A 288,358-nucleotide genomic window follows, 5' to 3' on the forward strand; every position below is an offset into this window, starting at 1 on the left:
ATTAAGACATCTATGCATTGGGTTCTATACATGAGAATATCCTCATTCATGTCCTCATACATGTCCTAACTCCCACTGCAGCAAGTGGAAATCTAACAGCTGATGGACTCCAGAAAGCAACTGAACTCAGAAGTCTATGTCTGAACTTTACAGCTCATAAAGACTAGCCTTGTTAACAACTTGGTTTCTGTGGCCAAATTTAAACAAATGTATGATGTGTCTTTCAGCCCACTTTACTACTTCTGACTCCTGAATCTGAATGAGCAAATGATCACATTTGGGGGAATCAATCATGCAGTTTTATCACAAGACTGAAATTCACATCTCTACATACCGTAGGGGCCACTGTACTTCCAGTGTCATCACTGTCTGTATCTGCACTGCATCTCAGGATCTTTACATCACAGCTCCAATTAGAAGCAAACAAAGCAAAAGCATAACAACTCAGATTTGCTTTACTACCACAGCTCAAATGGCAACATTTCCTATCACCACTAAGCCCCCTTGGAGAAATAAACAATAGCACAATTTACTCAAAGCACCTAAAATTACCTAAATGCCTGAGGTACTGAGCTGCCTGTTGAGACATATACTTATCCTATGCATCCTCTAGGCAGCCTTTGCTCACTGACACCTAAGAAATCTGGTATGGAATCTAAATCTCCTCCCCTGTGCAGACTTCTCAAGTTCTCCATCCAATAATTAAACCTCACTACTACAGCAGGGTTCAAGCATCCTCTCCCGCATGACGTTTAGCCGAAAATGGTTCATTCCTCAGGGAAAGTTTGGATGAAGATGCTAAAGATATCCCCTGCAGATCAGCTTAAAGGCTTTTTAGCTTGGTTAATAGATGAGAGTCTGATTGTATTTGTATAGGCTAATTGATTTGGGGAACAAAAACTTATAGATTTCTCAGCCTGTCTTACAATTGCACTACAGTTTGCTGGTAAACCTGAATAGTCAGGGACAAAGTCTTAACAGATGCAGCAGAGACTGGGAATTGGATATTTTCCAGCTCAGCAATTGGTAGAGACGCTATCTGGATTATGCAGTCCCTTATTAAGAAGTGTCAAGGATTAGCGAGAACTAAAAACACTTGTGGGATTAGGGATTTATTTATATGAGGACAATCACAAAGTGAATTAACTAAAAATGTTACTTTAAAGAGAAGCTGTAAAACTGCATTAAACCCTAATGTGCATGTTCTCCTTTAGAATTACATTTGAATGATCTAACTTCAGTGTGGAAGTAAATTAAATTAAATTAGGACCACTTGAATTCTGGATAAGAAGGTCCTTGGGGGTTTTAATGATGTTTAACTGATCTATTTCTAAGGCACATCTTTCACTGACTCACATTAATTTTCATGAATCGAACTGTGTAGATAAATCCTAAGTTCAGAAATCAGGAAATCCCACAAAAAGAAAAGGAATTGCTAAATTAATGGCAGCAAAACATTTCTAAAAACAGCTTCAAAACAGCTTGTTCATCTGCAAAGGCAAGAGCAAGTAATCACACTAACTCTGGATCTGCATACTGAAATCCAAGATTTAGGAACAGGTTCTCTTAAATAAGTCTTCTTGTGACAATGCCCAAGCGAACATCCTTCTGCATTTATCATATTGAAAACTGCTTGCTTTGTAATTGTTGTTTGGCTAGTCTTACACCACAGATTTTAAAAATCTCGGACCATTTTGGAAGGCATTTAGGCCAAGGTTGAGATTTATAATTGAGGACTTGTATAAAGTTAAGTTTTATAATTGAGAACTATGACATGTCAAGAAAGAAGTTTTCTCATTTTTTCATTCTAAATTCAACTGTTGGAGGCAAAAAGAACAAAACAAAACTCAAAACTCTCTCTCTTTCTTTTTTTTTTTTTCCCTCCAGTTCTGTAATCTATGTTATCCATGGTTGAAAACTTCAACCCAAACTATTTCTTGTATGCTACCAGAAACCCAACTGACAAACAGCATTACTGACCTTTCTGCTCTATGAATGGTCAATATCCTTTGTCCGTAGAGGAAAGCCTACATGGCTCTGTAAAATTATTCGTATTCGAGTCAAATTATGCACCAGTTGGTTTGTTGTAAACTTAGCTAATTTACCACTGTTCACCTCATATTTTGTGTTAAGAGCTCTCTCTGTGCTTTTAACTTCTACAGAACAAATGCTGCTACAGATACTCAGATCTGGGGTGTGCATAAGACTTCATTCCCTCATTTAAGTTTTCTTCTTTTTCCTTAAGAGGTTTAATATAAGAATATGTACTTAATAACAGGCATTTTAAATAGATTTTCCTTATGAAAAGCTAGTTCCTCCAGTCCCTCTCAAAACATGTGCAGAAAGGAACACCATATCACTGCAGATGAGTTGTAGTTACTGTCATCCAGAGGGTACCTCTATACTTAGAGGTGAAGAAAAGCCTGGAAACAGACTAAAAGATGATGAATCATTGGTTCAAATCCTTTTGTCTTCACCTCTGGTGCTAACTAAGGGTAAAGATATCCACATTATGCCTCAAAGAAGCAAACTCAAAGATCTTCCTTGTGCACAGAATAATCTGTGAAGGCTTGATCTCTGCTGCTAATAGCGAACACATTTTATAGATTAAAATGTAGGTCTTAAAATATCCTACTCTGGAACAGGTGCACCTACAAGGATGTTATATCTAGTAAAGCCTTCAAGGTGACTTGCTATTTTCAGATCGTATTTTACTGATTTCTCAGTACAGTTGCAGAAATAAAGTACAACATGTTAATTCAGCAACAATCATGTTTCAAAAATTCCAGATTGATAGAGTGATTTCTTCTTACCCGAAAGAATAAAAGGAAAAGATATTTGGTACCAAGAAACAACAATGCCTTTTCATTAGTGTCATTAAGTATGGTCTGAAACAACATTCATGCTACCAGAGCTGCTAAAGGAACAGCAAAACTAACAAGTCCTGGCGGAGTTGCAGCAAACCTTAGCTTACTACCTTTATCGTTTTCCATTACGGAATTAAAATGTCAGCGTTCTGATTAATAATTCCTGATGTTTTACCCATTACATTATCATTTTTCAACTGAAAGGAAGCATAACTCACTTATTTAATAGCACAGAAAAAAAATATGAAAGAAGAAAAACAGAGAAAGGGGGAGAGATTGCATTTATGAGCGGGGCAGAGCAAGCAGTCTGTCTGAATGTTCTGGAAAACACAAAGGGCTAAAAGCAGTGAGGTTAAGGAGGGGAAAGTGTGCCAGTTTTAAAACTGAAGAGGAAGCCAATTTAACCTTGACATCCCCGGTGTTTGCAAAAACATAATTTCCAAGCAGGGCTTTGGATGAAAAAAACCTGCTTCTCAATTATTCTGGGGTGACAGGGACCTGAGAACTTCAGAAGGCATGGTTCTGAGACTCTGGGATGTTGTTGCCCATCAGAATATCCTGATTTTATTTTCTACTGGAAAAGATAATCTGATTTTATTTTTATTTTTTTGAGCCCTGAACTAGGAATGGCTTAAGTGCATATCTAAATTCTACTGATTTCTAAAGTACCGTATGTTTTTCGAGACAGTGATTGTCTTTCCGTTATGTGTTTGTACAGACTCTTCCCCGACAAATACAATACAAATAAAATTGCAAAAACCCTGCCTGGTTCAGCCAAATTAAAATAAAAACAAACAAGACACACAGACGCGCACACAACCCTGCTTTCTGCTGACTTAACACGCTGAATCAGCTCGTGAGTGCTCGAACAAGTACCAGTGCCTATAAAAAAACAGGTTGGACCATGGGGGCAGAACCAAGGGAGGGCAGAAGAGGAAGTGGGGGAGAGCAGAAGCTGAAATACTCCTTTCAGCAGCAGCAAACCGTTAAACAGGCTCAGAGATCTCATCTCGGCAGGTTTACAGACCCAAGTATGAAGTCTGAAAATAGGCAAGCCTCTCTGCCTTTTCTCTTCCCTCGCTTCCCAGGGGCACCGTTCTGCTAAATGTGTAAAAAGAGCTGTTAAGTCTTGCAAGATTTAGCAAAAACTTTGTTTTAACTGCTGTTCAAGTATTTGTAGTAGCTCCAGTGCATTGAACACTGTCTTATAGGAAAAAATCTACTTACTTAGTAATAACCCTGATACTCTCTCATGCTAGTCAAGAGTATGAAGTCTTCAGAGAAGACATTTTTATGTCTTTTCAGAAAGTAAGGTCTTTTGCTGTAAAAATGAAACTTTCAGTTTTCATCCTCTTAAAAAAACAGCCTGTGCAGTTAGACTTAAGTCCTTCCCAAGTGGCTTTCTTTTGACTCCACATCACACTTCAAAATTTAAAAGAGAAAGGAGTTTTCCTCTGTGAAAATCAACATTAAAAGCTTTTAATACAAAAATAGTGTTACGACTCAAAGCATGAAACTGCCATTGGAAGATTAGGACGTTTTAAGATGCACTGTAAAATATTTGGGTTGGGGGAGTACAGACATTTGTCAAGATTTTTCTGTAAATAATCATCAACATGCACTGTCAGATTTTGCCTGAATAAACTAAAACTCAGTAAAGAAAAAATGTTGACCTTTTCTATCTGTATTTCAATTAGGCCTTTATTCAAAAACCTGTCTCAGATCAGATTTTTATTTTTTTTGCCTAAATCAACATGGGAAGAGATCAACTATTTAAAACAAAAATCCCCACAAAACAAAGAAGAGGTTTATACAATTTTATTGTCTAACCAGTTCTAATTAAAACTCAGTCACAACAAAAAATTAAAATAGAAAACCACCTTCATGCTGTCCTATGTAATAAATTTATATGTAAGCAGCATCTGCAGAAATACTAAAAATATAAGTATCTCTTAATGTGTATTAAATATCACACACGAAATCAGTCTTCCAGGGTGAAATAATGCATGTACCACAAGGTCCAACATGACAGCCTTTCATGCTGTCTTCTGCTCTTTTCCTGCACTAGAAATACTCTCATGACAGGCTCTTGTAAAAAAAAAAAAAAAATATCATAAATAGATAAAATTGATGGTATTTTCATTCGGAGTGTTATATCTACACACCCACAGACCCACCAGGAGGATTTGTGCTGTGTTTTTATTTAAGCAGTAATGTATACCCATATGCTAAATCTTGCCATTGATTGGAGAAGGGAAAACAGATGTGTGTGTGGAGGAAATGTAAGTGTGGGAGGGAAGGAAAGCAGAACTGAATGTGAACTCCTGCACGCAAAGAGCTGGTGGTAGCAAGCAGGGGGTGTAGCATCTGATGGCGCATTAGCACTCTTTGTGACTGGTGAATTCATTGCACTTACACCAGTAAGATTATTCAGTCGTTTGCAAGCAGGGACAGGAATGTAATCACAGAAAAATGGCAGGAAGGGACCAGAATCAGAGAGAACGCATAGACAGATCAGAAGATAACAGGGAGGAGCACAGAGATGATGGTGGACAAGTGAGGAGGAAGGGAAAGCAGAGCAGCTGGAGGCAGTGGGGTTGGCTCGCTGAGCTCAGCAGCAGTGGGGCTGTGGCTGTAGATGGACGGAGCATATGGTGGGTACGGTGTGAAACAGCTGGAGGCTGAAGGACAGGGCACTCAGATGAGGAAATGCCATCTCACTCAAATGCTGACACCCTGTCAATTACCCTTCTCCCTTCCTGCTTTCAGAGTAGTAAGTGATTCCCCCACTGAAGGTAACAAAGGAGGAAGATGTGCCAAGAACTTTTGGAAACTGGAGCTGGACAACAGAGAATTCAGAGACCAACAGTGATGGCTGCTTTCCAAAGGGTGGCTGTTAAAGATTTTCTGTCTCAGCTTACCTCTAAAATGGAGATTCAGTAGCTAGCTAGCCTACAGAAGATAGTGAGCTGTTAGCAACAAAGCTCTTTTCAATACACGGGGTACTATAAAAGTGTTAACTATTATTATTTTTACTACTACTAAGAAAAAACAATCAAATACAGTCTTGAACAAAGGGCAGCACACTAAAATATCATTATATCCTGCTTGAAAAAATCATCTTTTTCTGTCAAAGGCAATACAAATTCACTATAAAAACGGAAACTTGTAAAAATGAATCTCAGATAAGTAATCTAAAGAGGGTGTGAGTGATATAAGAAATTGACATTGGTTTGCTTGATTGCTTTTATGCTAAATGACTTGAGGATTGGGCTGAATACTCTGGGCTGCATAAAATTCTCTGTTAAGGTTGATTTGTCCAAACCAATTGCTGTGACAGATCTTGGTCATTTATGCATCTCTTGTGAAGAGAAATCAGATATAAACTCTCAAGACAGTGATGCAACTCCTGTATTGTCATTTTTATTTTTCAGTGGGAAGCCACCTCAGACTACTGACGTGTTGGGATTCTCCCAACCCCAGGGGTCTGGACACGTTCATCATTCTTTATACTTCGAGTGGTATAAGGAATATGCAGGTTTCCTACCCAGAATGGGTCTCTGTAAAGACTGCTAAAGCCTAAATATGTCAAAAAGCCTAAATGGAGGTCCAGGCCTTTCTCCGTTTGGCTGCACTATGCTTGATACCCAAACTAGCTGCTTTAAAGCCAGCTCAGATGTCTCACGAGGAGCTATAGCTGCATTGCTAGATTGCAGTGTAGATGTATGATATGAGAGATGACCATAGATATTCATCAGCTTTAAAAATTTAAAAATGCTCAAGATGAGAGCAGGAAAGAGACAAAGACTAATTTTTAAAGGAAATAAGATTTTACTTTCTGGAAATTGCCATTTGGACAGAAAGCCTGATTAATGACAACTTAGTAATGTTTTTTAGCATCTAATCACAGTTGCTCATGGCGGTTTTGGCTCCTGCCTGTTCTGGTTATACAGTAAATTCCTAACTAGGGAAATAGATGACACCTCCTCAGTCTTTTGAAGCTTTGGTGCAAAGGTTTCTCATAAGAAACTGATCCCAGTCCAAGAATTTCTCAGGAATGCACGCAAATTTTTAAGATTTCTATGTTTAGCACCCTGGGCAACAAGCTTATTCATTTGCTTATTTTGTGTATATTTTATAACTTCAACAAGCTAGAGTAGTAAAAGTTCCCTCAGATCAGAGCACTACTTTCCTGTGGATTCATTTTTACCTTACCTTGCATTTTCACTTTCATTAAGCAAAAAATCTCCACGGGGATCTTACACAGAAAACTAACGTCCTTACTAGAAGAGAATGTAGATAAATGTCCAATCCGACTTATTTTAAAAGTCATTAAGTACTTACTGACATTTTAGGATGGGCAAAAGTCCCATCAATACTTTTGGGAAGGCAGGAGAGCAAGTCTATTCCTGTTTCTTAAGGCCTTTAACATTATAGGGGGAAAATACCAAGAACATGCCGTGTGGAATTAAGCGATGAAGGCCATAGGAGTTTCAAATCCCTTTGTTAGGTCAAGAACTGATCTACAGCTATGTAGACAATCGTGTTACTTCATTAAAATACAATTTATTAAGGAACTTCAGCATACCGAATTGTAACCATGAATGAAACCACTACTAAGAGCCAAAATACTGAAAGTCTCTTATTAATTGGGATTCTAACTAGTCAGAAAACGAATAAAAGTTTTATTTAACCACTTTAAATATTATATATATATATTATTTTTTAAATTAGAGAAAATACTGTCTTTAGTTTGATACAAACTGGTTTTTCAAGCTGTTCTGGGCTTATTTATTTAAACTGACCTGTGTTCATTGCTGAGATTTCTATTAATCATCCTCTCGCTGTGCACACAGCAAGTCATTATTATCACCTAAGTTGTCCCAAAGAGATGGTGAATCATTATATTTATGGACAAATAGATGTGCTACGATGTATTTTAGAACACAGGAAATGATTTCTGTTGCATCTTCCACAGGCACAGTAACAGCTTCATTAAAGGGTGAAACAAAATGAAAGTGAATGTTAGGTTTTCGTGTTTATATAACATTCTTCTTTACTTGATCTTTAATCTTTTAGTGAGATTAAAAGAACAAGACCTGTGCAATTTGTTGCTACAATAACATCGTTAGCTCAGAAGGAATGGCTATAAAGATCTGCAGTGTCTGGCAGCAAGAATTATTAAGGACAGTAGCACAGAGGTGTAGAAATGAATTTAAAATAAAGGGATATAATTTACAAATCTCATTTTGTTTACTCTTTTGTTTATCTATCACTGCAGTTAGCAGTACATGAAATACCCGTGATGAGAGATCATGGTAAGAGGGGAAGCCTTTTTTTTTAATCAGGGTATATTCAAAATAATTTGTTCAATAGTACATCCTCTCTCACTCATTAGGAGGACGCCTTACTGTGACAAAACATACATGAAAATGTAATTGCAAACCTTCAACAGTTGCTAGGGCACTTGGGTACATATAACACTGGAATGGAAAACACGTCTAAATTTTTCAATCCACCTACCGCGGAAAAGATCAGTTCACAAAATTTTGTTCTTTCAAATATATCTACATTCCTCCATCTGTCTATCTACACATGAGAAATATGAACTAAAATATCCCATCTTAGTTTTGAATAAACCCTTCAATAGCTTCCCCAGGGAAGTGGTCAAAATCCTGTTATTTGCAGAGATATTTAATACTAAATTGCATAAAGTAATGGAAAAAACATGGTAGAGAGCCATTTTGCAGTGGCAAGATGATGGACTATGTAACCCAATAGGTCTTTCCTACCTCTAAATTCTATGATTCATACACTATATGAAGATGACCGCTGACTTTTTTGTTGCAACAAAACAAATATTTCTTGACAACCACAGCATCTTATGAAAGTTCTCTCATTCACTTTCTGGGAGATGTCAAGGTTGAGAAATCTGACAGGTCCTCTAATGGTTCCAAAACTGCAACAAAACAAAATCGATGGCTTAGATTTAAGTACCATTTCACAACTACCATATCATACCTGCACTTCTAAATATTACACTTGCTGACATGTTTACATTTGATTGTGGTCCAACACAACTTACTCTATGCCCAGAGCAAAGTGAAAGAACAAAGTCATACATGTAAACAAAGGGTACACGATAGATATTTAAGCCCAATTTGAATTGTGAATCTACTGGTCAAGTTAGAGCAATAAATGATCCATCACATTAGTAAGAACTCCTGAAGCAAGACACAGTGGCCTGGATTCTTCCCAGCCTAACTTGGGATATTTACTAACGGGGCAACCTGGTCTAGTGGGAGGTGTCCCTGCCCCTGGCAGAGGGATTGGAATGAGGAGACCTTTAAGGTCCCTTCCAACCCAAACCATCCTGTGATTCTATGGCAGTGGAACCACGCAGAGATTCCTGTAGGACAGAAAGAGCAGTAACTGGGCTGTGCACTGGCTATGCCTATTACCTACCCTTTATTACAGCTGGGTAGGTCTTGAGGAACTTTGGGTTTCTTGCACTCTCACCTACCTCAGGATGCACCCCTCTCACCAAAAATAAAAACCCGAGATCCACTTCTGTGGGCTGCTTCTTCCAAAGCAAACTATGAATAACTCTCACTGACAACAGCAGCTTAATCCTATTTGCAGAGTGATAATAGAGTTTCTTGAGCACAATGACTGGTATTGTGTTGGGTTGGAGTAGGAAGGCAGGTGATGTCTTGCACTGTCTCTGTACTTATATAACAGCATGGAACAGAGCACAAATCCAGCCCTGAGGCTGTTGAAAAGAAAGTTATCTTATTATTGTTCGGTATTTTATAGATTCTTAATAAAATAGTAACATCAATATATAGCAATGATACACTCATCAAATGCAACGTGGGGGAAGGGAGCGAGAGAGGGAAGGATATTTATGGCACAATTCCTGTATCTGGGTTGCTGAACAGCAGAATTATATTAAAACTGCATTCAAGGGAAATATATACTAAGATATACATATAGAAAACAAAAATATTTTCATCAAACCTGGGAACAACGCTCATATTTAGACTTACATTTTATTTGTGCACATTGAATTCTCTAGGGACTCAATCCAGCAAAACACTTCAGCATAAGGTTGTCTCTATGCACTTTGATGGACACTGTTCATGTGCTGACAGTGAAATACTAGCTTAAGTGCTCACATTAAGCCCTATATATTTCAGCAATTTTAAAATGACAATTTTTAAAGGAAAACATGCCAAAATAGATCTTATGAAAATGGATGTTATAAAAATACTCCCAACCTGCAAGCAACCTTCCCCTCATCACCCTGAATCAGCAGGGACATCCTCACCTTGACCATTGCTCGAGAAAATCCTCAAATCTGTCTCTTTTGGTATATCCAGACCTATAACCAAACTGCAAATGACCAAGACAATCTGATCTCCAGAGGGAGCACAGCTTTTTTTTTATTATTTATTTTTAAATCACAGCTCTTCTGTCAATTTTCCTAGAAAAAATAAGATTTGAAACAATATACCTGGAAGACTGTCTATAGAGGGAGATGCTTTCTTGAGCCAATACCTAAAGCAAAGTGCTTCTGCAAAAAGTTATCATTCTGATGCTGATTAGTAGTCAGCTGCACCATCATCTTCTGTCTTCTAGGGAGAACACGACATAAAAGACACAAGTCTAACACGTATGTTACTATAGGTGTGCTATGGCAGCACTTCACTTCACCTCACCTAGATGGAAGCCTTAACAGGGAAATCTAGAGATTTTCTCCTCTCATGGCTCCCATTATTCTGTCATGGGTTCAGCCTAGTCAGAATCCAAGCAACTCCATCTACAAAAGAATTTGAGAACTCACAGCAAGAAATACTTAACTCTGTTACTGCAGGCAAGTTGCCTAGATTAACCAGGTAGCTAAGCATCAAGAATGCTCCTGCTGATTTGGATTTCCTGTGTGCTGCTTGAGGCACAAGCATTTTTCTTTTCTCTCCACCGCAGTCACAGGCTAAGAGTTAAGGACTTACAGTACTTCCTACGTTTCTCTGTAACTGAAGTAAAATCTTCCACAACTATCTTTTCCAACCTTAATGATTCTGTGATCGTCATTGTTTTCTTCCCTTCTGCTTCAGTTATCATAGTTGGTACCCTTGCAACACAGCTGAAGTGTAGGAAATTTAGGACTAATGGTCTATTAACGGTGTAAGGACAGAAGTTCATCTCCCATCAAACCAAGATGTCTGTCTGCCTGCAGTACTGTTATTCAGAAACCTAAGAAGTCTAGATTTTATTAGCTTTAGGGGCAGATATTCAAAACAGACAATGTCTAAAAGGTAAAACTCTTATAGCTCTTTTAGTCTATGTGTAAAGTCTATCTGCCAGCAGACAAGACTGGGGTAGGTAGCTTCGTGCTCACAGTAAGCGATCCAGCAGTACAGCAGCAGTGTAAACATGCAACAAAATAGTTTACCATCCTTTTAAAATTGTAAACCCCAAAGAGTTTTCCAGTGAAGAGGCATTTCCATAGTCAGTCTAAGGTCATTGGTATTAGGCTTCCTTTTGCACACTCCTTAGAGGAACGTATGATGGAGATCCACAGACCACACTCTGAAATCTGCAAACAACCTTGTTACCAGGAACTGGCCCCTTGCAGCTGGAAAAAGCTCTGCCACATGTATGTTAAGCCTAAGAAAAAGTAACTTTCCACGCATTCAGAGTTGGCCAGACACAGGGGTAGAAATACCCAGTGTTTATTTGCTCATGATGTATATATGCTGATGAGCTTGTTTGGAACACTTGACATCTCAACTCTGCTCCCGGTGTATTATTTATAACTCCAGAGCATTTCTCACACTGTGGAGATGCCTGAAAATAAGGACTACATAAGCACAGGAAAGGAGGCAGTGCCTCTAACTATGTGCTAAGAGGCCCAGAAGAGCCATAATACCGTTCTGGCCAATTTAAATATTCATTTTTTCCTTGTTAACATAAAGCCTCTCCACGTTCAGTTTCTCAATTAAACAAGAGGTGAAGTGGTTTACATAGCAGTGCTTTAGTGAGATGGAATCTAATTACAGTTAATCTCCCAATATACAAAAAGGGTGGTTTCCCAACAGTTAATAAAAAGCGATGGTTAGGAATGATGAGAGCACCGCTTCCAGAATGAACTTAAGATAAAGCACAGGAATGTCTAATTACCACATTAAAAACCTGCATTGAGAGGTATTCATTTCTCAGGCAAGGATGGATAAAACGAGTTAAGGTTATAATACATCTCTCATTCTGGAGGAAAGGAAAGCTTACTGCACACGTTTCTTACAGAACTACTTTGCATTGGTGCTTAGGAAGCTGAACAGGGCTGTTTCCTTATCGAGAAATTAGATGCCATGATGTTGGCTTGTATGAACGAAAGGATAATAGCACATGGAGACAGAGGAACTAAAATATTGATATTTCATTTTTTAATCCTGCTGGGGATCTGTGGTTCTTCAGATTTTTCTAGTGTGTGACAGATACAGAGACAACTCCTCGCTATCATAAATGAATACGATTCAGGACTGCATACCTAAAAGCACTCAGAATCTGACCTTGTGTTTCTGAATTTTAGGAGTCTCAACAGGACTCCAAAACATAATTGTATTATGCTGACAGGCAGTACTTTTAATACTCCAGAGGATCTGGCTGAGCTTCAGAAGTGTAGCTTTATCCCAACTAAACAGAGAATTAAGTAAAAGATGGTCTTTGTACTTAATATCCACAACTTTCCTGGTTTCTGCCAGTGAGATACAATTTTGACCATATTAATAACAATTTTCTCCCATCACATGAGAAGAAGCGACATAAAACTTTTACCTGGAAGTTTAAGGTAGGACAGTGCACACTAAGCTACAGGGCACAGTACGGCAGAGGGGACTACGATGAAATGGCACTGCATTTTCCCAAGCCTGACAAAATGGCTCTACTGCTGTTGAAAGAGCATTCGAACTGTGTCCTCCTTGTTGTCTAACACAATTTGGGTTAAAGAAAAAAACAAGAAAGTCACAGACTAATGCAAGTCACTTTTCTCTCCAGCAGAAGAGTAATTGTTGCAGAAATAAGAAAAGATTATCATGCCTAATAATGCAAATGCCAGTAATTAACAGACCAATAAAAATTGCCTATGATTTCCACACAAATCTTACCATCTGCTTGCAATAAAAACCATGGAGTGTATCTCTGCTTCAGGTGGAAGTCACATGAAGGAGATGTAAGCAGCAAATTAAAAGAACCTTGTATGTCAAGATAATGGAGTATTTTCTCTTTAAAAAAAAAAAAAAAAAAAAAAGAGGTTCATTAACTTAGAAATTCCTGAATTCATTTCTTGATATTAATAAATGAGAACCTTTGCAAAGTTGTGTGACTCCATAAATACGTGCAGCCTCTGAACGTACTGAATGTGTGATGCTCTTTAAACAAGAACAGTACACATTGAAAAGATCCTTGAGTAAAGTAGAAAATTCCTGGTAACCAGCAAAAAGATATCACGATGTGGATAGGCTGGTCACATTCCCTATCCATCTTGCCTGTGTGGACCTGGAAACCTGCACAGGGTGTACGCAGCCAGATTTGGGTAGCGGGCACTGCAGGGGCAGCCTCCGGGGAAAGAGGTCAGGGGCTGCCCCATGCTGGATGGTTCCAGCCAGCTCCGCAATGAGATGTAAGGATATAGCCAGATTTTTATATCAGAAAACATTCTGATGAGACAACATTAACCCCCACGACAATTTTATTCATCCAGAACTCTCATCATCTTTTGATGAGCTACTGAGCGTAGTTCTCACCACAGTTTGAGAGCCCGTCAAGGACAGGCAGCTTCTCTGCAGTTTAAATCCTCTTCTGACGCAGAGAGTACAAATGTTCTAGTAAAAAAGCGCTTCCACTCCTAGGGCTGAATCTTGAAGAACTTTATATTTTATATAATAGGGGCATTAGGTAGTAATGTAGCTCCCAAATTTCACCTCCTTTCAATGACGACTGTCTGGGGAAGATCCTGGGACATTTATAGCTTTGTTTTTCACATCGACTCCAATTTGTTTCTTTAAATCATAATAATGACAACAATGAAAACATCTGAACCATCCTCTCTGCTGCCACAGCAACAACTCCTAACAGCCATCCTTAGAGCTCCATTGTTACAAGCAGTGCAGGCCAGGTTCAAACCAGGCAGGGGATGAGACACTAACAAAATACACTTGTGTACTGGGTTTGGCTGGGATAGAGTTATTTTTCTTTGTAGAGGCTGGCACAGTGCTATATTTTGGATTTGTGACGAAAAACAGTGTTGATAGGACACCCATTTTTTAGTTACTCCTGCACAGTGCTCAAACAGCATCAAGGTCTTTTCGGTTTGTCACGCTGCCCTGCTCGTGCACGGGCTGGAGGTGCACGAAGCACTGGGAAGGGATGCAGCCAGGAGAGCTGACCCCAAGTGACCGAAGGGACATTTCATGCCACATGGCATCATGCTCAGCAATATCAGCTGGATGACAGGAGGAGGGAGCTGGGAGGGGGATGTTTGGAGTTATGGCATTTGTCTTCCAAGTAACCGCTCTGCTTGGTGAAGCCTGCTTTCCTGGAAACAGCTAAACATCTGCCTGCCGATGGGGAGTAGGGAATGAATTCTTTATTTCGCTTTGCTTGCACATGCAGCTTTTCCCTTAGCCATGAAACTGCCTTGATCTCAATCTACACATTTTTGCTTGCTCACCCTTCTAATTCTCTCCCTCACCCCCACTGGAAGGAGCGAGCAAGTGGCTGTGTGGGGCTTAGCTGCCTACCAGGGTTAAACCATAACAGCCCTTTGCTGGCACCTAACGTGGGGCTCCAGGGGTTCAAGACAGCAACAGACTCCATTGGAGCGTGCCAGGTTGAACTTATTGCTGTTCAGCTCCTAATTGGCAGGCTCCTGTGCCTGCCATGGGGCTTGCTTGTCTTACTGTACATTACTACCTAGTGCTTGTTAGCAGCTGCCTTTTGCTTTCGCTGTGCTTCTTACCTGATTCTTCTGTGCCTGGGAACACTGTTAACATTTACAGCCACACACCTGGGCTGGTGATGGCCAGGGCGTTGCTGCTGGTCCACTGCTGCTGGACTGGACACACTGGAACTCCGTGGTGAGCTTGAGTCAAAGAGACAGCAAGCTGGGGATCAGTCCATGAGGGAGCGGGTACGCCTCGAAGCATCTGTGGCTATGGGGAAGTCCACACCAGAGCAGGTACATCTCAGAGCATCTGTGGCCATGGGTATGTCCATGTTCATTGCAACGTTAAAGGTGGAGATTGCAATGTATCCACCTCTAAACAACCATAATCCACGACTGGAGTTGCATGTTATATAAACACACATAGCAGGAATCCTCTGAACGGACTGTGCTGTCCTTAACTTGTTGTCCTTAACAATGACTCAGGTGCTTTGGCAGAAGAATTTATCCTCTCGTTCTGTTTTTTTTGCAGCATCGCTTCTTATACGGTCAAAACAGAAAACATCTTTGGTTTTGCCTCACATTTATGCAGCTGCTTTCCTTTAAAAATTACATTCCTAAAAGATAATTTCTAATCTGACACACTAACTGGGTTTTTGGTCTGGAAGCAACTGGTATAAACTATCAACTAGGATTTCAGTATCCAAAGATGCAGAAAAGTGGAACAAACAGACAAAATGAGGAATGCAAAGGAGAGTTTAGCTGTACAGATTAACTACTATGGGATCCGTTTCCTCGGGATAGGATTTTAAACATTAAGATGCATTACAGATCTATAGTTTAAAAAATAAATAAACATGCCATAAAGTCCACTGGACAACAATAAATCCAGGATGCAAGTGCTACAGTCTTTAGATGTCACAGAACGCAGTCTCTCAGTCCACGTGTGTACAGAAATCCTCTTAGTAACTTTCCTTCAGTACTGCAGTTTTTGCACATCTGAAGCAGTGAAATATTTTGATGCCATTGCAGCAGCCAAAAAATTCAAGTCCTATAGAGTCATGAAGTAGTCATTGCTGAATTTTCTTCTTGACAATGATGGAGTCCTTCGGATCTGTGTGTGAGGCTGGGCTGAAATTACACTGTCCCAAAGCACCCATAAGCTCCTCTTTTGTATTGCATTGCGAATCTTGGCAGAGTTCATTCCACAACAAAATCATTTAAATTCTTTTGCAATTCTGATGCAGTTATTAATGCAGCAGTTGACTAGAAGAATATCTACGAGCGATGTAGAAAATAGCAAGGAAGACAATGATTAGTCTGAATTGCTAACAACAGAAAGGCACTAGAAACAATCCTTGGCAAAATAACTTCTTTCCTCAAGGCTAGGCACATTTAGACTACAAACCCAATTACAGAAAAATACTGCACAATAGTTACAGAGAAATTTTTCAGGCATGGGGAATTCTTTGCTGATATTACACTACATGATCTTCAATATTTTTTTTTCCTCCTGAGTTAGCTAGTGCACTGAAAACGGTCTCTTTAACACCGCTGAACTTTCCAACTTACAAAACCTCCTCAGATTTATTGGCCAAAGGAAAATCAGAAGAGTTAAACTTTGATGAAAGAGTAATAGTTTGCAGACAATGTGCAAATAATACCCTCTTCCCCTGCATTCAATTCCAATCAGCAATTGTGTGCAGTGTTCTGGTGAGGGAGGCAAAGAAGAAAAATGTGGCTAAAGGGTGATCAAAATCCTAGCAGCAAAAAACTCCCACCAATTTCAACGGGCTTTGAACAACAACATAAAAATAATCTTCTTTCTTCTCTCTCCCTCTGTTCTTTGCTAAGTTTCCACACATCTTTCTTATTCTGATGCTGCAACATGCGGCTGGTGTTACAGCTAAAAGCAGAATGCCTCTTTCCTCTATTCTGCCCTCCCCCCTCACTTCAGCACAGTGACAAAACTCACTTTAATTACAACTAAGCAGTGCCAGATCCCCTACATTTCGCATGGATCTCTCTCACTCCGTTCCCCAAAGGCTAGCTTTACTCTCCAGCTGTGTCCTTTAGCAGCTCTGCTGTTCCAACATGATATATTAATAAGATCCAGTATCTACAACTACTGGGGATTTTAACATTCACATGCTAAGCATCACTATCAGCTGTTTGACATGGCCATGTAGGATGCCCCTGAAGAAAATTGTGGGTTTTGTTTTTGTTGTTGTTGTTGTTTTCTGTTTGTTTGTTTTGTTTTGTTTTGCTGATCACCTCACAGCAGCACATTCCTTCTTACCAGAAGGAAGAAAACAAACATTTTGCAAAAACACTTGGCTGCAGCCTTTGCCAAGCACAACCAAGTTCTGATTAAGGTGCTTGCAAACACTAGAGACGACAAAATAACTCTTCGAGAATGGTGTTTCAGAGGTCCACAGGTTTTAAATGCTTCCCAGCCCTTGTGTGTAGCTAAGAATGTACACATAAATAATGTTGAGTATGGTACTTGGGATTTATTGAAAGAGAGGGCCAGCACACACCTCGGTTGTTCTAACGAGGGATGGGGATTTTGCGGAGGTAGTGCCAGGCTGCCAGAAGGAAAAGCCCTGGTTCTCCCCAAGAGGTGAAGACAAGGTTGATACGAAAGGTGCTGGTAGCAGAAGGATATGCCAGGGGCTGAATAAGGAAAGAAAAAAGGTGTTGAGTCCTGCCTTTTCCTTTGTAGTTATTGGAAGGTCTGCATGCACAAAATTCAGCAACCTTCATCATGGTGCAGGTCACAGGAAAGGGAAAATAAGCAGGAAAATTAAGATAGGAGAAGGAGTGAAGGAACAGTAGCGTGTTTAAATTCTTGGAAAGGAAGGAAATCACAGTAGAACACTATCAGAAATAAGTCAAGTTTCTCCTGTTATTTTTGAAATCGCTGCTAGATTAAGGCCTTGCCTAAACACAACAGTTGCACCAGTTTAATTCAAATCAATTAAAAAACTCATTAAAGTTACACAGGTGCAGAGCCCTTTGCAGACAATCTTGCATCGGTTTACAACTGACATAAGTGATTTGAATGTATCCACCGAAAGGTTGCACCTGCTTAATTAAACCGAGTTTAAAATTATTTTAAGTTCATGCCATTTTATCTCATACGGAGACTAATATATAGCTATTTTTAAATGCGTTAATGTTCAGATTCTCAAGGATAATTATGTGCAATAGCATTGTGTTTTCTTTCAATTAAACCCTGCCATACATTTTTAAACAATGAGCATCCAGGGATTTAACTGAGCACATCACTGAAATCGAGCGTCCTCTAGCACATTGAGTTATGCTCAATTGTACTATGTACACTGTAACATCCTTCACTTCAGGGAGTGCTGTTCCGTTACCTTACAAAGCCATCTTCAGAAACCTTAACACCAAACTTACTGATCTGCAGGACCGAGGAGTTGGAAGGACTGTTTAAGTGACTTGCTTATTCACCTTAAACTTGAGCTGACAACCGTGGCTTTCCACACCAACTCCTGTGAATAAACACCGCCAAATTGTGGCTGATCATTTTGTGAGAAGCATGAGACATCTCCCCTAACCATGAGTTTGTACTTCTGGTTAATAATTTATTACGTGGATGCATCTAGATTCTTCTGCATGAATTCTGTTTGACATTACTTCAACAGCAGGCTGGATGTCAGCAATACATGGTAGCTGTGTTGAGGAAGGAGGAGCTCTCATCTGACTTTTTCCTGTACACAGACCTACAACTTTCAAGATGCTTCACTTTGTAAACCCATTATATGACCCCTGCATTTGGCATTATCCCCATAACAATTCCATTATTAAGGAAGATGGAAGATTAACTAAGATTTTTTTTCCCCTTTGAGGCATTTGGATATCATTTTACATGCTCAGAATAGGAAACTCTTTTTCTGCATGCAAAATGGTTCATAATTGTTATACAAAGTCAACTCCTCAATCACTAATGTGGACACTTTTGAAGTTACTTTGTCTTGAAATGAAACGCCACCAAACACAGTGAAACAAGTCAAACCAAATTACCTTAAAGCAAAAGAAAGAACACAAGAGGATAAGGAGGAAGAAAATAAGAGATGAAAACCCTCTTTCCCCACCAAGCTGTACTAAGTATGGGCTGAATGCTGCTGCTCAGCAGACATGCTTTGCATCTCCTCAGCGGAAACGTACTTTGCATTTATGACATGGCAAAATACCATCAAAATCACTGAATCCTTCCATCCAACTACACGACTCTGTGAATTTTTACCTGTGTGCATCTGTTTAATCAATTTTATTTTAAGACTACTAAATCTTATTTTATATAAAAGTTCAAAGAGCATATTTACAGAAAAAAAATATCATAAGAGTTTTTACCAGAGCGGTGCTTTTATAACCACTAGATTTTGTTACCCCAGCTCTCACGTATTCAACAGTGCAGACTTTGAACAGTTTGAAAATGAATAGGCAACAATATTGTTTGTTACCAAGGACAAAGCAGCACTTTGCCATTAGTCAGCATTGAAATAAATCAAGCTCTGTCTGGGCTTGTCTACGCTCAAAAAATTGTCAGTATAGTCGGAATGATATAACATCCCTGTTGCAAGTAAAAGTTATGGCCCTGAAATTTAAAGCACACGCCATGCAACTTGGTCCATGCCATGATCGGCAACAATTTTTAAATAAAACACATTCCTAATTAAGGAATGATAATGCTGATGATAAATTTTACATAAAACGAAGATTTATATCATTTTTTTCAGTGCATCATCAGTCCACTTTGGCTCCTGAGTATCTAAAGAGATGGTCTTGGGTGTGGGGGAAGAGAAAATGAATGTATTGTATGTACACCGCAGGTTAAAGCAGCTCCTCTCCTGCCGGATTTAAGCGTGAATTGCCATCACCACAAGGCAGGACCCAACTGCGCCAATGGAAACACTGCAGAGGCCAGCGCCGAGCCTGTCGTTAAATCGTTTTAGCAAACACCTGAGAGTTCCCCATTTCTAGACACTTTCGCTCTTTGTTCGTGAGCCAATTAAAAAAAAAATGAAATCCTTCAGGTGAAACGCCAATTGGGCAGCTCATTAGAAGCCCTCAGAGGTGACATGGGAGAAGGGGCAGGTGCCTGACTGAATTTCTCTTGGACGTGTTATTGATGTGTTAAACAAGAATGAGTAAGAATAGTGTATTAAACACATAATGCTAATAAAGAAAACTTACACATATGTCACATATGTTTTTAAGAGCCAGATATGGCAAATTGCACTTTATAACCGTGTGGCACTTTGCCTGAGCCGTGCTCGGGCTGAGCGCCAAAAATGGCGCGGGGCACCCGAGGCGCCTCAGGGCTCCCCCCGCCGGCGGGGCTGTTGGGGCCGTTGGGGCCACGCCCCCGCCCCGCGGACTACCACTCCCGGCAGCCACCGCGGCGCCCGCACGGGCGGCCGCTAGGGGGGGGTGCAGCTCCTGAGCGGCGCCGCGTGACCCTCCCGCCTCCCTCGCTCCTATTGGACCGAAGAGCCGTCAGTCACCCCCGACCCCTTTCCCCGCCGATTGGCCGCCCGGCCTCGCCCCGCCCCTTTTAAATACCTGTCGCTCTGCCACAGGCCGTCACGCCGCCAGGCCGGCGGCGGCGATTGGCCCGCGGTAGCCCCGCCCCTTACGCGTAGCCCCGCCCCCTCTCATCACCCCGCCCCGCGCGGAGGGCGGCAATGTCAAACTGCGGCGGGCGGCGGGCGGGGGCGGAGCGGGGCCGGGGGGGCTCCGCCTTTCCCCCGCTCTCTCCCCGCCTCCCTTGCCCGGGGGCTGCGAGCGCCCCTCCCTCCCTCCCTCCCTCCCTCCCTCCCTCCGCCCGCCCCTTCCCTTCCCTTCCCCTCCGCCTCCTCCTTTCCCCTCCTTTCTCCTCCTCCTCCCCCCCGCACACGCGCCGGGCGGGGAGGCTGCGAGGGAGCGGCGGGCGCAACATGGCGGAGCACTCGGCCGCCGACAGCGGCAGGCACAAGCCCGCCGCCAACTCCCTGCCGCCGCCGCAGCTCCACGGCCGGGCGCCCGGCGGCTCCCCGCCCCCCGCGGCGGCCGGAGGAGGAGGAGGTGGAGGAGGAGGAGGAGGAGGGGGGGGGCTGTCGGGGGGCCTGTCGCAGCCGGCGGGCTGGCAGTCGCTGCTCTCCTTCACCGTCCTCTTCCTGGCCTGGCTGGCCGGCTTCAGCTCCCGGCTCTTCGCCGTCATCCGCTTCGAGAGCATCATCCACGAGTTCGACCCCTGGTGAGCCGCGGGCGGGACGGGGCGGGCGCCCCCTGCCCCCCTCTGTGCCCCCTTTACCCCCTTTATCCCCCCCCCGGGGATGGGGCCGTGAGGGACCCGCCGCGGCCCGGGGGCGCCTCAGGGGCCGGGGCCGCGAGGGGCGGCTCTGAGGGAGTGTGTGGGGGGGGGGGGGGGGGGCGCCCGCTGCCTTCCCCGCTCGTTTTTCTGACCCAATTTCTGGGTTTTTACCCCCAAAGTTGGCCCCCGGCGTGAAGCTGCGGAGGGTTTCGGGAGCACCCCTGTGCCGCGTGAGCCCGCTCGCAGAGCCGGGGGGTGGCGAACAAGGCAGCGCTTTGTTTTTGAAGCGTCGCACTCGGCGGTGCCGAGGGAGAAATCACACGGCGGAATCGGCGTCTTTGGCGTGGTTTTTATGCGAATGTGAAGGGAAGGAAGGCGAACTCCTGTTACCGAAGTTACCAACGGGGAGCGCGGCTGAAAGCATCCGCAGCCAGGATGCGACCCCAGCCTCGCAGCCCCTGGAGCAGTTCTTAAGTTCTCCAGATGCAAATTGAAGCAAAAAAACCCTTTCCCTTTCCATGGAAGAAACTTCTTTCTTATAGATTACAGCTTCGTACAACTTCACCCAACTCTTATACTCACGGCTCGTTTCCAGATGAATGGAGCTCGTGCAGCGTTCGGTAGCTTTCGCTATTAGAGCGCTGAAGGACGCAGAAAGCACGCAGCGAGGGTTAAGTTCAGAGTCCTGCTCGCGGCTGTAAAGATAGCCCTCCCGGTTTTAATAACGTGTAAGTCGATGCAGAGTCATCTTCCTCAGCGCGCACGCAGAAGGCGTCGCTGCCGGTGCTGCTGCTGCTGCTGCATGGAGCTCTGCTAAGGAGAGGATAGATGGAAGTTGACAAAAGTCCTTGTTTTTAATGCAGGTCTGGGGGAAGCCGTTGAAATGTCAAGAACCATGCCAGTGTCATGTTGCTGCATGCCAGAAATGGTGGAGGCGAATGCACTTAAGTTAATTAGTAGGAAAGAGAACCTAAAATGGTAGAAACTAAGGCAAAAAAAAAAAAAAAGTGTTCTCTATTGCAGCAGCAGTATTGGTGGAAAGAAGGAAAAAACAGTGATGTGCCTAAATACCGCTGAGTGGCTAGAAATGAGCGTTTTTTCACAGTTATAAGGGTCTTGCAAATCTGAATCTGATGTGGGAAAGGAGCTTACGGAAAGAGATTAGAAGCAGTGCCCTATTTTATTTTTTTTAACTACTTCTTTAGCAGCTCGTGCAGGTAAACTGCTTTCTCTTTTCTTTAGGACAGCAGCCACAGGCTTTGCTGGTGAAACAATTCCACGTTTTTCTCTGTTACTTTAGCTTTTTCTGTGAAGCTTGTATAGGGCATAGGCCATCTATTATCTAGTATTTGTTTTGTGATGAGAGAAAGCTGAGGTATATTTGATAAAATGAGGAGTGTTAAGCAAAACTGTTAATCTTTTGAATGGAAAAATACTGTGGCCTCTAAGGCGTTGAATGTTTTATCATTTACTGAGGAATTCAGTTTTCTGATGTGGGCATAAGAAACGTAGGACGTGGGGTGGAAAGAGAGGGAGATCTGCTTTGGGCTATCAGCAGGTTAATTAAATCAATTGCTCTGTTTTTTCTAGCATCCCTTTGGAATTGCATTTCTGACGGTAGGGTAAGTTTTTTATTGGAGAGGAATGGGGGATTTTGTTTGGTAAAATTAGTTACTGAGAATTTCTCCTGTCGGGATTTCTTCCAGAAATGACCTAAATGTAGTCCAAACAGTCCAGTGCAGTAGAGAGAGGGCAGCTTTTGCTTTTGATCTCCATTACAATACAGTGCCTGTGCGAGGAAAAAACAAGCTGGTATTTTGTTGTCACCAGGCTGCCTTATAAACTTGTCAGCATACTGCCTTATAAACTTGCGACCTGTTTGTCATTGCTAGGATTGCTGCTTTCTTTCACGCTGAATACCTGTTTCATATAGTACGGCCGCTTTATTTCCCACGTTTTGTTTACTTCCCACGGTTGAGGTGGTCCAGAGACTGTGAATGACGTGCATGAGTTTTGGCAGCTCCTAGGTCAGGGGGCTGATGCATGGAGGCAGGCAGCACTGACTTTTTAAGCTGCGCTTGGCCATTGACAAAGCATTCAGAATTGAACTTCGGGGTTTCGTTATCAGGCCAAGAACCTGAAAATTGGCAAGTTGTTCCGTGGTATATCGGGATGGACAGGGTTCATCCCTGAAGTTTGGGGCAAGAGCTGGATTTCTGTGCTACATGCCTGCAAGTGCAGAGTGAAAGTTGTTCTAGTGGAAGTACAGCGGCGTGCTGATCTCAGCTGTCCCACTGCGCCTGTCCTTCTTTCGGATGCTCCTGAAGTGGCAGCACGGCTGCCCAGCCAACGCACCCAAAATTACAGAATAGCTGAGCAGGGACTGCTGCGCTTCTGACGTGCTGGTTTGTGTCTAAAGCACAGCTCCAGCGTGCTGCTATGCTGTCTCATGTGGCCGCTTGTATCATACCTGCACATAACAGCCTGTGCAGTGTGTGTCGGTGTACAGGTGAGGTGGGCGAATCCGCCAAGGCACTCACCTGTCACAGGCTGGCATCGCCGCTAACTAAAGCGGCTCCGACCTTTGGCGCAGTCTGCAGTGAGCGCTATCAAAATAGCGGCACTCATTCTCTTGGCGTGCGCAGTGCTTACCGTTGTCACGTGTAAGAAGTGCATCTGAATCATTTATCATATCCCATGACATCAAGTCCAACTTCTGTCTTTCCCAGAGAATTTGAGCAGCTTACTAAACAGCACATCTCAAAAACCGTGCTTACCTTAGGAGCGAAAGAGCTGGCTTCTGCTGGAGTGCAGAAACTCTTGTGGCTGTGCGTGAGGCCCCATCCATACCCATTTCCACATGCGGTACGCAGCCACAGCCTGGTGGTGGCAGCTCAGTTTGCCTGCCTGCTGCTAGCAGGAGAGTCATGGCCCATGGTCCTGCCAGTTCTGGTGCCAGACAGCATCACAGCGATGTCGTGCGCGTCTTTGCCTCGTCCAGCCTGGCACCATCGATCCGTTCGGACTGCCTGCTTCTTAGCTGTCATCAGGATGGCCGTTGTTTGTCGTACCTCATGAGGTAACGTTGTTGTGCTAGTGGAAAGTGTGGTGTGGAGATAAGATAGCAATCTTTCTTGTCACTGATACCGTCATCTGCCGTTAGTGGACTCTGGGGGCTGGCCATGAACTGGCGAACTTAAAGCTAAGGCCGGCGTGATCACTCACGTTTCAGGGGAGGGCAGGGTGAGGGAGATGAGGATTTTACCTTGAGCGCAGCCAAAAAGGTTTTGCTTGGCTCGAGTCCTGTTTGCTAGATGGATTCTTGGGCTGTTAGGAACTTTTTTTTTTTTTCATTAATGGCAACTTAAATTAACGCCTTTAAAGAAGATATGAAAGCTTCATTAAAATCCAGAGTGTGACTCAAGCGAACGTGAGGAGTGTTTGGAATTGATCGAACACTGGAGGTTGTGCAAATGTATTGATTTCATTGGGAGAGAGTAAGGCTGTAGGTTTGTGTTGTAGTTAGAGGATCTGATGGTTGTCTCTTGGAGTAGGAGTTCTCCTGTCACCCACTGTGCAGTCCTGCTTTTTCCTTTGTGCTTGCTCTCAAGCACTCGGTGAGTTGATTCAATGAGGTACATTGTCAAAATACTGTAACGTTGCAGCTCTCTGAACCTGCCCACGATCAATTTTTATGTTGCACTTGAGTTTATTTCTGAAGAAGAATGTGAATGTTAGGAGAGAAAGTAAACAGCAGCTGGTTTTATAGGATGAAATCAGATTGAGTGATAGGCTAGAGATGTGCATACATGTAAAAACAGCACGTTAAGAGCGTGGAGCAACTGGAGTGATGAAGGGTAAGTAGCAGCAAGTGAGTGTACCTTAAGCTGATGTGTTCATAAGGGGACAGAAATCAAGGCAGGAGGATGATACGGTGCTTGTAAATGGTTGATCTGAATTAACAGCGCTCAATCTGCAGGCTATAGGTGGATGTGGCCCACCCAGATAGTTCATCTGGCCACTGCTTACCTGCTAGTCATTCTTCTTGCTGAGCAAACAGCAGGTTGCACAGTAACTGTGTTGCTCCTTGGTGGTGGCAGGCACTGCCACCTCCAATTCCTGTCTTCCTGGAGGCTCTCAGCCCCTTGCAAAAGGTGAAGGTGAGCATGTGAACGTCGATCTGTTTAGGAAACATTTCCCACCCACTTTAACATTCTCTTTCCAACCACCTCCTTTTGTTGATGATCTTAGACAACTCCCAGACCTTGGGAAAACATTTGTTTCCAATCTGGTTTGAATGTAATCACTTTGGATTGATTTTGAGATGTTGGCAAATATCAGGAGATTTGCGTTGAAAACATACTAGAGCTTCTTGTTCAGAAGCTTTTTGATTCTGTGAAATGAGAAATATTCTATTTATTTCCACTTTATAGGAATATATTTGAAAATTCTCTCGGCACAGGCACGTCTTTTGACTTGTGGTGCTTCCTAGATTGTAAGCTTGGAAGCCCTGTGTGTCCAGGGATGTGAGCATCCTTCCCGTGCTTAGGTACTTGGAGAGTGTGGTTTTGAAGCTGAGTGAGCTTTTCTGGCAAGTTGATATGGTGTGAAGTCAAGAAGAAGGAAAATTGATTGCACCAGACTTTTTTGCTGCTTAGGAAATTGCAGAAAGTGGTAAATATTAGAAATTTCATGGAAGGGAGGGCAGCCTGGCAAAAGAACATAGGGCAAAGTTGCAGGTGTAGCAGAGACGTTGTGAGAGGGGAGACCTCGAATTTGATCAGGGTAAGACCAGTGCAGCCAAAAAGCAGTTCCCCTTTGTAGCCTCAGCAAGTTGCTATCAATCATGTGAGAATCAAAACAGTTCCACCACTACGGTTGTTTTCTACCCCCTTTACTGTTAATTGGTGTTGTTTCTTTCCCCGCTAGTCCAACCTTCAATTAGGGTGCAAACCTCACGTGGTTGCAGTGATGGGGAAGAGGGTAGGAAGGGCAGTGGTCATAAAACCTGTGTGGGATGTGGTTGTGCACGGGGACTGTCCTGACAGCCACCTCCTGGAAAACACAGGAGGGGAAACAGTGCTTGCAAAATGCTGACCCATTTATTGATTTGTGGAGAGAGGAACAAAACCTGAAAAGGAAAATACATCGGAATGGTTTCTGTAGGCTGGGGTGAACTGAACTGACAAGTTTAGCTTTTAATGCCGTGATTTTTTATTTTTTAAAAAAAAAAAACAGTCTTCAAGGAATGCTGTAGCTAGTCAGGTGTTACTGAGGGAATGCTACGATGAAAATCCTTGAATGGGCTTTTCTTGGCAGATACCCCATTTTGCGAGCAGCTTAATGTGTGCTGTTTTTTAAACAGAAATGGGATGCCATTACATAGGGTCAGGGTGGTTTATAAAGGTTACCTTTTGTTTCCTATCACAATTCTTCCTAATAGGCTCTGATTATGGCAACCTGTAATCCCAATTCTCATGTTTTAAATCTCTCTGGTGTTGGATTTGGGGTGGGAACGAGGGGAGTTTTAGGCAGTAAAGCTTGTAAGCAAATTGAAAATCCGATAGGTACTGATAGCTTAAAAATGGGCTGGGGGGAGTCTGGATTTAGGGGGTGTTTGTGCTATTCCATAGGGCTCTCTCCTGATTAAGTCTGATTCTTTCCCATTTACTGTCTGCCTGTGCCTGTGCTGCAGAAAGTTTCCTCCTTAATTTTTGAAAATTCTGTTCATGCAAGCCCTGTGAGGTACATTTGTAGTGACATTTGGAGCCAGTCCCGAGGGCTCCTTTCTACTTAGCGGAGTTGATAAAGCTGCTGCTGCTTGTGGAGCCCGCGGAGCGCTCTGGAGCAGGGCATGTGCAGATTTTTTTTATTACTGTAAACTCCTTTAGCAAAACTTGTTCTAGCCGTTGGACTTATCGCTTGCTCGGGGAGCAAAGTGAACTTAGGACAAGGAAGCAGCAGGACTGTTGCTGTGGTCTTCCTGTGCTTTCCAACTGCAGTAAGTTTTGTGGTATGTCCAGCAGATTGGCTTTGGTTCTGGCCCTGTAGCTGAGCTTCTGATCTTCACCTGAGCTGTTGGTGGCAATCCAGCTGGGGTATTCTTCATCTCAGCAGCTGGTTGGTCTGAGCTTGAGAGGTACAATGAAATGGGCCCTGGTGTTACACCACACCTTACAGAAGCTGAAGCAGCCCAAGGAATGAGTTTAAGGTCACGGACACAGAAGCTGATCTATTTTGTTTGGATGTCTTGACTTGCTGCTGCTTTCCCCGGGTGAAAGCTCCTTTGGCATATGGAGAATTAAAGTCTTCCTACACTTCCAAGTTCTTGCTATTAAGTGAGGCAATATCGCCGTGCTTTAGAAAGAGAAATGGGCTATTTTAAACAAGGAATAAACTGGGTGCTTGTGCATGAGAGCTGTGAAGAACGGGAAATGGCATTTAAAATATCTGTACGCTGTGGGGGACTCATGTCCAGTGTCATGTGTTAAAGAGCCCATCTGACAAAAATTACTGCGATATGTGGACTGTAATGAGAATTATTTCTGGGTGTTACAACACTCATCGTGCTGCTTTCTACAGCAGTTTATTTGCACAGCTTAAATTACTTTGTTAGTTAAAGGGCATGTCAGAGTTGTGTTGAGCTGATAATCCATGGAGATAGAATTGCAATACACCTTTGCAAAAGTTTCCTCATGTAAAACAAACAAAAACCTTGGGAAACAACACTGCAGTTGAGCATGTGAGTTTGTTTGTAGATTTTTGGTGGTGCTCTTAATGGAAGTGTGATTTTATATAGTAGTATTTACACTTATTTAGAAAGGATGGCTCATTTTTTTTGCCTCTCTTATTCGTGGGCATTGCCTATCCTGTTTGAGTGGGAAATGGATTTTGAGGGGAGGAAAAGCAGCGTGTCCTTATGTCATTTATAACTGTTGTAACACATCTGGGCAGCCTACATTTTTGCGAGTTCTTTGCTTTCTTTTTTTCCTTTCTGCTTATTTCTGTTTTTCTGTACATTGTAGCCTACTTCTTGTTTAGCTTTGAAGAGCGTGTTGGGTTTTTTGTTTTGGTTGGTTGCTTTTTAGTCCTGTCTTCCCCGTAGAGAGGGTGTTTGAAGGAAATCTAGGGTGTGCAAAGCACCTGTTTGATGCAGGTGATTAGGAGGACCACATTTTTAGCAAGAATACTTGCCTGCGAAAAGCAGAATGCATTTTCTTGACGCAGAACAAAACAAGCCTACTTGTCCTAAATACCTTTCTTTATGTCTTCTGCTCCAGCTCTTATTTTAGTCTGTATCTTGAACGTGCTTCCTTCCTATTCTAAATTTATCCCAAGCAGCATTAGGAAGTTCAGATGAATAACTTAGAATTTGTAAATATTGTTTCAGACGTTATCTTGGAAAAGACAGTTTCATCTTCAGGGCTGAAACACTTAAAGTTTATCATTCGGCTATTAAAGGCCTTTAAAATGCCTGTAATTCTTTCTTTGGCACTAGATAAAATGCCTTAAAGTTGCAATTTAGAAGGTCAGCAAAACCAAATTGGAGCTTTGGCATTATATTGATGTTAACAGTGGAAGCAAATGGGCATCTCCTTGGCTTGCTTTACGGAAGAACAAGAATCATTAAAGCCAATGCAGCGTTCGAGTTTCCCAAAAAGTTGTGCAATGCTGCTGTGCTGTGGCTGGTTTATCTGATCCTGGTGACTACGATGATTTCTCCGACGTCAGACGTCTGAAGTAATATTTGAAAAGCTGTTTTATATCTCTCACAATTTGTTTTACTCTGTAACAATGTTAATATTTCATTTGCCATTTAGAAAATGGATTTTGACACTGAAGAGACTAAATTAAGACTGTTGCAAATATTTAATTTGTGATATCTCAGGTCAGTGTCATTTTACTGCTGGTAATGACAAATGTAAATTTTTTTTTTTCTGCTGTGTTCAGGAGCCACGGAACTGGCATTGCTTTAATTTTGTAATGCCCTGCTTCTTTACCAACGCTCTCCCATCCTCCCAAAGTAAAGCCTGATTTTTGCTTGGAAAAGCTTTGGTGATGTGTTTTGTTTCAAGTTACCTCATGCTTGTAACTCTTGCATCGCTGAATTGTGTTTTCTAGCTTTTGCCTTTTGCTGTAGTAAGTCAATTTCAGGGTTCATTTTCTTTATGTTCCTGTCATGCTGTAGTAACTTCAGCACAGTCTCACCTATGCGCATCCCATCTTTACACTGTGGTAGTGTGCTCCTTACAGTGCTCTCTGCTGTCTTCTTCCAGGGTTATCTGCAGGAACAGAAAGCCACAGAACAGCCTTAAATGTTAGTCGAGTGGTGCTTTTACCCAGGGTGTTAAGCAGTGTTGTCCTCTATCTCGGTATCTGTGCTGGAGTACCTGTGGATACCGTTTGTGTCCTGGGGAGCCTGTGCATGGTGATTCCAAAGATTCCTTTAAGAACTTCCAGGGAGCTAATTCCACTGATGGGAAGGCAGCACAGCATCTTCTGGGCTGACTCTGGATCCCTACAGTATGGCAAGGTGCTGTCAGGCGTGTCTTTACTGGAACAAATTGGCCCTATTTGCATCTAATCAAGTCAGGCTCCCAATGTTCCCATCATCTGTTGGACATCTCCTGTAAAAGTTTTCTAATGTGTTATTAAATTGCAGCACTCCCAAATGTCTAATAAGTGCAGGTGTCAGGCTTTGTGGCTGGATGCAAAAAAGGGGAGCTCCCCTTTTCCAGTGGCAGTGGGCTGCTCCATCGGCTTATTTTGTACCTTGATTTGGTCTCAAGTATCCATGAGTATCCACCAACGAGCTGTTTTAATTATTCAGGGGGTGAACACTTCAATAGTTCCTGCTGAAGTTCTTCGACTGTGCTGGAACTGTTCAAATGTTCTTTCAGAAATAAGATTATCGTTACTTAAATGGTTATATGGCACGTTGGACATCGGGGTCTAAATCCCTCTTCTGAATCAGCAAGGCTAACTCTAGCCTTCTAATTTGAAGGCGCGTTTGTGGGGAGAGTTGAGAGGGCATCCTGCCTGGTGGGGACTGAAGCGTGGAAGGTCCTGAACAAGCCAGTTTAATTCATCCCTGGAGAACGAAGAGAGAAGATTTAGGATTATGTGACCTCAGAACTATCCCTTGAGAGCTTCTGCTAGGTCCTTTCCAACAACTCTCACATATCCCCTGCCATATACCTCTTTTCTTCCCTGCCTGAACTGCGACTGATCCCCTTGCTTTAATATCCCCCTTACTCTGTTCCTGTTGTGCAGCCAGGTGTTTGTTTTACCTTACCCCATTTTATGTGGCCCTGGGGGAGAAGGGAGAAGCATCGCATCTGAAGTTGGGACTTGTCATTTAATAAAATTGCATTTGAAATTAAACTCATCCTTTTTACTGTTCATTAATGCAAGACGGAAGGGATCTAACTACCAAATAGCACACCGATGTAGCCAGCTGGTCAAGGGGGTGATGTGTTTTGGAAAGGATGTGCTCATGGACACAGAAGGGTGGGTGTCGTCTGGGACTATTTCTGTAACAGCACTTGTGACAGAGAGGCATCACAGCTTCAAAGAATATCTGTGTAAGAGTGAGCTTATCTCATTTAAAACTATTGCTCCACCTCCGTTTTTTGTTTTAAAAAGCAGCATTTGGGTTACTTTTAAATACAAATTGGATTTTACTAGATATCTAAAATGACAGAGGAGCACGGTGAAATAAGTTGATAGCTATAATATAGTAAGACCGAGCAATACTAGAAATCCATCATGTAATGAGAAAGCAAACATGTAACTTTAATTTCACGTTGTACGTGGCAGGAATGTAATATTACTTATAAATACTCCTAACTGCTGAGCGCTGTAGTCACTGCAGTGCTCTTATCTGTAGTGTTTCTGTGAGGATACCTAATAAAAAGCAAATCACGTTTTGTTATTATACTTTCGTGATTCTCGTGCATAGTTTTAGAGAAACAGTGGTAACCATTAGGTGCAGCTCTTAACACGTTGAATTAAATTCAGTGAAACCTTGTGTTTTTCCTTTGATGTAGACTTGTATGAAAGATAGAAAGTAAACGTAAGGAAGAACAGCTTTAACTTCTGCTTGCCATACTTATTTCTGACAATAAATCAGACACTGAAAGTGGACCAAGAATGCAAAGTACAGTTTGAAAGGTAAATTCCTGTCTGTGTATTGCAGGGAAGGATGAAGATCGCATTCCATTGTTTTCCTGGCCTTTGCTTATCACATTGGTGACCTCCTGTTCCCACACTGATTTCCTTCAGTGTGAGGATTTGTAGTCAGTCACTGCACAAACAGCTGGAACTGCCTCTGCCCTCAGCTAGAGGCTGCTGTCCCTTCTGCTGGCCTGCGTTAATAGACTGAGTGCTCCTAAGCTGCTTCAGAGAAAAATCAGGTGAAAATTTAAATAATCTTTAGAGTGGTATGATTTTCAGCGGTGATTCAAGCTAGTTACCTGATTTAGGCACTAAAGCAGATTAGGAGCACTTTTGCACTCCTTTTAACTAGCAAAGCTGAGGTGAAGGATAACTGCCACAGTTAACGTGTGTGTGTGTGTGTAATCCAGTACAAGGCATCCCAGAATTGTCTCATTTATTTTTCCTTCCTTGCTCATTTGCAGTTTGGGTTATTCGTGCCTTTTTCTTTTCATCTTTGTTCAGTTAGGGCACAATTAAACTTATTTCTAGCTTTCTCCAAATCCTGGGTTTGTCCTGCAGACAGCTCTATCTATGATACAGAGAATGCAATATTTATGTCTGCTAGCATCAGGTCACTGAAGTGTTAAGCAGCATTTGAGCAGACATGCATAGAGCTAAACAAAATCAGGTCTCTTACCCTGACCTCAGTCACTGGACAGAAATTGAGCAAGTCATGTGGACCGTCTGGTTCTGCTCTGATGACGTTTTGTATTATCCACTCTGAAACATTAATTTTTATTATTGCAGCATCATTGTAGTAAAGAGTGAGTCGGTATCGCACCAGATGGAGCCGAGCAGGTGCACTCTGAAAGGTCCAGCTTCTTGAACTAAGCAGAATCTACAACCAGAAAAGACACCGAAAGAAGCAAAGTCAGGGAGCTCAGATAACTGAGAGCTGCAGAAGGAAGAATAGTGAGTGTATTAGAGATGTACTAAAGAGCAAATATTGAAGGAATAGAGTACTGGATGAAACACTACCTTATGTTAACTTGCAAACTGAGCTAAGCTGCTGACATGCAATCACAACACTTGAGATTATTTCGTTTTGTGAGCTGACAAAAAAAAAAGTGTACTGCCATAAGCTGTACCAAGTGATTTGATATCTAAAGCCTGACTCCGGCTGGACCTGCTCTTTGTACTGCTACAAGGCAGTCCAAGTAACCTTGGAGGCACAGCCTTTCTAAGAGCCCCATTTCCTTTTTGTATTTTGCAGCCTAGAAAGGGTCTGCCAGGTCACCTTGGGTCCAGACTGGCCGTCGCTACCTTTCACTTTCTATTTTCACTAACTTCACTTAATGGGAAGCGATTTTGAAATCGGTCCCACCGCAGTTCGGTGCAGCTAGTGCCTCCGTAGTTGCTGCCGTATTGTTGTGTCTAGGTGACTTTATTACATCTTTAATAAGGATGAGGATTGTAATGGATACTTCAAAACTGTTAAAAGGTACTTAAAGTACCCACAGTGAATAAGACATGTCCTTTATTTTACCCTACATTTCAAACTCTGACAAATTAGTATTCTTTTCTGAGTAGCTATTAGATCTCACTACAGGATAGCAGTTTTAGTTCAGATCAAAGAGAGTCCGCTATCACTGTTAGGTGTGAAAGTACCTGTTCGTTCTGGAGTTGAAAACCATGAAGCCTGCTCTGGTAGCCATCCTCTGTTCCCAGTTGCTTCCTTGGAAGCACTCCTGCTCAGCCCAGTGATTTCTAGTGTCACATTCCTCAAGGAAAAAATTCTTTACTTCTCAAAATGTTATGATTCAGTTAATTCTGTTTTGAATTCCTTTCTGCCACCCAGCTCCTCGTGTACCAGCCTTTAATATGGAAGCTCCTGAAGTTGAGCAGCCTTCATCACATTAACAGCAAGTACAGCATGAGTCTGCTTCATCTGGAAGAAACATGTTCTTGAATTTGACGCACAGCCTTCAAAGTTGCTTGATGCAAGGCTAATGAAACACAGAGCAGCCTGACACCACTCAGAAAAAAATCAGACATAGCACCAGTGCCTTTCCAGTTTGTGGTAACTAGTATTGTACCGGGCAGAGAAGTGATGCCTCTGAAGAAGCTGATGCTATCAGAAGATACAGAACCAGCATCGCCATCAGTATTGATGCCAGACACAGTGTAGTATCTGCAGTGAAGTCCAGTAGTTTCTTCTCTACTTGTTCAGTAGAGAAGAAAATGAGCATTCAAATTTGCCCTGCAATAATGCTGAATGATTCTGCTTAAATCATCATTGCAACCTTTTGGGAATTTTGACTGTTGAAATAAAAATGGAATCATCACTTTCTTGTTCAGTCTAAAATGTTATGAAAGGCAGACTTCACTAGCAAAGTATGACTTTTAGTATTGATAAAACTAACTCTCTGCTTCATAACCTGCCTTGAGACATGGAATAGTTCAAAAACAAGACAGAAAAAAGGTCAGGAAAAAGCTTTTTAGGCATCAGAGGAAGTGTCTGAAACCGTAGGCAGATATACGCCTACTACAGCGATGATGGAAGCATACTGTGGCTTCAGATGTACGAGATTGTGTGAAAAGTATAAGGAGTGGTCATGGAATGCTTTAGAAAGCTTGCAGCTATTTAGCAAAAATATTGAAGATGCCCTGGGCTCTCTAAAGAAGTTAAGAGTGTATGCTCGCTGTAGCATTTCATATCATTAAGCTACTGGCAGCATGCAATTCCTGATGTTAGCGTCCGCTAAGCGTGACATGTTATTGCAGGCGGTCAAAATACCATGCCAAGAAGTGGCAGCAGGAATGCTGTAATCTTTCTTAAACGCATTAGGGATGTTCTGATATTGCGAATGGCTATTTTTAATGGTTATTCTGTACAAATTCTGGTATTTTTCAGGGTTTATGTTGAGCGTGGTTGAATGTTGCACCTGAAAAATATCAGCTACCCTTTTGGTTGTGCCATCCAGCTTTGTTTCTGCCTAGCTGTTTGCTATTCTTCCCCATCAGAGATTATTCTACTGGTGTTACAAACAGGGAGAGTTCAGTTGCTCAGCGCAATTCCAGGAAGAGGAAAAGAAAAAATACATCTTCCTCCAACTCCGAATGTCCATCTTTTCTGAAGTTAGGTGGTCATACCACTGCGGAACTTGTCTTCATCTTGCCATTTTATTACATCAGTAGATCAAATGTGAGACTTGTGGGAGACAGTTTGCAGGACGTGTATTTCTCTTTTCAGATGGCCCTGCTTGCAACAAAAGCTATAAAGATCAGTTGGGTCTCTAAATGTAGGACACTCTTGAGAGCTTTCACCAAATACTTGATATTAGTTGGGGCTTATCTCAGAATACAAGGAGAAATTACATATCCCTATCTTTAGAGATAAAACGACTAAAAAATCCCAAAAAGTCCATATTTCCCGTATTTAACCCCCCCCTAACACGGCTAGAATTAGGACAATTTTAAACTCTACTTCAGTCAAAGCTGTTATTTTTACTTTCTGGCAGGCTTGACTTAATAATTAGCATTTTCAATCAACTTCAGTAAGAGCTGTGTGAGCATGTACCGTGTCTCCAGTGACAGACTGGCTAGAGTTAATGTGTTCATGACTTCTGGGTGTTTGTTTTCCAGCGAGGTGCAGAAACTCCAGCTGAGCGTGCAAAGTGATAACAAAACTCTGGTAGGAGTGCAAAAAAAGAAATACTAGAAGAAAAGATTTGTAATCACATAAATACTTGATTATATATAAATGTTCTAACTGGGGGCAATTCATGTAGTGTATCTTATGTTTGTATTAGATTTAAGACCTAATAAAACCATTCAGCTGACATCAGCTCTGAGTTGCAAAGAAAGGAACATGAGTTGCCTCTGAAATAAAGCTGCCTTGGTTGCTCTTCCATTTTGCAGAATTTTGTCAGCCTCGGCACAGGTGAACTGAAGGCCAGCCACCATCTCACTGATGCTTGCATGTGTACATCTCAGTTCCTTCATGCTCAATGTGATGTCTGTGACACCTTGGTTTTGGCAGTAGGCAAGGCTCCTCACCTATCATAAGAGTGTTGGTTGGCCTATAGGTATTGCTGGTGCAAACTTCTGACCTTGAAACTGGCCTAAAAGGACATATATGCTCTTCTAGGATTATAAACTGAACACAAATAAGTATTTTTGAGATGAGAAATAACACTGCTATAGGGAATTGAATTTATTATGTGATTCGTATGACACTGCACTTCCATTTTTTAAAAAATATGCAAAACTTGTGATAATTTCCAATTTGTAGCTAAAGACTTCACGATAAGATTTCCATCATGATGTGCTCCTAGTATAATATGGAGGCAAGCAGGTGTTTTAAAACTTGATATGGAACACTGTGTGTGTGTTTCTTCATTTCAGTGGAAGTTACTGAACTTTCTCATTAGATTTTCCTTAAAAATATTGCACTGAATAAATTCTTCCTTCGGATGCAAAGAATATGTCAGATTTGGAGTCAATCTGCGACAATCTTTTCCAAGAATCTAGACTTGCCGTCTCTAATTAGATGCTGTATTGCAGAATTGATTCTACATTTGCATTAAAATCTGACTCCTAGGATTGTTCAGATAGCTTGTAACGTTCACAGTTGGTTTCTATCATGTCATCTTTCTCAATTTGCAGATGTGAAAATTTTGTGCATCTGCAGATGAGGACTTCAGTGCACAGAAGCCTTTATAAACGCAGGCTTAGAAAATATTCAACAAATTCTGCTGGTAAGGAGATTTGATATTCTCAGATGGCTGTAAATGCCAGATAAAAAGTTTAGATGATGGGGCAGTAGTAGCATGAAACCGGCAGTATTTAGGTAGTCAGCAGCAATCCCACAAGAAGCAACTCTGGTCTCGGCCTCTGGTGTAATGGAAGGGTCAACTTCATTTCACCGCCATCGGTGTAATTTGCCTTAAATGTTGCTAAGCTCTGGATGAAGTGACTGCATTGCTGCACTACATGTGCTCGCTTCCTACGTGTTCGTACTTTCTGAATAAGCTGAACTTGATTTGAATATTCACCTTAAATAGTACTTTTGTCAAGGAAGCACTAAACTTAGGAATGTCAAAGCCCGAGATTTCTCCTTACAAATATAGCAGTAATTGTTGCTGCGAAGTGCTGCAGAGTTCCATAGCTCCTGGATATAGCAAGTAATGGCTGTGAATAGCACTAACTAATCATCTTCCAGCATTACTTTGTATCATCAAAAAAGCAGTTCACAGGGTGGAATAAAAATTAAACCCGAGCATGAACAGATAGTTAGGATTTGGTATTAGCAGTACATAACATAACCGAAAACCCCAGAGGCTTTATTTTGCAAGTTGCCTAGTTAAGTTTCCAAATTAATGTTGCCACTAAAAGAGAAACTGCCTTTGCTCAGTTATTTTGCTGTTGCTGCTTGTGCTCTGTTGTAAGCTGAAACTAAAATATGCTTTGAAAATGAGAACTGTATCTTTATTGACTCATCTTCAGTCGTCTACTGAACCCGCTGTAATATAGATATCTCCGGTAGTGCTGCAAAATTAATAGTAGCATGCATAGAGCATCTTTGTGATCACTTCTTTGTGATTCTTCGCATCCCCCAAAAGGTTCAAACTAGAATACCAGGCTAATTTGGTGATTGGGACTCCCAGTTCTGAAACGTACAAAGAGGATTGCTTGATGATTCCTTCAAAATTGAGCTTGGAGGAGGAGGAGGAGGCAATTCAAACTCCAGACCTGACAGAAAGAGGCAAGCAGAACAGCAGAGCATCGTTTTCCTCCTGGAATGTCAGCTAAAAGAAGGAAAGTCAGCACATGCTGGTGTTCAGCCAGTCAGGTCCACAAGAGCTCTTCTTCGCTGACTGTTAGCGAGCATGCATCTTTTTCACGCCGTGGGCTGAGAATGTGAATATTCATCTCAGGCTCTGGATGAGAAGCTAAGTTCTTAATTAGGCACACACTTCACGTAATTTCGTTTTTCCATCCTTCTCAGGTCTGGCTCACATTGACTTGGCTTAAAGGGAGGAGGGAGAGCCTTGGGAGATGGGTGAACAGTTCCCATGCCTCGAGATCAGATGGCTGAGGGAGGGAGGACAGGAATCCTCCTTTCCTTCAGCCCGGTCCTGTCTCACAGTACCACATCCTGTTCAGTCACCATAACCAGCAGCCTCCTTCAGTTCTGGTGTCTCCTTGGCTATTTTTTAGCCAGCCAGGGAGCAGGTTGGATGAAAGCCCTCAGTGTCTCTATCCCCATTTCTTGTACCAAGACAGTGAGAGTGTTGTATGATGACTGTTTGCAGTGTGTGCTGCTGTTGTCTCTCTTCTCCTAGCCATCAGGGAAAGGGTTTTACAGGGTTCAGACTTGTCCCTGTGGAGTAGCCTGCTTGGAAGTGGGTAAGTACTAAGGAGCATAGCACTGGCATCACGTGCAGTTGTCTGTACGCTGCCTATTGCTGCTGCTTTGTCAGTGCCTGAAGCTGGCTCTCGTGCAGCGTTACTCAGCGGGTTTCTCCTTACCTATGCTTGTGTTTGCATGCATATTTATTTCTTTTTGGTAGCAGTTACCTGCTGGGAGGGGAAGTGAACACTTTTTCTCTGAAGTCAAAGTGAGGTGCTGTAGTTAAGCTTCCAAATACTTTTTTTATTTAGGTTTCTGTGGCCGGAAGGGCATTTCTTGGTCTACCTAGAGGTCTTCCCACAGCGAAAAATTAACCAACCCATATAATTTCTAATCATTTCTGCTATAAAGACAGTCCCAGCTGTCTCTGTATGCTTTAAATTCATGGCAAAAGAATCAATCACTTTTCTAAAGGAGGGGTTTAATAGATTCTTTTCTGACCAAAAAAAAAAAGGATTTGGAGGGAAGATTAAATTCTTCCATTTTAAGTGATAAAGGTAGAAATGCTGTTATGTTGCGTTTCAATTTTGAGCAGTAATTCATTCTTATTAAAGACTTAATGGGATGCTGCCAAAGCACAAGACAGTTGTTCGCATCCCTCTGAAGTCAGTTACAAAGCTGTACTAGTTTGAAACATGAGGAGAATGTCAATATTACTCTTGCCTATTTCATTTAACTGATCTTTCAATGTTATAAAAGTAAACGTTTAGCCTGTGTGAGTTTGAGTCATGACTTAAAAAATTGACGGTAATCCATGTTAGTAAACGTTACCTTTCTTGCTCCCTTTTTAGTGTCCTAGGATAGCAGAGGTGGCTGCGTTTTAGGTCAGGTCCATCACTGGAGTGCGTGCATCTTGCGGTCTGTACAGCTTCTGCTTGGTCTCGCACGGTGCTGCAGGCACTTGGCACTAAACAAATTAACAACAAACCTTGCTACACTAAGATAAGGGCTAATTTTACAGGTACAGCATTTCATAAATCATATTGCACTTGACAGTTCAGAACTGAAGAATTAATTAATATTTAGAAATCCAGTCAAATGGGAATAGTTGCAGGCTTAGAAGAAGCAAATGTCACATTGCTGTTTGATAAACAGATTTCTAGGTCAAAATGACTGTTGTTTATGTGAATATTCTTACACAGCTAATTACTGCTGAAGGTCCACAGTTTTATCGGTTAATATATCCTGTATAACTGCGTATTTGCCATGCAGGAGAGTTTTCCTGAAAATACTGCACTTTTTTTATGTCATTTGACTGACGCCGTGACAGTTCAATGAGTGAAACACTCAGGTTCACCAACAGCTGGACTTGAATTTCAATTCTTTTTGTTCTTTTACTGTGTAGACAAAGTCTGCTCATAACCTGCTTGTGGCTGTAGTTCCGATATAAGGCTTGTTCTGCTGATTAAACAAGTAGGAGCTTGATGGGACTTGATGCCTTGAGTGACATCAGCTTTATTCTGGTGAAATGAATTAATTTAAAGTAAACCGGTGATATTTTGGGGAGCCTAGTTATACAAAAGAGCTGAATGTATATTTTAATTTGGTGTTAAGGTGATGCGTGTTACTGGAATAAATTGATACTTTAGACAAAAGGACAAATACATGTAAGCTTCTCTAACCTTGAATGCTGACTGTAATTAGAAGTCTTGCCTGGTGGCTTGCCCATCTATCCTGTTGCCTGTTACAGTATTCCATCTTGTCACCTGACTTGCACTTAACAAAAGAAAAAATCTGTAATGCTTCTTTACCTAACAAATCATGTATTTTTAGCTTGAATACCCATAGGAATATCTATTAGGATGGTTGGGTTGATGGAAGTTGCTTGCTTTAGAAGTGGCATTTACCCAGGCTTTTTGAAGCCTAATGTTGGCTTGATGGTTGGGCTTGGTTTGTTTGTTTATGTTGGTTTTGTTTGTTTTCCTCAAAAATGTACAGCATTACTGTCAATAAACTTGTTGGTTTGGCTTTTAAATGCTCACATGCAGGTTGCAGTTCTGGATAACACCCACTCACAGCAGTCTTGATTTCATTTGCAGACTGAATGTATTTCGTAATAGTTGCAAAGTTCTGCTATCTGAAGTTTGAGAAACTTGGAAGAATTAATTATTTGCCAGAAAATCGGACGTTTATTGCATTGATAGCAATCTGTGTATGCTTTTTAATGTTTTATGGGTGGTGTGAAGGTACACGTGGAAAGGCTTTCATTACGCAAGGAACTTCCTGCAGCAGAGAACGTGTATCAACTGGAGGTGAAACATCATCTACTGAGATTCTGTGTTATATAGATCCTTCTTGATTGAAAGAAGGGATTGTACAGGGGCCATTAGATTCATAATTGTTTAAACAAATAGGTTGCCTCCATTCCATATTATTATATTACTCCGGCTTTCAACATTACATGAAACAGAGCAGCAGCAGATATACTGGGTAGCTAACCTGTCTCAGAAGTCTTGCCTTATTTCTTCCATGGTCTTAATTCTGCTTAAGTGGTATTATGGATGTGGTCAACCATTGATTAACACAATACCACTTTTAGAAGAGAATGCAGAAAATGGCAGAGGTGTCTCTCAGAGTCCTAGAAAACTTCTTAATGTTTACCAAAACAAAGGCTGTGGCATTTCACCTGTGTACATGCACTGGCTGTGGAAATGAAGAAAATATGGTGGTTAATAACTGAGAGAGCTTGGTAATTTGTTTCAAAACTCTATAGATTTAGAGGAATGTTGTACTTGTACAGTAAGTGAGATGTTAAAGTTTAATTACTTTCTAGATCTTAGAAGAAAGAGGACTTCAGGTTCTTGATTTTTATTCCCTCCCCCAATTTTCTTCTCTTTCTTTCTAGGTTTAACTATAGATCAACACATCATCTTGCATCCCATGGGTTTTATGAATTTTTAAATTGGTTTGATGAAAGAGCATGGTACCCACTGGGAAGAATAGTAGGTGGAACTGTAAGTATTGTCATAACTTAAAGATGACTTTGTAATAATTTTGTTGAACTTTAAGTACAATTTTGACATCAATAAAAGGAGGATCATAATGGAATATACTTTTAATTGTCAACTTGCTGCCAAGGGAATAACTATGTTTTTAATTTTTAGCTGTAATAACTGAGACAGTAAGTCAACATGCATTAGTTCTATCCAACAACATACTGTGAACAAGAAACTGGGTTTTACCTTCTTACACCTGAATTTCTGATAATAATAAATAGGGATTTTATGACTCCTGTAATTCTGATTTTCATGTTGGGGGAAAACATTGCACAGCGGTACTTAAAAAAGAAAATTTAAATTGAAAAACAGTTCTCTATCTCTCTTAAGACACAAACTCTAAGCCAGTGGTACGTGGTAAGTGCTAGACGTCTGATTATTGAAAATGTTAGGATTTCACTGAAAAAAAGACCTTTTGAAACTAAACAGGAGTCACGTATGAAGCATCAGGAGTGTCTAAGATTGGTGTCAATGCAAGTTATAAAACAGGAAAGGTATAAGAAAAAATACCAAATCACAATACAAAGAGTTCAGTAGTAGAGTGGCTTTAGTAACACAGCCACATCTAATTTTGACAGTCCATTAAAACTTTTTAATTATAGGACATACCATTTAAATTCATTTACAGAGCTTTTTGTAACAATTAGATCACCATTCGTTTTAGTATTTTTGAGATGCTTATGGCACACTTCTGGTTTTTTTACGTCTTATATAACGTAAAAAGCCTTAGAAATTTAAATTAAAATTTTGATTGTATGCTTTATTTTGTAAGTCACATGGTATATTATGTTTTAATAGTTTGTCTTGAAAACCAGGTCTCCAGGATATATGCAGAAGAACATCTTATCATCTGTTAATTTAATTTAGCACAAAGCTCTTCTTAGCTTTCAAAAGAAACTAAGGCAGTTGAAGTCCATATTAAGTTTCCTACTAGGTATTGATTTTTCTAATGTTGATAAATGTGGAAGGGTACAATTCCTATTAAGAATATTTCAATGGTCTCCAATATTCTATGATAGGCTCAATAGATTTGTATCTATACGACTCTTTCCTGGAGGACATCTTAACTCAGTATTGTAGGGCTTTATTTTAATCCTCCAAGGTGTCTACGGATAGCTTGCAAATATATAATGCTCACCTGTCAGTCAGTCAGCTTTTCTACTTAAAAAACTCAATGTGTATTTTCTTTCTCCATGCGTAACAAGAAATAAATGAACAGCATGGTATATTAAGGTGAAAATTGAATGTGGCTAGGGAATGTTGTATGGTTTCTTGTTGTTTGGGTTCTTTCTTTTTTTTTCCTTAAAGCTGTTAGCTGGCTTGAAATTCTCTTGCAAACTTCAGCTTCTGATTCCATACCTTAACTACAAATTCTCATTATGTGATAAATGTCAGGCAAGATAGGATATTATCTATGTGCTGCTTATTCATTTAGAAAATGGATTATATGTAATTGTTAGCGTTTGGGTAAAATTTAAAGGACCTCTGGTATTCAGCAGTGTTGTCAAAATACAATTAAAGTAACGTTAAAATAATTCCATTAGCTTTACCTACTCATTGCTTGTATCAGCTTAAGAAATGATCGTATTTCGTTGCAAATCATATGCAAGTAAACTTACCATGATCATTTTCTGCAGTAATATAGTATGTTTTTTCCCCCCCTCTAGGTATACCCAGGACTGATGGTGACAGCAGGCCTTATACATTGGATTTTAAATATGCTTAATGTGACAGTCCATATAAGAGACGTATGTGTGTTCCTAGCACCAGTTTTTAGCGGCCTTACAGCTATTTCTACTTTCCTGCTCACCAGAGAACTGTGGAACCAGGGAGCAGGGCTTTTAGCTGCCTGTTTTATTGCCATAGTTCCAGGTTACATATCTCGATCGGTAGCAGGATCGTTTGACAATGAAGGCATAGCTATTTTTGCACTGCAGTTCACATACTATTTATGGGTAAGTAATTGATGAGTCTTTTGCTTTGGAAAGGTTTTTGGTTCCTCCTCCAACCAAATGACTGATTTTTCTTAGCATCCATTGAATTCTCATTTTGTTCCCTCTCATCTCTCTTCCCCTTGGCCGTGGATCAGGCGAGTACTGAGAAGTCACGTGGCCTGAACCACTCCATAATAACACTCTTCAGTTTATTTATTATGTAAAAGTGCCGTTCAACTGAAGTATGTGTGTCCTGTAGTAACGCTAATAGCAATGAATCTATACGTTTAAAGCAAACAGTAGGGCTGCTTTCGTTTCTCAGTTTTGTCGTATTGGTATTATGTGGGCATGAACCTTCAGCATCCATATTTAGCTGGTAAAAAGCAGTAGACTCTCAATATAAAGTCCTTCAAGTTGTCATCTGGAGAAGCTGTTGACTATATGTCTGGACTTCGACTTAGGCATCCAACGTACATGCCTAAAGCTGTCCACAGAGCGAGATATTCATACTGCTTGCATGCTTAAAAATGTGTAATAGTCTGATGTTTTTTAATTAGCCTACTTGCTCGTGCAGGTTGTCTGTCATTCCTTAACCTGAATGTAGAACTACATCTGTAATGCAGTGCTGTATGAAGGAAGGGGTTTAGACAAAACGGAGTATTTCTGGACTGCTGTATCTATTTTGGAAATAGCACAGAGCAGCTATATGGTTAATTCGGCATGGACACTGTTCCTTGTGCCTTCCTTTAGCATATGTACTTTCCATACTGAGTGTCTCCGTGGGTAGTATGTACGCAGTCATTACAGCTTTTCCCATGGTTTGTCAAAAGTTCGAGTTTTCAGAAGTAAATACATGCTTGCAAGTCTTTTTAGCTTTGGAGTATTTCAGAGTTGGGGTATTGTTAGAAGGAATGCAATAGAAAAAAAATTAAATTTTTCATTATTTAGCTACAGGTGATAATTAAGTGCAGGTTCTGAAGAAAGGTCCTCTAATGATTTTTGTTTGATTTTTTTTTTTTTAATTTGGGCTTAAACTGCATCTGTAAAGGTATACTGTTACTGATAACAGTAGCATCAACTTACTTTTTTACCATGTTACTTTTTAATAGCTAAGACATAATAGCAGTTGCTGTTCTTATGGAACTGGTATTTAACTAGACTGCATGTGGCAATAATGTTTACATAAACTCTTGTAGAATTGTGTGAATCAGATATGTTTTATAGTTAACTTTTTAGCATTTTTCATTCCTCTTTTCCCTCACCACAGTCACCATTATCAGTTTTGGACAAAAGCATACTCCTGGTCCAGTTCATGGATCTCTCTAGACCTTTAGTAACATCTGGATGTTTTGACTAACCTTAAGTGAGTTTTTCAGAATTACAGAATGGCTCTTTATAATTGCAGAGTTGGGTCTAATGCCAGACAAAGGAAGCCATGGATGCTCTACACTCACAATTATAATGTAGTCTGATGTCTCAGAGAAAGTAGCACAGAAGTGTTGCAGCTACCCTTCAGTTTTGGGTCACAAAGTAGACAGTGGCATTGCATCCTGGCTGCATTATCTAGAGATAGAGGTGTAAGCTGTCTTGTCTTGTCAATGAATTGCGCTTGTGGCTTGGTTTTACGGACAGCAGTTTGGAAGGATACAAATATAATCTGTTATGTACTATAGAAGTCCTCGTGACAGCTGTTTTGGAATGAAATTTTGTAATAGTATCTAGTATTTGTCTATTATTCATAAATATTTGGTTATTTTTAAAGGTGAAGTCGGTGAAAACTGGTTCGGTCTTTTGGACAATCTGCTGCTGTCTATCTTACTTTTACATGGTAAGCTTTTGACATATATATATAATAGCTAAACTCTTTTAGTGGGGCTTATTTAATTTGTGTGTTGATGAAGGACAGAAGAAGGAGATTTTAGTCTTTGCTGGGGCCATAATGTAAAATTGTTCTTTCATTTTATTATGAAGACCTTAATATATGAGCAAGAAGACATAATAAATAATTTGAAATTTAAAGTTTTTCAATACAATGAAAGCAATTTTTGAAAAATACTAAATGCAGTAACTTTACTTATAAAGTCATCCTATGCCATGAATAGATACTCTGATTCAGTGGTATTTCTGTTTTGGTCTAGATAATTTAAGGTGGAGTTTTAATATTCATGTATCTGTGTGTCATTATTGCTAAAGCACAATAATATTATAAATTTATGGACAAAGTTATATTTATATAAATTTGAAAGCTATTTCCCTGGGTATAATTAAGCTGTAAAGTAAAGATTATCACCAAAATACTGAATTAATTCAGTGTCAAATTGAATGATCATAAAGTCTCTTTTTCATTCTCGATCTATGAAAATAGAGATTATTGTAGAGATGTTCCTAAGGGCTAACAAAGGGGAAAAAAAACAGTAGTAAAACTGGGGAGATAAAGCAAAATTTTTTTTTTCTCTCCTTATCTTCTGAAATGTTAGACTCAAAGAATTTTTTTGTACAAATAAGTCAAAGGTCACTTCTCCTCTAACTGATATTTTGTGTATGTGTGTGGCTATATGATAAATTACCTTCAAAGTATTACATCAAAATTAAAATAAATCAGCTTCCAATGGTGAGACAGTCAGGATAGTTGTATGGTGTTGTTAAGATGGAGGTCTCAAATGCTGCTTTTCCACAGCCAGGTAACCAGACTTGCATGACAGAGGAACTTGCAAATTATTTTGCATGCCTTAATTTAAAATACAGGACTAATTCAGAGTTTGTCTGGATGCTGCCTAAATTTCCTTTAGCTTTAACATTCATTGGGTTTCCTGAGAAATTTTGGCTGTTAAAACGGCAAGAAATAGCCCTACATGTGTCACCAAAGAGCATAGCTATCTCCTGTTAAGAGTACATTTATTTCCTCCCCTGTTTCTTTCCTCCCTCTCCTTCTTTCTGCTGAGTCAGTAAATAAGCAGCCACTTCTTCATACATAACATAGGTGTTTATGTTGCATTACAGCGAAGAGATCCTGTAGGTTTGGTACAGAACTGTGTAATACAAGGTCAGGCAAATAAGGTTTTGAATTGTTACGTTGACAGACCACAGGCTTTTATATCACGCCTATTGGCAAGATCCTCTAAAAATGTTGTTCAGAAATATGCAGATAATATGCACTTATTTGTTCTTACAATTTTACTGCTAAAAAAATCACAGAATAGCAGGCTCTCCTCATCTTAGTCTGGTCTCAGTCTATCTCAATAATTAGAGAATAGGTGTTAATTAGAGATGCAAGTTTCTAGTCTATACAAACTGTCTGCTACCTGCAGCATTTCGAACCTTTACCTAAACATGACAACATCCTAATTACACATTTGTTCTCATTCTGTTGTCTTGCCTGTCTTTGTATAATGTTTTCTCTCGGTAAATTAAATTGCCTATGTAGCCCATGCTAGTTCATGCCACTAATTTGGGAAAAGAATAATGATAGTCTGAAATGACTTTCTAGAAAATTAACAAGTTTTGGACTTGCTTCCAATTATTTTAATATATGAATCAGTTGCCCCCAGTTTTGAAATGCTGGGTTTTGTGCTATTAGCATCAGAAAACAGTGTCTCTGCCATGGCCTTATTTTAGATTTTGTTCTGTAGAACATAGTCATTTGGGTTTCTTTCTGGATTCTAGGGCCTTAAAAATATCTATGTGAATCTAAGCCTTAAAGTACAATTAAAGTAGAAACCACATTAGCTGTTGCATTCTAAAAATGAAGATCTAGGATAGGCGTGGTACGGATGGGAGAAGTCTAGACTGAATTTTGACAAGAGAACATGTGTTAAAACGTAGACTTCCTAGTCAACATTAGCCCTTCTAAATGTATTAGAAATGTGGTAACACATGGTAATGGTAGCTCATTAAATCTTTATCTAAACCAACAGTGAAGGACATAATGATAACACTGTAGTGTTTAAGTTGTAAATACCTCTTAGCAGCACTTCTCAAGTAATGCTGTTAGTACAGGCTCACAGCCTCCAGGATGATGTTGTGCATCATGCCACGGTGCTCGGCACTGTTCCCTGTGTATCTCCCTCCTTCCTTTTGTTTCTTTCCTCACTCTGCAACCTCCATTTGCTGCTCTGCTCCAGGAATTCTGCCATCAACAGTGTATACCTTGCTCCCTTTCTTCTCTCTGGCTGGAGATGCTCTGCCTGTCCCTGCCAAAAAGCACAATGCATCATGCTAAAGCTGTATGTCAAAGGAAAACTTTGAATCCTAGATGGGAGTCCTACTGTTTGTTGCCTTTTGCAGCGTCCTTCACCACAGGGAAAAGCCCCCATCATCACATTCTTGTCTGCCAGCCTGACTAGATTTGCTTGGGAGGAAGAGTGGAGCTGTAAGAAAGCCTTGAAAATCCACCAGTTCATTTCATAAGTCTTTGCTACTTTAACTTTACCACTTTTGAGGATTTTTTCTTTTTGGATAGTAACTGTTGAGAAAAATCCTGCTGGTATTACTTTTACTGGGGTTTGTGTTTTCTTGTCAGACCCTTGTAAATATCCAGCACTGGCTATCTGAAGAACTTGCAGATATTTTTAGATCTGATTTCCTATTCCATTTCTCGCAGGTCTCTGCATGGGGTGGCTATGTTTTCATCATCAACCTTATTCCACTGCATGTGTTTGTCCTCTTGCTGATGCAGAGATACAGCAGGAGGGTCTACATTGGTAAGTTGTGTTCTTTGAACAATCATTGTCAAATGCTGAATCATGAAATATGAAATTATAATGATGTCTTCTGTATTTGGTGGGAATGAGGCAATTGCATATCAGATTGCATTTTATTAATTGGATTACTGATTGTAGTCAGTCACTGTCTACACCAGTGGGAATAGGAAGTTAAAACATATCATTCACATTTCCAAAATTTTAGATATGTTGCTGGTAATTCATTTTCTGCTTCGTAGTGCACTAAAAAAAGGAAATAATTGGATGGTTAGGTATTTATAGAATCCTTTTAGTATGTTTAATGTATATATATTGTGTGTGTCTGTTATAAAGAATAATGTTTCATCTTTGTCTTTTCCTAGTGCATTAAACAATTAGTTCTTAAAAGTTTTGTAGCAGTCATTACGTGAATGTTACAGTGTGTTGTGACATATATAGGAAAAGACATGGGGAATTTTAAGCAGCCATGTATGTTTTACATAACTTGGACTAAAAAGCAGCCTAAAAGTCTGTCTACTCCACGTGAGACCTTAAGATTTTATTGGGTTAATGGGTCAACCTTGCTTCCAATTTCAGGAATGTTTGGATAGTGATCTCGGGAGAATAAATTTTAATTGATTTACCTGATATTTAAATACCCTGTCAACAGTTTACAGAGACTACTGGTTAGATCAGTTGGTGTCATAGTGTGGGTGTGTGAATTAAATAATTAATAATCAATTCATGTATTCTTAGATTTATTTATAAGTTAGATAGAACACTTTTGACTCCCTGATGTGAAACATTTACAAAAGATCGTTTGAGAACATCTCAAACATTGAAACGTTTGAGAATATATAAATTGAAGTGTAATATCAAAAGATATTTCATATTTAAATATATTTTTGTTAACCCATTTTAATACTATTTTTATATTTATTTTCATGCCTTTTTTTTAGAGCCTGCTAGGGAAATTACTGTATTTACATTATGTATTTTAACCAATATACTCCATAATATTTACTGAAGTTCAGTTTTAGGTGTTTTTTTTTTTTCAAACCACAATATAAGTATTTGTTTCTTGCTTCTTAGTTATTTATTTATATAATTCAGAATCTGAAATTATTTTTTACAAGGAAAAAAAAAAAAACGTTTACCCACCTTTAATTTTTAATGTTACTGTTAGTTAACTTCATTAACTCCTTCTTCATAACTTCAGGGAAGAGTAATTTATCTTGTTTTGCTTTTAAAATTATTTTATTGAATATGTTCATTTTCCAATTTCTGTGAGTTAGGCAAGAGAAAATGAAATCTAGTAATTACAAAATCCAGAAATGATGCGGTAATCAGAAACAATAAAGCATAAGTGTTCTCGCTTTTCCAGCTTTCAGTCTTTGATCTCATTGGGGGGAGGGAGAAATAGTACTGCCAGTTCATATGAACTAAAGATTTTGTCACATATTTGTTTTGCAAATAACTACAGTGTTTTGAGGTGTTACTGTCCTTCAGCTGAGGGAGATGCATTTAGGAGAGTAGTTGGAATGAAAATGTGATTGCTGCTTTGCTGTTTCATTGCAATTCCTGGCTTATTCTAAACTTCCCTGGGAAGCCTTACACACAGATGTCTGTAGAAGTTGCATCGGTGTGTGTGTTCTAGGTTTGTTTACCAGGATGTTTTTATAAACCAGGTAGGAATGTGCAAGCACTTCTGGGAAGAAATGGAAATGTGCTTCACTCCCAAACTATTCAGATAGTTTCAGATTCAGATGGATTTACAAAAGCTCACTGCAGTAGGGAAATCAAAGATATTTCGCAAAGACAATGCGGAATTGCTGGTGTGCGTGCAAAAAATTACTAATGTGCAGCTAATAGGTTACTTCTGGCAACCTATTGACAGCTGACAGTAGCTACTAAAATCTACATCCATTTTAGGAAAATAACCTCTTTATTCGGATGCAGGGTTCGTTGATACTATCTTCCATTATTGTATGTATAGTCTTGTTTGCGTGCTTTAGACTTGGCAATTTTCACTTCAATCTGAATGTATTGTTTTCCTGTACAATTCTTAAGTTCTGTATACTTTTTAAAATGTAATAAAATAAAAAAAAATCTTCCAGAATTTAAAACTTAATTAATTCCTTCATTAATTCTTTGTCCTATGTGTTGTATTTTACCATTTAAATAGTGAGCAGGCATATATTTTTTATCAACTGCTTACGTGTTCTAAAATTTTAGATGATTAGTATTTATTTCTGGTGGTTATAATCCATTAATTGAAAACGTGTGATCAAATCCTTGATCATACTCGGGAGAAGTTTTCAGTAGGTTTTTCTCGTGTTTGTGCAGTATGCAGGAACTAAAATTGTGAAATGAGTTTATCCACAGAAGGTCAGATTTTTTTTTAGTTCTCGATCTCATCAAAGTTATGATCATGAGTGGATTGCAGGACTGAGAATAAAGTTTTGGTTTTTACGTTCTGCTGTTTGCATAGTCTTTGCAAAGGAACATGGAAAGATTGTGATGATGTATCTATCACCTTCGTGTACCAACTTCCTTGAAAAATTGTATCAGACTACCTGTTCATTTGATGCCAGGCAAGCGTATGTGATAGCTGCTTGAAAGAAGTGGGAAGAAAGAGATTTAAAAAAAACCTGGGCATATGAAGTATGCCAGTTGTAGGACTGGGTTTAAAAATGATTCTTTACAATGGTCTAACAAATGTGAAGCCTGGTGATTTATGCCAATCATTAGAATTCCACAGGATGGCAGTGTTGCAACAGTTTTATGATACAATAAATGATTTATGTTGAAGTGAATTCTTCAAAAATTGAGTTTCCTGCAGCAAAAATGTGTTTCAGTGACATAAAGAGGGAATAGATGAGTAGGTAGGCCAGGCAGCAAAATACAGACGCTTGAAAGCACACACCAGAAAAGATGGCTGGAAGTGGTTGGAAGCATCGCAACAGGGATTTTTTTGTGATTTTTGCAAAGCATATGGTACGCTGGGAGCATAATACACAGGTGCAACAGAAACAGTACCATGGGTATATGATCTGATTCCCAAATCTGTTCTCGTGGAGCTTAGTAAAGGATTGTATGGGTTCAAGGATCTCCTCAAAGGACTGAGGCCATAGCAAAGCCTGTGGTTTATGAATTGAAGGAGTTTAAAAAAAAAAAAAAAATCTGGGAGGTTCATTGTTTGTGATTGTTACTGAGGGAAGAAAGCCTCATTTGGTTTATAAGTTGGCTGGTTGCTTCAAAATGCAAGCAGATTTGTGGCTGTTCACAGTTGGTGTTTCTTCTATTCCTATCTCTCTCTCCCTGGAATATTTAGGACCAAAATTCTGTCAGGAGAAAGTACATGAATATCACTTCATACATAATAATGATTCACATTATTAATACAGTTGTGTTCTTGGCCTCCACTTTCTGGGGGGTTATGAGTCCCTATGGTTCATACACATCTATTAATACAGATGCTCAGTATTCATTTTTAATTGTGTTGCTTTCCAATTTCTTGCCATGCCTCTGTTCTTGCATTTAAAAAAGAACAAACATACATTTTGCTTTTTTTTAAGTAAGTGCGTTTTTAAATGTTTTACCTCTTTGAGGTCTGGTCCCTTTAATTTCTCCTCATACAGAATCTGCTCTTTTTACTTATCTGGGATCTCTTCTGCCACCCATATTCTGCAACAACAAGAGAAACAAATGAGAAGAGAGAACTATTTCTAAGCTAGAGTGTCTTAGGTAGATGGTTCATTTTCCTACGAGGAAAAAAAAAGTATAATTAGGAACAACAGTACTTTGCTACTTCCTTTAAAATTGAATGCAATTTTATTTTAACGTTATTCTAATCACAGAAGGTGAAACAAGTTATTAGGATGGGCAAAATATTTTAAACAATACAGTTTTGTTCCATTGTCATTGATGACTGAAGGTGGGGAATGGACTCTGCTATGGAATCTGTGTTTGAAATGCTATGGAATCTGGTTTTGAAATGTGCGTACTCATTTGTTTTACTTCTCACCTTTCTCTTTTGCCCTCTCCCCCCCTCTTTTTTTCTAGCATATAGCACTTTCTACATTGTGGGGTTAATATTATCGATGCAGATACCTTTTGTGGGGTTTCAGCCCATTAGAACAAGTGAACACATGGCAGCTGCAGGTAAGAAAACTCAGTGTCTGCTTCCAAACAGCATGTTCAACACAAGAAAACCTCAAACCCTTGCAGATCTCGTTCCTTGTGTTAGAAAGAACCTTGTACTAACAAAACAAATTGTTAAAGAAAAAGTACTGTTCAGTATTTGTAGGGAAGTTTTCTTTCCAATCAACACATTATCCTTCTATGCATGAGCTAATGGAGGTAAAATGCCTCCATAACCATGGATCACTTACACATTCTGACAAGCAGTTACTTTACACATTGATAATCTCTACTGTTTTGCAATACAATGTTGCCTTTGAGCATTGTAAAATTGAAACATGGTTATTGGTAAACACGGTTTTTATTGAGCAATTTGTTTTTAGAGTTGATAATTTTGTCAAAGTGGGTTAGATACAAATGACATGCTATATATAGGAGGCTGATTTTAAATAACTGATTTTATTCTTTTTGATTCTTTTTAAAGTAAGCTTATTCTCAGTAGCTGTTAAACATTCAGACATCTTGATTTCTTTACAACAGCAGTCTTTGCTAAGGCTGCTACGCCTATGTTTATTTGGAGCATACACTGTTTTTTGTGATGTAACTTAACTTGTTAGACTCCTCTTTTTTAATTACGTATTGTCACTTAAGAAAATGGATTTGGGACAGCAATTTTAATATAACTAAAGTTCACCAGAAAAAAAAAAATACTTCAAAAATATTTTTAATACGTTTGAGAGATTCTTTTATCATTCTGATTATAAGGGATGGTATAAAGGTTATCAAGCCATAGTTTGCATCCTAAGAATTTTACAGTTATTTAGTGGACAGTTTGTGCTGTTCTCTAGAACTTTGAAACTAGTGAATTTCAACATCATGCATCACGATTTTATTTGCAAATTGAAGAAATACAATACACTTGAGTTCTTGAGGGTTTTTTTCTTTCTGCCAGCTACCAGTGATTTTTCAGTTTAGAGTGGATGGATCATTGGATTGATCTGATTATACACATTGAAATGAATAACAACAGAAAATGGTATTTAAGTTCTAGTTTAATATTAAACTTGGAAATGCCTTTTTGAGCGTATGGAATACTTAGTGAATTCTGGTGTTTTTATATAGCTTTGTATAATTCCGTTGTCTGTATTCACTTAGATGTTTGGTTTATTTTTTTATCTTTATTAAATCCCACTGTTTAGTTCAGCAGCTTAATACATACATGTATTTCTATATTAGTCTTGACTTTGTGTTGTCTGGGCTCTTTCCTTGCAACTCATTACTTAAGCTAGCCAAGAGCCGTATCTTATTTTTTCAAGATGTCTACGTACGTTAAACTGTGCTTTTGAGAAAATAAATGCAATCTAGTTTTCAGGTGATTCTCTCCCTTAACACAGTTTATTTGGGAGCAAAGAGACAGTTGATGTTGGAGTTCTTGATATATAATAAGCAAAGAATGTTTTGGAGAGTAGTTACTTTCTTGCAGTGACTCAGACTATCATCCCTATGAAGTATTAAAGTCTATTTGTCAGAAAGTGATTTCATACTGGCTTTCAGATGTAAGGTTATGTATTAAATGTATTTTTTTTTTTTTGTAATTCAAACATAGCTGAAGTATGCCAGTTGCTTTAATGATTGTTGCTTCTTTTGAGGATTTAAACAAAAACTTTTGTCTGTCTTCAGGTGTTTTTGCATTGCTGCAGGCCTATGCGTTTCTGCAGTATTTGAGAGACAGATTAACAAAGCAAGAATTTCAGACATTGTTCTTCTTGGGTGTCTCCCTGGCCGCTGGTATTGTATTCCTGAGCGTCATCTACTTGACATACACAGGTAAATAAACATGAAAACAGTTTCTCTTAGGAGCAGGTAACTCAGGTGACCAGTTTGGTTTAGTCTAAGTAGATGTTGGCAACCCCACAGCAAACCAATGACCATGTTGCTTTGTTTCTGTTTTTCTTTTCACACAAAAAGTCAGATTGGTATGAGGAACATAACAATAGCAAAAGCATATTATGAAGATAAGCGCAGCTAATCTATTCTAAATAGCATTGATAGGTAAAGATGAGATAGGTTCAAGTATTTCAGAAAGTAACCACATTTCTGTATGACTGCAATTAATGTATGTCTGTGAGTTCTCCTTCTGTGGTTCAGTTTCTGGTCTTCAAGGTAGTTCTACCCAACCTCACAAAAACAAGTTTGCTTTTGCTTGGTTGCAGCCCTCAGATGCCTAACGGCCATATTCTGATTCTATGACATACATCCTTGGTCATCCAGCACTATACTTCCTTCCTGATCTATTTTCATAGATAAATATGTCAGCCATGCCAAAATTGAATTCTGATGGGTATAAATTGTGTGATCGTAACATTACACCTCATTTACTATTCTGTCAGAATATTATTTAAATTATAAAAAAAAAAACTTTTCTGAGATTTAACTTGTTTTTATTTTAACTGAATTATTTCTTGTAATTCATTTTAGAAGTGGATGTATAGATTCAGTGTAGATTTTTCTGGTATCAGTCGTTTAACATTTTGGACTATTTAATTGGAGTTTTATTTTTGTTATTTATGGTACCATTATTCCAAAAGAATATTTAACATCTATATTTGGCTGAAAGTCTTCCAAAACTTGATGGTTTGAAATTTGCTTTTCAGTATGTATGAGCAGGTCCTACTAATATTTTGTGAAATTTTTCAGACTGGCATATTAAGACAAAATTTGGCTCCTAATTTCGATACATAGAAAAATACGTCTTCTGTTGCATTTCTTAGGAAGTGTTAATATCGATTTTTGAAATTCACTGATAGTATCACTGCTTCACCAGACAGAACAAATCTGGTTCCCTCAGCTTTTCCTGGTGCACTGTGTGATCTAGACCCCTGGCCATCTCACAGCACTCAGCTCCGTCTCTTATTTTCTTAATAATCCTCCAGCAGCAGGGTACAGCACCTGGAAGAAGGAGGTTAACGTTCTGGATGGAAGTTCTGTCTGCCATAAGGCTTGTCAGTTATTCTCAATTTAGCACAGTTCACTGTTTTGGCCTCTGCAATATTTTTATGTTTTACTAGCCAGCCACCAATGGGACACCAAGCTGCCCAGTGCTATTTTGAGCTTGTCAGTACCGTCAATTTTCAACACATTGAATTGCTGTTTGCCCAGCCCATTCTTCTTCAGCTTACAGATGAGAAATTAGGAAAATGTCTTAAAAGCATTTAATGATGTAATTCAGGATGCTGTGCTTCACAGACTTTCTAGGGACTCAGGTTACTGGCCTGGAGTTCCCCGGATACTCCTTACCTTTCCTAGAGGTGTAGCATTAGGCACTTCCAGGCAACAAGGGCCTTAGCACCCTGATCAAGGTCATGGGTAGTTACCACATCAGCCAATTCTTTCAGCACTCTCAAGAGAATCCCATCTGGTCTTGTGTTTTGGATACATCCAGAGATGACCATAACCAGCTAGTTCACATCTGCTAGCATAGCCTCCTTACTTGTGCATGCAACTGGTTGGGAGTAAGCTTTGCGTCTGAAGCCTGAAAGGAAAAATACATCATAGAGCATTAAACACAACATTTAAATGTCTAAACTAGGTATTAAAAAAAAGTCAAATGATACCATTTGTAAATATCAAAGTGAAGACTTACTGCATCATGCACAAAGGCTTAGATAGTAAGTACAAGGATTCAACTTTTTCTTGTTTAAGCTTGTCTATATCTGTATGTAGAGAGAGCTGAAACAGTTGCAAGGCAAGTAGAAATTAAAGAAGAATCTTATGGATAACTTCAGGTTTTATCTGTCGTCTTATCGTGATGATATTTATATATTTCTTTCATCTTGTGATATTAAAATATCTTACAGCTTTGTTTTGTTTTTGTGTTTGTTTGTGTTTTTTTTTAAAGTAAAGCTTATCAGCTTGTCAAGTAGTATTCCACGCCACCTGTAGATGTATCAGAAGAAAAACAATATGAAACAAGCATTTAGTTGTGTATTAGTGTTTTGGCCATAGGTCATTCCCAGTTCTCTGCTTAGTAATTTGAGAAGAAGTAAATACTTTCTTATCAGTTGTTTCCTTCTTATAGTTCTTTTAGAGTATAAGTTGCTATCTGTCATTCTCTGAGAAATATTTTAATTATTTTGCATCACTTTGATTCCTGGAGGTGTGTATGTCTGATAATGAACTAGTACAGTACAAAACTAAGTTCATGGTTAGTAGACTTCATCAGCTACCTGATGCAGTAGGTCTCATATACTACAAACTTAATGAAATTTCTTGTGGTATTTAGTTTTGTGCTATAATTTAAAGGTGTAATATATATATATTGCATTTAAATATCTAAGCAGCAAAATTTTTCCCCTCCTCTTTTTCAGGTTATATTGCTCCTTGGAGTGGCAGATTTTATTCTTTGTGGGACACCGGGTAAGTAGGGATAAAGGATATAAGCATGAGCTATCAATAGAATTCTACTGAAAACTAATGGTTTTTTTTTTGCTCTCCTCATTCTCAAATCGATTTAGTATTTAAGTCAAGGAGAATATGTGGGATTTTGATCAGTTACCTAAAGAGAGCATGTGTAGTAACTGTTCCGTGATCTTTGCAACCATTTTACCTTCATCACTAATTTGTTTGCTAAATTTCTTGCTTCTTTGGAAGTCTTTGAGTATCTTAATCATATGTTTGTCTATACAAAACAGCAGTGCTTTTCAGCATAGAATAACCAAAAGTTGTATCAACACTTGAGGACACGTTTAAAAATTACTAAGAGCCTTAAACTTCTGCTTTTTTCATTGCACAACATTGCACAAAGTCACGAAGATGTTACACATGATCTTGCATGTTGCCTGTTTATTATTTTCATAAATCTGTTTTGTGTATACAGATGTCTACTCTGAACAATTTTGGTTTATTCGTGTATGGTTTTGTGAATAACTCTTCTGCTTTAGTTAACATTTAAAAATCCAGCATTCAGTTCGTTAGCCAGACACTTAATGTAGAATATTTATCTGCAAAATACTTTGTTTTATTCAAGTGTTTAAGATGAATTTTAATTGGTAGATTTTTAAAAACAGGGATAGGAGAACTTCAGACTTTTCTAGTTCTTTTTTTCCCTCAGGCTCCTTAGCCCAGCTCATACAGGATTCTTTACCAACCCTGTAATAAATGTAGTAGAATAGGTGTCAGTAAGGAAGCCTCAAATTTATTTGAAAACCACATAGATGTTCCCTGCCTATAGATGAAATGGCCTGCACTTACATATGGTGTGTATGTGTGTGTATGTGTATATAAATACATATATGTATACACACACAAAGATTAAACTTTTGAGGGCTTGTCTACATTAGAAAGTCAATATTGTGTTTAAAACACATCAGTGCAGTTCTGAATGAGGCCTAGGTCTCAGTGAAGAAGGACATTTGTTTGATACCTCACTGTTTGGCCATACAACTCCCCAGATGAGGCCTGTGTGCATAGCTGTCTTTTAATATAGTTTTGTCCTTGTCCTCACTCAGTGTCCAGCATGCTGTTTAGTTGACCTGTAATTCCAAGTGTAGACAAGGCCTGACTGACAGTATCTGAGAGAACGTGGGGGCGTCACTAACTGGCCTGGGATTTAATCCTTCAACTTGACATACTAGGCAAATGAAGGTGTTTTGTGCAGAGGAGAGTATTTGAAATACAATATTGAAATCCTAGGAAATTTTCTGGTGTGGATAACTGGCCCTACAAAATATAATGATGGTTTCCATAGCTGTATGTTTTCATTCTGGTGAATAAGACATGGGAACGTTTTTTGATATAAAAGTTTCATCAGGTTTCTGCTAAATAGAGCATTTAACCTTTTACATTGAAATGCTTCCTTTGAAATGAATTTCAGAACTCCTAATGTTTACAGGTGTTAATAACTTTCTCTCTTCAAAATAATTTGAACTGAATTTTTTTTAAAAAAGGTATGCGAAAATTCACATCCCGATCATTGCCTCTGTGTCTGAGCATCAGCCTACAACATGGGTTTCCTTCTTTTTTGATCTGCATATTCTCGTGTGTACTTTCCCAGCAGGGCTGTGGTTCTGTATCAAAAACATCAATGATGAAAGAGTCTTTGGTAAGAGCAAATATTTAAAAATCGTTTTGAAAACTCTTGTCTTCGACTTGATTCTATTTTGTTTGTTTGCTCCAAGCTGGTGTATGACATGTTCTAGAAAAGGTTTAAACATGATGTGTTTAAAGGTGAATGTTACAAGTTGCCTGCACCTAGCAGGATTTAAAACCATCCATAAAAAATGCAGTTCATACAGAGATGGGTGGATCGGTGATGGAGCCTTATCAAGAGAGGTGGGATTTGTCACTGTGGCTCTTGGAGGTGCATGTTCTTCCACACGCTGATCTCACAAGCCATGAGTGGAGGTACAGTTTCACAGCACAGCCAGGTGAACAGCTCGGTGCAGCAGCAAAGGGGAGATCCTTCCCCACGCAGGCTGCAAGGCACCCGATTTGTCCCTAGGTATTCTTCTGGCTCTCATCCCACCACAGATGATGATTCAAAATGAATTTTCTTTCCAGATTTTCAGCTAGTTTAGTGAGCTGGACCATTTGGTGTGGAGCAAGTGCTAGATAAGGTGCAAGCCTAAGCACAGGAACGGGGTCTCCCTGTGTCAGTGACAACAAATTTATTTGTATGAAGCTTTCCTTTGACGGCAGACTTCTAAGACTATGAGTGAGGCTTCTAAGGATGTGACTTGGAGTTGTAGCCCAAAAGGAGTGAAGATCACACGGTCTTGCACTTCTGTGGCAATAGGAGGCTCTAGTCATATACAGCTGCCTCTTTAGATTACCCCATTGGCAATGGGAACATCGGTGTTAAATCCCATGATTTTAGAGTATTTTATGCTCTTTTGCTTGCAGTAAAGACCAGTGCTGGGGAACCCCTTTCAGCCTCCTACTGCTGCACCATATATTTAAGTCAGCTTAAAGAGACCTATAAGTGAGAACGGAGAGCCGTACTACTTCGCCACAAAGTGCAAAATATTTATGCAATGTAATCTGATAAACCAATCCCCTTTGATTTCCATGGCAAATCTTTCACAGAAGCTAGTTTGCAAACTAGCAATAACCACTATTTCTTGAACAATAGATATTCCTAATGAATGCATGCAGGTTGTTGTTTGTTTTTTCCTCCTATGAAAAGTGTTGTGAATAATCCTGCTATCCTGAAAATCTTGGGTTTTGTGGTGGTATTTTTTTTAATACTATCCAGGATAACTCGCTTCAGAATAGGCTTCACAGTATCACCTTATGTCTGTATGTTGTTATAATGTAGACAAGCCCCCAATTTGTTCAGATATCTCTAATTTAAATTAAAATTTGGTACTTATATGAGATTCTAACACTAACTCTTTGGTTTTACAGATTTAATAACTTGTTGGGCCTAGGGCTATTTGGTCTTTCTAACCAAATGAAACTACCTATTATTCCCATACTGTTTTTGGCGTGATATTAAATTTCACTAATAATGTATCTTCTGATGCATTATTAATGAATATGAAAGTGTGGTTGTGTTATGGTTAATAGTTGTCAAGATGAATTTCAGAAAGGGTTTGAGGCTCAAAAGGCGTAAGCATTAATTGAACTGTTATCTCCATAAATGAAAAAGCAATGCAATGCAAGATGCATGTTCAAGTCGTTATAGACGCAGATGCTCAGCCCACTTCTAAAAACAGTTGTATGGTGAGCAGCCTGTATGTGTGCAGTCACAGTGATTGTTACTTTCTAAATGTCATCAGTAGGTGTTTCTTTTCCCCTCTGCAGTTGCTCTGTATGCAATCAGTGCCGTTTACTTTGCCGGCGTGATGGTTCGTCTGATGCTCACTTTGACTCCAGTGGTCTGTATGCTGTCTGCAATTGCCTTCTCTAATGTCTTTGAGCGTTATTTGGGTGATGATATGAAGAGGGAAAATCCACCAATAGAGGACAGCAGCGATGAGGATGACAAAAGGAACCCTGGCAACCTGTATGATAAGGTGAGGGGATATTTAAAATTCCGCTAAAGGTCTGAATTACTAGCACTGAAATACAGAATAAGTGTTGAGGTTCTCCAGTAAGCTCTAAGTGATGTCCTGAAAGAAAATCAGTGTCAGCATAGAAGTGGTTGCTTGTAGCTTATCAGTGATGAGCCTTTAACAAAAAGGAAGTCTGTAGTGCTGACCCAGCTTGCCAGAGTGATGGCAGACAGCTGATTGCTCTCTTTAACTAGTTTTAGCAGTTCTGCATCACTGAATGTTTGTTTCCTTCTTGTATTTCCTCTAAGGTGAGGTGAAATTAAAGAATAATATATTTTATGGAAAGGTATTTCTGTACCTAAACTTGTGTACTCTCCTGTTCCTGAAGAAAATGGTGTTAGCGATTCTTGTTTTTATTTTAGGCTTTGTTACATGAACTCTGACAATGCACGAGCCCTGGGTTTCCCCCTTTTCCTCACTACAAACATCTGTGTCCTGCTGTCTTCCACTCTGCCTTATAAACGGGCATCATCAGACTAAGCCAAATTAAATCATGCAGTAGCCCTCATGTAATAGATTTTTTTTCTCCTAAATGGATTATTGGGGAATAATCCATTTGTACAACTTGCTGGATTGTCAGAATATTCTTGTGCATACGTAGTTAATTTACTTTACAACTCGGTCTATTTTTATAGTATTCCATAGCAGTTATGAAGTGCATGTTGTGAAGAAAAAGGTATTTCAGTTCCGTTGCCACGGATGATTAAAGTTGCCCTAACAGCTATGTTTGTGTTTGTTTAGGCAGGCAAAGTGAGAAAACACGTATCTGAACAGGAAAAAACAGAAGAAGGACTGGGTCCTAATATCAAAAACATTGTTACTATGCTGATGCTGATGTTGTTGATGATGTTTGCGGTGCACTGTACCTGGGTAACAAGCAATGCGTACTCCAGCCCTAGCGTTGTTCTCGCTTCCTATAACCATGATGGGTGAGTAAGGTCACAGGTTTGAAAAATAATTTAAGGGCAAAAGTATTTCTAGTTCCTTTGCATTTGTAATCTGCTTTGCTGCTTTCTAATTATTATTAAGGCAGAATTGTCACCTGAATAAAAACTCTTAATAGTCCACTTCTCAAAAATATATCCAATTTAAGAAAATATTTAATGTGAATACATAAAAGTAATCCTATCCAAACCCAATGAACATGATAATTAAAGAAAGAAAAAAAGTATTTCAGTCATAAAACCTGTTTATGGATATATGTTCAACTGGAAATGCATTTAGTCACATCTTTAAAAGCAGTTTCAGCTTCGGGCCATTCAGCTGTCAAACTTCTGAGTGCAAACTGGTGACAGAACCCCTCAAAGGAAGTTGAGCACATAAGAAGATCTTAATTTGTGAGCCAAGATTTATCATGTTGCAGTCAATCTGTTGCCAGCATTTATATCGATGTGAATAAAATGAACTCTGTTTTCCAGCACTCGGAATATCCTGGATGACTTCAGGGAAGCCTACTACTGGCTGAGACAAAACACAGATGAGCACGCCAGGGTAATGTCGTGGTGGGACTATGGTTATCAGATAGCAGGGATGGCCAACCGCACAACGCTGGTTGATAACAACACCTGGAACAACAGCCACATTGCTCTGGTAAGGATGGCAGCTTTCTGCGGAAGCACAGAAACATTTACATTTCAGTCAAGCATGAAATTGTAAATGTCAGTTGATAGATAGTATGGTATTAAAAAAAAATCCCATGGAGAGGGAAACAGGTGGAAGGAACAGGGCTGTTTTGGCATCTCCTAGAACTCTGTTATAAAGATTGGTTTGGGGGTGGAGGGGATTGATTCTCCTTTTGGGTTCTCCATTTTGTTTTCTGGGAGTTTCCAGAACTTCACTTCTGTTTCTCTTCTTTTCTTTGTGGGAGGATAGATAGCACCAAATCATGTAACCAGTCCCCCCATGCTTAGTACTAGACCAGCACGATCCAAATATAGATCATTTCAGTTCAGCAGTGCCTTTGCTGACTGGATTTTGAATGGCACTATGAAAAGTGACCAGATTAAATGCATTTTTAGGTGTCTTGAGAATTTGAGAAAGTTTGAGTAGCAGTGCAAGTGTTGTAGACTGGATGTGATTGTCCCCTCAAATATGCAGGTAGATAAAACATCCAACTTTTAATTTCTTTCATTCAACTCACATAGCTCTGTGTTGTTGTCTACTCTATAGATAGCTCTGTTTTGCTGTTGTCAGTGTCTGTAGTGCAGATGTTAGGTATAAATCCCTAAGATGTTAGGTATAAATCCCTAATTTCCCCCAGGGCTCGGTCCTGGGGCCGGTCCTCTTTAATATCTTCATTGATGATCTGGACGAGGGCATCGAGTGCACCCTCAGTAAGTTCGCAGATGACACCAAGTTAGGTGCGTGTGTCGATCTGCTTGAGGGTAGGAAAGCTCTGCAGGAGGATCTGGATAGGCTGCACGGATGGGCTGAGGTCAACTGCATGAAGTTCAACAAGGCCAAGTGCCGGGTCCTGCACCTGGGGCGCAATAACCCCAAGCAGAGCTACAGACTGGGAGAGGAATGGTTGGAGAGCTGCCAGGCAGAGAAGGACCTGGGAGTGATGGTGGATAGTCGGCTGAATATGAGCCAGCAGTGTGCTCAGGTGGCCAAGAAGGCCAACGGCATCCTGGCTTGTATCAGGAACAGCGTGACCAGCAGGGCTAGGGAGGTGATCGTCCCCCTGTACTCGGCTCTGGTGATCCCTCACCTCGAGTACTGTGTTCAGTTTTGGGCCCCTCGCTACAAGAAGGACATCGAGGTGCTTGAGCGGGTGCAGAGAAGGGCGACGAAGCTGGTGAGGGGCCTGGAGAACAAGTCCTACGAGGAGTGGCTGAGGGAGCTGGGCTTGTTCAGCCTGGAGAAGAGGAGGCTCAGGGGTGACCTTATCGCTCTCTATGGGTACCTCAAGGGAGGCTGTAGCGAGGTGGGGGTTGGCCTGTTCTCCCACGTGCCTGGTGACAGGACGAGGGGGAATGGGCTTAAGTTGAGCCAGGGGAGTTTTAGGTTAGATGTTAGGAAGAACTTCTTTACTGAAAGGCTTGTGAGGCATTGGAACAGGCTGCCCAGGGAAGTGGTGGAGTCACCATCCCTGGAAGTCTTCAAAAGACGTTTAGATGTAGAGCTTAGGGATATGGTTTAGTGGGGACTGCTAGCGTTAGGTCAGAGGTTGGACTCGATGATCTTGAGGTCTCTTCCAACCTAGAAATTCTGTGATTCTGTGAAATCAGGCAGTCCCAGTAGGGCAAGGCCTATCAGGTGAATAGAGTGACCGTATTCAGGTGAATAGAGACACCTGCATTTCGTAAGCACAGTAACCATGCAGGCTACAGCAGCTAGTAATAATGGTTTTTAATAAAGAATTCTCTCCAGCACGGCTGCTGCCACTGTTAGCTTCCATTTCTGAAGAATGGGAAACAAGCAGTGAGTGTGTTTTGTGGCAAATATCTGAACTTTTGTTCTGAATGAGGCAGTGCCCTGAAATATTTGCCAGCTGACTTCGTCCTGCACAAGAATAGAAATCTGACGAATAACTTCACATCGATTAGGCCAATGGCCAAGAAATTGAGGTTCTCTATCTTTTTGACAGATTGCAGCATAAGCTTAGTATTTTCTAATTAAGTTCGTGAGTTAACTGAATGTTACCAGTTTGGATGCAAAATTATTTATGTTGTAGTTACGGCCTCCTACTGCAGTGAGACATTATTATACTTTAAGAAATTCAATGGCAAACAGAACTACGAAACTGATGCCAGTTCCTGACCTAAGTGAATTCTTAGTGTGGAAAATGACCGTTTTGGAAGAGGTTTTAGATGCAGCTTTAAAAAGATTTTCAAGGCCAAAACATTGGTTTGCCAATGTATGCTTTTAACTCAAGCATAGCTCTATTCAGATGTTTTCTCTGTATAAACTTTCCCTAAATTCAACACCGCTGAGTACAATGCAGCGTGGCTGCATTACTGAAGGAGAAATCAACAAAAGGGAAAAGAAAAAGGGGGGTGAAGGGGAGGAATAAATCAGTAATATTTCAAATAATTTATTCATTTTAGACTGTGTCTAAAGCTTTGAAAATAATTTGTAATTAAGTGTTTTCTGCCATACTGACTTTTTGGCAATACAGCTGTGACTTGAAAAATTTGTAGCTGCCACAAAAGAAAAATGATCGTTGTTAGGTTTTACACAGCTCATTTCAACAGGCAGCACTTCTTATGGAGGAGAAAATATTTCTATTTAGGTTGGGCTTTGGGGTTTCCAAATCAAAGCAATGGGTTTTCTTTACCTAGAATGAAAATTTAGGGTCTGCTCGGTAAATATGTATTCTTGGACTTTGATTTTGCAGGCTGTTGATCTGAGAATCTGTGCAATGGGCTCCTATGCAGATACTTAAGCTCTTTTTGCTATGATACAGGTGGGGAAGGCGATGTCCTCAAATGAATCGGCAGCATACGAGATCATGAGAAGCCTGGATGTGGATTACGTTTTGATTATTTTTGGTGGTGTGATTGGCTACTCTGGTGATGATATTAATAAGTTCTTGTGGATGGTGAGAATAGCAGAGGGGGAGCATCCCAAAGATATTCGAGTAAGTGGAAAACTTCGCAGGAACACTGAAGTGTTCCTGGCTACATGTTATTTCTGTGTTTCCATCTCTAGTTTGTTTTTTTTAACCTTTATGTACATTGTTGCCTTTCTGGTAGTACTCATAACAGTGGAAGGAAATCTCCATTTGTCACAATTTCATTTGAAAAACATGCTGGAGGTTGTTTTTCTAGAAGAATAACACTGCAGAGGCCTGTAACCCAGTTTTTATGGCTTTGAAAGACCAATAACCTCAAAAGTCTTTCACCTTTTTGCATGACACTAAAAGTACAGGATATCTTTTGTAAGTCCTCTGTGTGTCTCACTAGGCACTGTCGTATTATTAAAAAAAAAAAGTAGGATCATTCAGAACATTTAAACAGCTGGTATTACAGATTTCTTTAGCTTCTTTCCTACTATTACAGAGTTTGAACTGATAATATTTACTTACACAGAGTTTAAGTAAGTTATTAGAATATCTCAGAGATATGCAAAGCCTAACAAAAACTCCTAGATAATTAGTGCTGGCTTAAGGGAGTCGCCTGCATGAATAGTTTCATCTTGTACTAGATACAAGAACAGCAGAAAATTTTTGTTTTGACACTGCATGTACAAAGTATCCAGTGACAGTGTGTACTTACAATGCAGGGCTTTTCACATTTCTGAAAAAGAAGTTCGGTAGATGTCTAACTTTCACATTTTCAGATTAGTTTTCCAGTAACTGCTTACTGTGAAGTGACAAAATTTGTAGCAAGACTGTAAAGGGGATTTAGGAAAGTTGTTCCATGCAGTTTGGGGTTACAATCAGGTAGTTTGAAACTAGTCTTACCTTTAATGAGCACCATAGCTTTCTGTTTTAAGACTGGCTTGAATCAGCTTTTAAATTGTAGATGTCAATTTAGATTTTTTTAATAAAAATATTTTGTTGTTGTGTTTTCTTTTTCTTTTGTGAGAAGGGAATGAGAAATGACCTTAAATATGGGTTTAGTTTCTCTCAACTCTTTTTATCTTCTTTTATTTTTATAGGAAAGTGATTACTTCACTCCTCAGGGAGAATTCCGGGTAGACAAGGCAGGTTCCCCAACTTTACTGAACTGCCTCATGTATAAAATGTCCTATTACAGATTTGGAGAGATGCAGGTTAGTGCAAAATCTTCAACTGAATCGTAATTAAAATGTCAAAAAACAAATGCTATTTTGATGCATTTTCCATCTTTTAGATTGAGCATTGCTTGTAGTAGCAGAATCAGAGGTAAGAGTCTGCTTTACCAGTTACAACTTCTGCACGTGTTCCACTGCATACAGCCTCTAGCCAAAAGCACTCGTGCTGCTAACCAAGCCTTGTACTTAGCTTTTTGCTGTCCTTTACCTTGCTTCCGATGGGTGTCTTAACTCCATTATGCAGTGCACTCGCTAAAGCTTTAACTCTTCTGCTTTGTTGTTATGAAAGCCAAATGTAAAACTCCCTACAACATAAGTGAAACAGTTAATTGTCAGAAACCACCTGATTTAGTATCTGTCAGAAACTACCTGATTCCTGTCCAAGTCACATCAGTGTATTAAGCAACACGACACTGTATAATAAGGGCAGGGTATAATTCTCTGAGAGAGTTGTCAGTCCCCTTTGGGATCATCAAACACATACATCGCTAAATCTGCCTCGTTTGCATATTTTTTTCTTTTCCCATTCTTCCCTCCACCACCACCCTTTGCCCCAAGGGCTCATCATTTTGATATGTTAGCCAAAGAATCCTTTATTCAGCTAAAACTTTGAGCTTAATTGATCTTATTCTTAACACAGGGATCAAATTTAACTGATAAGCCTGATATGAAACTATTTTAGATTGTACAGAAAATGTGAAATTGCAAACTGTGGTGGTGTAAAAGATCAGCAAGTACATGAGCAGCTGTGCTAAAAAGCTACCATAGGCTGTTGTACCTTGGGTTTTTGCTTGAATAGTTTTATCTCTGAATGTAGAAGTGGTATTTCTGTTCAGACACTAAGTGCTCTCTTCTGCATCGTCTGTAGGAATGAGACTTTTTTATCTTTCTCAATTGTAAAAAAAAAAAATAACTATGAGAGTTTTCTGTGTAGTAATAACCAGTGTAAGGGAAGTGTCATCCTTTGACTAGCCCAGAGGAAATTGTTGCCATGTGGTATGAAGTACAATAGTTTGCAGTGATGCATGTTTTGGGTTATGTCTTCAACTAATATGCAGTCTTTAATCTTTACAGCTGGACTTTCGGACACCTCCAGGATTTGATCGTACACGAAATGCTGAGATTGGAAACAAGGACATTAAATTTAAACATCTGGAGGAAGCCTTTACCTCAGAGCACTGGCTTGTTAGAATATACAAGGTGAAACAACTAGACAACAGGGAGACATTGGATCATAAACTTAGAGTAACCAACATTGTACCGAAACAGAAGTATTTGTCAAAGAAGGTGGGTTCCCAGTGAAGTATTTCAAAGGGGTCAGGAAATGGCAGTTTATTTTTAACAGTGCATCACATAGCTGGTGAATTATGTATTTCCACTAGCCAGAATGTTACGGATACTGTTCATGTTAGTGTCCAATATCAGACCTGCCTGCTGGTAATAATTGTTAATTTACTGTCTGCTTAACTTACGAGCATGTAAAGACACAAGGCTAGATATTTTTTTAGGCAGAATGCTAACTGGAAATAGAGTGTGTCACTGGCTGTTACAACTCCTAAGTCTTCATGTAACTGGAAGTATAATCTCTAAAGTACATCCATTCATGTTTCAGTAACTATGGCTCACTAAGTAAAAAATGTGGAAGTTGCTTTCTGACTTTGTTTGAAAGTAGTGATGCCTAGAAGTTTAAAAATGGTACTTTTGTATGAAATAAATTAAATATGATTTTTTTGTTGATGGAATTTAGTGTCTGGCTGCTTCCTGTTTGAAGTCATCTTAATGTTTTTAACAGTGTTAGTTGTGGTGTGGTTTTTCAGCCTAGTAAGAAAGATTTGTTATCAGGGATGTTTGGGAGAATCTTAGCAGCCCTGTCCTTCACAAAACCTGATTTCTATCTATACTAACATATGTCGCAAAGGGAATTCCAGAATCCTGTCAGAAACAAACATGTAACAAACTAATTTAGTACAGCCAGTAATCTTACGCTGCGTGTCACAGAACTACAAATAGGGAATGTTAGAGGGGACTCCTAATGGTAAAAGTTGTTTGCTTGTTGCAAGCTCATAAAATTTAAGGTATTTGGGAGTTGCCAACAGAGCTAGACTTGCCTTAAAGAGAAATCAGAAGTTTTACTACGCCTATCATACATATACAGTATAACTTCTGATCTGAAATACAGCCTTGCTTTATCTCTTACCAAGGATAGATGCACTGACCACAGTTAAGCTGTGAATGTTTCAGTTCTGTCTAAAGACAGGATAAACACTGACGCTAATTCTGATCCATAGCCAACTCTCGCAGTACCAACCAGCTCTGCTTCCCATTAAGAAATCAGAGGACCAGCAAAGAGCGTGGGGCTAATGGCTAAACTCAGATTTCTTAAGTATGTGCTGAGGGCTCCGTAGTAGCCACAGGTTTTCAACAGTTGCTTCCTTACTGGAAATCCAGTCCATCACTCTTCCCTGTGAAGGGTGACATTGCTCAAACTCAGAGAAGTAACACTGTCTGAGTATTGTGTATTAGTTTGTGTCACACTTTAAAATATTATATTATTATTTTTTAGTAAAAAGGGGGAAAAAAAGTCATATTTAATTGACATATCAGAGCCTGCTGGTAGACACAGCAAATTGCAGCAGGTGTGGGAGTTGCCTACTTTCTGACATGTGGCAGACACTACCATTCAGCCTGTCAGGAGCTAAAACTGTATTTATGCAACTTTGAATTTAATATTAGTGAAGACTAACATTAACATTTTCCCCCATTAACACCTTAAAAAAATAAAAAAAAAGAGGAATCTAAAATCCACTGATAACAACACAAGCGCAGAAAGAGCTAACTAACCTACAGCCAGCAGAGGACTAACGACTAAAATGTGACTGTTCAATTTCTCTTACATCTTGAAAAATCTGTTTCAAGCAAATATTACTGTCTAGCTCGCTAACTTCTAAAGAGAATCAAATAGTGCAAAAAGATATAAGAAGGGATTTCCAAACAAAACTAATGCTATCACTTCTGCTCTTTGGCCTACTTGAGCTTTATCTTGTTGGTTAATTATTAATTCTGCCTCAGCACAAGCTTTGAAAATAAATCTACATATCTGGTATATGGGGCTTGCAAAAGTACAGCCTGTATGAAAGCAAATGTTGGGCATGAATTAACAATCCCAACTTTAAAAATAATAAGTGGATAATACCTAGTTGAGGATTTACCCGTTAAGCTCTTTAAAAATAAATCTAAAGAAAGATCAGGCGTTGCAATGCACAGTAGTAAAAACGCGGTCAAGACTAAATCATTAACTAATACATTGTATTCTGTTTTTCTTTTTAGACCTCCAAAAGGAAGCGTGGCTACATTAAGAATAAACTAATTTTAAAGAAAGGCAAGAGACCCAACAGGAAGACAGTTTAAATACACTGTTCTGATCGCTAATACGAAGCAGTTGTCCTTGAGATAACCAGTCTTTGCCTTTAGCTCGAGTCATGTTTCACAGCAACATGAGGGTACAGAACCATCATTGGTCCAGATTATTGTACAAAATTTTTCAGGCAATGTCTGATTAAAAATATTGGCTTATTGAGAACAGCTGTTTTAGATTTGTAATGTGAAGCAAGACAGAGCTGCTATACAAGTCTAGCAGCATTTTTTTTATTGGTACATATTATCCTTCAAATCTGTTGAGAATTTGGACTGACTGCACCAAAGAACCCTGTAATTTGGTCCTTGGCACATGCATACTTGTCAATCTTTTTTGGAAAACACTGTTCAGCTGAATAGCAGCAGTATGTTAACTGGAATGGTCAAATCTAAAATGACTTGTTTTCAGCAATTAAGAGGAAATAGAGCTGTCTTTGGAATTAAACGTTCAGAATAAGTTACTCCCGCTATTACTTTGCTATGGTTTCTTTAAATGTCCTTTTACTCTTGCTGCAGGCTGGTTTTGATCTGGAGTGTAAGAAGCAAAGCTGCAGTTTCCACAGGAGCTGACAGGACATATCAATTGGGTGACAGCTCAGATGGGACAAGCTGCTTTTGTTTCATACGTGATTGCAGTATTGCTGCCTTACACTATCACTTCATAAGGTAGACAAGGCTAATCTTGCACATTGTAGATACAAGGGCTAAATTTGTATCCTGAAAGATCCGAAATGACAGTAATGAATGCTATAGTAATGTATAACTGAGCACCATACAGTGGCTGGTGCTTCAGAACAGAAATTAAACTATTTTAGGTAAATGTTTACATTGATAAAACAAGTATAGCCTATTTAAGGAAAAAAAAAAAAAAAAGGTTGACAGGTATACAAAACCCCTTTTCTGTGGCTATCCGTAGTAGAGGGTTTGCAAACCTCTTCCCCCTCTCACTGCCTTCTCTTGTGAGGGTAAAAAAAGTTTTTTTCTGGAAATCTATTTCTCTGCATTTTTATTTAGAGTGCTTAAATCAATTGAAGAAATTCCTGCTATAGCGCTATTTGCTTTGTCTGTCTTTTATACTGTTTTTTTTTTTTTTTTTTTTTTTTTTAAGGAAAAAAGTGGTGAAAACTGTCAGATTAAATGCACTAAGATAATATAAATGGAGACTGAACATGTTCACTTTCCAGCTATAGGAAAACTTTATACAGACTTGAAATTTTTCTTTTAATAAAATGAAAGAAAGGGTTTTGCAGTTTGTTTTCCTGCCACAGGTTGTAACTTTTTATAGAAACAAAACTTACATCAATAATTTGATGTAAAATGCAGAATAGTATGTACCTTTCATGAAGAAAATGTAAATTTACAGTGTTCTTATGAGAATGTTACTGCTGACTTCTTTCCCAAGGTGTAGAATATTTTTTTTGATTTATGAACTCATTTTTGACTTCAGTGGTTTATACAGACCAATACTACAGCTGCAACATTTTCACAAAGGTAATTAAATCTGGATTTCTGGCCCCTTGTCATTTGGAGATTTCATTTTATTTTGTTGCTTTAAAGCTCAATGCAGACCAGTTGTTGACTGTAGGGGAAAATAAAGTTAATTCAAGTTTTGTGTTAAGGGTGTCGTGTCAGTTTTGTTGTGATTCACTCAGTAACATGGTACTTACAGTCCTAGCAATGAATTAAGGCATTCAAGCTCTATCGTATAAAGTTGCTGACCTCATGAAATTGCTGCAATGAAGCCACAGCAGCTACTTAATAAATCTAAGCTGGAAGGATATAAGACCCCTGCTGTGATGAAATCCAAGGTGGCTGTACATAGTTTCAGGGAACACAAGCTTCAGCAAATGCTGCTAGCATCTAAGGAAGTAGAAGCTGTTGTGGTTTTTTGCTTCTTCCAAGGAAATGTACATCCTGTCTCCTCAACAGCAGCAGAAATAAGCGAACACTTGAAAGAACATCCTAAAGTCAGCTGAATAGATGCTGCTGTTCAGTCTCATTTGGCAATAAAATAAAAGTACCAGTACCTTTCCCTCCTTAAAGGTTTTTACAGTTCTGTCAAAATACATTTCCTATTTTAGCTGCCGGTATTTTCTTTAATAGAGCAGAAATAATACTTATTTTATAGCATTGTTTTAAAGCAATAAGAAGGTAACTACAGGAGTCCTAGCCAGCCTGGGCCCAAATCTGACTGTTACTTACCTGAATGGTCTGAAATCTAATTTGATTTCAAGTTTTTTTGCTACTGGTCTGCATTTAAATGAAAAGTTGCTTTGGCATCATTAATGCAGCCACTTAAAAATAAATGACAAAAAAAAAAAAAAAAAAAAGAAAAAAACAGCAGGCATGGTATGACCTTCCTTGGTGCCTCACCTGCACGCAGCATCAGTGCCTGCTTCGCCACTTGCATCCTAGAAGTACTCAGCTGCAGTAACCTGTAGCTCATCACGCTACAAGAGCTGAACCATCCTTGTACCAGCAAAGGAAAATTCACAAGCATCTGGCATCATTGCCCAACCTACCTTCCATTCTTGGCTGTTTCCTTAGTTATAGGCCATCCTTCTGGTGTTCTACTGAGTCAAAGGTTGCAGATTTTGGAGCATAATTGCGAGCATAATAGTAAAACGCTGAAGAAAAAAAAAAATTTAAGCCAGGCTCAGACCTTCAGTTGTTAAAAAACTAAGCCTGCAGTCGCTAATAGCAAGTACTGCTGAAGTTCTGTAGCTCTTAGTCATTACTCCTGAAAGCAACAAGGGCACCAGTACTAGTGGCTAGTCCAGAAGAAATTATTTTGACTTGCGGAAGTAATTCCAAAACGGGGAGCCAGCAGTTGTATGTCAACACACTCGAAAAAATATTTCACTGCTTTGACACAACCCTCTGTACGTATCCCACTGTGAGTAAAATCATCCCACCATGAGTAAAATCCTATTTGGTTGTGATTAAAACTTAAACCAAAATGTACTTAAACCAAATGTGTACACTGCTCCGAGCCGCGGCCCCGCAGCAATGCCGTGAGAGGCAAGGAACGCAGCTTTTCTTGTTTCACTGACAGCCAATGTTTGCTGTTTTGCGTTAAAGCAAAGCGTTCTGGCGTGATACTTTCCAACGATGTGGGTGAATGTTTAAAATAAACCAGACCTGTGTTACCCAACGCTTGAAAAATGCAGACCAGGAAGAGTGAAGCATGTTTTTCCCCATGCAAGTGTCCAATAAGGCAGTCATTTAGACTTGTATTTTAAAAGGTACCTAATTGAGAATTAGTTTAAATGAAGTTATTTTCAGAATCGAGGGAACATCCTACCCTGTTTCCTTCATATGACAAAGTAAGGAACATCTTCCCCAGGCTTTCCAAAAGCCACCCAGCCCTGTTATCCCGCCACCGTGCTGTCCAACTTAAAGCCTCTAAGGTGTCTGACAGTATTAACAGGGAGCTAAAAATAAAAACAACAACAATAAATAAATAAAACATGCCCTGAGCATTGTACTATGCTCCCAGACCTGAGCATACATGATAGCAGTTAACTTCTTTTTCAATGGAAAGAGCAAGGGCATCCCACTATTAAATGAACCAAATATTTTATTCATGAGCATTGTAATCTTAAATTCACAAATTATGAAAGGAAGGCAAATCAGAAGAGACTGCCAGAGCATCTTTTAAATGATAAAAGGTATAAATTTTCTGTCTGAACATTTCTAATTTAAGAAGAAAAAAAAAAAAAGATTGCATAGGCTTTCTACAGGTGTGCACAAAAAAAAAATGTAGTACATGTAAGGTCTTACATTACAATTCCAAGTGTATACATTGGCTACTTGAAAAGGAAAATAATCACTTGCAAGTCTAAGACAGCTATCGGAACAACCTATAGAATAAGTCTTAGGAATATTTACTTTTCAGACTTGTAAAATATACGGAACACGTAACTATCAGAAAAATAAAGCGACACTTCTTCTGGATCTCGTTCTGGAATCTCTTGCTGATAGGATCTTTAACGAAAGGACTGTTTTTATGCTCACCTCTCCCAAGTTACTTGGGAAAAGCAACAGTGGTAATGGCATCAGAGGATTCTTCACACCATCAAAACGAGACATTTATCAGAGCACAAGTGGAATGTTCTCGGCATGCAGAAACAACCAACCATGCAGCCAGGAAAAATCGTCAATAAATTACAAACATAAAATTATTCAAAATTTGTCTTAAAAGAACGCTACAACATCTCTGTAGCTTGGACAGTCACACCGCCAAGGCTGAAAGAGGTCTACTCTTTCAGGAGCGCAGTCCTGCATGCCTCGCAAGAGGTTTTCAATGGCTGTTGTTAGTGAGTGTGTGGCTTGTTCTTTGGTGTATGAAGTCAGAGATCTGGCAGGAGGTGTTGCATGTGTTTCATTCTGCACTTAGAGTGTTCTTGGAGATGACATTACAAAGTCTATCGGTACTTCTAGTTACTTATCAGACTAACCTCTAAACCAGTGGATCCATTGTAAAGTGATTCTTGCAGGTGACAAGGTACGCCTTTTCCTGATGGTACTTGGTAGTAGTTCATGATAACTACAACGGCATCGTTTTGGTGTTGTTACAGAAAAACATCAACTATACCTAAAAATAAGATTTTTCCATTTTAAAAAAAGTGTCAGGTACAAAACCAAGCTCATACAATCCGCATTTTTTTAAAAAATAGGATTTAAATAATTTAGAACATGAATCTTTCTAATGTGCAAAAAAAAAAAGTATATACAAGCAGACAAAATAGCATTTAGGAGGAAAGGGGGGCACAGACCTCGTTAAAAAGGGATCTGAAGTTCTAAATGCAAAGATCTGTTAAATATGTCCAAATGAACAACTAATGCCATGTAGCCTTGTGTACACACCTCTGTTTAGCCTTTTGGGTTGCTTAAGAGATTTTAATATCTAGCAAAAAAAATAAAGCATTATAAAATGCAAGACACAAGAACAGATAAAAGCAGTACTTTGACCTAAATATATTAGTGTAGTATCTATAAAGCAACAGCTCTTGTATTAAGAAAGCAGACAAAAGGCACAAAATTAATCAGTACTACCGAAAAGTAAGCATCCATGCTACTGTATGTTAGAAATATAGTGGTTTCTTTACAGGGAGCTGTAAAAGAAGCACTGAGCAGAAGTCAGCACATTTTACACTTGCCTTTTGCTGTCACTTCTCTCAAAAACATCTTCACTTGTAACAAATACAAACTAAAAAGCAGCGAAGCTTTAGCACGTTTCTAGAATCCACCTTCTTAGTGTCACAGTGGTTATCTGACAAAGCAAGATCAAGCTACAGGATTGTTTACTCCTTTATTTTATGAAACAAGTTACATCCCATTTCATTTGTTTCATTAATAAAGTTCTTATTTCAGTAGTGATTTACTAAATCGTTACTTCAACATCAGAAAATCATTTCTCTGAAAAAGCTACTTGTCTTCTACTCATGAGGAACCATCCAAAAGCGATCACCTGGGCCAAAAGCAAAAGAAATGAAAACACGGGTCTGCTCGAAGCCTGAACGAGGAGGAATTAAGGGCTCTCTCATTTCACAGCAGCAATGCTGGGGGAGGTGCAGACCCACCAAAGCAGCACATCAGAGCAGGACTCCTACCCCGCCTCACCTGCCTCAACTCACAGCCTGGCACGTGAGGAAAAATGCATCAGCAGTGGTTTAATTTGAAAGGCAAGGCTGCGAACTGGGGTGCCTCAGACCCAGACAATGTCAGGGTGGAAAGCTAGAGGCAAAAACGCGTAACCCAAAAGCACTGGCATGGCAACAGCCAAAGAACATCGCACGGCAAGACCAAAAGCAGCTGGCTCACAAGTGACCGGAGACCGATTAAACGTGTGGCAGTAGGAACAAACAAAAAAGTGAGGACACAGCGGGTTAGTGTGACCAACAGAAGTTCTTGAGAAGGTATTGCTACTTGGCGGCAGAAAATTCATACTCGTAAGTGACAGGAAACATGCTCCTAAACCAGCACCCCCCAGAGTGCGCTGCCAATGTGTCATTCGCGTGTCGAGGTGAGTTATTCAATGCCTGTTTAGACCGAAGGACTGCCATTAAGTGACGTCACGTTTTAAGTGCAAAACTTTTTTGGCAAAAGTGAAAAATAGAAAACCTTAACCGGTACTAATAAAAAAGTGTGTGTTTTTTTTTAAATTCTAGCGTAGGGCCTGATCCTGCAAGCACACAACTCGGGGAACCCTCGCTGATTCCAGCTCGAGTCCTATGCCCGAACACGTAGAGGATAAGGTCTTTAAATCACTGTTAGTGTTTCTACTTTGTTGACGTGTAGTGTAAGTAATACACACACAAACACACATGCATACTGTGTGTGTATATGTGTATAGATGTACATGCGCACAGCTGTTTGTGTATCCATACACGCAAAATGGCTCCTGAATAAACTTGAGCTTGTGGTTTTTCTGAGATGCACTGTTCACAGTATATAGCTTCTCATTTGTGTCTTCTGAGAACAGAACCTTTTGAATGACATCTGACAAGTTATATACTGTTTCCTTTTAATGCCTCTAAGGTAAAGTTATAAGACATCTCCTGTATCTTGTCAAAGGGTCTTCCAGAGAGGATTCAAGTATAGCCAACCATCGCCCTGTAAGAAAATTAGGGAGAGTTTACAAACAAGATTTATACATACTGAACCTGCACATCTCCACACAAAAGCTAAAATACCACCAATCAACACACAAAAAGCTCCATCCCTGTCACCTGAAAATTCTGCGTTTAATGAATTTACAGGTAATTTAGGCAGAAGGGAAAAAAGTTCCAAAGGGGAACAGAAGCAATGGGAAGATGCAACAGATTAACTCCGGGTTTACACAGATGCACATGCTGGCTGACTTAACAAGTCATGTAATAATTCTCTCAAAGTCTAACTTGCTTCTCCTTTCCTCTAAGAAAGAACAAAGATGAACTTAGTAAAATCTATCTCATTTCAAGCAGATAAAACCCAAGACTGTTTAGACTGTCCATGCTTGCTTACATTGGACAATTATCCTTAGATCACATTCACCTAAATACGCTAAGAACAAGATTAGTAGGAGACGTGACTACAGAGCAAAGCAACGCGTGGGTTTCAAGGTAAAAAGCACAGCTTTAGGTGCCTAACATTAGGTCTCCAAAATTCATTGCTAAATTAAATCTAACTCGAAGGACTGAAGGAAGGTGAACGAGTCTATAAAACAAGCATGGAATAATCCACTGCTCTTCTCTAAAAGCCATACTCTACTAAAAATTAAAAATAAAAAATAAAATAAAAAATCAGGGATATATAACAACATTAGCCCATGGTAAGAAAAACATAAACATGTTCATTTGTACTAGCACCCCACCACATGCACAAAGATGCTGTTGGGCCCTTAAGGAAAAGCTGATACAAGTACCTCTTTGGCAAAATATTTTGGTTTCCAGGGCATTGTAAGAGCCATACGTTGCCTCTCCTCTGCTCGCTGCCTCTCTTCAAGGTGGTGCTTGTGTTCTGTTGCTGCATCAATATTACCTTCTTTCAGAGAATTGGTGACATATTGCCAAAGGTGCCTGTGTGAGTGGGAAGGAGCAAAAGCAACAGAGTAAGAACACTTTTGCCATAGTCTGGTGCCAGGAGCAAAGCAAGGGTCAGACTGATGGCACGTTCTCCAAGCTATTTCTGCAAGTTGTGTAGCTTGTGAACCACCACTTTCAGGAGAATATTCATTTGTGGGCCAGATCTTCAGACACGCTCAGTTCCCAGGAACCTACCATGCAAGTCAACTTTCTCCACAGCTTTTGTTCATGTTCTTGACTCTTTATGACCTGACTGTTTTTCTCAAAGCTGATGGATTTTCTTTTTCATTTCCTGTTCACATTATTTACTGATGACCTACCCCAAATGACAAACATCTATTCTGCATTTACTTTTCAATTTTAAGGGAACATTAGACAAAGGCTAAGAGCACATTACACTGGGACACTCACTGACTGTTCCCACCAGGTTATTAACAGAAGACTTGATGTACATGACTCAGCATGCACAAGGTCTACACTGTATTTCCAGTTGAGGATAATTATCAGTACATAACCCAATTTGTTTTTCACCTGACTGACAGTATTCAGATGCAATGCCTCCTCACACTATATGAGCTTAGCAACAACTTTGCCCAGAAAAATAGTAAGAAAATGACTGCAACTTTCACATATTTCCAGGGGTATTTAGATGAGTTTGTTTACAATCTGATGAGCTGCATATCCTGCAGAAACACTGGGTCATTATAATTTGCTATCTAGTGTCAGAAACACAACAAATATATTGCAGACTTGCTGGTTTCCTGATTTACTCCAACTCTGTTATTAACCTACACTGAGAAATGAGTTTGTGATAAACAAGCGTGTCCAGAAAGTAGAAAATAACATCTGACCCTGCACAAAGGCTCAAGATGCACCTTTGTACAATAAAAATATATTTACAGATTATAAAGTTAAATTTTACTCATGTTTTTTAAATCCTCCAATAAAACGTTCCTAAATTCAATAAAAATATTGATTCTTCTGAAGATAAATGTAAACGGTTATTGACGGCGAATAAAGGTTTTTTCTAAGGTACCTAGTCAGAATTAGGCACATGACAAGTTCTCACAGCCTAAAAACACGTATGGATGTGTATTCATGTGTCACATCACACTTTACATTTATATACATATATATTGTGTGCTTATATATTACGTATATACATGAAATCCATAAAATCTGAAGTTCCAGCATGAACTATAAGATGCAAAATTATCTGTAACAAATTGACTAATTTGACTACCATTTACAATCAAAGAAGAATGTAGAAGACCACATCACCCAGTTCCCAAATACTCATTAAAATGCATACAAGCATTTTTTTTTCCTCTAGAAAATTTATGTATACATCACGGCAATGTAATTTATAAACCAAAGAACCAACACGCAGCTGCAGCTCTTTCTGCCTAGATTAACATGCTGTATGAAAGCAGGTTTTTTTTGAACCACACCATTTATAACTGCAGTTTGTTTCACCATTGTTTTCATCCGAGGTTAAGCAGCACAATAGTGTAATGCCTCTGCCTTTACCTTGATTCCAGTGGGCCTTGTTTTGCTATTGGCCTTATCTTTTTCCTGATAACGGGTAATTTGTTGGTGTCAATCACTTTGGTTTCTCCGTTGCTGTACGTAAATTCCAGCGTACCATTCCATTCTCCCTGTGCCTTGCACACAATGGTATTAGTGGGATTATGTTTCACTTCAGCTGTAACCCTAATACAAGGAAAAGAATAAGGCCACAAAAGATATAACTGGCACCATTTATTATCAGCATTTGAAAGCTCTAGCACTGCAGGCTACATGCATTTTTTTATACCTACAATATAGTTTTTCAAACATAAAGACACTGTCCCCCAAAAGATTCAACCTACAAAAGCTCTGCTAACACAGCACTAACTTTGGGACCACATTCTCCCAAAGCACAGCAGTACCCCGGCTTAAAATCCAGACCTACTTATCTCATCAGCCTGAAAAACAACCAAAACCAACTGGCCTTCATGTGAAATTATCAGTACAAGATGTTGAAGTTCATTTTTCACACCTGAACCTAATGTTGTCAGATACCTCTAAAAGACTTCAAGTATCTTTATTTTCTTTAGATCTGCACAGTCTCACAGCTGCTGTGAGGCAGTATTAAAGTCACCTCAGCGACTCAGGAACTCGTTTAAGAGTGACCAAAATAGACAGGTAGGACTAGAAAACCAAAACAGAGGGAGGAGTTTCTTGTGTGTGTGTCTGTATGAAAATGCACACATGCTTTTAGTAATCCATATCAAGTAAACTCAGTTAAGTTTTTAAATGATTAAACTAATACAGCAAAACCTTCCCCAAATTTCACTTATTTCAATGGGCACCAATTATTACTCTGCACCTTTCAGAAAAATTCCCATCAAAACAACCCATCAGCTCTTCTAACACCACTTGCACAAAAGCAGCAGCTGGTGTAGCACAAACATTACTTTTTTTTTTTAATGTATATTTTTGCTGCTCCTGCACTGTGCATAGGTATTTAGGTTATAACAGAGGGCAAACCATTTAAATACCTGACAGCAATTTTTACAGGTGGAAAAGCCTGGAAGAACGCATTGACTTTAGTTCAACAAGAGACATTTATCTAATTTGGTTAAATGACATGAAATGTGTAACTACAATAAACTGCATTCTAAAGCTGTAAGCCTCCTCAGGCATTAACAGGAAAAGAAATAGATATCTTTCTACAAAGCAGTCCAGAAGAGGAACCAAATAGATGTCAAAGTAAGTTTTTCCTTTGAAATCCAGTATCAGGTCAACAGGAACAAGAGTAATTCCCTTACCTGTGGACTTTCCCCCCATAGAAGGGTTTGGTGTGGAACGTGACCGTAGCGGAATAGCCTGTCCTGGCACAGTTGATGTTGACTTTCCCTCCAAGCTCCACCCATGGGATGGTGAGTATCGAGCGAGCGTAGGCACTGGGGAGTGTGAAAACATACTCTTCTTCGTGCTCCAGCAAGTGAAGGACACCTAGGCAAGGAGGAGGTTGAAAGTGAAATGATTAAAGCTCGTTGATAAGGCCTGACAGTCGCTGATCAAATACTGCCATCACAACATACTTCCACACTGTGCAACTTGCCTGGAAGGAGGGTACTGTTTGCTAAGAAAAACCTGCTCTCTGAAAGAAGTTTCTTCAAACGAGCATTTTCAAATCACCTAACACTAACGTGTGCCTCTGGTTCTTCCTGGTGCCAAATGGCCTATCAGAAAATCTGGCTGGATTACTTATTCGGTCTCAGTGCCAAGCAATAAACTGCTGAACCTGAAAACAAATCACGTTCTCTTGAAGGAAGCAAAACGAAAAGGCCCCCCCACCAACCAAAGGAGCTCTGGGTGCTCATTTAGGCATGGCCAAAGGGCCCTTTGGCTCCCCATTCAGTCAGATACCACCAGCTGCTCTCTGCTAGCTGCTGGCCCACTGTTTGCTGGTAGGAACAAAAAGAGGTCAGGCTGGGTGCGACTGGGAGCTGGGCTTAAGGAAGCCACCTGGAAATTTCCTATAAGCTTGCTCCTTTTCCCCAAAATGCCTGGTTTCCCATGTAGCCTTTGCTAAAGTCTTGCATTATCAATGAGGGGCCACTTCTCTGCTGCCACTGAGACCAAACTCTCTGCGATGCACAGAAAATTGCTGGCAGCAGAAAATTCCCATATTATTTGGACCTACAAAGAAAGTTCCAAGTCTGATCAGAAGATCTTAGCTTCCCCTAAGGTTCTTGACACAGCTCTATCCCCACCATAGCTGTAGTTTGGTTTTTAGGATGGCAAAGAAGGGGATATAAGACATAAGATCAGGTAAACAGCAACAAAAACCCTGCATGCAGAATTGGCCAATGCCAGCTGTGTGTATTATATTTTTATTAGAGTTTTATACTCCTTTATACCCCATTTAATAACTGTCTAAAGGCAAAGATTATACTTTGAAAACTTTTTTTTCGCAACAGGGATTGAAAATAACCCATCCCGGGAAGTACTCAGACCCCAGAAACATTCACAAAATCAGGAAAATCGTCTTGACACACACACAGTAACAGCATCTGTTTAGCAACGAGATGAGCTTAAGCCAATTTACCCTCACCCTGGGGCAGAGAGGGGAGAACGGCAACACGTTACCAGCTGTATTTATGAGCCTGTCTGTGCGTTGAAGGCAGTAACAACACATCTTGCAAATTGATCTGGAACGTAATGATGAAAAAGCACCGAATAGGAGCAAGCTACTAGTAATGTCAACATAAAAATATGCCCTTCACGCTGTACGGCACCACGAGTCTAAATAACACTCAGAATTTAGCAGCGCGGCACTCAAGAGAGTCATCATTTTAAATACTGGCTCCGACTGCTAGAACAAAATCCAGCTCTGCTGGATTTTTTTCTCTAGAACAGAGATCCACGTGTTTCGCCTGAAGTTCCTTCAGTTCCACACCTGCAGGTAAACCAAGCTCATGGCAGGAAGGTTGAGCTACAAAATTCATCCAGGACACTCACCAGGAAGAACTTTTACTCAAAAAGAAGGCTGTGCTCATTGCAGAGCTCACTAAATGGCTGCTACAACGACATTAAATTAATAGAGAACAATAAAGAAGCTTCTCACCAAGATGATGATATTAAAAAATGGCAAGCTAGTGGCTGCCAACATGCAGAAAGGAAACCTGACAGTCTGCAGCTGACCAGTTTCTACCCAGAGAATTGTAACAGGAGCAGGGGACAGCAGCGAGGTGCTGGGACACCAAGGGCATGCCCAGGAGTTGAGAGGCTAGGAGCCAGGTTCTGTAGAAATCGAGTTTGCAGATGCCCTTTTTATTTTTTTTTTTCCCTTTCTCCTCCGTTTATTCTCTGCCTTCTTCATTACAGCCACAGGCAGCAGCCGTAGCAGGAACCAGCTGTGGGAAATGGCACGGCCTGTGGTGCTGCCATCAGGTCGCATCACATCAAAGCAGCCTTAATGGTCTAAGCACAGACACAACCCTCACACAGTCCAAAAAAAAAACCACCTGAAAGCACTGGCTTCCAGCGTGAAGGTCTAATACCAGTACCACGGTCAAGCAGGGTGTTCCTCACTGGGTTTTAGGAGCCACAACTTCACGTGAGCTTCTGCAGAGCCTCCTGCTTCTCAGGGCCCAGCCACCCTCCTCTGATGTGAGGGAGCTGCCATGGTTTGAGCTGGTTTTTGTCTCTCTGATGGGATCGATAGCTTTATTTCTGCATACAGGAGTGGGAGGGACGTGGAGCTCTAATGAAAAGTGAACAGCAAATAGCAGCGGTGACCTTCACTGTAAATATTTGACAACCACAACAGGTTAGGTATTAAAAACTGAGCCAGCTCTCTTAGCAGTATTTTTGTTGAGCACTTGGTAGTGCGCTTTTTGAATTCCTGAAACACCTGAATAAACACATCTTTAACGAAGCGCTGCCTCACTCCAAATACGACTCCAGCTCAATAATTGCGATCTAAAAAAGAATAAAGGAAAGATTTAAGATACCCACAGCTTGACAGCCCTTTCAGCACTACCAGGTGACCCCAAGTCCACTCCACTGTTTGCAGAGTCCACGTGCAAAACCTCCTGTACCTGAAAAGCACCACGAAGACTGGAGCTGCACCACCAGGTCTGAACCAAGCCCTGTGCTCTCCTTCCGAAGAGGAAGCCAAAATGACACAGGGACATCTATACCACAATTGGATTTCACGCTTTAACCCACCAAATTTAGATCTTGAGACATGAAAAAGCATGGAAATGAAAACCTAACAGTTAGTTTTAAAAGTGGGGTGTGCTCCTAGCATCCACTTTTAAGTATAATTTCATTGTGACTGACAGATGTGACTGTAGGGGATTGTTCATTTCATGTTTAAAAAAATCACTCTAAGTAAATAGATATGAAAAGTTGCAGAAGATTCTCCCATTTTCACTACCATTTCCTCTTCATTAGCTCTTTTGGAAACCACAGATTCCTTCAAACAAACTTAAGCATTTCTGGGCAGCTATGACACAAGGAGGATGCACCAGGTAAGTACTCTGGGAAGAAAAGTGGATTTAGCAATCTAGCCTATTAGTAGAAAGAATCCTGTAGAGATGGGCGAATATTTGGTAAACAAGTGCTGAAATTTGAAATGCCCCCTCGAAATGTCCTCACCACCATTTCCTCCTGCTTTTAGGACAATGTATTCGTGGCCATGCTCCTTTCCACGCCTCCCCAGCCTCCACGAAGGGAAGCGCTGTTCGCAGCATCTAATTTTGCCCCTTTGACAACTGCATGTCCCTCACTGCTGCTGGAGCTTTGTGAATTGATTTTCCAGTACCGCACATTGATGGAATACCCAGAGGAGGCTCTGGATCGATAACTGCAGAAGAGGCATGTGAAATTTAATGCTTCCCATTGATTGTTTGGAGATCAATCTGAACAACAAATGGTATGTGGGTCATAAATGGCCCGGGGCAGTTTCCTGATTTAACAGGCTCTTCATGCTGCATTATTCATAACAGAGCAGAACAAGGCTAAGTTACGCAGGGGGATGAAGCACACACAGATGCAGCTCATCACCAGCCACACCAGTTCACAGAGAAACACGAGACACCAGTACCAGGCCCTCATCATCTCATAAACGTTGTAGCCAGCTGCTCTGCACTGCTCAGTTTCCAAAAACTGCAGACATTTGCTAAATTAAGTAATGAGTACCATGTCATACAAAAATATTCTGAAACCACTGAGCTCAAAAAAATAAAGAAATTAGTACTAGGGCAATATTTTGGTAGTTCTAGTTGCATGGAGCAGTCGATCTTCAGGGCTGGTAAATTAAAAAGTCACTTAAGCCTCAGGAACAGAAATTATAGACCTGTACATGTATAAATACGTACATATGCATGCATATACTTGAAGAGAAAAAAAAAGTAAGAAAAAAACACTTGTTGATTTCATTTAGATTTACCCTGGAAAGAGCACTGAACCTTTTCCCTACCTATCAAACCTTTTCAAGGTTGATTTCAGTTTTTAAAATAAATTTTGAGGTGTTTCTGAGTTTTTAAAGCATTTAAAATAGCAGGAGTAAAATTACAAGCCACAACTAGCCACTTGATGGTACAGAGCAAACCACTTAAAACTATTTTATGTTCTCTGTAAAATTAACCAGTGAATCAAATTTTGGAACAAAAACCATCAGCAGAACAGGAGCCCACGCTGAGGTGTGCTCAGCACATCCTCTTCTGCTAGAAAACCCTTATCTTACAATCAGTATGTGTTTAAAGATCCTTTGGACCATGTAAAACACATTAAATATTTACTTTGACTCTTCCATCTCTTGCTAATTTAAATCCTAATACAATTCTATTCATTACACCCTCTTCCCCTCCCTCGCTCTCTCATTAGTACGTAATTAACATTAACCAGAATTAGGGACTGTGCATGCAACGTGAATTCTTATATGCAAAACACTCTCTCTCCTACCCTGCTTTCTCCTGAGGAAACTCAGCTCTGGCTGCTCTGAAGAACGTTTTTTGTCATAGAGCGAAGGAAAAGTTGAGACATTTCTCTAACAAAACAGATGCAGAGCTCTGGGAAGCGAAGATGAAGGGCTACCAGAGAAGGCTGCTTCTCACACGGATTTCCAGCAGTGCCTGCCTACGCGCTCTGCATCTCTGCAGCTGATATTTACTTTGAATTAACAAATAAAAAATCATAGGGAAAAAAAATCTTAGCCACTTCGAGAGGCAGCACACACGAAGTATCGTGCAATTAGGATCCTGAGCTGCACCATTTGTATGACGGATCCATGCTGCCCTCAGATCTACCTGTTATTTAAATCCTTACAGAAGCCTTGGCAATTCCATGACGTCCTGTTTTGGCGTACCCACTGCTGCTTCTCACACCGAGGGATAAAAAGCAACACGCTCTACACATCTAAGGACATTAAGACTAGTTAAAAGAATACTTTCAAAAAGCATCACAGAAATGTTAACATACTCCTTACACAATATAGGTCCCCAAATTCAGTACTACCCTATTTGTGTAAATAGCCCAAATTAATAGGAAAAGCTTCGTTCAATTGTTTGCAGGCCACACGAAAAAAATCAGGAGGGAGTAAAGTTTCAAAACAGAGCACGGCTGTTTGCATTCATGCTAAGGTCACAACAAAGGTAGAGGTCACACAAAATCCTTCTGTTAAATATCTGAACTAGAACAAGGTGGTTGCTCCTAGCACTAAATTACCTGATACATGAATACAGCGTAAGTTTGTCTCTCTACTGCTCTGTTGTGAAGGATTTTTTTCCACATATATCAAAGAGTACTGAAGGAATACACAGGGTAATGAAACTACCGTGTCAACACCAGCGTGATTTAAATGCAGCCTCAGGAAGGTCATAGGCATACTAGAGATATCAGGGAAACTGCCTTTGCAGAATCTAAAACCCTTACTGACCGAGCAAATAGTCAGAGGCATCCACGCGTACAGGAACAAACTCTACAGGTTATTTTAGACACTTGCCAGTGTCACTGAACATGTCCTGCAAGAGCCAGGAAAAGAAGCTGAATGCTCATAATGAAAAAGAGGAAAACAGAAAAAAATATCAACAACAGAACATGGTTAATTAGGTCATCCAGTACACAGTGGCAAAACCAGAAATGCACAAACAAAAGCCAGGATTTCCATGATTCACGAGATGTCAGTTTGTCTGCTATCAAAACCAGGATCAGTCATACTTCAATCATTCCTGAGAAACTTGCTTAGCCTGGTTTTAACAGCTTGTACCAGTAAGGTTATACAACCTTCCCCGCCAACCTCACTGTGAGAAAGCTTCTGGTAGCTAACTCTATCTTAACTACCTCTTAACTACCTCTTTCTGTACCTTCTGACTGATCACGTGCCTCCAACTACTCTTCGCTAGACGAACTCCATTTGAGATGCTGCTACGTGTAAATCGTCCTTAAATAACAAGAAAATCCTCCAAATCATGTTTCACGTCAACAAATTACCAGGCTCTGCATTACCAGAGACACAAAATGACATAGTTTTTCCACGCTGTGAGCCCAGCTGCTACTTTTTATTGGTTCTGCAATGTATTCCCCAGCACTCACGCTAAGCTCAGCCTAATGCAGACTTTATACTTATGTAAGACGTGATAAAAAATGGCTGTAGCAGCTTCTCATTTTCGCACAGCTTGACAAATCTACACACCAGCTTTGTTAGGAAGACTTCCCTTCAACTAAAAGAAAAGAAAAAAAATATACATTTGAACAAAGTACAGTCTCGAGTGAAGAAACCACACCGAGAAGCAAGCCTTTTCAACCAAGGCTGTCAGGTTTAGGCTGCTTTCAGATTGTAGAAAAGATTCAGTGGTACAACTTTCTCCCTCTTGCTACCAGTCTTCAGCACGCAACAGAAATACTCGGGCTGTTCTAGAGTTTCTCCATCACTTCGCAGAAATGCTGTCACAGTGAATCTGCACACTTCTGGATTGCTTACATGGACCAAAAAAAAAAAAAGATGAGTGACAGCTATAAACTGGTAACACCAAACTTCCTCCCCGAGTGCCAACCATAAAGACAGCAGGAAACCTTACAATGAAAGGTTCCCCATTACAGATGCTCCCCAAAGCCAGCCTCTGCTGCTGGGATCTCTGCAGGGTTATGGAAAAAAAAAGAAAGGGGGGAGGTGGGTAAGGGAGGGTAGGAAGGGAATTTGTTCTCACAAACACAAATTAAACAATCCCTGGAGTAGGGAAGCAGTTAATTCCTAGACCCTTCTCTCTCAAAACTGGGACACATCAGGACTTTGAAGTCTTAAATAATCCCCACAGTAGACATCCCCCATGCCAGGGAACTGAGTGTGCTAGCAGCAACAAGAAGAATTTCCCAGCTCCTACATAATCATAAGTGGTTTTCTGTTTGATTTTGATTCCACTAAACAGCTCCCTTCACTGAGAAAACCAGTATCAGAAATAGTTATGTACTGGGGAAATGTGGCAAGTGAGACCAGTGACTCAGGCTGGAAGCAGCACAATAAGGAGAGGGACAGAAGGACCCATCTCCCTTCTCACACTCCCTTCCCATCTCCCTTAACCCTGTCTAAAAAGCAGAAAAGCTCAATCACAGAAAGAAGGAAGCAGCAGCACTGTTACACAGCCTTCAACTATAACAACATCAGGTCCAGCAGTGAAGAAGTTTCAAGGCTCTTCCACTTGTGGGTGCGAAGAAGGGAACCCACTGACATGAGGAACGAAGCTTCTGTAGCCATTTCTACTGCTTGAATTTGTTCTTTACTTCCAGCAGAAACAGCAAAGCATAGCTGTGTGTTTTCAGAGATCAGGTGGGTTTTTTTAGTCACCATAATTGTTTTGTTCCCGCTCTACTTCTCTACTGTCTTCAACGTTGATTGTATTTAACATAACAATGGCGAAAAGAAGTAATTGCTCTAAGTTGTTCTGCTGCTTCTCTGATTGCTTATTAACAGCACAGTCTAAAAACTAGTTAAGACAAAATACAAAAGCCACACACAGGAAATTATCTTCAAACAGCAAAAGGGACTAAGTCATTTGAAACATTAAATCAATAGATTAGCAGGCAGTAACAACACCGATCCAGGTGGGTTTATCAGTTCAGACCATCCAGTAATTAAATTGTTACATTTCCTTGTTTTTCTGAATTCTTGCTGAGCATTGAATTATCACAAAGCAGACCGTGCATGTATGATACAGTAAGTAATGACTTATACCTCACCGATATGACCTGCTGTAAAGCTTGAGACACCACGCCAACTTAGCAAGCACTACTGAAACCATGATTCTTTAGAGAAACTATGAAAAAAAAAATGCTAGGCTTAAGTACAAACGTATTTTTTCCTCTTTCTTTGCTCCAGTTGTGCAACTCTCCACTACCAAATTAGATATTACTTTAAGAGTGAACAAGACGATAAAACATGTTTTTACAGAGCACAGCGTCAGCAGATATTTGCTAGTGCAGTTTAACATATGACCGTGCTTCGGGTATAATTCACAGCCCCATCCAAATAAGCTTGTTGTTTGGAGACCCACGACATTAGCTAAAGAAAATAAAAGCACATTTCTTACCTTCACCTACCATAGAAACACCTATCGACATGCCCATAAACTTGCTTTTGGTCCATACGTGAGCGTTCACACACATTTTCTTCTCCTTGCACTCACAGTAAAAGCAAGATACCGGCGGATGATGGGACACTTGTTCAGCCACAAACCTCAGCTTGTAGCACGTGGACTGCTCCTGGCCAAACTCCTTGGCTGGGTCCTTAGAAAGCGCAGAGGCACCGTTAGTTCTGACTGGTTTCACTTTATCTTTAGGCACATCCCACGAGCAATGAAACGTTTCACCAATTATAGGGTTATAGGGCTTCTTGGCAACCGCTCCCTTTCGGCCTTCGTGAAAAGCTGTGAGATAATACTCCACAAAGCAGATAATTCTTTCCTCGGGAGTGGCTCCAGCTGCAATTGACAAAAACAGGTCTGGATGGGCCATGAAATTTGCATACATCTCCAGCAGGGATCTTTTCTCCAAAATAAATGTTGGAAGCACTACCTGTATGCAAAGCAGACAAAGGCAGATATGATTTCCCCGTGATCACACTACAGCGAGGCGTAGGGGAGAGAACAGTTAAGACAGCTGCAATTCTGGCCTAGCCACGTTTCAGGATAGCATGTTTTCCTCCCCTCTGCCACAGCAATTTCCTTGTCTTTCTAGTGTAAATAACAAGCGAAGGAAAAAGCAGCAGCCTGGACAGTGGTGCAGGCTGCTTCCTATTTCATTAGGATTCTCAACAGTAGCTCCAGCAACAGGGAGGTCCTGTTCCCATCACACGAAAATTTTCCTTTTCCTAACCTCTCAATTTACCACACAAACCGTTGTTCTTATTTTTCCTGGTTTACAAGGCAAGGGCTACGTGACCTAGAGTCATTTATTTCTCTCCGTTCCTTGGCCACCTCCACTCCCCTCACCCTCCATACCTGGTGCAGGGGAGATGGGAGGTCACTCCTGTGTGACCAGCAAGGGATTTCTGACACACACACACCTGGAATCAAGTTGCTCAGTGATGCCAGATGCAGAACTGCTGTCCTTTATTACAGCAATTCTGCTTTCCTCTTTTAGCTCCCTTCCTTTTCCTCCTTAATTCTTCACTTCATTTACTTGTTCCCTTTCCCAGAGGAGAGGCTTACTTAGAACAGACAATGATCCACTCTTCAAACAAATCCCTTTGCTCCCTACTCTCGCCCTCTGTTATTATTCAAAGTGGGACCAAAGCACAGTTCAGACCTTTGAATCCCACGGATAATGAAACAGAAGCTGACAAACTTTTATTCCTGACGTAATCATTTCCAAAGAAAACTTATAAATGTGAAAAAAATTATCTCGTCACAATGGTTCAGTCTTAATATCATCACAGTAAGGCACACACACAGAAAAAGATCACTGCTCCATTTGGTAACATTCACTCTCCTCCTACACATGTATAAATACTACAGTCATGTATAGGCTAATAGTTTTACAAGTTTAGACATAAATCAAGTGAAGTAATATTCCCCTCTGTAATATTCCTCTGACTCTGAAAGCCTCGAGGACTCTACCCAGTCTCGATTACTGAAGTACTAAGGCCCCAGAAGATGCCAACACCTTTATTTTACACTATGCGTGGCAAACTCCTGAGTGCTAAATCCAGGCTGCAGTCCCTGTGCTGGTGTGGCAGTGGGGGAGAGGGGCTGAGGAGATTGTTTTTTGAAGGTAAAAGTCAAAAATTTGGAAGGAAAAGTGGAAAGACGGGAGATTTTCTTATGGTATTTTTAGCTTTTGAAACAATTCCTTCTTACTTGCAAAATTCTCATTCCGACCAAATACCTGTCGTCCGATATCATCTTTAAAAATGCAGTTCAGCATCACTGAGCCTCAACACAGAATCTCATTTTGATATGAATTGCACAGTCAAAGAGCAGCTTGTCAAAGGGGAAGCTGGCAGCAACACAGCCAACACCTGTGGCTTGTCTCTAGAAATACTGGCAGTGACTACCATGAGCTCACTGCACAGACTTGAAAGGGCAAGAAAACTTAGCCAAATATGAAGCACTGCGTCCCTCTTCATGTCCAAGCAGCTGCCTCTGAGAGTGACCCTTATTAGTACAAGTGGAGGAGAAGGAAAGCTATGGACCATACTTGAGATGATGCAAATTTTACATGATACAACATTACCACTGCTGTGGTTTCATCTTGTTGGCTTGACTGTGGAAATGTAGCCCTCATAACCACTCCTGCAAGCACTAGCTACTTTGCAGCTACTTACTTAACACAGCTCTGCCAACACAGCTACTAAAGTGACTTTACGAACCACTGGTCATTTTTTATTATTCAGTTTCAGCAATCGATTTGAAATTTGAACTCCAGCTCCAATGATCTTGCTCTAAAAGCCCAACTAAAATGGAAACTACACCCTTACCTGTAGCAAGAAAAGCAGCTTTGCATAACAGAGTAATTGGATTGTTTCCTCAAAAGGAGGCAGAAGTGCATATAAAAAAAAAATTTGACTTTCAAAGCTTACACGGCTTCAGTATAACAAAAAATCTCTAGAAAACATTGCCTCTCACTATATAATCTCATAGCCTGATATTTTCAACATGCAACAGTGCCACAGACAAGCATCATCAAAAAATGACCCTTTGTTTTGTTTTTGTAACTTGTCCCATCTTGATTTCTGCAGAAATAACTAAAACAGAAACAAACAAGTTTGGAAGGTGTACAGCATTTTTCTTGCGAGCACTGGACTGCCATGCACTTGTGCTAGCGACTCTAGCTTCCAAAAGAATGAGGTTTTCAACTTTTCTGCCTCCAAAGAGAAGGCAGTCTAGAAAAATCAATTAGGATCTAAATTCTTTATATTGGTTTGGACTGCATCATTTGGTTGGGTTTTTGTTGTTGTTATTACATAAAGGTCAAAACTGTCTGATATTATTCTCTGAGGATAAGCTAGCATGACAACTAAATGGACAGAGATCTCTCCAGAACAAATACCAAATTGCCAAAGTCTGAAGCAATGAATCTCCTGACTGCACGCTAAAATGTTAGAATAATCTCCATCCTTACTGTCTCTCAGGCTTCACAGTGAAAAAGAAGTAGTTTAACAGGCATTCTTCCCTTTTTCTGGAGGTTCTTCCTGAAAACAAAGATATTTATCTTCTTGTCAACTATTTACTGAGAGGCAAATGACATGTGTCAGCACTGTTACCCACTTTTTCTTCTGAAACCTGACCACCATACACCACGCTGAGATTTTCACTACCTTAGAGGGACAAAATCCTTCTACTGTCATCTGTGTCATCGCAGGACTAAAATAAGGTATTTTCGTCCCTCTCAAGTTAGGAACTACAAGATATATTTACCTTGTAATTTTCAAACAGAGGACATTGTGAACAAACTGCAGGGTTAACTTACACCAGGTTGCTATGCCGCAGAACTACTGGCAGCCCTTTATTTTTACTAGAGTTGTAACCACGTAGGGAAGGTAAGGGAATGCGGGGGGGGCAACCATCCATCCGTACAAACTGTTAGCATTCGTTTCAATCCTTTAGATGCCATTTGCCAACGCATTTATTAGGCTGGCAGTGATTTCCAGTACTACTTCTCATTTTTTAAAATGCATTAAACAATTTAGAGGCACGGTGTTTTCTTTGTTTGGTTGTGGTTTTTTGTTTTTGTTTTTTTTTCTTGTTTGTTTGTTTTCCAGCAATATCACTTTTAAGTGATGTGTAAAGTCCAACATATCAGTTTTGTACAATGTCCTGCCACCAGGACCTGCTCCCCAACACAGCTCTTGCCAGCAGCTCTTGAAATCCATAGAGCCACCGCTAAGACTAACCTGTTCTAGCAAAACCCCGTGCAGATTTGATACTTCACTGTGTTGTTGTTTGTTTGTTTTTTACTGTTTAATTCTTCATTAAAAGGCATGCCAGCGTGACACATTTCAAAAGTGAAGCACCTCTACAGCACTAAATATGGCTGTTAGCACTGTAGGAAATGCATGTCACCGCAGGCAAGGCCAACACTAACATAAGCAAGTACCCCTTAGGAAAAGGAAAAGATGCTGTTTCCTCTGATATGATACAAGAGATAATGATCATGCATCCAGAACCAAAAGGCAGCAAAGGCTCAGGAGAGCTGTTTGTTCAGTTGTGTATCACCTTACAATCCTGAGCTCCTAGAAGCAACTAAAGAAACAAGCCTGGGGAAGAAGGCAGAGGAAAACACAAACGTATAAAAACATCCTCTGATGTTAGCAACTGAAGTGTCACAAGCACTTCCAGCAGAAGCTGACTAGTACCAAGGCTATCTGAAATCTGACATTCATAGGAATAACAAAAACTAAGCAGTACAGCCAACAAACCGAGCTGTATCGTCACCCGTCTGCGGCCCTAGGGGCCTCATGTCAGTAAGCAAAGTTAATAAAAACAAAACAAAACAAAAAAGTAGCCAGCTGTCTTGTAATTTTTTATTTTAATCCTTAAAATGGTCAGAAAACTGATGTGCAAATGTGGCATGTCTCATTAATACTCATCATATGTGTATTCGTGCATCACACACACTAGAGAGAGATCTAACTGCCATATGCCTGTTCCTCTTTTCAGGTTGTGGGTATTATATAGACACATCCATGCATACTAATGTTTCACCATGGTACAGAGCTGAAAATACTCACCACTATCCTCAAAAACTGTATAGGAAATGTTATGATAGATATTTACCTCCTCATTTTTCACGTAAATGTCTACATTTCTATTATTTACAGGAATTATTTTTATTTACATTAATTGTATGTCTTTGGGGTTTTTGTCTCCTCTGCTGTGACAAAAACATGACACTGGAAATCATGAAAAAAAAAATCTTGTTCGTTACTGAAGACAAAGTGTTTCAAAGACACACAAGAATAGCAGATAAGGAATCTTAGTCCACTTTAAATATTATGGACTCAGACAGCCTTAGCGAACCAAAACAGAAAATAGCAAAAGCTACTAATGATTGAGGAACATGAGAAAAACACCAAAAATGAACTGTACATAATGCCAGACATACTAACAAGTGACAGGTATAAATTATTCGCAAATTAAATGACGGAATGTTTGTCCTATTCAGAACAAAACATTAATTTCCGTGTAGCTATTCAAAAGCTATACTTAGCACTGGAACATGGCATTGCTTGGTCTTAGAAATGTAAGTATTTTTAAATACTGTCGATTGTTCCAGAGGAAGCAGAGAAGACTATGGTCAGAAGGCCTTTTTACAAAAGTAATAGTAAAAATAGATTTTGATTAATATATGAGATCAAGGTGAAAGCTGATGTAACTCCTCCAAATATTAACACGCCCGTGAGAAGAACCTGCTATTTAGCAATTTCGCACGCAAGTGTAATTCTCTGGTCATCCCAAACTCCGTTGTTTATTTGTTTTCTAATTTGTGGAAGGAACAAGGCAGAATAAGCTCTTATTTGTAGGAAGTAGGGAAGTAGTTTAAAGACTTTTTTTTTGTTTTATAAGTAGAAAACCTTTGTGGAAGGAATGGGTACTCCATATCTTGATTATTTATTAATGCCACTTGAATATATAACTATTCAGAAAGATGCATTTCCTGCTTCCAGAACATCTGCATGATTTTCAAAAAGCCAAGGGCTTATAGGAAACTTCTCAGTCACTAAAATCTCTCTGTTCATATCTGTATGGATAAGCTCATAACAATACTGGTTCCAAGACCAGAAGGATGCTGATGACCTGCTTAGCACAAACAAGGACTGTGACACATTGAAGACTAGCTTCTTTACCTTTTTTTTTTTTTTTTTTTTTTTTAAGCTACCAAGTAATTAAATTGAATTCATTCCACCAAGTGGTAACTTGAACACAAATCTCCTTCATCCATAAAACTGACATTATGGTTCCTCACACACTTGGTGCCCCCTGATTTAGTGTACACATGGGATGCGTATACAACACATGGTTGATTTGAAAGACTTGGAAAAAATAAAAAAGAAAAAAGAGAAAAGTTTCTAAATCTTGTTTGGTTGTTTTTGTTACAGTGTCTGCTGTGGCCACTTCATGTGAAATCCTGCCTAGCAGACAAGAGGAATCCATAGCTCTCTGAAACCACACCCTTATAAACAGATGAACTACCTTACCTATATGGGAAAACACACAGACACACACACACACACACAAATATTATAAAAAGAGATAGTGTCCATACCCTGGTAAGGTCCATGCCAAGTTTAAGCTGAGAGATGAGATGGAGAATTACACTACGCTGATCTTCCATGACTCCTAAATCCTCCTCTTCATTATCTTCAGTATCTGTCATTTCATCTTCAACTAGGATCAACTCAGAAGCTGAATGCTGAAACGAAAAGAAACATCACCATCTGGACTAAAAGATGCAATATGTTTTTTCCCCACTATATATGTATAAAATGGAGCTGGCTCAAGGGAACAAAAGACAGCCTCTGTTAAAAAAAATAAATAAATAAAAGTACAAAATTAAAAAAAAAAAGCCAGTGATGTACAGAGTATTTTGATCTTATCCTCAGAACAACTGTGGCAAGTATCATCGGATGCTAATTTACACATTGTCTTCCCATATACATATTGCAGCGATGTCAGCCAAAAAATAAAATAAAGAAGTCATAGCACATTAAAGTAACAGCTTTTCTTTTTATTAAATAGAGGCATACAATTGAAAATGAGTCTTCAAGAGTTTTTCATAAACCTCTCTGGAAATATTCATAATTCTCACCCAGGTATTGCACGACCTGATTTCACTTTTTTTCCCCTCCTTTCCTCTATCCAAGTTCTGAAGTTAGATACTTAGGTAAGCCTCAAATAAAACATTAATCAGCGCTCATTGACCACTACAGCAAAGACCATCAACAGAAGAAGACAGAGACTATAAAGTACACAACTTTTGGAGAGAAAAAATAAATAAATAAATAAGTAAAATAAAGAAATGAGACAATTAGATTACTGGGGGTAAAGCAATGCCATGGGTCTTTATGCCATTTGCAACGTTATGCACAATATCACAGCACAATAGCGATGCTGCCCACAGCTGAAGATCAAGAGAGAGGCATCATGATGTCTCCCTTCAAGAGGAACTTGACAAGAGAAAGGGCTAATGATTTGTGACACTTTATTTCCCTTCAGAGTTTCCAATATATTAACAGTAACAGCCCAAACAGGTGGTGGGGTTTTTTTTTGTTCAATCCACTGAAACCGCTCTGCAAGCCTTCCAGATGTATCTTCAGGTAACTTTGTCTTTAAAATAAAAAAAAAGTTGGGTTATTCATCTGAAACACGTACAGCCCAGAATTTCGTTATTCCCCAAGGAGTCCGTGCTGTAACTACCTGCAGAAGTGGGAATTCCTTCATGCTAAGCAGCACATTCCTGCAGGAGAACAGCCAGCTTGCTGCGTTAAAGGGGAAGGTTTTCAGCTCACTAAAAGTCTTGGAAACTGAAAAGTTTCATTAAAAATAGCTGATAGTCAAAATGAGGTCTCAGAGAAAGTATTTCTGAACAATCACATTAGAGATCCCTCAGGTGAACAACAGCTTGTGTAATGAGAGTGCTTCAGAAATTTATTTACTGTACATTTCCAAGATTTTAATTACATTTTTATTTCCTTTTGAAAACAAAAAAACTTTTTTTTTTTTTTTTAATTAAATACATGTTCAGGTGGCTATTCACAAAAGCATATCTATTTGGTGAAATCCAAGGCCATTTAAAAGACACTTTGCAATTACTTTTTTTTTAGAAAGTAGAATATGTAGCTTACATAAAACAGAATCTGGAGAGCTGTAACCTCCACAGCTTGGTGCTTTTCAAAAGGACAAAACCCCACTTTCCTCTTCCCACTCCCTCAGCAAATAAAAGAACAGAACGGTAAGCACTTTCCTCCCAAAACACACAGAAGCTGATGCCTTATTGACAGGTTCAATCAACAGAAAGCCTGACAACCTCATCCAAAATCATCAGTCGGGGAGACACAAAATAGCAGAGCCCGGCCCCGTTGTCGGGGCTGTAATTCATCTGGAGGGACTGTGGAAAAAGCAGAACTTACAGCAGGCGTTTCCACAGGAGGTTTCCCTTTGATCCAGCTTGACCTCATTGAGAGCACCGAGCTGAATAAGCACTGCTTCTTCTGCTACTGCCATGAACCGAGCTCGCGGCAAACAAGCTCCAGCAGGAATTAATAGTGCGAGGGAAAAGCAAGGGAACCTCCCTTCCTCACTCCCACCCCCTTTTTTTTTTTTTTTTTATCCTTGATATCCAACGAGTTTGAGAGTGTGTGCCGGATGTCAATCTGCTCCTTGCGTTTCTAGTCACATGGCATTGAGCTCAGGGAGCTTAGCTGCAAACAGCTCCAACGGGGAAAACCTTGCTGCTGTTTCCCAGAGGATATCCCGGTGGGCTGCTCTCCAGGGGTGGACTGGGGGCAGAATGATGGAGAAAGAGAGACAGAGAGACAGAGACAAAGTGCTAACAGGTAACAAGCTTTAAAGTTAACATGTAACAGCTCCGTAACTTCTAATATTAACAGCATCAGAAAATCAACAATCTACACATCAACTAGGTTACAGAACGAAAAATACAGAGAATTTTCTTTTGCTTCTGAAGACTGCACATTCAGCCAGGGACAGAAACCCTTCCTTCCTGCCTGCTAAAGCAGGTATTACCTTTCTGTGCCTTTCAAAGTGCTCCTGACAAAACAACTGCCCCTGGTTGCTCCTGGACAAAACGAACACAGCAGGAGGGAGCAGCTCTAGAAGCAGTCTGGCTGTTTAGGAAAGAGGTTTTTGCATTGTTTTAAATGACTTGCTGCTCATCAGGGAGGGTAATCAGTACAACGTAACATTGGGATCAAGCGTGTTTAATGACCATTCTGCAATAAAGACTGTAGTTTTAATTATCTTAGCTATTTTAAGATGTGCAAGGGCACTGAAAATCCCATTGCTCTACTCGTTACCACAAGAGCTTTCAACACACTGGTGAGCTCCAGTGCGTGCAGAATGACATCAGTTGTCTGCAGCCTTCCTCATTTTCCAAGGAAATAAGAATTTAAGTGGCAGGTTAAAATTGTCGTCACCGTAACTGAATGGCAGTCACCTTCAGTAAGCAATATCCTTCACATATTTTCTTCTTTTCATTCGCTGTTCTAAGGTACAGAAAACAGAAATTTGGTTTTCAACAAATGCAAACATTCTTCAAGCAAACAAACCAACAACAAAAACACACACCACCACGTAAGCACAATATACGGTGTCAGGACATGCAGCCACAAAATACAAAGCTTCTGAATCTTTAAAATGCCACGAAAAGTGCAACCAGGCTTTTATTTCTTCTTCTTTGAACAGAAAATAGTATGCACTTCAATATAAACCTACACGTAAGCACCCAGCAGAATGCAGAAGATTACACTGATTATCCTTTAATGGCAGCTTTTCTGAATTATTACACATACGACTGATTTTTTTCCCCCTTGTAACATAAAATTGCAAAGCTGAACTAGGAAAGCAGTGAGCTGCTCCATTCCCGTGTGGTCAGTGCCTGAAGTAAAAGCTATTGAGCCGTGCAGCCCAGGCTGGGAACAAACAACAGAGCTGGGCTTGGGGGCCAACCCTGGGAATCAAATACTGAACCTTTGACGAGCAAGCACCAAAGGGCAGCCTACATTTAAACTCATTTTAATCAACAGTGGGCTGAAGTACCACAGTTCTTCAGAAAAACCTGAATGAAAACAGCAGGCCACTTCTAGAAATACCTCTTAAGGTTTTAAGCTTCCTGCTTCAGAGTTTAAAAGCAGAAGACGTGAAAACACGCTCTCGAAGTGATCCATTATAAACAAGTCGCTTCATTAGAACTGGGCTCAATTAATTTAGAAAGGTCATCTGCTGGGATAAGAAACTGATGTTCTTGTCAGCGGTCTTCATCAGACGACATGATGATTCTTTGTTAAGATGAAATCTGTACGGGAAAGTAACAGCTGCTGAAGGAAACGCTGCATTTTTAAAAATTCCTCAGGAAAAAGACATTTGCACGACCCTGGGGTAGAATCACGGAGTTAAGAGTTTGTTTCTATCAAAGGGCAAAACTCCCTCTCTTCTTCCAAAGCCTCTTCCACACATTTCAATTTTTTCAAATGTTATCTGTTGTGCTGCAAATCGATTTTAGATAATTAGTTCAGTGCTAAGGCTCGGGGCTCAATTTCCAACATGCTTCACACGTCATACCATGCAACAGAGCATGGCATAGATCTTATGTAGTGTATTTGGGGAGTGAGGGAGGAGGTTGTAGAAAACAAAAAAATGCAGAATCATTGCATCATTTAGGTTAGAAGAGATGCCTACTAGTCCAAACCAGCTAGAGATGGTTGCCCAGGACTGTGTCCAGTTGGGTTTTGAGTAGAGATGGAGAGACTCCACACCTCTGAGCAACCTGTGCCACTGTTTGAATGACATTAAAGAAGTGTTTTCTGATGTTCACGCTGTCTTTCTCATGCCCGTTGCCTCTTGTCACATCACTGGAGGAGAGTCCAGCTCCCTGCTCTTCACACGAGCCCATCAGGTACTTACAGCTGTTGATGAGATCCCCTGACCCTTCTCTTCTCCAGGCTGAGCAGTCCCAGCTATCTCAGCTCCTCATGACGTGAATGCTCCAGTCCCTTAACCACCGTAGTGGCCCAGCACTGGACTTGCTCCAGAAAAGCCATGTCTTTCTTGTAGTGGGGAGCCCAAAACTGGACACAGCGCTGCAGATGTGGCCTCGTCGGTGCTGAGCAGAGGGAAAGGGGTCACTTCTTCGACCTGCTGGCGACATTCCTCCTGACGCAGCCCAGAAGGCTGTCAGTCCTCTCTGCTCTCCCCACATCCTCCAAGCCAGTCACCTTGTTGTAGGTTACCATATTGATAGAGCATGCAAATTTGTAAATCCATCCTGCCTACTCCTGGTCATGTTTTTCTGTTTGGAAATGGCTTCCAGGGTTAGTTATTCCACCATCTTCCCAGGGACTGAGGTGAGACTGTCCAACCTGCAGTTCCCCACATGTTCCTTCTTGTCCTTCTCAAAGAAAGCATGACATTTACTTTCTTCCAATCTTCATGAACTCCTCCCAATCACCACGACCCTTCAAAGATAACAGACAGTGACCCTGCAATTACATTGCCCAGCTCCCTCCACGCTCATAGATGTACCCTGTGAGGCCCCACCAATTGATGTCCTTTCAGTTTAAGTGCTCCTGGTCCTTCTCACCAAGGGTGCATCTTCCTTCCTTAGTACCTTCTCAGAGGCTTGAGATTCCTGAAGGCTGATCTTAGAGTAAGGAATAAGGCAAAGAAGACGTGGCAGAACTCAGAACTCCATCATAGTAGTAAGCACTCCACAATCATAATAAGCAGAGACCATACGCATCCTGACAGGGACACACTGAGGACTTGCACAAGACTCATAAGGCAATTCTGTGTGTAACTGGACCAAAGTATTTTAAGAATTTTTATTAAGACATAGAAAAGCTTTCAATAGTACAAGAACCGTAGTCAGGAGCAAGAGGATAACTCTCATAAGCTTAAAACATTTGCATAAAAAGGCACAATTTCATTATATTGCAACAGAATTAGCCCTTAAGTCTTTCTATATTCAAAAGAATTGCCAAATGATACTACAGAGTAACACCGTACAAAACACTTCTGCACTGAGAGAAAGGTGGAATAAATCAGTTGCAGGGCTTGTTCAGAATCAACATTAAACAGAATTAGCATTCTCAGACTAGGCAAGTAATGCTGTATTTTCTGTAGAGTCATCTGATTACAATTAGTTCTACTGGTGCACATAAAAGTCAAAGGCTTCATTTTAATTTCCAGACTCCCTTCATAATGATATAGGTTTACAAGCATCATTTACATTTGCATTTGTGTAACTTGCGAGATTGCAAACAGGTTTTCTGTGGGTGTAAGATTAAATATAACTCAGTGTAAGGCCAGAGAGTTTTAGAATATTTACACTAATGTGACAAATTGGCTCCAGACAACGTTCGCTCATCTCAACCCCAGAATTAGAGTTCTCTTTGTACAGTAAATACATTAACAATCCCCCAAAAGTGATAATAAATAATGAGCTGTCGGCTTCTTGCAGAGCTTGTCGCTGTATCAGAATTGACACAACTGTACAAAACTGCATGTGTCACACGTCTTTTTCCAGCACGTACACCTTTGAAATATTTAATTGCATTTTCTACCAGCTGTGGCATGCACCTGATAGAAAAACGTGAGCTTACTGCACCCCATCCATTACTGGCAGTGATTTGAGTTCGATTTAGCTTGTCCAGTAAGTTGCATTTATTAAACTATTTTATATACAGACTAGCATATTAATGTGCTGTGAAAAGAGTAATTCCCATATAAAACACTGAAATGAACAGGTATCAAATAGAAAATTTCAGTTGACGTTAACCTAAATATTGAAACAAACAATGCATTTAGTTCAAACACACGATAAAGACAGAAATCACTATCATCTAAGCACTTCTCTAACTTCCAAATGCATCGTAATTCACAGATTAACACGTTTAAGCTTATCCATAAGGTACCAACACTTTTTTTTTTCTTTTTTTTAAATATATCCAGCAAGCTCCTGCATCTCCTTAAATAGGCTTTTCTCCCCTTCAAGAACACTCTGAATAAAACAAAACAGAAAAGACTTGTCGCAACAGTTACCACCACGCCGTTACACAACCTAAATGCACAGGAGGGGAAAGAAGAGGGCTGGAAAAGCAGGGCTAGGGTGAACTCAGGTTATTCATTGCTTCAGCCTCAGCCTCCATATCATACGTACAAGCGGATCTTAAATGGGGACTTTAGAAAGCAGAACTTACTGCAGCTCATACACTTTAATTTCATCCTCACAAAGTTCCCTGAAAAGCAGCAAAATTAGGTGAGGCTCAGATGATTTTCTCCATCTATTCTGAGTATTTCATAGGAGCTGTCCCATCTGCTACATTTATCACCAGCTTTGGCTTTAATTGCTGGGAAAAATTTTCCACACTATTAATATACAAGAAGTCTACCACCTCAGGAGGGGGGAGACAAACCACTTTAACCACTTTTCCTAGATTTAATACCGATGAATGGAAATTAGGGTTGAGACGTTGTCTAAAATATGAATACAAATACCAGAGGATGATAATCAAATGAGGATTTTACTACTAAAAAGTAAGCATGTTATAACTTATACCTAACAGTATGGCAAGAAAAAATATCTTTCTTTTTGCTTTGCGAGTCATCTACATACAGATCCCATCAGCAAGACAGTTGATTTCTCCTCCTTCCAACTGCATGAAGGAAAAATGACATAATAGGCATATTTTCTACTTACCTAAACTACAGATACCAAGAAAAATAATCCACATGTACCTGTCTGGATAGGTAACTGCTGCATTTGGTTTTGGAGCATGAGAGGGCTGAAAATTTGTATAATCCTGGATATATAGCTCATCACTGGTAAGTAAAACCACAGAATATTTGGCAGAAAAAGTTTGCATCAGTTAATAATGCCTACAAAGGGCCCAGAAACTAATTTCTTACCAAAGCTGTTATTTGCGAATGGTAATTCAGATATCCAGAAAAAATAGCATTCTTCAAAACAGGACTATCAATTAAAATATCTCAGTTTTTTGTGTATGGATTTTTTTTAATGTATTTTGTAAGTTGTTTTCTTTTGGTTTTGTTTGTTTTCATTAGAATAGGCTACAAACATTGGATGTTCTGAATATCTCTCTGGCTAAGGACAAGCGCAAGGATGGCAGTGTGGCAATGTGGACAACCTCTCTGTCACACAGGATTTTAGATGCATCAACTAAGAGCAGTCATTCAGTCATTTACTGACTCCAGTAATACCTTGCTCATTTCAGGAGATCCTTCACTACGAAAGAAGTAGGCGAAGTCCATTGTGCAGAAATGCATCTTGATACTAATACCTAGTAAATGTAGACAAGCTGACATACAGATGATGCAAGCAGTGGGAATAATCACAAAACCTGTATCTTAGGTGACAAAAAGGTCTGTAATCTTTTCCTTCCCAGCAAAAGCAATCTGCCAGGCATCTGAAGACAAGAACATTATCTGGATATTCACTATTATGACAGCTTCACTAACACACACCTGTTATTTTTTCAGAATCTCTGGGAGCAGAGATACAAATCTTTGGGAGCTTTTATACAAAAAGAACAAACTCAGAAAACCTCTGCTCTGGAGAACTGCTTCAACTCTGACCTGTGACCATATTTGGGTGGTAAATATAATGATATAACAGTAGAGAGGAGCAGATAACAAAGAGATTTAAGAATAAAAAGCTTTGGTTTGTTGTTATGAAAAAATGCGTGTCACGTGAAACACAAGGAATCTACATCCATGTTGCATTATAGCCCGTGTAAGTCTTCAGAAAAATATACTAGAAACAAACTATGGAAGTGATTACATTTTCTTTAGAATAAAGTAATCATCATCAGTCAACATCTTTTTAAACACAGAGATCCTCAGTTGGGTTACCTACAGCACTGTAATCCTGTCATGCACTAAATCATGTTTGTTGGACACCTTTTTTCCCCTATATGTTCATATCTTCTTCATATGGAAAATTCCTCTTGCTTAGCTTCACTTCCATAAACCAAAAGCAGTCAGTACTGAAAAGCAGCTCATTTCTAAACACAGACTCCACAGAAAAGATTAAGTATCGGTACCAGTCCATGCATCTTGTGAGCATCTCTCATTAAATGAGAGCTACTGAATTACAACACTGTTTAATGTGAATCCTAGAACACCAGAGGACTTTATAGTATTGCATAAATTCTGTAAGAACTGCAAATAAATATTTTTCATCACTGGTATCATCAAAAAAAGAGGAAAAAAGTAACAGCAACATGAAGAACAAAGAAAGAAAAATGTTCAAAGAGAAAAGCCCCACTGACTTGTCCTAAATAGAGGCAAAGAAATGTGAAGGCTAGTGTAAACCTCGATTGTGAATTTTATGCTAATCTAAAAACACAAGAAAAATAGTACAGCATCACAAAATAAAGAATTCCAGCAAAACCTATTTCTAATGCTAGGAAGTCATTAGTGAAGCAAAACTTCCCAAAAGATACTCAGATTTGGTTTGAGAATCAGATTTTTAGAAGCATGATGACTATAAATACAGCATCGAACACTCCTCAAAATAAATTACTTACTATTTACAGGCTTGCAGACTACAGTGTGGCAGGACAGACTCCCAACACCAGCCAGACAAAACTTTAAGAGACTGTGAGGGGTCTGAAAGTCACGTACACCTATAATTTTGGGGAACTAAGGACAAAAGACTGCACTGAGGTGCAGGCTGGTAAGGAAGGAACACGGAAAGCATGGCAGAAGATTTTACTCTGTAGACTTCCTTCTGTATTAGAAGGTATCCTCTCTAGACTGAGATCCTTGGGGAGAAACCTGAAGAACTGGGAGCAACGTGCCTCTCATCCCCAACAAAGAAGGGAAAGACAAACACTTTTTTGGTGAGGTACTCAGCAGGTAGTGTTAGTCACCCACCATCCCGTGCAGCATGCTAGTAAGGAAAGGCATCACACTTAAATGAGCCTTCACTCACATCAACAGAATCCCTAGTGCTTTAATGTTCTGCTTTGACCAGAGAAAGGCTCAGGTACTTGTTCAGACTCCAGAGCAAGCAGTCACTGGTTATCAGAATGCAGGTCTCATATCTGACAGTTGGAAATCACTGCCTTTACAGCTTATGTCCTATAAACAATACCATAAAAATTAAAAAAAAAAAAAGTCGCAAGTCAAAGGAGGATTCATATTCTTTCTAGAATGTTTTCACACTACGTCAATTTATAAACTTAGAAAATGCCGGGAGGTCCCAAGACAGAGCATGACTCTTCTCAGAGGTGCACAGCAATAGGACGACAGGAAACAGACAAGCACAGGAAATTCCAGATAGATATTGGAAAGAAAAAATTACCACAAGGATGGTCAAATACTGCAACAGGCCATGCAGAGAGGCTATAGATGAAACAGCTGAGGCCAGTTTGGATGATGCTTCACTTAGCAACATAAAGCAATTCCAACCTGAGACAAATAGTCTTTGTAAAAGAGTTCAACCCAACTTACTGAAGTCTAATTAAGTTACTGATAGCCTTAATGAGCTGGGTAAGCTTACTAATAGACAGTGTGGCCAAGCACGCCTCTATAAACATGCTAAGAAATAAAACTGACAGCACAAAGCAAATCAATTAGCACACGACAAATCAATTAGTGCACCTTCTTGAAATAAAATTAATATTGGCTTTGGAGCTAGTTTTGCAGAGGGCACAAGTTTTATAATGAGCAGAATAAGCAATCAATCCATTTTAACTCAGTTTTTAAACTTTACTGCAAGGAAACCTGAATTCTTTATATTCCAATGATTAATTTTCATTGAAATTCACTGGTTATTGTGGAATGCCAAATGAATCAGAGCCTCATGTTTAATCAAATTAGATGTAAATTTTGTATTAGTTTCTTTTTATTTTAAGTAGAATATTACTCTTAAACATATCTTACAGATATTAGATGGAGTACATGCATTTTGGGTGTTGGACTGATTCAACAGAAATGCAAGGGCTTCTGCAGGAGATTAATTTGCACCTACCATTTACATAAAAGGTTTTGCTAGAGATTGTTTGCTGACACAGTAACTATTCCAGAAGCCTAACCAATAAAAAAAAAAAATCAAGATTAGTTAGATTATCTTAGTCATTGTCTATCAGTGCTGCTGTAGCAGGCTTACGGTCATTTAATTCTACTTTTAGTATAATTGTACATTTAATCCCTAAATATATCTTCCCTGGAAATTTTCAATTGATTATCTCAGAGTTCATTTTTCAGATGGTCTGATAGTGAATGGATTAACTGGTAACATCTTTGCCCAGAGGTTAAATTTATCTATTCAAGTCATTACAGGCCGTTTACCGTGCTCTTCAGCCCAAAAAGTACTTAATCACGCAGAAAGCAAAAAGCAGAACATGCTCAGAAATCCTGTAATGTCAGTATCAAACAACGAAAAGGGACTTTGTGATACTGCAAATATTACTTTCCCACCCTGATCTGTTTTCTTTCCATTACTGCGTTACTTTCCATTACTTGTGGCTAACACTGTATGCTCATTGCTAAGCTGATCTCCCAACATTAATTACATTTATGTCAAGGACAAAAAGGAACTAGGAAACACTAGGAAAAAATTACAGTAGGAAACAGCGTCTTGGACAGGTCTGCCAAGAGTCAGATACCTACAGAAAAGATAATATTGAATTAGAGATCACTTCTTGTATCTCGCTTAGTTTCTAAAATTACAGAAACACTTGAAATTATTTCTTAGCACACAGTCTGAAATGGCTCCAAAGGCTAAAGGGCTCTGCAGAGGATGAAATATCATTGTATTAGGATCCATACTAATTTAAAGATAGAAAACAACTTCAGCCAGAAAGAACCTATTACATGAAGAGATTAGACAAAAACAGTCTTTTAAAACGAAGAACAAAACAGTTCAGTGCCTCAGCTGAGAATAGCACAGTTCCTTCCTACAGCTGAAAATATTAAAGTTCAGATCATACAGGGGACAGAAACACCCTTGATGATCTGGAGTTGACTGCACTTGTGCCGGACTGACAGTCACTATCACAATTAAAACCTGGTTAGATAATCAGAGCTAAGCCTCGATCCTAGAGAGCTAAAACTTCAATCCTATTAAAAAGACACCTCGGTATGGAACATGTGTGCAGTTCTCACGCACACAAGCAAGAGAAAGTTTGTGACAGGAAGGCAGAGAGACTGCAGAGATGCCAGATCCCCAGGATGGTAGGAATCAGCTGGCACGGCAAGTTAAGGCATAAAAATCACATCAAGAGAGCTAAATTGCAGATGTAGCTATGGCATGATTTTTGTAATAATTCTTAACCAAACTGATAGATCTAAAGAAAATTACTCCTTCCCTCTCCGGTCTCCCATACGAACAGCCTGTTTCCCATTTGTGTTTGGCTGCCAGGGGAAGTATTTGGGCCTGCAGTCATATTTTGTTTGCTCAGGAGGGGAATTCTGACACCCAAAATGACAATTAGTTGAACTGGAAGAGCAGTGCTCACATGGAAGTGATTCACAACTTTATTCTGCTAAAGCACAAAGTTATTACAATTGAATTTATTATGAGACTCAGTATTTCAAAACTAATCAATGTCAAGGCTTTTAGAAAGAAATTGTAGAATTGTCAACCATTACATGAAGCAAGCAGGTCATTGTTTGCTGCAGACTGAATAGGGATCAAGTTCACATCACCATTCTGAATCTCGTCCACAGGCCTAGTTGGCCTGTTCTGCTTTACAGGAAAAATCCTATATAATACCTTGAAATTATAGCTTAAACCAGAAAGTTCAACCACATTCATTAGGGTATGCACTAAACGTATTTTAAGTCATCTCACACCCGACATAGAATAGCTCTGTTCAGATCAGCCCTTATTCCTACTTGTGCCTGATGTTTCAGGTAGACTGACCAAAAACATCCAGAAGTGTGAATTAAATAAAAACTTAAAGATTTGAAGTATGAAAGTATGAAAAATGAAAGATATCTTCACTTCACTGTCCGTGGCTACTTCCTCCAGTTAAGATGTCAGGCTGTAAGCTAACGCTGTCCCATATCACAACCCAAAAACGCAATTCTCATTTGGGAAGAAAAACCAGTAACACCAACAGTAACAACAAAGGAGATGACAAAAGAGGCAAGGAAATACACATGAAAATCATTTCTGCTACAAGATCTTTTATTTTTTCAGTTAGTTTAAGCAATATCTCAAATGATATCCCTATACTTAGGCACAAGAAACACCCTTAATAACAAAAGCAAGTAAACACCAACGCATTGTTTAAAAAAATAAGACTCTTTAGCTGCTACATTATTTCACCAGGGGAGAAATTCCAACCTGAAACCCTAATTGTGTGACCAACTAAAAAGAAATGTTTTCCTTCGGTTATATATGGTATCAAACTTCAACTCTTGAACTTATACCTCTAAAGAACTTATACCCCTAAAGAATGCTTATGTATTAAAGTGAAATTGCATCAGGTGTGCCTTGTTTTTTTTCTAGAGGGATATTCTAAAGATCCATGCTTTCTTCATAAACATATTAAAAAATGCAGAAAAAAACCAAGTCATTGGTTTTTTAATGATGTTTCTTAATGCAGTGCTACAAAGCCTCTACATGCTGTGCTGAGAATTAACATAACTATCACTAAATACATTCAGCAACTTGGCCATGTTGCCAGGAAACTGCTGCCAGCAGCAGCCTCCTAGATCAGGGAAGATTCCCAATAGTCCCCCCACCAGAAAATATCTTTTTTTTCCTCTTAAGATCACTGCTGATCCACATACCTAAAATGATCATTTCCTTGTAAGTAACGTTCTAGAAGAGAAGTAGACAAGTCGGTTGTTCGTCAAGGGCAGCAGCTTAATGGTGTTTTCTATTTCAGACTGCAGGTCAATTCACAATTTGTTTAGTTGGTGCATCTAATACATTACGCTGAATGTCAGCCAAAAAGCTCTCTCCCATTTCTTTGGGGTTTAGCTTCTAAGGGACAGAGGAAATAGCGTAAAAATACAAAATCCTTTCTTTAAAAAAAGTCAAGGCATGGTCAAAGAAGAAACCAGAATTAGTTTTAAGAAACCAGAATTAGTTTTGACAGCACTGAAAGACAAACCAGCACTCTCTTGCCATGACTTCTTTAAAATTAAGGATCACTTCTGACAGGGATACTTTGAAAGCTAGCCTCATTTACACACTATCAACTTATACAGAGATGAGGACCAGCCAGGGATTAAATTGTTGTTCTTTCGTGTTTGTTTGTTTTTGGTGTGGGGTGTTGGTTTTTTTTTTGTTGGTGGTGGCTTTTTCCTTTCTTTTTGAAGAAAATCATTGAGAGAACTGGGCATTGTTTGAATGACACTTGTGGATTCCTCTTTTTTCCTTTCCACACCTAAAAGCAACTACCAGATAAACAAAAAAAAAGTCAGGGTCTTCAACATCACGAGTTTCTTAACAATGACATCTAGATGCATTATCTCATTCCCTGCTGATGTCACTGCCACTACTAACAAGGATGCATCTGGACCAGGAAGTAAGTGGAATATGGTGATTTGCAGTCGCTTTTATATATAATCTCACATACTAAGTAAGTAGCACAATCACTGCTTTTTATACTTTTGAATGTAAACCGGGTACTCAGTGCCACTCTTACTCAGACACGACAGGACAGAACATATTTGAAAATATGCTGAAATGGACATGTGGAATTTTTAAAAAAGCGTTAAGTAGAACACTTTTGATAGCTTGGAAAATTATATTTAAAAAAAAGTCGGACACCACCTCGTGGGTGACTGCCTGGGTCAGGTAGCATCCTTAGCAAGATAACAATTGCTCAAAAGATTTTTCTCTTCTACAAAGGCTGTTCTTCTCCAATCCTCCATTCTCTAGTCACAGCACCAGGAAGCTCCAGCCCCGTTTGACACTTTGCTCAGGTTATACAGCTGGGTAGAAAACCTGCAGCGTTCTAGAAAAACTTGATCTCTTCTCCCAAACATCTGACCCCAGCAATCCAAAGAGTTATAACCATAACAGGGCATGATAAATTGCTAGATCTGAAGCTGAACATGAAAACAACAAAAGCCCTAACTTACGTTAGATGCAACTGTTCACCTCTTCCACAACTCCGGTTTTGTGCTTCAGTCTTCCAATAGCACACTGGTGACTTGATCAAAATTGAAAATCTATCAGGTACTTTTGAAAGAACACTTCAATTTCTGAGTCAACAGTATCGGTCTTGGGTGGCATGAAGCACACAAAGACACTGTGGAAGGGATACAGCTTTGGACAGAGCTTTCAGTAATGAATCCCCATTCAAGCCATTTTCTGGTGCAAACCCAGATTTCTGCTTGACAAATTGTACTACTATAACAAAAACTACATGTGCAAATCCAGATGCTACCTACTGCTTATGCCAAAAACACAATCCTCAGGTGAGCTTTATATAACCTAAAAATCTTTCCTTTTTTTAAGGGCTAATGCCCCAGAGGGTCCAAATGCAAGCTGCTGATTTCAGGAAGATGTCCCACAAAGTACTGAGTATTCTGTACTAAAAACAGTGTTATGCTCCCTTGCTTTTAATATTCATCTCTCCAAGGGTACTCCCTTCTCAATAAATTATGAGTTCCACGAGCAAAGCATGCGTAACTCAGTATCTCCCATCAGCAGAAGAAGGGGAGGAGCTGAGACTGAAAATATAGATAGACAGTAATTGAAAACAAGTCATAAATGGCTCAGCTCAACTGCAAAATGATCCTCTAAAAAAAAAAAAAAGAAGCTGCAATTTGTTTCATTAGATTTATCAGTGAGTAAAGAAGTAACTTTCAAAACAATATTCTTATATGTCACTTGTCTTAAGAAGACATGAGGAATAGCAGTTGACTTATATGAAAAAGAAATGACACAACCTCCTAGTAAGAAACAAATATAACTAATTTAAACATTGAGAGGACTGGACATTGTAACAGAATTTGAAATTACTGTCTAAGGACAAACCTGGAAGAATACCAAAGTAACAAGTAATATTATAAGAAATCTAGTTTAGCCCAGGATCTTTTGAACTGTAGTCAACTCAAGATACTACGAAAGAACTGCAAAACCATACAGCTTTATTGATCTCCCCAGCCATTACACATTTTGTTAAAGGCAATATATTTTAATTTAAGCCATTCCAATTGCCAAAGAGCATTCACTTGTCGTAAAGGGTTTCTTCAGCTCTCTCAAAAACGTCTTTCCAGTTCTCCAGGTCTCATGTGCTCCAGGTGCCCAACAGTCTGTGAAGTCTCAGTGTGCAGTGTTTTCCTGGTGGGCAGCACTGGTATCCAGAAGCAGACAGCAGAAGCTGGAGACGTTTGGCATGGTGAGAGACTGTCAGTGCATCAGATGCCTGATACGTAGCTATGAGCCTCCTCAAAGAGTCGATGCTTCAGAACTGCCCTTTACCAAGTAAATGCCACAAAAGCACAAATCAACAGGCTGGTGCAGGATGACGTGGGCAAGTTTTGCCCATAATCACTTAACAGAAAAAGGTGGCAGAAAGCAATACAGAGCTCTTCCACTCAGAGAATAATCAGCTGTGCCCAGAGGCGTACAAGAGCACTCAGCAACATGGAAGAACAAGTAGCAAGCAAATCTTGTGGTCATAATGTCTCCTATCTGTCTCAAACCAGCATAAAAAACAAGCAGCTCTTCCTACCACCAAGAAGATAGGTATGTATGCTGACAGACTGTTAATGGGTTTTACAACTGAGAAGGAGATTACATGCTTGCCACAGTCCACTGTCTGTCTCCAAAGTACCTCAGAGAAGCAAAAGCACAGAGCAATATGTAAACATTTTCTAGTTTTCAGCGTGCGCTTTTGCACAAGCCAGCATTTAAACAACTATTTCAAGCAAATAGGGTACCATAAAGAGAAAGCACAGTGAGTTATTAATACAAGCATCCACTGTCCCACGTGGTTTGCATCTAATCTATGTCAAGTCTCAGATACAACAGAAATGGCCTGCTTACCTCAGTATTTGGCTGTAGTGACTGTCCATCTTGGCTTGCAGATGGTACTATTGCCCACGTAATGTTGGCACTAGCAGATGATAAGGAGCTGAGGGCACCATTTTTCAGTTGCTCTGTGGAATGTGACTTGGGCCCAGGCCATCCCAGGATACCTTCTGAAGCAGAAAACAGATGTTAACTTACAAGAAGCAGATTAAAGATTTTTTTTCCATTCCTCTCATCATTTGTTCATATTAATGAACCTGTTTTCTGTTCCTATGTTCAGCTTTACTTCAGTAACAAAAATACTCCAGCACCTCCTATGCCAATTTATCTTTTTTTTTTTTTTTTTTTTTTTTTTTAAGTCAACGAAGGAAGATTTTACATTATTCCTACCAGACAGAATTATACATAAAGGTTATACAAACTGACACACCCTGTTGATTAAAACAAGCAAGTATACTCTACCCAGTGTTAGAATAGTTAAGAAGCTATCCAAGTCAATATTCCTGCACCTAATACAGTGAAGATATTTACCATATCTTATAAACATAGATTGGTACCAGAAGAAAAGTGCCTAACCATTTAGTTTTTGCATCAGACTCCAGTCCAAGGACTAGTTCAGGTAATATCCTGTCCACTCCTCCCATTTATTCTGCCTGAAACCAGAGTTTCAGAAATAAAGTACAGCTGCTAAGTGAGTTTACTAGAACTAAAGCTCTTCCTAGATTAAGTGCTCAAATGTTTAATCTCTACTAAGATCATAATTCAGAAGAGTTCTCATTAGGAAGATACACACTAAATATGAATCAAACAGAACTAGATATCAGAAAAACCTCTATTGCTGGGGACACCTGATTCCCAGGACAGGCCAGTATTTAGGGAAGATAACACAGAAAAAAAACGATCAGCTAGGAAGGCTCAGTTCCTCCCTCACTGCTCTAAACACAGTATCACCCTTCAAATCAGTAGCCCTCAGCATAGGGCTTAAATTTCAGCTATTAATTACATGCTGTTATAAAATACAGAGATATGGATAAGAAAATTGCAGCTTTTCAGTCATTACCATGATATGTGTATGAAAACACAATTAGTGCCACCAGGAGAATCTCTTTCTCTCATCACTGCCAACGTTTTGAGATGATCCCAATGAACACTATTTACATTAAAGAACATGCAATTTCTCCTTCTTTATCACCAGTGGTTAATTGTAAGATCCTAGAGGTCGCCTCTAATTAAGATAAATGGTTTGATCCGGTGAGATGATGCTGTGTACTGTTATATTCTCTTAACATTTGTATTATTAAAAATAGGTCACAAATCCTATAGCTGAAATCTTCCTAAATTCCAAAGATAAAATAATTACAGGACATTCCTCTCAGCTAAAATGGCACTAAATTTTGATGGCATGATAAAGCTTCAGGTCTACTTGCTTAGTGTGATCGTGTGGCACCAACTTGTGAATAAACTTTAAGCAAATAATGTAAAATGATTTTCAAAGACTGGAGAAAATGGAGAAAAAACATCTTTTTTATAATATTTATTTCACATAATGACTTAAATTTCCCACTGACAAAAGAACATCTTTGTGTCTCTCATATTAGGCCTTTATTTTATATACTGCAAAGGCTTTTGGGTTATAGTAACTTTGAGGACTATGGCAGTAGATGTTTTTAAGTCCAGACTGAGTTGTGCAAACCACGAGAGAGAAAATAGTCTCTTTGTTTGACTTGCCCTACACATTGCTCTTACATATCATGAAGCCAACATCTTATCCCATTCCAAAAACATAATTAAATCTACACATGGTAACAGCATACGTGGCAAGACATGAAGAGTTCTGTGACTACTCATAGTTTCTCTTTAGGTCTTGAACAGCCATAAAAATTAAAAAAAAAAAAAAAAAAAAAAAAGAAGGATAACCACAGATCCCTCAAAACAAGGTCTGATTCAGAGGATAATCTGAAGATACTTCAGGCAGATCCAAAATGGACCGTCACTCTGCATGGGAGGAAGGAAGCATACCTTCAGCATTTAGGGATAAAACTAAGTTAGAAAACTTCAAATAAAGAAGTTTGTTCCTTGGAGGGAATTCACAAGGCTGTACATTGCTAAACTTGTTTCTTTTATTTCTGTCTTTCTGGTGTTAATTCATACAGATTTCAGAGAGGGAACAGAAAAATAAAATAAAATCAAGAAAATAAACTTGTTTCACTTCAGCAAAGAGTTTTATGGAGCATACCTATGCTTCTCATTCTTCATTACTTTGCAGTAAGTAATCTTGGTCTATTTTTCTGTTTCTCCCTGTCAAACAGCTGAAAAGTGAATTATTATCGTTATTTTCCCATTACAGAAAAACTAAAAAAAATTGGACTGACTGCTCTTTATGCAACTCTTTGAAAATACATCATCCACTCATTTCCTTGGGCTATCTGTTTTCTCTCTTCATACACAATCTGTTTGGCCTTTACTTTTAATTAATATATTTTTTTAATAAATTCGTTTCTGTAAATAGCCACAAGTGAAAGCCATTTGAATAAACACCTTGCTTCAGGGGAAATTTGCAAGCGTGAACATTTACTTAGCCATCATTTACATATTTTTTTAAAAACACTATATCAGTTTTGCTCTTCAGTACAAACACACCTAGTAAAAAGGCGATTTACTCCTTCATCTTTCTCCCCACGTTTTAAACCCTCTCACAGAACTAGAATCTGTTAGAAGTATGCAAGCGTGTTTTTCTATCTGTCCCAGGGGCAGCGCTATCTCTTGCAGAAGAGTATACCTTGTCAGCTTAATCAGTTTTTTTAAGCAGATCTTAACTATACCTTAGGAACTAGCCAACACCAAAAGGATGCTAAGATGTAAGGTCCAAAGGATAAAGCACATCTGCTTCTCAAACACCTCTTCACGTAAGAAAAATCCTTGTGTTCGAGTCTGCCTGCCTGGAACCAGACTACTCTGCAGAGCAGACGTATGCAGTAAAAAGCAGTTATACACCACAGAAACCTAAATTAAAAGTCAGCTCTCTGAGCAAGTTGAAAAAATTCCAAGCCCAGTTCCTAAGTGCCATCAGGGAATATCTGACAATCTTTAATCTGCAAATCTGCTCTGAGGCGGCAGCATTCTTGTTTCATCCCAAGGGAGTTGCCATATACCCAATATAGTCCCCTACTTCCCAGACAAAAGCAAAGCGTGAAGAGAGAATTCATTAGAAATAATCTTCAAATCAAGTTAAGATCAGAATAAAACCTCTATACAGAGAAAGAGGACACAAAAACATAACTCCTACTCTACTCACATATCAGTTGTACACCAGAAACAGTCTCATGTGTGCTAGTAGAAATTACATTTGCCACAAACAGTATAAGTAGTTGTTATCTATTTATTGAATCAAATTATTTTATTGGAATTTATCCTCCTTTCCCCAGACTAAGCAGATATCTGTGAACAACATGATCCACCCCAGCAGAACTGCCATCTTCACTGCCTTATGGTGTACTAGATTTTCTGTCACGAGTTCATTACCATTCTTCTAAAGACTTCATGAAACAAATAAACAAAATAGTATGAGAAAAAGTTTAATCTTCAATGTTCATTAAGAACGGGAAGAAACTGCTGTCACTGACTGTTTTTAAGAAAGATTGTTGTTCTGTTCTCAGTCCTTGCCTAAGACAGCAGACAGAAAGGTAAATTCAATTCTTATTTGATGCATTTCATCATTCTAAAGAAGTTCTCCAGGAAGACATTCACAAATGCTACTTTATTATTTGCTTTACAACTATAAAAGGCATCACGCCAATTAAAACAAAACATCTGTTTCTGTAGTAAACTTTGCAGAAATTGGAAAGGATGTACCAAATACACTATTAGTAAAATCAACCAGATCTCTGCCACCTGCATGGTGCTGGTTATATGCTTCCAGGGGAGAAAAACAGCCTAATTTCCCTGGAAGTTCAGTGTATATGTATACACAAACCTGCAGTTCTCATAGAAAGTACCCCAAAAAGAGCTTTCTTCCAGCCCCTCGACACCAATTTCCACTACAATGAACAGGCAGCAGATAAACCCCAACAAGACAGGGAACATATCTACACAAGCACAGCACACAGCCACAGCCTGCTCTCCTTTCCCTATGGCAATGCTACAGCTCACAAAAACCACCCATTTCAGATGGCACGACAGAGAGCATCCTCCCCAAGTGCCCTCAGGAGAAATGGGTTTCCCCTTCACAGTTGCACACAGCAGAAGGGAGGGAAATTATCCCCAAAGAGGAGGTTTGGAGTAGATTTTTCCAGTTAAGCATCATGGATCATTTTCTTTCTTTGATTCCAGTTTCCTAGGTATCCAGTGTACCTTCACACTACGTTTTCCTATAACTGATGCATGAAACATGCTTAACACCTACCTCAATTCTACAACAAAACTTTTCTATTTTTAAGTCCTCTGGTCTTGGCTTACAGACTAAAAAAAAAAAAAAAAAAAAAAAAAAAAAAAAAAACCATTTTTACCCAGCACAATCGTAACCTAACATTGATTGCTACAACTCTTACAACATACTGTAACTACACTGTAACAAATATTCCCTTAACAATTCAACACTAGCCCTCCAGGAGAGACCAAAATTAGATGTGTATTCCTTCCATGGCCAGGGACAGACACAACAGTTTTACTGAATCCTACAGGATGCTCAACGAGCAACAGCAAGCTGCACATCTGTTTTTCGGATTAGAAGAACAATGTTGTATTTGCAAATGCTGCGCAAGGACTAGAAAATAATGCTATCTTTCAAAAAAAAAGAAGAGCATATAAGGAATCACGTATTAGTATACACAAAACAGCAAACTGTTTTGGTTGGTCTCAACAGAAGCAAATCTAGAGCTGATATATTTAAGGGGAACCTGACTACGTGGAACTCAGTAATTTACACAGGTAATAACTACTTTTTTCTCCCATCTTTCCTCATCCTTTCCTGCCCCCCAGGCATTCAGGGGGGAGTTGGTGGTGGCAGGAATTGAGCAAGGAAGAGGATTCCCCTGCACAATTTTCTCTCCTCTTGCCATCTGTACTACAGAAGAATCCCTATTTGTCATTTGTCTCCAAATTAAAAGCATCTAGATTTTCTTTCCTGTACATTTATTTGCTCAAAAGGAGGCACCAGAGAACCCGGTAAAATAAAGTTCAAATACATCCCCCTCCCAGACTCCAGAATCATCTTCAATCCATTTCTTGCCATGGAAGAAAAAAAAATTTTTAAGCAGCATTTACACACCCAAATGAACATCAGAAAATACATGGTTTTGTTGTTGTTGTCTTTTAAAGGTAAACTAAAAATAACTCCTCAAAGGAAAAAAAAAATATATATTCTATGACACACTTCAGAAAAGTGATAAGTGAAAATTAAAAATATATGAGGGAATTCCTGTCTGGGACATCGTTTATTCAATAAATGAGCGTCTGATGTGAAACGGTTTAAATAAGGGATTTATCTGCACAGGCTGCTGACTGCAAGACAGGATTCTATTTGCCAAGGTATTAAAATAAAAAGCAGACCTAAAACACAGCATAAGGTGATAAATCAGCTTTAAAACAAATTACTTGAGTTTGCTGCATTCTCAGTTTGGGACAGGAGGAAGGATGTTAACCATAGTAGTCAACAGGCTTTAGAGACATTCTTCTGCCAAAGGATACACAAGGAAAAAAGTAACACCAAAAGTTTTGAAGTTTACATAGAGACAAGGTTTCTCTGTTGCATTTTTATTTAAAAAGCCACCTGCTTCCTGTCTGCATGCCAAATAAACCTGATCTTCTCGCAAGGCACACGAGCATTTGCTAATGCTGATTAGCAAATGCTATACACTACACTACTAGGTGACATCCTTGGCCAATTGGAAAATCCTTGAAATGCTTCTTCCTCCTACAAAAAAAAAAAAAATCCCAAACCCCAATGAAACTCCTAAGAATAGGTGCAATCCCTCGTTTTCACCTTACACTGTATGTAACCAATACTTTCATCTAATAATACCCTTCTCCAGCACATTTTCAATTAAAGAAAAAAAATTACAAAGCATTTAGCCAGAGATCAATGCATAGACTTTTAATGGAGACAGCTAGATATGAATTTGACATTGTTTTACCCCAAAGTAGAAACACAGACAGAATTTTTGCTTCACTGGCTGTTCTTGTTGATGCACGTCCAAAATCGAGCACTAACAAAAAGAGAATCACAAAAAACCTTTCCTTGAATCTTTACTGTGGGAATGAAACATGTGTTGACTACCCTTCAAAAAAAGATTGAAGATTTCAGTTTAATCTTCATAACTGCTTGCAGACTTGAGATATAAGACTGACAACTTGCGAGAAACATGAAGAGCTCAAAATCACTTCTTCCTTAAACTATTTCACGCCAAAACATGTCATAAAATATTTAAAGTCAAGACCCACATATTCTAGATACTGGATCAGATCTATCTAATCACACGACTGGAAAACAAAACAATAAAAAAGTTACCTCAAAAGTAGCATTTTTTTTTAATTTTTAAAAAGTTACAGTCTACAAATCTGTTTAAAATAGCTACTATTTAATAACTATCTTTGCGAGTGCATTCTCTAAGTATTATGTGAGAAACTCTCAGCTACTTTAAGTCCTTGCTGTAGAAGCATTCAGATGGCAAGGCCTACGGTGCACAGAGGGAAAGTTAACAATCCATGCACAACTGGCCATAATGACTTCAAGAACAGAAGCAGGGTAAAGGTACAGAGAAAGTAGATACTATCTACTCTTCTGGCAGTTCTTTGTATTTAGGACATAATAGCATGAGCATTTCATTCTGAAGGAAGGTGAAGTCAAAGGTAAGTTTAATTTAAGAAAGTGAAGTCATTGCTTATTTCTCACACTCTACAAGGGAGTGCTGCTCTGCTTTGTTGGACCACCTTCATGAACTGTAGGCTAGAGGTAAGTTATCAAATTCCTACCTTGTCTGTCTGTGCAACAGCCTGAGGATCTTGTCCCCATTGCCTTTCCACAGGATTTATTGAACTAGAATCTTTGGATGCTATGTAGCAGGTAATGATGGCACTTGGATGGAAACATTTGGCGATATATTGAACAAGGCCATCACATCATCCTGGAAAGATGTTTTAGACTTTCTATCAGATGAACATATGGCTTTTAACCTAACAAGTCATTTTCACCTGACCGTACCAGGAGGTGATAATAAAGGTCACCGTTTGGTTGCTCCTTCTGGATATGCAATTAAAAAAAATTCACCTGGAGGACACAGAATCAAAATGAAATATATCATCTCTCAGAGTTAGAGTTTGCTAGATTACTTAAAGGCATTAGTCTGATTAGGTACGAGTTTATTCAGCTTTGATGACTCTGAAACTCTACCAACTCAGCAGAAACGTTAAGTCCACCAAAGTACGCCTGAGCAAGATTAACTGGGTAGGAAAATCAGTAATCAAGACTTTCATGCCAGGTTCTTTCAGGCAACTGTGTTGCATAACAAGTCCTGGGGAAAAGAAAAGGAAGAAAAAGTAGTAATTTCACAGATTTTTGAGGGAGAATAGTCTAAATATTTCAGCAGCTTTTAGTTCCCCCCTCTCTCCCTCTGTCTCCCTCTCTCTAAATTACATACCAAATAAGCACACCTACACACTGAAGGATTAACTGTTTGCATTCGGGTTCTCACAGTTACACTGAAGATGCTGATATGAACAAGTGCTACAGAATTTCAGTTCCTGAAAGAATTCTCGTACAACTTTAAAGTCTAAAGGGAAAACAAACAAATAAGAATACTTATTAAATTTTGTTAAGTCCTTTATAATAGCAGCTTTCAACATTTTTAGGGGAGGGAGAAGGGATTAAAAAAGGGAACCCCTTTAAGCGAGTACTAGTGTTATATTTGTTTTTCCCTGCTATTGTGCACAGATCTGCAAAAATCATTATCAAGTCAAAACACAGCACTGATTTAACAGAAGATTACTTGGACAGAGATTCAAGGGCATGTACGACTCAAGTCATCTATCTCTGACAGTTCACTTAGATCACACGGACATGAAAAACAACCCCCAGGGACTTTGAAACTGGAAAGTGACTTTTCTTTGAAGGATGCTTTTCATCTTTGATCCAACCCATTCTCTTTTGAAATGACATTATATCAAAGAATTCAATTAAAGGCACTTTATCATTACTATTAAGATATGTGCAAGTTTTCTGCATTTTTTAAGTTAAAACCAGAATACAGTATTGTGTTGTTGTTGTTCATTTACTTTACTCTCTGAAATATATCAGAATCTGGATTAGGGAAGTCACAATATGCCATAGTATAGGCATCAAAGTTTTTAACTGTCTTTTGGTTGTTGTTGTTGTTTTTTTTTGTTTGTTTGTTTTTGTTAGTGGTAGTAGTGGGTTTGTTTGTTGGTTGGTTGGTAGTTGTTTTGTTTTGTCTTCCTAAGGGCCCTTTTAATGTCATTTCCCTACTTCTCAACTGACCCTTTCACATTTCTATTTTCCCCACAGTGGGAATTCATCAGAAGGATTCTTCTTACTCAGTTGTCTCAGCAGCCCTGAGGGCATATCCTGCCCTGTAATAAACTTTCTGCAAATAAGAATGTTTTGTCTTTTTGATTTCCAGTACTTTTGTGTGTTTTTCTTCATGTTTTGTTCTTTAAGGGCCTACTTGAAGTTGGATTATGTTGTTGATTTACCTACAAAAAAACATAAAAAGCCACCCCATTTCCAGAAAAGCCACCCCATTTTTGCTGCTGCTCCTCCTCCTCCACTTATATCATGTCCTGCTCCTGTGCTTACACTAGGCAGTCTACCCCTGAGAAAACAATGACCATCCTTTCAGAAAGGTCTGACTTCCTATATTATTGATAGAGTCCTACAACTGTGTGAATTAAAAAAATTGAGCTGCATGAGGACTTGGGAGGTTCATGCCTGCAATGCAGAATCACACAGTTTTGACTTTTTAGGTTCATAAAAATTTGACAGCATTTTATTTTTATATATATATATATTTTTTTTTTTTAATAGAAACATGGAGATCTCTTCCCAGACTTAAATAAAACCACTTATAAAACCACTAATTGGAATAAATCTACCTCAGCAGGATTAATCTTTTTATGTAAAAAACTAGAAATATGATTTTTCACTGTAACACTGCATTTTTATCAAACACAACTGTATTGTGATTTCAATCTCTACATAAAAATACCAAGCAGGTTCTGCACTGTCTTTAAGAGCAGAGGCTTATCTATCTGTTCTCCATGCCACTTTTTTCCCCCTCCCTGTCTTGCTGTCTTCAAAACCTAATTTCCCCGTGAAGACTTAGGACAACATCTTTTTCCCCTCTTTTCCAATTTCAACATTTTGCAGCTTTTTTTAGGCTAAGAGAAAAATGCTAATACTTGATGCTGCAGAAGCTTACAAGCTGCTCAATCCGACTGCTCTTTGAGGAAGGGTTCATTTTGCCTTCTTCAGTAGCATAACAAAAAACCCTAAGGCATGTAAAAAAAATACCCAAGAGCGCTTGTGCTCACCTGATGAGAGTGACCTGTTATGGTGCTGGCCCACTTGATGCATGCTTTGCTGTAATAGAGTCAGGCATTCTCCAAGGCAGCTCAGGGTGGCAGCAGAGGTAGCTTTTAAAAGCAGCAAGTCCTGATCCAAGGCAGAAAGGGGTCCAGAACTTGGGAGAGCTTCGATGGCTTGTACGAGATTCTTCTGTTGTCCCTCAACTTGACTCATCATCTGTAAAGGTGCAAAAACATCTGATGCCATAGGAAATATCACAACGTAGCTGTTAAATTCCTACAGGTTGATGTAGTAACTAAATGTAAAGAACAACAAATGAACGTTCATGTTATGATGCAAATATACCATAAATTTACCTACAAAAACAAAGGGCTTGAGACTACCAAAGACCTGTGAAAACGTCAAGACTATGTTAGAGAAAATAGTCTCTTAAAGTAGTAGGTTCCTGGTAGGTGTAATAGCAACTCATACTTTCTGGAAGTATTTAAGGAAACATACGAAAATTCTACTTCCTTCTCTGTTTCCAATTTAGACTTGAATTTTCTTTCCTAGGTCCATGACCTGAGACACCCACAGAAGATACAGCATCCATCTTCTTCCTTTCCTACATGAAACATCTAGTCACAGTTTAAGAACAAACATTTTTCATTTCTCAAGCATTGGTAAGGAATTATTTTGAAAAAATAAGGTGACTTGGAAGTTTACAGGCATTGCCATAGGATGCAACTTAGAATACTTATTTACTATCAGATATGAATACCAGCTGTCGGGAAGAAAGTTAATCTGTTTCTAGATTTGAACCAACCAGACAAAGATAAAATGCACGCTTGTAGAGCAGATAAAAACATTGTATGAGCAGGCTGTTCTTTAAATAAACTGGCAAGCTTCCAAAAATCCTTCCTATAACTAAAAGAAAAAGATGTTTAAAAAATCTGTTTTTACAGCTTTTCATAAATTATACATGCATACGATGGGACTCTCTCATACTTACCGTTCCTTAAGATAAGAAAACACCTTCATGTACCACACCACACTTGGGAGTATCTTTGAAATAATCATGCCTGTAACTACAATCATACACATTTGAGACAAAACTCAAATTCATTCTGGACCTTTTCTTTAACGTACTGACTTATGTATATATACAGCTTATGTCTAAAGAGCCAGAGTTACGTATCTCATCTCAAAAATAATTTGAGGATTGCGTCAGCCTTCCGGACATCTCGAAGTGGTGGTGTTTTATCCCCACAAGTTTGTCTACTGATCAGATACCCTAACAAAGACAAGTTATGGGCACACATAAAGCTGATTTTAAACATAAGATTGCAAATCTCTTATTGCCAAACGATGTAAAGTACTTACATCCAACTCCCAAATATCAAGCTCTCACTCAATTACAGAGAAGATCCACACCATCTAAGTAATGACTTTGCTTAAGACATTGCAATCTTTCTTCAATAATGCAGCATCACACTTCTTCCCTTCCACACCCTTTGGCAAGATATAGCAGAAAGGATATATACTACCAGACAGAAAACTCAGTTAACAAGAACAGAGTTGCTTAGTATCTTTTTCTGCTGCAGGTGCAAGATCTATCAATATAAACCCAAGGTTCAATTACCCGTGGGAGTCCATGCTGAATAACGGTTGCCATGTGTTGAACTCTCTTAAAAATCTCATTTTCCAATCTTTCTATTTTCAGTATAACCGCAGGCTCACGATCCTAAAAGGCGGATGAAATAGTAGAAATAACCTACCAATCCTCTTGCCAGACTGATACAAGAGAAAAGTCCTTTTACATTCTCAAAAGCTTGCAGCACCCTAAAAAACAGCTTCCTAGAAAATACAGAAAGATGATATCATGTGCCAGCTATTCCACCCAAACTCCAACCAATGTGAAGAAAGGGCTGGAGGGCAGAAATTTTTATGTGTGTTTCTAGAGTGGAACTTTTAAGCTAAACATGAAGGTTATTCCATGATTGTCTTCTTATTACTTCTCTTCCTCCCCTTCTCTTTTGCTAAATCTGATGTTTTTACATAATCTAAGAAACTGCTATTTGAAGATTACATGCTTTGAAAAAAAAAAAAAAGATCAATTTTAATAGGTTTATGAAGCATGCAAATTCAATCTCACAGCTAAAGTTCAAGCTCTAATCATGGCGAGAGATAAATCGAAGTCCAACTCCTTCAGCAATTCAAATGAATCTCATACGTGGCCGTGATCACAGAACGTCAATGCTGCTGGCAGTCACCACGCGATCCATCACATTAACTGCAGAGTTCCTGTACCAGCACACTGACCCCCAAAATATGTTGGCTTAATTATTACAAGGTTCATGTAACAGAGTGGATTTTTCTCTAATGCAACAATTTCTAGATTAAATCCCTGAAGAAAGCATTTCAAGGAAGGCACTTTGGATTGGGGCACCTATGCTGCACGTAACACAACAGTCATCATCTCTTCTCTAATACAGGCAACCAATAACCCAGCCAGCTCAGAGCACACGAGGAGGCTGGTGGGACACTATAAGGTCAAAATAAATTTATAACCTGGTTACGTATATGAAAGGTATCGCATTATAAAGTCACAGAGTGATAAAAGGCGGTTTATTTTGCTAAAATGTGCGATAACAGTGAGCTAGATGCAGTCTGGAAAATTCAGGATCTTGAGATGCTCCTTCTTAAGAAAACTATTTTAAACATAACGTCTTCCTAAAAAGAATAATTTCACTGAAAAAGAAGAAAAAAAAAAAAACTTACAGGTTTACACTCGAGTTTCTCAAAAGCTTTCAAAAAAAGTCTAAACACTGTAAACAACAAATTCAAGCTCCATTTGTCCAACCTACTGTAATGTGAAAAGTGTATGATGAACATCATGATTTTTCATTATTATTATTGTCTTTTTGAAGCATGGTTTGCTTCCCATAGCCTCCCTACACTGCGCTAAGTATACCAATTAATAAGTTCATATTGAGTACACTTGAAAAGGAAGAATGGAAACTCAACTCAAAGATTAAATACTCATCCTTGCAAACAAATTATAACAGAATTAAGTGAAAGGCTGTTGAAGGAAGCTACATAAGAAACTTAGTTTAATTCCCTGCTGAAAATTAAAATGCTGAGATCTTAACAGTTAGCATTTAAAAACAGCGGCCAAAGCTTTAGAAGAAGCCGAAGTGTTATAGGTTTGGTGAGTTTTATTTGTGAAGTAACTGCAAAATCCAGAAAGACTGGAAGGAGCTGTGCTCTCAGGTTATTGCCAAAAAAAGAATCAATCTTATGCAGATTTTTACAGTAAGATGTGCACAGTCAATTTTAATTCCATTTGTCAGAAAAGAGAATTAGACAGAGTACGACAAAGGCAGCCAGGATAAGCACCTTTAGGAACTGCCCGAACCTCAGGTTGTGCTCCAGTTTTGAGAAGTCACACACCACGTACCTGAGCTCCAGAGCACAGAGGGTCCCTTCAAAGCCAAAACAAAAACCAGACCAGCACAGACACACACACTCACGTAAGTGAGCCACACTCCCCTATAAAAAGAGCTCAGGAAAACAAATTGAAGGTATGGCTGGGAGTCGATGGATCACATTCTCCCTGAAGACTGTGCAATAAAATTGAATGGAAAATTGCTTCCCTCCCTTTCCCATCCTGAACAAGACTGTGAAGTTGAAACCCTTTCTGATACTTTGAAGCAACTGAAATATTTTGTTTTCATCTCTGTGCAATCACTTTTCATACTTTCTATTTTCTTTGTTAGAAATAGCATACATTTCCAAGGATCTGCTTCCACAGGAAAATAAAAATCCAAAATAACATTTCCATTTTCCCCTTCCTTGCTTAAAGGGCAAATATATTCTTATACATCTAAGAGAAGAACGTAAGATAAACTGATCGCAGAGCTTAGGAAATGTTTGGAAAAAGTGACTGAATGTTTGCAGTTAGCACCTAGCCCCAAGCTCTACAGCCTAGAGTTAAATTCTTCCCAGTTTACAATAAAAAGTAAATAAAAACAATTGTTTACTCTCCCTTTATCAAAAATGAAGTATCGTTGTGGGTCTTAATATTCTCTACCTGACCTAAAGTTAGCTTGAAAGAGGCCTTTTTAATTCATCCTTTCCATGCTACCTGCTGGCAATGTTTCTATGCAACATTAGAGCTGTGGTAAAAGCAACTGTTCAAGGTGCCTGAAGCAGCAGAAGACACCAAGAACAGCAGCTCCTCTGTAGGATTCAAAGCATTAGAAGTTGACAAGCATTTACTGCTCATGTGCATGGCTTACTCTTTTAGCCATCTTCAGCTTGCAGTAGGAGAGCACAAGTAGACCACATTGTATGTTTCCTATTAACAGTTATTCCTGAAGCTGGAAGGAGATGCAGACCTTTTAGCCAGCCAGAAATTCTCCGATACTGTCAGCATTCCTCTGGGTAACACCACCCATGAAGAAAGCTGCCACTTGACAACACCTTCACAGAAAACCAAACAACAGCAATTACCTCTGACATTTGCCTCAGTAGGTCATCCACCCTCTACTGCTTGCTCCAAAACAGCCCCTTCCCAGCTGCTTTTGCTGCCTGCTTCCTCCCCTCCCCAAACCATCCTACACCCTGTGTGATTCGTGTGGTTGCTTTCCCTACTTACCCAGTCACAGCGACTGCCAACTACTCATTGCAGCTGGTATTCCACCTCCTGGATCTTCCTCTTGTGAACACGCTGCCAACGTTATATGGCACCATATCATTACGTAACGAGATCCCAAACAAATCAGTAACTAGAAATGACTCTGTTCTCAGGGTCGCCCGGACAGTATAGGCTTTGAGACGTATTTTTTTTGCGAATCCAGAACATTTCAGACACATTAAGAAGAATGAAGAGTCTTTCATACTGTAAATTAGCTAAAATTAGCAACTAAAAATTAATTTAAGAAATAATCAAGAAAAATTGAGGTGTTATTTCTGTGCTAGAAGAAAAATTACAGTAATTCAATATTTTGTTAACGTACTAGATGATATATTAATCTTTCCCAAACAGAGAAATCGTATTAGAAACCTGAACAGCAATTTTGATTTAAGGTTTCAATTTGTTTCTGAAACTACAGAGAGAGAAAATCCCAATTATGAAGCCTAATAATAAACTCTTTTAAAGATTTTTGTCCTCCTATCCTAGAACAAAGATAAACTGGAACTTCAAAAGGATGAAAACTGAACAGCCACACACAAATGAAGAGCATATGACTGCCTCTGACATGGTTTCATCTACATTGGAAATGCTCGTTATCTCCAGGACTAACAGACCTAAGTCTGTTTGTCTGGCCCAGATGGGTATTACGATAATCGGAACATCTTTATTTCTACAATTACTGACCTTACAGGACTTCACCAAACTAGCAGCACATCACAACAACCTAAAGCAAAAAACAACTTTACATCATTTACCAAACTGCCCAATTCACAGGATTCTCAGGGGCATCCTAAGACACAGTGATTTCAAGCTCCCTGAAGCCAAAGAAGAATGACATCAGCCATATTACATCAAAGGGTAAGCAAACATTCTCCCTCTTCCTCATACAGGCCATACAGAGCATAGCAAGAAAACAGGGTCATCAATCCTGTTCTCATTTATGAAGATTTAAATACTAGAGACCGTCCTACCTCTCTTTGGAATATATAACTTGAGGAAGATTATTCAGACCTTCCCAGGACTGAATACATCATCTGACATACACACGAGCAATTTATATTTTAGCATGTGCAATTTTCCTTTTTGGAATTGATCTTCACACATATTGAATCATTTTATAGTAGGTATTACAATACTCCTACCCATGCGTACAACAAAAAAAAAAAATCCAAAACACTCCAGAGAAGGAAAATATTCTTTTAGCAGCACTAAGAACCCACAGAAATTCTATGTTGTCAAGTTGTGACATGCTAGAAATCATTCATCAAGGACACATTTAGCTCTATCAGTTAATACCACTCTTTCTCGACTTACTGTTCTCTGCGTGGGCTGTCAGTAATACCACCACTAGCAGCACATTGGCTGCCTAGTCACCTCTGGGCATTTTCTCTGGAAGATTTAATGCAGTAATTTTTATTTTTAAAACCTTTCCATTGCTGACAGTAGGCAAGTTGAAAACAATCATAAAGAAAACTCGGAAAATAAACACAATGCTAATATGAAAAAGAGAGCATCTGTTAAAAAAAAAAAAAAAATGTTGTGGGAAAAGCTTTGGACATTTAAATAGTAATGCAGGAATTCAACGCAAATCACTTTCTTACCAACCCTAAGTCAAGTTGCATTTTTGAGAGGTTTACTGCCTTCAAAGGCAAGGAAGGCGCCAAAATGCTTCTTCATTGTTTTCTTTCTGTTATATGAAAACATGATTTCTTGCTCTCCCTTTCTCTCTCTCTCTCACACACACACACAAATACTTTCTGGTATATTAGTTTCTTGCTTTTAGAGAATCATAACACAAGAAAAACATTATGAAAGCCATCAGGAAAGGACACAAGTAGAAGCCAGCTTTTGAAACCATCCTTAATTAGGTCATAAGTGATAGGAGTGCAGACCTTGGTTCTCATTTTTAAAAAAGCAAATATCACAGAGTTGTGTTTTTCTTTTTTTTTTTCCTCTTTTGTTTAATATAAAACGCTGCTTTTCTTAAAAAAAGGAAGCAGACGTGTAAAGGAAGAGAATCAAGTCCACAGAGAAAAAATGAAAACCTTCTAAATCATTGCAAACCCAATGCATTGGGTTGCCACGAAAGCCTAACAGTCATTGATTCTGACCTTGAGAAAGATTTCTTGCTTGACCTAGATATCAACAATCTTGATCCAGATATCACCAACAACAATATGAACTGGCATCATATGAAAATTAAAGGTTAAAACAGACAACTAATATATACATACCAAAGCATAATAGATTCATTTGATATATACTTGGGACAAGTAAGACAAACACGTGGAACTCCAATGTCACCACAGTAACTGTACAAGCCATTAATCTCACATATTATCCAACAATACAGCACAATTTCAGAATTCCCACACAGGATTTCCTTGAAGCTTTCCTACTTTCAACTATTTATTCTGAAAAGGGAAAGAGCATAAACATACATGCAAAAAAATGACTAATAAAAATCACTTGCTTTTTTTAGCTTGCTTCCAACCACATCTACAGAATTCAGTGCTGTCAATCACCAGCTCAGAAGGTCTACCTCTCCTATGAAAAGTCTCTTAAATTAAGATAACTTCTACAGCTGCAGTAAAATGCGGGTTTTTTCCCCCCCAATTTAATGCATTTTTATTTTGAGTTAAGCATTAATACCTAACCACAGCAAAGCAAGATAATTTTTGCTTGGGCTTAATTTCTGAAAAGTGTTCTGACTCCCTCAAGGTCACTCAATACATGCATCTTACTGCTTGGCAAAAGAGATTTCCTGATAGGGATTTATAGGCTTCCCCCTTTTCTTCAGTAAAGTCACACCCATAAATATTTTAATAGGATTCCATCAATAGCACACAAACTAGGAAGGCAAATTAGAGCTTAATATATAACTAAAGTGAAAGAGATTTACACAGCAGTTGTTGCTAAAGGCACTGCAATCTATAACACTGATCTCTTATAAGGAGTATTTTGCATTTTAGCTCTGAAAATGTCTAGTGTGGAAACACGTACAAGACCAGCTGACCACAAACGTGCTTAAACTAGAAATAAGAGATTTGCATACTTTGCTTACAGTAAAACCTGAAGTTTTAACCAAAAACGGCCTCCTTGAGCTGTGAGCTGAAGGGAAGTCTATCCAAAAAGCTTCAGTCTGGATGAAGACCCACAGTAGCCTCTGTGAACATCACTATGCTAATGAGAAAAACTATTTTATGAAAGGATCCTGGAATACTAAGTGAGATACTCTGAAAGCCTCTTGGAAAGATGGAACCAGATAATGACGTCCATATCAATTGTCCTTTCTTGATTACTCCTTCCCTCCCGTCACAAAGAAAAAGCACGTAATTCTCTATTATTGTCACCTCAGGGTAGCAACCGGCTTGACCTCAATTATTTTAAAGATGCAAACAATGAACAGTGAAATTGGAATGACTCTGTTATGTAATAGTTATTAAGGCTTAGACACACACATCCTATCAATGAAGCTTCAAAGGAGCAAGTTAATTTTCACTTGGCATGCAATTTGCAGACAGAGCCACAAAAAGTGACAGAACAAACAGAACTCTACCTCTGACAATCAGGGTGGCAGATAAGTACCGGGGCACATTTTCTTTTCAATTCTTGCCTCTTCTTTCACAATTCTATTTCTTCCCTTGGAGAAGGAGAAAGAAAAAGAAAAGAAAAAAAAAAAAGAAAAAAAGCCTCCCTACCACCATGTGCTATTCTGTTCTCTTTTCCCTAACCAGAAATCCACATAATATCTGTTAAGGGAGCAACTGAAAAGCCAGTTGCTACATATCTTCATTGTCTCAGCTGACAAAACATAATTTCCTTTGGGGTTTTATTTCGTCTTTTTTGCTCAGTCTTCTCATAGTGCACTCCACAGGGTGGTTCCTTGTGAGGAAACAGAGGAACAAATGTCATTAGGACTGATTCTAAAAGCAGAGCTTGGCTTGGCTGTTTCTCTTCCTTAGCTACTGCTTCCAGTCTGCTGTTTCCATTGATGCTGATGCTGTTCCACTGGTCACCATCACTAGCCACACTTTCAAGCTCCCTTGCTGTTAGTTGCACAGCTACAATAATCAGACTGTATTTTGCAGATCTTCATAGTTTGTTTTTGCCTTTTTTTTTTTTTAGCCCGTGATGGCTGTTGGATATGGAGGGAGAGAGGAAAGGTGGGACAAAGGGTCTTTTTTTGGAGATGTATCTGGAAGCTTTAAATATTAGTAACAAAAGTAATCCACTGTCCTGAGAAATTCTCAAACTTGTGCAATTCAGGAATGCATGAGGAACCACTTCCTTTCCTTCAGTACTTTAAAACAGGCAGCAGATCAGCAAGAAAAGAAGCTGACCTAGCCACCTGTCTCACAAAAACATGTCTCTGTTCAGAACAAAAGCCAGGATATTCTTAACAGATCTAACACCAAAGAGCGTATGAAATCTGTAACAGCACTGAAACACTGGAAGAAAACAAAATTCCTCTGATGGTCAGCTATCTTCAGGCTGTTTCACAGAGCCAATCAGCAAGTCTTCAAATGAGAAGGTTTTTATTTATTTATTTACTAAACTAAGATTTAAGATCCAGCTTCTGTAATAAAATCCAAGGAAAAAAGCCTGATGCAGACAAGCACTGCTCATTGACAGAGTCTACCTCCACAAATCAGGGTGAGCAGGCTGTGCTGCTCTCCCCCTCCGCAGGCTGAGTATCAGTCTAACACTGGTCATTTTGCCACTGGAGGGAGCAGTCTGGGAATCGGTGCCTATTTTTTGCAGGAGATTGAGCTGGTTTTCTTATTTGCCTGTTGTACTAGAGCTCCCTAGGGATACTCCATGCATGTGCAGGTAATGCATGCCATTTGCTGCCTGCAAAAGGTTTGTACCAAAGCACAACTAGTAACTGCTATGTTTCCCCCCCACATCTCTCAAGCTCTTTCCTTGAGTATTTGCTTCTTAATAGTCACTTATTTAGACTTACTGTTTGCTATTAAAGATGACTCAAGGGGAGCAGGGTGTAGGGATCTTGTGGTAAAGGCACAGACAAGAGTAGAAGCACACAGTGGCTGCCAAGGTTGATGGGATATTTTCCCTCTGAGTTGCTCCCAGGGATCAAGAACCAAAAATTGAGAAGCAAAAGGAAAGAGCCTGCAATTTCAAGTAAATCTTGGACAGCAACTGGCTGCCATCCAGCCAAGCAGGAAGCACATTGTTGTATTTTAAACCACAGAATGCAGCACTGAGAACACGGCTTCTGAAAAGCTTCTTGTAGAAAATTAGATTGTTTAATTTTAATATAAGGATTACTTCAATATCTGCAAGTAAAGTCATTAGTTTTAGCGATTAAAATGTTACTCACAAGTTCATTACTCCATGAGCTCTTCTGAACAGCAGCTTTTCTTACATTTCAGAAGGATTACTTCAGTTCAGTTAATAGCTACAGCACAGAACTGGAAAGCATATTTTGATTATTGACAATTAAGGTACATTTGTGAGTATTAAGCATTCAAAAGAATACCTAAAAGGTTGCTGCTAGTCATTAAGTCAACATCAGCAACCACAGAAAAATGCTATTAGTTCACCACTGTATAGCGTATTATTGATAAAAGTAATTTTTTTGTACTTTGAGTAAGATTAGTCTTCAGGAGATAAAAGGTCACATTTCACTGGATTATAAATTTTACATTTCAACACATCGATTTCTGTGGGAAGCTTTGTTTCAGAATACATCACTACCAAATGTATCACTGGATTTTAAAAATAAAAAAAAAAAAAAATGTATCTTATTCTACCACAGAATATATAAACTCACCTATGGCCATACAGAGTAGCCCAGTGTGCCATATAAGCAATTCTCCAAACTTCTGATGGAGATTTCCAGTGTGTCTGTGTTGGGCTTACTTGGCAAGAGTTTGATAGCATGGGGACTTTAGGGGGTGGCTTCTGTGAGAAGAGTCCCAAAGCTGCCCCATATCAGACCAAAGCCAGCTGGCCTGTGCAGGGAGAGGCCCCTGGTGGAGCGGGCTGTCCCCCTGCACCCATGGGTCCCACATGGAGCAGATCTCCACGCTGCAGCCCCCCCATGGGTGGAGGAGCCCCCGGTGGAGCAGGTGGATGTGGCCTGGAGGAGGCTGCGGCCCATGGAGAGCCCCCGCAGGAGCAGGCCCCGGGCCGGAGCTGCAGCCCGCGGGGTACCCGTGGTGGAGCAGCTTGCTCCTGACAGACGGACCCCACGGTATAGACCCCATGTTGGAGCAATTCTTGAAGAACTACCGTCCTTCAGCAGTCTATGGGAAGCCCATGTTGGATCAGTTCAGGAAGGACTGCATCCCGTTGGTGCCCAACGTGGGGACCAAGCTCATGACCCTGGGATTAAGAGTGCCAAGCTCTTCCCTTTCTCATCTATCCTTAATTTACCTTCCTTTCACTCCCCTCCCAGTTAGCTACCTAGCTTGTAGTAGGTGTAAAATAAAAATTTTATTTCTGTCACATCCCACCTCACTTTCATAATCTGGGGAGCCACTGTGCCAGAAAATAACTAGATTTGCTTATAACTACCATGAAGTATGCTTTAAACAACTCTCACACGCACAGTATACAGTGGAATGACCTTCAGTTTTAATCAAAGTAAGTATTAATTCCCCATCTTACAATCAGTTCAGCTCATGTTTTCTGAAAAGCAAGTGAACCGTTACTATCAACGCTATCTGCTCGTGCTGTTCCTGGGCCATAGGGGAAGCCTTGGGATAAAGCATACTCCTTTGGCTTGTGATGCTGCAAATCCACCTAAATTACTAATACAAAGAGCTGCAAATCTACCCTTTGACTTTTCCCACCATCCCAAAGCAGGCTGTCAGCTGGTTTGAAGTTGACATCAGTAACTTCCCAGCACTGAGGTGATTCAACGCACATTGCCATGCTTTTGAGGCAGTTTGTGATGTACTGTAGTATGGGCAAATCGCATTTATACAGCAACTTTTACACAAATTCACGTGCTTTGTGTCTGCCAGCATAGACTTACCAATAAAACTGCAATTGGATAACTGGGGATCTCTGCGAGGAAAAACTGCAAGCACTCAGCCCAGAAGAGAGTAGACATCATCATCAGAACACACTGAGCAATACGTACAAGGATGTAAGACAATGTTTCCTCAGCCAGAGACAAGTATGCAAACCATTTTTATATTATATATCCTCTGTCAGTTACATGTATACATCTAGTAGCTGAAACACAAAGCTACAAAGGAGCTTGTATCAAATTCAGGCACAGTTTAATTTACCCCGCTGGATTAACTGTTATTAGCCATAAGGGATATGAACTATATTTTTAAAAAATTGTCAGAAATCAGAATTGCAACCAAGAAGCAGGCAAGCAGCTCCTTAAAAGCCTCAATGTAACATACACAAGGCTTTAAAACCATTCAAAACCTCAAAGCCAAGCGTTAGTGAAGGAAATTATAAGGACGTGTTGCAAAAGCTGCTGATCAGGTCTTTGTTAAGTAACGCATGAGACCTATAGTGTTTACTATTTTCTATTTGTTGTAAAATCAAAACGTTTTTAGTATTTCTAAGTGTAGCATACAGCACTCTGGGTGTTGTACAAGGATTTGAAGATTATAATAAGTCCCTCTATAAATGTATATAATAATGTAAACGGAATAGTACACATAAAATACGAGCCATTTCTATGGTTTCTTTCTCTTGGACAGCAATTACTTAAGTGCTTTCTATACTTAATATTTGAAACTTGGGTAGCCACTTTAATATTACACTGTCATGTGTTACCACTAACAACAATCAAAAATGTCTTCTATTTAATTGAATAAAAACAGTGCTTGAATGTGGGTTAACGAAATAGCCCATGTATTTTGGAAGCAGTCCTACCCATTATAAACACAGCTGCAGAAGTTAAGTGCACCTTGCCGTGTTAAGGGTTTGCTGTGAAGATCGTCGCTGCACCAGCCAGCCAGAAACCTGCACCGAAAGTAAGGCCACTAAACAAGCAGCCATGAAACGTGATCCTCTAATCTGAAAAATAAGGTTTGCAGAAGCATGTTTTCTTCAAAGCTTCATTTTCAAACTGACAACCTGAAATTGAAACTAATGCATTATCTGAGCAAGAGAACCGCCTGGTAGCTTTTCAAAATGTAGGCAAATATATGCTCTGCTCTATTTCACACAGAACAGGTGAATTCTGTTTTTATTTACAAAATTAATTGAGAGTTTTGAAGGCATGCAGAAGTTGGAGATTGAATTTCCTTCAAGTTTTATTTCTCAAGCTCCTTTGGAAGCTTACCATTTAGTTAACATTTAATGAAATGCTCTAATAACCACAAATAGTAATCCTAGTTTCTCTGCAATTGCTTAAGAAAATGAATGCTGCTATTTATGTAGCTATCATACATGTATTATCCTGAACTTAGAAAGTGCCATTTATTAAGTTATTGAAAATGATCATCTTTGCACATTTTCAATTACTACTAAACTACAGTCTGAGAAAATGTTAATAAAAAGAGGCCTGGTGTACATCATTAATATTTTTCAAATTTGGAACAACAACAAAAAAAACAACACCCAGAAACAACAAACCAGGTTCACTCTTGAAATAACTCACATGGACAAATGGTGTAATTTAGAAGAACATTTGTTCTGTGATTCCCATAGCAACCTTAATTCTCCCTGACTGTGTATCTGGTATCCAGGATGACTCAACCTTTGCTTGAATACAAAATCAAACTCACAGAACAAGGTGCGGTTTAGAAAGGTGCAACCTGTGTGCATTCTTAATGACCACAAATGTACTTTTGTGTTATTCATGTTAACACAAAAAGTATTCACCTTTACTCTATGCAATTTAATAATTATTGGTTTATAGTACTGTAATTTTTATAAGGACATCCACATTTGCTCCTTAGGAAGGTACTAGCCTGATTGCAGATTTAAGAAACCCATTTATCCCTTAAGGAGACACGTTTTTATTGATCTTTGCAATACTAACTTAAGGTAGAACAAACAGCTTTAGGAGATGACACTACTTCTATAGACAAATGAAATAGCCCCCAAAGAAACTGCCACAGTAGATATCAATTAATTTCATCTGTTCCTGTATGGTCTAAATTAACCTTCTGTCTACAAGGATAACAACTAATCACACCAACGCTGTTGAACAGCTAGAAGGAAATTTCAGCAAGCTTGCAGTGGTATTTTCATACATTATAAGGAACACACGTTTCTAGAGGAAACAAAAAACTTATCAGTTAGTTGCATAATTCCTGCAGGAATCAAAAGATAACAATTTTAAATATGCAGCAAAGGACTTGCAAGAAGCAGCAGGACTGTCGTTGTGCCAAAAAGCTGTCCTTTCCAAATTCTGGAACTGCCTGTTGGCACATAAAATGGATGTCACACTGGTGCAGGCCCCGTGAAATCTAGATCTCACTGCACCAGATGTTCAGAACGTATGCCAATGGCTAGTCCACTGGAGAGTACCACAAGTTGTAGCTTATACCGCATTTCAGAGGGGTCAGAAATGTCTCTTCCAACTTTTTTAAATGATGGAAAAAAATATTTCTCTAGATTTTTCTTGGTTAATCCTAATTAACTTCTCTAAATTTCTGTAAATAACATACGTTGCTACAAAATGTTCACAAGCTGCAATTCTTGGTTCTTTAACAACAGTGGTAACACTGGCAGAGGTTATACTCTAATCACTCTCAGCCAAAATAAACACCATTCCAAGATGAAGTGTGCTGCTATTATCTACTTCAATGGCAGCTAGAATGTAGTACGAGGTGTGATGCAGCCACTTGGCTTTCTGAGCTAACTTGGACTGCCTACAGTAAAGAATTCTGCAAGTATAAATCCTCCACCACAAATTGCCATGAGGAAAATAATATGCATAATTTAAAAAACAGAATGCAATTTCAAGACCACACACAATTAGTTTACCATAAAATCACTTACTAAAAATCAGTTGGAAGCGCTCTTTTACTGATAAATTATGGCCCAAATAAAGAGGTAGGATTTCGAATAATTCTGCATAAAGCGCAACACTTAGTGCATCCGTTCTTCCAAATTAACATATGGCAAGTTATATTTTTGATAAAGCATTTCATAAATCAGTACGGAGTGAACTATTAACATCGAGTTAATAGAAGCAAAAATCTCATTTAAGAGAACATTATTTTAAATCTAAAAAAAAAATCATAATAAAAAATAATGTTCCTTAGCTCCTTTTCAACTCAATGCTATGAAGAAGTATTCTGAATATTAAAGCTTTTATAGCAGCCAAAAGCTCCATACCCATGCTTAATTTAAACTCACCACAATTCTGAAAAAAGGCTCAAATTTTTCATGTTGAAAAATTCTAATTTCAGAACAGAAACGCTGCATGTGTCATTTTGGGGACCTATAAGGCCACTTTTACAACTCCTATGAAATTTTGCACATCAGTTCAGCTCTAATTAGACGCTTTGCTATGATGCTTGTTTACACTACAGTTTTCTACACTGTCTTAAAAAAAAAAAAAGTCAAGTCAATTGTAACCAACAACAGCAGCAAATAACCTATTGTTAATTCTTACTATGAACATAAATGGGAAAAGAAAATCAAGTATTAGTAAATATCACTGCAATACGTCTAATATAGGAGTACATTTGTCCAATTTGAAACGCAAAGATGCACTTCACTGTTTGCAAATAACATAGTCAAATCAAGACAAGTTGGTCCAGAACTGAGCAGCAATTTCAATTTCAGCACTTCCCAGGGATGTTACACAAGGTAATGAAGACCACATGACCCACGTGAAGAATTACCCTTTTGCAGCATTCCTGTTTTTCACAGGTCTCATATATGAAGTTGTAGTATTACCATAACATTGTTTAAAACATTACTCAAAAAAAAACCACCAACAACAAAAAAGCTTCTTCCCATTTACCAGAAGTACATCTGCTCTTTCCATTGATTCATTTACTGCACGTATAAGATCTAAGATTTGTTGACATAGTCCTACTTGTAGTACATTAAAAAAATGCTTATTTGGATGTCAAAGCTTCATTGCTTCATTCTGTAAGAAGAGCACTGACAAAGATATATAAACCTTTTGCAGTCCTGTCCCTTCATGCAAATTATACCAAATTCCAAATAAAATTCAAAGATTTGGGTGTTGAAAAGGGGGTTTTGTTTTGGGGCTTTTAGTTCTTATTTCTCCTCTGATAAAAAAAGGACTAATAGGGATTTAAGTGCAGTTTTGTGAACGCCTCTGGCTCCATCTCTTTATTCATGAATTTAACAAAGGAGGCTAAGCCTAACAGTCACCATCAAGTCATAAGGAACAAGAACATGCCCTGAAAAAGCAGGCAAAATAAACCCAAGTCTGTCACATCTGCTCTTGAAAACAGGTGAGAAGGAAATACAAAGAATGTGTCATTGAAATGAAATATTTCCAGACTAAGGAATCAGACAAAGAGATTCTTATCTTTTCACAAGACAGAAAGAGAATCAGTCACAGCCATTTCTTACAGACTGGGAAAGAAGGCAGAGAGACTGATTTTTGACTCAACACATTCTTCTTTAAAAAGCAGGAAAAAATAAATAAAGAATACAACATTCAGTGCACAGAAGGTAAACTTCACATACCTCCTAATAAAATCTTATGTTTAACTTAGTTTCATTTTCTTTCTCTGAAAAATACTAATTTATTTTAGCTTACAAACATCACGACATGGTTTTTTTATCTGAAATGTATATTGTTGCTCTCTAACCTGTTCTCACAGAGGCAGTGCTCCAGCTGAGGTGTGACTCACATTAAATATAGGAAAATTATCATCTGCTATGATTACAGATTAAAATCCTGTCATATTTACCTTTTAGCAATGACTTCACATTGCAATAGTCTGCAAACAAATGAGTCAGCAACCACCAGGCCTCTTCTGTAAAGATTACACCTATCTGCTTATTCTGTGGTTTACTGTAGACCAGTATTTGTTTCTGCCTTCCCAAATGCAGTTCTTCGCATTTGTTGATTTTGTCTCTTTTCAACTTATTATGAACCACATACTAATTCTGTTTTCAATTCCTTTCAGCCTCAACCAGCTTCATTCAACCAAGCTGCTCCAACTCCCACTGTTTATTTTATTAATAGAAGTAAGGCACTCGCTGGATTCAACCTATGCGAGCAAATACATTTAGTAAGGTAGAAACAACTTGGGGGAGATGCCTGGCAGGCAAAGGCAAGATATGCTCATGAAAAACAAACAGACGTGTGTTTTCTGTAATATAGTTAACGCGGGTGACAATCAGCGCGCTCTCCAGAGCAGGGAATGAGCATTGTTAATACAATACAGAATACAAGGGAAGTTCTCACTTTTAATGTTACTAGAATAAAAAACAGCCATTCTTCATCAGGATGTGTAATCTGAATCCTCAATGTGAGGACATACTAAGATAATTTATTCAAATTCTTATTAAAAATTCTCGATTTATAAAACATCCAAGGACTTAAAAGGACATTCTTCAGGCTGTAAATTAAAGGATTGAGGCAGACATTTTAAACCAATGTGTTAAAAGAATGCTTTAAAGCAGTTAGGCTGCCAACAGTTTCTTTGGTGAAAAGGGTGGGAGGGGGATTAAAAAGACACTATTAGAGAATAGCAAGAAGTTCAGACAAAACAAAAATTACAAGAGATGAAAGAAAGATGAAAGTGAACTCTGTGAAAGTGTGTCCTACCATTTAAGCTTAAAACTCATGTACTATTTTTGTTTTCCAGAAGACAGACCTAAATCAAGATAAGAGTTGCACTTTTTAAACTCTGGTAAACCATACATTGAAAGAAATATACTTTCTTCTTTGCTTTTCATGTGTTTAACACAAACAAAGCATTCTTCCATTACAGGGCCAACAATAGAAAATTGACAACGAAGTCAAGACCACAGCCATATAGAAACAAACAGCTGAGTGGGAGGAGCTGTGCCTTCTTTCACACTCATTCATCAGACTCATTCAAGTTGTTCGTTTTTTTTTCTTTCTACATTTAAATCCTCTACGGTCTTCCTTCCGATTGGAAAGGTTTTCACAGAATCACAGAATTTTCTAGGTTGGAAGAGACCTCAAGGTCATCGAGTCCAACCTCCAACCTAACGCTAACAGCCCTCCACTAAACCATATCCCTAAGCTCTACATCTAAACGTCTTTTGAAGACTTCCAGGGATGGTGACTCCACCACTTCCCTGGGCAGCCTGTTCCAGTGCCTCACAACCCTTTCAGTGAAGAAGTTCTTCCTAACATCTAGCCTAAAACTCCCCTGGCTCAACTTAAACCCATTCCCCCTCGTCCTGTCACCAGGCACGTGGGAGAACAGGCCAACCCCCACCTCGCTACAGCCTCCCTTGAGGTACCTAAAAAGAGCGATAAGGTCGCCCCTGAGCCTCCTCTTCTCCAGGCTGAACAAGCCCAGCTCCCTCAGCCGCTCCTCGTAGGACTTGTTCTCCAGGCCCCTCACCAGCTTCGTCGCCCTTCTCTGCACCCGCTCAAGCACCTCAATGGCCTTCCTGTAGTGAGGGACCCAAAACCAAACACAGTACTCAAGGTGCGGCCTCACCAGAGCTGAGTACAGGGGGACGATCACCTCCCTAGCCCTGCTGGCCACGCTGTTCCTGATACAAGCCAGGATGCCGTTGGCCTTCTTGGCCACCTGAGCACACTGCTGGCTCATATTCAGCCGACTGTCCACCATCACTCCCAGGTCCTTCTCTGCCTGGCAGCTTTCCAACCATTCCTCTCCCAGCCTGTAGCTCTGCTTGGGGTTATTGCGCCCCAGGTGCAGGACCCGACACTTGGTTTTGCTGCATGCAGCTTCAAAGAGATGTTTCTCCAGCATTGAAGCACCATTGCGAAGCCTGGGAGCCTTGGCCAACCTACTTCATCTTTCAGTGCATTTGCACACAGCCATCTGAACATCAGCATAAAAAGCCTGCACACACCAGACCTCAAGCTGAACCAGAACTGAAGAGAGCCTTTTGCTCAGCAAAGGGATCAAAACAAAGCAGTCAAACAGATTAGGAAACAAAGAGAACTATTGACTTGTCACACTGCATTGCTTATTCTAAAGCAAAATAAAAAGTTACAGCAGATTTGTATCTCTTACCTCTCTGACTTCATGGAGTTGACCGGAACGCTGGCTCTTGGCTCTTCTGGCAGCTGCAGGTGATTTGTGATGGGTGATGGTAACAACAGTTGGCCCGCTTTGATTCATATATTTCTGGCCACTAGGAGATGCAGAATTAGCTGTCCCAGGTGGCAGCAGAGATGAGCTTCTACTTCGTGAGGATGAAACGCTCTAGAAGAAGCAACAGAATGTTGGTATTAGCAACGTTCACACAAAAATAATCTGCAGATCAGGCTACAGGTTTGCATTGTTCTGCTTTCCTCACAAACCTCAACCTGGAGATCTAAGTGCTCAGGACTGATTGATTCCTTCTGAAGCATCTACATTGCTCAGCTGGGATCTTCTCAGAGACATGAGGCAACTGCCTTTGTTTCTTGAATTGTCTGAAACTGGCGTCCTCAAAAATCTCCACAAACTCCTGTATCTTAACACGCTGTTAAAATTCCTACAACCATACTTTTTAGGAAAGATATGACTGATTTTTAGGACAGATTAAAACAATACTACCACAAATATCTTCAATGAACTCACTGACCTATAATTTGTCAAATGGTTTAGTGTGAAAAGCAAGAAAAAAAAAAAAAAATGTTGCTGTCTTTTCATCATGAACAGAGCTGCAGTTTTGGAAAGGCCAATCCACACACCAATTTAACATTACAGGCTGAACCAAAGCGTGGCTTAAACTGCAAACAGGTTTTGGAGTAATCTTGGGATGTACAGTAAATACAAAAAAAGGCTAAAAATAAATCTCCAGCAGTGTCTGCAACTTAAATACTATTTTCACACAATCTATAAATTTAGTCTGAACATTAGATAGGAATGAAGAAAGCTCTTCAATCATTTATCGGTGTTACTACCTCAGTTTGTTTTCCGCAGCCAAGCTCCGACACGCATTAGAACCCTGTGACATATCACATATAAGAGCAATATAAAAAGGCTTTTCTCTTCTATTTAAACTGCCAATTGCACCTGCAAGTTTAAAATTGAAACAGAATAATTCCTACCTCATAAAACACAAACCAATTCAGAGAGTGACATTTAGTAGGCACTTTAAGAAAGTGAGGTAAATACACAGCGCTGCAGGTGAAAAACCATTTCATCCCTCCTACAAACTCTGCACAAGTAATGATGGCAGCTTTCAGTATTTCTGAGAGTTACTGTGAACGTGGGGGACTATTCTTAAGTCTAATGGCAAAAGCACAAAAGCATTATTTGAGTACAAGCTCTCTGCCTATCCCTTACAAGTCACTCTCAAGCTTTGCAATTTTGTAGTTATTTCATTTTTTTAAAAATTTAAATGCAAGGTGGACAAGCTCCAGCTAGCACTGGAATTGAAGTCACGCATTATGTTACACCAGTACACTGATTGTAGACAATTAGGCAGAGTATCTAGCACTAACAAGATGGAGAAGTGAAATATGTTCTATGTTGCCCCCTGCCACCCACCCCCAAATTAGACATTAGGCTTTTTGAGGTATTGGAAGTGTTTATAAAAAAAAAAAAAAAAAGGGGGGGGGGGGTGAGGGGAGATATCAAAGTGTCAGTATGTGAAGGGCTGCTACTGCAGACATACCGAGTCCTCATAGCAAAAGGCATTATTCCAGTGGCCTGGATTTACATTTACAAACACTTCCAAGAGTGATGATCTGACTCTGTTTTTGCATTCTTTGCTATCATAACTATTAAGATTACAATAACAGGCATCCACAGAACCAGGCATTTATAAAACAATCCGTTCTGTCTGATAATTTACAACTGCATTGAGACTGGATTTGACTCTAAGGCAAAAGATACCTATATGGCATGGGGGTAGAATTTGTTAAGGGCACAGAAGTTTGCTGTTTTTTTTAATTCATCTTCCATGTGAAATAGCGTTGTTTAGACTGAACTACAGTTTAAAATAACAGAGGAAAAGGTTTGGGAGAAGAGGTTGAGGGAAACTGGATGTGACTCAATTTCCTTTTTAAATAAGTTTCACAGAAAAAGGTTACCCCTAGTATGATAGCAGAATATATTTACTGGTTTTTCTTTTCTAAATTGACTAGCATGAGAATACTCCTAAATTACATTTTGGGTGCAGAGAAAGAATAGAATAATTTCATTTTTCAGCATAAGACACACTTATCCTCCAGTTTAATAAAAGTTATTTTTAGAATGAAATCTTCTGAGGATCGCTGAGGTTCTAGTGTCATGCAATCACAATATTAAAAAACCATGACTGCTACCTTCACGTAGCTGAACTGATCATAAAACATAGATAAACAGCAGCAATTTGAAACAGCAAGCCCATCCATTAGTTTCACTTTAAGGAAAACAACATGCTCGGAGAAGTTGAGTTTTATTCCACTGTGATTTTCTTTTGGGGAAAAAATAAGTTACAGATCTGCAAATAATAAAAGTAATATAAAACAAATACAGAAAAACCCATGCACTGTTTCTCTTTAAACACAGAATCAGGAAGGAATGCTAGGAGAAAAATGGCTTTTAGAAAAAAAATAGCTGTCAGAGCTATCTCATGGAACCTGCACGTTTTGAGAGACATTCATGAATTGACCTGTATGTGTATTTGAAGTTAATATCTGTAACAGTTATGTTATTTTGCAATTCAATGTTATTTGCTTCAAGACATTGTTTCAAACTGCAAAGAGCTGCTTGCAGCTCACCTACAGATCACAACAGACTCAAAATGCTCCCAGCCTGCCCGACTGTAGCTCACACCTCCCATTTTCTCTGCCAGTGTCACCTAACACACTATGTTGACACACTGACAAATGGCACAAAACCATACTTACACCTTTGGGAGTCACACATTTGATACTGCACTATTAGGACAAAAGCCACCAGCTAGCTGCATTTTTTTAATTATCTTTGTATCACAAATAAGTAATGAACACATTTCCAAGAAGCAGATACACACATCACTTTAAAACTCTCTCAATCTGGGTTAAGGTTTTTACTGCAAGACTTGTTGTAGTGCATACCAAGTCAATGGGCTACATCAACTACACTCTTAAACTGTGACCTGAAGGAGACTGAACAGTCTGTGGGACCAGAGTGCTGTTATGGCAGCTTTTCATTACATTTTGTAAAGGCAGGTGGCAGCTTGCAGCAGCTGTTGGTGGTGGACACTCATTTAGGGCATGGAGTTTGGGAAGCAGTGGAGCAGAAGAGAGAATCAGGAAGACCAGCCCATCTAGAGTTTCAGCAGCAAGTGGTACTGAGGAAGGCTGTCCTGCTACAGCAACAACAGGTAACCCCAAATCTCTATATATAAAATCTCTACGTTTCATGACCCAGCAAGGGCTGAACATGTTGCACTGCCAGCTGAATGCCTTGCCCTACAACAGTGTGATGGGATCTATGGAAAGAGCTCACCTCTGCCAGTGAGCCTGTCCTAGAGACCTCTCCCCAGCTCAAGGTAGTTATCAGTCCTATGCAGCACACCGAGTCAGAAAGGTTAGCCATCTAGAACCAGCCACAGCTTGTGCAAAATATCAGAGCCAAATACGTTGGTTTGAATGGCTCCTACAGGTCTGTAAGTTTTCCTCACCCCTTCATTTCCTGTCCCTTTACCCCTTACTTCCAGTTAGTAAGGCTGCTTTTCCAAGCAGCCTGCCATAAAACTCCACCAGCCCACTACACAAATCCTCTTGCATCTGATTTGGCATTATTCCTTAGAGGATGTCCATGAAATACAAAACTCAGATGAACTCTACACTAGGACCTCTGGCTACCCATAAAGCTAGCCCTAGGCAAGTCCCCAAGATAGTGAGATCAGTGCAAAACCCAAACCCTGACTGAAATGACACAAAACTGCAAGGAATTGATGCTAGTGAGGAGGAAGCACATGGAGATGCAAAAACTAGTAGCATACAAAATGTGGACAAATGCTTGCAGGAGACAGTTTCTACAACCACTCAAAAAGCCTTTTGAAGTGGGGCTCCACTCCTCAGTGCTGGAAGCACCAGGCCTGGCACAGACAACTGGACCAGCAGCAGAGCTGTGCCTGTTCATCCCAAGGATGTAGGGTTGGCAGCTAATTCCTTCTGCCAGATTCCTCCCGTCACTTCCAGAAGAGACCTCTCCTGGACTGACATACTCAGCCCTTTACGTACTTTCAAACTTTACAACACGTTGTCAACACCTCTACTCCAGCCAAATACCTGACTCTTCTTTTGCAGAACTTCTCCAAATTAAAAACTGGGAATGGAAAGCATCTCTTCTGCATTCAGACACACAGCTGTGTAAAAATAAAAATCTTTTTTTTTGTTGTTAAAAATGTTAAAGCTAACATGATGTTTTCCATAGTTAAAAGCAATCTAATTACACACCATACTACAACAGCCGTTTTCCCAAAGTCACTCTCCCAGAAAATCAAAGCAAAGACAGTAACTGACAGAGCTTTACTCCTAATTTCCTGCTCTTCCCCCTAGCACTGCTGGTATGATTGATCTGGACCTCTATTGTCCTATCTGGTCTCCTTTGGTCCTACTGCTTTCTGGTTTGCACACAGAAAAAGAAAATAATGAAAAGACTAATGAAAGGAAGACATTCGCTCTTCAACAATTAGTAATTCATGGTGCCAATAATGAGTCAAGAAGCCCAGAAGCTGAAGCGTCCAAGAGGGATTAGAAATACTCTTTCCTAAGGCTACACTTTACCATAGCTCCAACAGCTTGCCTGCTAATAAAATGAAGCCAATAAAAGAAAAATAAAGGAGACAATAAAAGAGTAATTTGTAACTTGAATTCGTCCTTGCTTTATGAACTAAAACTATCTAAAATATGCCTGGCTAACAGACTTGGTTTAAGATCTTTTTTTTTTTTTAATTCATTGTCCATCTCCAAGATTTAAAAACAAATGACATATGGAGTGCTTTCATTTGGATACCCAAAATCCCAACAATTAAAATAACGCAACTGTAGTACAGTAAGCCCAAACTCTACTAATGTTTCGTGACTCATTTTCCCTGGAGACTGTTCTTTCTGTTCACAGAGAAGCTGAAGTGTTTTTCGCCATTTACCAGAAGCAAACAGTTTTGTTTATTTTCAGAAGTAAATGCAATGTTCCAGAGACCAATAAACTAATTTCTGAAGTGATTTGTCATATCTGTTTATGGATGATAATCGTCATCTCCTTCACAGGCACTGTGCCACAGATGGTTTATACAGGAATAATAAATACTGAAATGACATTCCTTTACTCCTCTGCATATCTATATAGCACAGCACCGATCCCTGCATACAGCTTTAGAGCAACGAGAAGTCACTCTCTGTCAGAAAGTAATTACAGCTGAGACACCACCATTCGGTAGTTTAATTCCTATCTACATCTTTTCCAATGCATCCTAAGCAAGCAAATACTGAGGAAGATAAATATGCACAGATCTGTTTCATTTACATTTAGATCATTCAGAAATATTAAAGCTCAAACAACTGAATCTACATAACATGCAAACTGGAGCGTTGCAAAGGGACCAGCTTATGATATGCTTTGCCCATTTGTGTAAAGCTCCATCTACAGCACTAGCTTCTCTGACAGATTATTAGTGTGCTTTATCTTCTTTAGGTAAGGCGATACATTTGTCTCCTTTTAAGCAAGAGACTACAAATGCTCATAAAAGTCTTGTCAAGAATCATTTGAGCGTATTCATGTTCAACCCTAAACTCACTTCACTTTTCTCCCCTTTTTTGTAGAAAGATTTTGAAACCAGAGATGTGAGCAACTATCTTCATGCAGCTTCCAAAGAGAGGAAAGAAAAAAAAAAAAGTGTCAAACACACATCCCCAGCCAAGCAATACGCCCTTCTCAGCCTCACCACTGTGAGGATTTCCAAAGCATGTTTTAATCAGAAGTACCATACTTTATTTGGCTTCTACAGGTCAAGAAATAGGGGAGGAAGTGGAAAAGCACACTGAAGGAAGAGTAAACTTTCTCAAAAAAGGGAAAATGTTCAATGTTAAGAATCAAAGCTTGAAACTTTCACTAGTCTGGCTTTCTGGAAAGTTATCTTGTGCACGTTAAAAAAAAAAACTCAGTGAATAATCTATTTGGAAAGTGAAAGACAACTCCATGTCCGTGCATTACTAAAGGCAAGAAGAAACTCAAGAAACTGAAGAGGGGTCTCCAAAGATCCATGAGGGCCATTTTTTTCAGCTGTGGAGAAAAAAGTACTCATCTGCCTCAATGATTTGAGAAAAGTGCTGACTTCCAGGCATTACTACGGGTGCTGTTTCACAATCACTGAGAATATGCTACTGCAGTTGCGGCCTTCATTCTCCACCATCTCTCCACACTGGCTCTGAGGCCCATTTGAGCCTATTGACAATGAGTTCAGGGCGTTAAATCAGAAGAGAGACAGAAACACAGACACAAAGAAAGGCAGCAAAACTGGTGAAGGGTCTAGAGAACAAGTCTTATGAGGAGTAGCTGAGGGAGCTGGTGTTGTTTAGCCTTACAAAAGGAGGCTCAGATGAAACCTTATCACTCTCTACAATTACCTTAAAGGAGATAAAGCAAGGTGGGGATCAGCATCTTCTCTCAAGCACCAAGTGACAAGAGGAAACAGCCGTAAGTTGTGCCAGGGGAGGTTTAGGTTGGATATTAGGAAAATCTTCTTCACTGCAAGGGTTGTGAAGTATTGGAACAGGCTGCCCAGGGAAGCAGTTGAGTCACCATCCCTTGAGGTCTCCAAAAAACATGTAGATACAGAGCTTAGTGACATGGTCTAATGGTGGACTTGGCAGTGTTAGCTTAAAGGTTGGACTAGATGATCTTAAAGGTCTTTTCCAACCTAAATGATCCTATGATATAGAAATTTCTCTGCTCCTTTAGCTCACCAAACTGCCTCTCCAAAGTTATAACTGTCAGCAGACCCTTGACAGTCCCTCATAGAGAGGAGCAGTAACCATGTTGGCTCAGTTTTAAACATAAAGCCTGAAACTAAACCAGAGTAAAGATAGTTTCTGGCCAGATCCATTCTTGCCATTCTCCATCCAGGAGGGCTTTACTCTGTGGTGCTGCTGGAAGCAGAGTGACATCTCCAGCTTCCCTTAGATCAACACTCAGCAGATTCCTCAGTGAGCCAGTTGGGGAACCAAGTACTTTTTAGCAGGATGGGGCTCTTGCTGTTTGATGCCCAAGCTGCTACAGGCCAGAAACACAACATAGCCTGCACCAGAGGTGGCAGCAGACGGAAGGGAATTGGACTGCCTTGTATAGCTGCAGGGAATCAGCAGATGGGTTGAAGTGAGACGTGAAATCGTACCATCCAGTTTTAGCAGCTCACTGGCCAGCTCCAAGCCAGAAGCTGGAACAAGGAGTCATCTGCCTCTTTATTCTAGCACAAACTGAAGCTGAAAGTTTCCACCTCATCACAATTTAAGACACAAGCTACGTCACAAGATAAAGATTTCTGTTCCCTACTATGTTCCTGATACACACTGAGAAATACAAGGGTTACATGCCAATCCAGCAACTAATACATTCATGTATATTGAAATTAAGAGCTGGTATAAAAAGCTCTCTCTGTGTATTTAGAAGTGTTTTTTACAGCCACCATCATAAAACAGTGAAGAAGGAGGGATATGAAACAGAAAAACAAGTGAGCTTTTGAAAACGCATGGATATAAGATTATTCTTGAGAGTTACTGGAAAAATCATGTATAGGGCTACTACTTCTTGAATTCATTCTCTCTCTCTGAATTCCAATTTGACTAACATTTTTAATTAAGACTCAGACAATCAAATTGACTTAACATAGTCTTAAAAACACACACACACAAACAAGAAACAGCAATCCTTATCCAGACACAGATGACTTCTTCCAGTACGGCATGATTTGGCACTCTATAGAGGTTGAGAGCTCTGTAATTAAGCAAAATGAAATTTGTATAGGAATACTGAGAACATTAAAACTATCCTACAGCATGGGTATTATTTGCCAGAGCACATTATCCTTTTACTACTTTTTTTTTTTTTAAATCATTAAGATGTAAAATTTAATTAAAATAAAGTGAGAGACTTAGCCTGTCTTATATATGCTTGTCAGTTGTATAGCTCACCTTTGGACCATATTCAGACATTAGTATGCAAGCAACATTTTCATACAGCTTTTTTTTTTGTCACTGCTCTGCTTAATGTCCTCTACCATTCCAGTCCCCAACAGAAGTTTTAAAGACTGAAAGTCATACAGTAACATTGTAAGAAATTAAAAAAACAGGAATGGTGTAAACTTTTTTTCTTGAAAACTCTCCCTGAACAGTATTTTTCTTTATTTGACTCAGATATAAGCATACAAAGAAATCACGAACAAGTTTATTTGAAGTATAAACATTACAGCATTTCTATTTACAGAATGCCACCGTTATTAGTGTACTATAAAAGCTAATTTGTGAAATAAAAACCACAACATATAACTACACAAGAAGGGGATAAAAGTCAGATTCAGATTTCACTACATGGCTGCTTGCACCTGCAGGAGTTCAGAGGAACTTCAGTAAAGGAATACATAAGTTTTGCAAATAGATTATGAAAATTATTTAAGGATACTGTTATTAGGGAACATTGATGGCATTGCACAGTGTACATATAAACAAAATACATTGTGAATAGTACTGGGCCACAGTTATATAAAAGTAATATTTAACTACCCAGTTTAAGAATTGAAAGAGTCTACTAAAACATTGAAGTTATTTATTCTCCTCAGAAAAGGCTTTTATGTAACCAGAATTGCTTCCTGACAAGTTATCATCACTCAAGAAGAAGAAGAAAAAGCTTTTATTTTACTTCAGACACTTCAGTGAATGTTGTTCTCTTAAAAACACCATCCAGTTGTTCAGTTAACATATAATCAATATTCTCTAGATCTTGGGGGCAGAGCAAGCAGGAGTCCTTTCTACCTGCAGTTATATGCATTTATTTCTTTATTTATATAGCAAACAATTTATCTTTCTTCCTTATTGTAAAGATGTCATTAGAAGTGTTTAAAAGACTGAAGATGAGAAGAGGAGGTGTTTGGTTTTTTTTAAGTGATTTTTAGTATTAATGCTAAAAATACACACAACATAAATACAGTAACAACCTGTTCCTCAATGTGTATTGTCATCCCTTCCACCTTCAAAGTGCATTCTAATTTGAACAGACTCATGTCATTTCTACTTGGAGGCAGGGAACACCCTCCACTCATCATTCTGCTATTTTTAAAGTACTTGTCAAATATACTTGTCTGTTTGACAACAAGAATTCAGACATCACTTGTAAAGAGATAATATTAATCTTCATTTGATGGCCTCTTTCAGATTTGGTAAAGATATTGTAAAACTGACTATTGCTAATACCTACCTGAAGTTTCTATAGTAAGAGCCATTAAATCTTACAGAATTGAATAAAACTAGTATCAGCGAGCGCTTTAAGTACTAATAGGGCACTACACAGGTATTTATTATGGAACAGCTGACCCAACCTTTCAATAACCACCTATCGACTTCATAGTCACCTAACGAACTTCATAAATTTCCCATGAATTGGACAATGTTTATTTATTGAGAAAGCTCAATTGACTTGAAGAAGTCTGTTCTAGCTAACAAGGAATTACAACTTGCTGCTTTTATTCATGAATCTCGAACCACGAACTCACAGAGTATGGCAGCCACTCTATCACCCAGATTACGCTGTTCTACACCTACACCACCTCAAACACAGTACTTACTTCTCCCTCTGAATTATTTACCTTAGAATTACCTTCCTTGTGATGTTTGGCACAGGATCGAAGCTGAGTGATCCAGTATTGTTTCTCCTTTGCATCAGCAGCTAGAACAAAACCAAGAGAATGCAGGTGTTCACAAGTGAACTGATGCTTTTTTTTTTTTTAAATGCATTTAGATCTGTGAAAACTCAAGCTGTCAATCAGCTACCAGACAAGCTACCAGTTCCCCAGATACTTCAGTCCTTCTTTTCTAACACAGTTCAAGTAAATCTCTCTTTAAACCTGTATGTCACTCACATGCCACTGAAAGGTACAAGAATGAAAACCACATCCCCCAAAACATCTTTGAGAAACAGGTTTAAAAAGCAGTGATAATATTTTCTGCACTCTGTATCAAGTGGTTCCTTTATAACTTTACTAAATATACTCAGAAGTGTCTTTTTTTAAAGAAAAAAAAAAAAAGCACTAATGCAGTAGTCCTAATTAACAATATCAGTACAGAAGTGGATAATTTCAGTATTTTCTTCTACTTCCTCTGCTATTAAATATCTTGATAGTTTTTGACTCATCATAAAAAATATTTATTGAATTTAATCAACTTCATATATCTGACTAAATTAAAAACAGCAAATTGTAAGTGTTTAACAATCTCAAGTGGGTGGAAAAGCATGACAACAAACAAAAAGCGTTTATGATTTCTAACTGTGCAAATCCCAAAATATATTTACAGACAGTCTCCTTGCTTGCTTTTGTGTTTTGGTTTTGCATATAAAACAATAACATCTCTTCATTCACATTTCTATAGCTCTACCACAGGGAGTCCTGCTTAGCCAACTGAAACTGGTCAGAATAAACTAATGCAATTTTGAACTTTTGTAACGCTGTATTACACACCACCTTTTTTTTTTTTTTTTTTAATTTGTCTATGAACTAGTTTAATATGAATGTATCTAAATCAATCAACCATACTGAAAAATGCTTGAGAATTTTTTTTTTTTTTTTAATATTTTTTTTTTCTTCAAACATAACTTTTACACACCCTATAGTCTTTACAGTATTTGGGAACAAAGGAAGGCAAAATTTAATACCTATTAAAGGTATGATAGGTATAATACCTATCAAAGGTATGTTAAATTACTCCAAGAACAGAGTATCTTAACAGCTTTCCACTGGTATCTTCCCTTCTCGAACCCAACAGCAGATTCATCACTGCACTTGATCAGGAGGATGGTGGCACAAGAGAACAATGTAGAACTGAAATGCTATGACGTGGACAGCAATGAAAACAGCTCCTCCTTCCTTCAGGAGCAAAGCAGACACACTGTACAATCAGCATGCCACTCTAAGAGCTTATTGAATGTATCTTGAGGTATCTTCCAGCCCTGAAAGCTTGTATGTTGTAAATTCACATGTACTTAATTCCAGATTACTGTTACATTCTGTTTTATAGTGTCGTATGGAACAACATAGCCATAAAGCCCCTACTTTATGACAGTATAGGGAAGTAAGAGAGAAATGAGAGAAGAGACACAAGCAAGAAAAGGGAGAACAACTCAGCTGGTACTTTAAGCAGCACTGTACCTCTCAACTTAAATATCTCTCCGTTAGCAGAGTAGACCACCAGCATGTGCGGCACTTCGTCACTGGGTGATATTATAGCTCCAGCTAAAGACAAGGTTCCTCGAGGCTTCTGGTTTTTACTTTGTTCATTCACAAAATACTGCAGAATCCCCGTCTCAAAGTCCAGCACAAAGTACCTGTTCAAAGAAATTGCAACCATGTAATATTTCTGTTACAGGGCTTTTCATGCATTTACTTAGATGAGCACAAATCAATCTTAAATCAAGATCACAAACAAACAAATTAGGTTAAAGTCATCTTTGGTAATAACTCAATTTAATAAGGTACTGCTATTTTGATTAGTTGCTTTTTTTTTTTTTAAGGGCATGTTTCTGAAAGGAACGCGTGTTTCTTTCAGATTAATGGCGAGGGTCACACACAAGACATAAAAATAAGGAAGGGAGGTGTTCACTGAAGAGATTGCACAGAAGATGTATGAGACAGTTTCTTTTTTGATGTTTTCTTTATTGCATTTATAACCTTGATATATATGCTAATTTTCCACAACCAAGCTTTTGAAAAGGCAACGCTGCCTTTGCAGAAGGATGAGCACAATTAAAGGCACGGTATTTTCACTTCTGTGATCATACTTCACATGCAGATGTCATCATTGTAATTTGGAAAACTGACGAAGGGAAATGAACATTCAGATCCCATTCAACACCAGGTAGGAAGCACAAATGACCACCTACAAGAAAACAACTAGGAGGAAAGAGAAACAGAAGGCTAAATTCCACGTGGTCACTCTGCTAACAAGTTCTAACAAGGAAAAAAAAAATCATTGTTGATCACATATTTAGGAGCAGGAAACATTCAGCCAGTTAAAAAGCAGTAGCCACAAAGATAAATAAAGAATAAAGAATAAAATTTATACTTTAATAAGCATTTATTTTTTAAAAAATAATAATAGGAATAAAATAATAAACAGAAGATCTAAAAAATAAAAAATAAGAGTAGCCATTCAGAATCACAGTATGTTGAGGAGAAAGGGAAGCACTGATGGATGGAGAGCACAGGAAGTTCAGGAGTAGAAAGTGCCTAAAAACTTTTGCAGTTCGTTGTTCTGTACTGACAGAGACAAGCGATGGACTACGCAAATAAAGCATACATGGAAGATACTGAGCTGGAAGATCATCTAATTTTTAAACTGGTTGTTCTTGGAACATTTTTTGTAGGGTTCCAAGCAAAACCTTGGGAGGTTGAAACAATGAAAGCAAATGCTTCATATAATATAAAGAGAATACATTTAGAAACAACTGTACACAAAAATCAGAGTCCTGAGTTGTCTTTATACTAAGACAAACATCGTGGCTTGGTTGTAAGGCGCTGACATTTTGCTCCAACCCTGCTCTGTTAGGAAGGGGCAATGGTCTCCTCTTGCTGAGGAGCAAACAAGCAGCCTCACCCTGCTCCAGGCTTCCCTCACCCCATTTTGACGAACACAAGCCACTCCACAGTAAGCCAGCTGCTGGGATCGCAGCATCATTTGTGGTTCTCCACACACTAGAGTGAATATGACACAAAGATGACCTACCCCCTTTGTTCCTGCTAAAAAGAATAGCCCTAACAAATCGACTAATACCACTAACATAGGCATTTGGGACACATTACATACTATTGATCCTGTAGATGGGACAGTTCATGTGAATTTGTGTACAGAAACCGTGACTGATCAGACTTCTGTAATGCCGCATACCCCAGAGCTGCCCAGGTCACTACGTTATCTTGAAAGCGTCATTTCCTCTCAGCCCTTTTTCAATATCCCCATATGAAGGACACCTCTGAGGTTTCCCTCACAGAATATTTCCAGGACTCTCTTTACAACCTACTGAGGTTCTTGGTGTTCTTTGCTGCTTCTCTTTTTTCACCTTAAATGAGCCTGGGCCTGATGCAAGCAATCGTTGCCCAAGACTTACAGAGCTTCAGACATTTTGGCTGGGCAATCTTCCTTTACCAACCTTTACTCAGAACTCTCTACTGCCTCCACAACAGAACAAAGATCACTTTCACCATAAATTATTCACACATTAACAACCCGTCCCAAATAATTTTAAGCTACTGCACCATTAACCCTCACTTCTGCCCTGACTCCATCTCACAAATCTCCCTTAAGTGCCCTCTGCATCCCTTCCCTTACTTAACGAATAGCAACCCTCTCTTTTGTAACCATGAAACATCTTTTTGCCTTCTCTTTCCAGAGTTTACCTTCACAACATAAAAAAGGACCACAGCTAATAGCAAGCTGAGTGCCAACCAGCACCATGTTTTCAACAGCAGCTTTAAACACAAGGAGGCCCTAAACAGGAATTGCCAAAATTTCAGGAGATTATCTTACTGCCTTTTATTACATCAGTCCACAATCTTCATGTTTTGGTTGGCTTTTAAGTGATTTTACAATACTGCTTTCCCACTTACAAAGCATTTTTCCCTCTTCTGATCGCTCTGTAGGGAGAGATGATGCACTTAACTGTGGGGGAAAACAGCAGAATTGGAAAACACAATCAAAAAGTCTGACTGTACATTTCATAGTACATTTTCTTTTCACTTACCCTCAAGTTTTACCTTGCCTGTTTTAGGAATAGACAGAAGGGATGCTATGCCCCTGAAAATGCCTTTGCTTGACCCTAGAGCAAGTGTTTCTTTCCATCCAACTGACAAGTTTCCAGTTTTCAGTTCCTTTGGGTGTAGCAAACAACCCCAGGCTTCATACATCGTCACGTCCACTCTGAGCTTGTGGAAACCCTCACGATAATTGTGTTGTCCTTTATTGTTCCACTTCTTTCAGCCTTGTTATCAGGCCATGTTTTATCAATTCCTATGCTGTAAGTCATCGTTCTGCTTACTGCAGTACAGCTCCACAATTAGGAAAAGCAACAACAGAAAAGGAAAAAATAAAAAATAAAAATTGAAAAATTAAACATCTTTCCTATCAAATCCAAGGAAAAAAGATCCTTTGAGTCTATTAGAATAGAGTCTATTAAGCTACATCCACACTACGAGCACTTCAGCTCAGAAATCTTTTCGCACTAGACCAGCAAAGCACTCCCAAAATGAACATAAGCTCCACAAAAACGTGCTTTGCATTGCCATAAAGCTTCCCCTGAGAAGGAAAGCAGCCATGCAGGCACAGAATACACCTTTACCCGTATAGTGACATCCTACACTGGTGACTTTTGCAATTCCTCATATGCAGAGATGGCATCCTGCCACACCCTTGTCATCACAGCTACAGCAGAAGCGTTAATTTGACCTCCTAGCCAACCATAGCCTATTTTACGTATAGTCTCAGAAAAAAAAACAGGACATTACCATTGGCCTTCTACCTTCAATTTTTTAGTGCCTGCAACGATGTCTCAGCTGCCTGTAAGTATGCAGCACATTTGCAATACAACCCCAGCAATACTCCTAAAGGGGGGAAAAAGGAACCAGTTTTCACAAGCCTCCACGCTGCCCTCTCCAAGTACCCACCCTGCCTACTGCGTTGTCCCAGATGAATCAGGTTCTACGCCTGCCAACTCTGAAAGCCAGAAGAGAAAAACAGAATCAGCTACAGAAACAGAAGGCCTGACTGCTCAACAAAAACTGGCTGTGTCAACAAAATAGCTTTCCTGTGATTTTCGAGAGGCCAACAGCTCAGGAACTCTTTCTTCAGAGTCATCCATCCTGACCATGACCTTGCTCATGTCACAAGGAAACAAGTGTTTGCTTTGCAAGAGTTATGGGTGGATGCACAACGCCCCTCTTCACCTTTCGGGCAGACCGTATCTCAAAAAAAAAAAAAAAAAAAAGGAAAAAAAAGATAGGAAGCTGCACAGGCAACTACAGACTCAAAGAGAAGCAGGGGGGTGATGCACTTTGAAAAACTTTAACAGGATAGAAAGGAGCCAGGAGAAGGAATGAGGAATTAAATGTTTGAATCAAGCAGTGTGAAACTTCCACAGGAAGGAAAAAAAAAATCTGAAAAAGATAAAAGAAACAGAAAGAGCTTCCAAAAACATTTTCTCCTGTGAGAGAACAAATGATGATCCAGTTAAGACCATCACAAAAACACAGGAGAACTGGAGAGCAGGTTCTTTCATTAGCTAAAGGTGGAAAAGCTATATATAAAGCGGGGCGGCAGAGAAAGAGTGGTGCATGCCCCATTTTAGGAGCCTGATTGAACTGTGTGAAAAGAACGGGGCTATCTTTTAACTGGAGTTCCCGAAGCCATTTGTCCCGCACACCAGGGAAATAACAGCAGGAACGTCTCCAGAACCGATTAATCTTGCCACCTTATCCTCTATTACTTCACTGAGCTTGCTCACGGAGCACACATTTACCCAGGACACTGGATTTCTGTAATTAACTTCCAGATTAACATTGACAAAAACTTTACTGCACTGTTAAGGGAACAGGCAGGCAGGGGCGAGCAGAGCTGAGTTATCTGAGAGCTGACATAGGAATGATGAGCCACAGAGAGACCAGGAAATAACTGCTGCTGGCACACACTGCCCAAATATCGCTTAGTTCTGTTCTGATACCAAAACCAGACAAAAATCACTGATTTTTATTATTGAGATTCATTACAAGAGGCCACCTAGAGATGAGCTGGAGCACTATCGATTTATTGCTCCAACAAATCAACGCTACTTAAGCACTGCTCAAAGCAGATATATAAACCCGTAAGCAAGAAAGGCAAACCATTTCACGGAAGAGAAGTCTTGAAGAACGGATTTCTTGCTTTAACCTCAAACCCGTTCAGAAAACGGCATCTTCCTGCTCCTCTGGCCCAGCCTCCAGCTCACCAGTTCCCCTCAAGCTCCTGGGATGCTCCGCGGCTATTCCCCCGATCCCGTTCCTGCAGGGTGCCTGCCACAGCCCTCGCTGCAGCCCTTCTGTTCTCCTCCCGGCCATTTTAGCAGCAGAGAAACCCAATCTGCTGTTAATCTCCTATCACGGGATTAACCCTGAGATGTCCCCCTCATCCCCAGCATGCAACATCGCAAAACAGATTGACGGCATTTCTGCATTTTGCTCCTGAATTACCTTAAATTCAACTGATTGATGGAAGCATGCCCACCATCTAGAGGTACACCACGTAATAAATGAATGGAGGAGGTAGCTTGCATTACCGTCCCCTAGATATGACAGGGTATTTTCACACATTTAACTTCTCATTATCCACAAATGCCTCACAGCTGAGTACATCAACCAGATGCAGATGCTTTACCAACAGATATCAATTACCAGACCAAATATTCAGCCACACTCAGCAAATGGGAATTTTATTGCTGTTCTAGCAAGTACAAGCCTGACACTGCTAGATTTTTTTTTTAAGTTACTCCTGATGATGATGCTTGATGCTTTATTTCTATTTTACTTACCATATTTCAAAACCATTGCTCTCAGATTAAAAGCCAGGTCTTATGAATTCTGTAACTACCTGTCTTAATTTTAACCCTCCTAAATTGCATTCCTACCCCTTTTGTCCGTTCACCTTGACAGCCATTTCTTTAGAAAAGAAATAAAAATAAAAACAAGGTCAAGCAGAACAAGGACGATGCATTAAGAAACACAGCTACGTTGCTTTCTAAATGCCTGGAGGGGAAAAAAAAAAAGACTCAAACACTGTACAAATTAACTACTTCAACTAGATTTTTGTATTTATTGCTATTTTTGTTGTTGTTGTTTTTAAATATCTATATAGTGAACAGAGGGAAGTTTACCTTTTAGTTCCCCATTCAAAAAAAAATTAACAAAAAGCAGTAACTGTGGTTTAATACTGATAAAATGCTTGTGGTGTATTAGGAAACAAAAATGGTCTCCCATCAAGACTGTCAGAGGACAAAAGCTGTACAGTTTTTGCTGAGAAAATTCTTACATTCCCAAAACTGTCCCAGTTTGAGGTAATCCGAAAATACCCCAAACTATCAGGAGCTCATGATGCGAACGTTTCCCATAAAATTTACTCACCTCACTGGTTTTGGGAAATACCAGTTTCACATTTCCAGTTAAATGAGGCATTTCAGCATTCTCATATGGAAATGCACACCTTAAAAAAAGTTAAAAGTCCCAACATTTTAGGGATTTCACCGTTCAGCTGTACATCCATAACATGGTGCGCTGCCCACTGAAGCTTTCAGAGGCACATCTGCAGCACGCAGAGGTATGCTCCTAGCAGAAAAACATCCCTTAAAATAGCAGCATTCTTTTCTCCTCTTATTCTGAGCACATCCCAGTAACTAACAAACTATCTGGAAATATATTTTCAACACTCTGTAATCACAGGAAGTTTTCAAGGTAATGCTACTTGTTCTTTCCATTGTGCAGTGTATTTCTAGTGATTTGAATTCTCCCCACACCCGTCCTCCCCAGCTAAATCAATTTTCAGGTCCAGATTTTGTAAAACTTTTAGTTTGAATTTCTAACATGACAGAGATTTGGGGTTTGTCTGCTTGTTTTTAAATATAAATATAAAAGACTTTTGCAATTGGACAACTGCAATCCCAGTCAGAGCTTTATTTATGAATGTTTCTCAGTCTGATAAAGCCTCAGCCCGCCTTTGGAAAGCCACCTTGGATTAATTACTTCCCTGGGATCATAATCTAGTCTGCACTGGAATCTATGCTTCATAGCAAGACTGTGTCTAATCCCAGGGGTAATCTGTTTAAAACTCATACAGCTACCGCACAGTACCATAGACAAACCCTTTAACTAAAGACAAAACCTTCCATAATCTCCAAACAATGGCATGTTTCTTCATAATAAAGTGACCTAACCCAGCAGCTACTTCTGGATGGAGAAGCACACTTGGTATCTACAGCAGGATAGCTGCTTTCAGAGGAATGAACTTTTCTCTCTAAGCTCTACTTTAGCTCTTCCCCAGACACACCTTCTCCTGAAGTCTCATAATACAGACTTTACAACCTACTTTTTATTTTGCAGATTGTTCAGATGAAATAACTTGATTTGAAGCAGCACAAAGTTTTTATGTGCTTAAGTGATTTAAAACCCTGACATGCAACATCACCTCCTCCAGCATTGTTACTTGTCTAAAAAATATGGCTGTTAAAAAAATATATGTAATAAGAATTATACGATAGAAAGTAAATGACTGTGTCAAAGAAAGGCAAAGTTTATGGTTCTAATGACTGAAAGAAATGTCATATAGAAATATTTCATTTTTAGGAAGCTGTACCTCATCGGGCCATCTTGGAGACATTTATGCAACTACTTAACTCTTTTTTTTTCACCCTTTTATGCCCTAAGACTGATTGAATTATTGATGCCAATGAATATAACGCCTGGCATACACTTTTCATACTCAAGGGATTTACTATTAAAAATCACCTCTGAAGATATCACTCAAAGTCCAGCGGTTGGGAGAGCTCACTTACGTTTCAGTAACTGTTGAGCATCCTTTATTCACTGAGGTTATTCCATTTATAGTTTCCTAACAGAAAATGTAAAAATTGCAGTGTTCATTAAAAAGCTTACTGACTTTGAACGTCTGAATATTTTGAACATTTGAACAAAACTCAATTTTTAAAAGTCATTTCTCTGCATTACTGTAATTGCATACTAATCAAGCTCAACTGCAATTTGCTCGATACTTTTAGAAGTGTTTTACATCTAAAGCGGAGATGAGAAATAGAGGAAGCATTATCCACAGCCGATGGAAGGAGAGGTTGTTCTGTCTTAAATAAGTCCTTATTGCTTTGTCAAGTCCTACTCAATTTCTAAACCACCAGGTAAGCCCACTTGATGAACCAAAATGTCCCTTGCCATCTGCAGGAGCTAGAGTTGCTACTAGGCAGCTCATCGGTTCCTCAAGGTTGGTTTTCTCCTGCCAATTACCTCCCCCGGTTCAGCAGTCTGAAATCCTACACCGTCAGCAAACGTGTGGGCAAGTACGGTGCCCAAATTTTATTTAAGTAAGAAGAGATAGCAGTAGGTATAAATATATTAATACTAGTTTTCTGAATTTCCAGTGGAGTTACTGAGGGGTTGCGTTTTAGGGAAAATAATAGGCTTAAACATCATGCATCTAGTTTCACTAATCAGATTCAGAATTCATGCGGATTTGTGGGAAAGTGCATTAATTGTATGAATCTGTGCTTCTGCACAACACTGGCATGTTGAAGGACAGCAAGTTAGTGGCAAGCACACAAACAAAAGGTATACAGCTGAGGCTGGCACCATAAACAGCACTTAGAGCTCACACCCCACCAAACTGGCTGGCTGCCCCATGCTATTTCGTGTCATTTAGCAACCCTTCCCACCTTCCTTTTTTATTTCTTCTAAATTTACTACTATTTAATAATTAAGCAGGCTCCGATTCTGTATCCCAGATCAGAGAGAAAAGACTAACAGTGACATAATTGGGGGAATAAATGGGCCAGGACGATCTTAATTACAATATTATCACCCAGCTCGATTTCGATCGCAGATTAAAAATAGAGTTTGCAGCTAGGAAAGTGCGTTCTTCATTTATAAGGAAAACAACCATGATAAAGTAAAACAAGAACAGAGTACCTCCGTGTCACTCTGATTAACCTGACTGGAAGGAAAGGAAGTTAAGCTTTAAAAGATACAAGACTAAAACACACAGAAACCCTGTACCAGAGAGAACGAGTTACACACAAACTCCACATCCTACATATGGACAACAGCTCCCCTGCTTCAAGTCTTTATGCAGTACTGGTAGCCACCAGAAATCAAGCCCTCCGCTTTCTCTGTTTTCCCCAAATCCATCTAAAGTGGGTTTTACATTTAGGTTTTACCTAGTCATCCCAAGAGGATGCAAAGAAATACAGCGCACGATCTTTTATAACATCCATAAATCAATCAAATATATCCATCTGACAGCCTGGTTCTCCTGTACGTAGTGGCAGAGTAGGAAATTCATCTGTCTTGTCCCCACAACACACACCAAAAGGGTCTGGAATTGCTGGGTTTGTGTCAGCACGACCACAGAAACATGCAGGTTGGAAAGCAACTCTAAGTCCTGCCACGCAGCAAAGTTTAAAGAAAACCACATCCCACTGAATGTGTGTCTGACAACCAGGTCTAAATCACAATTTTATCTCAAAATACTCACTGTCATCCATAATCCAAATTCTCCGCTATTTGTAGCTACTAAATTTTGGCGATGCCAAACATATGCACAGCAGAAAAAGGCTGCTGAACAGAAAATACCATCTATCAACTTGAAATACCCACACACCCCGCTCCTTCTTCATCCTTGGCAACTAAAGCCTGTCACCTGAACTACATTCAGAGAGACAGATGCTACTCCCAGGACAGAAAAAGCACGAAGGAAGGAAGCAGAAAGTCTTCATCACAGGTGCCTCCTGCACAATACTTTCCACTCACCCCATCCTCAACTTCTATTTATATTAACTATTAACAAATCAAATAACTAAGGCACAGAGAATGACCCCAAACACCAGCACGAACGCTGAAGCTGAGGATGAGACAATTGCTGGCTGAGGCAATTGATAGCCCAAACACCTCCAGGTAGAAATTTGGGGAAATTATTCAGGTAATCAAGACCACAAAATGGACTTCAAGTAGAAGTAGCTCAAATAACAAGAAGATTCAGGCTTCAATTAGAGCAGCTGTAGAGTAGTTTGGGCTACTTTAAGTGCTGCTTTTTGCTCGATTTAACAGCGAGAGAACGGAAATTAGGAATAACATTCAATCATGGCTTGAGCCAATTACACAAAGAAAAGGCATCCGTTGTCTCAGCCCAGAAGTCATTCGGGCTCCAAGGTCTCAGAGTTAAACGCCAGGGAAATTCTCTGTGCAGGTGAACCCTAAAGGGTCGGCTCCTCCCAGGTGAATATGCTCCTGTGGACAGCAGGGCCAGCACAGTTGTAAATTGACCTGCATATAAAGAATGTGGAGTAAATACCAATGCAAGCAAGTTGGTCAGTGGAGGTCTTTCCAACCCATTTTTGCAGCTTGCTGGAAATGGAGGTTGCTTTAAGAGAGTGTAAAAACTCTGAACTCACAGTAAAGGTATCTTCAATCATGCAACTGAATTATAAATTGCATGCTGTCAAGTCTGCACTATTTTGTATATAGGAATTATTGAAAAATATTTAAATAACAGAATTGTCTTAAGTCTTACTTAGCTCTTCCCTCACTTTTAAACATAAAATACAAAATATTAGAGGGGATTCGAAAAAATAAATTAATAAAAGATGACACCAACCTAGAAATTTTCAATAGAAATTACTGAAAATTAAAGTAGTCTCTCATGTCATGGTTTGTGGAGCTAGAACCTCAGTTTTATCATGACCACTGTGCTGCCAACAAGTAAGGGGTAATTTACAGAGGACAGGAAGGCAAGAAATGAAGGAATGGACAAGTAGAACAGTTTGGCCATGGGATGTGCCAAAAGGTGTTCAGTAGATTTACCTAAAACTAAGTAAAAAGAATACTGAAGAATCCTATTGACACTACAGTCAAGAAAAAGCACTATTACTTTTTTTTTTTTTTTTTTTTTTTTAAAACTCATGAAGCCATAGCATCTGAGGGCTGTTTTAATGACATCCTGTTTTGCTGTAATTATCAGCATGGGCAGAAATACACAAAACAATTCTGGTGCTTTTGTTTTTCTCGTTTGGTCTATCCCATTTCCAGCACTACTAAGAATCATAAGTGATGGTGTATGGTCTGAAGTTTGGGGGTTTATTTTTCAGTTACAGGAATAAACACGGTACTGTTTTTCCCTCGTTCATTTATATCTTACGCTATCTCCTCGAAATCTGTCTTACCATCTGCTAATCTAAAAACCTAAATATACAGAAAAAGTAAACCTACAAGTGAAAATGCAAATCGTGTGTATTCTGCATGTTCAACACCCTCAGGCACGCTGTGTAAAGATCTGCTTATGTCACTCCTGCTCAGCTTAAAGGTGACCTGCAAGTGGAAAAAGCATCCCTTTAGTTTATTTGTGATATATGAGAGACACCTAGGATGCTATCTTCCTGTCACATCAGCCTGAAGATTTAGTTCCATCTTTCTCCAGTTTTTCTGAAAGAATAATGTGGAAGACATCACCAGAAGACAACAGATAAATAAACACAAAAATTCAGGCATGTAGAGCAAGCAGGGGAATACTCAAAAGGTAGACAGGAAGCTAAAGGACTCCATAAAGGCATTTCCATCTTGTATTACAAATTTTGATAGGTTTCCGACAGGCACCGCTTGACAATACTACGAGTCACCTCTGTCACTGAATAGCTGCAGGCTCCAAATCACAGGTGCCACTAATGCATGCTGTGGCAGGAGAAGCTGTTATGGCTTCCCATTGCTTGCTCCCTTCCACTTCACTGCCGGAGATCATCACCTCCAGGCAGCAGCAAACCACCCCTTCCTCAGCCCTGAGCTCAGGGAAACTGAAATCGATGGACTGACGGGGGATGCCAGTGCATCTCGTACCCATCTGCTTTTCCAACGCTGTTATTTGGAGGAAAGTCAGAGCTATCTCAGTCAGTGCAAGCTAACTGGTATGAGACCGCAAAGAACATGACATTCCACTGGAAGCCAAAACCCTTCTAAAAATTACACTTCGTCTCATTTACATGTGATGCATTTCCATGCATGAAGACTTCAGAAATCAGCACCGACATCCTTTTAGCATTGTTCATATTCTGTGTGAAAACTCCATTCCAACACTGCCTCGCTGAAGGGAAGAAAAAAGGTAGCTCCAGTGTTTCTTAACACATACAATTCCTCTAGGACCAGTAAATTAAATGAAAAGTGTTAAACATCCAGTGTTAGCCCTTTAAGATCTGAATTACTTATTTTTAAACAAATACATCTTGCTCGTTTACACCACACTCCACAACAATACAGCAGAAATAAACAACAATCCACCCCCAAAATCTCAGATGGTTGTTACATCAACATAATTGGGTGAAGTGAAGTGAGCTGAACTTAGAAAGCATGAGTGAAAAATCCTGGGAGTTTCTCACACTTCCTCCTCAAGGAAGAATTGCTGCTTAGCACCTTAAAAACCTAGCTCTGATGAAGAAGCCTTCCTCTATTCAGGGTTATGTCAGAGCTACCAGTCTGTCACCTAAATTTCTTTGCTCCCATCACTGGCCAACAGCAGCAGCACATTCCGTGAGACCCTAAACAATAATAAGAGTTGTTAGCTAGAGAATAACACAGTTTATAGCTTGCACTTGTTTCACCAGAACTATTGTAAAGATCAGAGATCTGTTTTCCATTTAAGGTTAGTTTGACAAAAAAGCCACACGCTTCCTTTTTCCCCCGAGCACCCAGCAGCATGCACCCTCACTTTCAAAAGAAATCATGTAGAAATCACAATTCCCAAGACTTGGCAATTGGTTGCTGACTACAGTCACAGGAATTAGAGTATTTAAGAGCCTCGTCTTGTAACTTGTGGAAACAGGAGACAAGAACCTGCTCCTGATATCAGATACCCTCCTTACCTTACATGTTGGCAATATATGCTCCAGAAGCAAATAGCCAAAACCTGCAAAGATAATCGATGGGTCAGAGTGGTTCCATTTGATTTGTCAACTCCAACTCTCCCATTCCTGCCCTGCCTTTTTGTATTTTTGTGTTGAGTTTTTTCTTTTGTTTTCAGTTGTATTTCTTAAAAAATGTTGTTTTTCTTTTTCAGCTTTTGAGTGGAGTGCTTGAGAGAATTAAATGCTTAAATCAGCACTTCAAGTTCTACCTCCTTGTATACACCTTAGTCAATGCATGGATTCTGGCAAACCATTTGGGTTTCAGGGTGAAACTCCTAACTCTACAAATCTTATCTGTATTGTTGGAGACAACAGAAACTTTACAGCAGTTGCAACAGTGGAGTGCAGCAAGGGGCAGAAGAGGAATGAAAAAATGAGAAACTCCAATTTATTTATTTAAATTTATTTTTTTTTTTACCACCACCTTTGTATTCTGCATATCTATTGCTGAATTCCTTTGGAGCCTACAGACAATTTATTTTTATTTTTTAATCTTTTCACATTCATCACTTATTATTTTACAACTCTACTCCTGGCAACATAAAAGTGCTTTTCTTAAAAGTCACTGAAGAAAAAAAAATGGGAAGATATCTCCAAGGTGTATTGTCACTAATGAAAACTTAACAGTAAATCCACTTTCTTTTAAACATGCTGACAACTTCATGGCTTATCAATGGTATCGAGCTGAATTACCTGCCTGTAGCAGATCACATTGTGGAACAGTAAATTAACCTAATGAGACACACAAATAATCACTTAGAGTTGCTTCCACTACAACTTCAGTTTTTAATACATTTCCTCAGGTCAGGTTTATGCTCTTTTTGGTACAACCAGTATTAGATATTATACCAAAAGAGCAGGGTTGTGTTTTTTTTCCCTCCACGTGATGGGAAGCAACTTTAACTCTGCAGATTTCCAGTGCACTTGCAGTATGCCAGCTGCACCAGCCAGAAGCCCAAGTCTTGTTTTTTGTGCTTGAACATTTAGGCTACACTCTGAACATCTCCAAAACCTCCATAGTTGTAATACAGAAACAGTACAGGGAGATTTGGAAGAAGGAAAATCAAGTCACTACAGCTTAACCACTTCCCCAGCTAGCGGTTATAAGCAGTTGGTTTTCCTTCAATTACCAGAAATTTTCAACCTTAAAAATCCAGAGCAAGCAAAACTACTCTATTACACTAAAGCTCTAAGCAAAGACTTAGGATTTATTTTCTGTCCTTCAAGCACTGCTCAAAAAACTCGTCCTCCCAGCTTTTTATTTCATCCCTAATTATGACAAAAATTAATGCTGTGGTAAGTACTTCTCGATTGAGCCGCTTCTTTGTAGTTTTCTTCTAGCTTCTTCCCAAATGTTATCAACTATTTGCAAACACCCTTGGCAGATGTTGCTCCTTAGCTGCTGGTTTCCCTTGTCTGCAGCTCAAACAGAAAAGATATCATTGGGGAGCTTCAGAACATATACTATTATTCCCCCTCTACTCAACAAAATAACTCCTCGTATCTGAAACAGCCATATTATCATCAGAAATGCTCAAGCAAAGAAAAGAAAGGGAAGATTCCCTAATGGAGCACATGTCCCAGTTGAAAACTGGAACTATAAAAAGAGATGCATTTGACAGCCACTTCTAAAAACCATTACGTTGCACACTTATTTCTCACAAGAAACCACTGTAAAGAAGGATTGCTCCTCAATTTAGAGGACACAAACTGCAAGGCCTGCTTTTCTAACAGCAATTTGATATTTGAAGGTCATTCCTGTTCTGCAGTGCTCTTTGGTACCTTACAAGCTGCCTGCACCACCCTTCTCCGTGTTCACACCAGTCCCTGCACTGCAGCATTGGACATGGCTCCCTCTCTGCTTTTCATTTCATTCCCAGCAGAGACAAGCAGACTGCATGATAAAATGTCATCAAGAAATCAAACAACTAAATACACTTGGAGAAAAAGTCCTTAATAACAGCCTAGCAAATAATCTTAAGGGATTCCTAGACTGCTCTAGTAACCCGTGCTTGCTGTGTGAATGGCAATAGCAAGCTTGCCTCCTATGCAGCCCATGAAACTGTGACGTAGCAGGGAACAATGCAGAAAACAAACATCAGGAAGAAAGTCAAGAGCAGGAGTTTCAAGAAACAGAACTTCTTTTCCTGGAAGAGAAAGAAAGACATAAGGTGTTTGTTTTTTCCTTGAGCAATATAAACATGCCACAACCTAACTCAACCTCTGAATCCGCTGGTGGCAAATGTGTGCAGAAAGGGGAGAAAAATACCATCTCCTAAATGTAAATACACCGGAACAAGTAGAGATGGTCATAAACAAACTGCAAAAGCAGGGCTCCAATAGCTTTCAGATTCCAGAGCTAAGTTTCCCAATTCTCGTAGTTTCCTTTTAAAAAGCGTGCAATTCAGTATTCCAGTAATTAAATCCAGCTGAGGGGAGTAATGGAAATCAAAACTCAACATATGAGTAGAGTAGGTATTTTCAGCCTCTCAGACATCTGTTCTCGATGTCCTGACACCATCTCAGATAAGCAATCTGTGAGAAACTGCACTGTATTTTTCCTGTACCAGCTGCTTTCTCTATTACTCCTGACAGTTCCATTAAGCTTTCCAACTCCCTTGGTTGAGATACCTATCCCACATCCCTTGCGTTCAATCTGTTCAAATGTCACTCATGAAAAATCAATTTTTCAGCTGAAGGGGAACAAAATCCAAAAAGCCTTCGTGTCATTAGCCTCATCCCTGAACCATTTCTAATTTTTAGAAAATGCGACGTTTTCATGGCTGTTCTCTTCACTTGCAGATGTTTTTTGTTCTCTGCGGTTCATCTGCTGGAGCTCCTGCTCCCCTACACTCCTCACCACATCAAATGCGGGATCAGATAAAGAGGGAAGAATTGGGAGAGGAAGGAGGGGAGGTGGATTCATACCATTTATCCGGTCCCACAGAAAATCTTCGCGGTGAGCTGCCAACCTCTTCGTTCAACGCAAGAAAGAGCAAGGCTGTACTTGGCATCCGCTCAGCCCTTTTCCTCAAGGCTTTAATTCTTCCATTAAAAAGCCAGCATAGAGAAAAGATCAGAACCTAAACCATCAGGCAAACAGCTGTAAGCTGCTAGAGCTTGCTCAGAAGGTCTGAATATTTCCTGTGGCTCATCCCTCGCCTCAGGAACTCCCAGCAGAAGCTCTGTGCCCAGGAAGCGCCCACCTGAGCCCCCACCAACTGCGGCTGCCATCTGATCCCTCGACGAGAGGGGACACATGGTGGGGACAGTGCCAACAGCCCTCCTACACTGACAGGAGCACGGTGTGCTAAGGGGAACGCTCGGCTCTGGGTTTGAGCCATCTGCCAGCTGCTAGCCCAAAGCATTGCAAAGAGCCAGGCTGCATTTCTGGCTTTCTTTTGGCTGATAACATTTGAAGTGCCGCACTGAATTGATTAAGCTATGCCAAACCTGCACCCTATTCCTTCACCGCTGGGCCTGGGGGCTGTGAATTACTTCTATTTAGCTCAACAACTGACACCTGTCTGAGCTCCCAGGCACACGCGAGGCTGTAAAGGTTGAAAAAGCACCTGATGAGCAGAAAGTCACAGAATGAAGCTTGTGATTTGAGCCTTCAACCCCTGGGAAGGACAGGGCAGCTGAAGGAGGCTGTCGAAACCCCCAGCTGCCTGCCACAATGGGTTCACCTCTTAGAGCTTTGCTTCCAGAGAGTTGCTGGTCCCTTAGCTCCTTACGGCTCCAAGCCTCACTTAGCACCTTAACTAAAAAAAGAAAGGTAAGAATAGCAGTAACGTGCTATTTTCATTACATTTTTACTATCAAAACATAAAACTAGGGAAGCCAGAGGGGTTTGGAACTAGCAGCCCTGAGAGCAAGTTATTTAACCAAGAGAAGAACTGAGGAATTAAAAGTTTCTGCTATTCCCGTCTTTGCTTGTGCTTTTCTTGTGATTTTCTTCTCAGTACACTTTGTTTTAAAGACTGCCAAGTGTAAGCAATTCATCTGAACAATATTTTATTTTTTCAACAGCAGAAGAAACTTCCAAGTACCTCCAAGCCTATTCCTAGTTTATTTTTAGATGGACTAGATTTCAAGTTGACATATTTCCAATATTTTGTTGAAGCCATCTTTTCAAGAAAAAAGAGCCTGTCAAGAGAAAGATACCGACTGTACCGTGTCACAGTAACGCAGCCCGGCAGGGTTCAAAGCCTAACCACGTCCCATCGCTGGATAGCACAGCACACATCTTCAATTAGCTGCCTTGAGTCAGCAAACTTTTATGGAGGTTGTACCGCAGTTCACTGACTCCTCTGCCAGACTTTCATAGTTCACCCTTGTTTTGCAACGCCTTGTCCTCAGCAGGAATCACTGCCAGGAGACAGCAACTTTCGGTGTTATTCCCTGGTACGGAGTAAAAACATCAAGGAGGAAGAGACCTCCAGATGTACTAAACTTCCTGTAAACTGATAATTAATGTTTCAATTTGAAGACCACAGCATCTTATAATCAATGAGAGCCATTCGTGGATCTCAGTGTTACAGGGGAAAAAAAAAAAAAAAAAAAAAGATAGAAGGAAAACCTGTATTTTACACCTGGCAATGTTTTTAATGAGGAAAAATGTGTTAATTAGGGATCAAGCACCTCTTCCTCAAACCTCAGTGGATTAAGTGCCACATTTGAGTCTTGTACAACTCTATAAGGAACTTAGGCTATTCTCAGATAAAGAACACAATATTCGATTAATCACCCTATAAAATAGGGTGATAAAGGTTGTTTTTTGTGTGTTTTTTTTAATAACAGTTGTGCTACAACTTGGCTTATTTTTACTGAGCAACATATTGCAATACTGAGAAGGATACAAGCTGACTTAATCTATTACTGTGTGTTAAAATTATTAATAACTTTAATATTGCCAACAAAACAGGCAATTAAAACAGTTTTAAACACTTTTTTTTTTATCTGAAATGTGCTTGTCTTTGTCTAGATCAGAGTTACAATGCCCATGTAACACTGGCATATACAAGGATGTGGCTCCCTCGTTTTTTCTGATAACTCTCTCATGCTCATCCAGCTATTTTTGGCTTGCGGACCTACCCACATTACTCACGTAATTTACACGGGAGAAACAGTTTGAAAGACAGTTAAAAACAAACCCCGGAACACATAATGAGAGCTAATCACCACCTACGGAAGCAATAAACACCAAAATTTCAGAGGTAATTTCCAGGTGCAGAAAGGCACGCACACGATGCCAGGAGGCAGCAGTCCTCCTACCAGTTCTTCATCCCTCCCTCGTTGCACACAGCACTCACACAACTCACCAAGGGTCTGTTCTCCAGCGCTGGTCCAGGCACAATTTATTGCAACATTTTCCAAAAGATTACACGGGCTATCCGATACTTTTGAGCAAACGCTTCCCGAACCCATCTGTTTGGTCAGTAATTTTTGTCAAAGTTAAAAACAGGTATTTTATTCCACCAAATTCGGTCTGTGTGATCACTGTACTGTTTATAGCAGGTGTTATTTTTCACTTTCACAACAACAATTTATCATCTAGGTTCCCTGAACTGAACCTCATGAATGCTGGCATTTCTCCCAACAGCAGGGTTCATTTAAAATATTATATCACTGACAGAACCTGTTGATGCAGTGGTATGTATTTCATGCTCATACACCAGAGGCTGAAAACTCAACTAGGATACACTAAATCCATTCCTGTAAGTTGCATATATATATGTATATATATATAGTTATTTATTTATTAAATATATATACTCATATAAAACAACAACAAAAAAAAATGTTAGAGGCAATTTAAGAAGGTCTTGCTTTGGGAATTTTTAAGTTTTTCAGTCTTTCCTCTTCCCATCCGCTTGTTCTTCTTAGCTTTTGAGCTTTTTTTCTTTTTTCCTGCCCAATCTGTAGCCTACAAATCCCCAGTTTGAAATAATTACCATATCCAAGATCACGCAGCATTTTCTTTACACATCATATGGAATTAAAGTAAGGCATATAAAGAACTTGCTTTCAAGTTCTCAGCATGCTGGCTCGTTTCCATCTCTTCTCCATCCCAACTAGTTCAAACAAAGCTTTGCAGAAACCAGACGTTTCTCCCAAACTGCATCATCTTAGGAGAGCTGGAACTTTGCAGCTTTCTAGGCCGAGAGCTTGCACTGGCTTTGCCTTTACTCTTAGGACCATCAATTCAAGGACTAAAACGAGAAGTTAAAGTTTCTGTTTGGGTCTTTATCCTGACAGTTGATAAGCAGCCACCTTCACAACCCAGCATCTTGTCAACACTGTTTCACAGAAACATATGCATAGGATCCACACAGTCCACCCAAGGGTGGTTTCACCAATATGTTGTGAGATATTCAGCGTATTAGCCACGATCCCCCTGGAGATAGCGTATTTGATCTGCAAGTAACAATAACTTCTAAAGACCTTTATGTGTTACGTTGCTGCTTTACATCTATTTCTAAAAACATCGCTCTGTTATAGGCACAACAATCCAGATCCTCATTTTTAAATCAAAAATGAAGAAACAATACTTACGACCTTTAACGGGAAAGCAGTTAGCATCATCACATATGCTCCAACTCCCACATACCCAACGTTGTGTTTCAAAGGGCAGAGGTAAGTCTGGCACATTAATATATATCCAGGTGGGCACTGTCAGGAGCTTCCTCTGGCTGCTGTTCACACACTACTAGCCTGAAATGAGCTCTGCTACAGAAGGCGGTGGTGGAAAAGAAGTAAAAGCAGAAAAATCCCCACTGCCCTACATGGTCTGCAACTTAGAAAAAAAATAATTACTCTTTCTCATGTGCCATTCCTAAAGGAAATATTAAAATTAATAAATCAGAGCAAATTATCTCGGGTTTCTTAGGCTTCATTCTGAATTCACATTATATGGTTTCTAGACCTTCTTTTTAATTTTTAAAAAAGGTGGTAAAGGTCTATCTTTGTACTGCCTTCAGTTCTACATCCATTTCCTTTTCTCCACTTTCTTCCCCTTCCATGGCTCTCCTACCCTCTATCAATCTTCCTCCAGAAGCTTTTACTCCTTTTCTAAATTTTTCCCACCACTCCACACCTCATCTTTCTTCCCCTATTCTATTGCCAAATTACCCTTTCCTTACACTTACATAATGAAATTATAAAGAGTTTGACACGTAACCCAACAGTCAAAAATCAAAGCCTACTAACCAGGTAAGACAAAACATACTGAAAGGAAGGGGAAAAAAAAAAAAAAGTACACCTTATGGTGTGGAAGGGAAACCTTCCAGCTGAGAGATCTTTTTCCTCTTTTTGAGAGCAGGAGCTTCTATAAAAAGCTTGCTCTGATAAGGCACCAAAAAACAACACCTCCAGGAGAGGTTTTTGTGCCAGTGCAGAATACCCAAATGCTTGCAGGAATGAATAATGAATTTTTTGTTTCTCTACCTTGCCTACATTTAGGTAACTTATTCATGATCCAGTTCATTTTCTTCCTCCTACGACCAGAATAAAAGCAGTATAAAAACCAGAATAAGACCTGACACGCCTCCTCCTCAATTCCCTGATGGCTTCAAATAATAGCAACAGACCATTGGCCATTTCCCCTCTCCCCACGTTTTGTTACAGACATCAGGATTACAAGGAGCAGAATATCTGGCCTTGCCTTCACTAGCTTAAACTAGTTTCTTCTTATGAGGAAGGTTTTCTCCATGCTGTCAAGCTAGAAACACAGGCATGCACCCCTCTCCTACCGAGGCCAAACGCAGCACTCTGCCACCTGGTGCCACCGGGTGTTTTCCCAGTGTACGTGTCCCTTTCCATAAAAGTAGCCTCCTATCTCAAAGATGTAGCAACTGATACATCTTGCAAGTGGCACTGTGGGTCATAATTTCATAGATAAAATAAACACTGAAGCTTTGTCAACACAGAGCCCCAACTTCTATATACATAATTCCTTTGACTTTTAACTATACTATTTAAAAATACTCTAGACAATTCATCTCATTACAATTCTTACCTGTGCCACAACTCCCTTCTCAAGCAAGTCAAATTAACAGCATTGATTTGCTTTTAAAAAAATCCTTGGAAACCTGATGAAAGGCACACTATAAGGCTCAGCTCTTAATACCACAACAGGTAATCTCTGAAAAGCCGTGCAGCTGAAGCAAAGCCACCCTCCAGGTCAGGGAGAACTACATACTTGCTATACGAACTGGTAGTAATAACTTATTCAAAACCATTCAAAAAAAAAAAAAGTATTAACTTAGGGATTCAACCTACAGCTATCCAAGTGATAGCCTGTGAGGTCTGTTCAGTCAAATACCTTGAGGCACCTTGAAATGCTATGAAATGCTTCAAGTGTGTGTGCTGGACTAAGAGATGCACGGTAGCAACTGCACTTAGCCTGTAGGAGGGCCCTGAAACCAAGCACCAAGCATACAGCAGTTAGTAACACGTATCAGGGGAGTGCCAGCTTTTATTCTGAAGAACTGCACTCCAAATTGTGAGCTGCAATTTTATAAGAAAGATACTGCCAGCAAAAATGTTAGATTTCCCAAAGCATATCGTGAATGATTCACAAATATGAAGGTTCATCGATACAGACACTCGGTGCATCCAGCTCCTGTCCACAAAAAACAGTGGGAAAGTTCCCAAACCGAAGGAAACAACACTGTCAAAACAGTTTTAGAAGGATAAATGGGACAGACAGCCTAGTTAGTTCAGGCCTTTGAGCCATTCAATAAGGTAACACAACAGCAGATACAGTCCCTTTTTTAACAGGCAAAGACATCTGCAGCAAGGTAACTAACACCCACCACTATGCATTTACCAAAACCAAATTTCCTTCAGAAAGCCTGCTACGGTTTTGATCTCACAAGTTTGCTCCGTAATATTAGCAGTGTTGAAGCAATGCAGGCAGCACTGAACCTAAGCACAATACAAAAAGGAACATGAGACATTAAATGCATTGGAAAACAGTTAAAGGATGTAGCCAGCCTCAAAATATGAGGCTGAATGAGGATGTTTGAGTGAATGTCTTTCTAATGGGGTTCCTTGCCAATCAGTTCTTGGCTTTCAAGTGTTTAGTAATGACCTAGATGAAGAAAAAAAATCCATAAAGATTGCAGTTGATGTAAAAAAAAAAAAAAAAAAAAAAGCTATCTTCAGCAAATAACACACATTCCAACACTGTCAAAATAAGATCTTCCATCTAGTGATAATAAAGCCTTGATTACAAGATAGTAGATTTACCTGCACTGACTCAAAAACACAGTTGTTGTTTATTTTCAAGCAATTCTTCCAACTAATAATCAGTTTCACCAGCTGTATTTTTTAAATGATTGCCTTCTGTAAACAAGAAATTAACTACTATTTTTCTCCCACAAAAATAAGGCATGCACAAGCCACAAGAGAGACTAAGACTTATCACAAGGGATATGGGAAAAAAAGTGCTAACCCTGGAGAGAGCATACTGCAGGAATACAGCTCCCATGGCAATCCCTTCATCACCTTCCTATGCAAAAAAAAAAAAAAAAAAAAAAAAAAGTGTGCTAAGTTTTCACTTTGGTGCTTCTGGCACAGTACTACCAAAAAGAGTATGTTACTGGACATCAGGAGGAAAAGGTAAGCCACAGCTAACCGCACAAAGTTGTGTCCATCCTTGAAGAAAAACACTGGCATATCCAATAATAATCATAATGATCATAAATGATTAAAATTGCAGGGAAGCCTGACTTGGAGCAAGGAAACTCCATTGGTTTAGATACCAAGAGACACACAAAAGATAACCTAGCCGGTCCACAAGGACTGCACAAGGAAATTAAATTTGATAAGAGGTTATCTTCAGTCTCATACACAGTATGTGCAACAAGGATTCAGTGAAACATCAAGGCTGACATATATTAAGAAAAACGGGCAATTTTTTAAGCAGGGAGTAGTTAAAGATGGTTCCAATGATGAAGAATTGTCTACCACTGGAAGAAAAATTCTCAGAAAGATAACCAGTGCCAAACACAAGTCTAGGTGGAATAGGAACCAAGACAAATTCCATGGCTTGTGCTATGTAGCTGGGTAGTTAAGGACCTGTATTTCTCAACTATAATTTACCTACTAATTAAATGCCATTTTGGAAAGCAAAGTACAGTAGCATTTAGACAATGTCTACTGCAATGTTAAGTACTAAGCAAGCTTTGCCTCCTTGGACTGGGTTCTAAACTGTGCTCAGATATCTCAGTAGTATACCCCAAAAGCCTGTAAGAGCTAAAGCAAAGCGACAGGACTTGTGTAAAGAAAGTTGTTGAAGTTTATTAGGCTGAAAAAAAGAAATTCAACATTTTTAGTTGGCCCAGATTCAATACTTTTTTATCATTTGTTATAAAATTGATTTTTAAAATAGCATTTTACATTAAGAGACAAGAGTCATGGTGATTTTCAGCATCCTTTTCACTTGAAAGGTTCAGCCTTTTAAATATATCATAAAGAACAAGGTAAGAATTTTATTATTGCTTAGCCAAAGAGAAGTTAAAGCCCAGATGTTTTCTTCTTATTAAACAATTGTTTTAAAATATAAAATAATGGGAAAAATCTCTTGAATATTTCCCTTATGTACTTGGAAAAAGACCCCAGGCACATTACTCAGTTCAACAACTCACTGCCACTTCTACTTGAATACAATCTGTATCCCCAAACTGGTGCATTTTTAAGAGCCAGCAAGTGCGTGCGTGCTCCCTCTAACCACATTTATCTTTGCGTTGCTAAACACAGAAATCTCCCTTGAAAAAGATGGCAGTGAGATGAGCTGGTAATAACAAAACCCAGATAAGGGTAAGTGCTTCAGTGTTAGTGCCAACTGCCACTTCTTTTCACTGTCTGAAAGCTGAGTGTGACATCTGGGTGAAGGGAAGACCACGCTCTATTTTGCCTGTCACTTCATTCCCTCTGGTACCATGACTGCTGCTCAGCTCTGAAGAGCACTTGCAAATCCCACTGGCTGAGCAAAAATGCCTGAGCCTCGTTAGTTTTAAACAGATTTGTCCTATGCTGTCATCAAGCATCTTATGGAGCAAATTATCATGCATTATATGAATTGGACAAGGTGATCTTGGAGGTCTCTTCCAACCTAGATGATTCTGTGAATTTATCCTCCGCATAGGCATAAGGAGCACTGACCCCATGTGTCACAAGCAGCTGAGGAGCAAAGGATTTGGGTTACCTGGCTGGGGACAAGAGAAATGTCAAACAGAACCCACATCACAAGACCATCCTTTTAAATTTCAGCCTGAGGTTCAAAGTAGTCTTCAAAGTGTTTCCTGTAAGCAACACTGAAGGGCAAAGAGACAGAATAATGGATTTCTTGGCCTGCCTTTTACCGTGTTAAAAGCCTCTCTGTAACTTCACTCCTCTGTTCAACCAGCCTTCTCCGCTCTGCTAACATCCCTGGTTTACAGGCAACAGCAAAAGCTATTCAAAATAAACTAAGCAGTTAGTGATTAAGCCAGTTAGGTTTAATTAACCACTAACTAAATAAAGACAAAGTGCATCCTAACTGAAATTTTCATTTTCCAACAAATAAGTAAGGGATATACAATCGAGGAGAGTACTTTTTTTTTTTTTTTTTTTAATAGTGACCTTCAATGATAAATACTTCAATGGGCAATAAATGCAATGAAGGGCAAAATGTTTCAACAGAAAAAAAAGTGGAAAGAGAAAAAAAAGGAATGCTTACATTTCGATGTAATTAGCATCTTCATCTAAAATAGAACTGATTTTTGACATTTTAAATTTCACATTTATTTGAAATTAGTGACATGCAACTAACTTTTAATAACAGAAGATACGTGGCTCCTGAGTGTTCAGCACGTCAAATATGCTGCTCATTTGTTCAACAGAAATAAAATACATTGCTTTTAATTGTTCTTCCTTTCCACATTGCCTCCTACTACAAACAGAACCTACATGTGAAGGGACAAGGCATTTTATAGTAAAATCTATTTTGCAAGTAATATCTAGAACAGAATTTTAGTGTAGAACTACCAAAACGCCTTGAAAATTTTGAGCGTTTCCTCAGTATTTAACTAACTATAAGGTTTCAAACTGTAAGGAACAGATTTCCTAAAAACAGAAGAAAGAGGAGGTTTACCTCCTGCTCCTTGTAACGTCTCCCCATTCCCAAACTCTGTAGGTCAATCCTGAAAGGTATTATAACACTACACAAAGCCACATATAGATATGCCAGGAATACACTAACTCAAAAAGATACGCAGCAGAGAGGTTGGCATTAATCCAATTCTCGTAAGAACACAGAAAAATTTCCAACACGACAAACTTCACAAACGTTAAATAAGCACAAAATTATATTCTCCTTCCCAGATATTGCCTATTGTTACAGTGCTCACGTCGTTTAGGTTGTATAAATAAAGGTTTATTTCTTCAAGACAGACTTCCATCCCAGCAGCTACACTGGTAACATTTCTCCAGTAACCACCTTCCCACCTTTTACAGTGGAAAGAGGCCACAGACCACCCCTGGAAGAACTTGAATGGTACCAATGTAAGAATCTGGGCCAGCTTTCACTGTCCTAGACTCTTTAATCTTTGACTTTCAACTTGTTTTGTTAAAATACACCTCCCTCGTGACACAGAAGAAACAAATATAAAGGCTGGGCTGCAGCACCAGCTATATAGTGAGTACCTTATCAAAGCAGACACAAAAAGATTGCGAGAGTCAAACTCTTCCTCCCTTACTTCCATTTGTTTTTCTGTCCAGCTCTGCACTTCTGTCCAGGGAATTAAAACTGCAAAAGGTGTTAGCTGTCCCAAAACACCACAAATAGATGTGTCAATCCCCAAACTCTGCAAAAAGATGGGCTAGGTAATTCAGAATGGAAGAGAGGAAGATTTTAATGAATTTCTATCCGCTTTGGCGGGGGAATTAATGATGACATTTCAATCTCTTTCTCTATAGTATATATAAAAATAATAAAAAAATTTAAAGACAAAGGAAAGGCAGATTTTTGTAGGCAGTATAGGATAAAACAGTGTTGACATCTTTTGTTGCCATATTTAGATGACTCCCTCCCATAAGAGCTGCAAAGAGAGAAGTGTTAAGCTCTGGGAGCCAAGAAGTCAGCCCCTAAAATACCACAGGGAGCAAAGCCTGCTGGTTCTTCTGGCAGCATGCTGCTATTTGGGACAATGGAAATAAGGAAGGGCCTTTCTGTGGTGGCAATCGGATTGAAACCGTTCTCTGCCACCAAACAAGCAAAGAGACCACACCACAACATTGCTGAGTCTGCTGAAGAGAGTGTGAGTACAACAAAACCTCAAATTAACCAAAGAACACCTTTTGTTGAGTTACAAAGAAGCCAATCCCCAAAAGTTCTGGTAGTAGCCAGGTACATAATGCATATGGGGCGTGTTTCATGTGGATCAGTAACACAATGCGTTCCTCAACTGAGATAGGAAATGGGGATGGGCGAAAGTAATGCTTTAAACACTTGGCCTACAGAATCATCTACACAGAGCAGTTCAAATCAGAAAAGCAAAAGCAATATCCATCAGCTGGGGCTCCATTTGTTGTTGTTACAAATCCAAATTTAAGCCCCCACCCAAAGGCGCATGATCCAGGGGCTTACACGTGCTTGCAGGACAAAACCCTACAAAAGTACCGAAAACACTTCCAAGAAGAAAGCAGGGCGCAGGCAGCAGACCACACGTGAATTTCACACAACACCCTACTGATCTAGTAAATTACAGGATAACAACGCCACAGGCAGCCAGTATTTCACGAGTATCAAATTAACTCATGCAAAACAGGTTCCAAATAACACACAGCAATCCTACAGAGACATGCTCACCCATTAAAACCACACCACTCCCATTTGTAACACCGACTGCCGCTCACCCGTAGATACAGAACACGTAAATCTCAACAGAAATGGTTTGTAACAGGACGTCAATTCTGAGAATATATTTGGTTATAATTTCATACAAAAAAAAAGAGCAAATCACAGGATGGCTGAGGTAGGAAGGATTTTTGAAGCTCTCCGAGGAGGGCGATCCCACAGCCTCCCTGGGCAGCCTGTGCCACCACCCTGTCACCCCCACCGTACAAAATGGCTTCCTGGTGTTCAGAGGGAACCTCCTGTGTTCGGTTTGTGGCCCTTTTCTCTTGTCCTGGCACTGGGCACCGCTGGTAAGAGCCAGGCTCCCCGTGGCACCCTCCCTTTGGGTATTTATGCACTAAGAACCTCCCAAGCCTCCTCTTCACCAGCACGAAGTCCTGTCCTCACAGGAGAGGTGCTCTGGTCCTTTGATCACCTTGGTAGCCCTCCGCTGGACTCTCACCAGTACATCCAGGTCTCTCTTGTACTGGGACAGAACTGGACCCACTGCTGACCCCTGGGGTACTCTGCTCGTTACTGGCCTCCAACTAGACTCGGCACCACAGACCACTGCCCTCTGAGCTGACCCTCCACAGGCTTTCCTTTCATGTTTGAGTTTGACCAGGAGCTCCTCGTTCTTCCATGCAGGCCTCCTGGTGTTTCTGTCTGACCTCCTCTTTGTTGGGATGCATTGCTCTCGAGCTTGAAGGAGGCGATGCTTGAACATTAAACCAGCTTTCTTGGGCCCATAGTACTCTACCAAGCAGATCCTTGAAAGGGCCAAAGGCTGCTTTCCTGAAGTCCAGGGTTGTGAGCTTGCTGCCCTGGGGATCTTGAATCCAACCATTTCATGGTCACATTACATGGCCTGTAGCAGACCCCCCCTATAATGTCACATAGCTCCGTCTTCCCTTGAATCCTAACCCATAAACTCTCGACCAGCTCCTCACCTCCCCCAAACGCCCTCCCTAAAGAGCCTGTCTCCCTCCATTTCAACCCTCCAGCCATGGGAGCCATCCCACTGTATCACAGCGATCCCAAAAAGATCACAGCCTTGCAACGTACACGTCTCTAACTCATCTTGTTTATTCCCCATGCTGTGTGTTAATGTACAAGCACTTAGGAGAGGCAACCCAGCGTGTCGTGTTCCTACAGAGCGTTTGGGGGATTTCTCCATAATGCTGCCTTGTAGGCATTTCCTTGGTAACCAACCTGCGAGTGCTGGAGGTGATTCTGCTTCATCCCCACGCTGTGATCCCTCCCTGTCACGTCACCCCATGCCCTTTGCTCAGCAGCCGTGTGTAACACTCCTCCACCAGGCTGCTGGTTACCTTCTCCCACACCTCCTTCCTAGTTTAAAGCCCTCCTACTACCAAAAATGCCTTTGCCCTGTTCAGGGAAATGCATCCCATCTCTCCCAAGCAGACACTGATCCTCAAACAGGGTCCCACGGTCACAGAACCCAAAACCCTGCTGCCAACACCAGTTCTGCAGCAAACTGACCTGTCCTGACCCGAAATGCCCCAGTGTCTCAGAACAGACACAAATGTTCTCACATCAAAGTGTCTGTGTTTTAGGTTCGGTTTTGCTCCCCACATTCACACCTGTGAAAATCCACAGAAAGAGACTTTAGTGGAGACACTTCAAATGCCCTCGATATCTTTGCAACAAACTGCCTCAAAACAAACAAACAAACAAACATCTTTTCCTTCTGCTTGCTTTAGGGCGAAAAACCACCTCACTCACTTCCAAATCAAGCTGTTCCTGAACCTGCTACAACAGAACAAATAGATGTATTTAGTAGTAGACATCAAACCCTCAAAAATTCTTAAAATAAAAAGTAATGAAACTCCCAAGATTGACTGAATTTGAGGCCTTCAATTACTTCAGTTCCTGCTTATCAATGCAGTGTAATACTTCAGCATTCTTACTTGGTCGCACCATCCAAAATAAGAATATCTTGCACACTCCTGTAAAAAACAATTGATAAAAAAGCGACACTAATTTATTACAACTCAAATGAGAAGCTAAGAATTTCTTTAGCATTTTAAAGTTTACTCTGGACAGTAAGTGCTGGATAAATTTGGAAAGCCTTTCTACTTCAATACCTCATGGCAGAAACTAACATTAAATACATTTAAATTATTTAGGCTAATGGCTAAGGCCCTTCAAAGAACATTCCAAATCCATGAACAGTTTCCACTTTATTTTTCCATTTTGTTTCTATCCACGCCATCTGGCTGTATTGATCACGAGGTTAAACAATCTTGTGTTTTTCCAGATGAAGTAAACTCAGAACTAATTTGTACAATCACTCAGCAACACACGCACTCTTGATCGCTTTGCACGTGCCAGCCATGAAATCGGTGACCAAATCTTACAGGCTGAGCCCTGATCCACAGAAAGGGCAAAGAGAAAATCACCCACTAACCCATGCATGGCTCCTCATTTATTGGACCTTGTAATAAAACCAACTTTTATAACCCCCAAGTTGCAACTGTTTTGTTTAGAATTTGTATCAGACTCCCCATCCCAAGCACCAGATACACAGAGGGACCAACAACCTAACAAGCCAGCAAAATTACTTAGCACAAGAGCTCTGTATCATCATAAACCACTGGCCAGAGTAACACAAAATAAAATTGGCAATCAACAGAGCATTATACAGCAGCATGATAAGAAGACCGCTAAGAGCAAAACAGCATTAATTTCCGAGTGCTATGGTGGAATTATGTGCCATTTCTCTCTTTTCCACAATGTTTTCAGATAAAAGTTTCTCGGACGGACATAGATTACACACATTATTTTAAACTCTGCTTTATCAGAGACCTAATCATTAGTAAACAACGCCTGAAAACAGCAGACAGGCAGTTCCAGCCACAAAAATTTATAAGAAAAGGCCTTTATTTTGCAATTTCATCAGACTACCTGAAATTGACCTTTAAAACCACTCACGTGATTAGATAGAGTTACTGTTTCTACAAAAAGAAACGGAGGTACTAAGGAGAAAAAAAAATGAAGGGGGCTTTTAATTTTCAGTTACGCATTTTAATATCAAAATGCGCTTAAAAAACAAACAGAACAACGGGAGGACTGCATAAATGAACAGTGAGGAGTCCACCCGCAGGGCAGGAAGTCCAGCAGGAATCCACCACAGCGCAGCAGTAACCAAGGGACAGTCGAGGGCCTTCTCTGTGCCTACACTGAAGCAGCCTGGTTTTACGGAGGCAAGTGCCTGTCCATATCATACCTGACACGTTCGTTATCACTTGTAGTACGCATACCTGTGGAGGGCCTCCAGTGTACGGAGTTAGATCAGCTCCTGAAACTTCCCAAAGTCTCGCTGCAGAGCTCCTACCCTGGTTTAGCACCACGCGAGTCAGCATCATAGCATCCTCGGCATCTGGGCAATTTAATTCTGTCACTTACACAGGCTTTAAAATCACTGTCAGCACAGCCCAGACAGTGCCGTTCCTATGTCCTTACTGCTGGCAACCACTTCATACAAGCAACAGCGGGTTTTTTAAGTTTCTCGTTTCTTAAAGGCTTGGGGCTGGTCCTGCAAGTGTTCTCTCTAGAGCAGCTGTTTCTGCTCAGAACCATTACTGGGATGCCTTATGTTAAAAAGTTGAGATTTATATCCTCATCCTCAACCATCCAGTAAGACAAAGAAGTAAAGCACTAATATGAAATCTTCTCTCTCGGTCTCACGAGACCCCAGCACAGCACTAACTCCGGTCTGGCCGTGTCCCTGCGTGGTGCTGAGGCACCACATTTGCAACCAGACCTTCCCCAGGACTTGTGGGGATGCCCAGCAGCCTGCCCTCACCCACCAAAAAGCAGGACAGCGGGGTCACGGCAAAGGAGGGCCCGTCCAACGGGAAGGGCATCGCGACAGAGGAGAGCGCACCTGGAGCACACAGGTAACCGCTTCCTCAACATCCCACCCTGCAGCAAGAAAAAAAAAAAAAAAAAAAAAAAAACACCGGTAACAACAGTCACAAGCGTTGGTTACGCCGGGAAACTGCCCAAAAGGGAACTTCGTGGGGCAGAAATACAGCGGGAGCCGTGACAGGGGCGAAAAGCAGCGAGCCCCCCCCGGCCCCCCGGCCACTCCTCACGGCCGGGCGCTCTGCAGGGACGAGGAGCAGAAGCCAAAGGAGGGAAGGGGAGCACCGAGGGGTTGGGAGGGCACCGAGGAGCCCCCGGGAGCCCGTCCTGAGGGGCAGGGAGGAGCCGTGAGGGCACGGGGGAGCCATCTTAGGGGCGTCGGGCCGGTGCGGGCGCTTTACCTGCTCTGCCAGCCCTGCAGGAGGTTGGTGTATTTGCTCAGCGTCCCTTCCAGCACCGGCTCCCGTCTCCTCCCTCCGCCGCCGGGCGCCTGCGCTCCCCCCGGGCTGGCCGCTGCCGAGCCGGGGCTGCCTCCCCCGCCGGTGCCCCCGGCTCCATCCAGCCTCCCCGCGGCCGCCGCCCGGCCGGGCAGCCCGCGGCTGGCGGAGGAGGAGGAGGGCGAGGAGCCCGCCGAGGTGGGGCGGCTGCTGCTGCGGCTGCTGCTGTTGCTGCCTCCTCCTCCTCCTCCACCACCTCCTCCTCCTTCGCCCACCACCGCCGCCGCCTTCTCCATGGAGCCCCGCGGCGGAGCCTCCGAGCCCGGAGCGGCCGCGGCTGCCGCCCGCCAAAGCCCTGACTCACGGGCGGCGCGGAGAGGGGCGGCGCCCGAGGGAGAAGGGGCCGGGCAGGGACGGGCAGGGCAGGGCCGGCCGAGGGGGAACGGCCGCGCCGCCTCCCCGCGAGGTGCCCCAGGCGGTTGGGCGGTGGTGGCGGCGCTTGGCCCCGCACCGAAGAGCCAGGAGGCCGCGGACCCGGCCTCCCCCCTTCCCCACCCCACCCCCCGGCCGCCATCTTCGTGCGGGGGGCGGCGGGGGGCGGCCAGGAGATGGCCGCGCTCGCACGGCCTGAGGCGGCCTTGAGGGGGGGTTCGCCGAGGGGTCGTGGCTCGACCTAGTCCTGTCCTCACCCACTCTTCACCTAAATAAAAAGTTGAAGGTTAAGTCACCTCGCCTGTGGATGGAGGCTCTGTCGTTGAAGGGCGCTCGGAGAAGCGGAGCGGAGGCAGGTGCACGCTGAGGGGCTGCGTGCCTTCACATGGAGCCTGCAGCTGGCCATGCTGCACCAGCCCAGTGCCTCGGTGCTGGGGAAACATCTGTCACCACAGCGTGCCAGATGCGTAGATACTCTTGCTGACATTTTACAACTGGAGACCTGAAATGCAGAGGCACTCAGCGAGTCTCACCAAATGCGAACCAAGCTTCACTCCTCCGCTTTAACCCGTTGAAAAGTTTTGCCATGTACTAGAGATTTTTGGAGTGTACCAAACATCAGGTGCTCTCCTATGCTCTGCACCTCTGAAGATACTCAAACCATCCAAATTCACACACAGTGTCCCCTCACAGAGGCCTCAGTTCCCCACATAAACCATCACAGACGAGAGGGCTCCTTAACTTAGATTCTCCCAGTTTTCTCCCCAGAAAATCCTACCATATGTGTTGTGGTTGGGTAGCTGCAATGTTGGGCAACTGGATCCTGAATTTTGGGTAGTTAAACTTCTCATGTTGTAGCTAAATACTGAGGCACTACCGTCTGGAAATATGAATTTTGATTTAGTATTCATTGGTGGAACGTTTAATGTACATCTCCTGCAGCACAGACAAAGATTATGAACTTAGTTATTCTTTAAAACAGAAAATACTTGAGAGCAATTTTTCAGGTCAGAGCTATTACTTAAGATGTACGTGTAAAATTCCCTGGTCAGGAAAGACTACTACCAGTGACTACGGACAGAAACTCCCTGACCACAGCCTGAAAATCCTCATTCTCAGGAGGCTCAGCTCCATTACTTTGGTGACCACAGTTTTCAGAAGACACTGGAATGAACAAGGTGTGCTCCTTTGGAAAATTCACACCCTGCTCTGGAGATAAGCATGAGATGCTTTCATTTTCCCTCATAATCAGTTACAGCTACAGCCCAGAACAGTGGAACAAAATTTTAGTGAAATAACAGTGCCACCACCACAGTCTCCCACCAGCCACCTCAATACATCGTGTTTATGTTCTATATTACAAAGAATGATCATTTTCTGCCTTCCATAGGATTTATCCTACGAGAATTATGTCAGGAAAAGAAGCTTCCTCATAAAGTTATAGAGAAACCTCTTTTTATCGTTCTATACAATAATACTCAAATAACAATGGTGTGGCCATTAGGGAGTTTTTGCAACGGATGGGACACCAGGCTCTAAGTACATTGTGTCCTCAGGAGATTTCTGCAAAATCTCAAACCACTCTGCACTGTTGCTATCACATTACTGTGATGTGATAGCATAGAAGGTCCTCTTACAGATTACCAACTAGTTAACAGATGGAAAACAAAACAGAGGACTAAATGGCCATTTTTCAAAAGGAGGGAAAACGCTACCCTGAGTTGGGATGTACTTTACTCAGCATCTTCCTAAATCACAATTTCCTGCATTCATTTATAGTTAAAAAAAGAGCCAACTCCAAAAAAAAAAAAAAAAAAACAGCAGAAGGATCTCAAAGTGGTGACTAATTTGCTCATAAAATGGCAACTGAAACTCAATGTTTCCAAAAAAACAAAGTACAGACATGGTGAAAAAAAAGCTTTTACTACACATGCATAATGATGATCTATAAATTAGCTAAGGCCTCTCAGGAAAGACATCTTGGAGTCATTTTAAACAGTCCGCTGAAAAACCCATCTCCATGTTCAAGGGTAATCAAGCAAACAGCTGTGATGAGCTCATTAGGAAAACAGAAATATCAGCATGCGGCTATATAAATGTATAAAAAGTACACCCAGTGCCTGTATGCTCTGCATTAATAATATTCCTTCAAAAAGGACATAATAAGAGAGAAAAGGTATAAACCTCGGCTTTTGTACAGCAAGAGAACTAACTCAACAGGGCTTTCAGTTGGAAAAGATACAACCAGTGTGCAAAATGGTATTCAGGTTAACAGGAATGATTTTTCACCGTTTCCCACAAAACAAGAACTGCAGGGCAGCTGATTTAAAATAGGCACAAGAAAATACATTTTCACATGGTTTGTAATTGTGAAACTCATTACAAGATGGTTTTGGATGCCAAAAGTCTAGAAAAATTAAAAGAGCAATTGGACAACTGTTTTTGAAGTATGTTTAAACAATGCTGACCAAAGTGTTTTGGAGGTATTTGAAGATCAGAAAGCCCCTAAACTTCTGATGTTTTGAGGAGTGTTTACTCTATTGATGAAATAACACTTGCCCTGCTCTTGATCCTTCTCTAAGCACCTACTAGGGGAAGGAATAAGGCACTGGACTAGACAGAGCTTTGGTTTGACCTATAATTCAGATACTAAGGATTCCTTCCCCTTGGTTAATCAAAGGTCCTTTTGATTCAAACGTTGGCATTTTACGCCGCTTTTGCATTGCATTTAAGCACGGGACTATATTACAACCAACCTCCACGTCTCTTCTTCCTTCCCAGTATGTGCATACTGTTGTGATCTAATGGAGCTGGACAACCTTTCATGGCAATCTTGATACCGGTGAACCCCTATCCTCATTTTTTTTTAAAGTCATTAATGTTCTCCAAAATGACTGAACCTGTTCTGTTTCGTTGGTTTTTCTTTACTAGCTAATTGTCTGTACCAGTAGAGCTAGACTTCCCAGTAACATGCACTGACTTTGTCTGATGTAATACTGCATGACGTATGCTTCATTACAAGTATTCTTAATTAACTATTTATTAACAGCGACCTGCCTAATGAAGGCTCTCACTGTTTCCAAGGTAACACATCCACTACTTTACTGTCCTCCTTTAGGATGTTACTTCCACTCTGTGGCCAAGCCAAAATTTTGCCTCTTTCAAGTACCCAAAGAAGCAACATTGCTCATTATTTATCCCACCTTTTAGAAAGTAAAACATCTGCTAAGATAACGCATTCATCTCTGTTTTCCCTTATTGGGAAACAGAGAAGTTTCCCCATTCTGCGATCCTTTGCTAAACCACAGAGTTTTAGCTTGCAGAACAAGGCCATCTCACAGCCCATTTGCTGCTTTCTGTTTCCTGGTCATCATGTTTGGGGTTTCTATACCTTTTTAATGCTCCCCTAACAAATAGTTTTCTATAATTACTTTCCACATTCCTTTTCTACCTCTTCCCTGTCCTCCCCACCAGGTTTCCACACAACTTCTAACACTCATAATCAGCTTGGGCAGGGGATCTACATGTTCTGCTGTAACGAGAGGGTCTACAGAAACTAGTTTTGCCTGGTCTACATTCAAGCATTGAACCTATTCCATGGAAATGACACAAGGTTGGCTCAGTTTTACCACCTCCTCCTTTCCCTACAGAGTTCTCCTGAGACATTGCATCATTTTCCACCAGCTTTAGAGACTCAAGCCACGTGTCACTAAATTGCAAGCAATATTTACAGCAAAACCATACCACTGTGCACCTCTATCACCCCTGCCTATGCATGTCAGCACTGGAATCATTCAGACACAATCCCTAAAGTTTAGTTCATAGCAGTCACAGCTGTGCCAAGGCTGCTCTCACTTAAACTTCCCCAGCTGTCCACAGCAACTGCCCCAGAGTGAGTGCAGCTGGCATGCATGCAGCAGGTGGGAACAGAGTGCAGCAGCAGCATGTTCTCTCGTCCTTCCTCAGATCCATTCCCACACATAACTTGACTTTAGAAGGTCTACAAGAAGCAGCGACCCCTCTAGTCTGCCCCTTTTCATTGCACAGGACAGAGTCGTAATACAATTATTGTGTTCTACCTTACCTAATGGTTTCACTGAGATTTAACCAGCATGCCATCCATGAGTAAAACGCTTCTGACCTGAGGATTTCAAGAACATAGAGAAGCTAGCATTAACTTTGCAGTCTGCCAACTTTACCATTAGCTTTACTGCATCAGTATGCACTTTATCCTCCCTCCCTGGTGCCCGTAAGCCTGCAGCGTGTGCTAAACATGCTTCTTTGCCACACTTCGTCCTGTTGTCAGCAGCTTCTCATCCAAGTTTCTCCTCCACCTACAGAACCATCCCCCGGTTCTCACTGAGGTTCAAGCTGGTGACAGGGAAACAGTCAAAAAGGACATGGCATATGGCAAAAATACCCAAACTGCCTTGGCTGCCAGAAACAATCTAGTCTGGGAAACACAGACCTGAGTGCAGTGTAATTCACTCTGCCACAACACATCACAAATTCATTTGGACTGAGGTTCGTGCTGCCACAGCTAGACTTGTGATAGCTTGTTTACTCACCTACGGTGCACTGCTCTGTAATTTGCAGGTTAGACCAGTTGAAGCAAAACCTGATTGAACTGTCTGTGAGCCGCTGGAATACAAAGTTTGGGGTGGTCAGGTGGAGAGAATATCCATTGGTATTATGTATATTTGTATCAGATGTCATAAAACATGCAGAAGGAAGTGCCCTGTGCTATAACCATGATGTAAGGGATTGTCTGCATAGAGTCAACACTTTGAACTGCAACTGGAAACAAGTAGGAAGCTAGGGCACAGAGAAATAGGGTGAGCGTAAATATCACTGACACTATATTTACTGTGTGTTTTAGCTAGTGGGAACAGCCTTATTCTGTGCCAACTAATGTTTGAACAGTTGTTCTAAGTAGTGACAAATACAGTTCTTTAAATAGATTCTTTCATACACCACGTTCTGGAGAAAACACGGAGATTATTGAGCATGACCTTCTAGATAAATGAACTCCTTTTCAGTTTGCTGCGGAATTACAGATAAATGTTGATTTATGAAATGTTAACACGGTGCAGGCATTTCTATCTGCCCTTTTTTCAGCTGTATAGTTAAACATTTAGAGATTTGAAAAATACACTGGTCCACTAAGGGTCAAATTCAGATTTAAGATCAGACAGAGTCTATTCAGTGCTGCTTCCCTCTATCACATCTCAGACTAGTACTCAAGCTCTTTTTGTACCCTTTTTTGGTTCCAGTGGAATCTGTCAGACTTCAACACTTATAAGGCATGGTGCTGTATCACTGTAAAATCACCCAGCTTATTGTCCATCGACCTTCTAAATGAAATCCGTAATCCTACACCTAATTTGCAAAACTGTTTTTTGGATTTTAAAAGTATTTCTACAGAGCAGTCATGTTACAGAGTGTGTACTGACGGATAATACAATGCTAGCTTGTGCAGCTTGTGCTTTGATCTCATATTCCAACAACAATATAATTATTTGATAATAGCATGCAGCATCTTATAGCTGAAGAACAGTCTCATTCGAATTGAACCAGTCTCTAAACCTCTTATTCACCCACAGCAGAGCTGTATTTTACTCACAACATCCTTAAAAGTGTTGTCTAGGTCGTGTTAGAATCCACCTCACAATGGCATGACAGATTAAAAAAACAGGAACAAACTATGCACTAGAGATGAAGAACACAAATGTTCAGATTTTTTGACAGTGAAAAGGGGAGAAAATTTAAGTTAAAACTTTCTAAAACTACTTATGCAGAAAGTACTTTATATTACTAATTTCTGGCTCCATTCTGCAAGCAGTTTCATCTACAGAAACCTAATTGGGAAAAAAAAAATACAAGTTTTGTATGCAACATGATTGTCTCCTTTTTAACCTACAAATCTGCAGAAGAAATACTGGTAGGCAGTTCAATACGCGTGATGGAAATGCACAGGCATGCCAAAAGACAGAATGTATTTGAAACACTTTCTGAAACTGCTGAACTTTGTATTAAAACAAGCATAAGTTTCAGTCCCTTTTTCATAACAATGTTTTAGAAGTTGGGCAGATTGTCAAGATTAAGGCCTACTTTGTATGAGTAATGTTAATACAAAATGGAAGAACATTCGAGCGAATTCCCATACCTACATTTTAACAGTTTTTTGCCATCAAAATAAATCTCTTATAAATTCAATAAGCTACTGAAATATATTTAGCCATTTAGTTCTAAATTTTACCTCTCACGAATAAAACCAGTTGAGTAAGAATGTAAAAGGCAGTAAAAAGGCAGTAAAAACTGGTTTTGTTTTTGTTTTTGTTTTTTACAGTTTGGGGATTTATAGTCTTTGGGGTTACATTTTGATTAACTCCGGAACATATGATGGCTGCAATTATCCCTAGCTAGGGACAACAGTTTGTTTGCCAGTGTTCACCACTGAGTGATTTTAATTTATCTGAAAACAGCCACATGATAATAGCTTGTGAAAACCAAACATTTTTTACATATTACAAAAAATAAGATTTTTTTATTATTTTTTTTTTTTAAAAGGCTCATGCTGCATATTACCTAATTAGTGCATCTAGATCTTTTGCAGTCTGCAGGTTCAACGCTGGTTTAACAGATAGGCAACATTAGCAGGAGCCCACAGCATAGAATTGACTGTTATCATCACTGATTACTAGAAACTGAAGTTTATAAAAGCCTGACATGGTCATTTATCCAGTCCTCTTCTGGTTGCTGGAAAGAAAGAGAGAGCCTTTTTTTCTCCCCCTCCTCCCGTGAATTTGCTTGTAACGCTTGCTCTCATATCACACAGCCTTGACAGGAGTATCCAGTGGAGAAAACCTCAAATATGCAAAGAGCTGAATTATGATTCTGTCTCTCTGGTTTCTAAAACCCAGCTGTCAGCTTTGATCTTTGACTTTTGAGAGCTTACGCTGCAAAACTGAATGTACATTCATACGTGGCTTGATATGAGAGCATTTGACTCGATTTCAAAGGTAGAAACAAATGTTATTTTTTTTAGAACACACAAACTGAAAGGTCAGGAAGCTGCCGTTTTTTTCAGTTTAGCTTTTCCTGACCTTGGTATTTCTCCTAGAGGATGCTGAGGATGGGCACTCCTTAGCTGCAGTGTCACAAATCCAGACGTTCTAACCTCAGCTCTGCCAGCTTCAGTCAATCATAAGCTTCCCCGTACTACAGTGACTCTGTTACAGCCCAAAAATAGGGCTATGCTTGCAAAAAATGTGACAGCATTAAAGTCATGAAAGCTGATATAAAACAGATTCCAGGCACTAACAACCTGAAATGACAAAAAGAGGAGGAAACCAAAGACTTGCACACAGAGGATTTTCTTCCTTCTTTATAACATAAACTTGGTTAGAACCAAGACCGGACAAAAGACCGGACAAATTTGTTTTATTTTTTTCTGACACCTTGTTCATGTGAAATTGAAAAAGAAATGTCTAATCTTACTGTCCTACTAGGGAAAAATACAGGGACTGATTCTGTGGCATCTTAAAATCCCGGTCAGGAGAGGTCAGCCCCTAAATGACAAGACAGGCACTGGATCTCTAAAAAAAAAAATCTTCTCACAAGTTTTTTCAAACTGCCATGGGAGTTAAAAATCTGAACAAACAATGGAACAAAGCTCTGAGGAGTCCACGAACTCTTAAGAACTGAGTGCCCCATCCAAATTAGGCTTCACTTAATGTGATGTCAGATTCAATAGTTCTCTCAGTTCTCCACATAATTTTTAAAAACACCTCATGAAAAGCAAATGGAAAAGATCTGAGTTTTTAGTTAAACTATCTAATAGACCAGGAAGAGTCTTCAAAAGATCATGCAGCTCTTTTTCTTTTTAGAAGATGCCAGAATAAATTATTATCCAAAAACCGTAAATAAATAAAGTGTGCACTTTATAAAGTGGAATAGGGTTTTATTATGGGAAAACATAGCCCTCATATTATGAATTTAGCCTGATCCAAGATTCATTCATGTCAGAAATCAAATTCATATTGGTTTTAGTAGAGAAGGGCATAGAACTCTGTTATGACAGGGGAAAATGGGGTTTGTGGGCAGAAACAAAGACAAGAAATGAACGGTTTGAAAGAGTTTTTGCTCTTTTTTCTCTGCTACCAACAGTGAGTACTGTCACACCACGTTTGGAGCACCAGCAAGGTCTTTGGCAGTTGCTGCTGCCTTCTTTTGCCAGCTAGATCTGTTCTAACCAAGTTTAGACAACACTTTAATAGCAACAGCAGAAAATGTCTACTTCAGAATTCCCAGCGGAGGTGGAGCTGCTCCAGTGTCAGCCTAAGAGTGTAATGGGGAGTTTGCCAAAAAAGGCTAGGTTAGGCACAGGCTTCAGAAGCTGCACATAAACCACACGTGTCAAAATCCTAGCACTCCACTGGCAGGACATTTAGAAATGTGGAAGAAATAGCAGACTAGTCCCCTGACTTAACCACAGGGCTTTCTCACTCTCATATAGAAGGAGAAAGGATGTTGCTTGGTGATGCAGCGCACCAGAAACAAGGCAGAGGTTGTCAACCACAGGCAGCAATAACCAAGCGTTTCGAGGTAATCTGAATCTTAGGAAAATTCTACAAAGGGAAATGGGTCTAACAAACCAACCCAAGCCATCATACACAAAAAGAGAAGGATTTAAGGAACGACAACACAAAAAGCTTTCTCTATATAAAAGTACACTGGTGCCATAGGTTTTGAGGTTATTAGTCTTCTGTTCAGTAGTTGTGAGGGAAAATGCCATTCCTATGTACCCAAATTTTATGCATAACACTTCTGATGCATTCCTTCTGCTCAAGTAATTTTCTTCACAGAGGATAGGAACTGTGTTCATTTATTCAGAGGTACTAATGGCCTTCTTTATTAATAAATAAGGGAAGAAATAAGCAAAGCAATTTCTTTCCACTTTTTTTTTTTTCCTAATGTTTCCTTAGTGTATAATTAGCACAGTTCTCAAAAGTAGAAATCCTATGAAGTTGTTTAAGTGCAGTACAGGTCCTCAGGCTTTGGTCTTGCCAAATGAACAAAATAAAAGTGAAGAATAGGTGGGAAAAATAATCTCACATCACCCTCTTTCCCAGCAAAATTCTCCTTTTCAGTTCAAGTCATGTTATCGACTTCTTTTTCCATGGCCAAGGGCAGTTTGCTTCAACCTGAACCGCGGAGGCAGAAAGAAACAGCAAGAAGTATAAAGGATCAGTTTCAAAAATAACGATAAAAAGGATGAAAATCCATTTGTAATGTAGGACCAAGGTAGCACATTTACAATCCGTAGCACACTACAAATGGTACTTCTTCCTGAGAGAATGAAGTTATTTTCCTCTCGTTAATGCTGCTCTTGGCTTCCCAGGAATACACACGTGGAAGGACTGACCAGGAAGGATGTACCTTCCTGTTTCAGTGGTTTCTGAACTTCCCCTGCATTCTGTGTACTGTTAGTGGCACCCTTTGTGAACAGCCATGCCTCTGAGAAGTTTCTGCTATATAATAGAGAAGATCACGAAATTCAGGCCCAGCTGGAATCAAAGCACTTAACGTAGTTTCTCTGTGCTACGCATCTTGTGTCCCAGAGTTTACTTAATGTTGCATAACATTCGAAATAAAATTAAAATACATATCCTAAAGGCTCAATTACAGCTCTCACTCTCTAGAAATACAGCAGACAATGAAAGAAAGTTCAAACAGTGTTATAGTGTGAATGCAAAAGCAATAGGTGTCATCAGAAGAAAAAATGACATTGAGAAGGTCGCCTTTTTATGGGGGCTGGTGCTGAAATAGATAGAACATTTAGGCATCTCCTGTTAATATAAGTCAAAGGAGGCAGAAAAACTGCAGTATAGAAACATAAGAAGTACAAATGCTGCACCATAAAATGAAACACAGGAATGTGGTTTTAACTAGGCCACGTTAGAAGTGTCTGTGGCTCAGTGAAAACTGAGGAATCGATTTTGTTTTCTCATGAAGAAAAAGGAATACTGAAATCTAGGTCAAAATTAAAAGGCTTCAGAAAAGACTGGCAGATTTAGATTGAAATCTCGGCACAATATGCAGAGTTAGTTCAAGATCTACTCAGTCCAGAAGAAGGCTTCTGGCAGATGGATGGCAGTCTAAATACTGCAGACATGACTGAAAATTCAAAATGCCAGTAGAAAGGACAACTCGGCTATCAGCTCGCATCCACAGGGTAATGAGGAATACAAAGCTCAAAACTGAAGTCCAGCAGAACACAAGAACCCTTACAGTCTGTGAGAGCCAACATGATCTAGGAAAACATGTCACAAAATGTACGTATAAAGAGAAGCAAAAAAACTCCAATACATTGTGTCATTTTGCAAAGGTTTCCTGCGTTAGCAGAGTGCACAACATCAAAAGAAGGTGATGAGAGCCTCATTAAGTCTGATTAATTCCTCGCAGGAGTTGTACCAGGAGATGAATGGACTATCAGCTAGAAAGCAAATGGGAAATGTTTTGCTTTGTACATCAGCACTCAGCTAAAACCTAATGTGTTGCCAGAACTGCAGTTTCTAATAAAACACCACTGATAATGGAAGATAAACAGTATAACCCAGATCTCACAGTGGTAAGCTTTTCTCACTGACATAATTTCTCAGTTAGGTTATATTTCCATAAATTCTAGCAGTATCAAAGGATAAAAAGGCCCAACTTCTGAATTAAAAGTAACTAACATCCGTGGTCTTACTAATTGGCTGCACTCAGAGGCAAAGTAAAATAATTCAGGGCAGTATGAAGACATCTCAGAGAATGTAGAAGTCGTGGCAGAGGTGGAGAAGTTCAAGCACTTCGTATTTCATGCCTCTAGGATAGTTCTCCTTGGCCTAATATAGCATGGGAAGAGAGCCTGAGTGTGTTACTTTGGGAGTCACAGAGGAAACGGAAGAACAAAAAAAGCAAATGCATTTAACCATTATAGGAAAAATCACAGTTTGCTTGTGATACAAAGAGCTCAGCAAATAGTTTAAAAGGGAACCTGTTCCATTTCCTCAAAGGGAAGTAGTGCTCAGGGAACGTGGCTGATGCTAAGGATTTTTCTTCACTGAACACGTTGTCAAAACCTTCCAGATACATCTGCAATAGCTTATCCTCAAAAGGATAAGCTATTTCCCTTCCCTCTTTGAGAAAAGGCTAAATCACATTTTTATTTATTCCGATACTCTAATAAAATCTCGAAGGTTTAAAGGTGTATGAGTATGCCCAGTTAATGTACTAATTAATGACTACAAAGTCAATTTTCCATTTCATTATAATTTGGACGATTTACACACTTCACAAGACTTGTAATTGGATTACTGATGATGAATTTTGAATGGTCAAAACATAAACGAGTTATGCACATTTTGCTGCCTTCAAGGCCAAGACTCCAAACAATTAAAAACTTTTAAACAAATACTCTTGCAAACTTGAAAGCAAAGCCATAAACTACATTATTAAGTTCACTGCTATTGCAGCAGATTAATTAGTCATGCAATTGAGTTTATGGGTGCGCAGAAAAAGAAAGACAGTGCATCATCTCTAGCAGCAGCAAATACGAGAGTCTGTATCTCCAGGAGAATTGATAATGTTTATTCTAGAAGATGCACCAAGTTTAACAGCAGTTGGGAAATAAATGAAAATTATAAGAGGCATTGTCTTCTACTGCATTAATCCATTCTTCAATTTAAACGGGTTTTATACTGTCCTGGTATCCATTATTATGAATTAGGTATAAACTAGAATATCAGAGCAAAGGAGACAAGTTTACAGAAGGGGATAATTAGGGGGAGGATCGTCTCTTCACGTTAATAATTGTAAGAATTTTCCTCTTTAACCAAATTAATACAAATTAGGCTATCAAACAGTTGAGAGGCTCTCCTTTACATAAAAGCCAGATAGGCTTTTAGAGACGGTAGTTTGTGACATGTTGTTGACCCTCCGAGTGGATGTATTGAAATAAAAGTGGATTTATCCCTTGTGCATATTCAAAATTAAAACTCTCCTACTAAGCAGTATCTGCTAATATTTACTGATACTTACTGATGGCTATCTATTGATATTTACTGGGTTTTATTCCTAACGTTTCAAAGCTACTTACTGCTAAACTGTGAAGGAGAGAGCTTGAGAGTAAAAGTAATAGCAATACATTATTTTGCCTACACCATGCAGTTCTTTTAAGCTACAAATGTTGTTTTATCTTTTGAATCCATGATAGTTATGGAATACAACTGGTCCTTTATAGTGTTGCTTCGATTTTCCATGATCTCCTGTTGTACTACGTTTTTTTTTTATATAGCAATTAGGTTTTATTAAATACATTCCTTTGGAGATGGCTGACTTGCCTGGAACTATCGCTAGGCATGCATTCACTGTTGAACACAGTCTCGTTGATATGCTTTTGTTTTTTGTTTGTTTGCTTGAGCACACAGAGGCTGTTTTCTCAACTTCAGGAGGTTGGAGAAGTTTCCTGGTGTTTAGCTGTTTCAGTCCTTTACACTGATCTTATACAAGCTCCCACTAGAGAAAGCAATTTGTATCAAATATTTAGCATGTAAAAATAGTTGGAAAAAAAAATAGTTGTTTTTTTTTTTCCATCCAAGTATTTCCTACTGATAATGGCAATTGGTTTAAAGCTTTCTGTGTCTGGATAAGGAATGGCAGGCTTTGCTTGGAAACAGTCAAGCCAAAGCAGGCCTCTGCAAACAGTCTAAAAGCTCTGACTGGTATATCCCACACAACTCAGATTGTTATGTCCTGTGGAACAAGGTAGATAAGGCTGCAATTTGCTAGGTCAGGCTTTTTTGCCACCTAACCTTAGCCATAAAAGTGGCCTAGAAGAAAGCTGGAGAGGGACTCAATCAGGGAGTGTAGCCATGGAACCAGGAATAAGGGCTTTGAAGAAATGGAGGGGAGATTTAGATCAGATGTGACGTGAGGAAGAAATTCTTCACTCAGAGCACAAAGCGCACATGGGAATTAGGCCTGAAGACGCACCTTGCTTCTCTTCTTTTCCATAAAGAATAGACTGAAATTACCTAAAAAACAGTATTTAAAATAAACCCAGGGGACAGGATGGGAAGTGCAGGGCAGTCCCTGTGGCTGAGGGGCAGCCTTTCTCTCTGGCAAGCCAAATGACCCGGGGGAGCCAGGTTTAGGTAGGATATTAGGAAGAACTTTACCAAAAGGGTTGTTGGGCATTGGAACAGGCTGCCCAGGGAAGTGGTTAAGTCACCATCCCTGGAGATCTTTAAAAAACGTTTATATGTAGAGCTCAGTGATGTGGGTTAGTGGAGGACTGGTTGGTGTTAGGTCAGAGGTTGGACTCGGTGATCTTGGAGGTCTCTTCCAACCTAGGTGATTCTGTGATTGCATCTTGTATTCCCATCACTTATGGCTGCACAACCCTATCCAAGGCAAACAATTTGCACAAGCAGTAGGGATGAATACTTCAGACTCCAGAACATTTTTTAAGTCTGAAAACCACATTAATACACGGAAGCGTTATGAAGTATGAAGTTTGTGGTGTTTGTTTTTTTTTTTTACACAAACTTAAAGAAAAGCAAAACCAGTGATGAAATTGTTGACATCACCATGATTCATCCTTATTTTTCTAAAAAATTACAGAGAGATTTTTTCGTGTTGCTTCTCCCACACCCAGGAAACCGACTGAGGCATCACTCAGGAATTCAGAACTCAGAACTCTTTTGAAAAAGCTTCTGGTGAAAAGGAACCTAAGATAGCTGCTAAAACCAATTAAGTTATCAATAAACTGCAGATTCTTGGTTTTGCTATGAAGAACATGCACGTCTTACTTAAACACAAAGGGAAGAGACTCAAAGTAGGTTCGGGGTGGGAGATTAATTTAAATCATTTAGTCATTTTTAAAAATTACAATGAAAATTGGGGTTAGCTGGCCATCAGAACTTCATTTAGTGCCACTTTTTGTTTACAAGTGTTCAGTCTAATGCCTCCTTTGTCTCCATCTTGGCCTTTTGCTCAGTCAGTTTGCATATAAACTCTGTAGAGCAACAGAGTTCCCATGTGTTTGAGCTTCAGCTGCACGGGGCAGGTTTTGTGGTCAGGAAACAAAAACACCCTCTAGTGTCAAAAAAGCTTCCTCCTTCACAGCATAATAAATTAATCTCCAGTGAAAGTCATTCTTTACTGATTAATATTGTTTTCCTGTTGCAAAGTTGCATTCGGGAGTCTATTCTGCTTTACTGAGCTTGACTGTACCACTGCGGGCTAACTGAGCTTTGCTAGCAGGCAGTAAAGTTTAATAGAAAAATATTTCTGTGCTTGCAAATCAGGATACTTCTGGGCATCAATTATTTTTTCTTTGAAACAAATGATGTTAAGCACTCTGAAAAGCTATAGTTTATATACCCAGGCCCTATCACACAGGCACTAGAGCTGGCTAGCTGCCAGTTTTGAAAGCTGTTTCAGCACCTCCTGGTCCTTCACAATTTCTGGCAAGTGTATGGTTTCCATCTAAACAAAAACATTGCAATTAGTCAGAGTTACTACAGATGCTAAATTTGTCCTAGGTGTTGATATTCAGGGAGTTCATATGCATAGACTCTGCCATGGAATAACAAAACTGCAAGTTGCAACACCCTCGTGGGAGTCCTCATCCTCTGCAGCTAAGATAAATACAGCCCTACGCCCTTGAGTTAAAAACTAGCTGAGGCAGATCAGCTCCACATGGGACATTCCTTGCCGGTTTGGTATGCTGATAACAGGGTTTGGATGCTGCTGGCCCTGCTAGACTGTAAACAGAGGTCACCGAGATTGTCACACTCGGTGGCTTTGCACACGTGTGGATTGCACAACTTGCATTGTTTTCTGATGCACGGCAGTGGAACAGCACAAATGGAAGCAGCAAGGCAAAAGCAGCCCACTGCTGGTGAGAAATAAGATTGCATCTCACTAGAGGTGACCAGAGGCATGCAACTAGCGTGCCGTGCTAGACCTCCCCTCCATCCTGAGGCACTATGCATGGAAAAACCTAGCAAGCAGCGTTTATAGAAAACATCTCACTAGAAACTCCAGCTGCAACACTCTACAGCTTAGATAATGATCTGATGTCCAGAAACATGCGTTATTAAACCTTTATAGAACCACTCATTAGCACCTGTCTACAGAAAGGCCGAACACAGGAAAGATGTCATAATTACTGCAGCTTTATCAAATCGCTCCTTAAGTCGCTGCTGGAGATCAGCATGGCTCCATGCTTCCTGCTCAACAGATTTCCCAGCAGCTATGTGACTTTGATCATTCAGCTTTCTGTTGACGTTTTTGAAAGCCACTATGGCTTAGTTTGCTGGTTTTCAGTTTCTTCAGGCTGCTAGTAGAGGTTAATCCTCTTCTCCTCCGAGCTCTTGCTCTCCTTAGCGCAGGAAAGTATCTCCTACATGAATGTGGTGTGAGATCGTTGGCAAGCTGAGCTGGATAGGCTGTCTCTGCCGTATCTTAATTAGTTCTGCTGCTATTACTATGGTTCAGACTGACCTCAAGGGAGCTACTTTTGACTAACTTTTGTTATAGTCCATAGATATCACAGGCACACTTCCCTGCCTTATTGGTAGCACCTTTGTTAAGGACAGCAGGACTAAGACTCAATGGTGCTGGAACTGGTACTCAGGTTTCTCAACCCTTGCCAGAAGAAATGATACGATAGTACAGTAGCTCCATCGGTGCCTCTCTTCTGCCCAACCCTACCCACATAGGAATCTTCCCCTCAAAGTGTTCTAAGCTGCATTGTCACCCCACACCTCACTATATCACCAAAAATGGCCCCACACAACCACACAACCATCCTCTCTGCAGTCTTACGGTCATAAGCTGAGGTACAAGCAGCCCCTCCTGTAGCATATGTGGTGGCCACTTACAAAGCAGACGAGCGCAGGGCAATATCCATGCTCAAAGCACAAAGTCAGCACGAGGAGAATGAGGGTCTCTTCAATACAGATAGAAGGATGAAGACAGAAGGCAGAAGACAGAATAGTGTATTTTTAATATATAACATTATAAATATAGCTTTTATTTATCCTACCTGAATTATTTTTAATACATCACAATTTGCCTCAGTTCTAGGACAAGGGAATAAGAACATGCTTTCGCTTTGAATCTTTACTGGTTTCACAATCTGGAATATGCCCTTTGTACATACCTTCCTTATATGAGTGACTCATGCATTAATTGTTACTTCTTATGGCCTTATTCCCTGATCCTGCATAACTTTACTCAAATAAATTGGCTCTGCAAGTGCCAAAATGAGTGAAGTCAGACAGAAACACAAGTAAATTGCCTTTCTGTGCAGCTGATCTTTGGGCTGTTGTTAGGTTTATTTCTGCTCTCAGCTATGCAGGATCAGCACAGATGCATCCTTGTAGCTAAAAAGAAATAAATAATAATAATGTCTTTGCTTTGCCAAAAGTTAATTTTCAATAAACCTTTCTGATTACAGCTTTTACAGCTGGTGTAGAAAAACACTTCTACCTTCAGCTGTCAGGTAACAAATAGCAGGGACCTCAGGCAGGTTACAGGTTGGTCAAGGCAATGACCTAGGAGCTCACTGAGGGCCCTGACAGCAGTTCAGGCATAATATTATGCAAACCCTTTTTAGCTATGCATTTCCATTTGAACAATTGAAAATAGAGTACCCTTCTCTTGTATTTCATCCTCTGCTCGCTACATCAAATGCTCACAAACCCATACCACACCGAGACTTTCACTTTCTTGAAACGAACCAATAGTTACTTTCTGATTTTACTACTTTGCCTTGACTGTTTCACAGTGAATTTACGTTGTTTATTGTTTCACAGTGTTTACGTAGTGAAAATGACAAATGATTTCATCACATTTGAATGAAACAAAAAATCAATTATAGAACTGCATACAGTACTTCAAGGTCTAGGTCAATTAAAAACTATTAAGCAGTAACAAACTGACTTTCGGACACACCTGATGAGAGCACCAGCTAAGCATATCCTGGATCCAGCAGGAATTGTGGGGCATAATTATTTCTAAAAATCAGTCACCGTATCTTTCTACAGTAACTTGATGTGGATGTTTCCTTGAAAGTGTATAAGACTGAATTTCTGATATACAGGTAGAGATGAAGAAATACATGCCTATATCAGTACTATGTTAATAGAGCCACCTTTACTGTCCCAATCTTTATTTTGGAAATTCTGTACTTCACATCTAGTTTTCCTAAAAATTTCTAGGAAAAGCACTCGGGCCGCTTTTCCAGAACCTTTTCAAACTGTAAGTACAGCTATGAACCGATGAAAATTCATTCTAGGTGTAGTAAAAGTCACTGAAAAACAGCAGAGAGACTGTAAGTGATCTATTCTGATTCCAGATGATTGGATAAAGCATCAGCTGAATTATGGACAAACCAGCCCACCCAGGATAAAGCAGAATTTTCCTAACTGCAGCACTCCCTGGGATAATGGTGCATACACGGAAAAAAAAAAAAAAAATTGTATTCTTTTTGTTCCTAGCTGAGAACAGTTATGTAACATGGACACTAGCCAGGACAGTTTATCTACAGATCCAGATTTTAATTTCAGTGTGCGTTTGGTTTTGCTTTTTTGCTGTAATCCCTTTGCAGTCAACAGAATGCAGGAGAAAGTTGACACATGGTCCAAACCTTTCTGGACTGATAACTTTGCAAAAATGTTATGTAGAATTCCATGGAAAATAGGGATGAACAGTAAATAAATTCAGTTCACTTCTAATCTTCAATTGCACTCTGTATGTCCTTGATAAGAACGCTGTGTAGCTATAGGAGTACAGTTCTGTGGGCTGGGGCTGCACAGTCATGGGCTTTATAGTTTTGCAAGAGACCCAGTCACGACATTGTGTGGAGGCAGAGCAGCTATGAAAGCAAAAGTTATCTGTAAAGCACGACTCAGTGATGAGACTGGGACAAAGCTACAAGAAGCACTAGAAGGAGGTACTAGTTAGTGTCTAGCATGAGGGTCGTATCAGAGACACTGATCTGTGCTTTGCCAATTGATCTCTTTAAACAGCCCTACATTCTTCCACTATCACCATTCTCCTAGCTTCCAAAGATAAAGGGCTTTGTTATTGTTTGCTTTGTAGAGGAAAGGTTAGAAAGAAAGCATTCCCTGCATGCCTTCAGAAGGGTTCAGTGAGTAAGGTGAGATGAGGGCTGGTCCAACTGTAAGAATGGAAGATGGAAGTAACTTGATGCCATCTGCACTTCAAAAAGAAAGAGAAAAAAAAATCTCCCTATATGTAAAAAAAAAAAAAAAAAAAAGCTTGTTTTTTGTTTGTTTGTTTGTTTTGTTTTCTTTTTTAGGAATATCTTTTAATACCGTTTATTTATAGGGCAGAGTGATGACAACCCATTCTATTCTAAGAATAGTCCACTGCCTAGGGACTGCAAGGAAGGAACACTAACCCAGCAAACACCTGCATTTCCCCAAATCAGTGTGGTGTATTGCCCTGAGCCCACATAATTCTGTCTCATATATAGATGCCATATTCCAGAATACAAATCTAATAGCAGTAAATTGCTTAGTGAGACATTTACTTCCTACACTGTGGGCTAAGACATTTGTTCCACAAATGCTTAAGCTGGAAAAAGCAGAGAAAATCCTCCAGTTTGAGACCTTGTGTATGTATTTTTCACGAGGAAAATTAAAATGGCTTTTAGCCCTCAAAAACCCTTCCTTTCCTCATTAACTTTTATCCTTAAAAATGCAGAATAGGCAACCAAAGCAGAGTAGTGCTGGGAAGTCTGAAGTGAGAAGAGGCATAAATGAGAAATACTTGAATTAGGATAAAGGAGAGCTGACAAAATAAGTACAGATAAGAGGTGAGAAAACACCTCTTATGTGAAGTAAAGGATGAGAGGGAATTGATGGTGGAGTTGATGAAGTAAAGGAAACCTAAGTTGGGAGGAAAGGAAAATGTTTGTGCCTCTTTTCCTGGCTTTAATGTGCATTTCTTTTTGAGAGCAATTTTAAGCTACCCTGCAGTCACTGGGAATAATAAAAAAAGGCTAAATCTACTTCCATCAAAGAAGTCAGAGACTGTGGGACATGCAAAGCACTTTCTTAATTCTACTATGCAGTTACTTCTATGTTGAAACCAGTCAGGAACCTCATACTCGTCTCCCTCTTAAAGAAGTGTTAGAAACTGAGATGTCCTATGAAAATATGAGTTGTCATATCTCAGCCTTCTTCCCTTTGAGGTCATGTCCTAGGACAGGCTGACCTGTGCTACCTAATCCATATCCAGAGTTAAGCTAATGAGTATATACTACTGAGCAAGTCACAGTTTTGTTAGTCCCACACTTACAAAATAGCCTGTATGCAAAAGAAATCCCTACAAAATCAGCAGGAGAATTTAGATTAACTCTAGGTGTGTTTCAAGACCTTAATACATTCCAGTCCAATAATTACCTAATTAAATATAAATCAGAATTTTATCTTTTATACAGAACACTGAAAATAAAATTAAATGAAACTGTTAGTTACTACTTTTAGATGTATAATAAGAAAACTTTTGTACAATAACCTATTTGATGATACAGCATATTAAATGGAAATTTTTCTGACTAGGTAATCAGGAATGTTTTCAGAAATTTGCAAATAAAGCTAAATATTTTAAACTATTGTAGCATCCCTGTATTTTCCTGTTGCCAGATGTTTCTGCTTTGTGCAGGACTCTTTGCAGTTGTAGATTAGCACTGACATATCTTATTATCTCTGGGTACTGAGTTTTGAAAGGAGCTTGTCAGGTTTTGATAAACGCGTGGATGTCAGACAAATAGAGAACTTCCTAGAAAAGAGGAACAAACATCCTAGCAATATCTAGAACAGTTAAAACAGATTAATAGATTAAACTACAAGTGCAGTTGACTCTGCATATATGTAGTCTAGAACACGCAACCAGGGAATCTCAGACAACAATAATATTGCCCTATTATTGTTATTTTTGTTCTTCTCAATGGATGCTTAACCCATGCTATGTTTTTTATCACCATGTTTAAAGTGAAATAAAGCAATGAAGAAAAGAATGGATCTATCTCCATAGACATTGGACCAAGACGCCCCTTAAATAGAGGAAAACTGTTAGGTCAAGAACCTAGCAGTGATCTCATTGTTTATTGCTTTCTCCCCTGTCCAAAATACGTCTTTGCTTTCTATGTCAATCTTCCCTTTTTTCTCCTGTAATGGGATGATAGGTTAAAATACCAAACCATCTACTTTCTGACATGCACTAGACAAGTCAATATTGACTGAATCTTCCGGGGAGCTGGCTGATCAAATCTGTCAAATCTTTGTGGTGGTTTAATAAGCCCAGATGCCTGTTTCATCTATCAGAGGAGCACATACCTCTGCCATAGCAAACCTGGCATCTGGGAATATGTGTTCCTGCCTAAGCTGCTTCCACACAAAGCCCAGAATCTGAGGGCCTTAACACCTGTAATTCAGGCAAACAGTTCTTTGGCTTGATATATAATAGTCCATAGCTCTCTGTCACTTCACTTTAGCTGGTTGGTTGCTGTATAAGGTTGAGCAGAACATGTCTGAGTCTCTGTGACTTCAATTCATTGATTGCAGATGGACTGTCATGGCTTCAACACGAGGACATAGTCTTTTACAAAAGAGGCTGCTATTCTTATTTCCCTGAAACTACCTTTCAGATTGCCTGTGCTCCTAACCTACCTCATTAGCAATGTAAGGTATGATGCCAGATTGTGAACTCAGGCAAACGTGCAAAAACATAATTTCTTCTACCAACTTGAGAAAAAGATTAAAATCTCCAGCTGAGATTATTATGGCCTGCTAGGATGGCAGGCTGGGATCTCCCATCTGTATGGTTAGGTTGCCTCAACACATCTGCCTGAGTCTGAAGATGAGGCCTAAAATACTATTTGTGGGGTTTGGTTTTGCTGACATTAATGACTTGACAGTGCTTGTTTTAACAGTAGAAAAGTTATTTGTTGCTCCTTCCTCTTCATTGTTTGCAATGTTTTCTTTTTCAGATTTCAGGTTATTACTAAAAACTGCTAAAGGTGTATTAGAAAGATAGCTCTGACAAAAAAGGTTTGCCACAGATGCCTCAACAACACCAGTCCTCATCAAACCAGTAGTATGGATCATCTGTATTTTTTTCTGGAGAAGTGTGGTGAAGGGAGAACACCATGATTCTGGCTAAAGGAGGATGGGAAAGGAATATTTGACAAAACATATTTTTTTCTCTCACAAAGAGCCTGGGGCCTGACCTGCTTCATTGCTTGACACCTCAGTTCCTCCATATCTCTGTGCTTCACTGACTTACTCCAAAGCTGTTTAACACTCCCCTGAAATTACGAGAAAGCAAAAGAGTGTTAATGGGGACACACACGACTCAGCCACCATCCCTGGAGGCCTTTAGAAGACGTTTAGATGTAGAGCTGAGTGATGTGGGTTAGCGGAGGGCTGGTTAGTGTTAGGTCAGAGGTTGGACTGGGTGATCTTGGAGGTGTCTTCCAACCTCGGTGATTCTGTGATTTTGTGATTCTGTGAGATATATGTTATTAGCCGAGTAGAAAACCCTGACTGTAGGAGTACACCAAAACACCAGCGCGACCTCCACTTTCGGTCAGCGGCCCCAACCATTCCTCGCCCTCCCCGGGGCTGTCCCCAGCGTGCCCTGAGGAGGGGCTGAGGACCAAGGGGCAGGCGACAGGAGGAACTACACTTCCCAGCAAGCCGCAGGGAGGCGAGGAGGGAGGTGAAAGCGAGCCCCTGACGGCGGAGGCGGGCAGCGGCGGGCGGCTGCCTTCAGCGAGCTCCTGGCCGCGGCCATCGGCGGGGCGTGGGCATGGCGCTGCCGGGGGCGCCCCTCAAGGTGTGCATCGTGGGCTCGGGCAACTGGTGAGTGCAGCCCCCGGGGGCACCGCAGCCGTGGCCCCAGCCCGGCCCCATCCTCCCCACGGCCGTGCTCGCCCCGGCCTGCCCGGAGCTGCCCGCCCGGGGCCGCCCTGCCCCGGCCCGGAGCCCGGGGGGAGCCCGGAGGGGACCCGGGGAAGAACCGGGGGGGAGCCGGGGGGCTTCGGCCCGGTGTTTCTTGCGTGTTTCTTCACCAGATCGCGACTAAAAGGCTGCCTGTGGGGCTGCTGTAACAAGTTCAGCTCTCCCCGGGAGTGGATGTGTGTTGTGTACCTCTCTCTGCATTAGCTGTGCCCCTTGAAAGCTCAGAGAAGAGCCGTGGCTTGTCTCAGATGCCTTCTCGTTTTCCAGTTGATTGTGTCAAAGCACACGGAAGGCTCAAGACAAGGTTTTATTGCTGCATCCAGCGCTAGCTTATAATTAGGCTTAAATAAACTTACGGTCTCGCTGTTGTGTTTGCTGAAGGCAATAGATTTAGTAATTATTTCCCTGAGAGGAGTATCACGTTTATAATCCTTCTCCGTCTCACTTCCTTAATTTCTTTATCGTTCCTAATCACCGCTTCTACCCTGGATCACCATTTACAACGAGTAAGTTAAGTACGATATATTATATAAATCTTTCCACAGTCTGTCAGTTCAATTAGTAGTGCTAGGCATACATTATTTCTGGTTTTTGGAAGGTTAAATCTAACTTCAGGGGAGTTTAGTTTTGCAAAGAGCAACACCCTACAGTTTACTAAGCACAGCTCAACATCCACAGAGGTGATCTTGGACTTGTTGCTTGTCCCACTTGTGTGCCATTAGATTTTGATGTAATTTTGCATGCTTCAAAAAAATCAGCAACAGCAAAGTTGTGTTTTTCCTTGTTATGGCTTACTGAGGGGACGGCCGACATTTCAGCACGGCATCTCTTCCTTTCCTTGCACTAGACTGTAAGGTCCAGGGGGTGACAGACCTCAAACCCAACTGTAATGGGTTCTTAGCAGTTTGGAGATTGGGGTTTTTGTGGTTCTGGGTGAGGTGACCCCGTCCCCCAAGAGCCAGTAACTGTCTGAATGCCTTTGCCTCCTCACAGCCCTTTAGCCTATATCTGGGACGGAAAAAAAGAAACTAAAGGAGCTTGGCACAACAATGACAGTTCAGAGCGGTTGAGGTAATCACCTTGGATGATAAACTGCTTCCAGCCCAACTTGTTTGGTCGGCTTGCTAGGGGGAAGGTCACCTTCCTAACAAAGCTAACTTGGCAGGGGTCTGACACCTGATGGAAGGTCGTGGAGCGGGACAGATGGCTCGAAAGTCACAGAAGAGCAGGAGCTGTGTTGGTTTTTTTTTATTCTTTTTGCCCAGGTGCAGTTGCTCAGCTGGTAGATAAGCATTAGGATCCTTAAGGTAAAAAAAAAATAAAAAATAAATTGCCTGCATGTGAAGAGAGTACACCTTGGGAATATGCCTTGGAGCCTCAGGGTTCAAGGGCAGTGGTCAGATTCAGTGAAAAACACTGCAGACACTGTCTCTGGTATGTATGATAGCCTGCTCTTCTGATAACACTTCAGGGCACGTTAACAAGGGGTGTACAACCAGAATTCACCCCTGGGTGGTTTGCTAGAACCAGCTCCTGGTTAATCAGATGGCCTAGCTTGAAAAGAAACTATAGTTTGGGAAGAGAGGTAAAATTACTGGGGCAGAGGGATTCATATGGCTGGGAACTTGCTATAGAAAAGTGGGAGATAAAACTTCGGGTTTAACTGAGGTAGGGTTTTTTTTAGGAAAAAGCGGTAGGGCTAATGATATTATGTGTGTTTGTATGTTGTGAGCTCCACTGACATTTAGGAGTTTCTGGGTTTTATATGTTGCTTTTAAAATGGGGTGAGGCTGACAAAGATACACCGTAATGGTGAAGGGCAGGAGACAGAGTGCGTGTTCTTGCTCAGTGAGCTCAGACACTTCTGGAAAAGTGTTAAATAAGAAATGTATGAGCTTGTACTTGGGAGTGCCATCGGTATGCGTTGCAAGGAGGAGAACCACTGTTAGCTGTGTGACCGTCTCGTTGTGTTACCCATCAGCTGGGTCATGCCAGGGGGTAAGCTTCACAAGGACATCCCTCACTGCCCGTTTTGCTATGTAACTGAGCTGCCACAGGCACCAACTACTACAATCCAGCTCACACGTGAACTGAATAAACAGGCAAGAATTCCAGTTCCTTCGCCTTGTGATGTGTCAGGAGTACACCAAAAGACGAGCCAGAAATCCCAGTAATGATTCCAGGGTACATCGTGAGGGGTGCTGGGACACAGAAGGGAGTATGGGCTTGTCTGGTGGGTTAACAGGTGTGGGGAGCTGGTATTTCACCTTGAGTGGCCCTAGAGGCTGTTGTTTGACCTTGCTAAATTCAGTCCCACAGCAGCTGTTGCAGTGCAACAGGAAGTGGGGGACTGGAGGAGTCAGAATATTCTTGAATTCAGGAACTAAAACTTGTCATTTTTTTGCAGCTTTAGAGAGTAGTACGAACAAAGACAGCTGAGATGTTTTATATGTTATTTAATACTGGAATGAATATCTTGCTTGAGAAATACAGGCTGTTGAACTTTATGCTGGCAAATGAAAATCCCAGTTGGGCAGTTGCTGAATCGCTCGTTTCTGTCTTTATCAACACTGAGCACACAGCGAGTCGGGAAGCTCAAAGCTGAAGCCAGCGACTTGCCAGGATCCAGGCCGCCTATATAAATCTGCACCAGCATATTTGCTTTTGCTCATGGGCGGCGATGCGCTTTCTGCAAAAACACACACCAGCGTTGGGTTGAGTGTCATTTTTACTGTTTGTGCAGACCTCAGAGCCGGAGGGTTGGGCTGGTGAGTTGTCTGCCACGGCAGGGAAACCGCTCTGGCTGCCTCCCCACCTCGTGCACGAGCCTGATAAGAGATGCCTGACAGCTGGGGCTTCTGGATCACCTCCTGAACCCGGGGGACTCTGTGGTGTGTGAAGGGCTATTAGAGAAATGCATTCCAGCCTTTCAACATGCGCAGTTTTATGGTTTGCCTGAAGAAGGGCTGCTTCAGATACCGTATTTTTTTTCTGCTGCTGCTTGGAAAGCGACCCTAGGCCTGCGATAGCACGCGTTCTTAAGACAGCAAAATGAGCTGTGCCGTATGAAAAGCTCTCAGAGGATATTGAATCTATTTGGTTTACTTACTAGCTGAGAGTTTATTACAAATGATGTCCATAATGAATTTAGGGGAGTGCATGTATATAACTAGATTGGTAAAATTAAAGTGTTCACACCTCCAAATAAAGTGTGCTATTCCTCCCCACCCCAGCACCAAGTACTAGAAAGTCACAGTATCAGAAGTTTAACTGGCAGGGAGAAAAGAGGAAATATGCAGAAATGGGAAGCCTCAGATCTGTGACTGTATATTTTTGTCACATCTTTCTGATTTTTTTTTGTCTCCTTAGTAGACTGCCAGTAATTATGAAGCCTCCTTGCCACAGAAAAGGAAATCAGCTGAGCAGGCATTGTAAAATCCCATCTTTTTCTTCTGTATAGCATTCAGGCTAGGAATAGAAGGAAAGGTTGTGTTTGTTCCTTGTCACGTGTGTAGCTTCAGTTATTCTGCTTAATTTCATTGTGGTTTAGAGATTTGAGCAGTAAAGGTGCTCGCCATCCTACAGGTTTCATTGCATGCACTTCTTGGGGCGCTAACTGATAGGAGTGTCTGCCTGCACATTCAGAGGATGCCATTGCAACAAGTACATTCGGTGAGATGGGCAGCACACCCGTAAATCTTACATCTTATGCAAAGTGTAAGTGCTTCTTCTCTTTAAATGTGTGTCAATATTCTACAGAAATTGTTGGGTTAGTTATCTTGGCAAAGAAAAGTTCCTGCTTCTTAAAGGCGAAGATTATCCCTAAAATTGAACATGTCATTTTTACCACTGCACTGAAGATATAATCCGTTTGACTTGTGGAAATACAATAAGCCAAGCTCTCTCTGGATAGCAGGTTAGCAGACAAAACAGGAGAAGTTTAGTAAATGCTTCTGTCCAACATACTCTAAATACATTTATTTGCTTGAGAGAAAGAAGCAAGTGTGAACGGCTGCTGTGTTTTCTGCTTGTTTTACTGGACCAAAACCACCAAGTAGTAATTGGTTGAATAATCAGTGAACTTCTGTTCATTTTAAAGATGATCTCTTTCTTCTAGGGCAAAATCATCTCATCATTTTTTAATATTTTTGTTTTGTTTTCTTTCCTGCAGGGGTTCTGCGGTTGCCAAAATAATAGGCAATAATGTTAAAAAATTACAGAAGTTTGCTTCCACAGTGAAGATGTGGGTCTTCGAGGAGAATATTAATGGGAGAAAACTGACAGAGATAATAAATAACGAACATGAAAATGTAAAATACCTTCCCGGGTACAAGCTGCCAGATAACGTGGTAAGGCACAGAAGCTAGATTTGATCTAGTTACAGAGGCAATATTGCTCGTGCTGTGAATGGGAGTAGAAATTTGTTTTGTTAACGCTGTTAAGTTTTATAATATTTCAAACTGCATTTATAATATTTCAAACTGAGGAGGTCAGAGATTTGAACACACAAAATTACGCAGGTAGGTAAATTCAACATGCTATACTCTTTTTTTTTTTTTCTTTTTTGGCCTCAGTTTTGTATTTGTTACTACAATTTCTCTATATGGAAGTAAATGTGAAAGAGGGCAAGATTAATGGCCGTGACTATGCCCATTATAAAAAATTTGGCCGTGGCTTTGGAAGGGAGCTGGCTGTTCAATAAGAATTGAAGGGATTTAACGTACTCTGAAACTCTTAAAAAGAATTACAGGATGAGAGCTAGATTCATTCTCAAGAAAGCTGCAAGCCCTTTGTGGTTTATCAGTTGCCTTTTGCTCTGTACAGTCAGATTGGCACGTTAGGTGTAGCATTGCCAGGGCAGAACAGCAGGACTCCACATCCCCGTTGTGTTGGTATGACATGATGGTGGGTGGCTTGGTGGTGAATCTTGCCCTGAAGATGTTCTAGGAAGAGACTGCAGCATCTGGCAGTTCGGTAGGGATTTTTGGCTGGGAAAACATGAATTGTCGTGTATTGCAGTGTGTTTTTGGGGTTTTATTTTGGCTAACAACGAAGCTGAAATCCCATTTGCCTAGCCTTCGCTACCAAGCATGGTGTTTCTCCTGTCCTCTACCTGCTCACTTAAGTTTATTACTAGATTGTAAATCAGTGTGTGTTATTTTAAGGTGGTCATCAAGTGTTAGGAAAATGGTGTCCAGCAAGTGATTTCAAACTAGGTCACTTTCCTAAAAGGTAAACAAAATCTATGAGTCCAGAGAAACAGAATATAAACTAAAAGATTTAAAAGGACTGGTGAAGAAATTTGAGAGCACAAGGAATTAATTACACTCCTTTTTTACCATGCAGTAATGTATCAAAAATTCAGATTATTTTGTCAAAGAGAAGGCAGTTTCTTATTCTGTATTTATTTACTCAAAATACTTGTTTGAATGTCTTTGGATTTTCTTTGCACTAACTATGCTGGTGGCTGTGAAGATGCCACTTTCAAGGCATAAAACAGCTTATTTGAAAACTTTAATTCTTTTGCTTTTCTGGGAAGTTTGTTACGACTTATTGTCAATGATGAGGCACAGTTATTTGTAGCGTTTGGTATAAGAACAAAGTGTGCTTTTATTTAGATGTTAACGCTTGTGCATAGTGTTGATTTTAAGACATTATGTGGCCTTTCTCTCCCATAAATACGTAGGTTGCCATCCCAAACCTTAATGAAGCCGTACAGGATGCAGACTTGCTGGTTTTTGTCATTCCTCATCAGTTCATTCATAAGGTCTGCGACGAAATCACAGGACGAGTACCCAAGAAAGCTCTCGGTATAACTCTGATAAAGGTATAATAATTATTGTGCATAAAAAATAGAACATTTTATGGAATTTTCTAAAACAAGATGGCTTGGAATTTGATATGAAAAGTCTGTGTTACTCGCTTGGTTGTCCCATTAAACCTTTTGAGATGCAAGACTGGAATTTGTCTCAGCCATTAGTGGATTGTTATGTGGTGTTTTATTTTAGTCTAGTGCTTGCAGGAAGAGGAAAATGAGGTTGTTCACAAGCCTTGAACATAGCCCTTCCCCCTTTCTTTTTTGCACCACCAAGCTTTCCAATCTTTCATTTGTTGTTTCCAAACGCATCATTAGGTGGAGAACAGAGCACAAGCATAATGCTTTGATTGTTAACGCACATCCCACACACTGAGTTGATCATTTTAAGAACTACTGAGGGAATTTCATGTGACTGAGCTCTTGTTCGTGTCAAAGATTATGTTGCAACAAGAGAGATTGTTCAGCATGGCCCGAAAAGACAGTCCAAGCATGGGAACTCAGAGTGGGGCAAAGATGTAGGAATTAAGTGTTTCACTAGAGTGTTAGTAGTTCTGGTGACAGAATTATTAAATGTAGGTGTGCTTCTTATTTTCTCGTGTTTTAGCTGCAGAGGATAATCTAGTACCACAAGGTACAGGAGAATGCTTTGTACGTGGTTGAGAGTAGACCACTTTTTCAGCACACATTCCCTTGTCTACTATAACTTCTGGCAAATGATCCATTTATGGATCTGTTTTAAAGGAGGATAAAACCCACAAAACTATCACTATTGACCAGAAGCTTGTCTCTTTAGTTTGACTAAATAAGCTCATCAAGTCTGTGTTGTTTCGTTTAGTGCTGACATGATAAATTATTGAGATGTATGAAAAGGTATTGCTGCCTGAGTGTACTTGCTGCATTTTGTGGGAAAGCTTTTCATATGGTAGAAGGATAAAATAAAGCAGTGTTGAAAGAACTGAATGCATAGCATCAAAACCACGCAGCTGTCCTAGATGCCCTAAAGTTTTAAAACTTTTATTGCTTTGAAGCTGTCAAGCAGTTTATGTCTCTTTCTTCTGTAAGCTCACAATAATCTTTATTCTTCCTTACTTTGCTAAACGTGATTTATGTTCTCATATCTTCAGTGCTAGAAACAACTTTTATGAAATGGGTGGACTGAGTGAGGATTTATTTCAGCGTGTCTGAAATCAGGACCTGGGCCTGTGCTCCCTTGGGAGTACTGCTCAGGGTATTGATTGCAAGTGTGTTAATGGAGTATTGATTAAAGGCTATGCCTTTAAAAAAAAGGAGGGGGAAGGAAGGGGGGAGGTTACTTAAAAATAATAATAAAAAAGCCCATAAAGCCCATACTTGCTCTAATGTAAGCACAATAGTGACACCTGCCATGCAAAGCAGAGTTGGTTACTGGGCAGGTTCCCACTGTCTCACTGTGGCACAGTGCACGGCCTTTCAATTTTATTTTAATTTTTCAGGAGAATGCAAAGTATGTGTTAGCTTTTATCAAAAGGCATAACTGTGCATCTTTATAAGAATCATGTAAGAAGAAAGGGCAGAGATTGATACAACACTGGAACTAAGTGATAGAGGCAGGAATGCATTCTTTCCTCTACTTTTGCAGCTTCTTTAAGCATGCTGCTTTTGTCCCAGTCATATTTTTAATGGTCTGATTATGCTCACCACTAATGCTATTAAAGTGCTTTGTGTTAACTTTGACAGTTAAAGTGCACTTCTCTGAAAAATAGCATTAGTGGGTCCTCTTGTTTCTTTGCTTTCTAAATTGCTTGAGAAGTTAACGTGTCATCTTTTTCTTCATTTTTCTTTTATTTTTTTTCCTATTTTATGACAGTCAAATCTTCAAACAGAGCTTTTTGTCTGCTAATAAAACTAAATCTATGGGAAATAAAGACATTTGCCTGCTAGTTAATCTGTGTTCCTGTTCAAACATTTGCAGCTGTGTTGCTTTACATCAGTTCTGATGTCTGATACCTACAAGCACCTAACGTTTCTTTGTGCAGCTATGGGGGGAGGGATGCAGTCTGAATCATGCATGGCTTACGGTGCAGTTCAGCACAGCAATCAGGGAGCACTCAAATACTCCTCAGGCAGCCTCAACATTGATCTCATTTTCATCTACCCGTGTCCGGCCCCAGGGATTGCTCTGGCTGGCGCATTAGGACTCAAGTGGTAAGCCCACAGAATTGGACTTGCATTGCCAGGGGAGCATTGCTGCCCGGTGGAAATTCCTGTGCTGGAGCCTTGGTTTGGGGTGGGGAGTGTTTGTTTTTTTTTTTTTTCTCCTGTCATCTATCATCCTGTATTGGATTTGACTTCTCGAGAAACAGGTGCAGCTCTCCTTGACTTTGTCAGAAGTTGCATTTGTTTCATAGCAAAGCTAATTTTTGGCACCCAAGCCTCTCTATCTCCTTTCACTTGGATGAATAATTGTTGTTTACATATTTACGTTTTTGGAGTTGTTCCCAATGTATATTTTTCTGTTTATTAATCGCTGCTTAGGAGGGTGGAGGAGGATCCTGGCAATTACTTCATAGGGACATCGTTGGCACTCTTAGGGAAAAATGCGTTGGGGTTGCCATGCCCCCACAACATTAAAATATGGTACTGTGTACTAAGTTGTGTGCTGTGCCAAAGAAAGACCATTTCAGTAGCTTGTCTGCCAGGCTCCTGTTTTAAAAGCTCAAAAGACGTCTCCTACCCCATTTGGCAAGGTAGGAGAAAAGGATTTTGTGAGGGTGAGGTGGTTTTATTTGGAGTTTTTGATTCAGGCAATTCAGGGTACCAGATTCTGTTCTCCATTGCAGCATTTATCTCTAGGGTGACCTTTTCTAAAGCCCTATTTCTCCCCTACTTTCATCCTTTTTAAAGAATACTTTATAGGTGCAAAATAAATATATCCTTGGAAATCAGTATTGTTCAGCTTTCTACGTATCAGTGGCCTGCTGTTCCACTTGTAGTGTTCTTCAAGAAGATTACAGTGTGTTTGTCCTCCTAAACCACTGTTGGCATTATGCAGGAGGGAACTGGTCTCTGATATTTCAGTTCAGATCCCTCTTCACCAAACAAGTCATTGGATGACATTTTGTGAGTTCTGCAGTTTCAGATCCGAGTGCACAAGTGATGTATCAGTGATGTTTCACTAAGTTGGCTTAGATAGGTCACAACAAAATCAGAAGCTTCACTGGTAGCAAATTCATCATCTTTGGTCTCTATCCAAGCAGACCTTGGTGCAGCACCCATGGACAAGACTAACTGTGATGTGCTTTCTTCTGTATTGTGTCTAATGAATGCCACTTTTGTAATTCCACTTAATGTTGGCTGCAGGGAATAGATGAAGGCCCGGAGGGACTCAAACTGATCTCTGACATTATTCGAGAGAAGATGGGAATAGACATCAGTGTGCTGATGGGAGCTAACATTGCCAATGAGGTGGCAGCAGAGAAATTCTGTGAAACCACAATAGGTAATGTTCCAAGAAATAACGATGTTTAAACTGTGCTCCTGTCCTCACAGGTGCACACCAAATAGCTCAGATTTTGTAGTTTTCAACATTAACTGGCTGTTATCAGAAGCTCTTGGGTCCTTCTTATTTTAATGTTGAATTTCCTAGCATGTATACATGTCCAGAAGTACTAGGAGAATATCAGGAGTAGAGGGAGAGAAAGGAGAGCAATTTTATATAATCTTAAAAGGGTTGTAACCTTTAGCAAGTGAAATACTAAGCATGCTTTTTATCACTTTCCACATAACAAACTGCTTTATTGTGTTGCTGTGCTTAAGTTTTTTCTTGGATTTGCATGGCTTAATATGGATAAATGATTATATATTCCATATTCCAGCTTAGCTCTCTGTTTTTTTTAGGTGTCAGTATCTTCTTTTAAGTTCTCAGAATAATGAGTTCCCCTATGCACTAGGCATAGCTTTAGTTCTTTGTTGGCATCTGTAACATTTGCAGCACAAACATGTGCCTAGTCTTGCATTTCACAGTCTCTGCATACGTATATATGTGCATGTACACACATGCAGGTGCTCGCATATAAAATAGAGTTAATGTTATTTTTTCAGTGTTTGTAGTTTTGTCCATTTTTAGTTTCGTCATCTCTTTAACTTACTATTATTAACGCCTGTATTTAACTTATTTTTGAATGGTTGAATTACCTTTCAGTGCTTAGAAACACCTGTGAATGTCAGCATGTTCAGTTAATAAAATAACCACGATGTGCCTTTATCAATAAGTATTTTTCAGAATACAGACCTTAAAATAATAGATAGAATTGCACCTGCTGTATTTCTAATTCAGCATTGCTCTATTATTAACTGTTATTTTAAAGAGAATGGTCAAATAAAAAAAGTGTAGAGAATTAATTGAATTATTACTTAGAATCTCTCAATGAATTATGGAGAAGTTCAGCTCAGTGTAGAGCTTTTAGGTGTGAAGGAGTCTTTTTAGGATGAAGTCTGTTTAGGATGAACAACCTTATCTCAGCTTTTAAGTATTCTGACTTGCCCAGGAAAGACTAAATAATGCCCAAATAAATTATTCATTGGTGGTTTTTATCCTTCCTTTCTCTTTCTCAACAGGCAGCAAAATCTTGGAAAATGGCCTTCTCTTCAAAGAACTCCTGCAGACTCCAAACTTCCGAATAACGGTGGTAGATGATGCAGATACTGTTGAGCTTTGTGGTGCTCTGAAGGTAAGAATAACAGCCTGCAGCTTGCACAAAGAGGAAACAGTGATTCTTGTAGAAGAAAAAAAGAAAAAAGTGGATCTTTTCATTTAAAGAATTAAGTTTATTATACTTTATATAATATAAAACTGCTACATTTCCTGAAGAACCAGATATGGCAGCAGAACGCTCTGAGAATTGGCTTTTAGATCCTTGTCTCGCTGTCTCCTCAGTTCTCTATCTTTCACTTAGCTTACACATGGTCACAAAACAAGTGTTGATTTCATCTAACTAGCCAAAATGTTTTTAAATACATATTAGTTCACTTTTTCTTCATATAGCAGGGCGTGCACAAAAAGAAAGTGAGAAGTTGGTATTAATCCTTTGTGTCTGGTGGCCAAAATATTCCCCTCTTCACTGACTTATGTACTGCAGGCACTATTGAGTGTTATACTTTGTGGACACAAAATGCATAAAGTCCATGTGGATAACCCCATAAAAAAGTGACTTGAATAGGAAAATAGGAGAAGGAAAAAAAGGAAAATAGGAAAAAAGTTATTTCAGAGAGTTACTTATCTGGACTTCTTTTGGGAATAAAATCAATGTTGGCAGGAAGCAAAGGCTGGTTTAAACATACCTGATATTTTTTTCAGGTTCATTTACAGGCCATTTATGAAGGGAAAGCATTAGTAGCCTGGGACCCTAGCCAATAGTTCACATTATCTGATACCTATCGTGGAAACATTTTTGATGGATGTAGCAGTATAGTAGATAATTTGGCTTGCTTTTTTGTTTGTTTGTTTTGACTAATTATTTTATATTGCTTTGTTTTCTTTCTTTTAATTAAGTGGAATCTAAACAATTCATCTGAGAAACTGCCAGGCCAATGAACAATGTCTTTAAGCTAAAGAGTTCTGATTCCTGCTTCTGTTAATCAGTAGAAATTAGACTGTAACGACGTAATTTCTGACATACTAATTTTCTAAGTAATTTTGTTCTGAGAGCTGTTATATTACAAGTCCTGAGAAGAAGGAGGTTATGAGTCTGTATTCTGGTCTAATGGGCCATGCTTTGAAGATTCCTTTCTCCTCGTTTCTCTTCTCCTCCTTTCCCTGTATTTACAGTAATTTCTCAAGGTTGTGGAGCTTGTAATTTGGCTTCACAGCCATTGCTTGAAACTGCTGCTATGGTGATGTGCAAGGTTAGCAGGAAAGAAATCCTTGTATATAGACCTATCAAATGAGTCAAAAAAGTTATACAGATTTTTTATTTTTCTTTTCAGCCTGATGTTTTCTAACTAGCTTGATTTTTTTGCTTAATGGATAAGTTCTGTTGCAGACAAATGTTTCTTCCAGAAAAATCTCTTGAAGGGACTCTGAGGATGAGTGTGCCCATCAGACTCAGCAGCTAGTCAGCAGACATTCAAGCGCCATTGTAAAAGTCCCAGAGAGCAGCAGAGCAATCTCTCTTTGGAAGTGGAGAGTAATTTAAATCAATTGTTCTTCCTGACCTGGAAAGGTGCCGAGGTGAAACTTGTGTAATTTCTTTGTAGCCTTGTTTTGTTCCTCCCTCCTGCTCTGTTTTAGTCTTGCAGCCTGCAGACTGAGCTCTGCAGTTGCATTTCTAAAAAACTGTATGTGCTCCGTGTGCTCTGGTCATTTGGTGTTGGTTGCAGTATATTTTGTTAACTGAGATTAGACTTACAAAAAATGCGTGGTATGAGCTCTAAACAAAAAAGTGAATTAAAGATAGGTTAGTTCATTTAAAAATATTAAGTATTTCTTGCCAGATTAAAAGGCATTGACTGATATAAAGTGGCATAGGTAGTCATTCTAATACAGGTGATGTTTTTCAAACACGCACATCTTTCTTAATCTTAAAGACATTTTTATGTAAATGTTATTTATAAACAAGTATTTTTTCGTTTAAAACCCTTTCTCCTTTAATCTTGTGCTGACAGTGTGTAAACAATTTCCTGAGCTGTTTTTAACTCAAACATTGTGAAATTATATTCATGCTTTGCTAATATGTGTTCCACTGAAAGAAAATGAAGAAGCTAAAATTAAACTGATGAGTATGTTTCTATTGCCTGTGCAAAGCAAAATGCAAAACTGAAATGTGAATGGTGCTATGTAAATTTGAGCATTTTTTCTTGTAAGTTGTACATTCTTATTAGTAGGGACAGTTGTTTGCTAATGGTAATGGCAAGCACTTTGCTTTTTATATTGTTAATCTGATAATCCTCGTAGCAAAAAATGTGAAAAATAACCCTATTTTCATGTGATTGTTTATAGGGGAAAAATCTCAAATGCATCTTCTGTCAGTTGACAGTTACTTTATTGAACTTGCGAAGTTACTTCATGAAAAATACTAAATTGTAAGAAAAAAAAATGTTATTTAACTTGATGGAAGGAAGACATTCCTACTTGGGAAGATGTCAATATTGTGTGCTGTAAAGATACAGGTATAAAGAAGAGGTTCTGCTCATCTTCTGTAGCAGTGCTTGTTCAGACTGATGGCACTGTCACTACAAACTACATTTTAGAGAACAGAAGTAAGCAGCTCCACGTGCCTGTCCAAACGTTCTTTTTGGGTGAGCAAATAGTAAAAGCAACCCTTTATGTCTATTTAATGGGTATTTCTCACCACACTGTAAGAAATAGCTTATTCTCCCAGCTTCCTCATTTTTCCATAAACACCAGCTTGGGAAAATGAGGCTTTTCTTGGTACCTCTGGTGTAATAGACTAGATCCTATGAAATGTTTATGCTTCCCTCTCTCTATTTCTGCAAGCGGGGATGATTTTCAATGTCGTTGGCTGCCTAAAGGTTGGGGAAAAAATACAGAAGGATAACAGAGAGTGCTCTAAGCACAGCTTTCCCTTACAATAATGATAATTTTAGCTTTGAAATCTGTCTTTTGAAGCATATTTAAATTCAGGCAGTAATAATAGGTATTGCAGCTGGGTGATCGTGAAGGAACACGTGCTTTATTGCTATTTTTATATATCTGCACATACATACTGAATATCCATTTCATTTGCTGTATTTATTTTTTGTAACAATAGGCTGATGGAGCTGTGCTGAAGTATAGAAAACGGTGCAGGGAAACTGCAGGCTTCCATCAGCCTAGAGACTGGCTGAATAGGCAGTGGCAGTCGTTTTACAAAATCTGATGATATTCAGGAAGAACAGCTGTCTACAATAACTTGTTGGCTGTAGGAAAAAAAAATGTGCTTGGCATGTTCTTCTCTACAAGGATTTCTTTCTTTTGAGGGCTGGAGCGCATTTCACATTTATTCGGCGACCTTTTCTAAGGGATGAAGTCAGGAATGAACGTCAGATTTGGATTGTTCAAAGTGTCCAGATGGCTTTACAAGCAGCAGGACCCCAGGCTGCCTCCAACTTCCAGCTGTCATTTGCCAGACAATGTTGGGGCCTTCCTAGGAAGTGCTTAGAGGTGATGACACCGCTGTAAGAACCATACATGCAGCTGTGCACACACCTTTGCAGCTTACGGATGTGTTCCTGGCTGCTCACGGGTACTGCAGGGCAGCACAGCCCCACGTTTATCACCTTTGGGGTGTCTAAGGAGTCTCTTGGGGCCTGTGTCAGCGTGTTGTCTTGCAAGCAAACAGCACAGACTGAGCTGGTGCATGACCTAGTGGCATCCGTGAGAAGCAATATAACAGCAATATAACACGCACTTCTCAGTGTAAACTCTACTGGGATCTCTTACCCAGAGCAGGAGTGTCGGGGCAGAGCGTGAGGGAAAGAGTTGAGAATCTAATCTCTGCGTATGGCAGTGCTGCAGCTGCCTGATGTCTTGCCTCGTGGCTGTGGAGAGACAAACTCGCTCAGTGGCGGCAGCCGGGGACTGCAGGAAGGAGAAGCAGCACCAGCTGTGGTTGCCTTTCCCGGCAGAGCTTCAGATCTGTCTCTAAATCTTACAGCTCCGACTTAACTAAGCAAAGAAGAAAGAAATATAACTGATTTATTGTTTACGGAAGCCAGCAGTGTGACTTCCAGAGGTGTTCCTGCAAAGTGTGTTTATGGCAGCCATCGTCGGATGGTCAGTCTAGCTACTGTAGATGTTGACTGTGGTAATTACTCTTTCCTGAGATTAGCTGGAGATGAAAACCATTATTTATGTTCAAGTTTGCCAGGAGCAAGCAAACAGTTTATGCTGAGCCTCTCTAGCAGCCCTGCTGGTACTGTCCTTGATTTGTTGGGTCTCCAGCTGACCTCTCATCTGTGACTCGAAGAAAGGAGCTTCTACAAATTTATGTGTAAGCAGGAGGGAAAGCAAGCTGTGCTGAGCTGTGACACTGCATCACGGAAGGCTTGATGTCCCAGCTGAATTAAGATCTCTACTTCGCCCTCTAATGGTCCATTTGATTATGGAGATGTAAAGACTGCCTCAGAAGTGGCTTCTGAAGCTGTCTTCATGAGTACTCCACAAACTCAATGTAAACAGGGTAGAACTGTAAGGTGGATATTTCTGAGCAGTGACACTGTGAGGGTACGGTCTGGCAGCAGTCTGCAATCTTGTTAGCCGTGGGTTTTGGGTCATCTATTGCATTTGTGACTTCTGGCATGCTTGCAGCAGGTCATGTGCAAATAAAGGCACTTTTTCTCACATACTCTGAACTGCGATGTAGGCACTGCCTGGCATCAACATTTCTTTTCTGGAGTTTATCTTCCAATAACCTGGTGATAAAATAACCGAGTCCAGACCTTGCTCGTGTTCCAGAAAAAATAGGGCTAGGACTAACACCAGCTTCAGAGTACCAGACCAGCTAGGGAGTCACCTGATACTGCGAAGTATTTTAATAGCTTAAAACCATCTGCAATTTTAAAACACCCTGTGCATCTTGCTTACAGGATGCGTGCTTTAATGTAAAAAGCTGTTAGTGCTGAGATCGGGGAAATGTGTTCACTCAAGCATGAAGTAGTTCGGAGAGCTCCAGTCCCCTAGGCCAAGAGGAACGCTGTATTGCAGTCATTTTGAGTTTGTTCTGAGAGTATTTTTGAACCTTTAAAACAGCAGGTTTGCCTTCTGGCTCAAGTCATCCTTGTTATTGGGCCCTCAGCCCCCATGTTCTGCATGCAGATACAGAAAGCGTTTCTGCTAGCAGAAATTCAGGATCCCTCCTCTTGCACAAATGTGTACCCACTGCATTTGCAAGGACTCTTCTAACTTCAAATGTAGGCTCTGGCAACAGCAGTGCTTGCGATCCTTCTCCTTTGCATTAGTGGCAGTACTGATTAAATATTATAGACAGCAAATGGTGCTTGGAGCTGGTATTTCTTAAATAATTGACTTCATCCCATCAACAGAGTAAGTGGAATTATGAACGTCAACAGTAAGAAAAGGATAATGCGTGCTGCAACAGCAGGGATCTCTCAAACCTTTTTTGACCTTATTAGTCCTAAGTAGGTGGACTGGTGGACTGGGGTGTCAAGGAAGAGGTTGGGATGCACTGCTGGCCTGATACACCACAAACCAGATAGAGATAACGCTGTTTTGGACAGATAGATGCACGATTCTCCCCATACACACCTGATCAGCTTTTAGGGGGTTGCTCTAGTGCCATCAGGCTCTTGTGTGTTTATTTGTGCTATGCTTATGCATCTTTGTGAAATAAACTCAGCTTAGTGCCTGCACCCCAAGATCTCAAGTACCAAGCTACTTATTTTGGTCTTACTTTGGACAGAAAGATGACTAAGTATCAAGTTTTTTTTCAGTTTTGCTTTTTTGTTTTTATTATTTATTTATTTATTTATTTTTAAAGGAGAGGTGTAGCTTTCAGCGTTGTGTAATTGAGTTTTCTCTACAGGAGGGAGTTGTCACAGATTCTTTGAGGGTTTAAGCGAAACCATGTGGCGGAGCTTCCCAGTTCATACCAGTGGCCGGGGGGTTATGTTGACCAGGACGTAATAGTCTCCTAGGCGTGGGTGTGTGTTCAGGAGCATAACAAGTTGTCTCGTTTCCTCATTATTTGCAAGCTGTGTGCAAGAGCACACAATGGGGGCATTGTACACAGAAGGAGCTGAGTGTTTCAGAGCTAGAATCACAGCTTCCCTCCTTCCCTACCCCATTTCCTCAGAAGTAGCTCGCGTTGGTAAGACTTGCTTAAAACAATATTTATACTGCTCTGAAGACAAACACTGTAAAAGGTAAAAGTAGACAACAAAATGCCATAGGGCAAATACTGCTCTAAATTTTGGTTGTAGTGGAAAGTAGTGGAAAACGCCCAGAGGTTGTTCAAAAATGTTTTTGTTTTTAGCTGAGTGCTAAACATTTACAGACCTCACACACGTGTAAATTCCAGTTAAAGTGGGTTATCCCATCAGAAAACTTTTTAAATATTTGTTTGACGTCTTGTTTTGCCACCAAGTGAATAAATATTAGAGTTGTTCTAGAAGTGTCTGATTGCAGCCAGGATTTAAGCCAAGATGATCCCAAGTGCCAGCTTTAAAAGTCTAATCATCTGCTGCTGCTGCTGTCATGCCTGATGTCAAAATTTCTGTCTGCAGTTTTTAAGGGCCACCTACAGACCTCCACCAGTGCTCAGAAAGTGAAGAGCCATCCTCGGACCCCATTTGGTTGAGGGAAGGAGCCATGGTTGGCCTCACAGCACTGCAGTTACCTGCAATTTTTCGCTCTTATAGTCCCAGAAAGGAAATAAAAATGCTAGTGAAAGCAACACACAGCTTAACAGCCAACTTCAGACTGTTGCCATTTCTTCAGCAACAGTTAAAGGTTTCCTTTCCGGCATCGGGAGCTGCAGTAGGTGCTGCAATGTAGGTTAGTTATCCTGTGGTCTCTGAGGTCACTGCCGCTGTTGTTGCTTGCACACAGATATTACTACATCTATTGCTTCCTTGTTTGCTTTATCAGGGCTTCAGGATCCCATCTCCTTCGGAGGGTTTTTATCTTTTTTTTTTTTTATTTGTAGTAGCGGCAAACTAAGTCTGAGTAGCCTCTGACTCCTGCTGGCTGATCTTGTCAGGCCAGAAAATAGCTTTTATGGTCATTTTGCTCAAACATCTCTCAGCTAATCTGTTTTATCTGTTGTATGTTTATAAACCAAAGAGGAGATGGTACAGCTGATAGCTCATGAAGAAATACTACATTCTTTTTAGGAGGCTGTCACCAGATCTAAAGGGGGAAAAGAAGCTCAGATTTTGTTTAGGAAAGGCCTCCCATATCATGAACCTTCTGGGAAGCCTATTAATTATTACTGTTACTGGAACTCTGTGTCCTTAAAAGGGCTGAATACCATTACCTTGGCAGAATTTGGCCCCTTAGCATATCAGCATGAAAGTCAATAGAAGTTCTCAATTACTTTAAACATAAAAAAATATGGGTAGGGGGCTGTGGGATGTCAGTCTACCTTCATCCCTACCTCAGGGCAGGGACAATTCAATCCAGATAAAATCTTTTGGATGTAGTATAATATTTTCTTAAAGATAGTCAATAATAACAGCTGCACAGCCTCCTGGGCAGCTTTGTTCCAGAGCTTTAACTATGTTTTTATACTTGGAAATAATTTACTAATGTAAGTTTTATCATCTTTTTTCTTTTTTTAGGTTAACCCAGAAACCTTTTTTTTTTAAAAAAGTCTTACATTAATAAAGTATCTGTTGTTCTTAAGAACATCTGTGTTCTGTACCGTCATGTGTTCTAGGATTCCATAAGCAATAAGTCACTCATTTTCCATTTGTTTTTCCTCTTCTTGTTAGAATATAGTGGCAGTAGGAGCTGGGTTTTGTGATGGCCTTCGTTGCGGTGACAATACCAAAGCTGCTGTTATTCGCCTCGGCCTGATGGAGATGATTGCCTTTGCCAGAATTTTTTGCAAAGGACAGGTGTCTACTGCCACTTTCCTGGAGAGCTGTGGAGTTGCTGATCTCATCACAACATGTTACGGTGGCCGGAATCGACGTGTAGCAGAAGCATTTGTTAAAACTGGGAAGGTACCTTATTTACTGGGTGAATTCCATTGCTGGAAGTATTAGCACTCCTCTCTGGGTTGTTAGGGTAATAGTACAGTTATCCGAGATAGGTTAGATGTACTGAGGGACCACCCTTCTCTTTCCTCTCACTTCTGAGTGTGTTACAAGAATAGAATAAATGATAAGGTGTTTTTAAAAAATAAAAATAAAAAATAGGAGAGATTTTTTTGAGGAAAAAAGAGCTGCAGGGATAAGAAGCTGGGAGACGTAGGAAGAAGAATATTTATGAACAAGAATATGGGAGAATATATATGCTCCTCAAGTTCACTTTTGACTAAGAAAAACCCTCAATAACATCTTTTTTATTATTATTATATTTTTAATCCAGGTGATGTTGTCAGACTTGGGAAAACTTTATTGTATCTCTTCTTTTCTTCCTCCCTCCTTCCCCCATTCTTTAGTCTATTGAAGAATTGGAGCAAGAAATGTTGAATGGTCAGAAACTGCAAGGACCACAGACTTCTGCAGAAGTGTATCGCATCCTCAAGCAGAAGGGAATGCTGGAAAAGTAAGTAAGAACAGATAAAGCCAGTTCTGCATGCACCTTTTTTATATCTGTAACTCTTTTCGGTTTTGGTCTTGATATTTTCAAGAAGGTTTTGCTAAAAGCAAGTCACTGCAGTAAGAGTAGCTTAATCCTCAGTTAAAATCACCAAAAACAGTGAATAAAACCTCAAAATAATACTTCTGTCACTACAGCTAATAGTATGATACTAAATTTGTGAATGCCCTTCTGTTTTCAGGATGTATTGCTATCTATTGCTATCGTAGAAAGGCATAGCATTGTCGTGGTTTAACCCGGCTGGCAGCTAAACACCACGCAGCCGTTCGCTCACCCTCCCCCCTCCCTCTCTGGGACGGGGGAGAGAAATGGAAAGTGAAGCCCGTGAGTTGAGATAAAGACAGTTTAATAAGACAGGAAAATAATAATAATAATAATAATAATAATAATAATAATAATAATAATAATAATAATAATAATAATAATAATAATACAATGATGATAATAGTACTACTAATAATAATATGTACAAACAAGTGATGCACAATGCAATTGCTCACCACCCGCTGACCGATGCCCAGCTTAACCCCGAGCAGTCCGGCCCCCTCCCCCCGGCTAGCCACCCCTATATATTGTTTAGCATGACGTCAGATGGTATGGAATACCCCTTTGGCTAGTTCGGGTCACCTGTCCTGGGTCTGTCCCCTCCCAGCTCTTACTGCACCCCCAGCCTGCCTGTTGGCAGGACAGAGCAAAAGTCTGAGGTGTCCTTGGCTTGGTATAAGCACTGCTCTGCAACAATTAAAACATCGGGGTGTTATCAGCACTCTTCTCATTCTAAGCCAAAACACAGCATTCCACCAGCTACTAGGAAGAAAATTAATTCTGTTCTAACTGAAACCAGGACAAGCATTAACATGTAAATTGAATAAAATACCTGAAAATAAAAGCTGAGCTTCCTAAAGAGACTTTTAAAGAGATTCTACAGCCCATTTCATAGTAGTAAATTTATTGTTTGTCTTCAAATAGAGGAGCTTTGTTATTAAAACCCATATAACTGATCAGCCGAATAGAGTGGCTGCTTCTATCCACCTGGATTCTACCTGAGATACTGCAGTTCTCTTTCCTAATGTGACTTCCACTTAGATCTAGAATGAAACCTGACATCAGCTTGTCTAGCTCAATTTTACTGAGGCGTGAAATTAAGCAGGTTGTCCTGGCTTGTTCGTCTGTATTCATTTGAGTCGGTACATGTATGTTACTTAAAACCACACGCACAGTTGTCTCCTTATGAGATTAAGGGATGCATTATCACTATCTATTCCCAATGAGGTAAAATCCAAAAATAAATGACTGCCAGTCAGAAGACCAAGCCTTGTCCTTATTTTTTTCCAGAGCAGTTTTTAAAATCTATTTTAATGGATCAACTTTATTAAATTGCTTATTTTCTAACATTATCTTTGGGAGTAAGGCACCTAAATCAGCCTCTGCAGTGTGCTAACGGCAGGGAAAAAAAATTAAAATGTTGGTTTCAGCCCCTGCTGTTTATGATACTCTAAATAAGATAGGATACTGTGCTTGTTTTTTTTCTTCTTCTTCTTTTTTTCCCTGTTGTATGCTGCAACAAATAGAGGACGATATAATTTCTTGAGCTATGTTTTCAGTGGAAAAATATGAAAGTTCATTTCAGTTGCTCATTTCTGTCTGGTGTACCGAGTGTGTTGGTCCTTCATGAAAGGTGTCATTCAGCAAGACTGTTGAAAGCAACTTTCAAAGTGTTTTTTTCAAAAGCTCACTTGCTGCTGCTTAAAGCCACAGTAAAATAGTCATGGTTTCAAGGTGAAGAGTTAGGACTACAATACGAATAAAATTTCATACTCTCATCCTGTAAATAGACTCCCAAGTCTACATAGAAATACTCAGAAGTCAGTGAAGTTCCTAGAGAAGAGCCTTGGTAATAGGGCTGTGCCTGTTGGTATTTACAGTGCAATTTGTTGTTTTCGTTTTGATAATTGCAGAACAAACCCTCTTAATGTGCTCACACATCAGGTGCACTTGGAGTTTGCTGGCCATGAGCCTGCAGTCAGCCTTGATTCTTCCTTTCCTGGGTGAAGTGTGGCAGGCATTCACAACACAGTAATGTTCGCTGTGATAAACAGCAAGAAATGGGTATCAAGATGTGGTTTGTGGTAGCAGTCCTTCTCTAAGCTTTCTGGTAAACAGCAGTGCTGTTTCTGAACTGTGAAACTAGCTTTTGTTTCTGAATGCACATAGTATCTTTTGTGGCTATCCCACATGAGCATAACAAAATTGATTTCAGTGCTGACATTTAAGTTACATTAAAAGCAAATATCACTCCCCCCAACCCAATACAAAGTGAATAACAAGTGAGGCTTGTTAAAAAAATGCAAAACTCTCCATATTTTTTTTTTCTGCATACTCCCTGGTAAGAGCTTTACAATAATAGAGTAAGAATTAGAGTACAATATGGAGTAGCTATGTGGCTATCTGCTAATTTTGGTTCCACTGATGAAATAAAACCAAAAACCAAGTCAGTTGCATTGGCTTGAAATAATTCTTACTCTTCCTGCAATTTTTGTCTTGCCTTCCACAAAAATAAACCAAATGAAACGGACGTGCATTTCATAGCAAGACGTCAAAAAGTTTCAGATATTTCAAAATGTAGCATTTAATTTTTGAGCATTATCAGTAAAAGCCATTAAAAACCGAGGACTAAATCCACAAGCATGTCCATTCCCTCTCTTTTTTTTTTCCCAGTGCAGCAAAATACTTTATTCATTCAGGTACAAAGTCTGTATCTGCCTTTGAGAGTGCTGTAGTGGTACTCTTGAGTGGATTGCTCCTGGCTTCTCCTGGGATTACTGGCTCACTTTGAGGAGTCTAGTTCAGAGCTGTGTGGTGATCCAGAATTACCTCAGTATAACACATCTTAGCAGAGTGTATTGGCATGCATGTGCAGTGCTCAGGACTGGTTGGGGGTTCTGTTCTGTGCTACCTTTGTGCATTACCGATAAAATCTTAGGGTGTCTGGTGGGACCGCTTTCACGAGGAGAAAATCCTATTTCAGTTCTATTCTGAATCACTCAGAAATTAACTGTCCACTGTTCCTAATGCTTCTTATATATTTTTTTTTATTTCAATCAAAATAACTTAGTGCGTGTGGTGAAAATTTATCAGAATAAAAGGCCACACTGAAATGGCAAATTTATTTCTGGTGAACGTATATTTAACCCATTAAAATTCAGCAAACTCTGTCTAAAAATGGGACTTGTCTGCCTCTGTCTGTCCAGGATGGGAAGAAAGCAAATTTAAAGTTCTGTACAGTGTATTGGCTGTAATTACCATTCAGGTAGCAAAGAAGCCTGAATAATTTGAGCTTTGCTGGAAACAAGGCCAATTTTAAAAATGAAAAGGAGAGGGGGGAGAGGAGATTAAATGTAGATTTTGAAACACAAAATTCAATTTTGGACTTATTATTAAAAATTTGACCTTTAATTCCTTCTTGGGTCTCTGTGTCATATTCTGCAATTGTATTATCAAATTATGGTTCAGATATGATGCATAACTGACATGCCAGGCATCTTTTTTTTTTAACAATAGGTAGAAACTGCTGTAAAAATGTCAAGGCAAGATGTGTTTTTAATTTTCTGTTTTTTATATAACTTAATAGTTATGCCATACATAATGAATGTTGCAGGCTCCATTATAGCTAGTTAGATTTCTGAGAGAGTGACTCATTTTAGAAATGCATGCGGGTTCTGTATTTATCCAGTGCTTTTCAGCCCAGTGTGAGTGCTTGACAAATGCTGCAAGAAATTGATTTTTCAGTCTCCCTCTTTTCCCTTCCCTCACCCCATCCTATTTTTCTTTCCTTTAAAAAAAAAATATTATGGAATAATCTTACACTGCATTTGCTTTCCCCACCCTGTTTCCTTAGGTTTCCACTATTCACTGCTGTATATCAAATCTGCTACGAAGGGAAGCCTGTCAAGGAGATGATATCCTGCCTTCAGAGTCATCCAGAGCACATATAAAAGCAATCAGGCCATTCTCCTCGTGCAGCTTTTTGCCTTTCAGATTTGTATTCGGGTTCAAGTGGATGCATCATTAAGCTTCCTACAAAGCTGCTCACTAGGCAACAGTACCACCATGAGTGTCTCTGAATGGATATTGGTTTTTGTTTTACAGCCTAGTTTGACATAGCATGCAGTGTTGTTGGCTTGGTGACTGTCGTTTTGCTGGCTAAAATACAGCTGATTTCGAGATGCGCAATGCAAAAGTTGCACTACGTATATAGTCTACGTACAGAAGTGTACTTGGTGTGTGTTCCTGCAGTATCAAACACGATGTTTTGGTGTCTCTCATTAAGGCCTAGTCCAAAATCCACTGGACACTATGGGAGGAGTCCCACTGGTTTTCATGGCTTTCATGAATCAAGCCTTTAACCTTGAAATATTCGGAGTCTTTCTATTAGAACTTGATTTATTTCATCATACACATTGAGATTTTAATGTTTTGCATGTTTGTATTAATTTAAGCAATATTAATGCAAAAGAAGTGGTAACAGTTATTCAGGGGCTGCAGGGACCTTTTAGTGAACTGTGGTGAAGAGTATTACAATTTCTGAAGGTCTTTAAAACTGCCAGACCATTTTGAAACCAATTTATAACTGAATTTAAAGTTTTTAAGTACACTGTTTTAAAGGGAATATCCCAGAGGGGGATCATGACCTCCCCTTCTGTTTTTTAATCCTTGCATTTTTGTATTTCTCTGTTTGTCCCTTGCTGTTCCCAGGTGTTGGGTTCTCCTAGAATCCCATTCCCCAAAACGAGTGGGTGATTTTGACCCCGGGGTCCTGAACCCTGCAACCTAGGGTTCATTTTAGTCTTGTACACGTGCTCGTTCTTCACTAGTATAGTTTGATGGGTGGGGAAGAATACTCCTGGAGTATCTACTGCTCAAAACTGTCACGCTGTTTTTCTAGCTTAACCACCAGCTACAAAGTGTTGGGCTCCACACCACACTCCAAGGAACGTTCAGGGAATCCCCTGGTAGCTCGTGCTTGTGTTGTCAGAGGGGTTGTATGCCATTATGCTGACTGCATTCATTTCAGTGCCTGCCAGTGATTGATGCGTCAGCCAGACTGTAGTCCTGAACCAGCCTCCCCAGAGAAATGATGAATTCTGAAGTTGTTCTTTCACCAGAGAAAACTTTAGTGGGTGCTGGATCAAGTCCTTCATGTCTTGAAAGCTTCATAAAGAGATCTGTCTCTTCTATTCCCCAGGTTTTTCAACTAATTATTTTTTTCAGGCACTTTTGCTTTAATAATGAGGTTAATTTTATTTATTATTGGAAAACTTGTCATTTTTTGTGGAGTAGTTTTTGGAGGTTTTCTCTGTTGGTTGGTTGCTTTTTTAGGAGGGTTGATACAAGAGGAAGTAGATAAATGTAATCTTCTGTCTTGCTTTCCTTGTATACCAAACTGCATTTTTTTTTGGGTAAAATATACGGTAGGCACATAAAGAGTGGACCTCACTCTTGCAGCTGGAAGTCAAAGGTTACAATCAAGTTTTACAGAGCTCAGGACAAAGCCCATCAGCTCTGAGTATACACTCCAAATCTCTGAGCACTACCACAGCTGATTACCTTGTTCGCTGTCCTTGGCGGTGTTTTTAGACCAGAAATTGTGAGCAGAAACCCATCCTGCAGCTTTAAGTTGTCCTTTGGAACTTGATAAGACAAAGGGGATGCCTGTGAATAATTGTCATCCTTACTTAAGTAGCCTGGATTGCTCTGAAATAATTTGGACAACTTTGTATGGCCAGGAGGCTGCTTCAGGGCAGGGGTACCGTTTCTTGTGTTCCAGTAACGTTTTACGTTAATTTTTAGAAGATATTGTGAATGTCCTCAGATATTCAGGGCTGTGAAAGATTATTTTGCCTTACTTCTGATTTTGTGCTAAGCGTAACAAAGATGGCAAGAAGCTAAATAACATCAGATGTTTGTGGATAATCACTGGTAGAGCAGACTTGGAGAAAGCACTCTGCTGTGACAATTAAAAGGGCGTTTGAACATTGGAAGCACTGTTCCACTAACGCACACATGGAGCATACACTCCTCGTTACTGCATAACTTTCACTGTGTCTGCTTATGCTTTGTGTGTGTTTGTTTGTTTGTTTTTTAATGCCAAGCTGGTTGGCTTTGCCTTTATATGTATATATACATATATATATATATATAAACTTGTTTTTTACATGCAGTATCTAGAATAGTGTTTTGTAAGATACATAAAGGGCTAAATGTGGTAAATTAATATATATTTTAAGATGATTTCTTTATTCCAGTACTACTTCCACTGAAACCCCAAAATCTCAATTGTTCTTGTTTTGTACAGAAGCCTGTTCAAAGACAAATCCAGAGAAAGGCTTTTTACATAACTCCTTTTCTTCCTCTCCAGTCTTGAATGGTATTCTTGTTCTTTTCAAAGAACAAGGTTTCAGTAACTAAGATAATTTATTTTAACTTCTATACATACTTCACCATTTCCATTTGCTTTTCAGTGCTTGAGAGCATTCAGCTTGGCACTAGGTATTTTTCCTCACTAATACTTTCTTCTAATTAAAGACTGTGATAAAGACTGGAGCGGAACAATTACAATCTTATTCTGCAAACCCTCTTTTGCTTAGTACTGGGGTAGTCTTACTGCAAACATTAACCCCTGTGTAAGATTTTTGCATACCAGGCTGTAAGTTTGTAACTAATTTTTGATTTATGAACATTAATTATTACCTAACGTTACATACTCAACTCGCCCTAGACGTGTGTACTGATTTTGTTTAAAGATTGTGAATATATACCCATCTGAAGAATTAGTGCAAATAAACATTTTGTCTTGGGAATCAGTTTGGTTTCTTGTTTCATTTCACACGGCTTGCAATTACCAGTTTACTCACTTGATGTAGTATTTTTGTACCTAATGATATATGATCATAACAGATAGGAGATCACCGTGTGAGAACTTAAATTAAAAAGCTGTATGATACCCAGATATCAGCATTTTCATTTCTGTCCATTAGTGATACAACTTCAATGAAATGATGCCTTTGACTTCTAAAGGAGATTTTGTCTTCAGTTCCTCGAGTTACTGTCTGAGCCACTGGAGGGCACTGGTGGGTAAGTGACCAATTTCACCTGTTTCGCAGTTATTTTTCTTCCCATCTATTTCTGAGTCTCCTTAGGTTCCTGTATGCTGGCAACTGTCTTACGCTGTGTTCATAGTATATGAAGATAGTTACAGTTCAGCACCAGCTGCATGCATTGCAGATCCACTGGAAATGAGAGAACAAGCTTGCAATAAAACACCAAAACCTTCCTGCCTCTGCCCAAGACCCTGTCTTGCCTGTCTCGCCAAGATCTGCCCAGTACAGGGCTACGGCCACTGCCTCAGTCATGGACAATACAGCCTGTGAGATCTTTCAACATTACTTGAGGTGAAATCATTAAATTCTTGTTGGCGTTTTCTCACCTATAGCTCCAAGTCTCATAGAGAGAGCAGTCGCCAAGAGATAGGTGAGCTGCAGCTGCTGGCGGAAAGGTTACATAGCTTTTAAGTGTATCAGCCTGGTGGTTGTGAATGTGGATATGAGCTGTCTTTGGATGGACAAATGATAACCAGACACCATCTCCTGCATTAGATGAAAACTTCTCACTAGCTGTCCACGTGAGACAGGGACTACAGCTGTCAGTTCATGCTTTGTTTTGTTTGCTTAGTGGTTGCTCTTTTATGAGTTTTTTTGTGAATGAAGAGAACTCAGTTCCATAGACACTGCTTGGCTGTGGGGCACTATACTATAAAAGAGGCATGGTTGGGGTTTTATAGGTGAACAAAATAATGCACTGTCTACCTGAAAGCCCACCATAAAATGAGAGCAATGTACTATTTCCTCATTTACACACAGGGATACTGAGACGGGTAAAGATGGTTGCCCAGCAATCCTGTGACAGGATGCATTTTATTCCTAATTTTAAGTCAGTTTCAGCCATTAGGTCATTTCTCATTGTACTTGTAGCTCAAAATTGTATTTATTTTAAGGGTGCATGAAATCAACTGTAGAATAAATATGTAGGTGTCCAAAAAGCACTGTCTAAACTCTAAATCTGAGTAAACAGGAAGGTAAAAAACATCACAAGAGAATTAGGATGGATACATTTCTGTCATAGGGGCATTATCCTCTGAAGGGATAATGTTTTCTCACTAAGTCATTGCTTACAGGACTTTATTTGTTTTATTTTTTTTAATTGTCTGATGGTAAATAACACACAAGCTGGCTGTGAGATACTGGAAATGTGACAGACAAGAAGTCACTTTGAGGTGGGCTCTGCTGATGCTTGTTCATGATGCTCCCACCCTGGATTCAATTGTAAAGCTGGAGTCACATGAATGAAGTACATAGGTATCACAGGGGCTGACTACTGCTGAGATAAAACATTGTCCTGTTACATGTAGCATTTCATATTATTAATGTAACATTATTTCTCTTCCATCTGGCTCCTGGTCACACTGAGTTCTTCTCCCGTGATTTGTCATGAGCTGATGGAAATCTGAGCATGAGAAGCTAACGCTTTGATTTTGAATAATGGATGAGAAGAGTGTCTGCCTTCAATCCCAGCATGTGCAAAGGAGCTGGATCTGGCATTTGTATGAAATGAAACCTAGTTCTCTTCTCAGTCTGCTCTGACTTGATTGCAGATTCCTGCCGATGTCCTTTGGGTACGGACTTTCAAATACTCCTGATCCTACAGACTGGTCCTGCTCCTACTGAAAGCAGCTACAGAACTCAGCTTTAACAGGAGGACAGGAGGGTGAGACCCAGCAGAACAGTTGTGTTGTCAGTTCCCCATCTCTAAATTGGATTCACCTCTTTATTATGTTTACCTATTGCCTACAGTATCTATTTTAGAGAGATACTGTAGAGGTTAGTTGTAGAGAACATTGAGAACCAGATGTTGCTTATTTCAATAAGTTATTAGAAACAGCATGAATTACAGCTTTTAAATGCATGCCCTTCTTGTAACTCACACCAGTTAAGCACAGTTCTGGCATGTGAGCAGTCTGTATTGTTCAGATGGGTACCTGCCAAAGGCTGCTCGGTGCAGTGCATATTGCCCTCTGTGATCTTAGCTGCTTGCTCGTGATCCTAGCAGCTTGCTCCCTAGGCCTTTTCTTGAAATCTGTTCCAGTTTCCTTCTCTTCCTTACAGAACTGCACCTTTACATGCTAATTTGTAGGGACCCTTAAGAAGGGCTCTTCATATGAAAAGGTGGGCGAGTGTACACGAACATGCATACGGGCTAAACTCTACAGGTAAGCCCCTACCTGCCATTTATTGAAAGTTTGTGTGTGTAAGAAATCCTTGCAGAGGGCTGTGAATTTTGCACAAGCTTTCAGAAAGGCCACCAGGACGACCTGTCTTCAGCTGTCCTTGCACGAGATGTATTCATCTGCTCATTCATAGCTTATGGCTGTGGAGCTAATGCGTAGATCTCTTCCAAGCCATCCAACAATCTCTGCTAGGATGGCAGTAAGACAGTTTGGGTTAACTGAAAACATGGCTACTATTTTAAGAGAATAGTATTATAAATATGCTTCAAGTCTCTGACACTCTGAAATGCCACGTTTGTACAAATAAGGTATATCCCATGTTCTGGTGAAAATTAAGACATTAACTGAGCTAGTTTGCCTATTCTTTCTCCAAAGCCAGCCTTACTGTAAACCCCATTTTAAAAATTGCTAACTCTTTCTTCACATTCTTTGTACAGGAATATGCTCCAGTTTTTAGTGGGATGGATTCTTCGTGAACATTTTGTGTTTAGAGGACTTAGGGAATATCTTGCATTTTGGTTATGAAACACAGGCAAGTGGTAGGCTCAGAAAGCACAATGTTGGGGGTTTTTAGATTGCTCTTTTCTTTCTGAAGGGTGGAGAGGATTGGAAAGCAAGCCAAATCCGGTAGCAAGCACTGGCAAGGTTCCTGATATATGTAAATTGTAATATGGAAACGTTTATGAAGCATTAGATAGTATCTAAAATGCAAACTTCAAACACAAAAGTATGTTCATCAGCTTCTCAGTGACTGCGAGCCAGTTTTTTTTTTTTTTACCATGCTGTTCTTTGTGGTACCTACTTTGTATATGGTTGCATGAAGAAATAAATCAACATATATTGAATGTATGATTTTGCAGGCTCCATACTCACTGGAAAGTGAGCTGCTATGTGTTGTGATAACTGAACAGAGCCAGCCTTGGCTGTTCTTGTGCTTTGGGTTAAAGCCCAGTTTTGGTACATGTTTTTACTGGGGCATTTAAACCCAAATTAGAAATTTCTCTACTTTCTGCATACCCTGCAGAGTTGCATTTGAATGTGACAGATGCTTGTGCTGGTGGTGGTTTTTATGTAGACCTCATCTGCATCATTTTCTTCAGACTTCAAATGAGGTGGTAATTGCAGGAGCACTAGTCATGCCAGTCTTCCCTTGTTTGTGTTTTGGCTTATCCTCTGATTTTCTTCTTCATCTGCATTTTTTCAAGCTCTAGGCTACTACAGAGAAGGTATACCTTCAGTCCTATGTTTGGTGCCCAATAGAGAAACTAAGTAAAAAATCTTCCAAACTATTATATGCTTAGGGACATGGTTTAGTGGGTGACTTTGATAGCAGAGTGATGGTTGGACCAGACTATCTTGAAGGTCTTTTCCAACCTTAATGATTCAATGGTTCTGTACTGTTGGTTTTAATCCTTCTTACTCTTGCGTCTTGCACCCTGTTGTATCTGTTATGTTTACTATTGCCATGCTCATTCAAATAACTTTTTTTTTCCTGAGATTTTGTCTGGTAGAGAATAGGGGAAGAGACCAGATCAGACCAGTGCAGGAGCTGGTAACGCAACATGCACTGAAATGCAGGAGTCAAGCCAAAGCTCTTGGAGAGTTGATTCAAGCCCCTTTTGGCCTGTCATCCTGCATCAGGCACAACTTCACAGTAACTGTGCAAACATGTGTTCTTCAAAACTAAGACCTGGGAAATGTCTCCTCAGGAATTTAGCAGCTGCTGAAGTGCAAGAGAGGTTTCACAAGCACACTCAATACATCAAAACGCACAGAGATACAACGACTGCTGTTGAGTTCCTCGTCCCTTCCATGTATCACTCTCCAAGCAGTATATGGAAAACTCTTGAGATTAGAAAAATATGCTGTTCATGCACTCTAGACAGGTTATACAGAGGAAATATGCACTTCATTCATTTCATGGTGGGCTCAGGAGAGTTCAGAAGAATGTAGATACTCATGAGAAAGGCTGGCAAGAAGTGGTCAGAGATTTGCAACCTCCTTGGGGTAAAGGCACCCATTCTTTCTTGCACACACTGCATTTAACAAGTGAGAAATAATTAGAAGCGTTAGCTACCTTTCCATCAGCTCATGGTTGTCTTGGAGCTAAGTAAGCAGGATTCAGTCTAATTAAGTAGCCAGAGATGGACTCTTGAAGCAAAGCTCCTCAAAATTGTCTTCCTGAAATTGAGATAATTTTCTTCCCTCTCTCTTGAAATTGCAGATTCAGAGCTAGAAGGGGAAGCCCCAGTAAGAGCAAGGTACCATAGCCTGAGCTGTTACAATTTATATGTGATCTTAACAATCAAATGATTATAATGGTATCAAGGAGCTGTGGCCTAGTGTTATTACCAGAGGCTGAGGTTAAATGATAGAAATTGAGCAGAATGCTCTGGGGACACTCCTGGTGCATTTTTAAGTCAGTCTTGTGGGTTGGCAGTCCTGCTGGTTCCTTCCACACGAGAATGTGTGCTATGGGCAAGCTCTCCTCTAGTGCAACACCAGCACAACTGGTTTTCCTGTTGCCATTTTAATCAATCTGACAGTGAAGAGTAGGGGACTTGGTTACGTGCTTTGTGAATTATCGCACGTTATGGTGATGGGGACATGAAAAACACTTACGTGAACTGGTTGCATTTAGATAGAACCTGTCATGTCAGCATGGGAGCTGAGTAAAAGGACCATCCAAGGACTGGCGAGCAGATACTGAGAGGTTTAAACATCTCTGCACTTCATCTGTGCTGTTCAAAGGATGTTGCTGGGATTGCTGACTGTGCTGAACATGTCCCAACGACCAGGTGACTTCCTTCCCCAGGACTGCTTGCTGTCTACCTGCTTCTGTGTGTTAAATACACCTTTTAAAAGAAGGAGGTGTGTGCATGTGCACAGACATCACTTGAACAGGGAATATATTTGATTTTCAAGTCTGCTTTCAGTTCTGAAGTATTGCAGTGCTAGCATAAGATTTATCTCTACTCAGTGCGGTGTTCTTGAGCTTAATCAGTCACAAGTCTTTGTTCAGCTAGACAGAGTTTTGGAAAGATTATTTTGTTTTTGAAAGTGTTGTTTGTCTTGAGATGATTAGCAAAATATATTGAAATCCAGTAGGCAGATCTCAAGAAACAGCTGACTTTTCTATGCTGATCTTCACAATATGGAATAGGAATGCTTGGGGTTGGTGGTGTTTGGGGTTGGCAATTTTTTATATTTTGTAGAGCCTTCAAGCAAACACAGCCTAGTGGAGTTCATCTGCTTCTGTTAGAATCACTGACTGATTATAATGCATTAATGCCTTTTTCTAGCACAGCTTATGTCAGGGGACTTACAGGGTACACACGACAGGGGAAGGGCTGCTTCTCTGTGTAGTATTAATGGCGAAAGTACAGCTCTCTCTGCTGCTTCTCTTATGGCTGGTGCTTGCTAGAAGTTATTTTCAATCGCATTAATTCTGTTTATGAAAGCCTGAGGACTACTGCTGTCTTTTGCAAGGCAGGGATACATACAGAGCAAGTACTTGGGGGATGTAGTCTTTCAAGTCCTCCCTGTCTTCGATTTCCCAAAATTTGCAGGTGTGCTTGAACCTTATTACTTGCACAGCACTGGAGGCAGACTGTGGGCCTGCTGCCCCCACGTTCCCCTTCCCTAGTGGTTGTGCATGCTCACAGCATTTTGAGCTCGTCTGAGAAGGCACAATTAGGTATTTGACTTTGTAGTACAGGTACCTTCACCAGCATCTTTTCTTTTTCCTTTTCTCTGTGTGTTTTTCTCTTTCTGCTGGTTGCCTTACATTCAGTTGGTTTACAGAGGGGATTACTTTGCAGGCTGTAGAATTTCAGCTGTAAGTAGTTTTCTTAAATCCCTCCTGTTTTTATTAGATAGATATCTTTAAGTACTCCCATAAAATATCCCAGTGTTATATATCGTTATTGATGAAGGTAACTTATTAAAGCCTGCATTTTAGCGCTGATAAATTTGTGTAATCCCATTACTTGTATTTCTCTTATTGGTGAATTCTATCAAGAAATCTTGCACTAATGAATTCAGACAGTCCATAAAAATAGGCTTCTAGCACAAGAAGGATGATTGTATGCAGGAAATAATCACAGATTTCATCACACCAATAACTGGTTTGAATAAATCCTTGCTACCTTTGATATTTTTCCTTGTACTGTCTGCTTGAACAATGAATCACAAAAATACGATCTTCCTGATTAGTACTTCACTGAAATAATAATCACAACACCACTTAAAAAGATAGCACAGGACTTTGATGCATGACCTTCATTTGCACGCGCTGAGACAGTTTGGTTCCTGAGCCTCTGATTGAACCCTTATGAGGAAGGTGAATAAAATAACATTTGATTGGCATATCAGCCACGCTGCTTCTAGGAGATGATCTGTTTGGTATGTTCAGTGACTTAAAAAAAAATAAAAAAATAAAAAATTGTCCAGGTCTAGGAGACATTCCTTTAACTATATGGATATCTAAATACCCCCACCACAGCAAGTACTGCCAGTGGAGTCTGAGCACTGTTGAACATTTATCCCAGCCACCCTCAAAGTCCATCGTAAACCAAACTTCTTAGTTGTGAGGTGTATAGGGATGGTTATGTCACAACAAATCTTGTGTCAGAACTGTCTCGTAGTTAATGCTAAGTCAGACATTCATAAATATATGATGGATTTAATTAACGTCACTATTACTAATTAGAGCCCCATCCATATCAGTGCATCCTCTGCGTACTCCAAATCTAATAACACGATCCAGAGTGCTGTGCCAATTCACATTAAATTCACATCTAAATACCTAGGTAATGAGGCTGCCCTCAACAGACAGGCTGCATTTGAGCTATACTGTGGGCATTTAGTAAAATCCTTCTTGGTATGTTTCTTCATGGTTCAAAGAGCTTACATAGCCTAACCCCCATCGGCTCTTCTCCCGCTCTCCTAAAATCCCCAACTGAAAACCTTTTCTTCTGAAATCTCTTTTCTCTTGCTGATCTAGCAAAGAAGCATTATCCGTGCTCAGTAGCTAGTTAGTAGGGTAATAAATGACTTGACAGGATAAGCTTTTTCAAGACATGTCATAAATGGGATAAGCCTTTGTTCTGGGGAAATTCCAGCCCTTCCAAAACGCAGCCTGTCACCCAGCCCTGCCTGCTCCGTAGGCCAGTCCGATGCAGCATTCCTGCACGGTCCAAAGCCTGCAGTTTTCAAAGCAGACTAAGTGAATTAGGAAATTTAACAAAGTGAATTTTCTGATTCCTTTAAAAAACCCGGCAACATGCTTTGTTCCCCCCAAACGTGCACAGCCATAACAGACAAATCGTTCTGTCCTCTAAATCCCCTGTTTCTCTTGCAGTAGCTGTTTTCAGGAACCTAGAACAGAAGAATGCTGGAAGTGCCTTGCATCACTGCACTTATTTTATTTTATGAACTGGCACAAGACTTAGCAAGTATCAGCAGCTTTGCATGCTGCTTTTATGCATATCTGCTTTGAAAGCATCCAATAATTATTTATACACATAAGAAGTGTGCAATGTATTCACAAATACCGGTGCATGCATCTCTGCTCTACTTTGAGTTAAACTTGCCACTGTTCTGTGCTACGGAGATTTGTTTCTTTTCTTTTGTTTTGGGGCTAAGATTGTTCTACGGGTACAAATAACGGGGTCATTTTGTTCTTTGTGTTTATATAAATGCTTTGGCACTGGTCTACTTGCAAAGATAGAATGCTGATTTGAAAATGCTGATACCATATCTCTGTCACTTGAGATTTCAGTCCATTATGCGGTCTAATGTGTTCCTGTGTTAATTTTTTTTTCTCTTCTTATAAGGGCTAGATGTTAAATGTCTTTATCCCGTACAGAACGGCTGTGCAAGCCAGTATGAAGAGCTGAACAGGACAGTAAAACATCTGCCTGCATTACTCTGCCTTCTACTGCTGTGTCCTCCAAGACTTCGGTCAGTCTCTTGCCAGGGTCACTGTTCTCTCCTGCACTTCTGCTCCCTAAAACTGGGCATTTACACTCTGTTACCTCTCCCCAGCCAGCTGCCACCTTTCTCAGCAGATCCTGTAGTCACAAAACAGGACTGTCTGGGCATTAAGAAGATTGTGGCTTTGTGGAATTAATTACAATTCATTTGTATGGTTTCTCAAATCACTCAGATCATCTCTTGCCCATTTTTGTATGATACAGATCATAAAATTTATGAAGGGTAGCTTGGTAAAGAGTGTATTTTAAATCCAAGGCTTTGAATTACAGACTTCAAATGATGGAGAGTCTAGTACTTTACTTAATAAACTACTTGAATAGCTAAGTATGCTGTGTTAAAAATGTTTTAAAAGAATAAACCAAATCTGCTTTATTTCCAGTCTGAATTGGTCCAACTTCAGCTTCTAGCCATGGTGCTTGGTCGAGTCATTGCCTGCCAGCTACTGGATGTCTTCTCTTTGTGTATGTACATACATAGCAAGCTCAGTTCAGCTCTTAAAAATTCAGCATAATGGCTCGTGCACTTTAGGTCTCAGCCATTTCAGGGGTTTGTACTGACTGTGGCAGAGCAAGAGGGCTGTCCATTAGTGAAGCCTGCAAGCGAGCTGGTGCCAGAAGCTCTGAGGTGACTGTAAGCTCTGTCCCCAAACACGGACGATGCTGTGACGAAACCGCGGTGGAATTGTTCAGTCTTTCATTAATTATCTGCAAACAAATGTGGCGTTGACGATCACTGAGGGTGATCTTTTCTTCCAGCTGTTTTGCATTAGGCTTAGGTGCTGTATAAACATTAACTGCTGGGATTTAAACACTTATGCAAGCACCATCCTTGCCCAGTAGAGACCATACATGTCTTCAGGGGAAATGGTTATACTCTCAAGTACTGTACTCACGAGTACCTGTTTGAAATATTTAAAGGTCTACAGAGGGGTGGTGACCCCAGTGAAAATATATTTTATGAGCGTGCCTCAGGGACAGCCTGTCTGGACGTGCTCAGGGGCCAAAAGCTCCTTCCTCACATAACACAGCACCGGACACGAGCATTCAGGTGACTCGGGATTTGCAGGTGTGAGAAGGCAGGGCCATCAGCTGCGCCTGGAGCTGTGCTTGCACGCTCACCGTGTCTTTAGGATGGCTGAGAAGCAGCCCTTGAAATAAAAGATAGGCATACTCTTGCATGTGCGTTACAAATATGAGGTCCCTGACCCCTGAACATGAAAAAAATGATGAAGTCAGCATGCTGCTTTCACAGCATGGAGTTAATTCTTCATATGGCCGGTCACAAGTCCTAAGTTTTCTGGCAGGTAAAATGTCAGTGTCTGCAGTCTGGCCTTTGTTCATATCATCCAAATAAACTTCATGTAAAGAAAGAAACAGTTGGAAGAAAAGGTGTAGGGAATATAAACAGATAGCTTTGTATTTTCCAGCATTAGGGCAGTAACATTTCTAATGACCAAATCCCACGCACTCACCCATTACTCAGTGACTTTAGTTCCAATTGGTATTGACTTGAGATTCATTCATTTTGGGGTGCCCAAGCTGCAAAGCCAAACAATTCCCGTGTTCAGCAGCCCTATGTACAAACACAGATCCTTTATGGATTTGCAGAACAGACATTGTGAAAAGCCAGGCTTCTCATCTGTTTTCTCTCTCTTGCAGCAACATTAGAAGAGCCAAGAATCTTGATCACGAAAACCACTTTTACTTTGCAAAATACTGATTCACATACACAGTCATTTAACTTGATTGATCATTTGGCATGTTTATAGTGTATGTCACTAATAAAGTGCAAGTCAAGGATTTCTGGTTTGGGATAGTGTAAATCAGTTTTCCCGTACACTCAGGTAAGCTGTCAAAGAGTAATGTATATTATTAATAATTTACTCTAAATACGTAGCTCAAAGCCTATACCTCACTGATTCCAAAAAGCCATTAGGAAATATTCCAAATATTTATTTAACACTTGATTTAATGCTTACTAAAAGTATCTCATCCTCGGATTAGCCCAGTGGGATGTCAAGGGTGAGAATATTTGTCCTGGGCATCTGATACCAATCCGTATTCCTTACATTTGCCCCAGGTTCCAGAGAAAGCACAGTTCCTTTCTTGCCCTCTTCAGAATAAGCACGCTTATATTTCTCAGATCACTCCTTAGTTGTTAAAAAACAGTAACTTTTTGTTGTTGACTGAAATCTGCTGATGACCAGTGAAAAATTTCAATCACCTTTTCTTTTATATATTTACTTGTTTGACTTAGCTAAAAGTAAAACAACAAAAAAAATCAAAGTAAGCTTGACATTTGAAAATTTTAGGATTTGGAAAGGGTGAAGGGAAGCTGTATTTCAAAACCAGAAAAACAGTGAAGGAAATTCCAGTCAGCTCTGCTCCTTGGTCCTGTGAGTCTACTTTAATTAGCACTTCCAGCTGGCCAGATTGTTGCTAATAAGTTAGTTGTAGAGAGCTCAGTCAGAAATCTCAAATATGTTGATACCTCAGGATTTGAGACCCAGACCAGCTTAAATGGAAGAATCTGTTAATTAGATATCAGGACACTTCAGGAATAAGCCCTTTGGTTAGAAACATGATAATACTTTTATCAGTTATTTTGCTTTTACTAAAATATTTATACCGAAAGGCTTCAATACTTTACTTTTATTTTTCAAATCACAGTTTACTTCGTGATGAGATGTATTAGTTGACAAACAAAGGTAAGAATCTTGACTGATGTTTGAAAGGCTCACTAATCCTTCCCTTGAAAGGTTAATTTAAAAGACAGAAAATGAGCCACCTTCTTCTCTCTTGGTAGTTCTGTAATAAAAGGTTGATTGTTCAAGTGGCAGCATTCAATTATTTTGCTTCTGATGCTATCTATGCGTAAAAAAACTTAACTGAGATGGTCCCTGCAGGCTTTTCAGTTCTAGCCTTCAGTGCAAGGATGCAAAACAAAAAACGAGAGCCTCAAAGTAAACATTCAGAAAGTAAAGGGTTATTCTGTCAAGTTAGAAAATTAAATTTGCTTCCTGGAATACGAGCAGTATAGAAAAGCTTCTATAGAGTGTTTGCCTTGTGTGTGTGGTGTTGTGTTTTTTTTCTTTTTAGTGAAACTCATTTGTTGAATATGTTTGCTGGAGAAAAAAATGCTAATTAAGGAAGTCAGAGTGGCAGCCAGCGTTGAGAGAAGTTGCCCAGAAATACAGTCCTTCAGTTCTTGTTGAATTAGTCCCAATATTTGACCTCTTCAGCAGACTTTTTAATAAAGTATGCTATATTAATAGTTTTAATATAGTTGAAACAGCAAACAAATGCCTCTCTATTTGTGTTTCTGTTTTACTTTTCTTCAGAGGACCTGGGATGCTCAAATGATAGACATAAAGACCTAAAGCAATGAAATATCTTAGTCTGATGTGTGGTGGAAAAAGAAACAACACTGAGCTCCAGAAGTTTAGTGAGCACAATATACAGTTTTAGTACTATACATCAAAGTTAAGCCCACTGAATATATGTCCTGGAAACTCATACATGGCAAAATAAATCAGCTCTCAAAAGGAAAGTGATGTGAATTACTCAAACTGTTACCTGAAGGTTCATGCCTGGTGCAGCCCCCCAATAAGCACAGAGTCGGAATCCACACAAAGGTCTTTTAATTAAATAATTATAATTCGATTTACATTATTTAGCATTGCTATTAAACATTAATTTAACATGATTATTTAACATTAAATAATCATCATTCTTAAACTCATACTGATTGCTATGGGCATGAATTTTAGCCCCATGTTTCCTCACTTACTGATCTTATGGATGGAAAACTGAAAAGACAAGTGTCATTTGGAGAAATAAAATCAGTGTGTTACAGTGGATCCTCACGAACAGCAACAGGGGCATCGCAAAGTGGTGTTGGCATTGGAGCAGAGCTTGGCAGCACTGAGCGATCTGATAACACACTTTTTATTTGCAAGCCAGTTGAAGCTAGTCTCTAAGCAGACCAGTGCACAGATGTATTTTTTTTCCTTTAACAGAATTGCAGTCAAATGCTCTTATTTACATCATATTACATCTCAGTTCTTATTTAAAAAAATGGGTAAAACAGGAGTGCAACCAATCAGAAATGCAAATAACGCCACAATAAAAAAAATGGTAAAAAGTGTAAAATCTCTTAATCACGACTGAGATGTTATGTTTAAAGGTTTCAGCGTGTGGTTCAGTTAATGGTCTTTCTGTTTTTCCTCCCAAAGCAAGGCACCTCTGTATCATATGCATCTCATTCTGATGGCCTGCAGCTCGTGTTTGCAAAACGCTGCCACATTTTTTCTGGCACCTTAACTCAAAAAGCCACCAGTGCCCGTGAGTGACACCTTCAAAGAACCCCTGTGGAGCCTGTGTTGTGACACACTTAGGCACAATCACATATGAGCAGCAATCCCTTTGGGTAATTCCCGTTTCCCCTATTGCTGGGAGAAACTCGGCCACCTTCCTCCTCCCTCTCCAGCTGGTTTGCTCCCCTGCTGCAAGGTAATACTGCAAAATCCAGCCTTTGTTAGCCAGCAGGCCAGCAGCAGTAAACAAGTCGAGGACAATAGCCACCAGACATATGGAAAACACTTCAGTTTCCCTGAATTTGCCACATCCAAATGCTTTGCTAATGAGAATTCCTGAAGGTTGAAAGGAACCATAACCTGCTGGCTTGTTGCTAAACACTGTACTGCTCTCTGTGGAGTGGAAGATTGCTCCAAAAGGTCTGAAATGACCCGGAAATGATTTATTTTTAAGGGGATGCTTAGGAGAAAGGTGGAAAGTACTAAAAAATGCAGGTTAGGGAACAGCTCCACGCTGTCAGGTGGCAGACAAATAACGACCTCATACTTTCCATTTCCACTGTCCTGCAGGGTTTGCCTTTTCTAAAGGGTTTTACGCCACTTGAAGACTCTTGTTTTTGTTGGTATTTTTACGGAAGATCCCAGCTGCCTCCCTGTTTCACCCCTCAGAGGGTTGCAGCACAGCCACCGCCGCGTGTCCCTGCCCACACACGGGTGGGCGACAAGCGTGGCCCCACCAAATGGCGCCCGGCCGCGGGCTTGTCTCCTCAGGCTGTTCTTCCACAGGCTCTCTCAGCCCATCTCACCCTCTGTGGGACTACAAGCTCCCAAACACCCCACAGTCAGGCGGCTTCAGGCGGCCCCACACACACACAGCCCCCCTGGGGACCCTCCCCTAGCGCTGGGGTCCCCCTGAGCCCTGCTCCCCCCGGGCCCTGCCTCCTCCCCGTGGCGCCGGGGCCACACAAAGCGGGGCGGCGGCGGCGCCCGTGAGGCGGCCGCCCCTGCCCCCGTGTCCCTGCCCCCGTGTCCCTGTGTCCCTCTCCTTGTCCCTCTGTCCCTCTTCTTGTCCCCCGTGTCCCTATCTCTGTGTCCCTGTCCCTGCCGCTGCCCCCGCCCCGCAGCCGGGCTCGGGCTCGGGGCAGCCCCGCGGCGCCCAGCATGGAGCCGCCGCCGCCGCCGCCGCCTCAGGAGCAGCCGCCTCGCCCTCGGTCCCACACGGTGACCACCACCAGCAGCTCCTTCACCGCCAACCTGTCCGCCAGCTCCAGCACCCTCGCCTACGACAGGGAGTTCCTGCGGACCCTGCCCGGGCTCCTCATGGTGGCCGAGATCGTGAGTGGCGCCGGGGAGGGGGGCTCCGGGTGTGTGTGTGTGTGGGGACGGGACGTGGTTTCGGGTCATCGCTGTAAAATGTTCCTGCCCTGTTTTGTTTTCACTCAGTTCGCCGCCTGGAAGAAACAAAAAATGCGTATAGCAATAAGTAAACAGGCGTTTCAGCGGTGTGGGTGAGGCAGCAGAGGCGGTGGGTGCCCGCAGGTGAGGCGCCCGCGGGGCTGCTCCCTCACAGGGCAGCCCTCCGAGGGAGGCAGCGCTCCCGCCTGCTGAAAACACCTCCACATTTTCCGTGATAACACCTCCGAATTATCGGTGATAACACCTCCAAATTATCGGTGAAAGCACCTCCAAATTTTCGGTAAAAGCACCTCCAAATTACCAGCCTGTGTACAACTAACAGGGGGCGAGCAGCCTGTGGGCTCCCACAGCCCCTGAGGTACCGTCAGCCCCTGTAGCGGGCGAAATTTGGGCTGATAACTGATTTTTGGAGGCTTTTCTTAATGACATTGATTTTACACGCTTTATAGTTTACGATGCACTGATAGCTGTGACACGAGAGTTAATTAAGCAACTTATCTTCACTTTGTAGGTCAATAAAAACCATTTCCTTATGCTCCTGGTGATTAGATAGATACACATATGCCAAGAGGGATATGAGCCTTTTGGATGTGCCAATAGTTTTACTTTTTTGCAGGTGCTTTATAAGGTGTGAACGAATACACACACGGGCACACTCTGGGGTTTAGTCGCTTGTCTTCGTGGTAGGTAGCAAAAAATACAGCACCGGGACTGCTCTGTGGGAATGCCTGCCCCTCAGATCAGTGTGTTAAGCAACAGATACACAGCATCTCTGCTTAAAAACAGCACATCTGTTTTAAGTCAGCTCATCTACGCTATTAATAATTAAGGATCTCAAAGAGTCTGTTGCCCTGGCCAGTTTTTTTTGAGTTTCCTGTGTGATGCTGTGGGCTTTGATGATGATGGAAATATTACTGACTAGACCAGATTCGTTTCCAAGGCTTGAAAGTATCGAGCTTCGCTCCGGCGGTGGCATGACTTCTGTTTGCTGGCTTTGAAGTAAAATAACCAAGCAAAGCTTCGGGCTTACGTGCGATACAGAGCCTCTGGCTGGAGCAGTGCCCTTGGAGGGAGGATGCGTGTGACAAGGTGCCCGCTGCCGTGCGGACAAGGAGTGGTGAGCGCGTGGAGGCAGCGTCTGCAGCCAGCTGGAAACTTGTCTGGCAGCATCGCTGGGACTGCTGGCAGTCATTAATACGTAGTTCGTTGTAGGCAGGTTTCAGCTGTTAAATACAGGGGATGCTTTGCTGGCAGGGCTGTGGTGGATCCGTGAATAAAGTGTTAGTTTTCGAAAGAAAAGCTGCTTTCTTTTCTTTTCCGGTTACTAATTGCAACAAAATACTGAACCTGTCTCATGTTTTATCCGAAGAGTGATCCAGACTGTAAATTACGGGAGAGGTGCCCCTGTTGGAATACCACACGTTCAGTCTGGCTACAAATACTATGTCAGCTGTGCTTATGTTGACCTACATGGCCATGAGACATGGGCAGACTCTTGTTGACCGTTCCTTGGAAGAGTGCTTTCCAGTCTGGGTTGACAGGCGAGGATATTTGCATAGCTTTCCTTTCCAAACAGAACAGTGGTGGTTTCTAAAGGGTTTTGTTTCCTATCAGCCATTCCTGACTTGCAGAACAATTGTAAGATGATTCTTCAGCCACCATTTTGAGTGCTTGAGTCCCTCAAATATTGACTCTGAGGGCCAATTTTGGTCTAAATTTCTAAAGTACCTCAGGGAAAACATTTTTACCGGCTTCAGGAAGAACCACAAAGCTACCTGACTACTTAGGCTAGGGCAGAGTTGTGTCTCCACTGCCAACTTCCTCTTACGTACTTGTATTGACCAACAGCTTGAAGACATGCCATCCCTGGCCAACGGAGCCCAGAGAAGTCTCTGAAGTAGCTGAACTTATCCTGGTTTCTGAAGAAGTATTTGAGAGAATGGAAGACAATTTTAATATAAAAAGCAGTAAGGCAGGCTCTATGGAAGTAGAGTATGGCTAGATACTGTCGTTGTGTCAATACTGTTGGTTCTTATTTTAATCACTTGACTTAACCCAGCTTATTTTAGAGCAGGTGGAGTGGATGTTTTGTGAAACTAAAGGAAAATTAATAACGTTTTAATGAGTACTTTTAGATGGAATTAACTTTAGATGAAATGAAACCAGTTATTAAATCAAATAAATGGCTTTTATATTTATGTATGTATATATTGGGCAGTGGATTTTGGTCAAACTTTTTCCACTAGTTCTGAATATTTCCTCTTTTTTGAGAGGAACCATGCTTTAGCAGAGCATGACGAGCTTTCCACAAGATCTGGATTTCAAAATTGGCCCTGAATCAGCCAGTTCCTGCCTGTTATGATCATCCCATACATCCAAAAGTTATGGCTTGCCTGCACAGATTGGCTGTGCAGGGTGTTCCTGACCCTCAGCACTGACTCAGCTGTCAGCACGGTCCTTCTGCTAACAAGTTGTAGACCAGTAAATGGGACGGACTGATGTGGGTGTCTGTATTTCAGTCTCAGGAGCTGACAGCCTGATACATGGCTTTCCGTCTGCACACCAAGCTCCGAGCTGCATCAGCTGTGGTAAATGCAACCCGTGCTTCTGCTGCCCCTGCTCTGGGGACACCTGCTAGATGGACCGGGAAGAGGGCTGCTTTTAGGAACGTGTTTTAGCCCTGCAGCTACTCATCAGCCAGACCAGACTTTCGTTAGGATGCCATGTTAAAGCTAAGCCAGGGGCTTGGAGCAAATCTCTGCTGTTCTCCAGCCAAAGAGAATGGAAAAGCAGAAAGTTACCACAGTCAAATCTTCCAGTGCATTAAATGAAGGATCTTGAGCAGGTTTTGCCCCTTCTTCCCCGATTTGGGCGCTGTGAAGATGAAGCAGCTGCTGTGTGCATTTCCAGACGGGCTGCTAACCAGAGGCAGTAAATTCAGAGTTACCCTCTCCTCCAAAGAGGTTCTTTGCAGTGCTGCAAAATGCTGATCTGCCATTGATCCGATCTGCTGCTCCCAATTCGTTCAAAATGAGTTAGCTTTACGAAGACAGGCTTTGTGACGGATGAGGTATTACCTGTCTTTGTGTAGCTGCTTTAAAGCCAGCATAAATCTGGGGTGAAGCTGACCATGGAAACTGAGCAGTAGCAGAGCTGTGTGCCCAAGCCTGGTTCAGCTGAGCGTTGTAGCCCTGCACACATCCAGCTGGGGTGAACACGGGACTGCAGATTAAAGCGTGGGCTGTAAATCACCTGGTGCTGACAGATTGCCTGGGCCTCTTACATCTACGTCCGAGACCAGAGGGCATGCAAGGTTTTCCCATCCACTAGGGACAGAGCTGGGGTCAGCTGATTTCACTGCAAAGAGCAATAGAAAATGCCACTGGGTGCATTTTTCCGAGCACTGAGGCTTTTGGGAACAGGCATAAAGCACAGCTTTGGTGTGTGGAAGCTTATCCACATTAGTTTTGCGCAGAAGTGATGATGTTTGTTGAACAGGGCAGTGGCTTCTGGCTGGGGAAACGTGGATTCACTGGCCCCAGTTGGCCAGGTGGCTCCTGACAGGTGAATGAATCTCTCTGCATTGCCGTAATTTCTCCGAATGACTTTTCTATTTGTAGAATATGGATACAAATCCTGGTGAGGCACACCGAGACCTCCTGGTGAAAAGCAGCGCGTGAGACGTAGGGCACGGTACATAAAGTCCCTAATTCAGATGTCGATCGCCTGAGTTAGCGCTGCAGTAAAAATACATCCTGTAGAAGGTAAGGGATTCTTATTCCCATAGTGCAACCCTCCCCCCCCCCAAAAAAGGGGGATTTATATTTTCAAAGGAAGCAAATACAGCAATTTCCAGAGATGTCTTTTGAGCATTTCTTTCTGTACAGTGATGGCCCAGGAAGACCATATATTTGTCTTCCTGGGAATTTTATGGCTAAGATAAATGGTGGCTAGCGGTACCTCCTCAGCGCTTTAAATCAGCTTCTCAAGTCAAGCATTATGGATCACTTTGCAGAAGTGGAGAGTTTTGTGGTTGCTATGGATGTAGTTATAAAAATATTTACTTTCTAGTACAGCGGCATTGATTCCTTCAGACTCTTGCTTCACACCAGCATGTTGCTAGATACGGTGTCTCTCTTAAACTCGCCCAGGTGATTTTAGGGCTTGTGATGGCTATTTGTCCACGGCAAAAACAAATATTACAGAGCTGGAAACGGCTTGGAAGGTTGTTATGCCGCAGCTGCAAGTGAAAGCTTGTGGTGGTGTAATTTTGAGGAAATTGTGATTGCAGTCGCGATTCTTTATGCTGTTCCACGCGTTATTCTTTGAGTGAAATGCCCAGAAAAAAATATGTGCTTGAAACAGAAGCCTGATAGGAAGTTATTTACATTATTGGCACCGCCTAAAATTGGGATTCAGACTTTACATTTCTGGACAATAAAAATAATTTTGATTGCTGTTTCTTTATTCTTCAAATGAACCCTTGAAGGCTTAATTCAGGAAAGAAATCTTGTTTAACTTAGTTATTCCAGCAGAGTGGTGAGCCTCAGAATATTAAATAGGCATTGAAAGTCAAGTTAGACTTGAAATACCGAGGTTCCAAAAACAGAACAACTGGTAATTTCCAAGTGTTTGTTCAAAAAATTGTTTTTCTCCCTCAGTAAAAGCCTAAGAGATGCATCGAAACCTTTAGCAGATTTTCGGGTTTTGAACTGTTAGCAATAAAATTATATAAATGTTAGGAAAAACAATACAGTGGGAGCATGTACTGTGAAAAGCCTACAAGACAAAAGTTGTGCTTATTTTTTAAAGCTCTCTTTGCATGTAGCTTTTTCTCTGACTGCAGTTCAGTTTTCTGCCTGGACACCGTGCTCTTGCACCTCCAGTTCTAGGACAGCCCGCAGACACACAGAGGGAGAGTCATAAAGCCCCTTCCCTTACCTGAGGAGCAGGAAGACTTTGTCTTCCACCTGGAACAGTAGAGATTTATTTATTTATTTTCCTTTTGCAGTCGATACCGCACTCAAGGCATGTCTGCTTGCAGGAAGGTGACGGCACTGAGGCATCTTCTGATGTGTCGAACAAGTGCTTTGCTTAGAAGAGCCGCGCATACGCGTGCTCTGAAAATGATTCACTTTGAATTACAGTGTTAAAGCTATTTGTAGTCATCTACCACTTCATCCACTCGCTTCATCTTTCTGCACATGAACAAGAAAACAAGAAAACAAAAGCCCAGGCTCTTTCCTTTGCTTTTGATCAGCTACAACTCTCACTGACATCAGTTCTCCCTTTTTTTGGGTGCTGTCATTCCACCGCTAGCCCGTGCCGTCCTTGGTGTAGTGGATACACACATCCGTGTGATTTCCAGCTTTCTCAAGGATCGTATCACTCTTTCAAGTTCTGTTTCCTAAAGCTCTTTTGTTCCCTGGGTGAGGTCAGGGTGCTTCCTTGGGAGGAGAGAAGCGCTTGGGTGACGCACAAGACAACAGAAGCCTTGGAAGTGGTGTGGAATGTGCTCCAAGCGCAGACAGAAGCACTACTGGGACTAACGTGGTACGAGGATGAAAATGCCTCTGAAAGTGAGTGCTGATATTTGACAAAAGGTCAAAAATGCAAAGTATTCTCCATACCTCAAGGTTAAGGTGAACTATGTGTGAAATGTCATTATCTCTTCACGAGAAGAACACTCTAAGACATACTTAAGCATCGATGTTGTGGTAGGGTAGGTAGTAATTATAAATCAGCTCCTTCTCCCTCACCCCTGCTAACCTCTAGAAGACAACCTTTCTCTACAAAAATTCTCACGTAACCCAACGCTAGTTTTGAATAATTTTTGGCCTCCAGTAGCCTCTGTCAATGTTGGTGAAGAGAAACGTGCAGTCCTCCCACTATTTCTGATGGAATAGGGACGGTTTCCGAGTTGCTGAGATTTAGCATGGTGCTGTGGCTGGGTGCATCACCCAAGGGGTGAGTGAAGACAGTGGGCAGTGGTATTGTCAGATGCAGAAAATGATGGAGATTCCTGGTGCTGCTTTCTTTCCTGAATTGGATACAAAAACTGTACTTGTCTTTGTCTCTTTTCTATGTGTTTGGGGGTTGTTTTCCCCTTCATGTCCCATTCCGGTTTCCCTTTTCTGCACTGGGTGGGGCTCCTGCCTTCTCCTTGGGATGATTTATTTCATGCTGGTAAGACCTCAAGTGAGAGGATCTTAAAGAAGTGCGTGCCTGTCAAAGAAACAGTTTTCCACACCGTGCATGATGAAGAGGTGCATGTGCTGGCAGGGTGATACGCATGCAAGCAGAGAAAGGAAGACAAGGAGGTTAATGGGCTGTGAGTCACACGGGACTCTTGCAAAACCATAAAAGTCCCCCAGGTTTCTAACCCCTGGTCTGAGCCATTAACAAGTGCTTCTTCCACAGCAGCAGCAGGTGCCTTTCGCTCCTTGCCCTCGGGTGAGGGAAGCCCTCCTGCCTGCCTGCCCAGCCTGCTCTGCCCTCCATCCCACACCGACAGCACAGCAACAGGCAGGGTTAAAGCACCGGTGGCACAAGGATCCTTCTTAAATATTCAGTTCTCAAAACCAAAGAGAAATTCTCACGGGGACTCTGAGCCCTTGCAAGTGGAAAAACCTAGCAGGAATTATGATGCGCTCCCCTCGCTTGGTGAGTGCCTTCTCATTCAGCTTCTTCTCTCCTGGGAATAACGGTGCCATAAATTCAGTTTCTAATGGCCCTGCATATATCTGTGTGATGGTCTTTTTTTAGTTTATTTTTTTTTCTTTTGGGTAAAGTACATATAGTAACAGAGACGTATTTCTGCACTCGTTCCCATTTCTGTTCCGGAAAAGCAGTAGAAAGAGCGCCTGCAGGAAGAGCACCAAGCCCTCTTTTCTAGGGCTGAACTGCAAATAAATTTCAGCATCTGTCAGAGCTTTGGCAAGGTGCTTCTGCTCAGCAGTGCTCAGAGCCAATTCCTCTGGAAGGGGCTACGCCGATTTGCCTGCTTCTGGAAGGAGTGGCCGGGGTGTAGGACTGCTAAAACTGCAGAGAAGGAGGGCCCGAGTAATGGAAGAACCAGATGGGAGCTGGGGCTGGGCAAAGGAAGGCTTGGTGCTGACCTTACCAAGTGAAATGAAAGAGCTGGGGCTCGGTTCCTCATGCACTACTGCTGGATCCAGGCCTTACCAGATCACTACACAGACTCGGATCTGTCCTGGGCATGACTGCACTTCTACCAAGCACAAGGATGAGCATTTACACTCTTCATTTTTCCAAGGTACGTGCGTGCGGATGGTGCTGGTGCAACCACAGGTTTGCTGGGATAAAAACCTCCGAGGCAAAACAAAAAGAGTTGCATCAAATTGGTGTCATTAGAGGGAGGTTGTACCAGCGGCTTGTTCTTGGCAGCCACAATGGTTTTGGGCCAGTCTGAGATGAACTAAAATCAGTTTGTAGAACTGAGATGGTCTAAGTCAGCGTGGTGATAAGCAGCAATTTGTTGTCACGGTCTTTGGATATATCATAATCTGGTTATAAAGAATAAATCTATTAAAAATCCTGCCTAGGGCTGGAGGGAGGCCTTTTGGGAAAAGCAGTCTGATCCTCATCTCTGGTAATCTCTGTTTGTGGTTAGCTGATGGCCTGATGTGCACAGCTTGAAAGGGATCCTGTCAAGAGCCTCTGCTCCATACCCAAAACCAGGCCTGCTTGGTGTCATCAGCTCCAAGTGGGGCTGCTTTGCCCAGGCCTGTGTTTAAATAGATTCATGGTGATTCTGCACAGGCTCTGTTTATTCAGCCTTGAAACGAGACAGCCACTAACAGGGTCTTTTTTTTCCTTTATATGTATGTGTAGCCATTACATTAAAGAGTTTCTTTAACGTGTATTTTAGCAGCATCATCCCTTTTCTTCAACAATAGCGCTCTCGCCAAGGCCGCAGCTCCTGCAGCAGGTAACAGCTGAGCAAGGCTGAACAGTTTGGAGAGAAGTACGAGGAACTACGGGAGAAACTCAAAAAACAGAGACATGGAGGGTGCTGCAGGCAGGAATTAAACACCGGGGGGCAGGGGAGCAAACAAAAGAAGCCTCCAACAAAAGGCAGACCTCTGCGAGGTGTCTTTAAAATGGCACTTCAGCTGATAAAATCAGCCTTGGCTGTCTCCAACTGCAGGGCAGAGCCTGACAAGGATCAGCTGAGGGGAAGGTGACTGTGGTTGGGTGCCTGTTACCACTGATGTAGTTTGAAGGCATAAACAAATGCACAATTGCCTTCTGTAGGCTTAGGGCACAGCCATGATATGTACAGGGGAGGATGGCATTTTTACTTCATCCACAGCAGGGAAAAACACCCCAAATTGAAGCATCTGCATCGATTTGGTCTTAGTTTAATATTCAATGAGAAAAGATGCTCTCCTGGCTAATAGCTTCCCTGGAAGATCTGACTTTTATCTCCACCGTCTTCCTGTGTGATGCTAAACGAGGCGAGTAAGCCTGGCCTTCCAGTGTGCTCGCTTCTCTCCTTGTTTTCCGGGCCTCTGACTTTGGGTCCGAGGGGCAAAAGAAATGATTATTTGCAGTTGCAGCCAGGCCAGGAAGAGCTGTGCTCTGAAGAGGCAAAACACAGTGCCATGTTAAGCACTGTAGGGGAAAAAAAGCATTTTTCCAGCAAAATTTGGCAAGAAGTGGATACTTTTGACCTTATTTACAGTCTTTACAATTCTGAGGGCTGCGACCCGTTCTGTTGCTGCATGCAGGTGGTGGTATGGAGAAGGGGAAAGTACGTGGCCGTGTCATTACAGACTGTATTTACTAGGGATACAATGAAGATGGATGAAGAACTTTATTTCTTGCAGTGTTGCACACTGAAAGGTATTTTAACATAATACTTGTGCCTGCCTCTTGCTCACTCACTCCTCTGCCTCTTTGTCCCTGTCCTAATTTTGTAACTCTTTTAAGTTCTTTAAGTTTTGCTTTTGTCCCATTATTCCTTCAAGCCCTCTTGCCCAGCAGCTTTGGGCAATGTGCTGAAGGTTTGCTTCCCAAGGTCTTCATCAGGAGGCTGTGGGTGAATTATTGTGGCACGTTTGGCTCTGGCATTGCTGAAGGTGCTTTCTTTTGAGTAAACCAAATGCTTTTGGCTGAGTTAGCCGTAAATGCTCCAGGCACTGGGCAGATTGGACAGACTTGGTTTTCATCAGACCTACCACTATCTTGTGGGAAGACTTTAGAAAAAGGCTAACAAGTTCTTCAATATCAGAAACTGGGATATGTGGAAAAGTAGGATTTCTGTTAGAATTTCTGTTTTGAAGCCTCTCTGCATGCATAAACAATGTTCATTGGGACGTACGGTACAGTCACAACAGCTATGTACTGTTGTAGATTGATAGTTGACCTCCAAGACAAAAATATTTCTTCTTCCCTATGGCATGACTAAGATGCAGCACAGTACAAATCAGTACATTATTAGTCTTTATTATTATTATTATTATTATTATTATTATTATTGTTGTTGTTGTTGTTGTTTTTTGTCCTAATGCGTAGGAATTCGGCTATTGTCAGAGTCTGGATACCAAATAAAATTCCTACTGGGCGAAAATATAATTGTCATTGAGAAACACTACATTTAGTTTTGGAAAACCAGAATCCTTACTGTTTTGAGTAAATTCTTGCATTCATTTCACTTTAAAAGACAGTGTGCAAGAAGGAGATAATGAGCCACTTGACGAGATGGGAGCTCTTGTGGTGTGACTTCTGTTTGAACTATGACCTCCATGCAAAGATGTATAAAAAACAGTTTTAAAAATGTGACACAGACACCACTATAGTTGAATGGTGAGACTTTAAATGAGTGGAATAATGATAACCAGCTTTTCATGTTACTCATCACATCTTCTTCATTCCGTTCAGTATATTTGAAGAACTCTCCCTGTTCCTCTTCTCAGCAAAAGTAAGGACAGGAATGTAGAATAAGGTTTCCAAGCATTTTGTTCACTTTGGGGATTTTCTTCTAGACTTTGGCCATCGTGAAACATGACCAGACACTTGTACAAGGAATTTGACATTCTCTTTGTGCAGTAGGAGAGGATCACCTAGCAAATGTTTGCCTGAAGTAAGCAAGTCAAGGCAATGTGTTAAAGATGAGATGGGGAATCTTAGAAAGTGTTTTGCTAGGTCAAGTTACAATTAAACAGAGTACACAGCAATAAATGAGGTGGAATTCTCCAAGCTAGGTTACGTTCAGTTTTCATTTTCTTCCTAAAGTGAATAGAGGAATGCAAGCCCCCAAAAGCCCCAGAACTACGCCCAAAGTCATTTTCGCTTCAAAACTGTTTTCTACTGAACTTTTTTTTTTTTTTTTTTCCTGGAGGATCTCTTCAATTTGGGTCTCGTTTAAAACAGGATATTGTAGAGAGCAGCGTTTTGGAAGAAGAAGACATAATTCTGACTTGTGGTTGCTGCTGTTCCCCTCGCTGTTACATTGGCAATGTGCATAAGCAAGAAGATGAACCTGAGAAGAGGTGCAGATGGGGTCCAGAGGAGTTGATGGGAATGAGATCAGACTAAGATGTAATGCACACAGAGGGTGTTGTTATGAAGAGAAGGTAATAGTGAGTCAGATCTTCTTACTGTTAAAACCTGCCCTAGATTTTCCCCTGACTCCAGGCATGCCAACGGACCCGGGCGTGACACAAAAACAACATGAAAGCCGAGCTACCCAGAAGGTTGTACGCGCTGATCGGCACTCGAATTGTTTGTTGGGCTCTTAAGAAACAGCAACTCCTTTCCGATCCTCATTTCCTACCCACTTGTTAGCATCTGGTGAAGGATCAGCTGCGTTGTTCCTTCCGCTCGGTGCTGAAGAAAAGCATGTGCCCAGGAGCTTTCCTGGAGAGCTTGTTGCTTTTGCCAGCGCCGTGGATTAGTCTAGCGAAAGAAATCCCCTCCCTTAAGCCTTTCCTCTCCAGTACCTCTGTGTGGAGTACTTACTGTCAAAGGAGGAATTTACGTGGTGCTTTAAAGCTCCCCGATTGTCATGTACCCCACAATACGAGTGAGCATCTTCCTCTGTGATGAAGCATTAGTTATTTTGTTAATCCACATCACTGTAACTTCATGATGCTATTAGATCCTAGGCTTCAAAGCAGCTCAGCATCACTGAAGTCAATCCAACCGTGTCCCAGACCAACAAATGAATGTGTCCCATGGCTTTCCTGCCTCATCACTGGGTTATCAAGCAACATATGCTTTCTCCTGTATCAAAAGCAAATCGCTGTGCACGCTGTGTTCTTCCTTTTCCTTTTGTGTGAACTTGCAAAACTCCCACCTAGTGATGGTTTTAAGTGGCCTAATTGCTTTCTGCTCCCTTGGTTTTATTTACTAACACAGGTAATGTGTGGCCTAGGAAGTTATATCATGTGTCTGTCTGTGGTTCATCGTAGCAGACTGAGTTTTCAACGTGAGCATCTGTGCATTTAGGAATAGTTGGTAGCTTGAAGGAAGGGATATCTCCAAAATACAACTTGTGTATATATATATTTTTATTTTTCCCCAGTTTTCTAAGGAATTTTCACTCTTCAATTTGAATTTTCCTTTTTTTATTTGAAACTTTTGGGGAAAAACGTACTAAATATCCCTGTCTGCAGGCAGGCTTTCTAAACCAAATGCCGCGGTGTCGCTGTGCGGGCTGCCGGCCTTCCCTTCCCCCTCAGTGGGAAAACAGGAACTTCAGAGCGGGAGGTAAATAGCTGAAATACTCAGCAAAGAGTATGTGAACAAAGGCTGCTAACACCTCTTCATTCTGCCCGCTCTCTCTCAGAGGTCCAGGGCGGCTGAAAATCCTGGCTAGCAAGCTGTGATCTCAATCTGGGACGAGGGAAAGGGGAAAGGTGTGGAAGTGAGCTAAGTAAATAGCACTTAGGTGGTTGTATATATCGGGGATGTTATAAACAAAACTACAGGAAAAGGCTTAGAGTTTTTTAGAAGAGCTGTTTGGGTGGGAACGGAGCCTGCTCCTAGACCAGAGCAAGCCCTGTAACCCCCTCGCTCCCTGGCTGTTGCTGTGCTACGTACAGCTCTCCCCCTGACACTTGGCATGCAGGCTGCATCGCTTGCTGATTCTGAATTGCAGGTCAAATGCAGACAGCCTTCAGAGCCGGTTGCTGCATTTTTTGGGTATCGGTACCGCCAGGTCATGACCACCTCCACCCAGCCAGTGCCTGACCCCAGCACAGGTCCTGCTGCCTTAACCCGTGACGAGCTGTGAGCCGAGCACAGCAGAGGCAGCTGATGGATGGTAAGCGATTGGAAATTTGGTGCTGAAGGCTGGCGGGGTGACTGCCCTCTGCCTGGCTGACTGCCACACTGCCCTGCTGAAGGTCGGCAGTGTGCAGGGCCATAACCTTGTCCTCTCTGCCCCACAGTTCAGCCTGTGCCTACGCATGAAGCCGTGCCCTGAGACACAGCCAGATGTCTTGGCCTTCTGACTCCGCTTCTGTAAGGGGTGAGGACCAAGCCCAGTAGGGTGAGATGAAGAGCAAGCAGTGCTTGTGTTTTAGATTGACGTTCAGAGCTCAGGCTGAGGTTTGCCTGTCTTCTCTAGGACAAAATTCCAGTCTGTGCGAGGGAGGTGAGCCCCCTTTGCTAGATTAATTTGAGGGTTGTACTGCTCTTCGGGCTAACAACCTGCTTGTCTCCCAGAGGAAAGTGCCATGCCTGTAGAGGAGCTAGAAGGAAAATGTGTGGGGAATATCTTTCCACTGTGACTTGGAATTGCTCTAAATGCTTCTCTTCCAGGCATATGACAGCCACTAATCCATAGCCCCTGTAGTTTGCAGCAGTTCTGAAGTCTGGGAGCTGTATTGGAAAATACGATTTAGAGGCAAAAATGGAGTTGAATATGCATGAAAACCCAAAGGCTCCTGTGAGAACAGAGAAGCACAAATGCCTGCAGTGAAAGCAGCAGCCGAGAAGGACTTGTCCTCTCGATTGTTTCCTGACTTCTGTTTTTATGTACTCCAGGAGGCAAATTCAGAAGCTCTGACTCCAGATCAGTAGCTCTGCAGCGCAGACAGCTGAAAAGGTCTCCGTGCCTTGCTGTTCGCAGCAGCACACAGCTCAGGGTATGGTGATAACCCAAGCCAGAGATTTGTTTACCTTGGCCATGCTGGGCAGCAGAGTGCAGTAGTTCAGGAGCAGCTTTGGGAGCTGCTCTTGCAGGGCAGCAGCCTCTGACAGAAAAGCAAAGCAGACATCTGAGGGGCGTTAAATCACTTCTGTTCACCTATTTAAACCTGAATAAGCCAGTGTCTTCAGGCCTTGATTTTTTTTCTTAATTGGAAGCTTGTTTTGCTTGAATTAGAAAGCTGACATTTGCAGCCAGTTGTTTTGTTCTTTGTTTACACAAGGCCCATTGAAGCAGTTGGGGAACATTATACCCTGGCTCACACGCAGGCATATATACTTAATTTATGACTTGGGTAGTTTGAATTTCAAGTGTCAGGTATCCCATGGAGCTTTTTACTTTGTTCTCTTATGCTGCATGCACCACTTGAGTATTCATCACAAAAAGCTGCCTGGTTGTGGGAAGTCCTTCAAGCTTGTGGGCTTTTTTCTCCAGAACCTTAAAAATACAAAGTTATGGAGCATGATGACAAGCAGTGGTCTAAAAGTATATCTCATCCACAGTGTCTGTTACTTGTTTGTCCAGCTGATTTTCTTCCCTTGGCATTAATATTTTCGCTTGTGTACAATCCTTCATCTAAAAATTGCTTTTTCACCCAAAACTGCTCTGCAAATATTAATTGTGGAACAGTGGTAACAGCTCTTAAATAGGTCTCTAGTGAAAATTCTCTACTAGCCCTGGTGCTGCTTCCTTCAAAGTAAATCCCTCATACTGCTACTAAAGAAAACACACAAATATTTATGTTTCTCTCTTCATCAGTTGTGTTTTGTCAACAATTTTAAACACAACTTTTAGTACAATCTTTAATACAGCGGTGACAAATGGAGGTTTGAGAAAAGGACATCTGAAAGCTGACTTCAGATGAATTGAGATTAGAAGTGAAGCCAAGGTTTTCAGCAACCAGAGCAATTGGCATCATGGCAGTTTATGTAGAAACAAGGTGAATCCCTTCACATGCTAAACATCTACACCAAGATGTCCTCTCTATCCAAAAAGCACTCTGTAGGTTGAAGCATTTGCACGATTGCCCATGTGGCCAAAAGGGGCCTTTCTGACTGTGAAGTCTGTGTACACAAATGCCTCCAGAAAACTATATGCAAATGTAAGATATTTACAGACATTCTTTGTTGTTGTTACATTAACTGCAAAATGTATTCGAGAAGGAAAACAAGTTTGCCAGATCAGAAAAAAGATTTTCCCATGAATGATGTACTGCTACGAGGTGAGAATTATTCTTTGTGAAATCCGTAATCTTTACCCAAAATGTGCATAATGGTTCCTGGGGTTGAACTTTTATGTATGGGACTAGATATTGAAGTAGCCAAGAGGTACAATAAGCTTCTAGATAGGCAGACAACAACAGATCTGGATGCAGTCTCATTTTCATATGTCTTCTGTTTGTCAGGCGAGGCGAGCTGCTTCAACCTTTGATGACTGGAAGGCTTCCTCTTACGGGGAGCAAAAATTTTGTATTCTACAAAGCCAATTTCTGTGTGTTCAGCTGGAAATGAAAAGATATTTTCAGTCTAAAAAAAAATAGAATGAGCATTTAATGTTTTACTCATCTTTAAATGGAAGTAGAATGCAGCAATAGGCTTTTCTATTAGATATTCTCTTTGTTTTTCCCATTCTACCATGCCTAGCTTGATGACTTTGTATTGTAAGTATAGAGTAAAATAAAAGTTATTCCCAAAGAAGTAATGAGTTTTTTGCTGTAATGTAGCAGCAGAGATTTGTGAAACAATACAGTGCGTCCGCTAATTATAGGCATCCCTATTTACATGGCCTAACAGGAAGATGGAAATGTAAAAATAGCAACAAAGAGATGGTGACATTATTAAAAAAGCAGCTGTACACAGCATTGTTCTCTTGAAGAACGTAGACAGCGTTTAAACAAAGTTCACTACATAAATAATCAGTCATAATTCATGAGTAACCATGGCTAGGAATTCTCTTTTAAAAATAGTTCACCTTATTAATGTACAAATGATGGCAGAATGACTCTCTTTGTGGATGGGTGTGTTCAGCATGTACACATGCTCCGATTCTTAAAAATAACTCGTACAAATCATTGCAGTCTATTGAGAAACCAGTATTTTTCTACCCCCAGGAGCCTGAAATCTTTGTGGGGAGAAAGGAAGATAGAGTACTATAAAACTTCTTCCAAAGGAGAATTCTGTATGTAGCTAGAAGAGGTGAGATCAATGTAGAACCTAATGGTAAGTCAAACATCTTTTCATTTATACGAATGCATTAAAACAAAATAGCAAACCCTCCTACCATTAAGTTCATTAAGAAACAATGGTGCTTGTAGTGATAATAATAACAGATATTAATAGCCATACTGGGGAAAACACATTCAGCCAGACACATATGACTGTGTATCTTTGAAGCTCAGACTTCACTTTTGAGCTTTTCCTGTTTAAATCATGATAAGAAAGAAAAGGAGATTTGTGGCAGCTAGAGATTACTGAAGCTGATAGTCTTTCTTTCTAATTTTTCTCTGAAAGCGGTGTCACTGCCTAACAGTATCAGGGATAAGCGTGTATTCAAGGTATGCAGTAGGTTAAACCTGCACACTCACAGTTTGTGCATCATCAAGGAGAAATTATATCCAGAGCACTAGGACTGCACCATGGTCTTTACCTCCAGAAATACATCCTCTACTTGAGGTGACAGTTTGCAGCCCTTCTCAGAAAAAAATACCGTATCTTTGTGAACCAATGTTAAAAAGCACTAATTTTGCACAAAAGAAAGGTGGTATGCTCAGCTTGTTCTCCAAAAACCCTAACCCAAAAACTACTGGGTTGGGGGGCACAAACCCAATCCCACAGGTACAACTGCAGCTGTGCTCCCGAACCCCCTTCTGTCTCAAGCAGAGATAGGAAATTTGGTATCCATAGAGATTGCTTCCCTTGTCCAAACCTCAACTTCAAATCTCAAAATAAGAATTTAAAAAAAAAAAAAGCCAGTATGTTTTCCCTGTTTGTTTAATTTTTAAATGAATGGGGATATTTTAAAATTGAAATCGGGCATCATATGGTTTTGGTGATAGAACTCATGAAGAAACCAGCTCAATGAATTACTCGTGTGTCTCATTCATGGGTCACATGGGCTGTATTTTTGCATCTGTACTGCCTGTATGGGGCCAGGACTATTCAAATGACCTGTTTGTGAATGTTACTCCTCAGAGAAATCAGCTACAACCTTTACAAGTGCATTCATATTTGCATGTTAAATACAGGAACATTTAACCTTGATTTGCCTGTTTTGATGATTTATGGCAAGGGTTTTAAGAGAAAAAAAGAACAAAATATGGAATTTATTTGCTAGTTTTAAAACTAAAGGTGGTTGTATTGGATCTTCAAGAGTATTTTTTCCTAAAAAGCACATCTAGAGGCTGCACAAAAGCAACTGTTAGGAAACACAGAGAAACATTTATCCCATCTAACATGTGTTTGTGTGTGACTATTTTGCTTTGTAATTTTGAAGTTCATCCTCGGAAACAGCGCTAAGTGAAATTGCCTCAGAGAGTACCTGTAAAAAGCAGATCATTTTGTGTTTGGATCTAACAAACTCTTACTTTCCATGTTCCCTGCCTGCTGCCAAAGAGCAAAGCCCAGCAGGAATTCAAGTGAACAATGCCTGGACCCACAACACCATCAGCTGCAGCCCACGGCGTTGGCCGTAGCAGCACCACTTACTTCTCCTGACGCTGTCAGGAAGCTGTGGAGGCAGTAAAAGGTGAATTTGAAATCAGCAGCGTTGCTGCACAATAGCAAGGTGTTTCTTGTGGAAATGCGAGGTGGTGGGAGTAACCCCTGCCATGCAGGAAAAGGGAGCAGCAGCTTCCCTTTAATTCACATCTGTCACCGCTGTTGGAGAAGAGGCCGGGCGGTCTCCTTGGCTGAGGTCAGGTTTAGAGGAGGTGGAGGTCATTGCCTTCCCCCTGTTGCACTAAATGACCTTCCCAAGAACCAGTTAAGTGCTTTTCTTGTGCAGGCTGTTTGTCTGCGGCGATTTTTTGCACCGCCCCTCTTTATTTTTACGTTTAACTGTGCCACCGATGGAGGAGCTGATAGCAGGAACCAGCGTGTTCCCAGTCAGCTGCAGCAGCTCCGGGTGTTTGAGGACAGAGGCTGATCCCAGATCTTTCTCCTGACTGACCTGGGAAGGACCCATCACTCTGTCTTCTGCATAAAATGTACTTTTGTCAGGTAAAGGAACAGTACGGGCAAAGGCCAGGGTGTGTCTTCTGCTTAGGGAGATAAAGTGATGGCTAGCGAGGGTATAACGCGCTAATATGTGTAATGCACAGCGAAGTGCACTGCCGATATAAATGTCTCTGTGTGCGCAGCTCCTCAGGCAAAACACGAGCATTAAGCTCGAATTTACAGGCATCGGGAAGCCGTCGGTAAACAGATGTGTGCTCTGAATGCAGCCCACGAAAACCTAAAAGCACTTAATGTGGAAAGTGCCCTGGGACACGGACCAATCTTTATGCTTTGTACACATTTTCATGACCTGTTAATGATCAACCACTGCTCTGCTGAGAAGATAGATTTCATAACGATATCATTCAAGCCGCTTTCTTCGCCGTGGCGTGAGCCTGTTCCTCGCAGCTCTGCTTTAGAAACAAGCGGTGGTATATTGCTGTGGCCTGCACCTGATCCATCCTATCCCATTAACACTTTTGCAGCTTCCAGTGCTCAGTTTCCAGGGTCTCCTGCAGGAAGGCGAGGCCAGTTAAAGCCATTAGCTGGTCACGGTGGTTGTGATGGATTGGCTCAGCAGCCCCTTTCATCCAGCATTCTGCCTCTGTTAGCGACAAATATTGAAAATCCGGAGAAAAGCGTAAGAAGGAGGGCACACAGAGCAAGAGCCATCCTTGCTGTAGCTTTAGGGCTTCGGGCAAGTTGCACATGTAGGGATTTCCAGAGCTGAAGGCTGCCTGTTGTCTGTCATGTATATAGGTCATAGCCATGGGCTGATCTGTCTTCCAGGGCCTGGTGGGATATTTTTTAAACCTCTTATATTCCTGGTTTCCTTGACATGCCGTAGCAATGAATTCTGTAATTTGGTTATGCATTGTTTATTTTATTTTATTTTATTTTATTTTATTTTATTTTATTTTATTTTATTTTATTTTATTTTATTTTATTTTATTTTATTTTATTTTATTTTATTTATTTTATTTTCATTACCACTCACTTCTGCTTGTTTTCCAGCTTTCTGCCTGATAGTTTAATTGGATGCTTCTTGCATTGTGAAGCCTAATCCAGCCCTTACTCCCTTCTCTATGCCACCCACCATTCTGCAGGCTTCCATCATATCCTCCTTCGGCCTCAAATACAAAATTGGAGTTATCTTTTTTCGGCCTTACATTTCTTTCCTTGCAGGAGCCTTTCGCTACACCTTGATTTTGACGGGTGATGGGACACCCTGTGTTTTCCAGAAAACATCTTTGGTTGTTTTAATCGAAGCTTTGTCTTTTTGGCCTGTTACTCGTGTTAGCTCCAGTCTCACACATTCCACGCCTGTTTCTCAGGTGAAGCAAGGGCTTAACATCATAATATGCTGCTGGGACGGACAGGATGATTTCTTTACTCCCTCCCACCCCTGAGATATTTTTATAAGCTTTTGACTTCAGTGAGCCGGAGCACTGGATCTCAGAAGACTCCTCACGTATGAGTTGCGGTGGAGTCAGTGGCATCAGCCGTGGAGGCGAGAAGAGGAATGCCTTTGTGATTTATTCATCCGAGCTGCCGGTAGACTCCTTAAGTCAACACGAAACTGGGGTGTGCTACTGCCTTTCGCTGAGGTATGATTTTGTGCCCAGGCAGCACTGCAGCATTGCACACCCTTTCTGATCAGAAAAGTAAGTTTGCAACTTGGTGCTCCAGGACTGGCTCTTCTCTACTGACGCAGTTGTGGAGAGGCCTGGCCTGGTACTACACACGAAGGCACTTTTGGGCTCTTTTCTGGGGAACTGAGGTCATTGTGGGAGGACTTCTCTGATCCTTGGAGCTGTGGGAAAGGCACTGGAGGACTCTGTCAGCTCTTGAAGGACATGGTCTGAGTTCTCACTGTAAGATAGGCGTCCTCCCTCTGGAATGAAATAATCTGTCAGTGGGTGTGAGGTTAAACAATTTCAAGCCTGGGTCAGAAGGTTTTTCTGTGTGGCCTGTAGTAGGATTTGGACTAAACTCCTGAGAAAAAGAGGTCACTCTCTCTGTCGAGAAGGCATACTGCTGGAGTAGGCTTGGACACTTGATGCTTCCAGTAGTTTCCTCTCAAGTGAAAGCTGTTCTCAATAACAGTTCTGTGGGAGATTTCTCCTTTCAAGTAACGGTGAGCATTGCCAGCATTTCAAGCTCTTATGTTTGGCCTTTCATGAGGGGTGCTTGCTGCCATGGAGCCAAGAGTGTGACAGAAAGTTAGAAGACTAGCGAGCAGATTCGATGCTGAAACTGCTTTAAAAGAGTTTCAGAAATGTTCAGACAGTGTTCAGAAATTCTATGAAAGTAAAAAGTGCTGAATTTTGCACATTTTTATTCCAAGTTGTTGTAGTGTTTCATGTCAAAAAAGTATTTGCAACTGGGGAAGAGACACAGAGGTCTAAGACAATGCATTGCTTAAATTAATACAGAGTACGTTAATTAACACGGCCCGTGAAATTTCAAAGATAGTTCAGGAAGGATCTGGCATTTCTAGAAACTGTAGCTGAGAGATCTCTTTTGAATTGATTTGTCTTTGCATCTTCACTGAGCATTAATAGAAACCCAAATTTGAATCCTTCCAAATCCTTCCAACCCTTTCAATCTGTGAGGTTTCAGCATTGTGTGCAAATCGCCCCTCTGGCATTACAGGGCCATCGGGGTTATTTCGGCAGGTTGCTCTCTGTCTTCCCCCTCCACCTTTCTCTCCTGGCAGGTGATTCTTGTGTGAGGAAATAAAACTCCCACTCTCGCTGATGGTGCTAGAGCTTTTAAAATATTTTTCAGAAAAAGCAATGGCTGTGCTCCCTCTAGTGACAGACGGTGAAATCGGTGGATATCCCTTCGTGTACTAACAGCATGTATGGGAGCTCAAAAACTCCAATTAAAGAGAGTATTTAAATGCATTGCAAACATTTTACTCCATTTCATCTTGGCTGGAAGAAAATATCATTCTGTATCTGTCAAACATAGGGCAAATAAATCTTCCTGTTACTACAGCTGCCTGTCCTGGTCATGTCCTGGTCCTGGCACAATAGAAAAGGAATGCCACTTTTTCACCTTTTTATTTTTTAAGTATCTATTCCCTCTATCTCCCTTCCTGGATATTTTGGTTCGTGGTATCAGAGCCTACATTTTGATGTCTGTGAAATTTTTGTGCTCTCCCAGCCCACAGTAGACCCCCTGGGATTTTTTGCAGGCAGAGGGCAACCAAGGGAAGAAAAGGATGGAGGCTGAGACCTTCATAGGCTGCGTGTGCTGCTGCTGAGGTAGCTCCTGACTGGTGATTTAATAGTGAAATAAAGATGTGCAATAATTTAGAGTGGTCTCTCTTTCTTCTTGTAGTAAATCTGCTTCCTTTGGAAGGAGATGCAAGATGTCGTGCTGGAGCCCGTCCATGGTTAGGTCCCTGAATACAGGAGACAACTGTTTCTGCAAATGCACAGCTCTTCTGGTCTCTTTCTACCATGATTTCCATCTATGCCAGTAGCAACACTGTATAAATCCTGTAATACTTATGCATACAGTTAGCTGAAACGGTCCTGGGAAGCGTCTTTAGGATAAAGAATATGAAAAGCTCGAGGCAAACATGCCAAAAAGTTTTTATTTCATGAAGCTAGATGAGCCTTGGGTTTTATTCCCTGTCAGTTCTGCCACAAAGAGACTTCTTTTTCCTTTGAAAGGGATGCATAAACATCTTTAACTGTGTTGCTGAGTTAACCAGGCAGGATGAATGCTGCAGTTTTTGTAACGTTAACGTCACTGGAGAGGAGTCACGGAATATATCACAGGCGTTTTAAATATAGTTTGCAAGTACGGTTTTAGTTCTGCAATTTTCAAGCTACTTCTGAAAGCAAAACTGAGTAGACAGATCCAAGCTCAACACCTGCTTTCGTACCTGCTCGTTTGCACCAGCAACACGAGACAAGATCTATCTCATCTACAAGGCAACAAAGCCTTTCTTTTTAAAGTAGTCTGATACTTCTGAAGTTCTCAGCATTGCAGAAAAAAATATGGCACTTATTTAAGGGTTTGAATACGCAATTAAGCATCTAATTTTAAACTTGCCCGCTCAATAATATCGGACGCTGCTACCAAGTTATTTCCTTTTTACGGTATCTGCCAACTGCTGAAGTATGCATTAGTACCTTTGGCATATTAATGCAGTCTGGTAATGGAGGTACCTGATCAAGTGGCAGCCAAGTGATCACAGAATAGATGTCCGAGGTAAAATCATAGACTGCAATAAACAAGGGAAAACTGCCTGCCTTTATGATTTACTGGTGAGTGAAATCCATACCTGACTTGAAGAACTGGACCCTTACAGTCTGATGAGCCAGCCCCCCTTTCAGTAACTACCACAAGTATTATTTCTTCTCTCCTTGGCGTTTTTTCTTCCCTTTCTCAGAGTCATTTCAGACAGGATCATGTTGTGTTCCTGTAATTCTCAATAAGAATATTCCGACTTGCTCATAAGTTCAGATCAAAATACTTGGCTATTACCAATACACATCATTAGATTTATGTAGTATGATGAGCTACAGGCCTTTTCCAGTTCCTGAGCAGAGCTTTCTCCATCTGAAGTCCTGAAGCAAGCTGTGTGCTTCTGTACACATGGATGCCTGTGAGCACTCCCCAGGTATTCAGCTGCTGGTCTTCGCTTTACAGCATTGCATACCTATCACTTATGTGCCATCTCCTGTACGCCAGAAGCTCACTGAGATGGCATTTAAATATAGCCATAGGCCAGTTGTTCCCAGCAGGGAGGTTTGTTATCAAGTCATCAGGAGAAGTGGTGCTCTTGGCTCCAGCAGATGCACCAGTGCCATGCAGTTTGTACCTGATCTGTTGAACAGTAAACATAATGCAAGGGGCAGTCAAAATATTAGGAGACGGGCTTTAACACATCCCAAGCTATCTCCGTACTTAAGGTGCTGAAAAGACAAGCTGATAATGAAAGACTTGTCTAGCTGTCCATGTTCCTTTGATTCCTTAGATATTTGGTAGATGCTGTTGGCCGGCGTGAACTTTAAATCAATTTATTGCCGATGTAAACATGCGCAATAAAACCATTCGCCATATTGTTTAACTATGCACAGAGTGAATTGTTGACCATGAGCTGCTCTGACCTTTTCAGGTCTAATCAAGAAACGTGAAATATTATTTCAGCTTGTCAGCTCCGGTAATGTGCAGTGAGAGTGTCTGGCTCTAACCGAAAATGTCAGACGCACTCTAATCTGCAACCCATCAAAGTTACGATGCATACGAACCAGGAACTGGTTAAGAATATAAATCTGAAACGTCCACGGTGCTTAGATAAATTGTTCTGCCATTTATATGGGCTAGCTAAAAACACGCATTAAAAGCAATTCTTCGGACTGCATGCAAGATATATGGCCGTTTGTGTATTAAAATGGTCTTCAAGGAGAGATGGTAATAGCACGTTAGAATATTACTGGGGAAAAAACAGTTAACAGTGAGAATACCAATGCTCTAGTTCATGCCTAGCCGGCTTCACTGTGTGGTTATGTAAGGTTGGTGGGCTCCTGTACCTTCAAAATTGTCCTTCTTGGCTGTAAGAACTTGCTGCTTGTGAAGTTTTTGCTGTTCTCAGAAATAACCCATTGTATAAGCTGAGATGTTCTTATCAATCTCGTTTGGGTTGAATTTAGCATAAGCATTTTTCATAGTCTTGCGCTTTTTATTAAAAAAAAATCTGGCTATTTTTAAAAGCTCTCTCAAATAGCGCACTGTTGTCCGTGGGCGTTTAATGATGCTTCATTTCTTTGTTTCCTTTGTCTCTTCTCCCAGGTTTCCTTTGATGGTATTGTACCAGACACTTGGATTGAGGATAAATCCCTCTTTGAATTTGCTGAGTCCAATTATTCATTGATTTAATCTATGGGTGATGAATTTAAATGTAGATTAATGTGGATGGACACATCAGAAAGCAACTTTGTATCCTAAGAAAAGGGCGTTTTGCGAACTCAATGGTCTCTCCAGATCGTATATTCTGAAAGCAGTTGTTGCACTAAAACTTGAGTTGTTTTTTAATCTAATCATGTGTAGTCTGTGCAATTTAAGGCATTATTAACTGAATTGCTACTATTAGTAAAATGTGGTTGGGACTAGAATTAGAGTGAACTAGCAGAAGCATTGCTGAGACAGTAACTTTCTATTAAAAGAGAAAGAGCCTATTTTAAATCTATATAACTATTGAACTATCTGAACCATTCCTGTGAAGCAATGCTGCCCTCCCCTGGTGTGCTGCAAGCACTGGGAATTGTTAGTCTTACTCAACAGGAATGGCTGCAGTGGGGAAAATGGTGAAAAACTGACCTTAGAAAGACCATTATTATTTCTATTAAAAGACGAAAATACTTGAAAAAAAAAAGTGGAGCTTTTTGTGGTGCTTTGTATGTATGCATGGCGCAGATGTGGATGAATGTACAAATAATACAAGGGAATACCCTGTGAATACACGAGACAACAATTTGAGGGCTGAATTTTGTTTGGGTGACAATTTGGAAGGGGAAATGAAGGCAAAATAAGTAGGTATCAGCTGCTGAAAGTTATCAGGGTGAATTACAGTAATCTTCTGTTTAGCAGGAGAGTTTTGTCTTGCATGTATTGTTTTGAGATTTATCGTCAGTGATTACACACTAAAGACCAAGAAATATTGCTGTTGAGTGATTTATTGTTATATACTTCTTCAGGCAGCTGTTATTAACTACTGCTGGAGACAGGGTCTTGGGGTAGAAGGTTCTCCAGTCTGTCCCGCTATGGCTGTTGTCTGTTCAATAAGTGGGTTGCACCACAAAAGTGCTTTCTAAATATTTATATAAACCTATATATATATGAAAGGTATAAAATAGTCCTTTCTTTTTAAAATTAAGATTTTATAATTGCTGGAAAACCTGTAAAACACACAACTTTTCTCCCCTTGGCATATCTACGTGGCTTCTGTCTTGTTTGCTCCCCATCCCCCTTGATGCACTGGAGATCAGCTAAGGCTGGAGAAACTGGGGAGACTCTGTTAAAATCCCTGGCTGATGTATTTTGTTCATGACTTGGTTGTGAACAGATTGCCAGATTCAGGATCATGCGGGAGGTGTTTTTTGTTGGATTTTTTTTTTTTTCCCCCCAGACTTGTGGGCTAGGAATTGCTTGAGTGTGGGTTCTTGTCTGCTTCTGATGGTCAGGTCACCTGGGAGATGTTTTGAGAACTGTGGAAAGCGGTGATATTCCCAGCCTGACCTGGGATATTTCACTACTGCCTTTATTATAAGGTCTTGGGAGTTGATTTGTATCCCTGGTGCCTGACAGACCACAGAGCACGTGTTTTATGGACTGTTTTGACCTGGACCCAACTGCTCAGTTACCCATGATTGTGGCAGGTGGCACCTGGAGACCCCAGTGGTACTTCACAGCCTTCTGTTTCTAAAGTGACTTTGCTGACTGCAAAATCCTACTACTTACCTTCCTGCACGTAAGCTAGTAGGCTAGTATTCAAACACAATTCACTGTGATGTCTTTATAATATTTTTTATATTATCTATAATGAGAGATCTTTTTGAGAGCTAGCTATAAAACTGCCACAGCTATGGCTCCATAATAGTGAAAGGTGTTTCTCTTTGTGACATCCTGCCACAGCAAAAACACTTTTATTTGTTCTTTTTTTGCTAGATTAGTACTATGTCGGTATAGCACCCCAGCTCAGCTCATTAAATGGTTATCTGAATGGCAGGAGCATTGTTATTTGACCCAGAACAAATGTGTGAGGTCTAAGACCGTGTAACAGTTTTCTTTCTTCTCCATAACTTTTGCAGGTATTAGGGCTGCTGGTGTGGACGCTGATTGCTGGAACTGAGTATTTTTTATATCCAGCCTTTGGCTGGGTGATGTTTGTGGCTGTGTTTTACTGGGTTCTCACTGTCTTCTTTCTGATCATCTACATGACCATGACCTACACCAGGATCCCACAGGTGCCATGGACCACGGTGGTAAATAAACCTGTTCTTTGTTGTTTCAGCTTTGCTGTGTTATGAAGAGAATAAAATACTGATGCTTTCTACAGCTGTAGTTAACCAATTGCACTGGTGCTTTTTGCAATTTTTCCCTACTTTCTTTGTGTCTGCACACCTGCCGTGTCTAACCTTCCTACTACCCAGACACTACTACCCTTTTAAAACACTCTCCCTATGATGTTTCACCTTTTTGTTCATCGGTTGATCCAGTGACTTGATTTTTAATAGCCTGTGTGTGACTCATATTTATGCACAGCCTTTTTTGCTCCCTGTAGCGATTACACTCCATGAGGCTGTAGCTGCCTCTGAGCTAACAGATCCAGCCATATGGCTTAAACAGTAGAAATCTCTACTTGAGTCAACACCATGAATTGGAAATGGGACCATGGATCTTAAAGCATGAGTCTTCCTCTGCTAAATCAAAAGAGAACGTGGTTCAGAGCTAGCAGTATTTGGCCTACAGTGAAAATGGTGCTGCAAGTTATTAGTATTATATATATATATGTAAAATACATGCCATGTGATCCTTCGCTTTTAGCTCAAGACTTAATGAAGATTAGATAAACAAGTAAGGTAATTACAGAGAAAAATTTCACAGGCCCTTGAAATTCAGATCCAAGTTTTGTGGTTTGAACAAACCCTGCTAGCTATACATGGCAGCAGTATATTTTTACATGATTTTCATAACATGTTGGTGTTCAGGGCAGTAGATCCTCAAAGTCATTGTCACATAAGCCAACTGCTATTTGTTACCCATCCAAGAATTAATATAAATTTGGTTTTGCATTTGTCTGATACAATTAAATGCTTTTTTTTTTTTTTTTTTTCTCCTGACTAGCTAAAGACTACTAATGAGAATTCTGTTAGTTTTATGGAAAAAATATATTTGACTTCTGTGTTGCAAACAGCTTGTTATCATCTATACTGTGTATGTGACTAAAATTGAACACACTTCTCACCTTCCCATTTGTTTTTGTAATAAATAGCCAGCTATAGCAATTACTAATAAGAACAAGCAGGATTCTGTTCAGACAGCTTCTCTGTTTTCAAGTTTCATGACCGGCAATTACCATTAAGGCTATAACAGTGCTATAGAAATGTTGGGTTATTTCAATTACAGCAGTAATGTGTCTGGATACGTTTAAAGGTGGTGTCCCTCCCCCATCCATTAGATGTAAGTACATTCAAAAAGAAAGCATTTTCGTATCCACTGGGATACCATTTTAGTTATTACCCCTCTTTCATCAGTTTAACAATATCATCAGGCAACCGCTGCAGGTAAATGGGTTGCCCCTGATCTATGAGGTAGACAAGTTGGAGTTTTTGATCTGTTTCTACTTGAAATTGAGTGCATTTCTTGCTCTGAGTTCCAAATGTATTGTAGATAAGATCACCCAAATGTGGATCCAAAAGGTAGACTCCCTTTATAGTAAAAGATAATACAAAGAGAAAATAAATGCAAAACCAATCAAAGATGCTTGCATTTCAGCTTGGTTCGCCCTAGGGTATTAAAAGAGCTATTGGGAGCAGCCTGTGAAATGAATTTCTGCTACTCCTGGCTGGCCAAGAGTAACACTGGGCCTCTTTTCAGAGAGATGTTGTTAATGTCTTCATTGAAGGGGGCAGGACGGACACACCCCTTTTGAGTGAGTTTATACCCACCTCCCCCCCATTTCCCAAAGTATCAGTCTCTGCTAGTTATTGCTCTGCCTCCTTAGGCGACACTTAGCTCAAACTGTGCCGGTTGTCTGCAGTACCCAAAATTACATCTGGACTTCTTTGTCATAAATTCAGTTTTTGCAGGTTAAGCACATTACCAAATTGCTTAAGATGCAGTTACTTTACTGCAAATTAACCCAAAGGATGTGCTTCAGGACTGACTCTCCTTAATAATGCCAGTTCTTTGCTAAAACAATCAATGGAAGCTTTTAAAATCTGGTAAATCTGAATTTAAGAAGCAGATGGTAATTTAGCATGAACCATTTGGTTTGAGTAATATATTGGCAGTAAAGACCCAATCAGCTTGCATTGCATTCCATCTTCCCCAGCAGTGTTATTTCCCAAAGCAGCACTTCGAAAAAATTATGTGCTTTTTTTCCTTTTCTACATGACAAGATATTGCAGGGATTTGTAGCTTTCCAGGGTAATTGAGTCTTTTTGGAACAGGAAATTTAAAAATAACAACAACAAATACTCCAGGCAATCAAATTTGAAGTTCGAAAATCAGTGCTTTGCGAAAGTTGTGCTTGCCAGTTGTTGGCACCCTATCCTAAAATTGACAGTTTGAGATTTTATTACCCTAATACTTAGATAGGAGAGATGAGATTTACACGGAGAGAAAGCATGTTTTATTAGATGACCTGATAGAGGTGAGATACCACTCATGAATGAGCTCATGAATCAAACTGAACTCTCCGGCACTGGACTCCCTCCCTCCCGCCCTTTCTTTTTTTCTTTTTGGATTGTGCCAGAGTTGTTGCCTGGTGAATTCAATACTGAATAATTGATGTGTATTGCCAGCGTCCGCTGGGTCACACGATGGAAATTAGTAAGTTGGAGCTGCACCAGTCTGGCAAGGCTTGGAGACAACTGGGACACCAGATTGAAGGGTTATGATATTTGCGTGATGCTCGGGTACAAAGACAGGCCCAGAAGCTGAAGGGAGCAGATCGTCTACAATAGTAGGACCTTGTCTAAATTGATGGTTATTAATTCATGCAATTGTAACGAGGTGCAAAGAGTGTCAGGGGTATTCCACTTAAATACAGCACCTGTGAACTAGAAGTGTATTTTATGGCCAAATTCATATGCCTTAGACAAGCAGCAGGGGGGAGTTTTAGGGGATTTTTTTAAAAACAAGAACGAACTTCCTATAGCCATGACAAAACAGTGAGTAAGTAAATGTCAAAGTATTAAAATTACTTTAAAGAAAAAAAACACCTCATACCTTTTTGTCTCTTTCCTCTTCTCAGACTTTCGGCCTCCTTTCCTTTTCTGTTCTCTCTCACATGCAAAACCATTCTGGTTCATTCTCTGTAGTGTTGTGTGAGATCAATGTTATCTGCTTTGCTTCTTTTGTAGTAATGAGCGTAGATCCCTGGAGACATTTCTCGGCTCCTTAGAAGAGAAAATGTAGCATCTACCATGGATGGGTCTTTTCATCATTCAGACTGTTCTCCTCCTTGGTTTTATGTTTGTTTTTTTGTTTGTTTGTTCGTTTTCTCCTCTCAGAAACAGGTAGAAGGGAAAAGTACTGAATGGTACTAAGAATAGTGACTAAAAATTATACCCTCTTTATTTCCTTCAAAAGCAAAAACAAAGTTTTGGAAGCATCATAAATATTCTTCATATGGCCAGGAACCATTCATTCTGACAGCATATTTTTTTATAGATTAGAAATGTAATCAAATTGTAGTTTTCTTCCCTTCCCTTCCCTTCCCTTCCCTTCCCTTCCCTTCCCTTCCCTTCCCTTCCCTTCCCTTCCCTTCCCTTCCCTTCCCTTCCCTTCCCTTCCCTTCCCTTCCCTTCCCTTCCCTTCCCTTCCCTTCCCTTCCCTTCCCTTCCCTTCCCTTCCCTTCCCTTCCCTTCCCTTCCCTTCCCTTCCCTTCCCTTCCCTTCCCTTCCCTTCCCTTCCCTTCCCTTCCCTCCCCTTCCCCTTCCCCTTCCCCTTCCCCTTCCCCTTCCCCTTCCCCTTCCCCTTCCCCTTCCCCTTCCCCTTCCCCTTCCCCTTCCCCTTCCCCTTTCCCTTTCCCTTTCCCTTTCCCTTTCCCTTTCCCTTTCCCTTTCCCTTTCCCTTTCCCTTTCCCTTTCCCCATCCCCTTCCCTATCCCTTTCCCTCTTTTTCCTCTTCCTCTTCCTCTTCCTTTTCCTTTTCCTTTTCCTTTTCCTTTTCCTTTTCCTTTGTTTTTCTTTGTTTTTCTTTTTTTCTTTTTTCTTTTTTTCTTTGCTTTTCTTTTACCATATAGTGTCATATTCTTACTGCTTAACATCTAGATTGTGGTAACCAAACTGTGTTTCTATTTTGACTTTTGGAAAATCACTGCACACCCACTTTAAACTAAACTTTTAAACTAAACTTTTTGTTTAAACTAAACCTTTCTGGATTTAGTGTGATGGAGAGAGCAGTTGGTCCAAACCATGCATTAATATTTACAAATGTTAAAAATGAGCAGTTAAAATCTAATCTTACAGATGGAAACTTGAAAGAAGGTAAAATCATTAAGAAACACATTTTGTGTGTACATCACATGTGCATGTTATGTTTCAGAGGAGAGCTTTGTAATGTCTCAACAGAAAATGGTGACAAATGCTTTGTCATATGAATTGCTAATTTTATTTTGTTTTTCAACAGGGTCTGTGCTTTAATGGGAGTGCCTTCATTTTGTACCTCATTGCTGCCATTGTAGATGCATCTTCAGTTACCAAAGAACTGGACAGTCACAATTACAACAGTTGGGCAGCTTCTTCAGTGAGTTCATTTTTTGCTTCAATCAGTTCAATGTCTAAGTTATATCAAACAAAGGCCCTCTGGAAGTAAGGGTGGAAATGCACATGTTCTGGATTTTTAAAAGCTGCAGACTGCTATGAAAACTCACACACACAATCTATAGAGAGCTGTAATTTAGTTCATAGTTTTTGGAGACGACTAGAAATTCAGCCAGGAGATGACTGTCACGTCTGAAAAAGGCTGTAATGCTTTTGAGGTCATGCAGCTGTCCCTTCCTTGCCCCAGTTTATTACTAGCTTTCTGGCAGAAGTTATAGTCTGTACATCAGAGTAGACAAATTGGGTGAGCACCAGGTTTGCGTAGTGCATTTATACAACTTCAAAAGCAGTTTAAATAACTCAGCTGACTTTGCGCTGATGTGGCTAAGGTATGTTTAGCTTTTTGTAGGCTGAGCCATACACAGAGCCCCTGTGGGAAGGCCCTGAAGTGCTATTGTCATTTTTACAGTGATCTTCCTGTTCCAGCCTCACCTTTTGATAATCCTTCTGAGCTGGGTGGGCAATGCTTGAAAACTCTTGAGTGTTTTAAAGTGGATGCAAATTGTTAGTGTCTGACATTACTGTCTTACTACTTAGATTTGGGAATCTGAAGCTTTCAATATGGGTAAAAAACAACTTTTTAATATATATATAAGAGCTGTGTCACTTAATGAGTAGGTGAAGATATTCTCTAGCTCAGTTAAGGGAGTTGCAAAAGAACTTTTTGCATGTTTTGGCAACAGTAGAGAAATTGAATTTTACAGAGTAACCCTGAATTACAGCTACCTTGCTGACAGTTAACGCATCAGCAGTTGTCTTTTCTGGACTATTCGCGAATCCTGTCTTCCATCTGAAGCTTATTTTACACAGCGATGAACACAGAGACCTGAAAACTGCTCTGTGTTTTGCCTTGGGAATGGTATATCCACATCCCTGTCACTTCAGTGCTGTTCAGGTTCTTCTCCTCTTCGCAGTGTGTAATTATTGATCAGTTACTCAGCCAGTGCTGTTGATGGGAACTTGCTTGCTGCTAGATAAGCTTCCATGCTGATAAACATTTTATGCAAAATGCAACAATGCTCAGTGTCTCGTGGGATATTTGGAATCTCTTCTAATACCCCCTAATAGTGTTTATCTAATGCACTGTCTGAATAAACTATTAAATGTAGATTCTTGCTCTCCAAACCCATTAAGGGTTTCGTGGATAGATGTTTGTGATAATTTAGCGAATCATCCATCTCCTACAGTTGCTCTCTGTTGGAAAGATTTTGGATGGAGCTTTTATTTCCTAAGAAACAATAGTCTTGTGAAGAATGCTACCATTTTCTACTGTAATCGATTTTTGCATTATCGTCTACAGGTTTTGGTGTCACAGATTAAATTTACATTAGATCAGACTCACCGAAAGTCCTCTATCGGAGGGCCTAGGTTTGCTGGCTGTTTACATGCCTAGCAATGCCTTGCTCTCAGAAAAGAATATTTTTCAGCTGAAAGAGACCTCTAGAGGTCATCTGGTCCCACCTGTCCTCCTCCAGAGCAGTGCTCACGTGTACCACACTGCTGAGGGCCTTGGCCAGTTGAGTTTTGAGCATTTCCAAGGATGGATATTCCAAAATGTCTCTGGGCCCCTTTTGTCCTATTTGATTAATCTCACACTGATTATTTTTTTTTTGCTAATATCTAACCAAAGTTTCCCTTCTTGTAACTTGTGTTTGTTCCCTCTCGTCCCTATCCCTGCTGACCTCCAAGAAAAGTAGCGTTAATCCTCTCTGCAGTGTCAGCTTTATTTGGTTCAGTTACCAGCACAAAGCATTCTGGCCTTATCATAAGCTATTTTGTACAGCATGCAGTGATTAGCAGGAACTTAACCACTGGCACCAAATTGGACTTTATCAGTACAACTGAAATAGTTCACAGCTGTTCTTTGGTTTCTGGGTGCGTATGCTACAAGGGCTGCGGAAGCAGCACCACTGATACTCTGTAGTTCTTAAAATCCTGCAGTATAAAATAAATCTAGCCTGCTGCAGAAGGCTCGCTCTGCAGTCGATTTCTGAGAAAGCAGTAATACCTCACCATGGTTGTTGTCACCATTATTTGCACTGAGGAATACCTTTATTCATTAGTAGAGGACCACTGAAATTAGTAACTCGATTGATACTGCTCTTTGAGAACGTGCCTAGGCCTGAATTTTCAATCCTGGTCTCTTCTAAGAACAAGCTACCTGGATGCAAGGTGTGCCACGCTGGGGCATGGGTGGGCTTTAGGCAGTTCCTGGAACACAGCAGCATTGTATTTATTTACAAAACATTCCCATGGGCTATCCCTCAGTCTTTACCAGAAATTGGTGTTACAAGCTGCACATGTAGGATTGGCAGGCGTCTGGTCCACACCATCCATACTGAGGGAATATAATGTGGAGGTAAGTGTTGAAATAGTCCTCGTTTTGGCTGCTTCTAGGCCCATATTTCTACATATAAGCTTACTTAGTGTTGACTGTTGGCAACCCAAGTATGAGGAGGCCAAAAGGCACCATTTTAGTAAATCTGGTACTTTTCCCTTTTCCAAATGCCATAACTAATTTTTCATAGAAATGAGAATACTTTTTTTTTTTTTTTCTAATATCTATTTTTTTCCCCTCTCTCTACAGTTCTTTGCCTTCATGGTTACCTCCTGCTATGCTGGAAATACGTATTTTAGCTTTATATCTTGGCGATCAAGAACTTTGCAGTAAATACTTCGTTAAAGTGAATTCTGTAGTATGAACTACCTTGAGGATTGTACTCATTTGATGAAAGCTTGGAAGAGGGATCGGATCTTTTCGAACATTTCTGTTAGAACTGGCAATATATTTTAACTGAGATTAAAATGGGTATTTATAATACAATATCATATTTAGTGACACCTAACATTGACGTTGTACTGTATAATAAAATTTCATACTTCTTTTAAAATTAACATGGTATTTTTCTAGACATTGTGTAGTTCTTATGACTAAGCCTTTAATAAACTTTGCTGAAATGATGTGCCAATTTTGTAAATTTAACTTTTAAAATGTGACAGTTGTATTTTGATACTGAATGCTACAAATCAAAACTGAGGTTGATATTGTCTAGTTACTATGTATAAAAAGTGGCATTGTGCAGAAGAAAAACCCTAAAAACTTTTAAAATAAATAAATAAATGACCCAACTTTGCATGTTTTGTAACCTGGGAGTACGGGTTTGCTTTTTTATCTCTTTTTCAGTGGAAAGTATATGCTACTTGGAATTCCAATGATGCTGTCATTTTACATATTTTAATAACCTCTTTTAGTCATGAGATTGGTTCTGGAACCTATTAATGTAGGTCTGAAGCTTGCTGGAGGAGTGGTGCGTCTGAAACACATTATCTCAACAGGTTTCTCAAATCCAGCAGGCTCCAAGGCATAAGTCTAGACAACAGGCCTGTAATGCTCAGTGTTTAACCTACTCAACACCTACTAAAGGTATAATTTTTGTTTCTCTGAGAACTGTTTCTTTTTGTTCCTTTTTTTTTTTTTTTTTTTCTCTCCTCAGATTAGGCCAGTAATCTGTCCTAAATAAAATCTGGGTATCAAAATCTTATTAAATGATACAAAGATGAAATCCCTAGAAGAATTGTCAAGACACTAGTGAATTTTCTCCCTCCTTCCCTCTTTATTGGCGTCATTTGTGAGTTGTTAGTTTAACAAATGAAGTTTTTAATTTTACTCACATTTAAATATCTTTGAGTCAAACAGAAGTATGATGGAAGATTATGACTTTCAAGAGAAATACCTTTGAAAATGACTTTCAAATAGAAATTACCTACGGAATCTTTTCCAGGAATTATGTGAAGAGTAAGATTGTGATTACTTTGTGATATTATTTCAAGTTTCATGTAAAACTACTGGTAAATCCTTTATTCCTGCATTAAGAGGATTTGGACTCTTCTGGTCTTCGAAGACGTTGTTGAACTAATATATTTGGTAGTAGAGAAATCTTGCAGCTTCAAAGAAGCATTTCTCCCTGTGAGTAGGTGGTGTGTGCTTACTTACGTGCATGTCCTGCAGCTAGGGAGATTTATCAGCAGCCAGCTAATTCTATTCTCAATCCCCTTGGTTTGTTCTTGATTATCTATTGGAGTCACAGGATTTCAATATAAGGGAAGCCAAGATATTATTTAAATGCCTATATTTGTCTGCAGTTGCATCTGGCCTGCGTAACAAAGGTCAGGCTGTCTGCTGCTTGCTAATATTATCCCGTCCTGAGAATGAAGAAGGGCTACCAACTATGCATTTTATCTGCACAGATAAAATGTGTCATTAAAATCCCATATGCTCTTTCCCATTGCTGGAAAAGAATCAAAGGCATAAAATGATACAAATGTCACCTGATTAAATGTGACTAGAAATATAGCCAAAATTAAAATCTCCTGAGTGATTTCCCAGCTGTGAAAATGCTTGAGTGGTAATAGGAATTCTTTCTTGCATGATATTTGACATACATATCTAAGTTCAAAGAACATGACTGCTTTTGCATGAATGTTTCATGACCTTGTGGTAACTGTGATGGGTGGTCTAACACCATAACCTAGACAACATTTGTGGATAGAGTTAGCAAGAGGGAGAAGAGCTACAAGGGAGTAATATGTTTCACCCAGTTTACCAAAAAACTGCGTGTTAGAAAACAGCCACTATATGTCAGAGTAAACCCATTAATGAAGGTTACAAACACAATATTGCCAGCTAGGGAATGCTCCTGGCAAAATGTCTACCTCATCTCTGAGTCTTCAGCCCTGATCCTCAAGGGAAGACGTGCAGAATGTCTTCCAAAGGCAAGTCTGGGAATTAAATTTTTAAATCTGCCGAGTTAAAAAAAAAAGATAAATACATACTAGGCACAAATTTATTCTGTGTTTGGCCTTGCTTTGTTTCCCAAACCATAACTTATCTGCCTTGTTCTTTCCATTTGAAAAGATAACTATCTTACTTCCCATGCTATTTCTCAATTTTCTCATTTCCCATGTCTTCCCCAGCTACCAAGTGATTGTTTTTCAAGTGATCTGCATGTCTAGTTAAAATTGGGTACAATACAAGCTGAGAATTACTTCTGAAGGTTTCTGCTTCTATTTCAGGCCTGAAAAAAGGCAAAAGCATCCAAAAGGTCATGGGTTTCTTCCAGATGTGTTAGTCTTAAACAGTGACTTGCCAACTATCACCTGTGCTTCTGTATATTCTAATGTTGATAAAGAAGATAACCTAGCTGTGGTTTATCATGTAACAACTAAAACGAGTTGTGGCTGTAGACATTTGTTTTGGTGTGTAAGATAGAAAGAAGCCTTGGTTAAAAGTAAGCTGGGAAGTGATGAAATCCTTATAATTCTTGAAAATTATAATCAAAACTGGAAATTCAGCGGTGTTTTAGACTCGAGTCTGTGCCAATGGTTTATGGAAAATGCCATATCTTTGAGTAGAAAATATGACTATTATGCATTCGTGTAAAGGTATTTCTGTTTCACTGGGCTAAACTCAGATCAGCAGGGTCCCAATTATATACATACTTTCATGAGAAATTAAGAACTAGCTGAATCAGCAGGCAAGAAAAATATATTTCTTAATAGGAAGTACAGAAATTACCAGAGCCTTCCTCCACAGGGCCTGCAAGGAAACCATAAATGTGGAACAGTATGGAAAATATAAAAAGCTATTAAAAAATTGCTTTCTCATCATTTTCCTCATGTAGATTGGTAATGTTGCAGCTTAGATATCTAATGAGATGGGTTACAAGTTGGTGGGAGAGGTAATATCTTTTATTGCAACTACTAGATAAAAACCAAAACCTCTTCTGAGCTGTTGCCTACACTCACAAACCCTGTCTTGCTCGTGTAAATGCCTTATGCTAGACCCTATATCTGTGTTGAAGGTCACCTGAACTTTCCTGTCTTCACTCCTAAGACAATCTTAGTTGCTCAAGAACCTGTTAATTACTAAATATGAACAGAACACACATCCTAACTTCAGAACAAAGCGTATGATGGGGTTACCGTGCTACTGAGTGTAGAAGCTCCGTGTGCCCAGCTCAGAGGCCTCCTCTCACCCTGCTTATCAGAAAGCAAAGCAAGCTATTTTTAAACCCAAGGAAACATATAGCTTCCTTCGCTGAGCGCTGTTTGCAACTCCGCATGATTTCACCCAAAGCGTGGTGCCGGGGCATTCTGCCAGTTTTGCCTGCCGTGCCCCATTTAGTGCTAATAACGTTTGGGACAAATCAGACGGCTTATGGCTTGGTGGGGGGGTTCTGTGGTGCTTTGGTGGGGGATTTTGTGGTGTTTTGGTGGTGCTTTTGTGGGGTTTGGTGGTGCTTTTGTGGGTTTTCTGTGGAGATTTGGTGCTTCGTTGTGTAGTTTTGGTGCGAGAGCACTCTCCGTGAGGCAAGCTGTCCCCTCAGCGGACACCTCAGCCAAGCCACCACAGTCCGAGGGGGACCGAGCCGGCTCCTCCTTCACCCCATATCCCCCAAAACCCTCCCTCTGCCCTCTCCCCACCCCAGCCGGCCGGGCGGGGAGGCTCGGCGCTCCGCCCTGCCCCTCAGCGGCCCCTCGGCGCCGCCCAGCCCCGCCGCCTCCGTGCCGGCGGTGGCGGGCCGGTGGGCGCTGAGGGGAGCGGGGCCGGCAGCCATGTCGCACGGGGCGCGGGTCATCCGCACCGGCGTCAGCAGCGCCGGGCCGGCGGCCACATCGCCTCCCGCCGCTTCTTCCAGCGCCTCAGCGAGCTCGGACGGGGAGCTGGTGGACGGCGCCTATTTCCGCTCCTGTGCCGGCATGCTGAAGGTGGCCCAGATGGTACGAAGGCAAGGGTGTGCGTGTGGGGGGTGTCGTCGTGCCTCGGCTTGTGGCGAGGTTTTGTGGGGAAGGGGCTGGAAGAGGTGCTGGGCTCGGAGGGCTGGGCGCCGCCGCTGGGACTGACAGCAATTTGGGGGAAGTACGGCTGGAAAGCAGAAATTGAAAGGAGATGGAGCTTCGCGCCATCCAGGTGTGGAGAGGGCTAAGGGATGGGGCAGCTCCTTCTCCCTGCTGGGGCGTACACTTGGTGTTAGTCCCTGAGGTGGTTTGCCTGCTGGATCCCATTGCTGGCACTGGGTAACGATGGGCACCTCATGGAGGTGTATGAACAGTTACCTGCCCTGTTCTCTTCGCTTGGGTTGATCCCAAACCACCGTGAGGATCTGTGGTATCTTTCCAGGGGCCAACGTGGCACGCTGTTGAGCACAAATGCCATGCTGAGCACAAATCCACACTGCAACTGAACCTACAGCTAAAACTTGTGCTTTGCTGATTAACTAAAAGGCCATTTTTGATTTCACTTTCACCGCTTTGGGAAGAACGGTGCCTTTTATGGGCTAGAAATACCGAGTCCTCTCTGAGATCCACCCTGCTGCTGCTACACTTCCCCGTTCCTCCTAAAGCTAGCACAGGCACGCATATTTCTGCTGAAGTTTCAGGTTTGGCACACATGCAAAGCGTGTGTGTATGCTTTACGTACTCTACATATTTTTATGTAGTGTATGTAAATGTATGTAATAATGCAACACTTATTTTATATCAGGTACTGTTTTATCAATGCTGTTCTGTATCAGCTTCATCAGAATTTAAGCTGGTGGTTTTCTGTGGTGGCCTTAAAGGTGTATATACCATAAACGAGTTCCCAGGAGCAGCTTTACCCTCTTACATTTTTCTGCTTTCCAGCTCGCTTGTAAATAACATCACTAGAAATTAGTTCAGATATCCAAGGAACTTTGGGCAGATGAAACACTTCTGATGTGGTATCATGATAATGTCTTACTCTCAAGCAATTTACTAAGAAACTAAATATTTGTGCTGCAGTGTGTAGAAATAGGCTAGTTTTAGGTGACCTCCTGCACCCAGTAAGACACTTTCCTAAGGCTTTATCTAAAATTTATCTCTTCTCAGAGATTTCTATATCCATGGTTGTAGTTCTCCTAGTGAAAAGTGTTCGCAGTATCTGTGTTCGAAAAGAATTCTCTACGGTAAATCTCAAAACATTCCTGGATTAGTTTTAAGGCATCTGGTAGGACTGTAGTCTTATTAGGAAGGAGAACCATTATGCTGTCAGAGGACGAAGATAAGGTCTTTTGGGACAGACATAAAACACGCTTTGTAGCGTACCGGGCTTCTGAATGGCTGTGGCTCTGAAGTGGGAACACTCCAGTTTCTATTTTCTCTTTCTTCCTCAATCCCTTCTACCAAGAAATAACTGTGAAAGAGAACAGGAAAGAAACATTAGGATTTCATCATTTATAGTAGTGCTAAGGGCTGTTTGCAGTACCTGTAAGCCAAAAAGTTAACATATATAATTTGATTGTATGTGTATGTGCATGACATTATCTTAATAGATGTCATCAACACACCAGGGAAATTATACCAGGGAAATAGAAGATAATGTCACAGGTTTTATCCTGCACAAAAGATCTTAACACAAGGCCTAAAACTCAGCAATCTTTGACAGATGAAGAGATTGAAAAATAGTGTGCGACCTGTGTGTTTTACATGGCAAGAAGACAGTTGGAAAGCTGCTTTTCATGCATGAGTATTAGTAATAACATTAGTAATTAGTAGGGGCTCCGTTTTCCAAATGCAGTCTGAATTGCTGCTGTGATTTTAACAGGAGGTTATGAAGTTATCTTCAACATCTACCAGACTTCAGCTGCTGTAACTTGAACACAGCTCGATGCTACTGCTGGCAAGCTTTGTAGTGAGACTTTCTTGGTAACTATCTTACTCGGCTTTCGGCAGACCTCAGATGAAGGGTGGAAGCCTTTTGAGGTTTCCTGTGCCCTTAGACACGGCGATATGCATGTGTTGTCACTGAGGTGGCTCGGGTGGCATTGTTCGTAGGTTGAAGCAGGTCGGTGTTGGCTGGCTTCCTGGTGGAGCCCTCGTGGGCCTTTTGTGTCTTTCCAGATGAAGTCTGGAGGATGGCAAAGGCACGGCGTTGGGCTAGGTCCTGCTCTCAGTGCACGTTTGCCAGTGGAGGCTGTACAGGCATGTGCTCGTGTTGGTCCCTCAGACTTCTCAAACCATTCTCAGCCTGCTCCTTGCTTCTGGACCCTGAGAGGAGCAGAGGAGGCCAGCAGCCTGTGCCTTTCTGGCCCCTCCTGCAAGGTGGGCCAAGCTGGCTGTGACCACAGTTGGGGATGGAAGGAGCTTGTTCCCGGAATAACGCTGCTGTTACGGAGCAGGCAGTGGTTCTGGCGTGATGAGCCCAGCCTCAGTATGCAGAGTGCTTTAAGCTAAGAGCCTTGCTCGTTCTTCCAGCTCAGTATGAATCAGGAAAGAGTAGTTTCACCAGGCAAAAAAGAAAAGAAATCTCAAGACTGGGGAAAAAAATGACAAACGTTGCAAGGTAAAAAAGAATAAACCCAATCAAAGTTGACTTAACAACATCATTTTAACTTGTTAAAAATGCTAAGGCAATAATAGTTGAAGCTTTTCTGCTGATGAGTGTATGTTTTATTTCCAAAGTATGGCTCGACAAAAGCAATTATATACTTGATATTGGAATGGCCAACAAGGCATCTCTAATTCTGAGCGGCTTTCAAGTTCGCTGAAACTTCCCTGGATTATTCATATGCAGACATACAGTTAATAATGGTGCTCAAGAGAATATTAATACATCTAGCTCTGACAGATAAAAAGTGTTGGTAGTTAGCTTGTTAAAACCGAGATCAACTTCTCAATGTGTTGGATGACATCAGCCAAATTTATTGGAGAGCTACATTCAGAAGATGTTAAAATATGAAAAGAAAGCACAACCTGCTAGTGGAATTAGGAAATTCCTCATCAAAACCATTGATACAGGAGAAGGGAATGCACAAACGCAGAAGCTGCTTAGAATGATCTGAGAGCCTCTCAATCCTTCGACTTGTTCTTGAGCCTGAAACATCTTTTGTCTATGGAGCTGATTGAAGTAAATCACCTAATTCTCTGCAGCAGTGTGCTGATGTATGGCTCTGCCTCCACGGTAATAATGCTGTTCAGTCAGAAGAGAGGGATTCTGGTGATATGCAGAGAAGAAATAAGAATAAACAGTAAGAAATTGGACATTTTTTTTAGCAGCAAAGCTACTGTTTTCAGGAAAGGCCAGAACTGTATCTTGCAGGTGCTAATTGCTGCTGTTCTGCTAGAAGCCCCGGCGAAGGGACTTTGCTTGGCATGCTGGCCAGAGAGAAGGAATTTGTCTAAATCGTAGGTGTCTCCAAAGTAAGCGAGAGCATTTGAGGGAGGAATGCCTGAGCCTACTAATTAAACCCAATCGGTCTGGGAAGCCTTGTTATTTCCACTCTGAGATCGCTGAAACCAGCTGACTTGCCCGGTTGTGTTTTTTCCATGCCTCTGCTCTGGGTGGCCAGTTGAAATTTCTGTCCAGGTATTTGCGTTCGAGCTGGGAGCAAACAGTGAGCTCCCTGTGTGCTGCCGAAGCAGTGCCTGGTGGTAGGCTGGCAGGCTTTTATTTCATGGGACAGAACTTCTCAGGCAGCCCTAGTGTAAGGAATTTTCCCTTTCTACCTCACCGCAGTGCTGCAGAGATGCAGAGTACACCAAGCCAGGGACCTGGGGTAGCTTCATTGCAACTCTCCTTCACTTTTTTTTCTTTCTCTAGGAGTTTTTAGGGAACAGTGCAGCCACAGAGACTATTGTCAGCAAGAGCAAGTGCCTGGGATATAATGGCAGGAGCTACATGAGCCTGAATTGGTTCCACGTGCTTCAAACCACAAGCTAAGAATTTAGTCCTTTTCCTTTCTTTTTCTTTTATTTCTTTTTCCTTTTTTTTTCTTTTCCTTTTGTTACAGGGAGGTTTAATTACCAGATTACTGTTTACTTTCTTTTTTTTTTTTTTTTTTTTTCAGCAAAAAAGATATTAGTGATTTTTCTCAAGTTTAAACTGTTCCAGAAGGCCAAAAAGTCAGCTCCAGTCCATTTCGTAGAAAGGCAATGCGGTTACTGTTAGGAAATCTGTGATCCAAAGGTGTCAGTGACTGTTTGATTTGTATCCCAGAAGAGGCTTCCCAAGAGCACAGAGTGGGAGCTCCCATCCATTAGGATTCCGTGCGAAACCTTCATTAGGAGCTTTATTGCACGTAGTCCTCTTGGTACAGACATGACTGAACAAGGGCGAGCAGGCACAGCTTCTGAAACAATAACAACAACAACAACAAAAAGTAACAGGAAATGAAGCCTAGAAGTTTACCACATCACCTGAGCCCTGTTCAGCACGCTTGAAAGAGCAGAGCGAAGTATTGGCAGCAGTTTCCTGACATGTACGTTTAACAGGAAGCTAGATTTGCAGTAGCAATTAAAATCTTAATCAGGTATACGTGGTGTCCTGGAGTGTTAGATGTGAAAAGCGGATTCTTCCTGCTGTTGCTTTACTTTATGAAGTGCAAGGGGGTTATATCTGCTCTCTGGGGAGGCAGCGTCCCTTTGTGGACATCCGCCTCTCCAGCCACAGAGAGCAGGAACCAGTGGATCAGCTCTTCCTCGAGTACTGTGTTCAGTTTTGGGCCCCTCGCTACAAGAAGGACATCGAGGTGCTCGAGCGAGTCCAGAGAAGGGCGACGAAGCTGGTGAGGGGCCTGGAGAACAAGTCCTACGAGGAGCGGCTGAGGGAGCTGGGCTTGTTCAGCCTGGAGAAGAGGAGGCTCAGGGGCGACCCCAGAGGCTCAGTGAGGGCAGCGTTCCTGGCCACGCGAATGTCAGGTATCAGCCCTGCATTACCTGGGCGAGGTGGTATCGTCCCCAAAAGCCAGACAGCGTTCAGCCACTATGAGTAAGTGTTTCCTCTGCTCCCTCCCAGGGGAGTCCTTGCGAGGCACTCACTCGGCCCTGCGGCTCGTTGCCTCCTTCGTGCTCTCGTCACGTCGTGTGCGCCGTGGGCTGGCCCTCCTGTTTTGTGGTCAGGGGTAAATATACGGCAGCCAGAAATTGCCGCTTTCGGTACACAGATGAAACTTCAAAATTGCTGTGATTTTCTTTCCCCCACCTGGTACGCTTCTTTTTTGCATAACTTGGGCTCTTAAGGTGATTACAAGATTGAGAAGCTGCTTCAAGAGAAATTTACTTGGAATGTTCTTGGTAATGGTGTGGCGTGGTTTTTTTTTTTCCAATGCTGTTTCTGAGAAACATCAAGAGAGAAGCAATCACAGCTGGGAGAAAAATGTGCTGTTAACCTGAGATGACCAGCAGGCACTGCAGAACTACAGAAGGACCCAGCATACATTCCTGCAAGTCTGTAATCACACCCACCCTGGGACTGGAAGGCCACTTGAAGAAGTCTCTCATCTACAAGGCAAAAACACGATCCCACACAATCCCCACACGCTCCAGTGGTGGGGTTTTTCCTGATTAAACAATTAGGATGTGCCAACACATCTAACAACGTGGACTTCAGGGGGGTAAACAGCCCTCCTGTCACCTGAGGAGCCCATTGCCACGGCAAACAAAGCCTTTGCTGAGCTGACAGCTACAAACTTTTCAACTGCTGTCTGTGCGATTGCCAGATGTCAGCGTGGTGTTCTCTGGGGCAGGGAGAAGAGCTCGCAGGTGTTAACTGCAGGAGATGGGAATCAGCCAAGCAATAAATGCCTCAAACAACAGCAGGTCGTGTTGTCAGCAGCATCGGCAAGGGCAGGGGCCGAACAGCTTGCTTGCTGAGGGCTAGCAGGCACGGAGGCTGTCCTGAGCGGTTTGCAGGGTGCTCTTTGTTTCAGCTTTCAGGAAAATGAGGAAAACGTTTCAGCTTTTCAGGAAAATGACCTCTTCTGATAGATCCGCGGGGAGTTTGTTGCCACGAGGTCCTGGCTTTGTGTTACACCTTCCCATCGGGTTTAGAGTAGGTATGTGCTGCTGGATATGCATCAAAAGGGAAACTTTGTGGTTTGTTGTGTGGAGTTTGTGGGGTTTGTTCACACTGCGTGCCTCAGGCTTCGAGCAGCCAGCCCGTCTGGGCCAGGCTTGGCTGGGCAGCCAGCGTGGGCTCCTGCTCTGTGGGTGGTGCTGCCATGCATCGGTGCTGTAGCCGCCTTCAGACAGCCGTGACCTTTGTGTGCAAGAGCTCTGTAGCTCACAAGTCAGGATCAAGCTCCTATATCGTGTCTTACTTCCAGTAAAGGACTTCAAACAACTCAATATATGCTGTGTATGGCTCAGACAACTGGTTTCAGAGGTGCCTTGCTCCTCCATTGTTAATAGATGGGCAAGCTGTGAGCTGGCTTCGTCCTGAAGAGGACCTTCAGGCTTTGTCTTCCTCCCAGCACCGTGTGCTGGCAGAGCAGGCAGCTCGGAGGGCTGCTGCAGGGAGCTGGCTGAGCTGGCAGAGGTGGGATCGACGCCTTGCTCACACTGGGACGTGCACAATCAGCACCTAACTGCTGCCGGTCGTCACGAAGATTTGCCCTTTTGGTAATCGTGGCTGACATCCTGCAACCAGGGCTCATTAATAATGTCATTGACACGTTGCCTCTACGATTACCCCGCGTCCTCTTCTACCACCGAGGCCTCTTCCTGAACAGATAGATAACTTCTTTTTGGTAGATAAAGAATGCCACTTGCTTGTCCTTTATCTGAGTCTTTGAGGGTCTGAATAAGATAATTTTGCCTCCTTCTCACCCTCCCACTGTTTTTATCTTCAATAAATAGCCCGTGGATGGCAGCGCACAAGAGAAGGTGCTTATCAGAGGTCAGGCAGCCTCCGTATTTTTGCAAACCAGCCAGACAAGAAGGAAATCTGCCCAGACACAGGGGCTGAGAGATCGCTGCGCGACCAAAGGCTGACTGCTTCACAGAGCCATGCACTCGAGGGCTGCTGATTTCATCCGTCATTAGTGAAGTTTTAAGTGGGCTGGCTTCTTTATCTCTTTTTTCTCTTGTTAGCGGGGGTTCGGCTGTTACAGCCGCGTTTCCAGCACCACTTTTTTGGAGAAAGAAAATCTCGATTGCAGCGTCGGCCAGCTTTGTTGCTTAAATTAGCTGAACCAGTCTTGCACGAATTACGCTCGTAACCTTGGCCCGAGCTCCGCTCGTCTTTCTGTTTTGGGAAGCTGCTCAAAAAAAAAAAAGCGTTTGGTTCTGTCCAGAAATACGTAATAAATAATAAAGGTGTTGCTTCACCGCCTTGAGGTGTAACTTCTGGAAACGCACGGTGACAGTACAGCTGCAGTCAGTGACATTTCTGCTCGGTGTGGGACACCTAAACAGGGCCTGGTTATCCTGCCTGGCACGCCTAGAATGGAAAATTCCACTTAGTATCTTGGCTGGTGTCACAAGCTGGAAACTTTGACTTTCTTTTTTCATTCAAATAAAAGAAGCATTTAGCTCTTATTATGTTGTGTTTTTTTTTTTTTGTTTTTAAAATGCTGTAATAAAACTTCAAGTGAGTCACTGCTGTCCCTTGCTCCAGATCTGTAGACACACAGCTGTTGTACATTTGCTCACACTAGAACTTGGGTAAATGTTAAGAGAGTGGAAATCAGCTGGTTTTTATCAGTTTCGTGGATAATACTCAGGGTCCTCCTGTTCTTAGATTCAGGAGGAGGGAGGATTGAAGCAGTGCAGTGGTTCATTAGTACATTGGTGAAGCTCTCCTTTCAATTTTGTTCACAGCATCCAGGCAAAAAATGCTGTTTCTGTCTTCCAGAGGGTTAAATTATCAAAGAAAGATGGAAAGGAAAAGCACTTTCCTGTGTTTCAGATGCTGCCAACTGCAAGCTGGAGACTGGTAAACCAGAGCTGCTGCCTGCAGTGTTTGTACGGGCCTCGTACCACGCCGAGCCCTGTCCCATGACGCTTTTCCCCTAACAGTGCTCTGAGATGATGCCTTGTTTGCCTCTCCACCTGCTTTTTAAATGGTGCTTCGGCTAGTGGGCATCCGAGGCTTGTATTTCTGGCAGTGCCACCCAGAAAGAGCATCCTTGTGTCCCCCTCTCCCAGCTGCTTGTGCCGCTCCCTCTGGCACCATTGTTCTGACATGGGCTGTGCTGCTGCACTAATTATAGAACAGACAGCAGCTGGAAAAATAACTCACACAGGGAAGGATACGCAGACGGACAGACAGAATCACTCTGTTGCTGTGTCAGTTCCCTGATTCCCTTCAACCCCGTAATACTTCGTGCAGTTTTTGACTTTTTTTTTTTTTGGACAGTTTTGGCTTAAATGCATCAAGCCAAACCTCTCCGCTGGAAATATTTTGTTATGCAATTGCAGCGCGTGGCCTGATGCAAGGCAGTGGGGAAGACAGCTGGAATACATTAAGAGTGGGACTTGTTGTTCATTCTCATGTGAATAGGGGAATCAGGATGCTGGGTACCTGGAGGCAGTTTTGCTTCCTATCTACCTTATCTTTCTTATATATATATAAAAAACCACGCTATTTTTCATAGCTAAAGGTCACGTGGCAGGACAGCAGGCTCAGCCT

General features: G+C 40.6%; 4 protein-coding genes across 4 annotated transcripts in view; 3 read left to right on the forward strand and 1 right to left on the reverse strand.

Moving 5' to 3' along the window:
* The first annotated feature begins 20,741 nt into the window (after window positions 1-20,741).
* STT3B (STT3 oligosaccharyltransferase complex catalytic subunit B) lies at window positions 20,742-68,831 on the forward strand. Its single transcript, XM_032181333.1, has 16 exons — window positions 20,742-21,076; window positions 40,552-40,660; window positions 42,370-42,657; window positions 44,399-44,464; window positions 47,237-47,336; window positions 51,381-51,479; window positions 53,139-53,285; window positions 55,826-55,874; window positions 57,404-57,558; window positions 59,262-59,473; window positions 60,254-60,441; window positions 60,931-61,102; window positions 63,921-64,094; window positions 65,117-65,230; window positions 66,326-66,538; window positions 68,579-68,831. The coding sequence occupies exons 1-16, from the start codon at window positions 20,778-20,780 to the stop codon at window positions 68,657-68,659; spliced, it is 2,466 nt and encodes an 821-aa protein (XP_032037224.1). The 5' UTR covers window positions 20,742-20,777; the 3' UTR covers window positions 68,660-68,831.
* Window positions 68,832-73,022: 4,191 nt separating this feature from the next.
* Window positions 73,023-180,567, reverse strand: OSBPL10 (oxysterol binding protein like 10; the record flags this gene model as incomplete). The annotated part of the gene is made up of 12 exons (XM_032181021.1): window positions 73,023-75,283; window positions 76,074-76,227; window positions 77,764-77,946; window positions 79,047-79,233; window positions 87,318-87,801; window positions 93,493-93,639; window positions 109,948-110,102; window positions 119,476-119,686; window positions 138,278-138,469; window positions 148,029-148,108; window positions 149,586-149,761; window positions 180,293-180,567. Coding segments are annotated over 12 exons (2,289 nt in total), but the record flags the coding sequence as incomplete, so codon positions are not given.
* Window positions 180,568-202,559: 21,992 nt separating this feature from the next.
* Window positions 202,560-228,751, forward strand: GPD1L (glycerol-3-phosphate dehydrogenase 1 like). The gene is made up of 8 exons (XM_032180798.1): window positions 202,560-202,710; window positions 206,981-207,158; window positions 208,496-208,636; window positions 211,967-212,105; window positions 213,224-213,336; window positions 221,057-221,290; window positions 221,731-221,837; window positions 225,790-228,751. Exons 1-8 carry the CDS (start codon window positions 202,658-202,660, stop codon window positions 225,884-225,886), a joined length of 1,062 nt encoding a protein of 353 aa, XP_032036689.1. The 5' UTR covers window positions 202,560-202,657; the 3' UTR covers window positions 225,887-228,751.
* A 13,956-nt stretch (window positions 228,752-242,707) lies between these two features.
* Window positions 242,708-288,358, forward strand: part of CMTM8 (CKLF like MARVEL transmembrane domain containing 8) — a 56,834-nt gene continuing 11,183 nt past the window's right edge. Inside the window, exons 1-3 of the mRNA XM_032180688.1 lie at window positions 242,708-242,881; window positions 268,189-268,362; window positions 272,738-272,854. Coding sequence (XP_032036579.1) covers window positions 242,708-242,881; window positions 268,189-268,362; window positions 272,738-272,854 — 465 coding nt within the window. The remainder of the gene's footprint in view (window positions 242,882-268,188; window positions 268,363-272,737; window positions 272,855-288,358) is intronic.

Source organism: Aythya fuligula, chromosome 2, assembly GCF_009819795.1.
Source record: "Aythya fuligula isolate bAytFul2 chromosome 2, bAytFul2.pri, whole genome shotgun sequence".
In the NCBI taxonomy this organism is placed as follows: Eukaryota; Metazoa; Chordata; class Aves; order Anseriformes; family Anatidae; genus Aythya; species Aythya fuligula.

Coding starts and splice junctions, on each gene's coding strand:
- STT3B (XM_032181333.1), top strand. CDS start 20,778: ATGGCGGAGCACTCGGCCGCCGACAGCGGCAGGCACAAGCCCGCCGCC. Junction 42,658..44,398: donor AGTTCACATACTATTTATGG/GTAAGTAATTGA, acceptor TTATTTTTAAAG/GTGAAGTCGGTGAAAACTGG. Junction 61,103..63,920: donor ACAACAGCCACATTGCTCTG/GTAAGGATGGCA, acceptor GCTATGATACAG/GTGGGGAAGGCGATGTCCTC.
- GPD1L (XM_032180798.1), top strand. CDS start 202,658: ATGGCGCTGCCGGGGGCGCCCCTCAAGGTGTGCATCGTGGGCTCGGGC. Junction 207,159..208,495: donor ACAAGCTGCCAGATAACGTG/GTAAGGCACAGA, acceptor ATAAATACGTAG/GTTGCCATCCCAAACCTTAA. Junction 208,637..211,966: donor TCGGTATAACTCTGATAAAG/GTATAATAATTA, acceptor TGTTGGCTGCAG/GGAATAGATGAAGGCCCGGA.